Here is a 288,358-nt window from a genome sequence, read left to right as displayed (position 1 = left end):
AACCTTTTAGTAACACTTTCTCTACAAAATGGCAAAGAGAGAAGCTATTATAGGACAGAGAAACCAATGGCTCTGTATTTCAAGAGAAAATAGAAGAGCTTTAAGAAGTAGTAAGAAGCAGCTGAGGACAAGTGCTTGAATTTCTTGCCTAAAGAGGAAGAATGTTTGTGTCCACTTTGGAATGAATGAAAGTGTGTGATCTGTTGTGCTGCAGGAAGCTTTGACCCCATACATCCTAAGTACTTTACCTTCAATTTGTTGCTGGTCCAGAGAGCACTCAAAGGGTGAAAGGTGGTACTCACTTCTAAATATCTCCCTCACCAAAATCCAAAATGCCTGAAATGCCATCATTAGAGTTGCATTGCTTGTGGCTAAGTATTTCATCCAGGAATCTTTCTTAACAGATCTGGAGAAAATATGGCCTATTGACGTTAAAACTCCCATGTCAGATAAGACTCTGGGGAGCTGGGACATCTGGGGATAATGGAGAGGGAATTAGAAAGGGGAGAAATTATGCAGACAGGAAAAGAACAGCTTTCCTAAGGTTTACCTCATGAGAACCCATCACTCTCCCTCTCACTTTTTTAAGCCCCAGCTAACTAACCTAGAGTCAGCTTTACGAGTTGACAGCCCTACCTTTGTTGCATGCCACTGGCCAGGGAATCCTGAACAGAGAACACAAGTGGTCCCTTTGGCTTTAGTCTGTAACTGAAGAAAGGGTGATTTCTTTGACCAGTGGGGAGCATTGCTGTCAACTAGCTGTGGGCAGGCCTGGATCTTCCCCTCTCTTCCCTCCCCTGGTTATATGCAGCCAGGTCACATGCCAGACCCTGACACAGGCCTCCTTAGGTTTCTTGTCTCCTTTTCCAAATCTTGTCTCCACCACTGACCATTCCACAGCTAGAACTCATGTTCTACAGGTCTGCAAGACTTCAGCAACCCTTCTAAAATAAAATATCCCTGGGTGTGTGTATACTTTGTTTTATTCTCTATCTCTTTAGTTATCAATTAATAATAGTAAATTTTAGTTGATGGTCATTGAGAGCAAGAAGGAGATTATTTAGGGAGATTGTGATGTGATGGTGCCAAAATGTTTCACTCTTAAGAATGACGGCCATGAGCACTTTGTAGAGATATAGAGAATAAACAAAAGTGAAGAAAAAAATAGAACTTGCTGAGATAAATACTGAGGGCAGCTATGTAATACATTGTCTTACGTAAAACAGTAGTGTTTTAAGAGGCTCCAGAATTTGCAAGTGGGGAAATTTAGGGCTTCTTGTTTTTAAAAAATGGCTATTCAGTAAGATTCAAAATTTGGATGCATTTTCTACAGTTTCATTATACGTTATGCACATTATGTATAATAGTATATATAGAATACTATACAATATGTATATATATTTATTAAATGCATTTATTTATTTAGATGTAGCAGAGGATAAAATAAGGAGGAATTCCGGAAGGAACTAAATTTTAAGCAAACTTTTCAAAGAAACAGAAATTGAAAGGGCGGATTGGCATTTAGAGAGGATGGCATAAGCCCAGGGAAGGTGAAGTCACACACAGGCGGCTACAGGCTGCTTGACTAAGGCAGAGTGGCCAGTGAGGGGAGGCTGGGACAGTAAGTTCAAGCCAAGTGGAGGGACCAACTGATAAAGCAACCCAGAGCGGTAGCTGTGGGAGGTGGGTCTGGAGGGTTCCCAGTAAGCTCAAGCAGAAGGACGACTTAATATGAAGAGTGTGAGGGAAGGGCTGGAGAGGCAGCTAGGTCAGTGCTGGCGTGGGAGACAGAGGACTGGAGGGAAATAAAGTGTCTGATTGCTTTCAGATCACACATGGGTGAATCTGAGAAAATGAGCAGAAACAATGTCTCCACCTCGCTCTGGGGATGTGAGTGGGAGTCTGCTCTCAGTTCCCCCAATGCTCCTCTTATCAAGGCAACTTCTTGGACAGAATTGATGAGACTCAGAGGCATAGGTGCCTCTGGCTAAGGCTGCAACGTGGGTCAAGTGGCTCTTTCAGATGATTTTAGCCCCTCCCCTGAAAAGGGGTTCAGGCTCCCTCTGCGCATCTCTGTTGTGATGAACCATCAGCAAAGCCATCATGTCCAAGGAGCTGAAAATCTGTTTGTCTCATGGTAGAACAATGGCAAATGCATGCATTGGGCTGGTGGCAGGCTCCACTTTGGAGCCCATAACAATCATTTCTTTAAAATTCCAGATTGAAATAAAGAGCTGAAATCTCAAAGTGACTCTACAAATGAGTGGACAAAGAGTTTTGTATTCAGTTTCAAAAGACCCTTTCCCCCAAATTATTTTAGAGGCTGTCTTTCTTTAAGAATAGAGAAGCAAAGAGAGGAAACTCATTTTAATCTGACTTACTCTCAGTGAGTTTAGAGTGATAGGGCCGCAATTGGTGTTTAAGGGGGATAAAATAGAGACCCAGATGCTTCATGGAGCCAGGAAAGCTTCCATTTGCTTCTCAGCCTTAAAGAACATACCCTCAGGAAAATGATTGAAGCCTGGGAAATTATGAATATCGGATTAACTGAATAAGAAAACCAGTGAACAGCTGCAATTTTCTGCCATGAGGTGGCTTTTTTTTTTCTTTCTATTTAAGGGATAGGAAACCTTTTATGCATCGGAGGCTCCAAATTGATTCCAAGAGTATATTACCCTAGTAGATAGTAGCTTTACAAAATAAAAAGACAGTCTGAATTTCAGGCATGGGGGTGCATCAGCACTGTTATATCATACCTATTCACTCTGATGAAAGCAAAGAAGATTGAACATTAAAAGCTGAAGGTCATCCATACAGTTGTCCCAATAGCAATCTGTGTACCTTTAACCCTGCAGAGGAAAAGTAATTACCCTTTGGCTTCTCGTGACCTCAACTAACCTTTGTTGAAGGGCCAGAGAAAATAAAGGCTGACCAACAGCCTGCCCTGGCTGCCCTGGGCTTAACCTGCTGTGTGAATGAAGAACAACCCAACAATAGGATGAGAGGATGTTGCCATGGTAATAGCCTGGATGAAGGAGCTAAAATCAGAAATTTATCACAATTAATTGTTTTATTAAGAACCTCCCATCTTTTGGATTATTCCCTTGGGGTGGGGAGGAAGATGTGCTCTCATTTAGATTTTATGAGAGAAAAATTCTGCTCTAATAAATGAAGCAGCCCATACAGTAAAACCATCTAAGTTGTGGCTAGAACTAGACAGCTTTTTGAGAGATGAAAGGATCTATATCTTCTCATAATCTATAAAGATGCAAATATAAACAGCCTGGATGAGAGCCAAGGAACCTCATGCTAACAGGCGAATCTGTTGAGGTGTGGGTTTGGACATTCATTCACCTCTTAATATTTTCAGTAGACTGTTGCCTGTGCTTCTCTGCCTTGGCAAGATCTGGAAAGTATAGGTAATCATATTTAACAGTAGATCAGTGAACAGAAATGTATTTTCACATTTCGTTGTCCTTATTTAACTTTTCTGTTAAATAGAATCCAAGTTCTATGCATTTTTAAGGTGAGCTCGTTTAGAGTAGAAAATAGACACTTACCATCCAATTATGTTCAGATTAAACTAGACTAACCCAAGATGTTCCGCTGCTGTAGACTAATTGAAGGAAAAAGAAATAGAGTAAGCAAGAAATAATCTTTTATGGAGAGCCCACAAGTTCCCTCTTAGGTATAGGTAGACTTATTTAGAAGTAACAATATTTATTTTTAACCTTAGAATGTTTTCATTTGTATTCATTTTATTTTTCATTTTTGTTTTGTTTTAATGCAAGAATGAAATTAGACTTAAAAAATAAAAACTTGGATGTTTTTATTAGTTCTTTTACTTATTTTTATTAAGTGGGTTAATGAATTGTTAAGTAAATAAGAACTGGATATCAACCTATATTTATTTTTTCCTTTTTTTTTCTTTTGGTGGATGCTAGATTAGCAATGTGAAACGTTCATTTGTTGTATTTCCTAAGTAGTGAGTTATTTATATTAATCAGTTTTTAAAATAATTTGAGGTACTAAAACAAAGCAGGCGGTTAAGCTCAGATATTGACTTTCTCTTTAATGGGTATTTCATCAGTGAATTGTAACCACCGATGAAGGAGCATAAACCATAGCAGGTGTTCACTGAAGGCCCTGTTCACAATGAGAAGATTTGCTTTTTTGTCATAACATGAGACACCGACATGAGTTTCATTTACGCATTTTAACTCCAGATATTTATAGGAAATTAATCTCATATTGGGGAGAAGGATTATTCGGCTTTCTTTAGAACTTGTAAAGTTATGTTTAATAGACATAAACTTTTTAAATAAAAGGATGCTGTTGGCACTCTGTTAACTGACAATGAAATCCAGGTCCTGGGCTTCTTGTTTATCCATCTCCTGCCCACGGTTAGTTTATCACTCGTTTTGTGTGTATCTCCTATTGTTAGGGCCAGGATTCTCTGTTTGCTAACACTCCAGGTCCTGTGGTTGTAAGGCCCCGTCTCAAATCATATAATAGATATGGCTAGACTCATTAAACATTCTCTGTGGCCTTTGGCAGGCTTATAACCTTTTTCTCTGCTATAGATAACAGTTTTTCTTAAGTGGTAGCAACACATCTCTAAAAATAAACCTGCAACAAGGTTCTAGTTGTTCTTACCTTAGAGTGAGCAGCCCCTTGCTTGTGATCATGCTTCTTCATTTCCATGTGCTTTAGTTTTTTTTAATGAGCCCATACCTGCTTGTAGGGTGCTAAGAATGTTCCTTCTGGCTGAGGTACCTGCAGTGCTGAGCTTGGTCTTCACAGTCCTCACTATATTTGGATCATCTCCAGGTTTTCTGTGTTTATTAACCCTCAGCTGGACAGCGGAACCGAAAGTGAAGACGGTAAGGGGTTTCTCTTGTTTTACCTGTTTGGGCCAATAGAAGAGTGAGAGGGAGAATGATGATCAAGATCAAAATGTACAAAGCAATGCTCATCTATCTTTATGTGGAGGCAACCGATATCTGCTTGGTCTTCCCCATTCAAAACGATTATGCATAGTTTCTGCTGGTTTGAGTAATCAGTTCTGTATTATAATTACAAAAAAATATTGCACTACATGTAGTTTACCTGTGGAGTACATTTTTACTGTTCTAATTTTTAGAGGAAAGACATCATTTGTATTTATTTAGTTTCTATAGAAATCTTCCCAAAATAATTTTGCAAGGAGCAGGGTAGATCAAGTCTGTCAATAACTAGATATTTAAATGAAAACATGAGAGTATTTACTGATTTATAACTAATAGTACTTCAACCTAACTGCTTTTAGTAACATCCATAAAAAATGGTGTTAAAGTATTAAGAGTTATTGAAAAGATGAGGACTACTGAGAATAGTTCTTTACTAGCTATCTATACTTTACTTCTAATCCTTAATCCTGTGTATGCAAACTTAACTACTAAATAAATGCACAAACCATGAAATGTAAATGAGGAACTAAATACAATATGCCAGAAACAAAAAGATAATTTTTTAATAAATGAAAGAAAAAATTAGATAATAAATATATATGTGGAAAAAGGCTAAAAATTGCCATCCAATACACTTTGAATATACGTATTCAAAAAACAATATAGAATTTTGTTAAAACAGTTTAAGACAATTTTTATGGGGTTAGCACACATATTTTACAACATGGCATTTTGTCAACAGAGTTTAACATAATTTGTATAAAGTAAACATATATGTTTTAAAAATAACATAGCATTTTGTCAAGAGAGTTTACGATAACGTTGAGTTGAATGGATACTTTCAGCTGAAGGGGAAAAAAGCCATTTTAATAGCTTATGGGTGTTAATGCTACCAGCTCCAAATTAAGCAAACACTAACCATGTGGCATTATTCTGCCACACTCAGTATTTAAAATATCTTTTCAGGTATTATGTGCAGTGTAACGAGTCATATATAGAATACAGGATATTTTAGGGGAATACCTAACTGTGACGTCAACACTGTATCTGGGTTCAAAGATATAAAAACATTATAAAAATTTGTATAGCGTCAGTGTTCCTCATGAAAGGACATAATTCAGTCTTCTTCAACAGAATGATGGAAATTTAATGCTGTCAAGCTTCCTACAGTTTCAGGCACATGTAGAAAGAAGGTAACTTACAAAAATAAATTTAGATCTATTGAAATACATCTCAAAAAACAAAGATATTCCAAAGAAATGGTCCAATTTGCCTTTTACAAAGTCTTACACGGTTCATCCTGAGTTTGAAGCAGAGAGTAGGAATTTTACAAAACATGTCAAGTAAAGGTATATACTATGTCATTCTAAAGTAAATGATTAACCCAGTTTACAGTCACAACCACCAGAATTCAATATACAATAGTACCATGTATCCAGCCGTGAAGTAGCTGGGTTTGGTGCTATCTATTTGCATCTTCACATCACAAGCTCGTAACTACAGTTAATATCTAAGCTTTGCACAGGAGTATCAGCTACGCTGAAAGTTACCTTCAGGATTAAATACCTTTAATTGCGCAGCGCCCTGGATTTCCAGTTAACCAAACTATATTTCCAGCAGAAACTCCTGAGGTATAGAGTAGTTCTTGTCTGTAAGCCCTTCCCGCTGGTCTTCTCATGAAGCGGTGCTGGAACGTTTTATTTTTTTAATCCTGTTGATAATTTGACTCTGTCAACTAGTGCTTGTCGACCCATCACTAGCCTTTCTTAGGGTGGAGTTGACTGGGAGGTTGCAGGACTGCAGGCCATACATCATTCTGCCCTTCTCAGAGTACCTTAATATGAACATGGCATCATGACTCTGAGGAAAGGAGGGAGCTGAGCCATCACATATTCCACAAATTGCAGGCTTTCCCTGTGTCCTGCAGTGCTGGAGAAGGGGATGATTGCTGCAGAAAAAAAAATCTGGCCACACTGTAGAGATAATCACCGCAGTTCAGCTCACCCCCCACCCCCCTGTCCTCTCTCTCTCTCTCCTTCTCTGTCTCTTCCTCTCTCTCTTTCTCGCTCTCTGTGCGAGGCCCCAGCTGATTCAGGCTGCATCCATCCATACATAAATCATTCCCCTTATTCTATTGGTTACATGGTACATGGCAAGTATTGATTTTTTCCATTGCCTCATTGCTGGAGAACACTTGGTTTTTGTGAGACAGAAAAGAAAAATAAATCTAAACCAAACAAAAAAATCCTCACCAGAGTTTTGTCTAGATAAAAAATAATCAAGCAGATTTGTACTATGCTAACGATAGCATGTTCTAGAAAGAGTATACTTCTGGGAGGTCCTTTACTGTCTGTTTGCATATGCTTATAGACAACCCTGACTCAAAATAAAAAACAATTGTTCCCAGTTGCGAAGAGCTCTGGGTTCAGGAAGTAGGGAGGATTTACAGAGAGGGAGACACTCTCTAATTGTGCAAGGCAAGGAGACATCTAATTGATCGCTGCCAACTCCAGAAAAAAAAGAAAAGTTTAGTTAGAACACAACTCGGTCAAAAAACGAGGATAAGGAAGCAAAAATCATGCCTCACCACCAAAAGACACATACAGGACAGGAAGAAAGAGATGTTTATTTAGGTTTATTTTCTGTGGTGATAAAGTGTACAAGTGTGCCTTGTTTGTGTGAAGTATAAATATAGAATGTGCCTCAGCTGTCCAAATATTGTCTTTTAATACTCAGAGAGAGGACGTAGCAAAAAAAGTGAATATGTCTTGGTTTAAGATTCTGACGTTTGAGTATCAGAAATAAAGTGTTCTTCAGAACCAAAGTTAAAACACACAGGAGTCTTAATATATGACTTGTCACAAAGACCAATTTGTTTAAAGTGGTAGTGGCTCTTGGACTCTGTCCTAAGGGGTTTTATTTCTGAAATATCAAAATGACTTCTTTATCAGGTAATGCTATCCAAGGATAGTCCCAATATACAAGGAGATTGTGATAACGGGGAAATCGTCATAAAAAGGTTATAGTGCAAATATAAGGCATGAAAAGATGGTAAAAAGCCCATTTTTAATTTTGTAAACCTCTGTGACAATTGATTATCAGTCTAAAAAAGGGTGAAGTTTAGAGAAAAAAGCAATTGAGCATGTTATACAGGTGACAGGATATTTTCTTTTGGGTTCTGCTTAGAGCCATCAACTCGCAAATTTACTACGTACAAATTGCAGATGAGAAGTGTAACAGCTTCTTTAACCTACTTTATGGCTTAAAATAATTCCTTTTAACCCCAAACACTTACTCTGTACGTAAACAGACTCTATTAAGTTAAAATGTTACTGACCACAGAAGTCAGACTGGGATTTCTCCTCTTTTGCCTCACAGAAGCTGTGCTGGGGAATTTTTTTTGTCTTTTTCATCTGGTCTGTCAATTTGCCCTGTGGCCCTTGGTCTTTGCTCCCGGTTTGTGATAGGGTCTGCCTGACAGAAGATTCTGGAGCGGAGCTACAGGGGGCACGTATGCAGAGTTGTGGGCTACCCATCTGGGTGTTTGGCCCTTCCATGCACAGAGTAATACTTCTCTCTCTTCTTATTGTCTAGATCTTTTTATTGAAAGACTCTGAGCATCTCTTTTTTTTTTTTACTTTTTTTAACAAACTTTATTTTGAAATAATTTTGGATTTACTAAGATAGTACAGAGAGTTCCCATATACCTCCCCCTAGCTTCCCCTTATGTTAACATCTTACATAATTATGGTACATTTATCAAAACTAAGAAATTAACATTGGTGCAATGCTATTAACTAAACTACAGACTCTATTCAAATCTCACCAGTTTTTCCACTAATGACATAGGGTTTGAGCATCTCTTTTTGCGTAAAAGTACTGGTTTATCTAAATTGCCATTTCAAGGAAAACTCTGTGAAGACGTGGGAGAAGGCCCACTTGGAATTTTGACGAAATTAATGTTTCGTTGTTTTGTTTGTGTGTTTGTTATAGTTTTGGGCTCCAGCCCAGTTGCATGTTATCTGAATAATCTCATATCCATGTACTGGGGATAGTAAGATGCCTCTCGATCTAACCGCCTGGTGAAGGAGTCCATAAAGGACTTTGAGCATTTTAGATTTAAAAAGGAAACAGGTAAGAGAACAACAACAAAAGCTATAGGAAACCTTTGAACCTGACCTCTTCCTTTTCTTTGCCTCATCCTTTCCTGATTCAACAACTTGAGCAAATGTTTATTGACCACTTACTCTGGGCTGGTGATTGACTGGGCTGATGGGCAGTTGCACAGTTAAATGCCCGTGCCCTCTCCCAGCACAGGGAACTTGCTGAGCAGATATTAAGGCATCCAAGCCACTGCCCAAGCAGAGGAGTGACCCTCATGTGGCGGGCCTTCTGCTGTGTTGCTCCTTCCTGCTCTTTATAGGCCTGTTTCTCTAGAAAAATCATATAATTACATTGAGTAATGAATACCCAGAGAGGTCTTTGTTTTAATGTTTTATCTTCATTAACTCTGACAAGATTTTAAGTGACCAGCACAGAGCCTTGCCCACAGTGCACATTCAACTGGCGTTTGTTACTGTTGGTTTAGAATGATGTGGGCCCCAAAAGAGAGGTAATTATAATCAAAGCTAACAATTATAATGTGGTAAAGAGTTACATGCATTATTTCATGTAGTTCTCACAACAACCCTGTTTTTAAGTAGCCTTATTTTTATGCCCATTTTAAAGATGAGGAAATTGAGGTGGAGAGAGGTCAAGTAACTTGCCCAAGGCTGCCCAGATAATAAATGGGTGAATCGAATTTCAGACTCCTGGGGCTCTTAACCATCACCCAGTATGAAACAGCAGTGGCAGCTGTCAGAGGCCCTTTAGTTCCAGCTGGGAGTCTTGAGAAAGGGTGTCACTGAGGAAATGGCTTCTGTGCTGACCCTGATGTAGGTCGCATCCCATAATTTTTGCAACCTATGGGTCTACTTTCACTATGAAAGAGAAAGAAAGAAACATTTTAAATCTACTGGTGGAGACTGCTATTGGAAGGAATTTCTTGTGAACCCTTATTGACCATGAATATAACTTTTGGGAAGGAAAATGTTTACCTATTAAATTATCTGTTAGAACAAGTCTGGATATTTGTGAATGGGATTTACCTAAGGTTGGGCTCACTGTGGAAGTGACAGTGGCAGGCCTGACCAATGGGAATCCAAACACTGCCTCTGAGGACCAGTGACTTTCCATGGCAAGTGGCAAGTACGCTCAGTTGAATTCACAGGTTTTTAAGGGAACCAAAGTACCATCTTTTTTATTTCTCTTCTACTCAAACACTGCCAGGTGAGACAACAAAAATAGTGAGTGGAATTCACCTGAGATATTCACCTCTAACATTATTTCCTGACCTCCTCAAAGATTGTGAGGCAGGGAGAAGTGTAGTTGTGGGGCAGGTTGATTATCTCGTTTGCAATCAATCCCTTAGAGGAGGAAGCCCATTCAAACCTGTCCTGGAAGGACCGAAGTGACATTTTCCTGCCTGAGTCCCCTCCTTCTCAGTGCTCTTGGTCTCTGTAACATAGAGTGACTGACTTATAAAGCTTTTATGCAAGTATTGAAGGCAAGGAGATGTTTCAAAACATAAGAAATAATAATAATTATTATTATAGAGTTGCAAATAATGTAGAAAAAACATCATCAGGCATATATTTTCCTTCCTTTCCATTAAATGTCTGTCACTGTTTTTGGTCTTTTTTTGCCCATCTGACTGATACATTGGCCAATCCAAAAACTGGGTCTGGAAGGTACATTATGACAGTGGTAACCTGATAGCACACCCCGATAAACCCTGCTTTCCAGCCATTTGCTTGCTCCCTGGCCTGTATCAGCAGTAGACTAGTTCCAGTGAACAAGGGCTGTCCAAGTTACCAGCCCTCATTTCACGGCCTGGGTTGAAAAACAAAAGAGCTGTGGGCAGCCTGTGGGGGAGACAACCCAACCTATGCCCTGTGTTTTAAAACTGGACCGATAAGAACCAGGGAAAGGTTATTTTACCTGAATTTATTGCTTAGCAACAAAGACCCTATCTCCAGAGAATGCTTTTCTATGGGTTACCAAGTGACTGGCTGTGACAATTGCCAAACAGCTGGCCAACTAATCTACATACCCTTTAACCCCAGCCAGCTGAACACGGGGCCATGGACAGCTCGCAAACAATAGGCACACATCTAATATTTTATTTAAGAGCTGACAGAAGCCACAGCTGTATGGATCCTGCAGCCATGTGGTTTTAACTGTTTTAATTTGGACGTCCAGCTCTCCAGGATCTGCTGCACTCAAAGTGTTGTTGAGGCAGAGAAGACACCGAAAATAGTTTCTACCATAAGGCTATCCTGTGGAGATTTTCAGGAAAATATTTGTTGTAACTAGACACAAAATGCAAAGTTTTGTCGAGAACAAAGAACCTGATGCAGATAGTGATTTAGAGAAAGGCAAACAAAATCTGGTGCTTCACAATTTCTTATTGATAAATGCTGAGGTGGCCTGGCTTAGAATATAACACATACACAATACATTAGAACCTTCCAGCACTGTTAGATGTAGGCAAATATTTAGCACCATTTCGATACCAGGAGGATTGGATTTAGATATCCTTGTTCTAAGGGACCCTATTATAAGCCAGGATAACTTACCAAGTAATTTCTCTTCTGGATTCTGGGGGAAAAATAAAAAACAAAACAAGATATGTGTGTTTGCTTATATTATTTGCATGTATGTCTTTAGGACTTTTACTTACATCTGAAAATACTTTCTTCTGTATTTGTGAACACTCAAAATGTCTAAGCTTCAACTTGCAGGCTGGCACGTTTTCCACACACAAATAGCTGTGGAAGGTGAGTCTGTTGTACGCTGGAATGTCCAGAATAATGTAGAGGAGACCTCACTACAATGCCTCCCTGTCCTGCCTCCACAAGACTCACTGTGGGCACCGGAAAGAACCTATTTCTAGAAAATGGAAACATAAAAGGCTGAAACTCATCTTTTAAAAACAAACATACCAGAATCTCCACATTAAAGTCATGAGTGGTCATTTTTGAAAGCTTTGCCTCTATTTCAGTTGTGGTGCTATCGTGTGAAGTGTCTTTGGAATTCTTCAGAATCAGTTTACCATCACATAATAAAGCCCATCATCTTACTTTATAGTCACATTTCAGTTTGGACCAACTAGATAATCTAGCACCTAAAATGATGTCTGGTACACAGTCATCCTCAATACCTATTTGTTGAATGAATGAATGAATGAATCTAGCCTCATCCACCCATCTTATTAACCAGAAAGCTCTAAGTAAACTTGGCTGATTCCAAAATTCAAATTCACATCCCACAGATGAAGATTTTCCATTTTCGAGGATATTTGAAGGAATGTAATGTTCCTAAGAAAGCACTTCCTTCTTTTATTCATTGAACAAATGTTTATGAGTGACTTTTATGAGCAGGTAATATTCCAGGTCTTGGATTTCAGTGGTGAACTAGATAGAAGTGCTCTTGGCTTTCAGCAAAGGGAGACAGAAAATAAACAAACACTATATATAATAAAATATCAAGTAATAGTATATATCACAGGAAAAATAAACAAAGCAGAGAAGAGGAGAAAGAGAGACTGAAGAGATGGGAGAAAAAGTGTTTCTAAGGAGGTGGCATTTGAGCAGAGACCTGAATGGATGAGGGAGCACAACATGTGAAATCTGGAGGGAGATCTTTCAGGAGAAGGATTGGTAAGCACAAAGACCCCAAGAAGGGGAGTTATGTAACTATTGTAATAAAAAATCATTAACATAGACAACATCAAGTCTAGCACTTTTTGAGTAATTGCAGAGCCCCTAAATGCACCTACTTTGTAGAGGAAAATATTTACTGCATGCATAAGTTTTAGGAAGCATTTGCTATAAAAATCTTATTAATCCAATCCTAGGACTGCTGTGTTTGTTACTGAATAACTTTTCAGTAAGTGTTCTGAACTTTTTTCTTATACAATAATCTTTGAGACAACAAGAGTCCTTTGAAACCGTGTAATGTTTCCAGGGTACTTAAAATGTAAGTATTGTGACACATGTGCTGTACGATCTTATGTTGGAGCTGTTTGTGGGTTTGTCATGCTTCTTTAGTAGAGCGGAAACTCCCTAGTGACATGGACCCTATCTTTCCTTTTGTATCCTGCCCACTTCCCTTTGTGGGGTCTTCCACACAATAGGTGCTCAGTAAGTATATATTTAAAAAGAGCATAAATATAATAAAACACAAAGTATTTAGCACCCAACCAAATGGACTCCATCTCCACTCACAGGTTCCCACGAAAGTGCACCTACAGCAGGTGCTGTCCCCTCAGAACCATGCCTTTGGGAGAATTCCATTTGACCCAGAATCAGAATTTCTTATTGTGTCTCTCTCCTTGGCACATCATACACCAGGTCAGGAGATGAATTTCTCTGTCTTAGATGGCTTGGCCTGTTCCTTCTTCTTAGAGTGTTCTTATTGATAAGTAGTCCATTGTGCTTTGTATTGGTCACAGCTAAGAAAACAGGAAAAATCTGACCCCACTTACTAGAACCATGCAATAGCAGACTTTGACAACATGATGTTTGTTCTGAATAATATGCTTTAATGGATTAATGGCCTTTCAGCTGAAAAACATTGTCTGAAATGGTGGGTTGAGTGCTAAAATTTGATCAGATAGCCCCTGTGAATCCTAATGTCTTTAAGATTTCACATAATTTTTCTAGTCCTGTACATTCTAGATTTTCTATACATTTATAAATATGCTAGTTATTTTTGGTGATGAAATCCCTTTTAATATTTTGAGAAATAATTCAAATAGCATGTAGTTTCCATGAGTACACAACTCTCTGGGTATTTCTTACCTATTTCATCAATCAAGTTAATAATCCTAATATGAATAATAGCTGTCATTTATTAAATCCCTACTATGTGCCAGCCACTTTATATCTTTTACCTTTAATCCTTAAACCAACTCTGCATGAAAGATGTTGTCACCTCCATTTTAAAGATGAGGCAACTGAGGCTCAGAAAAGCTTAACAATTTGCCCAACTAGTAAGTAACAGAGCTAGGATTCAAAACTGGTCTGCTGGAAGGTTGTATGATTCTAGGAATTTATCCATTTCTTCTAGGTTATCCAGCTTGTTAGCATATAGCTTTTCATAGTATGCTCTCATAATCCTTTGTATTTCAGGGGTATCTCTTATAATTTCTCCTCTTTCATTTCTGATTTTATTTATTTGAGCCTTTTCTTTTTTTCTTAGTGAGTATAGCTAAAGGTTTGTCAATTTTGTTGATCTTTTCAAAGAACCAGCTCTTAGTTTCATTGATATTTTTAATTGTCCTTTTAGTCTCTTACTTATTTCCATTCTGATTTTTATTTCCTCCCTTCTACTGATGTAGGACTTTGTTTGATCTTTTTCTAGTTCCTTTAGGTTAAATATTAGATTGTTTGAGATTTTTCTGTTTCTTGTGGTAGGCCTATATTGTTATAAACTTTGCTCTTAGTATTGCTTTTCATGCATCCCATAGATTTTGGTGTGTTGTGTTTTCATTTTCATTTGTCTCCAGGTATTTTTGGACTTATCCTTTGACTTCTTAATTGATCCAATAGTTGTTCAGTAGTATGTTGTTTAGTCCCCACATATTTGTCACTTTCCTAACATTCTACTTGTAGTTTATTTCAAGTTTCATACCACTGTGTTTAGATAAGATGCTTGATATGATTTCAGTCTTCTTAAATTGATTGAGACTTGTTTTGTTTCCCACCATATGGTCTATCTTTGAGAATGTTTCATGTGCACTTGAGAAGAAAGTGTATTCTGTTGCTTTGGAATGGGATGTTCTACATATATCTATTAAGTTCATCTAGTCTAATGTTTTATTTAAGGCCAATGTTTCCCTGTTGACTTTCTGTCTGGATGATCTATCCATTGATGTAAGTGGGGTATTAAAGTCCTCTCCTATTATTGTGTTGCTGTCAATTTCTTCTTTAGGCCTGTTAATAATTGCTTTCTATATTTTGGTGTTGCTATGTTAGGTGCATATATGTTAATAAATGTTATGTATTCTTGATTAATTGTCCCTTTTATCATGATATAATGTCCATCTTTGTCTCTCCAAAACTGAATCAAGAAGAAATAGGGAATCTGAATAGACCAATCACTTGCAAGGAGATTGAAACAGTAATGAAAAACCTCCCGCCCAAAAAAAGTCCAGGACCAGACAGCTTCCCCAGTGACTTCTACCAAATACTCAAAGAATATTTAATATCTGTCCTCTCAAAACTTTCCAAAAAATGAAGAGGAGGGGATGTTTCCTAACTCATTATATGAGGCCAACATTACCCTGATACTGAAACTAGACAAGGATGACACACAAAAAATAAAATTACAGGCCAATATTGCTGACGAACTTAGATGGGAAAATCCTCAACAAAATATCAGCAAATGGAATAGAACAATAGATTAAAAGGATTACGCACCATGATCAAGTGGGATTTATTCCAGGGATGCAAGTATGTTCAACATCTGCAAATCAATCAATGTGATACACCCTATTAACAAATTGAAGAATAAAAATCACATGATCATTGCAAAGATGCAGAGAAAGCATTCAACAAGATTTAGCATCTATTTATTATAAAAACTCTCAATAAAATAGGTACAGAATGAAAACACCTCAACATAATAAAGGCCATATATGATGAAGCCATAGCTAACACTATACTCAATAGTGAAAAACTGAAGGCTGTCCCCCTAAGAACAAGAACAAGACAAGGGTACCCACTCCTGCCACTCTTATACAAAATAGTATTGGAAGTCCTAGCCAGAGCAATTAGGCAAGAAAAGGAAATAAAAGGTATCCAAATTAGAAAAGAAGTAAAAGTGCCACTATTTGTGGATGATATAATTTTATATATAGAAAACTTTAATGAATCCACCAAAAAACTATTAGAAATAATAAACGAATACAGTAAAGTTGCAGGATACAAAATCAGCATACAAAACTCAGTGGTATTTCTATACACTAACAATGAACTAGTAGAAAGAGAAATCAAGAATACAATCCAATTTATAACCTCAACAAAAAGAATAAAATACCTAGCAATAAACTCAACCAGGAAAGTGAAAGACCTGTACACTGAAAACTACAAGACATTGTTGAAATAACTTGAAGAAGCCACAAAGAAATGGAAAGATATTCTATGCTCGTAGATTGGAAGAATTAACATAGTTAAAATGTATATATTACCTAAAGCAATATACACATTCAATGCAATCCCTATCAAAATCTCTACCACATTTTTCACAGAAATAGAACAAAGAATCCTAAAATTTATATAGAACAACAAAAGACCCCAAATAGCCAAAGCAATCCTGACAAAAAATAACAAAGCTGAAGATATCACACTCCCTGATTTCAAAATATAACACAGAGCTATAGTAATCAAAACAACATAATACTGGCAGAAAACCTTACACAGAGATCAATGGAACAGAATTGAGAGCCCATAAATAAACCCTCACATTGATGGGCAGCTAATTTTTAACAAAGGAGCCAAGAAAATACAATAGAGAAAGAACACCATTCAACAAATGCTGTTGGGAAAACTGGACAGTCACAAGCAAAAGAATGAAAGGAGGCCACTATCTTATACTATACACAATAATTAACTCAAAATGGATAAAAGACTTGAATGGAAGACCTGAAACCATAAAACTTCTAGAAGAGAACATAAGCAGTACATTCTTTGACATCAGTCTTAGTGATATCTTTTTGAATATATCTCCTCAGGCAAGAGAAACAAAAGAAAAAATAAGCAAATAGAACCACATCAAACTAAAAATCTTCTGCATGGCGAAGGAAACCATCAACAAAACAAAAACACAACCTACAGAATGGGAGAAGATATTTGCAAATCATATATCCAATAATGGATTAATATCCAAAATATATAAAGAACTCATACAACGCAACAGCAAAAAAACAACCTGATTAAAAAATGAGTAGAGGATCTGAACAGATGTTTTTCCAAAAAAGATACACAGATGATCAGCAAGCACATGAAAAGATGTTCAACATCACTAATTATTAGGGAAATGCAAATCAAAACCACAATGAGATATCACCTCAAGTCTCTCAGAATGGCTATTGTTGAAAAGACAAGAAATAACAAAGTATTGGAAAGGATTTGAAGAAAAGGGAACCATCGTACACTGCTGGTGGGGATGTAAATAGGTGCAGCCACTATGGAAAACAGTATGGAGGTTCCTCAAAAAACTAATAATAGAACTACCATATGATCCAGCTATTCCACTTCGAGTATTTATTCAAAGAATGTGAAAACACTAATTTGAAAAGATCTCTGCACCCCTATGTTCTTTGCAGCATTATTCACAATAGTCAACACTTGGAAACAATCTAAGTGCCCACTGACAGATGAATGGATTAAAAGGATGTGGTATATATATATATATATATATATATCTCCAATGGAATACTAATCAGTCATAAAAAAAGACAAAATCATGCTATTTGTGACAACATGGATGAATCCTGAGGGTATTATGCTAAGCAAAATAAGTGAGATGGAGAAAAACAAACAACATATGATTTTACCCATGTGTGGAAGATAAACAAACGCATAGATACAGAGAACAGTTTGGTAGTTACCAGAGGGAAGGGCAGGTAGGGAGAGGGAAAAAGGGGTAAAGGGTCACATGTATGGTAATGGATGGTGACTAGACTTTTGATGAACATGATGTAGTCTATACAGAAAGTGAAATATAATGGTGTACACCTGAAATTTATACAACGTTATAAATCAATGTTACTTCAATACAAAAATAAATAAACTACGAGTGGAATGTGCTGAACTTCACCACTAGGCCACCTGAAGCATTTTTTAAAAATGCAAATAGCTAATCAGCTGTCCCAGATCATCCTCCTCTTTCCCACTGATTTGTGGTATCTCCTTGATTAAGTTTATATATATTTCACACGAGTCTGCTAGGCTATCTAGTCTATTTATTCAAAAGAAAATATTTCTAGTCTATGGACAGTGATGACCCCTAGAAAAATCAACTGGATTTGGGGTAGGATGATGTTAAGTTGGAGGTCCTAGGTCATCAAGTCATTCGATTTCTATGACCTTACCACCCAGGACTCTGAAGACAAGTTGATATTTATATTGGGATATTTCTATCTTCTCCTGGGGCAGCTTGGGTAACCTTGAGAATTTTGGTAATTTCTGAAGACTTGGTATAGTTTTATATTACAGAATTTCAACTTATGAAATTTTTATTTTACAAAACACAAAACCCTCCAGAGTTTTAAAATGTGCTAGATTTGAGCACCTGACAGAGAGAATCAGCACATACTGTGATTTTCTCTTTTTGCTTCCATAGTAAATATGTTAATTGATTAGTGTTTCCCTGACCACTGAACTTGGATACGACATCAGAATCCTTCTTAACACAGTGCTCCAAGCAACTATTAACAGTTGGTATTGCTTGGTAAAAGGTAATCTATTTTCGAGCAAGCCCTGATGGCCTAGTGGTTGACGTTCGGATCTCTCACTGCTTTGGCAGCCTGGGTTCATTTCCTGGTCATGGAAACACACCACCTGTCTGTCAGTTGCCATGCTGTGGTGGCAGCTCACATAGAACTAGAAGGACTTACAACTAGGATATATACAACCATGCACTGGGACTTTGGGGAGGGGGAAAAAAAAGAGAAGTTTGGCAACAGGTGTTAGCTCAGGGCAAATCTTTCCCTGCTCCAAAAAAGTAACCTATTTTCAGTTAATTCTAGCAAGCAATGTAAGTTCCTAGGTTAAAGGTAAAATGGAGGAGCTATGTTATGGAAGTGGCTGTGTAGATTAAGGGCAGTGTTCTTAGAAGTTTTTTGACTGCAGTCCATAATAATTAAAACATTTTACATTTCAATTTAGCCATATAAAGAGGAGAACAATTTGACAAAAAGGATGATACCAAAAGATACCTTATGCTAATTCTGCAGTATTGGAATGAAAATAGGTTAGTCTTTTAAAAATCTTTATTATTCAGAAATAAAACACTCTACTGCTTAATATTCTCAGAGATTGGTATAATCAGATGGAATGATTTTTGTCCAAAACTCCTTGTGATTTACCTGAAGGGACAAATCCAAATTTTGATTTCCCTGGACTTAAGTAGCCCCTCAAATCTTAGAATAAACCTCAGTAGAAATTTGCCAGTGCATAGAAAAATGTTTGTACCATCATCAGTTTTCAAGGCAGGCAATATTCATTAAGTTTTTGCTAGATTTACAGGTTTGGGGATTATCATCTCCCCTCATGTCTAATCATTATTTTGCTAAGAAAATAACAATTCTGGGCTGAACTCTAACATTTGCAAGCTGTATAACCTTACTCAACTTACGTAAATTTTTGATTTGAAACCCTACCATAGGTTTGTATTACTTAAACATCTACATGCTTTTTTTTTTCAACTGCGCCAAACTTGAATATCTTTTCTTTTAAGATGTTTTGAGGGGCCTGGGCCAGTGGTGTAGTGGTTAAATCTGCGTGCTCCACTTCAGTGGCCCAGGGTTTGCTGGTTCAGATCCTGGGTGTGGACCTAGCAGCATTTGTCAAGACGTGCTGAGGTGGCGTCCCACATAGAAGAACTAGAAGGACCTACAACTAGGATATACAAGTATGTACTGGGGCCTTGGGGAGAAAAAAAAAGGAAAAAAGAAGAAGATTGGCAACAGATGTTATCTCAGGGCTAATCTTCCTCACCAAAAAAAACAGGCATACCTTAAAGAAAACGTTTTGATCATTTTAGCTACAGTTTCCATTTTGTTCTTCTCTCAGTATTATATCCTGTGTTAAACCAAATAAGATGAAGTGATGCTAAGACATGTTAAACCAAGTAAGTTGTTGCTAGTTGTATGCTTAGAGGGTGGACGTAGATGAAGAGTAGAGGCAAAAATATGGTGGCCTTGTACCTCCCAAAGCAGATTGCACAGCGTTGTATTTTATCCTCTGGTTATTTAGCATTTGGCTTTGGAGTGTAATGTAGGCAGAGGGAATATTTCTAGGATTTAATAGCTGTGGTTTCCATTCTTGATATTAGGATCCAGAAGTTTCTAAGATTGCAAGTACTCCAGAAGTGTAATAGTATCCTCTGTTAGAGTTCAATGTGGGAACGTCTTTTTGTCAGGATTTCAGTTCTGGCAGCTTTTTCTTTTCTGGTAGTTCAAAAGTGAGAAAACCATGGACTTAACCAGTGCACCTTATTAAAAAGACCTACTGAGAGATTTGTGATGCTTGGTTGTAAGATAAGATGACATCCATAGAAAACTGGTGAATCTGGCCAGGAAAACAAGCAGACAGTTGGAGGTGGTTCAGAAGTATCTGCTTCTATAGTCCAGAAGGTAATATATGCAGACTTGGAGAGTTCCCATGAAATGGCTACTGACCTTAGAGTTGAAGACCATGAAAATTTAGCCGGCTGTCAAGTTTTGATCATTGTATGGAGTCATTGCTTCACTGGTTGAGGATTAGAAAATTGAAAAGGTAGAGAACTTGGGATGCTATAATTCAGCATACTAATGAGAATCTTAAAAGTACATGCTCATGGAAATAAAATTTCAGTCAAAGATACGATGCCAAATGAAAATTATGTCTCTTCCCATTATCCATAGCCCTATTCCCAAGAGGCTACCATCCATGTTATTTTTTGTTTTTAGTTCTTCCAATGGTTATCACTATAACTCTAAATATCTATTCTATAGAAATTTAAATATCTATTTCTTGGCTCATAAGTTCAAGCCTGTCTTTTAACTCCTTGCTGTAAAAAATGACTATTTCATCTCACATCTACCACACTTCTTCCTTTTTCTTTGTACTCCCAATTTTTTTGCTTTTGGCCCTTCTATTGGTTATACTTTTAACGATATGTTTAGCTTTTATTTCTGGTTCCATCAACTTCAGACAGATTAGGTGATTAACTACCCATGTTATAAGATGTGGTGAAGTTGATCACCCCTATACTTTCTCCCATCTCTCCTCCCCACCTCTAACACCTACTCTTGATCAGTTCTACCATTATTTTTACATTGCCAAGGTTTAAAGCATTTACATTCCAAATGGTAACTTTATTTAAGTCCTCCATGCTTTATCTATACATTGTTTCTGAAAACCAAAAAGAAATAAACATCACTGACAATATTGTAATATTGCTCAATATTATTCATTGCAGATCCAGAGTGTGACTGTAGAGGAGACGTAATTTTTGTTCTTAAATCATGTCTGCTTGAAGTAGAATATTTCAAGTTCCAAGTTCAAGATCATCTAGACTCTATAAATTACTATAATCATGCTTCATATTTTTGCCATGAATTTTTGTACAGCATTTTATTTTTCCTGGAATTTCTAGTTTCCTTTAATTTTTCTTGTTGACATCAGAAACATAAACCTCCTCTTTATGTACCATCCAAAAGTCAGCCCACAGATTCTTCAGTGAGCTGCATTAGTGTCTGCTTCCTTCCGGGTTCCCAGTTCCAGGGGTCGTTTTGTGGAGTAACAGCTCTTACTTTTCTTGTAGTTTCTCTTGTGCCTTCTCTTATATTCTGAGTAGTGCCTTTTTCTCTTTTCTGTTTTATCTATTAGTGTAATTTCATATGCCATTCATCTTCAGGATATTTCCCAAATCTTTGGCCTACTCATGTCCTATCCTTTCTTTCTCAAACCCATTTAAATGAGGAGTAAAGAAAAGGAAGTAAAAATATTTTCTGGGCAAAAATATTGAATTGGAGCCCCCCTGAAATTCTTGATTTATTGGTAGACATTGATAGCAAAAGAGAAAATATACATCTAAAATTTAAAGACATCCCCAGAACTTAATTAGAGAGGAAGCATTTACTCTAATGTACACGAGAGTTCTGCTTTGAATTTGGAATATTCTTTCTGCATATTTGATTTCATAACCTACTTGGAATTAAGCCACCACCTGAAATTAATGGAGCTGCAAAAATTGCTAGTATTGCATTGGCCCCATGCAGGTATCCTTATCCTAAGTACTGGGAATGGGTCCTTATTTCATCATCAAAAGAGATTCAGTAGCTACAATTCAAGAGTTGTCTGGGGACAGAGTACAATTCCTGATAGGGACTTTAATTGCAACATATGAATTTATTGGATTCTGGAAATCACCAGATGGGGCCAAGGAGTAGAGGGTCTTTACTGAAAAAGGAGCATGTGTTGCTGCTGGCAGTTTCTAGAAGGAGTTTCAAACTTATGGAAGATGTTTTTTCCTCCACCTTCAAGTATAAAAACTGTCTCCTAAAAGGAGAGGCAGTTGACTGAAATGATGCCTAGGGAGGTCTGGAGACAAAGTTTGTGTGTGGCAGCCAAGCCAGAAAATAGAAGTGATGGAAGGTGGCTCCAAGACCCACTGGATTAGGAATATTCTTTATGCGTTCTTGGAAGAGCTCTTTTATTTGCCCATTCTGAAAATGCATTGTGCTGCTGTGGAAAAGCCGAAAGAACTATTGATGACTCATGTTCCCTGGACAGTGATGGTTCTAGAGGATAATGATAGTAGAGGCTAAAGGAGATTTTGGAGTAAAAACCATCAATGATGTTGAAGTGCCTGCTCCTAAATATGCCTCTCTCTGGGCTGGCTAGGTACAGAGGACCAAGTCCCTGTACAGATAGAGATCCTTGTCACACCCTTGAAGATTTCTGAGGAGTATTTGGTGGCTGAGTGGGTGAGTGGGAGCAATGAGAGGCTGAATGTGGATAGTATCAAGAGACTCTGTAATAAGTAAAAGCCAGATGAATGTGAAGTGTGAATTTATAAAAATTCCAAATCAAGGTACCTGATTTCTGATTAGATGTGAAACATTGCTGTTAAAATCTTCCATTTGTGGAGAAATAACTCCCACCTCTAGCCAATTATAAGTTTATTTGAATCAGTGCACCACTAGTTAAATGGCGCCAGGAATCTCACTCTTTTTTTAAGTAAACATTTTATTTACATTTAACACAAATAGAAGAAAAGTGCTCAATAAATTTTCAAAGTAAGTACACCCTGTACCTAGTACTCAAATTGAGAAATAGATGCAATTGTAAATGAAATTGTTTTCTTAATATCTCTTTCTGATAATTCATTATTAATGTATAGAAACGCAACAGATTTTTGTATATTGATGTGTATCCTGCAACTTTACTGGATTTGTATTATTTCTAACAGTTTTTTGGCGGAATCTTTGGGATTTTGTATATATAATATCATGTCATCCAAAAATAGTGACAGTTTTACTTCTTCCTTTCTGATTTGGAAGTCTTTTATTTCTTTTTCTTGCCTAATTGCTCTGTCTAGGACTGTGAATACTATGTTGAATAAAAGTGGTGAGGGTCAAAAATAAACTCAAAATTTACTAAACACTTAAAGGTAAGACCTGAAACCATAAGCCTTCTAGAAGAAAATATAGGCATTACACTCTTTGACATCAGTCTTAAAAGGATCTTCTCAGACAAGGGAAACAATAGAAAGAACAAACAAATGGGACTTCATCAGACCAAAGAGCTTCTACAAGACATGGGAAAATGGGAATGAAACAAAACACAACCGACCAACTGGGAAAAAATATTTGCAAATCATATATCTGATAAAGGGTTAATCTCCATCATTTATAAAGAACTCACACAACTCAACAACAAAAAGTCAAACAACCAGATCAAAAAATGGGCAGGGGATATGAACAGACATTTCTCCAAAGAAGAAATACAGATGGCCAATAGGCACATGAAAAGATGCTCACCATCACTGATCATCCAGGAAATGCAAATCAAAAGTACATTAAGATATCACCTTACACCCATTAGAATGGCTAAAATAACCAAGACAAAACATAACAAATGTTGGAGAGATTGTGGAGAAAAAGGAACCCTTGTACAGTGCTGGTGGGAATGCAAACTGGTGCAGCCACTATGGAAAAGAGTATTGAGATTTCTCAAAAAATTGAAGATAGAAATACCATGTGACCCAGCCATCCCACTACTGGATATCTACCCAAAAAACTTGAAATCAGCAATTCAAAGAGACTCATGCACCTCTATGTTCATTGCAGCATTATTCACAATTGCCAAGACATGGAGGCAAATTAAGTGTCCATCACTTGATGACTGGATAAAGAAGATATGGTATATATATACACACACACAGTGGAATACTACTCAGTCATAAAAAAGGATAAAATCGTCCCATTCACAACAACATGGATGGACCTTGAGGGTACTATGTTAAGCAAAATAAGCCTGATAGAGAAATACAAACTCTGTATGACTTTATTCATATGTGGAAGATAAACAAACACGTGGACAAAAAGAACAGATTAGTGGTTACCAGGGGAAAGAGATGTGGGGGTGGGTACAAAGGGTGAAGTGGTGCACCTCTAATATGACTGACAAATGATAATGTACAACTGAAGTTTCACAAGGTTGTAAACTATCATAACCTCAATAAAAAAAAAGTAGTGAGGGTATTGTCATAAAAACAGGCACGTAGTCAATGGAACAGAATAGAGACCCCAGAAATAAACTCATGCATATATGGTCAATTGATCTTTGACAAAGAAGCCAAGAATATACAATGGAAAAGGATAGTCCTTTCAATAAATGGTGCTAGAAAAACTGGATATCCACATGCAAAAGAATGAAACTCTATCCTTATCTTACACCACACACAAAAATCAATTCAAAAGGGATTAAGGATTTGAGCATAAGACCTGAACCCATAACACTCCTAGAAGGAAAGATAGGGGGTAAGCTCTTTGACACTGGTCTTGGCAATGATTTTTTGGATTTGATACCAAAAGCAAAGTCAACAAAATAAACAAGTGGGACTACAGAAAACTAAAAAGCTTCTGCACAGCAAAGGAAACCATCAACAGAATGAAAAGGCGACCTCTGGAATTGGGGAAAATAATTTTCACACCACATATCTGATAGGAGTTTGTATCTAAAATATACAAATAACTCATACAATTCAATAGAAAAAAACCCCAAATAACCCAATTAAAAAATGGGCAAAGGATCTGACTAAACATTTTTCCAAAGAAGACATACAAATGGCCAACTGGCACATGAAAAGGTGCTCAACATCACTAATCATCAGGGAAATGCAAATCAAAACCACCATGAGATGTCACCTCCTGCCTATTAGAGTGCTTATTAGCAAAAAGACAAGAGATAGGGGCCGGCCCCATGGCCGAGTGGTTAAGTTCGCGAGCTCTGCTGTGGTGGCCCAGGGTTTCGCCAGTTAAAATCCTGGGCGCGGACATGGCACTGCTCATCAGGCCACGTTGAGGCGGCATCCCACGTGCCACAACTAGAAGGACCCACAACTAAAAAAACACAACTATGTACCAGGGGGCTTTAGGGAGAAAAAAGGAAAAATAAAATCTTTAAAAAAGAATGATTTCTAAAAGAGGCAAGAGATAACAAATGCTGGCAGGGATGTGGAGGAAAGGGAACACTTTTACGCTGTTGATGGGAACGTAAACTGGTACAGCCACTATGGAAAACAGTATGGAAGTTCCTCAAGAAGTTAAAAATAGAACTACCATATGATCCAGCAATCCCACCTCTCAGTATATATCCAAAGTAAATGGAATCACTCTCTCAAAGAGGTATCTGTGCTGACATATTCATTGCAGAATTAGTCACAATAGCCAAAGTACGGAAACAATCTAAGTGTCCATTGGTGCATGAATGGATAAAGAAAATGTGTTATATATATGTATATATAGGTCGATGTATATTATAATATAGAATATACATTATATATAAAATGAAATATTACTCAGCCTTAAACAGAGGAGGACATCTTGCCGTTTGCAAAACATAGATGAATGTAGAAAGCATTCTGCTAAGAGAAATAAGCCAGAAAAAGACAAATACTGCATGGTGTCACTTATATGTGGAATCTTAAAAAATAAAGAGTCAAATTCATAGAAAGAGTAGAACGGTGGTTGCCAGGGGCTGGGATCTGGGGGAAGTAGGAATAGATTGGTAAAAGGGTACAAACTTTCAGTTATAAGATGAATAAGGTCTGAGGATCTAATGAATAACACAGTGACTATAGTTGATAGTCTGTATAGCTGATAATACTGTACTGTATAATTGAAATTTGCTAAAAGAGTAGAACTTGTGTTTTCACCAAAAAAGAAAAAAAGGTACACATCTGAGGTGACGCGTTTGTTAAACGACTTGGTGTTGAGAATCCTTTCACAATGTACATGTGTATGAAATCATCATGTTGTTCACTTTAAATGTATTACAATTTTACTTGTCAATTATACCTCAATAAAACTGAAAAAAAAAGAAAGAAAGAACACTTTGGTCTGGAATTAAAATATTGATTTCTTAAACCTTCATTGACTCCTGGTGTATAATTCCCACTTTGGTTAAAATTTGGGCTGACAATAAGGTTAGTAATGGTGTTAGTTATACTGCCACTGTAAGAGGAAGACACAGGAAAGTTCTTAAAGAAAAGAGTGTGTTAGTTGGTGATTAGCAGGCTTATGTTTGCTTTCGGGTGGAAGGTTTCAACAATTTGAAAATTTAAACAGATCTTATTTTCATCTAATTGTCCGCGAAACATTTAATGACTGCCTACCATTTTTCAGAGCAAGGCATTGTGGGCAATATAAAGATGAATCACACACATACCACTCCTCTTTAAGTAGAATGGTAAGAGATCTCTAGCTCTGTCAATAATTTAAAAATATAAAGCAGAAAGCAACAAGTATCATAAGAGAGATGCATGCAGGTGAGATTCTTGCATATAATCTGAATCTTTTTCTTTTTTAGGGGAAGATAGTACTGATGAACTTGAATGGAGTGAAAAAAAAATTGGATTTGAATCAGAAGGCTTAGACTGTGTCCTGGTTCTTACACTTACTATATATGTGGCCTTGGACAGGCCACTTAACCTTTTCCACTTGGGTTTACCGTCTCCAAAGTGGGGACAATAGTACTTTTCCTGCTTATAGCACATAGTTATTGGGAGGCTCATAAGAGACAATAGCTACACTTTTTCATAAACAGCTTATGCAAAAAAGGCATTATTTCTTTCAGAGAATAAATATTTTGTTCTTTAAAACAAGAGATTAATTTCTCCTCTTCTAATTCCAATGAAGTGTTTCCATGGGCCGGTTCTAGGAATAGTGACTTGGATTCAATTTAATTATTAATAGGTAACACACATAAGGTAGCAAAGAGCCTCTTTATGGTGCCTCCATCAAATGTCACTCTCTTACTGGCTTGAGAGCCAGTGATTTTGACTGTGAGGCTGCTGCTTTTGAAAGCCATTCTGTGAGGCAGTTTGCCCAGAGCTTAGCTTTCCCACAGACCCTGGCATTTGTATGTTTTCCTTGATCCTATCTCATTTTTTCCACATGCCCACTGTTGGCTGAGTGTAGCTGATGCTGCAGATTGTAAGTGGGCTACCGTGGGAGAAAGAAACATCTGAAGCAGTGGGTCTCAGGCCTGATTGCACATTAGAATCACCAGAGGAGTTTTAGAGACATGCTGATGGCCAGGCCCATCCCAGAGATTGTGATTTATTAATCTGGGGGGGCAAGGCAGGTATTTTTAGTTAACAAAATCTCCCCAGGTGATTCTAATGCACAGACACTCTTGAGAACCTTTGGTCTCCTAATTTGGGAGTGCACCAGGAACACCTGGAGAGCATCAGGAACTGCAGGCTCTGGGACCTCACTCCCAGAGACGTTGAATCAAGAGACGTGGCTGGGCCCTTACGTTTACTTTTAAGTACATCAGACTAATTCTGAAGCAGGTGATCTGGACCACACTTTGAGAAACACTGTCTGTTTTTTTGTGTGAGAAAGACTGGCCCTGAGCTAACATCTCTTGCCAATCTTCCTCGTCACTGAGCTAATATCTATACCAATCTTCCTCCACTTTATGTGGGATGCTGCCACAGCGTGGTTTTTTTTTTTAAAAAACTCTATTTTTTTAAAAAAATATTTTATTTTTTCCTTTTTCTCCCCAAAGCCTCCCGGTACATAGTTGTATATTCTTCGTTGTGGGTCCTTCTAGTTGTGGTATGTGGGACGCTGCCTCAGCGTGGTTTGATGAGCAGTACCATGTCTGCACCCAGGATTCGAACCAACTAAACACTGGGCCACCTGCAGCGGAGCATGAGAACTTAACCACTCGGCCATGGGGCCAGCCCCCACAGCGTCGTTTGATGATCGATGCTAGATCCACGCCTGGGATCCAAACCCATGAACCCCAGGTGGCTGAAGCGGAGCACACGAACTTAACCACTACCACTGGGCCAGCCCCAAGAAACACTATTTTTAATAGTGTCTTAAAAACAGCTAGTATCAATATGGTAGTAGTCATTTGGTGACCACTTCATTACATGGATTAGAGGCCACCAGAGACACACTTTTCAATACTTGGAAATTTATTTTGTTATTTATTCATTCAAAAGAGTTTTCCTACCACCTCTCGGTTTAAGGCACTGTGTTGGGGCTGCAGGAGATACAAAGGATGAATCAAACATAGGTGCTATTCACTCAGAACCTACAGGCAGATATGGCTGAACATTAAACAATTCATAGCTTACACAAAGATTCACTTCTAAAACTGGTTTATAAGGTGCAAGTCATAACTAGTCGAATCACTAAGGAGGGCAACACTTTGGAGACCAACATGTCTTCAACACATCTAGCACCGTTTTTTTCCAACTTTGGGACAGAATGCTGCTTCTGCAGTGGAGTCTCACATGTGGCTGGCTTGCATTTAGGGATAATGCCTGAAAAAGCTATGTCTTTAAATACCGGAATTATATTCAGTGCACGGGACATGGCAGATTCAAAGCTCTCAACTCAGACTCACTCAGCATGCACTCTTTGGGTGGGATGGAGTAAGGGGTAGTGTGGGGGTTGCTTGCACTATTTAATAGGATTCCCTTCTTGCTCACACTGTCACTCTCTTCGTCTTTTGTTTATCTAAATTTTCTTAAGGTCGATGGGTGCTTGATAATATGGGACCCTATTATACAATGTGAAAGGTGGTTAAGGTGTAAAGACAGACACGGGCAGCCCTGGGTCAAATGAGAGACATTTTAGCCAACTTCAAAATAGCTGTGTAAAAATTGCCAAAGAGAGAAAATTTACCAGATGGTAATAATGTCTATTTATGAAAAAATTAGATAAAATCCAAGAATAAGGTTGATTTGGGAGATTAACTGGAGAAGTCAAAAAATGTTGAAAGATTCACCAAAGGTAAAGAAAGAGTAAGACAATAATGTATGAATGAAAGATTAATGTGTTTCTCTCCAAAAGCTCTGAAATGGAAACTAAAAATAGAATAATTGTGTTTCACCATAGCCTTACTTAGACCCTTGTGAGCGCACTGCAATGAATCAGACACACAGAGACTATTCAGTTATGGCCAAGCAGAGAATTCACAAGGATTATCACTTTCAAGTCCCAGCACAACTGGGACGTGGCAGCCACTGGCAGGGCCTCTAAACATGAAAAGTCCCTTTGTTATTTTTGCATCCTAGATACTTTATGGAGCCCTTCAACATAGACACAAACTACATCTATCCATACAGATCAGTCCTCCCAGGATCATTTGACAAAGCCAGATGGGTCTTTCTCTGATACTTGCTCCATGAACGGTAAAACTCAGTTTCCACAGCCGTTTGTCCCTGCGTGGTTCCACCTGAAGCTGAAACTGTTCAAGAAAAAAGAGTCCTGACTTCAAGAAAAGGGAAGAGGCTTATTTTCCTACTTACTTTGTTGGCTTACTTTGGGGCTTCAATCATTTTATGTTAACTTTTGGTGACTCATACACTGGCCGCCCCTACCATTTCAGCACCTGCTATGAGAGGACAAACGGAGGCCCACAAACCATATGTCTACACACATAAAGGTTCTAAAGCAAGCTAACAAACTGTGAAACAAAATATGATCTTTCTTTCTACTTTGACAGATATACTTTCATAATGACAAAACAAAAATAATGTGGGTAAAACCATGATTTTTATGTGATAGAAAGTTGGCAAATGTTAAAGATGACTAAATTTAATTATTATTGTGCATACTTTGTGTTCTGTTATGGGCTAGCGACATTTGCATGAGTAATAAAATACATGCATGTTTCATCAGTTATGTATTTATTCTGTAAGATATATTTTTCTCTTTATTTTAGCAAAATCACTACTTATATTGTTATACTTAATATTTTCTATAATTCAAGTGCTGTTTAGAGAAATGAGCTAAAGGATTAAAAACAAAATATATTTGTACTCAAAAGTATACAATTTGATTATATTTTGTCAAATACAAATTAGAGTAAATGTGAAAATAAAAAGATAAAATTATTTATGATATAGATTTTAAAAGTTACATTTATCTTAAAATATTCAAGACTTATTAAAAGTAAGAGGTAAAATATAAGTTGTAATTTATGAATATAACAATTTTTAAATAAAGCTGGTACTTAAAATTTACTTTAAATTTTGACTATTTTTATAAATATAAAATTATTCACAATTCCAATATTGAAAGTTCATCTGGTTGACAATATAAAGAATTTTTATTATTTTTCACATATATTATGTCTATATCTGCAGAGAGATAAATAAACTTAAGAGTAATATGAATTGCTTAATAATGTGAAATATTCTTCAATTTCTTTCTGCGACTATAGTGAATATAGTGCTAACTGTGAGTATCTCCCGAATCACAGATTGGTACCTGAAGAGAAGCAATAATTCTTGGTTATGTGAGAATCTATCAAATTCATTCTCTCTGAGAGGCGCGGTTTGATAAGGGAAGTAATTTGTCCTTTCTCTTGCCTAAGCCCCTTTTCTGCTCAAATTCTCCTCTGCTCTGAAGCAGCGTCCATTTTGACCTTTGCAGTGGTGGCACAATCCACAAAGCTTCCCAGCATTCAGACACAGCTGCCTTCTGTTTTGAGGACAAAGGACAAGAGGTAAGGAGAAGCCTAAATGGTGTTAGTCATGAGACAGAAAGTTTAGGGTTCTGGATGGTACTATGCCAGTACAGAGTGTCAAATCCTGAGGTGTGATAGATGCTCATGTGTCTCTAATACGTGTAGTGTGTGTGTGTGAGTGTTTGAGTGTGTGTGCATGTGTGTGTGTGGTATACTAGGCCCTCTAAGGTGCTCTTGGTGGGAGGTATCACAGACAGTGAGCACCTGAGAGCAGGGATTCTGTTCGTTCATCTCTGCAGCTGCAGTGCTCAGCTCCTTGCCCGGCATTTAGCACATGCTAAATTTGGTGAGTTAATGGATGAAGCACTGCCTGGTGAAAGCTTTTGTCTAAAGTCATGGGCTATTCACATTCTAGATCCATCTTAGGGACACAGATTGAGACAAGGGCAGGCCTGAAGGTTCTATTCTGGAGCTCAGTTACTGCAGAAAATCTGACCTGGGGGCAGCCCCTCTTGATACGAGGTCATAAATCTGAAACTGCCCTTCAGGGCCCTCTTATATCTCATTAGCTGCATATTATGTAGCTTTCCATCATTTCTTCTCTTTCTTATTCCTTGTACTAAGACAGCTTTTTGGCCCATGTTCATGCCTTGGACATGCCTCCTTGGAGAGGAAAAAGAAATAGAGTAGCTGGTGGCAGGTGTCTCTCTCTTTCTGAATCCAGCTCAACTGCCAGTGTCTTCCCCAAACCCCTTCATGAGCTTCTCAAGAAATGGAACCTCAACAAGCTGAATCTGGATTGTGGACTGGTAAACCAAGCCCTGGGCAGGGAGCAGGGACCCTTCAATTCCATCCTTTCTCTGCCATTCATTAGCTGTATCGTCTTGACTTAACTTCTTGGAGCTTCAGATTCCTCATCTGCGAAATTGAGAGACTTGTACTAGATCTCCAAGGTCATGCCCATTCAAAAATTATGTGGTTTTATTTTAATAGAATAATGGAGCAAAATATTTCCTAGGTTTTGCATATAATGATGAACTACGGCAAGGATCTTTCAGGACTGTTAGGCAGCAGACAGCAGGTTGAATAGACACTTCCAAAGTTTATGTGTCTTGTGGGCTCCAGCAAAATAATATTTGTTCCTTGACTCATTAAGAACAAAGAAAATCTACCTGAAAACCATTTATTCACCACCATCCGTGTGAAGTGCTGAGGCTTCAGAGATGAAGAGACCAGAGTGCCGTTCTCAAGAAGCATGCAAACAAGTAATTTTAGTAGAATGTGATAATTGGTATTACTGAGGGTTTTCAAAGTACAGGGGGAGGCACAAAGAACAGAGGGGTTCCTGCTGAAGAAAAGGGGGTAGGGTGTCAGGGAAGGCCCTGGTGTCAGGTGAGGAGATCCTTGAGGGGAGGACTAGGATTATTTTCATCTCTAAGGTCCCCAGTAGTGCAAGAGATATTTGGGCAGTAACTTTTGATGAGTCTACTCTTTTCAGCAAGCCGTCAAACCTCAGTGATTGGGGTTACTGTAGAGCATGAGCCAGTGATCATCAGACTTTGCTGTGGGCATTTGATTCATATGCTTTTCTATGGCAGCGGATGGTTCAGGTTTCAAATGGTGCATATTTTCCTGCAATGGACCCAGGGGAGGACATATTGTTGAGCAGAGCCTTAGAGATGGATTTACGGGCACATTGCTCAAGCTCTTAGATTACTTATCTCATTAGCAGTGGCGGGAATGGCTAGTGGTAGAGGAAGGAAGAGGCCAGAGATGCTTGGTATGCAAACGATTTCACAGTCATAGACTCAGGTCTCTGAGAGCAAAAAATTCCCATCTCTGCTTATGAATCACTTGAGTCATGGAACTTAGTACTGAATCTGCTTATAGTAAGTTCTCAAGAAATATTTTCTGCATCAATAGTTAACTAAATTCCTATTGTATAACAAGAATGGTTGTAGGCATTAATAAATATTTGTGGAATAAATTAATTTCATTTAACTAATAAAGTGCCAAAGAACAAGCAAATAACCTGTGTGAGCATTTGGTTGCTATGAGATAGAAATGAAATATTGATTAACCTCTTACCACACATTATATGAATGCATTTCTCCTTGAATATGTAGCTTGCCAATGCCATCCAAGGGAACAATAACTTTGCAAAACATTTGCTTGTTAAGTAAAAGAGGAAATGAAGAGATTTGTTTGACTTTGTATCTCTACTGCGTACTCTTCTAGTGGTCTTTCTCTGTGGTTTTTCTCTTATATCAGACACATATTTGGGGTCGTCTATGCAATACTGCAGCAGTGGAGACCAAAAGTTAACATTCTAAATGATTAAAGGTAACAGAACTTCCTCTCAATATTTATGCGGTGTGTGGGAGGGGGTATGAACTGGGTAGACATTAGAACCAAATCAGGACAATAAGGGGGCAAAAACAAAGGTGAAAGTCTTTTTTACACTTGAAGATTGGGAAAGAAATGATAAGAGAAGAAATAAAGAGCTCTGATGCATTGTTCATTTCTTACTCTTCAAGGATGAGATATTTCTAGTAAATGACATTTGTAAATTGCAGTTTTTGTTATCAATACTCTACTGTTTTGGTCACAGGAGAATAGAGTTCATCAGCCCCAATCTTTAGCCACCCTATGTACGACTGGCATTTGAAAATCACATCCAGTAAAGGTAGAAAAGCTCCATTTGTTGTGTCAGAGAAAATTGTTTCCTCAGACATCACACAGAGCAAAATGTCTCAAATGTGTGTCCAAGGTCTCCAGGTCAATCAAACTCTACCTTTTGGACCAGTCCTTCTTCTTTCAACGCACCTATAGAAAAGCTGGATAAGACTCAGTGGCACAACATTTCCTGGCTGAAAATGCCCAAAGCAGTCCTCAGAAAGATACTCAAAAAAGATGGGAGTTACCTAAAAAATGAGAAGTGGAGGCAAGGAAATCTGTTTAGCCCCTAGCAATCTCAACCAGCTCATGCTTATCTGGAGAAGGCAAAAAGTTGCGTTGGAAAAGACCTTTAAGCAGCTTGACTCATCTCCAGCTCAATTTACTGATGATGCTAATTCAGAACACGAAGGGCTACATCGAGACCCCAAATTCCTCGCTCAAGGCTCATGCCTGTCTTTGAACTTTGTCTTCCTCACCCTCCTGAGTTAGAATTTCACCCATCCTCTCTGAGTTCCATTTTCATCACCTTTTCCAGCTGGCCCTCCCTCACCCACTGTAAAAACTTTACAAAGTTTTTAAAGTACAAACTTTACAAAGTTTTACAAAGTGAAAACTCTCATTGTTTCCAGCTGTTTGAGGGCATAAGACAGTTTGCTGGCTGAGAGATGAGGCCACAAGTTAGAAACAAGGTAGACAAAGGTAGAGGGAAGGAAAGGACAAGTAAAACAGCCTTTACTGATCAGATTTTTAAATACTCAGGTAATGTTTGGAAGAATAAATGAGCTTCTAAAATTGTGCAATTTAAATTAGTTGTGTCATGGTGGTAGAGGGGCTAAAATCAAGGTCAAGTGTCATTTGTTCACCTGGGATCCAACCAGAAATTAAATAATGGATATTTAGTTCCTTAAAATAATTTATTTGTAATAAGTCTAACCTAATCTAAGCTGTATTTTTAATCTCCAAAAGCCACGGTGTGAGTGAGGCTTGGTATTGTAGTCTTAGGGCCTATTCTTTTGTATATAAAAACCCCAAGGGGAAGTAAAAACCCGTTCCCAGTCCCCTCTGCCCTGAATATAAACCTTTCTAGTATTTCTCACTTGTGGCTTCCAGGGTCCTCCAAAGAGAAGACAGTATCTGGTTTGGGATGGGGAAGAGGACTGTTGACTGGTGGTGTCAACCATAGCTTGAGGAGAAACTGGAGGATGCTTGGAAGATGCTCTTCAGCAGCGCTTCTCAAATTTTAGTGAGCATCGGAGCACCTGGAAGGCTCCTGAAAGCACACGTTGCTGGGCTCCATCCCCAGAGTTTCTGATTCAGTGGGTCTGAGATGAGACCCAGGACTTTGCATTTCTAGCAAGTTCCCAGCAGAGACTGATATTGCTGGTCTGGGAAACCACTGAGAACCACTGCTCTGAAGTCTAGGGGGATTTGAAAAGGAGAGAGAGAGGAGAAGCGGAGCTGTTTATAACAACAGAATGACTAAAGTTGATACATTTGTATGCCAGTACTTCAGTACCAATAAATTTTCCCCATTTTTCTATTTTTTAGTGCTTTGTCTTAAGATGCAGATGGTTCCCTTTGCGTATCAGACACGTCGTGCCTCCTTGATGTTCCTCTTCTAGAGGAGTAGAGTCTATTTGCTTTCAGGCTGCCTGTGCTCTTAGTCCACAAGATACCATCAAGAGGGTCACTAATAACTGGGACATTGCCCAACGAGGGGTCTGGAAGATGAACAGACCATCTTTTTGGTGTCCCCATGCCCTTAATAAAGCATGTGCTTTGTTTAAACAATTTTGTATAATTGTGTACCTCTCCTTTGGAGCTCAGAATGAGTTGGTGAGATCATTTGTAAAAGGTGCCTGGTAACATAGGAGGAAAAAAAGAGCGTTTAGTGTGAGAAAACTTAGGAGAGATGATGAATGTGTGCTCTGTTTGAGAGAGCATGTGGAAGTGTTGTGTCTAGAGGGGTTTGGTTTAGGGTGATAATGTCTGTAACATCAGAGAGATACTAGGTCTTTCTAGAAATAGAAAAAGGCTATTTGAAGAAAAAATTTCAAATCTGATACTGAATGTCTTCTGCTCTGTGTGTGTGTGTGTGTGTGTGAGTGTGTGTGTGTGAGTGTGTGGAGACTGAGCAATTCTTACTGTCATATCATAGCTGGAATGTCAGTACTAATGTTGAGCTCACCAACTCAGGGATGTGATCTTCTGTGACTTCTTTAGGATACCCAGAGATCCAAGCCAACTGGATAAAGGCCTCTTCCCAAGGGGTGTAATTTTTTGGCTACCCTCAGGCACCTGAAATGCTTGAATTTCTCAGGTTATATTTAGAGGCTTGAAACTCACTTGTACCAAACCATGAGAAATTTCCCATCCCCTCCCAGGTGGTTAGACCCCCTGGGCGTCAGGTTGCAGTTCCTGTGGCTGAAGTGGCACTATCATCTCTCTTCCTTAGTTGACCATGGCGCTGACCTGAGCAACTGGAACATTAAAAAGAAAGAGTTATCATTCCTGGAGGATTTGTGACTAGAAGCGTCACTGTGGCCTAGACTGGGAGGGAACTTTGCTGAGCAACCCGCGTTCCATCCATCAGTCACTTGAGTGAGTAAGTGCATCTTTGGAGTATAAATGCACATTGGGATATTTGGGGCTATTGGTCAGTCCATTTGATACTGTTAGCTTTAATCAGATCAACACTTAGCTTAGGTAATTAAGACATTGGAATTTTAAATTGTATCGGGAGAAGGAAGGAAAAAGAAGAGAGAAACAGATAGTCCTTTGAAACTAGTCACATTTTCAAGTCTTCCATTGCAAAACCTAAACAAAAATAAAACAATTGAAATGCTTGCTCCCTCTGATAGATTTCATTCCTTTAGTTCTTCGGAAGTGATACTGAATTTGGTTCAAGTTTAGACACTGGCCTTCAAATACTATCAGTATTCAAATATATCTTAATTTATTTTCCAGTGTCTCTTTATAAAATACAAAAATTATATTTTATCCCAAATTTCAATGTGTTCAAATCTGCAAAAACTAAGGCACAAAAAATGGCCCTTAAAATTCCAGTTACTTTGGTTTTCCCAGAAAGTGAAATCGTGTTGCTTATTCAAAACTGCAGAAATGGACGCAATGCCTTTAAAACAGAGAAGGGTATTTAAAAAAATACTAGATAACAGATAAAAATAAAATCTTAGTAATAAATTCCCAGGGAAAATACGGAAAGTGAAGTGTTTAGTTTTTATTTATTGCAATCTAAAACTTTTATATATGTATGTGTGCGTGTATTATATATATATATATATATATATATACATATTTAGAGAGAGAGAGAGACAGAGAGAGAAAGACTCATTTTTCTACCTCCTTGCATTTCTACCAGACTCATAAATACACTTTTCTCTCCCCAAGAGGGGCCAGTATTAGGAGAGAAATGTCTCTCCTCCTCTCCTCCTCGCTCTACATCTGACTGGTGGGTTTAGGAGGAGGATAAGAGCACCGAGACCATACTCTGTCTTATTTTCAGAACCATCTGCCCAAGGAGTGCATATGGTCTCCTTTTCTGCAATGTGCAGGGACCTGCCCTGGATTGGTACTGGGGGTAGACCTTGGGGGGAGGCTGTGGTTATACAATTTTGTCCCTAATTGGGCCAATAAATTAGTTACAAAATTGGACCAAGATCTGGGGTAGGCTGGCTGGAATAGTGGTTCACGCACTCCCCTTTGGAGACCTGGTGTTCGCGGGTTTGGATCCTGGGTGCAGACCTACATACCACTCCTCAAGCTATGCTGTGGAGGTGTCCCACATACAGAATATAGGAAGACTGCCACAGATGTTAGCTCAGCAACAATCTACCTCAAGCAAAAAGAGGATGATTCGCAATAGATGCTAGCTCAGGGCCAGTCTTCCTCACCCAAAAAAAAAAAAAAGTCCAAGACCTAACCCCATTTTTTACCAAGCTTTATCAGTTTATGAGATGATAATACTGTATTATGACTATTTGGCTTTTGTGTCTAATTTCTCCTAATGGGTTCCAAATTCAAAACAGATTTGGTTGGCAAGCAGTCATCACCTTAAAACTCCTCCAAGAGACAGTGCTGCTGTGATTCCCCAAAGAAAGTTATTTTTAGAAGTTCCCTTTATGATAGGGCTTTGATTTTTTTCCTGCTCTTTAGCTAGGTCTGTGAGTAAAGGGCAGAAGGGGTATGAGAACCTCATTATTTATTCTTATTCTGCCCCTTCCTCAGACATGCCCCATTACAGCTACTTATCTACAAACTGCCGGCCCACCTCTCTCCCCTTCCCTGACTGCACCACCAGGAACTATGTCTTCTTTTTCACTGTCTTTGCTCTTTTTAAAAATTCTCTTTCCCTCTTAACCTTAACAAATTTTCTGGCTCATAAGACCTTACTTTAAGCTAAGTGTGTCATTATTCTGACCCCTCAGGTAGGATTTATCAAATACTGCTTTGCAAGGTCACCTACGTTGGATTGTCTTTTGTGCTGTTGTTAATGTTGTTATCTAACATGCTATTGTTATATAACAAGGCCTGGAAACCTTGAGGGCAGGCTCTTAGATCTATACTCGCTTGTGTGTCTCAAAATGCTTTGCAAATATTAGGTGTTTCATAAATATTAGTTGGTTGATTTACCTACTGGACAGTCTTTGCATTGCCATTTTAGGGTAGATATTAAAATGTGTTACTAGAATGATACAATCTCTGATAGGTGATTAATTCATTTCAGCCAAAAGGTTTAAAACTTGCGAACTCATTAGTTTTATTCTCAATAAGTTGCTAATGGAGGTTGACAGAAAGGAGTATTTGCTTCTATTTTGACTTAATATGAATAATAGTAACATTCCTGAGACTCTGCAACATAACAGCCATCAAGCTAAATATGTTTTAGATGTTACTCCATTTAATCATTACAACGACCATGATGCTGCTGCTGTCATTATCTTTGTTTCACCGAGGAAGTTGAAGCTCCAATATATGGCAAGGTTGTAGGTGTCAGAGCCGGGATTCAAAATTGAGCCTTCTTGACTCCAAAGCCCAAACTTTTAGCCACAATGCCATGCTGCTATAAAGCTTTCCCATGCCTGTTCTCAGGGGTTATTCAGGCATTCAGCGGGCGTTGTGTGCTCTTCAGCTGTGGTGCCAACCAGAGGACATGTGTAGGATGCTGGTCTACTGGTTGAGAATATTGCTCTGGAATCAGCTGGACCAGGACTTGAATCTCATCCTCATTACATAAAAGCTGTGTGATCAGGAGTGAGTTCCTTAACTTTTCTGATCCTTAATTCTATCATCTAAAATATCAAGATAATAATTCCGTTAAATGTGATAATGCTAAGAAAACACTTAGCACAGTGCTTGTAAGTGCTCAAGAAATGTGAGCTATTATTATTACACTACAATCCTGCTTCAAACTACCAAAGATTACATTAATGAAGGTAAGTGAGGAAACCAGGCATTGGAGTCCTGTCTAAAAGGGATATTAGAAGGACTGACAGAACTGCAGTCTCTCAGGGACTTAGAAATACATAGCATGTCAATATTTTCTAAAAACTTTATTCTCTTCTTTAGATAAAAGAGAAATTGCTGGTACCTTCCAGTTAGTCCTGTGAGGCTGTAAGCAGATCAATAAAGTTGTATACATATGGACATGAAAGGATGTGGGGACTGGAGTATTCAGGAGAAGTTCATATGTGACGCGCAAATTCTGCCCGCACACGATTTCCCTCTCTCTCCATAGGGCTTTAGCTGAGCCAGTGCGCTGTGTGTGGAGAACTCTGAGCTATGTGGATGGAATGCTGTTCATGGAGAAGATACAGGGCAAGTCAGGAGAAAGAGGTTTCACGCCTTGAGATAGGGAAATTTGGAGGGTGGTTTTTTTGACGCTTTACTGCATTTCTTCAGGTTTTCTGCTTTGTTTGCTAAATGAATTGAAGACCGTGATGGCTTTATATTTGAAAGTGTGCAGTACTAGAAAGAGCATTGTCTTTGGGGGGAGCAGATCTGTCTTGGAACCCTTATTCTACCACTCACTGACCTGGTGACCTTGGGGAAAGCCCTGACTGGGCTGAGCCTCTCTTGAGTGCAAAGTGGGGACCGTGGTGCTGCCACTTCTCCTTAACTCTCAGGGTTGGGAGTGACAAGGAAGGGACAGGTGTGAAGCACCGAACTATGCAAACATTTTACTGCCAGAGCTGCCATACAGCTGCTTTGCATCTTTGTCTCTCCCAACCCTCTTTTCTTTGCATAATAACGAACTTATGGAATGTGCTTTCTTGCTCTCTGAACTATTTCCTCCCAACCTTCCCTCCTCTTGAATCTGTGAAAAAGAATAGGAAAGTTTAAGGATTGAGAAAACTAACCCATACGTTTGTGCTGTTGGCCTTTACCTTCCAAGGTTGAGCATCTTGGTGCAGCCACAAACCAGCTACCGCTCTCTAACCACAGTCCTCCTGGGGCCTCCCGCTGTGGCTGTTGGAAATATAGCCCAAATGGGACCACTCAGTCCTCTTCCATGCTCCCCAATTCCAGTCCAAGTGTCATCGCAGAGTAATTTACTAAAGTCCTATCATCAGGCAGGTGATAATGTCTTGTAGATGAAGCAGCAAGGCCTGGAAAGGAAGTTACTAACTTGAGGCTAAGCGACGAAGTAGGAACGATCTTTTCATTACAGCTGTGTTTGCCGTGTTTCCTCTAATCCACTGAACAGGAAGAACAGAAGAGAGCCAGGGCCTGAAGAGCGGGAGAGCTGGAAGAGTAAACACAGAATGAAAAAGGCAAGTGGCTACTTATTTCCTTTTCTCGCAGTAAAAACATTCATACACACACACATACATATTATAATATGTGCATGACTAGTCTACAAACAGCTACACAGGTCCTTGGATGCTCACGACAAAAATTCTTAAAGAACTACGTAGAATCTGGAAAGTCTGAGAAAAATTTCTTATCAGATTCTGCTGGTCCAGCCCTAACTTGTTATTTTAGTTTTTTGAAATTTAAACAATGCAGAAAAGAGCAAAGATGAAATTATAATAATCTATGTCCATTACTTAAAATGAACCATTGTTAATATCCTGGCATATATGCTTCGGTCTTTTTTAAAACAAGAGTTTATCATTATGTTTACAAAATTATAAATGCTATTTTGAAATAAAAAGTAATAAATGTAATGTTCCTTGAACTTATAGAAGTAAGACTAGAGGAGCTATTAAACTTCAAATACGTATTTCCTTATCTCAGGAAATATCATTTCATAAAAGGGCTTTCTAAATTTAAGAAAACGTGAAAAATACTGATGTTGGAATCAAATTTTTAAAGCTGTATATTTTAATTTTCAACATTTTACCATTGCTCCCTGCTGTGAAAGACCAGGCCCTAGTGCAGTCACTGCCTCCAAACATAGGTTCCCTACCTGCCACCCAAGGGGGCCAAATAAAAACTGGAACTCCACTCTTATGGCAAGGAAAGAGTTTTTATTTCAGGTGACATCAGCCAGGGGAGGGTTTTTAAAGGTTGGTGAGGAATGTGGCTGCTTATAGGAGTGGGGGAAGTCAATGGGCTTGCTGGTCGGAGCTTCCCACCAGCCTGCATTAAGCCTTGGGAAGCTTTTTACAGGGAGGAGGATGATAAGGGAATGTGCAGGTGGGTAACCTTGGCCATTTGTCTCCACGACACATAGTGGATTCTGGAGCCAGGGAGACAGGGAGTAAGCACGGAATGAGAGCTTTGGTTTTAACCCCACATATGCTGGGTTCAATGCAGGGGAACTGATATCAGGGCCGGCATCAGCACGGCCACACATCTTCATGTCTTCTCTCTCCCCTTCCAAGCCGATTTTTATATGTTTTATATTATTTTTACATTGTTTGGGTTTATAATATTGCATTTTATTCTTTAACTTCAATTTATATGTTTAATGGTCAATATTTAAGTGAATTGAATGCTCACTGTTAGTCTTCTTTTAAAATCATAACTTCACTGTTTCTAAGTTTTTTATTTTGATTAAAAATGGATCAGCAGGTTTTCATTGTCTAGTTTTTTTCAGACATGCTCATGGCTGTGATGTGCCCTTGGTCGCTTCACAGTTTATAATGCTTTTAGACTTGATTGCCATCTTGGGTATAACATTATTGGGTCATGCTGTTTTCACCTCAGAACAATCATTCTATTGTCTTACAGCTTTGACTGATCTGAGGTGGCCTGGTTTTAACTCCTTGTAGGTTATTTGCTTTTTCTGTCCAGATGCCTGAAATTGTTTCATCCCTGAAATTCAGGAGCTTAGCTAGAATGTGTCTCAGTGTAGAGAATCTTGTATTAAATTTTCTCAGAACACACATTCTTTCCAACTATAGATAACTTAAAAATTTTCCTTCAATTCAGATAACTTTTCCTGTATTATATTTTTGAATACATTATTCCATGCAGTAGGCTATTTCAGGAACTTTAGTTACTATGTCTTTTATATCAATTACCTTTTTTCTCAATACTTTATCCTTTTAAATATGCATGCACTCTAATTATCTCAAGCTTTTATTCCATGCCAATAATTTGATTGTCAGTGGTACTTATTCTGTTCCTTGCTGTTCTAACTTATTTGATATTTCTTTAGTGACGCTGCTTTGTTTTTTCAGTTTGTTTCCATAAGTTTTAGTTTCCCTTTTCATAAAACTCCTGTTTCATTATTTTATCTTTGGCCCAATACTGAATTCATATTCTTGTGAAGGTATTCTGTGTCAAGAAGCATTTGTGAGAAAAGTTTCTTGAGACATGTTTTATCAAGGTGATTTTTTTGTTTGTTTTGGATGTTTTGGACGGTATGCTTCCTTCTCTGATCATGAAAAAAGTCCTCCCCCAACTGAATTCAAACGAAAAGCCCAGAATTATGTTGAGATACCTGCTTGTTTTGATGATGATTTCTTAATCAAAATCTCAGATAGAAACCAGGAGAACAAAAGAGAGTTCTACAAGGTGAACACAAAGATCTGCACAGAAAGCTGACACATAAGCATCTCCCTATCATGACTTGTTAGTTTTTTATTCCCACTCTGTTCAATTCCTAGCCTCTCAGAGACTTTGTGTGCTTTTTTGTGGAGTGAGAGAACATTTCTAATTTTAGCTTGCTGGTTTGCTTAGGCACATGAACTCCCATGAAGAAAGATTAAGAAACCTTTCTTTAACCCACATCTTCTTTGTATATTAACTAGAAAATGAATACAGTAGAAACTTCTAAATTAAAATTTAAATTGTTACATGCTGGAGAATCTTCTCAATAGAGTAAGCAGCTTATCACATCCAACAATACTTCTTTTGGCATCAGAAGCTAAAAGAAATCTAATTGGCCGAGAAGAATAAGTACAAAGAAATAAATGTGGAGTTAAATCTTTCTAAGGGAAACAATAGCATATTCATAGGGAAGATGCAAAGACTTAAGACTTACATGGTATTTGAAGTGTATTCAAGTAATAGCAAGAGAAGTGGTAAGAAAAGTAACCGGTTTCATTTTAGAGAACTCAATTCATCATAATATCAGTGTTTTTATAGTTTCTCCTTAATGCTCTCACAGTTAGAAGAAGACAATCCATTTCGATTACATGTGCTAAATTTTGTGGTCTTGTGAAATGATGCACAGTAATGGGCTGTTTCAGCAACTATAATCAAATTCTTTCATTTATTTTAGCATGCAAATTCAAGCTCCCTAGTACAGTTTAAAACAGAAAAAAGTTGCTGGCGTGGCATATGCTGATGGCTGTGTTTGTCTCTCCTTAGGCTGAAAGCAAGCAGGTAAAGAGCACATAATTTTTGTAGTCTTATATGAAAAACATTACAACAGTATGCAAAATGTTTAATAGTATAATGATTTTTTTGCTCAAACTGCATGTTCACCAGAATCTCCTTTATAAATCCCAACCCTCTGGAAATATTTAAGAAAATATAAAATTTAAATTTTGTTAAACTTTGCCCAGGAGTCAATTCTATACACAAGGGAAAATAATCGCACTTTTTTTTAGTTGCTAAAATGAGAGAAATGTAAGAGCTAGAAAAAACTAGAAGTCATAAGTAATGTTTCTCTTCTCTGGCAGCTCATGATTCCTGGAGCCCCTCACTCAGAAGCATTGTGGCAGTCTGGGCCTCCAGAGATGCATCCTCAGAGTAAAAGATGCCCCAGTCTCTTTTCTTGCCCTTTCTTGTGTTTATCAAACTTTATATTTCCTTTCATTTGACGTCCTAGTCACGGGCCTATGTAATGCCTAAAATATGTTTGTCTCAACAAGCCGGGAGTAGTGGGAAATAAATTTATCCACCCAAAAGAGTGTGGTGCCAATTAGAGTATGAGGATTTCACACAAAGGAATGATCATTTACTTTCACTTTCAAAACCATAACACGTATTTTATGGACTACCTACTGAGATGGCCATTTTACCAAATAGTACATAAAATAACACCCGTAATGAACTTTGGGAGAAAAGCAACCTCTCCTAGAACAACACAGGGCAATGAGCAGAGTTCCCTGGAACTGAATGAGAGGATGTCGTTCCTCAGGAAAGAGCAATTGCTACTGCTTCTCTTAGTTTTTGTTTTCTGGGACTCCCTGGTCAGAACTGGAAATCTGTGGGCCCAGACTTTGTGGCTGCCCAACCAATACAACAGCACTAGATCGTGTCTCCAGGAGAGGAACTGGAACGTTTGGCAGGAGGGAGGTGAGTAGATCGACCACCATGGATTACAGGTCATCTTTGTGCTGTGACTTCCAAATTCATCTCTGGTCAGGATTATGAGCTCGGGGCTCACATATTCATCCACCTAGTTGACACATGACACCTCATAGGCATCACAAAATTAATGTATGTCCGAAACGGGACACTTGATTCTCTAGCCCCTGCTTTGTATTTTCCCTATCTCATTAGTGATATCTTCCTACGTGGATCCAATTACTCCCCAGAGAAACCTAGGAATCATCTTTGATAATTCTTTCTTTCCCTCCTCCTACTCTACACATTGAGCCATCAGCAAGTCCTGTCAATTCTCTCCTCTAATTCGTAAATGTGCTTGGAATCTATCTACTTCTTTCCACTGCTCCTGGCCACTATCGTCTCTCATTTAGATTAAGGCAACTGTCTCCAAATTAAAATCTGTTTTCTTCCCAAACCTAAGCCATGTTCCACTTGTTGGCAAAGCTAATCTTTCAAAACACACATCTGATTATGTTACTGCCATGATTAAAACCTTTCAACAACTTCTCAACAAGTTTAAAATAAAGTTCGATCTCCTTTTGATGAGCTACAAAGCTCTTTGGGACCTGATCCCAGCCTAGCCCTTCACTGCCTCTTTTTGTCCTTCTCTCCTGAGCTCACTAGGCTGTAGCCACCCTACTTATATACTTCAGTGTCTCATTCTGAGCTCTTTCCCACCTGAGGACCTCTTCCTTAAGGTAGACAACCTTCTCTCTAGTAGTCTTCATTTCAGCCTCTTGTTCGTTTTCTTCGTTACACTTATTTACACTTCATGACACTGGAATTATTTTATTCATTTGCTTGTTTACCTATTTCTTGTCTGTCTTTGCCTACTAGTATGTAATGACTGAGGAAAGGGGCCATCTTTGTGGTCCTGCCCTTAGCAGCAGCACTTAGAGGGAGCCCAATGAATGTTTATCAAATGAATGAATGAATAATGTGAAGCAGGCATGAATGTGGCATAAACATACACTGCAGGCTCTGCAGAGAGATAAGCCTGAACTAAGACACAGGCAGAATCTATAAACTACAAATCTATAAATCAAAAGGAAAATGCAGTTTGGTCACCAAATCCCAAAACACTGGGCTGGAGAGGCTGCCTTTGACATTTCAGGGAGGTGATTTTAGAAAAATAAACTTGCGAGATGTTAATTAAGAGGTAATCTAAGGAGGATATATAAATGACTGGGAATGAATGTCAAAAAGGTTTGGACAATTTTGCAAATGACAGCATTATAAAGGGCCACCAAATGAGGCCTGGATGAGGAATTGTCAGAGGCGGAGGCCAAGGAAGAGCCACCATCCATCCTCTTTTTTGAAAGTCATAGCTCTTGTCATTCTGGGTTTATTCAATATGAACAAAAGTATCCACCATGTTTTTTGTTTTGTTTTGTTTTGTTTTAAACTGAGAGCTGTGCTAAGTGTTTTATTCTCCCAACTCTATATGGTGGACACTCCTATTTTACTGGTGAGGGAGCAGAGGCTCAAGAGGCTAAGTGACCAGCTGTAGGTCACATTTGGTGAGAGGAAGAGCCGGGGAATGAAAGCAGGACTATCACCACAGCCCTGCTCCTATCTTCTATCTTGACCCTAATTAACGTTCAGCATCCCAAGCCCTAGGGAAAATGGCAAGATAGAGACATTTGCCTTTAGTATTATCTTCTCCATCTTTTATCCTTTTAGGTGGTCCCTACCCAGGCCCCCCATCCTGGCTGGAGTCCCTTTAGAAAGAATGAAAGCTGATAAGTCATTAACACCTTAGCGTAAATTAGCTAATGACCCTACAGGGAAACCACTGACCTTTGCAAGGTAAAAATATTTTGACCAAAGGCCTTCTTCTCTCCCCCTCAAATCCCAGACTCAGAGCTGCAACTCTTGGGGCCATGCTGACTAATGAGCATGTGCAGGCAGAGGAGCTCGATAAAGATTGACTGATTTATTGATCAATGCGAGCGAGGCTGAGCTTAATCTTCCCTTGCAGCTGCTCCTTTCCTTCCACATCTCTGGAGAAGTATGTTCGGCCCCGCCCAACGTCCCCATGCATTGTCCACCCCATTCTTTTGAACTGGGCCTTAATGGGAGTTTGGTGTGAAGTTAATCAGTGGCAGAGAAACATGTAGAGCTTCTAAAGAGGAGGGACCAAACCTGCAGCCCCAGTGCTGGGCTCCTGGCAGGGCAAGAATCTCCCTATCTCACAAGGGGAAAGCTGGCCAAAGGATTTCCCACTGCCAGAAAGGCACAAGGGGAGCCACCGGAATCCCCCCAAGAAAGGACAGGCCAAGGCAGCTCTGAGCCCGCTGCGTCCGTGTTTGAAGCTGCGAAGGGACTGGGAAGGGCTCGCAGACCCGGCCATGTAGCGGGAGAGGTGGCAGTGGCACTCCTGGCCCTCCTTGCATCTGGGCTGAAAGGGAGAGAAGCCAGCCTCAAGGTCACACTCCAGCTGGTAGGTGGGGAGAGCCTGGCATCCCACATGGAGCTGAGCATGCGGGTCCTCATCTGGGCCAACAGGCTGCCTGCCACCAGGCACTTAGGGTGCAGTGTGGCTGTGGCTAAGATGGCAGTCGTGGTGAGGTTGCCTGTAATCAGGAACATTTGTCTTCAAGGCCCACACTGCACATTTTATGTTTACTTCTGGGGGCTGCACTTTGCAAAGGACACATAACAACTGCTACAGACACATGGTACGGAGAGAGTGTTTCACACTGTCATATGAGCAACTGTGGAAATAACCGGGGCTGTTTATCCTCCACACAGAGAGACCTAGAGGGTACCTGAGAGCCAGCGTCAAAATAGGTAGAGCTGTAACAGAAAATGGGTTTGACTTGCTCTCTCCCCACAGGTTGGTACTAGGACCAATAAGTAGAAGGGGGAGAGAAGAAGGACAAGTTTCTAAAGGAGGAGTTTCCTTAGAACCAAAGCCTCCTGAAGGTGGAGTGGGCATTCCTGGAAGTATGTGAGCTGCTCATCGCTGGGGGCATTCAAGAAAAGGCTGAGGGATTAGCATGGGCGTTGTATAAGGTGCTCAAGCATCCGATAAGAGTTTAGGCTAGACCGCCAGAGGTGCCTGCAATTCTGAGGTGTAGGGTTCCAGGAAATCAATGTCTGCCTGTTGAGTGAAGAGCAGAATCATAGAGAACCCACAGAACTCTCTACCTGTGCTCAGGTGGCTGGACACAAAGTCCTTGCCTGTTCTCCTGCAGGAAAAGACTAGCACTGAACTCAGAAACGGCTTTCAGTACTGGGGCTAAAGGTGATTTCAGAGTTCATTTCCAAATATCTCTGAACTCAAGGCATGGAAAGACAGTCTTAGAGAGAGGAACTTGCCTTTACCTAATAATTACCATGTTTTAGACCTGTGCGGCCCCACATCGTAGCCACTATCCACAAACCCTTGGCAGATGGCTAGTCTGCATTGAGATGTATAAAATACCTAAGAGTTAGTGCAACAAAAAATATTTAAAGGCATCGCATTTATACATTTTGATGTTGTTTTGTAATGATAATATTTTGTAATATATAAGTAAAATCAAGTTCACCTGTTTCTTTTCTTTTTTAAAAAATGAAGCTACTAGAAAATTTAAAATTATATATGTGGCTCACATTATGTACCTGCTGGACGGTGCTGCTCCAGATCCAGGAAAAGTATTTCTGTTCATTATCTTATTTGAGCCTCACCACTAGTCCATGAGGTAGGTACTATTATCAACCCCAATTTATTCAGGAAGATGCTAGAATTCAGGGAGGTTGAATAACTTGCCCAAGGCCATGCAGCTAAGATGCTGACTTGGGATTTGAAGCCATGTGCCGCAGACTCTATGAGCACACTCCTCTTCTACTTGATGCTGCTCTATCGTCATCCTCTTTGAGGAATTGCTGCTACGTTGTAAAATGCAGAGGCAAGGAGCATGAGAAATGATTGTGGGAATGCTGACAACAGCTAGACTACATAATTAAAAATGCAACAAGGCCTCTTGAAGCACGTGCCACAGGGGCAGGAAGGGACAGTGAATCTAGCTCCAGGTTCCATTGCAAAATTCACGCTCTCAGAAAGGAAATCTGCAAGCCCGGGGCCACAGATATGCACGTCACTCGGGGAAGTTTAAAGTTTCCGAGATGGAGGGGCCTTCCAGGGACGGAGCTTCCCCAGCTCTGAGCTCTGTGGGCTGGATTCAGGCCAAGGGGGGAACCCCTTCTACCTCCTGAGACACCTTCACAGGAAGGCTTTCTGCACGGTTGTTTCATGGGATGGCTGATGGAGCAGCGAGGGGAAGGGCCACTGGAGAGTGTCCCAGGGAGAATTTAAACAGCCCCCTCAATTCTGGGTCAACAAAACCAACTCTCATAAATGACCGTCCTGTATTTGGAACTGCTTTACCTGACTCAAGAAGGCATTTCCTTCGCTTTTTTCTCGTTAGTGTAGTAAGGGAGATTTGGACCTCTTTGGAAGGGGTTCTTCACATTTCTCAATGCACAGAAAGCCTTGTCTCTCCCTGTCCTGCCCCAAGTGCCTCTCATGAGGAGAGAATGTTGCTTCCTCAGCCTTGTTATGCCCCGGGGGCATCTCCTGCCAGGCTGTGGTGGACTGAGGGCCCTTGGGGCTGTGCCTCAGGAAGGTTTCTTCCCCATCATCCTCCCTGCACTCACTTTGGAAAAGAGAAGGCAGCCAGAGGCTGTGGAGGGCAGGAAATCGATGACAGGCCTTCTGCTGTTCTGAGTTAAATAAATAAGTAACCCCTCCCCCCAAAACATTCAGTTGAGAAGATTCATGAGACGTGAGGTAAATGGCCTGTACACATGTCCGACTGAGAGAGAAAGGAGCCAGGGTAATGATTTTACCTGCCCAAAGGGAAGAGGAGCCAGAGTTGGAAGGGAAGTGATTGACTTATAATTACACTGACTGGGGACCCTGGGGTTGTGACCACAGAAAATTACTCGAGTTTTCCACAGCCCTGGAGCGGCAACAAAACCCCAAAGCCCAAGGCTCCAAAACAAGTTGTCTACAGTCACCCCTGGGTCTCTCAGGAGGAGGTGGGGCACGTGGAGGGAGCAGTGGGGTGCTGGCCAGCTGGAGAGGTTCGGGACAAAGCTGCAGCTGGGGCTGTTTCAGGGACATAACCACCAAGGACTGCGGAAGGAGTGTGGGGGACAGGAGGTGAGTCCGCAAGGGAAAATTTTTCATGCACAAGCCATAAAGAAAATCTGAGGGTCCTATCCTGACAGCTTTCAAAGACTTTGGACTGGTGCTGTAGGGCCCAGAGGACAGGACAGACAAATGAGTGACCCTCAGCTCAGATCCACGCTTCCTTCAGCTCTGCCTTCTAGGTCTGGGAGAGACATCCAGAATTAACTCGAGGGAATACATTTGTGCTCCTTGATGACTTCAGAAGGTTGTGACTGCACCTGCAGACAGACCCTAACAGACCAGCCTGCTGGGGATTTATCCAAACCTTTCGAAACCCACTTTTATTTCTAGTGAGTGTCCTCTGGTAGTATTGTTAGCAGTAAGGTCTGTGACCCATTAGGAATCAGAGCGGGGTGGGGTAGGTCAAGAAAGGCATCTTTAGGCCAAAGGTTGCTGCACTAGGTGTCTGCTATAATCTGTGACTCTGTTTCAGGGGACTGGGGAAAACAAGACTGGTGTAACTCTGAAGATAATCCCCAACTCCCATTAGCTCCAGCAATTCCATCAAAATCCGTACTCGAGTCCTAAACAAGAAGGTAAATTAATAAACTTGAGTTTTCTCCCTGTGTTTTTTCCCAGCCCACACAGTAAGTGGTTAATGCAAGTGAAATAAATATCTGAAAGCTATAAATGATGGCTTTGCAGTTATGTTTTTCCAAGGGCCATTCATTGTATTTCCTCTGCAGTAAGCAGGCAGTCGTCAGAGAGCCTCCTTGAACTAACTGCCTTACGGATGCTCCTGCTTCATTCAGATTCTTCCCTTCATGGCATCACCAGTGGAACATCTATTGAGTTATGTCAATTTAGCCGGCAAAATACACGTCTCCCTTTTCCAATAAAGGTGGCACATTATTTCAGGCTGCTTAGGTGGGTCTTCTAGAGCTCCAGACAGAGGCTGAGCAAAGCTTGTCATTTGACAACAGCTCCAGTAAAAGCTTTGAAACAATAGCAATGATTTCCAAGCCCAATGTGAGATACCCAAATAACATCTGGAATTAAAAAGGGCTTAAAAACTAAAACTAGCTCAGCACCTCCCTCTCATCTCACCTCTTCCTCAGAACTGCATGGCAAGTCAAAGCCCCACAGATCCAGCTCTGCCACACAGTGTTAGCAAGCAAAGTGCAAAGCGGGTCACAGTATTTCTAATTCAGATTAATGACCCCATTCAGCCCTGTCTCCTTAGCAGGAAATTAGAAAGTGTAGGAAGGAGCAAATAGTGATTCATAATGCATGACTCTGGGTATTGGCAGATGAGCTCGTTAAAAGCTAAGATATTGTTTTGATATAAAATAATTGAGTCTGATTTATTTATGGGATAAGGTGCTCTCCATAAGGGGAGATCCCTTTTACAAAGGCAGCTGGTTACGTACCCATAGGCTTGAAGGACGGGAGAACTGACCTTTGCCCATTTTGTGTTTGCTGCAGCTCTGTCAGAAACAGTAATTTGGGGTAGAGGCTGGTGGGGTGCTCTGCTTTTCTTATACTCTGCTGTTGGTTCCGTATCTCTTCTTGCTCCGCTAGTCATCTCTCCCCACCAGGGCCTAGTCCTGGCCTTCCATCTCCATCCTCCACACTGAATTCTTTAGAGAACTTATTTAATTTGGGGGCTTCATTTGTCACCTGTTTACATACAGCCATGACCTTTTTTCCAAATCTTATTATCTCCCCTACTCCCCAACACACACACACACACACACACACACACACACACACTTCCATTTGATTCACATAGACTGATGTATAAAACCAAACTCATTGTCATCCCCATGGAAATTCCATTCCTTCTCTAAATCTCCATTCGTAGTTATGCGTTTCCATTAATTCCCTCTTTTGCCCTCCATATCTTGTCTGTCACCCAGAGCCACCCCTTCCTTTTTGGATTCAGGCTTTTCCCTCCATTTCCACACTCGATATATAAATAAGCTTGGCTCAGACTATTGTTTAAGAGAGAGAAATGATTTTTTTTTAATAAAAATTATGCGAAGCTTAGTTCCTGGGCATGCCCAATAAACCTTACCCTATGAGGACACATTCTTTGTTTTGTGCTCCAGAGATGTGTCTACTCTCAGATCCCACACCAAAATAGTGTTCACGAGAGTTGAGAAAAGTTGGATGAGCTTCAGAAATAAGCACATCTGAGAAGTCATACCATCTCCTACCATTCTCCCTCTTGCACACTCCCCTCTGTCACTAGTCTCCTTGCTTTTCTTTGAACACACTGAGCACGTTTCTGCCTCAGGGCCTTTGCACTTCCTCTTTGGAACCCTCTTCACCTAGATAGCCACACTGCCTTGCTCCCTGACCTTTTAGGTATCTGTTCTGATGGATATTATCTCAGAGAGGAGAACACTACTGAAATAGCATCTCTCCACCAGCCCAATTTTATTCGTTTTTCTTTCTTTGCATCACTTGTTAACACTACGTATTTATTATTTCCAGTTGTTGTCCCTCCTAGATAGTGAGCTCTGGGAGGGGAGAGATTTTTCTCTTTGGGTTACAGTTTTATGCTCGGAACAAGAAGGAAGCTTCACACATAGTAGGCTCTCCAGCAATGTCTGCTGAATCAGTGAATGGAAAATGGAGTAGAGAGGCTGAGTTAATCCAGGAAGGCTTCTTCTAAAACAATGGCTCTTAAAGTGGGGCCCCTGCACCAGCAGCTTCAGTATTACTTGAGAAATTGTTAGAGATGCAAATTCTTGGGCTTCACACCAGTCCTGCTACATGAGAAACTGGGAGGCAGCCATGTCTGTTTCAAGAAGCCCTTCAGGTGACTCTGATGCTGGCTAATGCTTGAAAACCACTGCTCTAAGTCATTGTTTTGGTGCCATGTTATCTTTTGCACTTACTACTATTTGTCAAGGCAAAAAAACCCAAAAACTTGTGGCACTCATATTCAACATTTACACTAATCTTAGACTATTCCCTAAGTGTTTCAGGTGCACTGGGTTAGGACGCTGGCTTGTCCTGTGGTCCTAAAGCATCCAGGAAGAGCTCAGGATGTACACATTTGTTGACTGCTTGATTTTGCAACATTCCTTGGATATTCCCTTTTTGGTTCTAAGTCACGCAAGGAAAAATAAAGTTTATACTCTTCCACTTAGAGTTAGTACTAGTATAGATTTTATTAGAATATACAAAAGACTGATTAAAAATACTTGCAGGTTGGGGGGCAGCCTGGTGGCATAGTGGTTAAGTTCACATGTTCCGCTTCAGCAGCCGGGGTTTGCCGGTTCGAGTCCTGGATGTGGACATACACGCTGTCTGTCAAGCCATGCTGTGGCAGGTGTTCAACATATAAAGTAGAGGAAGATGGGCATGGATGTTAGCTCAGGGCCGGTCTTCCTCAGCAAAAAGAGGATTGGCAGTAGTTAGCTCAGGGCTAATCTTCCTCAAAAAGAAACTTGCAGGTTGGTTAATTTTGACTCATTGTTTTATTACTTTTTAAGAAAATATTAAAGTAGTTACAAGGATGGGCTTAAGAGTCAGATTTGGGCTGGATCAGGCCTTACTTGGTAAAATGGGCAATAATACCTGCCTTGGAGGATTAAGAGCACTGGCACACAGCGAGTACTCAAAGTAGCTATTAGTGATAATAATATTTGGCTTTTTTCTTCTTTTTGGTGAGGAAGATTGGCCCTAAGCTAACATCTGTTGCCAATCTTCCTTTTTTTTGCTTGAGGAAGATTGTCACTGAGCTAACATCTGCGGCAGTCTTCCTCTATTTTGTATGTGGGATGCTGCCGTGGCATGGCTTGATAAGTGGTGTGTAGGTCTGTGCCCAGAATCCAAACCCGGGAACCCTGGGCCGCTGAAGTGGAGCATGCGAACATAACCACTACACCACCCAGCTGGCTCCTATTGAGCATTTTTATAATGTATAATATGTAACATTTATTATGCTGGGGTGTGTGTGTGTGTGAGTGTAATTATTAAGGCAGAAAGAAGACAGTGGAAAGTATATCTTAGAACAGTGGTTCTCACACAGTTGTCCTAAGACCAGCAGCAGCAGCATCATGTAGGAATTGCTAGAAATGCATGTTTCTGGGCCCCACCCAGCTCTACAGAAACAACTCTAACAGTGGGCCCAGCCATCTGTTTTAATAAGCCCTGCAGGTGATTCTGATACAGTCTCCATTTTTGGAACCCGGCTTGAAAATCACACACAGGCACACCACGCCTACCCCTGCCCCCTTTATACTGTATGGTAGGTATATCTCTTCTGGGAAACAACCTATTAACAGATGAAAGGACCATCCTAGCCAACGACTAGAGAATTCCTGCTGAGGGACTAGTCAATAGGGTTCGAATTTGGTAAAGAGACCCAATTCCTGGTTTCTGTATCAAACCCATTCAGTGGACCAGCTTTCTGACAGGTCTTTGAAAAATGAGGTCCCCAATAACGGTCCTCTCTCCCTCAAATGTCTCCCTGGCCTGCAGCAATTAAACTGCTGAGCAGGAAACTGGACCTGAGGTTCTGTTAACCCTTTGTCAGCTAAAGCACAGAGGCAATTTGTCTTGCTGAAGAGATTTTCTTCTCAACTTCTTTCCCTCCCAGTGCACGACAAAGGAAAACCGTCTCCTAAAACATCTCCTTGTCAAGCTTCCGTGTCTGCGTGATTGAAACAGCCGGGTCAGAGATCAACAGAGGTGAAAGGTCACTACAAACTAAATGCAGCTGCTGAATCTCCTTGCGCTTCTCCTTGGTGTCATGAAGACAAATAGCATTAAAAAAAATTCTCCCAATGAAGCAGTTCTCATTTTCTCCTTTCTCATCACCCTCCAAGCATTTCTTAATGAACTACATCTCAATTATCTATGAGCCTGATGGTTTTAAGTCCAAGCGTAGCCTCACTAGAAATGATCAAAACTTAGTCGATTAAGCCAGGTGTCTGAGTGCTTTTGTCCGTGTTATTAAATTTGGGCTTTTATCACAATTCAAGTCCTCACTGTTACTATTTATGACAATATCAAACAAACATGTAGTCATGTGAAGCCCGTCTTTCAGAGCCAGGCAGGACGGAGATAGACGCGGGGCAAACACTTCCTGGTTATTGTTAATTGTGGTGCCTTTTCCTTTGTCTTTTACGTACATTCATCATTTGTGTTCTCTGTGAATTTTGAATTCTAGATCAGCATTTCCCACCACCTTCTCAGAAAACCCAAGAGGATTTGAATGTGAGTTCAACTAAAGGCAACTGGGGACATAATCTTATTTAAGTCACGTCTGCTGGAACCCGTAATTCTTTCCTAAGGAAGACAATCCTGCCTTCGTGTTTCTCAGTTTCTAAAGTTGAGAAGAGTTTTGAGTTTGGCAAACAGAATAGGGACCATCCAAAAATATCCAAATGCATACCTCTCTAGTGATGAGAATCCCCTGTATTCAACCCATGCGGAATTTTGATGAGGTCTTTATGTTTTTTGCTCATAGTAGATGCCCAACACCTTTTTTGGATTCGGTATTATTTACAAATGTGAATTTTAGCCACAAAAAGCATAAAAACTGGCATGGAGATATAAGAGGTAGGGTTATCTGATTTTACAGTAAAATGAGAATTTATTAATCAAATTTGGGTTTCTACTTGGTGTAGATGATGGAAGAAAGAAATGGACTCCTACTTTTAAATGAAAACAAAATCATACATACATATATATATATATGTAAAGCAACCAATATGGATCCACTCCTGTCACGTAAGTGCCCTAGGAATGTGACTTTTCTTCTCCTCTCCTTGGTTGAGTGATGGCTCATCCATATGCCAAGGGACAACCGTACTAAAGAATGAGCAGAAATCGAAGCTGCTCTCAGTGATTCCCCACCTTGGCCCGTGCACCTTTGCAGGCGGGGTGGGCAGGCAGGGCTAGGGGAGGGGTGGAGGCAAGGTTTGCAGAGTCATCTGCAAAAGATTTTAAATCTATATGCGAGCTGAGCATTGCATATAGACGGATTAAACTTTCACACTGAGTTCCTACTCTTTCTCAAATATCGATATACACACTATTTTGGTAAATAAAACACATATTTATTTATAATAATTACAAAATGGTTTGTAACTGCTAACAAGTGATGTCTGAGAAGTTTTTTGAGTAGGAAAGTTTTCCTTATATTGAAAAACGGGGAGCTGCTGTGCGATAGCATCGCTTAAGGCAAGACTCCCCAGGTGTGGTCCCAAGACCTTGTGGTACGTGTTGAAAGTGCAGTTTTCCCAGCTCCATCCCTAACTGTCCGGATTAGAATCTCCCAGGTAAGGAACTGGAAATCTGCTCTCATTTTTTCCTTTGGTGAGGAATATTGGCCCTGAGCTAACATCTGTGCCCATCTTCCTCTATTTTATATGTGAGACGTCCACCACAGCATGACTTGACAAGGGGTGCGTAGGTCTGTGCCTGGGATCTGAACCCACGAACCCCAGGGCAGTGAAGCAGAGTGTGCAAACTCAACCACTATGCCACCAGACTGGCCCCTAGAAATCTGATCTTTAAACAAACTTTCTAACGTCAGTTTTCCCATGCATTTAAATTTGAGAACCGTGGGCTTAAGGAAATTGGAAAAGACCTTCACACAATCAGGTATCAGCTACAGATGGTTAAAGCTTTATTTTTTTCAAGTCTTACGTGAAGATGGAATATATTTTTCCTCTTTAAATCCTTGCATACTGTCCAGAAACTTGCTAGAACACCTATCAATCACGTCAGATAGTCTACTGACAATTTTAAAACACTCTGCTGGAACTCTAAACCCTCTCCTTCAAAATGGTTTTGGATCATCTACAGATGTGGCTTAGTCACATAACTATTTGCCTTCATTGGTGTGCACTGAAATACCATGTGAATTAAATTACAGCGGGCAGGGGAGCTGACCTACAGATCTGAAATCATTAGCAACTCCTGGGAGCATTCACCTGATTTGTGTGTATTTAAATATAATCTTCAATAAAATTAGGAAACCTTTACCACCATCTGTGTTGCCATAGCAAAGTACAGGGGCAGCAAATATCTGGTCTATGTTTTGACACTGCCCTCTCTAGCTAGACATTTCTAATCAATTCCAGCAATCCTTCCTCTTGACCCAGGATATTTATGCCTCAGAGTCCTGTGCCCCGGGCAGCTGTTAGCAGATGGGACGACTGAACGATGAAACCTCTTTGCTGTCTCTGGGGTGGTGAAGGGCATAAGCTTTGCAGGCAAATGTGTTTAGGAGGTTCAAATCCCAGTTTTGCCACTTACAAGTTGTGGGATATAGAGCAAGATACTTACAATATTTAGGTAATGTTGCAGCCTCATTCTCCTTATCTGCAAAAGTGGGATAATAGTCCCATCTCGAAGGATTGTTGTGAAGGTGACGCAAAGAATGCATGTAAATTGCTTAGTATTCCTAGCACATAGTGGATACTCAATACATTTTAGATGTGTTATTTTTGATACAACTTGAAAGGATGTGATGATGAATACAAGGAGGGGAAAAGGATCCATTTTGAGGGAGCACTTGAGTTCTAGAAAGCAAGCGTGGAGGATTTCACAGCACAGTACGTCCTTATTGCACCCCCTTCTCTGGAATTATGGCTTATACGGCTCACGTTTATTGAGGGCTTAATTCCAGAAAGTGTCTTAAGCACTTTATGAGGAGTAACTAACTGAATCCTTGCAAAAACTCTACAGTGTAAAGGTTCTTATCCCCAGTTTATAGATGAGGCACCTGAGGCGTAGAGAGGTTCAGTAACTCATAAGGGATGGAGTCAGGCCAGTGCTATTCAAAATGAGGGCCCTGCCAGCAGCAGCATCACTGGGAACTTGTAAAACATGCAAATTCTCAGGCCCCACTCACAACACTCTGAATCAGAAACTCTGTGGGTGGGCCCAGAAATCTTCATTTTCTCAAGCCCTCCAGGTGATTCTGAGGTGCATTAAACTATCCGAACTACAAGCCAGAAGGCAAAGGAGAGCGGCTGGGCAAGGAGAAGTGCGGGAGTGAGATTGTGGCCAAGTGGGGGCAGACCTGATGAAATTAGAGAAGGCACCTCCCCGTCAAGGAAGCGTGAGTGCCTTTGCTGAAACTTTTTTTGATTTCTATTTCTTCCAGTATTCATCTTGGAATTCTGTGTATATTTTTTCCTGTTTAAGAGGAAAATTGGTTGATTTGTGCTATTGTTTTTTAGTTTGTGTTACAGGTTCCAATGGAATAAATAAGAAACCCCTTCTTGCTCTGAATTGCATATGAACTAGTATAAAAGGCACCCAAGTCTCTTTCAAATCCATGTTCTCCTTAATTTATACCACAAATGTCAGTTCCTGCTGGCCCCTCTGGCGGGTTGTCCTCTCGTAGTCATTCAATTCAGTTCAATAACTTCTGCATCTAGGATGGTTTTGAACTCTATCTGCAGGAATTTGAAAGGACCTTGTTGGAGGCCTGCAGCATATCATAAAAATTACGATAAAAGTCTCAATGTGTATGAAGCCCAGTGCCACGGGGCGCCCAGTCATTGCTTCATTGAATCTTCGTAATGGTCTTAGTGCGGCAGGCGGCACTCTCATTATTATCCCCAATGCAAATGAGGACACTTACCCACCCTTAGCTTTGAAAGTGACCTAACCTGCCAGTGTGTGAGCAGCAGGGCCAGGATTCAAGCCCACGTCTGTCTGATGCCAAAGCCCACTCTCTTAGCCACATGCTTTATGTGACAAAGGAGGAAGGAGTGAGGGAAATCTGAGGCCACCGACATCATTAAGGTAGAAAAGCCAGAACCGGCTGCTCAGGGATTCTAGAGAGAAACTGGATGCTGGGATTAGAGACTCTGCTTGGTGATTTCATCATGATCTGCCCTCAGCTCAGTCACGTGCTCATGAACCCGGGAAAGCTCTCTCTAACCATTGTGTGTGGACTGGGTCCGTCCGACTGCTGTTTAGCCTTCACAAAGACAGAGAAGCTCCACTTCACTAAGATAGGGGCTCTGCTGTTTCCATTGCTATAGGAGGAGACTTCCCAGCACCCACAGAGACAGCTACCATTTGCTGATTTAGAAAGCAGAATGCAAGTCCCACCGTCCTTGTGGGGTGTTCTGGGGGCTGTCCACCTCACGACCCCCTGTGCAGCTTGGAGATGAGGGAGGAACTATCCAAAAGACTGTTTGTATTTTCCCAGGAATCTATGGAGTAACTTGCACTTTAGAGGTGCAGGAAAAGAGGATAAAACAATTCTTTCTAATCCTATCTGTGTCTGCCACTTTCCTGACATCTTGCCAATAGATTTGTTCTGCTCCTGTAAACATAAGCTAGTAATACATAGATACCCAGTCGGAATAAGTTTAAAAGGACAAAACCAAACCCAGCCAGGCATTGACCTCTATCCCTGGAATTCAGCTAGACTTGCTCTCTAGTTTTGGCCACACAGACTTTCCATAGCTTGCTTTTTGCTTTTCCAGCTCCAATCCCCATTCCTACAGTGTTGTGGCTTCCTATGTGCATACCAGTTTTGGAGCTTCATCTCCAGGCCTCACTCTTGGTGTCTTCTGGGCATGTTTATGGGGTTTGCCCTGGGCCCATGCACCACATCTGTGGGAGGGGATGTCACCGAGTTCTAGCACCTCCCCAGAAGAACCAACAACACCGGAAGAGAGAGGGCATCAAATGCTTGGTGTGATGGGAATTTCCCAGCTCCTAAGATCTGGGCACTGGATCTAAAACTTCAGAGTACCTAAGAATCACCTGGGGGGGGGGGCGCGCGCGCGCTTTGTTAAAATGCAGATTCTCAGGTTCCACTCGCCTCCAATTCTGATTCAGTAGGTTTGAGGTGGAGCTCAGGGTAGTCCCGGGTAGTCCATATGCTTCCCTTGAGAAATAGAGGTTTGCTGGTGGTATTGCGGTGTTAGACCATTCACATCCAGCCTTTGGATGGCAGAGGAGCTGCATGGCAGTGCTAAACTGATGCCCAAACGGGGAGTCAGAGAGTAGCGCAGGAGTCAGGGAAAACAAGACAGCAATCTACATTCTCACACTCTTCCTTGCTTCTTCTATTCCTTTCCCACCACCTTCTCTTACAAAAGGAATTTCTTTAAAAGATCTCTTACAAGGAAACTTTACTTTACGTAAAACAGCTATCGGCAATTCTATGCCCGTCGGGGCTGAGGGGGTCTGGGGAGCTCCAAGCGGACTGCGCTTCTAGTTTATCCCTTGAGGAAGCTCCTAAGGTAGATCCATGGACACTTCAGGGTTCCTTCAGAATTCACTTGAAAACACTCTTAATCTCACTCTTCTTTTACAGATGAAGAAATTGAGACCCAGAGAGGTGAAGTGAATTGCCTGAGGCTGGCTAGAGACATAACTGGATGATCACTCTGCTCTACTGGTTCTCAGGCCACTGAGATTTTCCAAACTGCGTTCATTAGAACACCAGTGTCCAAAGCGAGGTCAATAGGTGTTCTGGGGGACAAAAGGGTGAGCTGTGGCCTCATAAATAAGTTTGGGAAACACTGGACGTAGCCAAGTTAAGCAGGTTTCTTTGCTGCAGGATTTCACAGATGCTTGGATATTCTAATACAAATTGTGACGCTCCAATAGAGGTTATGGAGGCAGAGTTTTCCAAACTCATTTAATAGCAGACACTTTCCCTCCTTTTGTAACATATTGGCATCTCAGTGGATACTATTCTAAGGAAAACTGTTAGGGGGATTGCTGTAAGACACTGTGTTGCCCTGAGATAAGCCAGAGAGAGTCCACAGTCACCAAAGACTAGAGTCCTCAGAAGGATATGAATTCACATATACTTGCTCTGGACCAGCCACCTCTGACACCTAAACTGCCACACTGGACTACAGGTGGACCAAGGTGACCAACTCCCATGAGAAGGAACCCACAGGCCAGGAATAGTTGTGAGCTGGCTGGCAGAGTGGCTGACAGGGTGGGTGTCAGCCCCACTCCTGTTGGACGCAGAAGTTCAGTTCTCAGAATTGCTAAGCCTAAAGTACAGTGTAGAGTGTGCCAGGGAGGGACAGTCAGCTCAACGTCCCACTGAAGACATGAGGACTGCTGTGGTTAAGGGTGGAGCCAGGGAAGAGCCATGAGGGAGGCAGGCATTGGGGAACACTCACCAGCCACCTGCTCTTGGAGTAGACATGTTACCAGGGAAATAGACAAGAGCGAAGAGGTGCCGGGGCCTGGGTTAGGGCGCAGTCCTGAGTTCAGGAGACAGGCAGGAGCTGACTAGTTGGTCAAGGGGAAATTATGCTGGCTGTTTAGCCTTCTTTTCTGCCAACTTTTGATCTATGTACCTTGGCAGCCCTTCCTTTGAAGGCTACCTACAAGTGAGCAATGTAGGTTCTGCCTGCAGGTGAACCAGAGACTTGGCAGCAAAAGGGAGATGGAGGTGAGGCAGGCAGGACATCAGAGTCAAGGAAAACAGGTCGGGTCAGACCAACAATGATTAGATCCCTGTCCTATAATGCGGGTTCTGAAGCAGATCCCCCAACAAGGGTTCCTAGGGAGGCCGTGAGCTGACCTACCATGAGCAAGGGTGCTTCTGCCAGCTGAAGAAGGTGACTGCAGGGTGGTGGGTCCTAGGGTAAGGCTAAAAGGCCCTGCAGCCTAGATTAATCTTTATATGGACAATGGGCCAAGCCCAGGAGGTTCCCATGTCCTGTTAGGTAACCATGCATTGAAGAAAACTTAATTCCAGGTCTGATTTCACTGTAACCTTTAATTTTTTGTCTAATTAAAAAATAAGTACACGTCTGTTATTAGTGAAAGGCACCAGAGTGTATTGTTATGAGCAAGGTCTTGGGAGGTGGAGTTTGAGCCCAGAACTCACAAGCTATGTGACTTTGGACCAGTCATTTTCCATTTTGTCTTCTATAAAATGAGAAGAATAATCATATCTGCCCCAAGTGGTTGTTATGAGGATTTAATGAGGCAAGTTATGTAATGTCCTTGTCAAAGTCCCTGACATGTAGTAAGCACTTAGATTTTAGCTATTATTATCATAATCATTATAATCTCACCAACCCAGATGATCTATTCATGCTTTAGTATATTCCCTTTCAATCTTTTAATCATGCATTTATATTTTTAAATAGGCAGGGTCACATTAGACATATGCAACTTTGGGCCCTGCTTTTTTCAATTAATATTCTACCCTATGTGCTGAGTTTCTAATGGGATAGAGGTGAGAGGATTGGTTTAGGAATAAGCAGGGCTGGGTTTGAATTTAGGTTTCCAACTTATATACACAACTGTGTGACGTTGGGAAGCCTACTTAACTCTTGTGAGACTCAGTTTCCCTGCTGAATTGGCGTGATCACTGAGCTCCTTTGCATTTGGTTGTGGTAAGGAAACTCAGGCAGGTAGGCTTTAGCTAACATTTGTAGCCAAGAGCCTGGTGCCCGGAGTAATCAGATCTATTGTTCTCAAACTGTTCTTTCAGGAACCCCAGGAGTTCCAAGGATGTACTCCAGGGACCACCAAGTGGGAGAGTTCTGGGCCCCCATATCTGTGTCTGCCCCTCTATTCTTCATCATCTCCAACTCTCAGCTGTAAACTGAGCAGCTCACTTTTATCTATTTTATCTATTGGAATTTTACATACAATTTTATTTGAAGAAAGTCATGGTGCTTAAAAACAGATTTGAATATTGTTGGTTGAGAGAATGATGCCCAAGCAAGGCCAATTACAGCATGAATACTGCACATATCGCACTTATAATTGTACTTTGAGAGAGTTATATATGGCTGCAATAAACAACCACATGCAGGAAATATGATTAGAATGGTTCTAAAAGGCCCTGATTCCTACTAGCCTGTTATTAATGAAGGAAATTTCTCCATTATAGACCTATTTATCTGGGCTGAAGCATTTTAATCAGTATACAGGAATGTTATCATAGCTATGGTTGTGTTTGCCCTTTGTGCCTCTTGACTGACCTCCTTGTGGTAACAAAACCCCTATTTCCAGTGGGGAGCCCATTCCCAGTGCTTTAGGGTGGGTATAGGACCCAAGGCTGACTAATGAGTATGCGTAATTCACCTGGCCGTAGTAAAGGATTCAGGGATGATATATGATTCAGCTGGGCCAATCAGAGCCCATCTTGAGATTTTTATTGGAATTATTGGGACCACTAGCTGTAAGGATGAGGTAAATCTAGAGCTGCTGGTGGTCCTCTTTGCCATCACATAAGAACACCATGCCTTAAAATGAAGCCAAGACCAAAAAGGCAGAACTGAGAAATGGCAATAGATTTCTGAGGACATTGTCTAAACCCTGGACTCAGCTCTTTCTGGAGTTAGTTTGCCCCTTGAACTTCCCATCTATGTAAATTTCCTTTGTGTTTAAGTGTGAGTTGAATTTCTCTCTGTTACGGCTGAGAGTCACAGCCCAATCACTGCATGATTTTTGCTGATGAAGTTTCTGAGCAGGGTTGTTGGGGAAAGAGAAAAGACTGGGCCCTCCCTAGGGAAGCAAACAAGATTGAGAGGGGCTGAAGAGCTGTGGAGGCAGCTTGAAGGTACTGGACACCTGATGGGGGACAAGGGGGCAGAAGGAACAAGAAGGGAGCTGAGATGAAAACAGTTTTCCTCTGATACCCTAAGATGTGAACACCTATCCTTTGAATTCCTCACTGTCCTCAGGGCCCCTCTGAGGAACTGGAGAGTGGACTGGCTGGAGAGTGCTCTGTCAGTGTTACCTGGGCCAGAACTGATGGCATAAGGGCAATGGACCTGGGAGCTGAGTGCAGATGGGAAAACCTTGATACCATTCCTGGATCCATGAGCACCAACTCCCAGGGGCAGCAGAAAATCCAATGAAGCAATGTCACAAAAAGTCAAAAGTCTCTTAGCATTGTGATCCATGCCAGTCTTTCTGATCTAGCTAGTCGATTAAATTATTCCTGTGATAAAACAGTCAGGCAAATATATAGTCACCAGAATTCAGCCTTTACATGTTATTGACATTTCTAAAGCTTACAGGTTGACGTGTTTCATTTATGACTTGTGCACTCTATGTTAAAAATCAGTTCTATCTCCCTTCTCCACCCTTCTTTTTTTCCAGGAGGGCAGTATTATAAACCCAGTTTACAGTCCCATGTGAGAACAATGGTAATCAGATTACGGGACAGAAATGGGTTTCCTCCGTGGTAACCAGAGTATTTCTGAGTTGCTGTTTCTGAGAGAAGGGCCAGGGTTGGGCAGGCATCATCTGAACGGCGGGCTGGGCTCCGCAGCTGGTTCTTTACTCAGGCTGCTGCTTATTTCCCTTGTTCCCGGGGCAGCTTCAATAAGATCTCGGGGAAGGATAACTGGGAATGGAATAAATGTTGCCACTGAAATAAATGCAAGTAAAAATCCACAGGATCACTTGTCCAGGAGCAGGGGTGAAAGCAAATACAGAAACTCAAAGCTTTCAGTTAATAGACTGGCCAGCTGTGGGAGGGCAAGTCCATTGTTGGAAACTGCCTATTGTCACAATCCTGATACAGTAATGACTTATTTTATTCCCTCTGAAGCTGGGTATATCAGAGACCAAAAGTATCCTCAGCATAAATCATTCCTTTTCTAGCATTTGACAGCCCCTGTCTCAAACTCAATTAGTCATCAGGCACAAGGAAAGCTAAGATCATCACAGATTCACACATGTTTAATGGATAAAGCATGACTGGGGAGAGATTTCCTCTGTTTAATCTCTGCTGTTCAGAGTTCATTAGTAGATCACGTGGCTATTAAAATAAATAGGGCAGTGGAAATTTATTTTGGGCAGCATTAAGCAGATGTGTTCTATTTGAAACAATTGAACGAAATTTATCCCACAGAGGTGTAAGGAAGGCAGAGCAAATGAAAAAAGCACCAGAGGATGCAAAGAGTGCTTAATCAGAAAGCTTGTACATTGCTGGGATGAGGACCCTCCCCACTAGGAATCTAATTTTTGAACCTGAAAGTCTGAGCACTAGTACAAAAGCAGACCTCCTGGACACCAAAGCGCTGACTCAGACGCTTCTGAAGAAAGTGCTGAGCAAGAGACATGGTTTCATTGAAGCTGGAAAACTGGAATTGCCCGGATCAGTTCTATTAACCCTGTTTAGCAATTTTCTAGGCAGGGATGTCTCCACTACCTGTGTCTTCTCTCTTGGAGTAATAATAATGGTCATCATTTTATTATGCCAAATGGGGTTTAGGATGGTTTCCTAATGCTATGCTACTGATTGGTTCTAGGCTGGAGACGTGAATACAAACCAAGCCTGGGAATCAATTTTAGACAGTGTCTTTCTTTTTAACAGTTCAAAGCATTTACCTAAATCTTTTTATTTACTTTGCTCGTCTGGGTCAGCATTATCTGTTTTTGTTTTATTTAAAGTTGGAAAACATGGGGCTTGTCTTAAATACAGTCAAGGGCAATGTTGTGTAGAAAGAGGTTCTTAGGACCATAATGGTCTTTCTCATGGGTTTATGAAGTTGTTCTTAGGAGTCCAAGTGTCCTAAGGAGAAGGGCAGGGAATTTTAATTTTAATCTGGAAATAGAGGCCCAGTGGGTAGAAGAGTTAGTACCACATTCTAGACCTCCTGAATCTCAGGCCTCACTCCCTATAGGAGTGGCCACTCTTACCCAGCTAAGTAACTGGGGAGTGGGTTAGGTTTTGTGGGGTTAAGGTTAAGCCTATGAATTCCTATCAGAGCCCATGGAAGACCCCAGGAAACTAAAGGACAAGCCAGACAAAGTCTGTGGCTAAAATCTTGACTGAAGATATTTAAACACCATGTCTACAGGGGCTAAAGGCAGGAATTAAATGCAGAGTTTAGAGCCAAAAGTAAGAGTTAGAAGAAGATGGATTTGAATACGGCAAGCTGGAAATGCTCAGTGTCCAGGACAATTGTCTGAAACTGCAACTGGGTGGGACTTGGGTGGTAGGGCTTACCAAAGGACCAGGGCTGGCTCTTTAGGAGAAAAGTCCTCAGTGGGTCCTTTCCCCTATAAGATTTTATGTGTCTACCCAAACTCAGGAAGGCTTGTCATTTGAAGTCTTACAAGTTAAGGAATAAGATGGAGATAAGAAAATCAGAGACTGGAGTTATTATCTTTCTTTTTGGTTTTTGTGAATATTTTAAGTTTGGCAAAATGGAAGAAAGGATAAATAAAATCACTTGACTATATCAAATTGTTTTTATTTTTCTGAATTCTTTCAGTCATGTGTTTATTTTCATAAAAGTTATTCATCCATTGTTTTTCCCCCAAAACACCCATAAGAATTGGTGTGTATAAGAATCTGCACTAATTCAGACCCATGGTCCACTTGGGCTACCATTTTAATGGCTAACAGAGGCCTGAGGGACATTCGTAGCATGACATCACTTCCTTTCTTTACACTCATCTTAATGTTCCCAATCTTTTAAAGATCTGAATTCCATTAGTTCACTTGTAGGGGAGGGAAAATATTCCTCCATCCTCCTAAGGTCTCCTACAGATTAACAGGAGAAAAGCAAAGAAATTTTATTCATATGTATGTGGGAGCTCTCACAAGAAAAATGAAGACCCAAAGAAGTGACTAGGCCTAAGTGCTTATATACTAGGTTGAACAAAGAGTGGCAATTGTGGAAAAGTAACTACAACATATGGGGAGACTAAAGAAAGATAGAAGTCATTTTGACAAGATCTGTTTTTACAAATTTCTCTTGTCCTCATCTCCCCATCTCCACTGATAAGAATGTTTCTTCCTTCTACTACAGGGAGGCACCCTTCATATGGGAATTTTATCTCCTGCTTTCAGAAAGAAAAAGGAAGCTCAGAGTGCCCTTGCTGAATCTACTGCTTTTAAAGTGCCTTTAGCTAAAAATAATCAATATGCCAAAGTGCCATATTTTTGGCCAGCATGTCCTAAACTTCTTCACATCAAACTTTTTTCATTTTTCTTTAATATTTCCTGCCAGTTCTATTTTTGGGGACAATAAGTTCCACAAATTTATTACTGTTTCCATGAAGCAGGGCTTTCCTCCTTTGTACTAAAACAGCTGGGAGAGCCCTCAGAAGGTGATGTAGAGCTTGATACTTAGACCCCATCACTGTTTGAATGTCAGAGGGAGATGGAAGCCAATGAAATCAGGAGTCTTGTGAACTTTGAGGTGAGAAAGGAGACACCTGGGGTCGCCAATAGTTCAAAGTAGAACTAAGTGTTTTGGAAGACAGAGAGACCAACTTGTCCCAGTTTTCCTGGAACCTTCCTGGTGTTTGCACTGAAAGTTCTGCATCCTGGGAAACCCTTCAGTCCCAGGCAAACTGGGACAGTTGATCACGCTATTGGAAGATTACAATTTTGGCCCGTCTCAGATGTCATATGTATCTCTAGATCCTTTCTCTTCTGTGTTCCTAAGTCTGTTTGGAAGCTGGCCCTTACCCATGTGTTACTGATTAGCCTCCTAAAAGTTCTGGTTTGAAATTTTTTTTTTTAGTTATATTTGGTGAGGATGATTGGCCCTGAGTTAACATCTGTTGCCAATCTTCCTCTTTTTGTTTTTTCCCTCCACAAAGCCCCAGTACATAGTTGTATATCCTAGTTGCAAGTCATTCTAGTTCCCCTATGTGGGATGCTGCCACAGCATGGCTTGATGAGTGCTGAATAGGTCCGTGCCCAGGATCCGAACCAGTGAACCCCTGGCCACCCAAGCAGAGCACATGAACTTAACCACTTGGCCATGGGACTAGACCCTGGTTTGAAATTTCTGAGTAGAGTTTGATGGTAGTGTTCCCCACAGGCCAAACATCTCCCCTTGGGCTCTTTAGCTCCTGCAAAAAGACCTGCCTGGGCCACTGCCCTAAGCCTGGTGCCCCCTTATGGACTCAACAGCTCCTTTGATTGATGCTGTGTGGATGAATCTGAAAGACTGATATTTGTTGTTCTCTCTGGCCTGTGGCATGTGAGACAATGTATAACAATCTTTTCTTCTAAAAAAGGGGGATAACAATCATACCAACCCCGGAGGGTTGTTTTGAGGATTAAGTAAGTTAATATAAGGAAAGTGCTTAGAACAGGAACTAGCATATAATAAATAATAAATACTAGGAAAAAGATAAACTTAAATAGCATTATAGACATATAGGCTGTTGACAGAATCGTCATTGCCATCCTAAGTTGCATGTTCCCATGGCAGAGGATTTTCAGACTGTGGAGAAAACATATTGAAGATTAAAAGGAAAGTCATTCAGAGTCGGTGAGGTTCGCCTAAGGAAACTTAACCTGATAATCAGATGGGATAGTTCCGGTACCACTTAACTAAAATATGTATCTTCATATCCTTAGGATGCCCCTAAACTGTGACCATAAACAAGCAGAGCTTCAAAGCTACTAATTTGTGTGGTCTCCTGTGGGTGCGGCTTCGACCACCAGAGGGAGCTGTGGGAGCAAGTCACAGAAATCCCAGACTGGACTAAGCAACCAGGAAACTTCGTTCTCAAGTAACTAGAAGTCTAGAAGATGTTGCAACTGATCTTCAGAGTTAAGTTGGCCCAGTTGTTTTAGAGTATAATTCAAATCTTAGGTCTTCCCTTTCAAGAGGGGAACAGGAATGCATTAAGTTAAGGATTGGGAATGTTTCTAGCCCCAGGGGTCTCAGGTAGCCAGGCCTGTGCCAGGGGACTCTGCATCTGGGCTGAGGGCAGCAAGACCACTCCTGGTAAGACCTATAAGGGTAGAACTGGGGTTCCTAATCCATGCCAGGCGTGAAGCTGGGGCTGGTTCTTCATGACCTGAGGCTGGTGAGATCTTTGCTTACCTTCTTACTTGTATTTTTAAGGCTCACATTTCCCAGTGCTGGAGTCCTTTCCCATCTCCTTTATTACTGGCTTCTTTGCTTGTCAGTATACCAGAATAAATCTTCCTACAATATGGGCCATGCTCCACCCACTATGGCAAAAGCAGCCAGCTGGAACACAGAACACATGGGCTGAAAATGTGGCAATGCTTTGCTGAGTTCTAGTCTTTCCAAAATTATTAAAAGTGGTTGGTCAAATTTCACTGAGTGTGCAATATTTGGAAATAGCTGTTCCCAGGGGGGAAAAAAGCAGCTCTTGAATGTGAGGATTATCAAGGAAGATGATGCTTTTGGAGAGGGAATGGCAAAAAGGAGGCATTGAGACTATTTTTCTCATGCGGGCTAGAAATTGATCCTGGGAGTATTTTCCAGAAAATGTTTTTTTCTAAATGTTTTTTAAATAGCAATGTGGCAGCATCATTTGGATCCGCTATAATCTCGAAGTTTTATCATTTTGAAGGGTAGCACTCATTTCTAATATATGACAGGTCTAATATATGACATGTCTGTACCAAAACATTATAATTACTTTATGACACCTTATATGTAGAACCTAATTGTTTAAATTTTGGAAAAGTCAATTAATATCAGATGTATGTTTAATATAAAGTTCCTCTTATTTATCTGTTTGCTAAACAAATGCTCCTCACATTCTCATCACTCCATTTATTTTCTGGAAGGTCTGCACTTTGTAGGCAGAAGGTAGCTGAAAGTTGTAACGTGGTGCCATCTACTGGGGAGATAGAACAATAGATCAAAATTGACGATGGGGTCTCATCGCAAAAGAGTAAATACTTAGAAAAAGAACTTGATGAATATGTAAAAAAGAAAACGTGGAGAGAGATGGGAAGTTTACATTTTGCTTAATATTGGAAAAGTTTAATTTGAACTCTAATATACTTCTTTGATATAATATTTTGTTTTAACATTAGGTCAAACATTAGATATCAGGAAAAATGTTCAGTCCATACTTAGAATCCCAAAACTTTCTTGTGGATGAGAGCTTTGAGATCACCCAGTTCAACCCCTTCATGTCACAGATGAGAAACAGGGGCTCAGAGGGGAGAAGGGATTAGTCCACGCTCTCCAGCTAGGTAACTGCAGAGGACTGGGTTCTCTCATCACCAATATGGTCCTCACTTAGATTTAGTGACTATTTGGATAAACATTATGATTTAAGAGATGCCAAGAAATTATCCAGAACCCAAACCATCACCTCTCTTGCTGGCTACACAGACTGTTAGAAAGTCTCATCATTAGAGTGTCTCCTTTGAGTGGAAATTGGTCCTTGCTTGTTTGCACTATAACGCCCAACGAACACCTTCATGTGAATAGGGTTTTTCTGATTAGCCTTATTTCCCTGTTTATGTAGAAAGTAACCAGCAGAATTGCTGCTTTAGATCTAACTCTAACCAAGAGAGGTTGATGAGGAGTGAGATGAACCTTGTGAGAAATGACCAGGCATCCCTGAGGCAGTGAGAGCCAGGGAGGAAAGCCGGGCCGGGGAGACAGATCCTGGGCTCTAGAGTTCAAGAGAAAAGCAGGTATTTGGAGGGAAGATCATGCACCAGGGATGGGGAGCTCTCAGAACCACTGGGCTCTGACTGCGCAACTGCAAATTCACCCAATGAGGGGTAATTAAATGGGTGTGTGCTTAGAGAAGCCAGGGTGGCTATGCAAGAGCTCTCTGATAAGTTCTGACTTCAACAGAACATTTAGAAAAGATAGAAATGGGTGCTTGGAGCCAGAGATGAGGCAAAACCTGTGGGAACAGTATTACACAGGCTTTAATTCCCATGAGCTTGTAAGAAATGCTCAGGGCAAGAAAACCCATAAAATTATGTTCAGAGTAAGTCCCACGAGGCGGGGGTGGGGGGGGTGGGGGGGGGGGGGGGGGGGGGGGGTGGATAGTGGTGGGAGTGGAGCAGTGGGCAATTCTTGTGTGCCAACCAATAATACAAAAAAATCAGAGCTCCTCCACCTCCATTCACCTCCAGTTTTTGCAACCAAGAATGATCTTTGGATTGAAAGGCACAGAACAAACACTGATGAAGGGGAAAGGGAAGTCCAGACTGGAGGAAACCCATGTCAGACAGTAACAGACATATTTGAATGCTTCCTGCATTCAATGTTTTACCTGCGTCACCTCATTTACCTGTATTACAATAACTCTGTGGTTTTAGGCACTATTTTATTTAGTTATTAGGAGGCTTAGACTTAGAGGGGTGAAGCTATTGGTTTAATTTTTATGTAATTAGGGGAAGGGAAGGGGCACAATTTATATCCTGCCGTCTGATCTGGAGCCTGAGAGCTGAGCTACTCAATTATCCGGCCTCCAGAGCTCGTGTGGGAGGTCAGGTCTGCTGGTGCAGACCCACCACTTCCCAGCTTCCGACAGAACTTGCAAATAGATGTTGTGGACCATGGTGAGCAGCTGGAGATATAAGGATGGGAAAGTAGGTTTCTGTTTGTAAACTTTTTTTTTTCCCTAAAAAAAGGAGACTGTAATAGATTCTGCAAACTGAAAAGTACTAGTGAGCTTGATGTAGATTCTGGGTAAAATCCTAAGATAGACTGAAAAAGGGTTATAATAAACACCCAGGAAAGGAAACAATGATCCAAGCACCCAGCAAGGGTTGGTAATACAGGCTATGCCGTTTAGAAAATACTGGGGGCCCACTCTGTGCCTGCTGCTGTGCCAGGCACCCTGATAAACAGCGCCCGCCCCCACCCCCAAGTAGTCATTACCCGTGTGGGGAAGACGGGGCCACAGATGACTGTAACGCTGCTCGGTACAAATACATCAGCACAGGTGCCGGGGGCCCTGGGGGGCATGCCAAGGGGACTAGGGAGAAAGGGGCAGAGAAGGCTCCTGGGAAATTGTGTTCTTTTCCTTTCATTAAAAAGGTTTTTTAAATTAAATTTCTGTTAAAATTTTAGGTTGAACTATATGAACATATGGAATTGCTGGGTTTTTGTAGGCCAGAAATGATCAAATTTGGCAATTTCATATCATCTAACTTAACCCAAAGTCTTGAAAGTCCAGGAGCAGGACAAACAAGTCTTAATGCGGAAAGGGCAGGAATTCTCTGCTCTGCATCTCCCCAGCCCTGACATTTCCCCCCAAAGCCGCCACATGCAACTCGTAGAGCATTTTTAGCTGTTTCTTTGGCTGCTTATTGCTTCATAATATGTTTTGTTGTCATTTCTTGGCTTTCCATTTTAAGACTATCTATTGGATTTCTGTTATGAGGATGGGGATTTAGCTCTCTTACTCCACTGCTGTCATAAATATCTGGAGTCCCTGACTCTTCTTACGTTGCTCTATGATAGTGTCTGGTGCATTCACTCCGTACGCTGGCGTTGTTAATGTCCAGAGGGAGGCACAACACTCCTGGCTCCTAATATTTTCTTCCATGAGGTGGTTTTTCCTCTTCACGTTTCTGTGTTTTCTCTACCCCTTTACTCACTTACTCATTCGCTTCTCCCTAGGGGAGGAGTGGCTTAACTTGGGTAGTAAATTTGGATCCGCCCTTTTTCCTTCTGCCTGCCTGGAAGCTCTTTGTCGTCAAGAAGCAAGCTTCCCGGGAACACTGCCCTGGCTGAGTGGGAAAAGCTGCCTAATTCTGGGTCTCAAAGCCCACGTGGCTCTCACAACTAAACTACATTAGCCAAATAAGCCTTTGTCATGAAGAAAAAAAACAGGTGACATTTTGTCCTTCATCTAAATTCCTTAGTTTTACTTATCAAATTGTTCAAAACTTGGCTGGGCAAGAGGAAAATGATTTACCAGGTCTCTTGGAAGGACCCAACAAGTATAATTTAGTACCTCTAAATGTACCCCTCTTTTCCTATAGAACTCTTATACCTCATCCCTAAACTCCTGAAGGCTGAAAACTCTCTATAAGGTCATCACTTCAAGTAATCTCTTGCACACCCCACTCCTCACCCCTCTCTGACCTTGGATCTTGGAGACGTACCTTTCATGACTTCCTGAATTCTCCTACCCCACATTCCCATCTGTCCGGCTGCTCTCCAGGCTGCAGCCCAGCTGTCACCCAGAGGCTCCCCTTCATCATCATCCTGGGAATTTTGCTTACTTCTCTCTGGTGTTTAATCCCAACTTTTTGGATTACATGACGTCTTCTTTCTTGGTCTACATTCTACCCTCATACTTAACTAATGATTTTGTTAAGTATAGAATTCTGTGGTGAACAGAATTTCTCTTAGAAGTTTGATAGAACTGTTCCACTGTCTTCCAGAATCCCCATGTTAGGAAATTTCACAATGATGGGCATTTTGCAGGACAACTGGTAGGTCCTTTCCATTTAGAAACGCATTCTTTTACTTTCTGGGAAATTTTCTTGCATTATTTCTTTTATAATATTCTTCCCTCCATTTTCTCTAATCTCATTTTTCACCCACCCACCCATGGAACTTCTGTTATTCTGATGTTTGACCATCTGGATTGATCCTCCAATGTTCTTCTCTTTTCTCTCTGATTTCTCATTTCTTTGCCATTTTGTTTTACTTTCTGTGAGATTTCCTATACTTTATCTTTCAATACATAGCATTTGATTCAATTCTGCTGGTTTTAGCTGACTATCTCCCTCCTCCTTCATCTGTGTCTTGGGTCTCTGGGTCCAGCGCCTAAGTCCTGAGCCCAGAGTCTGAGACCCACCACTTCTGCAGAAAGGAAACCACTTGTCTTTCTCCAGCTAAGGCAGTGGGGTGGGGGTGGGGTGTGTAGTCTAGCTCCATGGGTTTAGGAAGGAGATTTAACTCCTCCTTAAATAAACTTTCAACCAACACTGCTATTTTCAGCCTCATCCCATACCCCACTCTTCAGAAGTAACTGATGCCTTAATTTCTGAGCCTTTCTGGAGCTTTCCGGAGTGCAAATATTCCATTTTGTCTCCCCCTAAAAGCTTGGTTTTTAGCTTTCCTGAGTCTGCTAGGTCAGGGAGACACTCATGCATCTATTTTCCAGCATCCAAAATTGTGTTGACATCTCCCGTTTGCTGTAGTCTCTTCTCCCATATTATTTGTCCATGTGGGATTATGGCCTTTAAAAAAGTTCTTTTCTCATTATTTTATTGGGATTTTTTTTTTAAAGATTTTATTTTTCCTTTTTCTCCCAAAAGCCTCCTGGTACATAGTTATATATTTTTAGTTGTGAGTCCTTCTAGTTGTGGCATGTGGGACACCGCCTCAGCATCTTTTCATATGCCTGTTGCCCATTCATATGTCTTCTTTGGAGAAATGTCTATTCTTTTAAATTGGATTATTTGTCTTTTTATTATTGAGTTGCAAGGGATTTTATATACTATATATATATTAGCCCCTTATCAGTTATTTAATTTCCAAATATTCTGTATATCTTTTTACTTTCTCGATGGTGTCCTTTGCAACACAGAAGATGTCCAGTTTACTTTTTTCTGTGGTTGCTTATACTTTTTGTGTCACAGAATGAATTGGGAAATGTCCCCTCCTTCTCTACTCTTTGTAAGTTTGTGATGAGTTGGTATTAATTCTTTAAATGTTTTGCAGAATTTACCAGCGAAGACATCTGGGCTTAGAATTTTCTTGCGGCCAATTTTTAAATTACTGATTTGATCTCCTTACTTATTATAAGTCTATTCAGAGTTCCCATTTCTTTTTTGTTGGTTTCAGTATTTTGTGTCTTTCTAGGCATTGGGCCATTTCACCTACCTCCATCTGTGTGTTTATTTTCATCTTGGGCAGTAGAAAGTGACAGGTCAAGGAAATATGGTGGTGTGTCTAGGCTTCAGGCTGTTGTATGAGATTGTACGGGCTGTAGTCCATTTGAACGTGCTCCTCTGACTTGTGTGGTGTACAACCTACACGGCCAGACACCATGGCCTTAAATAGCAGAAGGGTTAAATGTGCTGTCTTTGGAGCCAGACCATTGGAGTTTGAAACCTGCCTCTGCCACTTTCTAGAGGTGTGCACTTGGGCAAATTACTCAATCTCCTTACATTTCAGTTTCCCTTGTCCTTCTATATAAATAATGGCACTTTCCTCAGGGTTTTGTTTTGTTTTTGTGAGGACTAAATGATACGATATTCCTAAAGTGCTTAAAATAGTGCCTGATCCACTAAATGTTACTTAATAGATATCCTTATAGCCTCGCTAGAAACTTCATGAGGTTAGAAATGATCTTTTTTCTTTTTATTTGCTGAAATCTCAGTACCTAGCAAGATGCCTTGTACATAGTAGGAGCTCAATATTGTTTGTCTAATGTTTTCATGTCAAAGAACTGGATACGATGGCCAACAGCTTGTTGAGGTATGATTAGGCAACTGACTGATAATGAATGTCAACTGGAAGAGACTAGAGGCGTGCTGAAGCTCTCTTGGCCCTTGTTTGGTTTAACAGTCATAAATGACTTGAATAAAGCCATGGAGCCTTACCTATAAAATTCACACCTGACATAAAGCAGCGGGAGAACAAAATTTGGGTATGTTTGTATTTGTGTGTATATATTCCTATACCTGGGTCCTAAAATAACCACTGCAGAAAGATGTGGGTGAGTAGCAACATAAAAAAAATTCTAGGGGTTCTTGTCAATAATAAACTCAGGAGTAAACAGTTCAGAAGCAATAGCAGTCTGAAGCTGTATTCATTACCTGTGAACCAAGGGAGGGGGGCAGGCACACACACAACAGAAATGTGTTGTGGCCTCCTCCTTTTTAACTTTTTTGGGGAATACTTTGCTGTTTCTTTTAATAAACTGGATGTAGACCCTGAAGCAACAGGCAGTAGACACTGAAGCATTCTCTTTTGTGCAAATGACGAGGTTTTATGATGATGAACTAAAAATGCTTTTAGTAGACAGATTGCTGTATCCTAGGTACAGCACCTCATCAAGACTGATAGAAGGAGGGGCTCTCTTATCACTGAATTATCACTGAATGGGAGTTGTCCTTCTATGTCCACAGTAGTCTTAGTCAGGCTCCTCAGATTTCATGCAAACTTATCAATACTATTCCCAGCTCAGTTTAACTGAAACATGGAATAAGGGTACCTGTCAGCACTCATTAGTATTCATTTACTTTTAAAAGTGGAGCTGAGAGAGAGAATATTAATGGAAAACAACCTGAAGCCTATGTAATTCATCCACCCACACTCTAAAATTTGTCCCTGATTTAGGCCTATCAGAGAATTAGACTAGGAATGCATCATAGCTTGGCCCACTTAGAATGGCCTTCATTGAACTGTACTTTGGCATGACGGTATCACACTATATTAGAGATCATTTTAGGAAGCATCGTTATGAATGGTGTCTTTAGCTTTACATTACAAATTATTTTCCTGATAACACAGTTTCCTAGAATGATTGTTTGAATTAAGTCTGGAAGAGAAAGATTTTCCTAAGCAAAAATGATAAAGAGGTGGTGTAGGGGAGACACAGGGAAGGTTCAGAGGTGAAAAAGTGCAGCGATTATGGGAAATGATGGTTATCAGTTTACCTGGTTCTGGGGTGCTCAGGCCTCCTCTTCTAGAGACAGCACCCCCAGGAGTTTCTCACAAGAGAAGTAGCATCTGCTACAACTGGAAAATCTAGGGCAAGGGCCATGTCTCTGGTAAGCTACCCCATTTCAACTTGGTTTGTCTGTTTAATAAAATACTGACCATCCGATGTACCAAGAACATCAAATAAAACTTTTGTGTCTTCTGAATAATAAAATTATTATTCAGAATAATGATAATTATTATTAAAATAAAATATTAAAAATTAAATTGAATAAAAATTAAAGTACACAATAAAATTTAAATTGAAGCACAACAAAAATTAAATTGAAACCACCTCCACAGATTCTAACTGTAGCACCAGCTTTTGTATAAAAGAAAGGGGTTTAGAATTTGAAGATATCTTAAAATTTCAGATTCTAAATGCACACATTTTCATAAACTCTTGCCTTCCCCAGTTTCAGTAGGAATGAACAGTATTTTGCTGGTAGAAGGTGAATAGGACATATGAGGTCCCAAAGGCACAAAGTGAAAAACAATTTTTGAAAGGTAAAAGAATTGAACAATGGAATCTGTTCTTAAATATAGCAAGGTGGAATTTAGTGATGTGGGAGCCACTCCAGAGGTGAACTCAATATTCCTTCATGGTAAAAGCATTTGGCTTGGTTTAAAAGGGATCATTTTAGAAATCTTGTTGGGGACAACATCGTCTCTCACTACTTCCCGAGGCCTGAAATATACGGATTTTTTGACTTTACATTTAATCGCAAACTTAATTTGGTCTATATGCAAAGATTTACAATCTCTCCAGATATGCAGGGTATCAATCATGGAGGAGCTACTAGGCAGTGTGCTGCTTCTCATTGAATATTCAGTGCGTGATGTGAAGATTTATCTTGTAAATATTACTGGTTATAGCCTTGTAAATTCATACATACAACATCTACAGTTCGGCTTTGAATATAGAGCAAGTAAAAGAAGAATGGATTTTTTAAATGAAAAGATCAAAAAGGATAATTAATATTTCATAATCTTAATTAACTTTTCCATTGCACATTGATTTTTAATGTTATTTGGGGTATAAGGTGTGATTATTGCTTTCATAGCCAAATTAGAGAATCTGATCACAAACTTGAATGTTAAAAGGTAATGTGAACATCTTGTTTGGCTTGAGAAATTAGTCATTAAGTTCTTCAATTAGCTCTGTGCTTATTCTGAGGAAATTGCATTACACAAGTGAGAATACTGTAAGCTTTTAGAATATGAAGCAAATTATTAAGCATGTTGGGTTGGAGCCCACTGGTGAGAGATGTAAGAATTGCTGGATTTTTGGGAAAAGAGGAACCCTGTACCAAGGAGCATGGAATAAACCAAGTTGCCCAGTGCATTAATGAGCATGACAGCATTTAACAGATCACCTAGCACAGTGGATTGGTCAGTTTCTGTGCTAGTAGATACCTGATCCTTGAAGTCAGCCAGCATTACCTCTGCAAACTTATCTCCTGACCCAGTAGGGGTGAGTCATCTATACCAACCAGGGCTAGAGAAAATTACTCAGGACCATCCAACCTTTGATCATGACTCACTTTCCCTTTGGCCTCATTTTTCCATCTTGAAGCACTTGGCTCTAAGACTCTGACTTTAATTCCTACTTCTGAATGACCTCTTCAGATTTAGTGCACTTACCCCTGCTCCCTGGGTCAGCTCTCTCTCTTCTTTCCCTTCCTTGCTCCTGTGACTCTCCCTGCTCCATTTTGTATTCTAGCGACTTAGCTAATCTCTAGCTGGGTCAGTGTTTCACCTCCTTGGGGTTGAGGTAAGATTTAGGGGAGAAAACGGAAGGGGAGATTCAGATAATTAACTCCGGGGAGATGTCTAGAACTTCAGGTTATACACTAGCTGTAAAGCACGCTAGGATCAAAAAGGCCAAATGAAAGCCAATATGGGTGTCTTGGAGAGGTGGCCAAGAGCAAGAGACCTCGTTCTAATTTACAGGCAGGGCTTAAATTTTATATAAATCAGGATATGCTAGATTGTGCTGTAATAACACAGATGCCCAAATCATTATTTTAACAAAATGAAACTTTACTTCTTATATAGAGTATCCAGCGTGGTGTGGTGTGATGATCCACTCCACACAGTCACTCAGGGATCCAAGCTAACCAAGGCTCTGCTGTTTTAGTACCTGTATCATCTGGGTCATGTAGACTTTATTCTCCACAGCAGGAGAAATGGGACTGAAGAATCTGGCATGAACTTTTCACTGCCTCAGTGCAAAGGTGATATATGTCATTTCTGGTCGCATTTTATTGGCTAGAACTAGTCAGATAGCCCTGTAACTTTAAGGGGGTCAGGAAATGCAGGAGAGTAAGTATATTTGGTGAGAATTCTACTTCTACCACAAGATCCATGGGTAAGAATCTCATCGGAAGTAGTGAGGCAGGGGTGCTACTGCTGAAGTGCAGGTCAGAAGTTGGGGAAGAAAGTGCAAGGGCACCCATCCAAAAGAGAGGTGGCGGAAGGCAAGAGGAGAGCCTGGTCTCGCGGGAAGGAGTTCCATGGAGCCCTCAGCAAGCTGAGTTCTCATTCTGACCACTAGATGGCCTGGGGCAAGGACTGACATGCAGGATCTGAAAGTCACTTTCAAAGATCATTGTTTCACACTATTACGAAAGGAGTTTAATAAGTGACTCCTGAATGTATAGAGAATGCATGTGCTTTTAAAAGCCATATGCATCTTATGTAACATTTTTAACTAGTCAAGCATCATCTCAGGAGGAAATGCGTCATCTTCTGGGTATTACTTTGTTGGGAGAATTACCTACCCTTCAGAGTGATATCCTTCATGTATAAAGTAGAGTTAATTTTTAATAAATTGTCGCTACCATTTATTTTATTAAGTACTTTACATGCATGACCTCACATAATCTTTTCTATAACACTGGAAGATTATTATTAGCAGCTCCATTTTACTGATGAGACTACTGACTTTCAGAGGGGTTAGAGTCTTATAGCTAGTAAGTGGCAGAGTTGGGATTCAAATGTAGGTCTTATCTGAATGTGAATCCAGTGTCTCATATCTGATTGCTAGAATTAAACAGTATATAACATGTCTGGCGTTGACTAGGAGCTTAATAATGTTGATTTTCTTCCTCTTCTTTTCTTTTCTCTTTTCCATCCTCCTTCTCACCCCTGGGACTACAGACAAATAACTGTTCATTTTTCGGGGATTCCTGTGGGGATTTCTCTTTTGTGAAGAGCCAGAAAACCACTTACACGATGATTTCTCCAGCCAAGCAGGTGATGGGAGGGAAAGCTGGTGGTGTGGAGGACACCTTCTCTTGCTAGCCCCACTTGTGCCCGTCTGCCACTGCAGGGCTGGGAGACGTGAGGGAGGGGACCAGAAAGAGTCCTGTGCCTATTTACCTACTCAAAAACAAGAGTGATAGCCCTCACCTTTTCCTTCTCCTCTTTTGCAATATTTCTGTCCTTAGTGCTGTTTAGCTGTTTGTTTACATCTGGAGAAAGTGATTAACTTGATAATATAAAATTTTCTCCTTTTAAAGCAGGGAAAGCCCTACCAATTCCCAGTTCTTATCAAGAATGAAGTCATTTTAACCTTCATTCTTAAAAATATGTGGCTCCACCAACCAAATTCTGAGTTCCTCCTATCCTAAGAGCCAGGGGTCCTAGGGCAGTGGGGTTAAAAGTAAAAGACTGAAGGTGGGAGGATGTGGTTCGATGTCTTGAAAACAAGATTCTGTTTTTTTAAATTTAGAGGAAAATAGGCAATGCCTCTTTATGACACCCAGCATAGAGCCTGGGGATATTTCTTTTCTTTTATCTCATTCTATAAATAAACTGGATGACTGCCAGGGGAAAAAAATCTGGGACACGATGATTCTTAATGCCTCCTATAGTGAAGTACTCAGAAAACTCTGGGCTGCCATGCAGTACGAGTTTCAGGGTCTTAAAGCGTATTGTGACTCTTCATGCATGGGAAGCTTAATACTTTGTCTTCTCCATCTAGTTTCCACTTAAAAAAAATTAACAGACTCACAGAATGATCTAGAATTTCTCTGTAATCAAATGCTAATAAATATCCGCATCAGTGAAATGTACTGGTGATTTGCTTATTGCTTACTGTGTGATGGGTGAAAGGCTACTTTCTTGGTAATTTTAAGGATAATGATGATTCACTACCACTGGTCCAGCAAGACCAAATTCTTTCCTAGTTAAAAGTTTAAATTCTGCTCTCCTGACTTAATAAGTTAGGTATTGCCCTAAGCCCCTGTCTGAGGGTGGAAACGAAACAACTTGCTGGTTTTTAAAATTTTGGCCTCACAGCTGTTTTGGGAGCCTCACAACTTTTCTGTTGTGAATTTGCTACTGAGGACGAGAACATCTTAAGTCAGGATGGCAAGACTTTGACCACAGGATACTGAGTCACCAAAGGGAGGACATGTGGCATCTCCCAGGCTGCTCAAGGATTTAGAAAATCATTCTCCTCTATCTGCTTTGCATATGATGGGGTGGGGCAGTGGAGAGAGTATGTACCTATTGGGGAATATGCAACTATTCTGAATAGCTAATCTGATAAATCAACAGAAGACCACAGGGGAGCATTGGTTTATCTATTGAATTTCCTTTTAGCTTTAAAGAAAAATCTTCCTCTCCTTCTCTGAACACTTATGCTCCTGTTGTCAAAACCATTCATTTAGCAGTGGCACTTGTCACATTCTCTTCATATTGCGAGTGAAATTTTCATGTGTAAGAGTCTGATATCTCAACTGGATGGGGAGTTCTTCAAGGCAAGGGGCTGGGCTTTCCATTCCTTTGTGTCCTTGTGTCTTCCAGCTTTGAACTTCATACCTAATGATGCATAATGTACCCTTCATTATTATGAATTATGCATTATTGTTATGAATTATTCTTATGATCCTTATTATGACTCGTTATTCATACTTGATGATGATTCTGTCAAAGTTATAAGTACACATGACGCTTTCTTTCTTATGCATTTGTGTAGAGTCAAGACAAGTTTATCTTGACTAAACACCCAAAGCTCTTGTGTAGGGAACTTTCTTTATAGAAGATTTATACTCAAAATACAGTTTATTTAATTCAGTGAATATTTACTGAGCTTCTATCATATGAAGGGTTATAGGCTATAAAAAATAAATAAGATAGTATCCAAGGACTCAATGAGCTTATAGTCTAAAACATGAATGATGAATAGATGTCAACTTAATGTCTACCTCTATCAATTGATGGTGGCTGCTTGGATTGCTGACAAGGGTTATGAATTCTGGTCTAGATTCAGCAGGAAAGAATGCTGTGATCAATTAGTTATGTCTACCATTTATTTAGAAATGGAGAATGGTAACATGGGTGCCACAATCCCCCATTTGTAGAATGAATTCAAAGTCTAGATAGTAGAAGAAGCTTATATTTAGTAGAATCCAATCAATCAATAACTTAATCAAATTTGTTTGATATAAAGTAAGTACCAAACAAATACATAAATTACATGAAATAATTATATATTAGTTGGCTTGGGTAGCCATAACAGGATACAGTAGACTGGGTGGCTTAAACAACAGAAATTAATTTTCTCACAATTGTGGAGGCTAGAAGTCCAAGATCAAGGTTCTGGCCAGTTCAGTTCCTGTGAGGGCTCTCTTTCTGGCTTATAGACAGCTGCCTTTTGTACCACATTGACCTCTTTTTTGTATTCTCTAGGAGAGAGAGTACTAAGGCCCATGGGATCAGGGCCCCAGCATTTTAACCTCCTTTAACCTTCCTTCCTTAGAGGCCCCATCTCCAAATATAGCCACATTTGGGGGTTAGGGCTTCAACATATAAATTTTGGGAGAACACATTCAGTCCATAGCAATATGTGCTACAAAGGATAGGTTTATGTCTCCTATTTGGAGAAGGGGATAGCATAGGAGTTACAGAACTAGGTAGGATTATAATTTTTAAAAAAGCAAGACATCAAAATCAATTTCTTAATTAATGTTTTTCCCATTTGCTGCCTTTTTGAGTTTTAAATACATCTGATCTTATAGGTTGTTCATAGTAACTCAAGTAACGTATATAATACAATTTAAAAAAATTATATCAACGAAGCCAATAGTTGAAAGTAACAGGTGGTAGATGGGTTTGCAAATGTACATTTAATAAAAAATCAGGTAATTATCTAAATCTTAGTGACACCTGAAAATAATAACTAACCATTAAAAATACACCCTCCAAATGATGTTAACTGCACACTATTTGCCTTGGAATATGCCACCCTTCCTCTAACTACCAACATGCCTCATTTTTGTATTGGTGTGTGCTTAACAGACAGAACATATTACATTTGTTTTTACGGCTATATACATTACAGTGGAATTAAAAAATGTGATTTCTTAAGGTAACATTTGCTCTCAGTGAATTTAAATCTAAATCTAGGCTAGTTTTTGTTTTGTGTGTGATGTTTTTTATCTTCCCCCAAGAAGATTCATTTATAAAAGTGATAAGATACTAGAAATAGCTCTTACCCATAGAAACATAGAAAATATGTCAGTGTTTGAATTTCAACACCATCCAGCTCTTGCTTATCTCTCCACCCCTCCAGGGTCTTATATTTCAGAGTTAAAAAAACAAGAAAATTAAATAACATTTGTTCTTTATTATTAAAGTAAAAGCCAACCTGGGTTTTAATATAACTCTTAGCTTCAAATGGGTCATAATGCCTTGTCATTTCTCTTTTGTCCTGACATGACTGAACTGTAGAACACCCACGTTGCTGATAACATGGATTCCCCTGGTTCTAATCACAAACAGAACCTTCATAAAATGTTTAATGAATTCTTGGTTAAGGTCTAGAAAATTACAGGGAATATTTTGTTTATCCTTATTCTTATCTCAAAATGACTTTCTCTTTAATTATTAACATGGGAATGATGCAGTGGCTCAAGGTGACACAGTCAAGTATGACTGAGTAATGACTGAAATGTACACGTGAAAAAGATCTGAGAATCCTGTAAATAGGCAAGGACATATTTTAAGAATTTAGCATGAAAATAATCTTTTCATGTCTTTGAGACATAATATAGTATACTGGGTGAAATTATAATCTGATATATTCACTGATGTTTGTTATTATAGTATTTTTCCATTAAAATACATATCCACTTTAGATCAGAACAAAGAATATAAAAACCATACAGAATTCAACGACTCAATAAGTATTCACAGATATGTACTATTAACATTTTAATGTACCTCCTTCCTGTTCTCGAAATTGGCATTACATGGCATATTTTAGAATGCTATATTTGCTTAATAATATATCATGAACATTTTTTTATATCATTACATATTAATTATATATAATTCTATCATATAGATATATCATAATTTATTTAACCAATCCCTGTTGCTGAACATTTACATCATTTGCAATTTTCTGTTATTTCAGTAATATTACCTCAAAAAATCATCTTATATCAATATGATTGAACCTAAATTATTTTTCTTATGATAAATTCCTAAAAGTGGAGTCTTGGCTTAAAGGCTATAAATATTTTTATGGGTTAGAATAAATATTGCTTTTCAGAAAAATGTACCATTTTATGTTCCCATTAATAATTTGAAAGTGCCCCTTTCTCCACATCTTTGCTAACACAGAGTGTTACAATTTTTTATGCTTGTCAATTTGATAGACAAAAAGTATATTTTAAGGCAAGGCAATTTATGCTTATTCTTCCAGCGTAAAAAATTGCATTTCCACATCAAAGTCATGTTTGGTTTCTAAATCTGTTACCATAGCAAGAACTATATTCCTCAGCTTTCCCTGGTTGCATTGTTTATATTTCTTAACCAACAACATCTAAACCTTTTATTTTACTCACTTGGAACTGCCATTTATTCCAACCGTTTTCTTCATGAAACATTTATGTATTGATTTTCCATGCCACCTCCTTTCTTTTTGGAGAAATGATTAAAGGTAGGTATTGTTTGTTTTCTGATGCCAGACCTACACCACTGCTCTCCAGGCACCACACATTCCACTCCTAATTGTTGCAGATGTGTTGAACTTGACAGCACCCTGTCCATGGCTGGTAAATAGTGATTCATTCCGTATGCTGTAGCTCTGCACAAGTGTCATTTCTGGGAGGCAGTACTCATTGAATGCTTTGTCAGTTGTTATTTCTGTTTATCTCCCTGTTCATTTACATAATTCCTTACTTTGTGGACTCATTTTGTTTTTTGTCCTCTTCCTGCTGTTCTCCCTTTTGATTTTCTCTGTTCTCTTATTCCTCACTGAAGAGAAACTGAATGTTTTGCACATACTTGCCATGCCAGTCCTGGGGAAAGCTGTGCTTCTCCCACTGAAAGGAAGGGTTCAGCATTGTACCCTTGACCTATGTAAGTCATGTAACTCAGATGCTTGTCTGTGTGGCCCCAAGTAAAAAATTAATAGGAGACTTCATTTGAAAAACTTGTAATGGGAAATACCCTTTGTTGGAGTATATGGAGCCCAAAGAAACTATAGTGGGATTGAGGGAGCCACAAAGGCAAGACTCCAAGGTCCCTGATTCTAGAGGAGAAGAGGCCATTTCTTAGAGGAGTTCTTAACCTGGTGGGCAGGGCCACTGTGTATGCTTGTGTAGATAGTGTTCTACACTACGGTGCTCAGCTGAGGGGCAGATGGGGCCTGGAATGCAGCTTGTGGTCCACCACGTACCCTACTTGTGATGGTTAATTTTATGTGTCAACGTGTCTGGGCCACTGGGTGCCCAGATATTTGGCTACACATTATTCCAGGTGTGTCTGCGAGGGTATTTCTGGATGAGATGAAATTTGAATCAGTAAACTGGGTCAAGCAGATTGCCCTCCCCGATGTGAGTGGGCTGCATCCAATCAACACTGAAGACCTGAATAGAATAAAGTGGCCAGTAAGTGAAAACGTATTCTCTGCCTGACCAGCTTCAAGTTTGGACATCCACATCTTCTCCTGCCTTTGGACTCTGACTGGAACTTATGCCATCACCTCTCCTGGTTCTCAGGCCTGGGACTCAGTCTGGAACTACAGCATTGACTGTCCTGGGTCTCCAGCTTGTGGATTGTAGATCTTAGGACTTCTCGGCCTCCATAACTGTATGAACTAATTCCTGATAAAGAGACACACTAATACACTACTTGAAGCACCACTCAAGGAAGAGATGGCTTTTGTTAATTCGCATAAAGTTTCCCTGTGGACTAACCAAGGCTCTGGCAGTGGGTGTGGAGTTGGGTGTGAAGAAGTAGGAAGGGGGCTGACATGTATAATTTGAAGAATTGTGTTCCCCTTCAGTCCCATGTAGCTTAGAGTTTGGCTGTGGTTCAAAGTTCCTGGTCTCAGCATGAGTCATAATATAGGTGATTCTTACAACTACAAGGGGATGGAAACAATTAAGAGCTTTGGTTCCTCTCTTAAATGGTGAACCCTGAGAATACGTTTGCTGGCTGGAGAGAGAGAGAGCAAAATAGGGATGAGTAATATCCATAAAAAATACTCAAACTTTGCATTTCGGTGGGGCAATGTGTACTTTTCAAAACATGTTCCCATCACTGTTTTAATACAAAGAGATATGACTGATGCTTGTTATCATTCTCATTGTAAAGTGCAGAAACAGCTGCAAAGGGGACATTTGGATGTCCCTGTGGCTAGACAGTAGCTAGAGGTCAGGTTTCTTCTCTAGTTGAGCTGCTGTCCAGGCTCCTGGGCTCTTTCCAGCCTTCTTCATAGGCCTGATGGAACACTCAGAACACTAGCACATTCTTCCTAAGCATTTTATTTCTCAGAAAAAATACAATAGTTTGATTAAGAACATACTTTCCTTAAAGAACAAACACCAGAGATCCTGGCTGGTGCAGATTTAATTTTTTTTTTCCTGAGAAAATGGTCATGTTTACTTGGACTGTAATTATATGTTTTAATCTAGTTTTCTATTTTCACTGTCCAAAGTCTCTTCTCTTTCAATTACTGTGAAGGCAAGTATCCACACATACACAAATGTGCGCACATGCATACACACACACACACATACACACACACATCTCAGGACTGTTTTGTTCAGCAATTTTCTAAAAGAGGACTCGAACTGCACATACTCAGGGCACTGTGGTAGCACCCAGAACACTGCAGTAGAGGCTAAATGTGAGGTCATGCTGGCAGTACCTGACATATTGCCTTCAGAATAAGAATTATTGTTGGTGCTCAGCCACAGGGGGTGTGAAAGAGTAGCAGTGATATCGCCACGCAGTTGAGAGTTCTTTGTGCCCTAGGGAGAAGATGAAAGTCAATGAACCAGAGAACCAGTGTTTTGTTTTTGTTTTGTTTTCAGCTGCTACCCAAATTGGTTTCATGATTTCTTGCACTGTTACGTAACCTGCCCTCTGGAGCATTTAATGCAGATTAAAGCAACACAGTCAGCCACACTTCCAACTTTGGAAAGAACACCTCTGAGGAATGGCACATTATGTTTCTGAGCATCATAACAAATACCTAAATCATCTTCTAAAGTTTTGTGATCTTCATATACACACATCATCCTAGGAGGGCTGGCTAAAGTTCTAGGCTGAGAATGTTTGAGAGAAAATGGTAAATGCAGATCTCAGTCAACCCTGAGAATTATCTTTACCTAATGTCACTGCTTACCAAAAATCTAATTCTAGTTCCCAAGGCTGCACCCTGTGAGGGACAGGAAGGAGTTTAGCGAACACTGTTTGGCCCCAGTTTACTTATACCCTCCAGGAAGAGACGAGACATCCAGGAATGGAAGAGCAGTAAGCCCTGTTTCCCTGTTTCTCCCGTCCTTAGATAGGACTGAAGCTTGAATAAATCCACAGTGGAATTTCCTCTAAGCCAGGGAATTCCTAAATTCTAGAGGAAATTAAGGAATTTCCTCTAGTTCCCCAACCCTCTATTTGCCATTGGTTTAGGGCAGCACTTCTCAAACTTTGATGTTCTTAGAAATAGCCTGGAGATCATCAAAAGGCAGATTCCCATTCAGTAGTTCTGGAGCGGGGACAGAGATTCTAAATTTCCAGCACGGTCTTTGGTGAAGCTGATGCTACTGGTCCATGGACCACACTATGAATAGTAAAGGCCCAGAGTGGAGTTAATTCCTCAGGTACTTGGTTCCTTTCTGCTCTTTCTTTTGATGCCACCACTGTGTAGCTGGGGCCTCTACTCCCTATTGCTGCCATTTCCAGCCTCATTCCCCATCTATTGCTAAGAGTGTTTAAGATTGGTCTCCCATCACTCAGGCCTGCTTAGAGTTAGTTCATTTGGCCAATGTTAAATGGTCTAGCTTCTAGTTCTTTTACAAGCCCCTAAAGGATATCAATTACTTTCAGGTTTGAAAGAACTTGGAGTGAGTTTCCCAGAAAGTGAAATTCCTCCACTGCCCTCAATATTCCCTCAAAGGCTGTGGTGGTCTTTGTCTCTTCTCCTTGCTGGGGAGTGTTAACTCACTGTATACAGGAGGTAACATTAGCCTAAAAATCTAATTCATGGCTTCTTGTGGGTAGACAAGTGGTACAAATGCAAATGGGATTCATAGGATACTCCCAGGCATCCCAAACCCCCAGAAATGAGTGTGTGAATTCGGTTGTTGCCATGACTCTCACTGCAAAGAGAACAAACACAAATTGTGTGAGGGAGGCAGGCACAGGGGTCTCACATGCTATTCTACTGCCTGATTACATCAGAGTCAGCCAAGAAGCAGCTTTCAAACACATTTCCACAGCCTCACCCCTGACCAACTGAATCGGTGTCCCTGTGGAAATTTCTATTGTTATAAAGCACACAGTGCCTAGGGGCTTGCTGTGCTGTTCAGCAAATATCCAACACCTGCAATTTATCCAGTCACTCAAACAGCCACTGAGAACCCACTGCGGGTCATGTATAACACAAACCCAGCTCCTCCCTTCGTGCCTTTCCAGCTGAAAGTGTAAAGTAAACAAACAAAATAAGAATAATTGCAAACGATAAGTGTTATGAAGGAAACAAACAAGGTGACAAACTTACAATGAAGGAGTAGGTCCTTTAGATGACCTGATTAGTGATGGTGTCTCTTGGGCAGTGACATTAGGCTGTGACTTGAAGGGGTAGGAATTATCCAGCGGCACAGGGCTGCTTAGGCAGAGAGCGTCATATGTGAACAACCCTGCGGGAAAGAGCAGCTTTAGGAACTTCTGTAGATGCCACCAAACCAAAGAAACAATTACAACTCCTTCCCTGCAAATTATTCTGTGATTAGGACTCCTTTCCTAGGTGCCAAAGGCATAAGGACTCCCTTTCTGTGAGCTTCAGAGCCTGTTTTCATCCTTTGCTTGCTATACTGCTAATGTCAAAAACTTGAGTCTCATCGAATACACCACTGAAGACCCCTATGCTACTCCTTGAAGGCGACGTGGAAGACTGTGGTCCTGAGAGCCACCTGGGGAGCCCTCAAACTCCTCCTTTCTCTTCTGGTGGAGGTGGTCGTCAGGATGATACACCATACTAACTGCGGGAGTCTGGCCTGAGCCTCAGATTCCTCATCTGTAAAATGGGATCAAAATGCCTGTCCCATATTGATTCAATAAGATCGTGTGCCTCATCCACGAGAGTTCTTGTCCAGCCACCATGTGACTATGGCACCTTGGAAGGTTCTATTCTGAAAGGCACTGAATGTACCTCAATTTTTGGTCTGTCATTTATCATTTTTGCTTAATGGGGGCATTATAAGCCAACATCCCAGGTGATATGGATGCTGCCAGGGTTGCGCTATTATACTGTCCGTCTGCCTGAGAGCAGGCTTCCTAATGAAACTCACACACCCTCATGGCAGCTGATTTCTGCGTTAGGAGAAAAGCAATCTTATAGAGCAAATGTGTGAAGAGGCATTTTCACTTGTGAGACTCTTAGCTACGTCTATTTCAGGCAGCTTAGCAGAGGGACTGAAAATTTCCAGATCCAGTCAGGTGGGTCTGCAATGGGACAGGCAGGGGTAGGCCAGCTCCACAGGAGTTTGCCTCGCGGATCAGACCTGTAGGCAGTCCCAGCTTTGCGCACTTTCTTCCTTTTCTCTACTCCTGGGGTTACCACTTCTCAAAGACACTTCAAGTGAGCAGGGCAGGCAGGCATTACAATGGAAGTCTGGGATGTTTGTGATCTGTCGCTTTCCCATACAGAGATCTCTTCAGGAGGCGGCCTTCCTTTCATTCTTTTCCTGAGTGCACACCAGAATCTGGGCACCTCGGAGACTGCACTTCTGATGCATGTGAACAACCTTTTTTGTGCTCCTACAACAAACAATTTACTTGCCAGGTGCGGTGGAGGGCTTGCTGATGAATAAGACAGGTCCCTGCGCTTGAAAAACTAAAAAATCAATAGTATCCAACTAGCTATAAAAGAAGAAAGACTGTCATAACTACAGCAATACAGATAAAAAGGAAGTGCTTTGCTACAAATGGGTTGTATTAGTTTCCTATTGTGGCCACAAATTTGGCACTTAAAACAACAGAAATTTATTCTCTCCCAGGAGGCCAGAAATCTGAAGTTTTTATGAGTCTTTATGGGGCAAAAATCAAGGTGTTGGGAGGGCTGTGTTTCCTCCCGAGGCTCCAGGGAGAATCCATTCCTTGACTATTCCAGTTTCTAGTGGCTGCCAGCATTCCTTTACTTGTGGCCTCATCACTCCAGTCCCTGTCTCTATGGGTACGTCGCCTTCTCCTCTTCCATTGGTGGCATCTCCCTCTGCCTCCCTCCTGCAAGGATACATGTGATTGATTTAGGGCCCACTAGGATAAGCTAGGATGATTGCCCTATCTCAAGATGCTTAACATAATCACATCTGCAAAGTCCTTTATTACCATATAAGGTAACATTCACAGGAATTAGCATGTGGCTATCTTTTGGGGGGGTCATTATTCAGCCCACTGTAGGTGCCACTCATTCTTCTACACCCTCCCCCAACCAAATGGTCTACCGCTGTGATGTCCAACACAGTAGCTACTTATTGGTAGTCACAATATTGGCAGTCACCTGTGGCTATTGAGCACTTGAAATATAGCTTGTCTGACTTGAGTTGTGCTGCAAGTGTAAAATACTAGATTTTGAAGACGTACCACAAAAAAATGCAAAATATCTCATTAATAATTTTTTATGTTGAGTACACACTGAAATAACATTTCAGATATATTAGGGTAAATGAAATATATTATTAAAATTAGTATCACCTCTTTTTTTTTACTTTTTAAATGCAACTACTAGAAAATTTAAAATTGTATCTGTGGCTTGCATTTGTGGTTTGTACTATATTTCTATTAGGCAGTGTTCTATGTCAACTACAACATTAATTCTCAAACTCTTGCACAGCAGCATCATGTGGGAAGTTTTAAAAACCCCAATATGCAGGCTGCACCCAGACTTATTAAATCAGAAATCTCTAGGGAGAGGCCCAGGCATGAGCATATTTTAAACTCCCCAGGTGATGCCAATATGCAGCCAGGGTTGAGAATCTGTGGAGCAGAGACCTGGAGGAGGGGTAATAGTGGAAATAGCATTAATGGTCCAGGGATGATCACAAACGCGTATGCCTGTTTCTTTACAAACAACAGAAAATGCGGGCTTCTGAAGTACTCTCTGCTTTCAGGCTTGCTTCACCCCACCCAGAGTGCAGCTTCCAGTTGGGGGGCGGGGGGGGGGGGGGGGGGGGGTGGGCCGGGGCAAAGCATCTGGTTCCATGAGTCAGAAGACACCTGGGATCTCAACACTTTGAGGGTTAGGCTGGCTGAACCTCTCTCCCTTGGGTGTTTCTGGCAGTAAGACCAATCCTTCCCTAGCAGTTTCTGCCATAGTATCTGGCAGAACAAAACACCACAAAGGCCAGCAAGCTCCTGAATGTTTGGTTTGTGGGGCTGAATCGAGGCAAAGCACTTCCGCCATGGTTCACAGTGCGAGCGTGTTTTGGAGGCATCCATCAGTAATACCCACCACCATCAGAGGTTCCTGTTACTACTGGGACTCCCAGCTACTTCCCAGCTCTGCACAAGGGCTGTGTTCCCTGGTTCCAGACTGAGAATTAGGTAACAAAGTTAAAATCCAGTGCCCTTCCATTGAGTTTTGAAGTATTGCCTGGGAAATTGGTTCGTGGTGGAGCAAGATAGGATGTTTCTGTAGCTGCTTGTATTACTTGACACAACACAGATACAATGAGATAAGCCTCAGCCTTGTTCATGCAGTACGATTACTTACATCTGGCATCATCAATGAATAATCCCATCACTTGAGTGTATTCTGCAGCGATTTGAGGCTAAATCATTAAAGCATCATATTATCCCACATTTAAACAACTTTGAAAAATTTTCTAAACTGCACAGCATTCCTCTGACTTCCAAAATAGCATATACTAAACAGTGATTAATATTTTCAAAAGGAAGAGGCCTTGTATATGTGTTGTGGGTGGTGAGGCATTCCAAACAAGTGGGATAAAAAAATTTGGACAAAGGTCTTTAGCAAGCTTGTTCCTCCCCTCTTTCCCTCCTTTCTGTATTGAGAGCTGACTCTAGGTTAGGAAGTGGTCCTTGTCTTCATGGACTTTAGGGGCTAACACAGGGAGAAGACATCAAAGTAAATGAGAGAGAGAGAAAACATTATAGCGTCTATGATTGGAGACCAGACCTCCCTTCCCTTTCTGTCCCTTCCTTCTTCTCTTTTCTGCCTTACATATACATACATACATTCATATATACATGTGTGTGAGAATATATATCAGGTAACTTACAAACATACATAAGGAACAAGGTAAAAAAGAAGAAATTAGGAGGGAGAAATTTGAAAGTCAGAAAATGATGGAATTCTCATCTAAATTGCTGAGGGGGCCCACAAGTTTAGACCTGACACCCCAGCAGCCAGTGCAAAGAGGAATACACACCAATTGCATAATCCACAATGTCTGTAAGATTAAAACTAATGAGTTGCCAAGAAACCATATAGAGTGCAGTGTCATAAGAAGGCATTATGGGATACACTCAGCAATATCCTCAATAGCATTTCTAATTGCATCAAGGAGTTCAGTAGGGCATGACAGAAATCCATAGGGTTTGGAGCAAGCAAAAAAGAGATAGTATTAAATTCTAGCTGGAGCTAAACTGTTCTGTTGGGATTGGGCTGGATTAGTCTGAACCTCCACCTATAATTTCCTATAGTTCTAGACTCTGGTTTAGGTGCTGGGCTAGAGGTATGCACTGGATGTTATGGGAGTGAAGAGGGACTCACCTCTGCCTCTGTTGGAGAAGTGTGGGCTGATGCCAGGGATCTGGAGGAGATGATGCCTGTGGAAGGATCCAGTGGGAGTTGTGCAGGGGAAAAAGATAGGGAAGGCATTCCATGCATGAGAGAATAGCATCAGTAGGGCACAGAGGTATGGTGAATGCCAATAGGGAGCTATAAGCAGCTTGGCACTGGTCAAGTATGAAATATGAGGCAAGGTATGGCGGAGGGTGGAGCTGGAGAAGTAGGCAAGGGCCAGACTGTGCCCATCTTATGTGCTCTGCAAAGGAATGTGGCTTTGCTCTGTGGAGCTGTACTGAGATGCCCCTGAAGGGATTTAGGCAGGGGAGTGCTATCTGCTAATGACTGCATTGATGCTACACAACATATCTCCCCAAAACTCAGTGGCATAAACAGAGATCACATATTCTTGCACAAAGATCTGTGAGTTTGCAACAGGAGGGCGGCTCCACTTCAGAGGTCCACTTCAGGTTGCCTGGGATGGCTGTGTGTGGGGCCAACCGAAGGAATATCAGCTACCCAAGGTTAGCTTTTCTCCCAGTGAAGGGTGGAAGTACAGGAAGGTGAGTGGACAAACAGATGTCTCTGGAGGCCTCATCAGAGGAGGTTTACACCCTTGCGAGCACCCACATCCCATTGGCACAGCAAGTCCCATGGCCAAGTACAATATCATTGGGGAGGGGAGGTAAACTCTGCCCCTGCAGTGGGAGCTACTGCAAAGTCACATGTCAGAGAGTGGGATGAATTACACAGGGAGGTTGTGAAGAATGATGAGCAATGATTCTGTCTGCCTTAGGAGTGAAGCAGCTGGACTTGACTTTTTAGATAGTTCATGTGGGCAGTTGTGTGGAAAGCAGATTCAAGAGAGGTGATACTGAAGTCAAGAGGACCAGTGAGGAGAGTCAGGTGAGACCTAGTGAGATCCTGGGCTGGGCAATGGTGAACTGCGATGGAACAGAGTTAGTTCAAAACAACACATGAGAGGGGCTGGCCCGGTGGTGGGGTGGTTAAGTTGGTACCTTCTGCTTCTTGGTGGCTCCAGGTTCAGATGCCGGGTGCAGACATGGCACCACTTGGCAAAAAGCCATGCTGTGGTAAGTGTCCCACATAGAAAGTAGAGGAAGATGGGCACGGATGTTAGCTCAGGGCCAGTCTTCCTCAGCAAAAAGAGGAGGATTGGCAGTAGTTAGCTCAGGGCTAATCTTCCTCAAAAACAAACAAAAAAACAGCATATGAGATAACACCATCAGGACTTAACGACTTAGAGTCATTTATGGCTGGCTTTTAGATACCTCCATTTACTTACTGTACATAGAGTCCACTGCTGAGGTTGCATACAAAACTGTTAGTTGGCCATCCAATAACTGTTTTCTCATTTCCTATTAAAACAACTCTGATTTTACTTAAAAAAAAAAATTTCCTAGCTTCCCCTGCAGCTGGTAGGTGGTCACATGGCAAGCCCTGGCTATTAGGATATAAATGACATTCACTCGGTTGAATTACCAAGAAAACTTTTTAAAGGGGTCTGTGCCCTCTTGCATTTGCTTCTTTCTATCTTCCTACTCTTTCCAATGTAGATGGATGGCTAACGTTCCAGCAGCCATCTTGTGGCCAGGAGGCAACCATGCTAACGATGGATGAGCAGAGAGAAGGTACCTGTCTTTGTCGTAAAGACACCGTACCAGCCCTCAACCACCTATCTTTAGAATATCAGTTATGTGAGAGAAAATAAATGCCTTCTTAGTGATTGTTTCTTGAGTTCATTTTTAGCAGCCAAGTGAAGCTCCCAACACCACACATAACCTTAGCAGCATGAAGCCACATAATTCATGAAATAATTATCCTGAATCAATGACCAAACACAGAAAAATTAAAACCTCATCTAGGTGACCTAGCCCAACAGCAAGCAGCTGCTAGTGTATATAAATTTGTGGAGAAAGTTTTCTTTGGTTTCCTTCTTCCTTGTCCTCCTAACAAAGTCCAATTCCTCCTTTCAGCCATCTATCTGTCTCCTAATATCTACTTAGATGTTACTGATCTGCGAGAGTTAGCCGTGAAGTGCACTCTTGAAGAACAAACCTGTGATGGAGAAAGAAAATAGATGTGGTGGTTCCATTCCCAGATAAGGGGTTGCCCAAATGTAATATCAGTAAGAAGAAAGTCGCATTTCTGCAGGTAACTTGATAAAGCACTTCATGTACATTATTATCTCACTGGCTGCCTGAGGGCCAGTAAGTTTAGAGGACTGAGTCAAGGAGAACTAACAAGTAACAGAGACAAGACTCATATTTTTCTCACTTATATTTTCCCTTCCTGTGCCAAAAGTGGTCTTAGGAATTGTGCTGAGGAGAGCCTCCCGTGTTCGTGAGAGAAGGGGAGGGTCAAAGAAAAGTGGCACTGGACATAGTTCAACAGGCAAGGAAGACTTCATTCAAGACGTTGCGATAGGAGAGGGGGAGAGAGAGAGAGAGAGACAGACAGACAGACAGACAGACAGAGACTGAACTCAAGTCCACTGATGTAAAAGGCAGGAGGCTTTTTAAGCCCTGGGGTGAGCTACTGGAAAAGTCCTGGATGATGATGGGAGTGGGAGGGGGCGTTGGTCAAGGTGACTAGGCCATCTGTTTGCTAATTGGTGCTTATTGTAGTTTGGCTTCTACCTTTGCAGAGAGAGAGAGAGGTGCTCTCTTCCTTGATGATTCCACTTCCAAGGGATGGCTCCCAGGTCCTTGAGAAAGACTTTCCTGGGCGGGAAAACTGGTGAGAAGCTGGGAGATGATTTACATCTCAAGGGAGTAGAGAAAGAATTTACAATGGAAAGTTTTCTAAAGTAAATGCTGTAAGAAGAGGACGCTCAGGGACTTATGTTAGGAAGAAATCTGTCTAAAGAGTAGTCCAGCTGAGGGGAACTCCAAGGCCATCTAGGTCAGATCACCCGGCCTTTCCTTGCTCTCCAGGAAGCCAGGTCTCAGAAGTCTCCAACTGATCTTCGCTTAACAGCGGGGGACCTCACGATCATCTGGCGAAGGGACTCTGACTTCCAGCCTCATCCAACCAGGTGGAAACGATTCCCTCTGCAGCCTGGTTTTCTGAAGCCCCGTGGGGGTAGATCCTTGCAGTTTTCTGGCCCCATCTCCATCCTGGAGAGGAGAACATTCACCTAAATGACATGCCCAGGACCAAATGCATCCACTTCTTCAGGCGAAAAACACGTTTTCAGCTCAGAGATGATTCCATGAGACAAGAGGGTAGTATGGGGAGGGGGCAAGAGAATCTTGTAGCCCAAAGACAGAAGCCAGGGACAGAGAGTACCACCTTCCAGAAATTACCATCATAAAGAGCCAAAGCAGTGAGTGCTTGGCCGCCTGCGGCACAGCGGAAAACGGAAATCTCCTTGGCTGGCGTTTTAGTTTGCCTAAGGGGCCGCGCTTTGCTCAGAGGGGAGGTGACTGTGCTGACCTTAAAATCCAGACCTCGGGAAGCAGGAGATGAAGGTATTTTATTTTCCCCTAAAGTCTTCGATATTTTTCAAATAAAAATTTAAAAGATCCAGTACCTTCCCCTGAAGCCTCTTCACAAAGTAGTGGATTTTTAGAAAAGACAAAGACCTAGGCGGGGGGTAGGGGGTCCCTAAAGAGCCGCGCCTCAAGCCTGTCTTCCCTCTTTTCGGAGCACTGGGATTTTCTTAAACGTTCCTTTCCCAACCCCTCCCCCCCTTTTCTTTTTCCCAACGACCTCTTCTTCCATTCTCTAAAGTACAAGCAGACGGTTGCCCAACAGGTCCTCCTACGCATCTTTCCTGAGCCCCAATACCTCTAGATACTCGTCTCTCTTTTGGGTGGGCAGCTGTTGCCCCTGCCTGGGAACGAGCCAGGCGTGCAGGGGGCGGAGGAGGGAGCTTCCTCCCCCACACGGTGGCGCGCGCGAGCCTCCCAGAGCCGGGCGGCCACAGCTTCCCGCCCTGCACCCGCTCCCGCCCCGCCCGCGCCCCGGCGCCGACGGAGCCGCGCCCCCGGCCTTCCCCGGCGGGACAGTGGGGAGCGCGCCGCGGAGCCCGGGAGGCGGTCGAGCGGCTGCGGTGTCCCCGGCTCCAGGCCCCTCCTCCTGCCGGTCCAGCCTTTACCCACCAGCCTCCACCCCTCCTCGGCTCGGCTCTGCAATGCAAGGCTTCCCTTAGCAGCATAGGAGCGGCGGCGGGCGCAGCGAACGTAGCAGGAGGAGCGCAGCCGACCGGCCGCGCCGAGCCCTCGGGCAGCAGCTGGAGCAGCCTCGGCAGCGCCGCGGGGCTGGGAGAGGAGAGGAGCCGGGGGCTGCAGCTGGGCCAGGGGGAGGAAAGTGCGCGCGTGTGAGTGCGTGTGTGCGGGAGTGGGGGGGGGGGCGACAGTCTCGAATTAGGGCGGAGGAGAGGGCAGGGGACCCGGGGTGCGGCCCCCTCGGGGCCCCCGCTGGTCCCCGAGGTTCTCCAGCCGCGGCGGCCGATCCCCAGCACCCCTCACCATGGACTTGCGCCGAGTTGGGACGCGCCTCGGTAGCAGCGCGCTGGGGGCGGCCCGGCCCTGGGGGTGCGCGGGCGCGCGCTCAGGGATGGCGAGGTAGGATGGCCGCCCAGCGCGACCCCTGCCGCCCCGACCCAGCGGCCCCCGGGCGGTGCAGCTGACTCGGCCGAGCGCACAGGGGTGTGGGCGGAGGCGGCCCCGCCGCGCCCGCGCCTTCGGGAGTCGCTTTGCCTCTTCCACCCACTCGCACCTGCCACCACGCGGATACCATGTCGAAGGCGGCTGGAAGCGCAGCAGCGGCGGCGGCGGAAAGTTGTCCTTCAGCCTCTGCCAGCCCGTCCGCGGCCGCGGCCGTGGAGGACCTGTCCAAAGTGTCGGACGAGGAGCTGCTGCAGTGGAGCAAGGAGGAGCTGATCCGCAGTCTGCGGCGCGCCGAGGCCGAGAAGGTGAGCGCGATGCTGGACCACAGCAACCTCATCCGCGAGGTGAACCGCCGCCTGCAGCTGCATCTCGGCGAGATCCGTGGGCTCAAGGTGAGCGCGGGGCCGGGCGGGGAGGCTCGGCCCGTCGGGACGGGGAGCGGGACACCCCGGGGAGGTGGGGCCAGGCAAACTTCCCTTCCCTCCATCAACAGGTGATCCTCCCCATTCTCCTGGTCAGCGTCTTCTGTTTTCCATCCTCAGACCTTTGGAAACTTTTCTAAACTTTGGAGGCCTTTGGTCCCTTCCTCTTCCCCATACGGGGCGCGCCAGCGTGGAGCTCTCACTCGAGGTCCTCTGGGCCTGAGGAGCGGGCGGTTAGGATGCTGAAAGACAGGGAGGGAGGTAATGGGCACGCGGAACATTTAATTTCCTAGGGAGCCTGGAAAATCAGTGCTTTGGGGAGCCGGGTTACAGCCAGTCCAGGGAAAAGATGAGCGAGGGAGCAAGTCCAAGGCATCTTTGCCCTAGGGCGTTGGGGATACGGCTGCTCTGGCGCCACGTCTTCACCGACGGGCAGAGAGTGAGGAAAGGGCGCCAATGCTAGGGAGACAGGTTGACGGGGCGCCACCCTGGAGCTGGCGTATGTTACCCGGTGCAGAGGAGCTTGAGGTCTGCCTTGGCGTTTTCTCCCTGCTCCTCTGCTTTCCTTCTCCCCAGGTTCGGATGGCGTCATCTGGGTTACCCGATCCTCCCATTCACCCCCAGTTTGATTTTAATTTCATCTAGCATGAGAGGGGGCAAAGGGACTCAGTATGGGAGAGGCAGGCTTTTTAAAGGGTACCCCAGGTGTCAGCCAGTGATGCTTTATTTCCAGCCCTCTTTGCTATCAGGAAAAAGAAAAGAAAAAAAGCAAAAAGAAAAACAACAAAAATCCCAAACGCCCACAACTTTCTTTTCTCCTTGGAGAGCTCTCAGTGTGCCTGACTGTAGCAGACCAGGGCCGGGAACCGCCCTGCCTGCGTGCACCACAAACTTCTCACCGCTTGCGCTGGTGCCTCTTGGTATTCCTTCCTCTCATTGTTCTTCTTTGTTTATAGGAAGCCAGACACGAACGAAATCATTGCAGGGATCTCAGGGGGCGAATTCCCGCAGGCACAGGCTGTTCTTGTCCCCTTTCCATTCCCACCCCACTTCTCTGGCAGTAGACACTTTCTTAATTGCCTCAGTGCTTCACCTTTGGGATTCTGGTGCAAAGAAGAGTGGGAGGGGCAGAACGCTAGATGCTCACCTGGGTGCTGGGTCCAATCCAGGTGGAGATGGCCCTCCCCCGAGGCCCCAACTGGCTGTCATGTATTCCCTAGCACGGGTGCAGTTAGGAAGATCCTGCAGTCAGAAAAATCCCAAGGCTTACTCTCTCTTTTGGCTTAATTCATTACTAACGGAGTCTTTATTAAGTACCAGACTCTTGGGGGATTAGAGGCAGGCTGGTGTAGTGGGAAGATCATCTCAGAGGTGGGTTTGCATCTAGAATCCTCATTTGCCAGGAGGGTGAGCTTGGATAATTAATTTCTCAGCCTCATTTTACTCATCGATAAAATGCAAATGATAATAAGCATCTCCTAGGGGGGTGTGGCAGTAAGTTATGATAATGTAGGGGGAGGTTAACCACTGGACTTGGCTGCAAAAATTGGTAGTTATTGTCGTCAGGAGAGGATGCGTAAACATATAGCTGTGCATCTCCTGGATGTGGGTTTCTTAGGCACAGCTGGACCAAAGTACCCTCCAATTTAATCTTCGATGGTTTGAACTATAATGTGTCTTGGACAAGTTTTTAATTAATCAGTTTCCTAGAGATGTTAATAGTATGGCGTATCGACATCATACTTCGGAAATACTTAAGTTCTTTCAGGTTTCATGGATTGCGTGTGTGTGTGGGGGGCCTGCTCTTCCTTCTAGTAGCTTCATTTAGAGAAATACCTGTTAGGCCAGTTAAGGGTGCTTACACTCCACCTAGGAGAGTCTCCTTGTGGTCTAGGTTCATGACCTGGCATTAAAAGACTTTCCAGTCCATCTCCTTATCAAGTTCAGAAATAGTGGGGGCTGGGTACTTTCTGAGGCAGCCTCTACTTCTCCTTCCCTTCATCTGGGGGCAGCTGCAGGGTGGCACCTCCAAGGCCCTTGGCCCACCCCTGAGGGGGCTGTGGTGAAGGCCTGCTAAGAGGCCAGCCTTCTCCCTTCTCTTCATTGTCTCAATTCAGCGCTTCCCTGGACACCGTAGTGATCCTTAGAAGTGGAAGACTGAATAAATGATAGCTACATTTATTTTGTTTTGGCTTAACTGGAAGGAAGGGATTTTTTTTTTTTTTTTTGCCTCTGATGGTTTGGGACTCTCAGTTGAGGACTGTAAATTAAGCCCATGACATTTTTCTTTTTTATTCCCCTTTCTGTGAACTGCCTTTGAAATTGAATCTAAATATTTTCAAAGCTACTAGATGGTACTGCAGCTGTAGACATGGGGAGATGGGAGTATCAGTTCTTTCTCTTTGGGGGGCCTGTGACTCCAAGCACTGGCTGCCTTGTTTGTGTGTAAACATTTAGGAGGTAGTGTGGTGTGGGGCAGTGGAAAGATAAAGGATTTGGAGTCTTACAGTTGGGTAGCTTGGGTAAGCTGTTAACCTCTTTGAGTCTCAGTTTTCTCATCTGCTAAATGGGGATATTAATTCCACATGAGATTTGATAAGAATTAAATGATACGTAGATCAAGAAGCCCCAGTGAGGTTAAATAGCTTTCTCAAGGTCACAGAGATATAAAATGTTCGAAATAGGCCGACTATCTTTTCTTTGGGCTACTTGACATTCTCTGGTCGGAATGTGTGGTCCTGAAGGGGGTGGAGAAAGGAGATTCAGGTTAGGGTTCTGATGGTGTAGGGAGTGGAGCCCAGAGAACCAGGGCTGTGCACTGCTGAGCGTGTGCCAACACTCAGGCTGCTCGGACCAGGAATTTCGGGAGGTGGGGGCTGGATTCCGGGGAACTGAGTCTCTGTAGATTTGTTATCTGCAGCATATTAATTTTCCTCCTGGCTCCCCAACACACCAATTCCCGGCCCTGCAATGATGAAAAAATAAAACAATTCTTCTCCGGCCAAAGGTACGGTGCTTGAGAGTCTCATGAATGACATTTTGGGGCGTATGCTGTGAGGTGGCTTTAATCTTTTACAAGTCCACTTTAGACAGATGGATTACATCAGGTGGCTGTGGTAGTGTTAAAAGGACACAGTGTTTTGAAAAAGAAAGCCCAAGTCTCAAGGCGGCAGATTTGAAGAAGCTGCCTCACAAGGTTATTGTCAAGCTGGTTGCTTAGCTATTCACCAGAAGGCAACGGAAATAGCTCAGAATTGGAGAGTAAATAATATTACCAAGAAAACTAATAATAGGAAGAAGGAGCTGTAATGAAGAAAACCGAATGGGCCGACACCTGCCCCTTCCCCCCCAACTGGAATCTGAGAAGTAACGTTTCACTCCGTGTAGAAAGCGCGTTAACTCCTTGAAGCCTTCGGTAGCACAAGTTCTGTTCACTTTCCAGTTCTGGAGAAATCAGGAGTAGTTGTAGTATAGTCACAGGTAAGTATTTTCAGATGGAAATTCAGTTAAATGAAGAAGAACATGACTTGGACTTTCTATGAAATGCCAGGATTAAACTAATTGTAGAATAATTTTTGAAGCTTAGAAAGATTAATTTTGATTAGTATTGTTTTCTCAGAATATCTAGTTTCCGATTTCCCCTAAAGCATCAGTGTCAAGGGGTAATTTAGTCCTTTATTACTGTAGACTCCAACATAATGGGGACTTGCTGAAAACATTAAGAAGTTCTTTCTCGGCAGCTAGAGTTGTATGCTGTTTTGGCCACAGGCCTAGGGCTTTGAAGGGTTGGTCAGTCCATAAACACATATTAAGTGCTTACTGTATGCAAGACACCGTGCTGGGTGTGTTGAGTATGCAAAGAAAGACATTAGAACGGACTCTGCCCCCCAGAAGCTAAGATATCTACAATAGAAAAGAAAAAAAAAGATGCCCAATGAGTGTTCCAGCTAATGTGTCTTATAGGCATTAGGCAGTGAGTGGGAGGTTTACCTCATTCATTCATTCATTCATCCATTCATGCATGGCACTGCTGCACGCCAGTGCTATCCTAGTGCTGGGAGAGGCTTCTGAGGAATCTCTCCTCTTAGGTAAGTTCATGTAGGGGAGAAGATAGTACTTTCTAGTTGGAAAGTTGGGCATAATCAGGGTTTGCAATTAGCTGATATAGAGGGAGCTAAAGGTGGGAAGGCAGGAGAAAGCCTTTCAGTTCTGGCCAAAGGCGTTACTCATTTTCCCTGGCAAAGCATAGGTGACAGGGGTTGATATGCAGGAGAGACATAACATGCAGGGAGTGTTCTGAAGATCAGTCTGGCCAAAGGGGGCTTGGATTGGAGTGGGCGAGGGAAGGTGAGGATGGGGCAGAGCAAGGCAGGGGGGCTGGGTGGGAAGCTTTTGGAAATGGCCAGGGCTGACATCAGAAAGTGGCAAAGAGAAGCAAAAGGAAGAGATGGCCTTACAGACAAGGAAACAGAGTTGTTGGTAATGCTGGGAGTTAGAATTGGAGTTGAAACCAAGCTGCACAGATCCTCCTCCTCAGGCCTTGAAAATCACTGCCATCTTAGGCCTCAGGACTTTTGGGAGGTGCAGGGTGTGGCTCGCAGATGTTTTATAGTTTATTTGCTAGTCTGTTTCAGGGGAAGAGTTGGAATCAATCTGAGTCTGAGAGAATTACATCCCCTCTCTAAGTACCTCAAGTTCTGGGTTGAATGACAGAGTCACAAGACCAGAGATTCTCAGGCTTTGTAGAGCAGGGGAAATCTTAGGTAGCTGCCCCTGTTTTACCCCCAACAAGCCACGGTCCTTCAAAAAACACTTGGCCCCTTTACTATATGTGCGAATGGAGAAAAAAAATGGGGATTTGACCATTGTTAAAATTCCTTGGTTTCAGGTCTTCATAGCGGGGGGTGCTGTGTTCTGGATACACAGAGGTGAACAGAGTAGATAGGGTCTCTGTTCTCATGCTCTAGTCTAGTAAGGATGGAGACATGACTAATAGCCACACAACCATATGTGATTACAAATTGTAATATGCGCCACTGAGGGGAAGTCTGAGGAAGAATGATAGAGCACAGAAGGTGACCTCCTTTAGATTGGGGGTAGTGGCCGGGGACAGCTTTTATGGGGAAGTGACATCAAGTGAGACCTGAAGGTTATGTGGAAGGCTGGTGAGAGCATGCCAAGTGAAAGGGGAAAGGCTTGTCCATTGGGCCCTGAAACAAGGCCAGCGTTGGTGGGGCTCAGTGTGTGTTGCGGAGGGGATATTGTCACCTTCTCCCCTGCCGTTATATGTCCAAGCCACCATCATCTCCCTCTGCCTGGACCAGCCTGGCAGCCTCCTAGCTGGTCTCCTGGCTTCCACTTTACCCTGTCTCCCTCTTCTGTCCACCCTCCCAACTCCCACAACCAGTCTATTTTCCATACAGAACTATGGTGATTCTTTACAAAATGAATAATATCATGTCACTCCTCTATCCTCAGCTCACCAGCAGTCCAAAGTCCTTCCCGTGGTTGACAAGGCCAGCATTCCCTAGCCCCTGACACCTCTCAGACCTCCTTTCCTGACTCTCACTCCTTGCTCATTGTGCTGCAGGCACGCTGGCCTCGCCACAGCTTGAGCCACGTTGGTCTCAGGCTTTTATGCTTCCCTTCTCTCTGCCTGGGGTCATTTTGCTCATTTGACTCAGGGAAATGCTTCTCCATTTCACTCAGGTCTTTGCTCAGATGTTTTCCTTCTCTGAAGAGGTGCCTTCTTTTAAAAAATAGTATTCTTTAACCTGCTTTAGTTAGCTTCCCACCACTTTTCACTACATGACATTGTTCTATGCTTTTTGCTAATCTTTCCCACCAGAATGAAAGCCATAGGATGTCAAGGTCTTTGCTGTGTCCACTGATACATCCGTGGACTGGTACCTGGCACATAATAGATGCTTACGAAATATTTGTGAATGGACAAATGAATCACCATTCATGTTGGAGAAGTACGCTGGGTCGGAGGATTGGGGGCCTTGTGAGACTTGAAGGACTTTGCACTTGATCCTAAGGGCAGCCGGACTCTATTAAGGGTTTTAAGCTTGGAAATGATGAGATAAATTTCAGAGGCAGAGCTCAGAAGACTTGTTTAGTTAGGAAGTGGAAGGTGAGGGAGAAGGAGATGCCAAGCATAGCTATAGGTTCTTATAAAGAGCAACAGGACGGGGGTGGGGGGGAGGTGGCATTTGCTGAGAGGTGCGTTTTGGGGAGGGGAGTTTGAACACAAGAGCTCAGCGTTGCTTGTGTTCCGAGTGAGATGCCTGGGAGACATGTAGGAGGTATGGGAGGTAGGGGTGGGATGTGCAGGACTGAAACACCACTAGAGAGCAACTGTGCTGTTCCCTGTGGGGGGACTGGGGCTGCTCATCCCGCACCATGGGCTGGAAAGCTAGGCAGTGCTGTTTGCGCTGATGAAAGGCCTGTAGCCTCAGAGCTCTCGAGCATTTCCCAGGCCTTAGCAGCCATCTTTCTTCCTTGAAGGTGGGGTAGGGGAGCCTTGTTTTTACTGATTTCCTGTTAATTAACAGGCTGTTCCCTAAGTATTGAGTGGATGACCTTGGACAAGTGCAGCTTTGACAGATCCAGTTTCCCCTTCTGTAAAAGAATGATAATAATCCTTATCTCCCTAAGTGTTTTGGTGAAAATTAGATAAGATAATACAGGTAAAGCATTGGGCAGGGAGCATAAGCAATACCTATTATTTTTATTTTTATGGACAGCTACAAACCTTCAGCTTCCTCTCGTCTCCTCCCCTAACATCACAGAGAATTCACCAGTTCCAGGCGCTTTCCCAGGAAGTCAGCCTGGTGACACCTCATATGTGTACCTCCCAGGAAGTCTGAGCCTGGTGACACCTCATATGTGGACCTTCCTTGAATGGTTGTGTCTCTATTTTTTCAGGATATCAACCAGAAACTCCAGGAGGACAACCAGGAACTGAGGGACCTCTGCTGTTTCCTGGATGATGACCGGCAGAAAGGCAAGAGGGTGTCCCGGGAGTGGCAGAGACTGGGCCGCTACACGGCTGGGGTGATGCACAAGGAAGTGGCCTTATACCTGCAGAAGCTGAAGGAGCTGGAGGTGAAGCAGGAGGAGGTGGTGAAGGAGAACATGGAGCTCAAGGAGCTCTGTGTGCTGCTGGATGAGGAGAAGGGCACCGGCTGTGCAGGCAGCCGCTGCTCCATCGACAGCCAGGCCAGCCTGTGCCAGCTCGCTGCCAGCACAGCACCCTATGTGCGGGATGTGGGTGACGGCAGCAGCACCTCCAGCACGGGCAGCACCGACAGCCCCGACCACCACAAGCACCACGCCAGCAGTGGCAGCCCCGAGCACCTGCAGAAGCCCCGGGGCGAGGGCAGCCCGGAGCACTCCAAGCACAGGAGCACCAGCCCTGAGCACCTACAGAAACCCAGGGCCTCTGGGACCCCAGATCACCCAAAAGCACTCAAAGGACCCAGCCCTGAGCACCACAAACCCTTGGGCAAAGGCAGCCCTGAACAGCAAAGGCACCCACACCCAGGGAGCAGCCCTGAAACGCTACCCAAGCACGTGCTGAGCGGGAGCCCTGAACACTTCCAGAAGCACAGGCCTGGGGGCAGCCCTGAACACACCCGGCACAGTGGAGGGAGCCCCGAGCATCTTCAGAAACATGCCCTGAGTGGGAGCCTGGAGCATCTACCCAGAGCCAGGGGCACCAGCCCTGAGCACCTCAAACAGCATTTTGGAGGGAGCCCTGATCACAAACACGGGGGCGGAGGAGGCGGAGGCAGCGGCGGAGGCAGCAGGGAGGGTACCCTGCGAAGGCAGGCGCAAGAGGACCTGTCACCCCATCACCGGAATGTCTACAGTGGCATGAATGGTGGGTCAGTATGTGCTGGGGAACTGCTTTGGCTGGGGCAGCTCAGATAGTTCTGAATGATGAAGGGCTTTCCAGCCGGATTAGAAAGTGCAGATGCTGGCTGGGGAGGTGAGGTGGGCAGGAGAAAACATTTGCCTCCAAATCGTGACGTGTTTCTTCCCCTCGGTTTGTTTAGTTTATACAGTTAATCAGTCAAGTAAGCCTGGAGAAGATTAGGAATGAGGGGTTAGGGGAGGGAAGGGAACAGTAATTCCCTGGAACCCTGAGGAATCAGGGTGAGATTTATGGGTATTGAAGATAAAAATGGAACCATTCTCAAATTCTTCCATCTTGAACTTGAGCGTTTTCCTAATTGTGTGCAGTTTCTACTGGGGTGCACTTGTGGAACCTGTTGACCAACAGGTTTTTGATTTCAGCTTACCATGTGCAGGAAGAAATGAATATTTATTGTGAAAAACAATAACATGAAAAAAAAATATGGTGTCCCTCAACAGGCTTGATGTTGGGTTTCCTGAATGCCTATAAATATGCCTTACTTTACCTTGAGGATTTTTTCCATTGTGTTGGGGGCTTTAGCACGAATCTGTGACTCTTCTTTGCATCTAAAATGCATCAAATGATTCCCTTCCCTACTCACTCAAAACCCACCCAACCCTCTCACCAAACTCCATCAACATTCTGAATAGCAAGCTCTTTTACGTCTCGAGACATCTTTCCTGGCCCTTTAAATGTTCCTCTGTAAAATGTGCAGATGTGTTTGGACGCTCCTTTGGTTTCCAGAGCGTAACATCCGCTGCATTTGCTGAGGCAGCTCTAAACCCCAGCTTTTAAACCTTTTGGAAGAGGTTTAATTTTCTGCATCTTGGTTCTGAAACCACTTTGAACTCAAGAGAGAAAAAAATCATTTCTTAAAAAAAACCCCAGAAAACTCTCACAATCCTTTTATGTTACCTATGCTTGAGTAGAACTAAAATGATTGGTTTTGTAAACTGTGGGGTTTTTAAAATTCAAAATATCTGAGTTTTTCGCTTTGTGTGAAAGCCACTCCGGAGTCTTCCTGCAGTCAGCTGTGAGCAGTGGTGGAGGCTGCCAATTTTAGCAGTGACACACAGGGGTAAATTTTCAATATTGTACGTAGGGATTTACCTGTTGGATTCCATTTCATCCTAATCCTTTTCTCATAGTGCCGAAAATTGACTCCTGAAGGTTGGCTTCCAATGCATCCAGTGTTCTTTTAAGCGCAAATGGCCCTAAGAAAAGGTGGGAAAGCTAGGATGCTGCTGTTTTCTTGGTTGTTTGTGTTGGAAGGTGCAAGCCAGGAGAAGCCAGTTCATCTGTTGTGTTGAGGCCTCCTGACTGACTGGGGCTTTTGCCACGTTTTTGAACCTTCCCTCACTCTTTCCAGGAAAGGCAGAGATGCTGCCCTGAATGCTGTAGGCAGCCTTGGCCGTGCAGTTTTCACGAGAGATGAAAGGGATTTAAAAAATATTTTGGTTGTGTTATTATGAGATGGGTTATTGGCCATGGAGCTTGTCTTCAGTGGGTAATGGGTTAATGGGAAGGTAAAGTTAATGACTTTTCCATTTCTTGATTACTTTTTAATGAGCATCAGAAGGGAATGTTTGCACTATTTTAAAGAAACTTGTATCTTGAACCAAAACAAATGATTTAGGGGCAGGTGCTTCGCTTACAAAGCAATTCTTCTCTTTCCAAAAGCCCTCTTTTAAATAAAGAACTTGTCTAGTTTAATCAACGTGTCATTTAACTTATAAGAAAAGATTTTAGGTGCAACTTTGAAGCAATACCTTGCATAAAGTAGGATATATCACTAGATAAGGATGATATTACATCGTTGCTTATTATTGCCTGGAGTCAGATAAACATAGTGGGTCAGGCAAAATATTTTTTAAAATCTAAAAATTTTGTTTAGTTAAAAATTTGATGTAACATAGATGCATGATTTAGAATGACACTGTAGTATAATTCTTTCTTGTGTTTACTTCAGGTTTTCTCATTCTTTTAAGTGACAAATCTTCTGACAGTTGATATCTCACCAAAGTATATCTGTAGTACATTTGCGTTGTGTTTTTATTTCAGTAATCAATTGGAAAATGAAATGGCACAATGAGATGTTTATGGATCAGCAGCTCGTAAACTTGGATATCGGTAGCTTGTATTTATCTTGCAGTTACAAATTAATTTTTGATATGGATGGTAAGACATGATTTTTCATATTTTTAAATCCCCACACACTTTGGTTGAATCATTGGCTTATAAACTGATAGGAACCAATAGGGAGGTAAATCCCAAATTATAGATTTGCTGAGTCATTTACACAGTCATTCTTTTTGGAGTTGGTGTGAGATTTGAGTGTTTTGGATGAGCACTTGTGTGTTTTTGTATGAACTAAAAGCAGGTGAAAGCAAGTGGGAAGTGTGTCTACATTATGGTAGAATGCAGTGGAGATGAAATCTATATTGGCGGGATATTGTCCTCCTTGCAAAGATATGCATTCCTTCCAAACACACACATACATACATGCTGAGGGAACATCAGTGAAAAGAATAACTGCTTTGGGCATATTTAAATCTTCTTGTGCTTTCAATTACAAAGTCAGTGAATGAAGTACTTGATGAACTTGATGTTCAAGAGTTTCTTTTGGTTAAAACAGTTGGCTTAATTTCCAACTGTAATGCAAAAATGAATTTTAGGTATTGGGCCTCTCTCAAAATATCTAAGCCTGTATAACATGTTTAAATTAGTAGCTGCTTAAAAAACAACAAAAGCAGAGACAAAACAGAAAAAAACCTTCTAAATTGAACAAAATGCTCATGAAGGGAACTTACTTCTTTAGGAGTTATTCAACTATTTCTTTTCAATTTGTAGAGAGTAACATTTGCAAAGAGGAAGTGGATTCAACACTTAATCACATCTAAACACGAAGATATTTGTCTGTTTATTCAATTACTAGCTATATTCTAGATTTGTAAGTTAACTAATTGAATAGCCACTTCTAGCTAGAAATATATGCAAACTGACAGCCTCAACTATTGAGAATGGAGGATTCACTTGCCTGATTTCATTGAAATCCAAGATTGGGGCGAACTTTCTTAGGTGAAAGTGTTCCCTTCCACGATGAAACCAAGGGGTTTTGCTTCCAGATACCAGCTAGCAGATCTTTGCTTTTTAACAGATAAGTTTTTAGGCCAGCTCATGGATGTGGTGGATGAGTCAGGTTCTTCTAACAATAGCTTTGTTTGCTGTTGACCTTCCAGACAAAGATGATTCTGATGATCAGAGGCCCTTACAAATAGTCTACCATTGGACATTATGAATCCACATGAAAAAGTAATGTTTTATTTTAATTCTAGAGCCACATATTGCTGGTTACCAGCAACTGAGAAAGAACAAATAGAAGAAACATTATTCTTTATTTTATCTTTCTTCTAAAAAATTCTTACTTATCTGGATGGGTCTAATTTTCTTTGCTTTAGAGTGTGTTCCAGTGAACAATAGCTTCATGCCCTCGTTCAGCATCACCCTAGCCAATGAGAGCATACATGAGGGAATTATTCACTTGTGTTAGACAAGATTCACTTTGAGCTACATTTGGTCTTTCTGGATGGAGTGTCAGGGTTATAAGTCTTCCTCCTGAAAGTTGCCTCTTGCTGCTTTTCTTATTTTGTCAGAGTATCTCTAGAGATAGGAAGAGCAGGCTGTTTCTCCCACCAGCTCTTTGTCTAGAGCAGGGTTTCTCAACAGTGGCGCTGTTCACATTTGGGACCAGATAATTCTTTGTTATGAGGGGTTGCCTTGTGTGTTTTAGGAGGGTTAGCAGCATCCTGGGCTCTACCCATGAGCAACCCCCAGCTGTAACAAAAATGTCTCCAGATCTTGCCAGATGTTCCCAGGGGGGTAGGGAGAGGGCAAAATTGCCCCTGATTCAAAACCACTGCTTTAGAGCAGTGCTTTTCAATCTGGCTTCAGATTAAAATCACTGTGGTAGCTTTGAAAAAATACCAGCGTAGCTTTGAAAAAATACCAGCGTCTGAGGCCCACACTAAGATGCAAATTGAATTGGTCTGGCACTGGGAATGTTGCAAAAAGAGTTTCTCAGGTGATTCTAATGAGCAGACCAGCGAAAACCATTGCTCTAGGTGAGGGAGTGGTGTATAAGATGGGTTGGTGTGAGTGAAGCTCTCAAGCGCCCAAGCTTCCTGGGAGGAAGAAAGTTAACTTCTTCCCTTCCTTTGCTGAGCTCCAGGACTAAGGTGGACTGACCCTGGCACATATTGTGAAACTTCACGCCTCTCAACCCCAGACCAAGCTCTCTGATAAAGTACTTCTTTGGGTATGGGTTGAAAATGTGAGTTTTTGGTGGATGGGATTGTTAGGTTAATCTGGGGAGACCCCGGCATATGAGCAATTTGAAAGTACTTTTGAAAGCTTCACATCCAGATGGAAAAAGAAGCACATGAGTGCCTAACCCATTTACGGTAGACGCCAATGGCGTATGTCGATCATGCGGTGCCTGCAGTGCTAATGAGTATTTCCCACGAGAGAATACTGCGTTTCAAATCTCCCAGCTTATAGATTTTACCCTGAGTTTTAAGATTGCTCCTATTCTCTGTTGAGGTTATTAATGAGTGAATGAAAAAAATGCTGATAACACAAAATGGCCTTGTCTCCGTGGGGTAAGATAAGCTGTGTGTGGAGGAGCCCAGCAGGGTTTCTCTGAAGCAAGGTTGTCTGTGAATTGAGTAGGGATGCACTATAGCCCGAATAATCGCTCTCACAAATCTTTTATTTTGCTTAGGAAGAATCAGAATATCGCTTATGAATGAATTTGGATAAAAGAAATTGAATGTCTCTTGGGAGAAAAATTTCAACAGTTACAGTTATAGATCAGAACTGATTTTCACTGAGGAACTCAGTATATTTTCTATCGTGTGAACTGACACATACATGGTTAAAGAACTAGATAATAGTTTTTGATCTTTAAGCTTCAATATGGTAATCTGATCGCCTTATATAGACTTTGGTAGGACACCAAATTGAGAAGTTTTGAAAAATAGAATTGATTATTGTACTGTACTTGTGTGTACAAATTGCATTTCTGATAATACATTTGTAAGAATACATTTTGATTTAATGACATAGAAAGCTTAATATTGGAAATACAGTTTAAGAAATTGCAAAGTAATCTGAGAGTTGAACTGTTACTGGTAAACCTAAATGGCTTAGAAAGGTATTTTCTAGGAGAATGTAAGGTTTCCAACTCCACTGGCAATAATAGCACAGAGCAATAAACATTCTTTAAATCTGGGGAACCATTTTCATCTTTTTCCAAAGGAGATTATCTATATCTATAATTTGTGTTATGAGTGTATATATATATTTTAGTAACTTTAATATTGTACCTATACCATGCCTAACATTCGGTTGATTGATTCTCTTTAGTCAAACAAATATTCAAATGTGTGACATAAGCCAGGTGCAGCTGTGAAGTCAACCAAGAATCCCTTTCAGCTGATTATGGTTGTGTCCTTTAGACCCAATTGAAATCAATTAAGTGTGTATGTTTTTTGATTCATTGCAACTTTTTGAAAGATATAATAGAAAAAATGATTCTTGAGTTAGCCATGCATTTATCTTTTTAACTGAAATAATTTAGAACAAAGCATGGGGAAGTGAAAAGTTATGGTGAGTATTCCGTTTCATCAGATAACTTTTCACAAGTGTCAAATGAGTACAAATACGGTGATTTGCTATAAGATATACATTTACTCATAGTGGGTTATTCTGGAGGCATTGGTGTAGGGATCTTAGTCAAGCTCCATTGGTCAGAAATAAGAGTGTGAAGTCAGATTTTGCCCAGGTTTTTAAAATAATGAGAAGGTTTTACTTGTGTAGCATCACTGGACCAGTGTATGTTAGATGGAATAAGTTTTCCAGACTGAAATTTGTGACCTTAGGCTCTAAAACTTCTCAAATTTTAGCACCTTCTGATGCTTGGAGGCCTCAGAGACTGTTATGCTACATCTGTGAGTGCCTATATTAAATGCTACCAGATGGCTATTTTTCTTTTCAATATCTACTTTTAAAATAAGAGATTTTCAGTCACTTCAGGTACCAGCATGCTGTCAGTATTAGTCCTTGCTGCCCTCAGCTGGCCTGACTTTAACTCATTTTCTCACTGTTGTTTCTAAGTTCTGCTGTTGCTAATGGCTGGTCATACTGTGGGAAAGTGCATAACCATGCTGATTAGTACTGTGTTTAGAGTCAGTAAATGGCCTTGAAGTGTCGTTCTGTGAGTAAAATGCATGAGCTTTAGTGCATGGTCCATGTGTCATGCATCTATAAGTATTTTGGCTTTTCGAGGTTCATGTTTCCTTATTTTCTGGGTCTTGACTATGCTTCAGAGAATTAAGGTATTTCTGTAATACTGTAAGAGTTCAGAAATATTGGTTTCTGGGTACTTTGGCTCAACCAAGTTGCCCTTCACAGTACTTTAATACATAATATTTAGTGCTAGCATTGTGCATCTTTGAGAGAAAATTACTTATTTTGAATTTGATTCTGGGAAATATTAAGAATAGTTTCCTATTCTGAAATGGGCTGGCTTTCAAGAGTTCTAGGAAATTTGAGATTCAATATCAAGCGTAGACTATGGGACACTTGAGAACACAGACATGAAATCTCAGCTCTAATTTATAAGTCTCTAATCTGCAAAAGATTGAGGAGGTTCAGATTACTGCTGCTCCTGACATAAATTGCCTCCTCGTTAGAGTGCCATTCAAGAGTTTCCAATATAGAAGTGGCTGCTCTTTCTGAGGTGGAGGATCCTTACTCGTTGGAGAGGCAGGAGAGGTGTTTAGAAAAGATAAAATGGCAGAGGAACAGCAGGTTGCATTATCATCCTTGTAAAAGCAATACTGGTTTGTCCTCCCCAAGATAAAAGGCAATTACTGGGTCATTCACACAGAGTTAAATCATTGACAGTTTTCACGTAACAAAGAGTTATGTATTCTAGAGCTTCTGTACTTCACTCATTACGGAAAGGTGTAAAGAGTCTTGGGACTTGGTCTTGGCCCTGGTTTGAAACTAGGCACACATCCAATTACCATGGAAATGAAATCTTCAGGAATCATAGTTATTAGTTTTTTCGTCTTCACATCCTTAGTTATGTAGGCCTACTGTAGGCTTGTCTACGACACAGGATATGTTAGGCACAAAGGTTGGGTTTGATGATTGCTCAAAGACTATTTTAATTATCTTCTCTGCACACACCCACACATACACTCCCATAGCATTTAGTGTTGTATGTATGTTTAATAGAACATACATGCATTGGATTTGAAGATATTTAATGTTTTAAATACCTTTTCCACTTTCATTTTCAACTACATAAAGGAATGTAAATCCTTACATTTTAAAATCCACAAAAAAAATATTTATAGCACCATCATGCCTGCTGCTGTGTGAGGGATAGAGTGTTTTGGTTAAGTTTTGATGAGCAGGAGTTTGGAGGTGTTCTCTGGTGCTTCTTGAGTAAGTTGGCTTTTCTAGTCAGGTATATTAACTGTTACATTAAACTCGGAATTCTGTCTTCTAGTCTTGATTCTAAAGGAAACTGAAAGGTCTTCTCATCTTTCTTCCAATCATTGAGAGGTCTTAGGCGTTGTGTGTGACTACAGCTTCTTGAGTGTCCATAATTGCTAGTTTGTTAAAAAGGAGAAGTATGAATTGCATTTGGGGACATGTGTTTTCTTACCAGTAGGAAAAAAAACCAATTAGTGGTGAGTATTTGTGTGTATATATGTACAAATGTGTGTATATATTTTGTTATTCAGTTAATTGATAATGGATTTTAATGCTAAAGAATAGAAAGAAATTAGGACACTGTATTTGTATTTGGTTCAGGAAGTCACTGAATAATAGAACATAGAGCTATAAGAAAGTACTCGACATTTTATCCAGTTCAACCTTCCCATTTTCTGAATGAGAAAACTGACTTTCAGAGAAGTTCAGTGAATTGCCCAAGGCTAGTTGCCAATTAGTAGAGGACTAGAATCAAAACTGACTCCCAGGGCACTGAATCAGTTTTATGAAGAAGATATTTAATCCTCCAGACTTGGAGGCCACTTGAAGTTAGGGGTAATGTTAATAATTAAGGCCCCAAATGGAATAGGAACCATTCTTCCACTATTCCTTTTGGAAATTCCAGAAAACCAGACACCTGCAATGATGAGAGTGAGACAAGGTGAACATTGATAGACTGGCTTAGAGAGGTACCAGAGAAGACCTGGTAATCTAGGATGTGAGCTTGGATCTATTGCCTGAGAACCTCTGATTCCGCCAGATGGGGTGCTGGATGGACAGCTGCTGAAATGCATTCTTAGTAGAAGGAGTCTTCCTGCTCCTAGCCTGAGAGGCCAACGACCTTACTACCCTTTTTCCTCCTACATGGACTGTCCTCACCCCAAGACCACATTACTTCTAGATGAATATTGTTGTGAAGATGGACTGACCTTAGTCCTGTCCTCAAGCGTCCACTTTTATTCACAGCCAAAATGCTGTGTGTGTCTGGAGAAGTGTCAGCTTCTGGATGGCAAGAAACAGCAGGGAAAGAGACCAGGAGCAAAGGGATGGGCCAGATGGCAACACCAACTGCTCTCAAGAAGTTGTGTTTTTTAATAACTCAGCTTACTGCGAACAAAACTAATTAAGCCAGTTATTCTGATTTATGCTACTATAAGCAGAAGTAAAGTACAGTTATGTTACACTTTTGGTGGCATTTAAAAGGTCAAAATATCTGAGTTGCAGATTTCTGTTCAAAGCAACCTGGTCTGTTGAACCACTCTTGAGAATTCAAATTAACCATGCTCATTAATTCAGCATCTCTTCTCTTTCCCTAGATAGTAAGTGCCAAATCACCCATTCACCCAAACAGAATAATAAGACCCTGAAAGACAAGTCATTAGTCACATCTGCAGATGATGGATTAGACGTGACTAACCGGAAAGTGGGGTAAGAGTCAACTTACAGTAAGGAAGAGAGAATGAAAATAGACAAAACCGGTGTCAGGGGGATGCCATGAAGAATCTCAAAGGATCTGTCTGTGGCGGTGCATGCTGTTAATGGGTGCCTGTCTTAGGCTGATTGGCAGGGCAGGTCTCTTGATTGTTGTAGGAACCAACCAGAGTTGTCCTGGTTATGGAGCCATGGGGGGAACTGGCTGAATTTAGCTGTTTATTTTACATATGAGGGTACTTTGGAAGAGAATACATTTACAATTATGATCAATTAGAGGTCTAGAAATAAACATTATCCAGGTGGTTTGTCATGAATAGCTCCCCCAGTATAGTGACTTTCATGTGAAATAGTTTAGAACCAAGCTTTTCAAAATCCATGGAAGAACAGGCCTGAAAATTGCTTTTTTAGTTTTATCTTTTTAGCACTTAAATGGAGACCAATACTTCAGGCCTTCTTACCCTAAAACTATATGCCACGTGGTTTTTGCCATTGATTTTCTTTGCTTTTTCCTGTTGCAATCTCAAAATTACCCACCTTGGGGTTTATTGGCTTCGCACATACACCTTTGATGGAAACATTTTTCTTGCCAGATTCTCTACAGCCATGTATATAATAGGCATTCATTTAAAAAAGAGAGCTAGGCTGGTACTGTTAGACCTATTCACAAAGCATATCTAGTTATTTTTCCATTTGTAGGTATCTGGAATTTCACCCGTATGTTAAAGTGATATGTAGATACCCATCCTTAAATTGGCATATGGCATCTAAGCTTTATTTATAGCTTTAAAACAATTTTATACATCTCCTCCAGCCAAATTCTTTTAATTGTGAATAAAAGTGTTTATTAAAATGTGTTTTAAAGCATTTAAAAGTGATTTAAATTTTTCATGGCGTTAAAAAACATAGCCTGATGCACTAACTTTGCAAAGGGCCTTGTGGCACGCTTGCCCGCCTGGAGAGTTGTATGTAGAATTGACTTTGCTGCTTTCTTGTTGTGTGACCTTTAGCACACCATCAACTTCTGTGGGCAAAATAACTTATCCCTTTGGTAAGAGGCTTGGAGTAGAGATTTTCTAAGTCGGTAGTCCCAGAATTTGGATTTCACAGATATTTAAAACCTGAGAATAAACCTGGGATTGCCAACTTTTTCCTTTTGTTAGATATGGACCATAAAATAATAACAGTCTTCATCTACTGATACTATCATTTCATGAAAGATCATTTGAACATTTAAAAACAAAAAATATATTTATTAATAGGCAGTCTTTCTCCTCAGTGAAACAGGTGGCAACATTGTACTGATACGTCTCTACATCTCTATTAAAAATTTTTGGAATAATAACAACACATAGCCCAGGGTTCAGATTCAACAATACTATACAGAGTACATTTCTAGTGTCCAACATATTATCCCACGCAGTGTAGAAAATCTGGTTTCACACAAGTTTGTATGCTGATAAACTTAGAATCCAGTGTTAAGTTAATTTCACTTAGGCAGCTTCTGGGCTGCTGACAAAAGCCAGGAATCACAACTCATGCACGGCTTCCAGCTCCTTCCCCTCCTCTCACCAGGACAGGAAGAAAGGAGATTCATAGCGTGGAGCGCTGACCAGCTTGGATGGGGGCTCCTCTCCCTGCTTTCCACCCCACTGGACTTCTCCAGAGGTTGTTCAGCTGGGCCTGGGCTCCTAGCAGGGAACAGTGAGGACGTTATCTGAGAGAGATTCTGTGGTTAGTTGGAAAGTTCACTGTTTGTGGCAGGACCTGAGAACCATTGAGCTAAGTCCCCTCTGCACCGCTGTGCCTTGTAGGGAACTTATCAGAGTTGCAGTAGTTCACCTAGCAATGTCAGAATAGACCCCGTCCCCTTTGAAGTGGTGAGTATGAACACCTTATGGGTGAACAGGGAGCTAAAGAGGCTATAGTGGAGCTAACTTGGAATTTGTCCAGTTGATGTCAGACTTCTGTTTGGGCAGGTCTCAGATGGCAGACTGCAAATGGGCTGCCCATGTGCATTCTGTGTCTAGACTCTTAACCTATTTTCCCACGGGGCTTGGTGGGATAGTGCTCTGGAAAATCAGAGTGAAGGATTCACTTTCTACTCCATGGTAGACTAGATTTTCTCAAGTCTCTCTGCCATCCCTGCACCAGATAGGAAAGTATGGCTTATCGACTAAAGTTTGGAAGCGAGTAAGCCAATGACATGGCAGTGGCACCAGACCTTCATGTGCTTTTATGTCCATTCTTACCACATTTTGGTCTCTTTTGCTGGAACTGTTGGGCAGAAGGTAAGACATTCACTTCTTCTTTGGCACTTTAATCCTATTACTTTACAGCTGGAGCTTGAATGAGTTTGGAGCGAGGCTCTGCAGTGAAATTGGGAGGGTAGCAACTGAAGCGAAGGACAAAATCTATAGCAATTTCATTGTAATCATTTGCCTTGACTCATCAGGCAGCCATGCGTTCTAAATAGTGTCAGGGATAATAGAGATTTATTACAACAAATTAAAGGCTAATCAGAGTGTGTCCTGAGACAAACAATATAGTAAAACAAACATAAATGACAGTAAGGGGAAGCATGAGCTGGTAAAAGACTCATGGGTATGGGTGGTAGTAGAAAACCAAACTACTTATTTCACTTTGTATAAATTTCTGCTCTGTTCCATGTGTGAATTGAGAGTATTGAGAATAATACATGTGTAAACACACATTTGTTCAACGAATATTTGTTGTATGTTCCATGTGGGTGCAGCCTAGTGATAGAAACCATATGAGGTAGAACAGAAAAGTGAGCCACAGGCCCTTCATACTAGGACTTCGTGGTCTGACATGGCCATGGGTGGAGGGAAGTAACAGTGAAGGTGTATGATTAAGAGCAGAATGAACTGTTGGTGCCCAGGAGATGGCTCACGGGCTGCACTGGCAGGGATGGCTGCTCAAAGGAGTATGTTTTGTGGTTGAGTCCTGGGGAGTGGTTGGATTTGGATAGGCTGGCAGGAGACGTGAGGATGCCTGGGAGAGATGGCGTCAAGGAGGAAAGGAGCAAATGGCATTACAGGAATGATAAGGATGTGAGTAGGTCTGTGCTGAGGACTTTGTTATGTTGTGGCAGATAATTTTGGAAAGTAGATAGAGGTTAGATTACATGGGGTGTTAAATGCTATCTGAGAGTGTTTCCTAATGGTGACATTCATTTCTCATATAGGGAAGAATGTAAAATGGTCTCCATTCTTCAGACCTTATGATTAAACTAAGTGGACCAGGAAAGCCAGCTCCTTAGCATTAAAAAAAAAAAAATCTCTTGGTAGGATTTTATAACGCAGTTTAATTCTAATAGTTTGTTTTCTTATTCCTTTTTTTAAGGGTTCCTGAAATAAAAGTTTTACAAGGATCAGTGCTTGAGGGCTTTATGTACGCAGATTTATGCCATCATTTAATCCTCTTCCATTATTTTGTTTTATTTTTCTAGCAAAGGTTATGCTGAATTACTGTTCTTCTTTAGTGGGGAAGTTTTACAATGGGGGTCATCAGTTAAGAAAATCCATCTTCTGACTAATATCTTCTGAGTCAGTAATGAAGATATTATAAGGTTTCGGGGAAAATATGGCTTGGTTGCCCGGAAGGCAGAAATATACTGCTGAGTGAAAATCAATAAACTAATTCTGTTAAAACAATAAAGGGAGAAAAATAATCCTGGAACCTGTTGACCCTTTGGTTGATCTAGTATAGTAAAATTAACCTAATTTAGCCTTTAAATTTCATTCATTTTGATGTTTTTCCACTTTAGTATTGGACCTCACTTTAGCCTGTGGTGTTGTATATTAAGTCTCGGGTGGTTTTTAAACTGCACTCCACTGAATCCTCAGGACTGTGGAGCCTCCTTGGGGCAGGGGGTGTGCGGGGAGGAGGGGAAGTATGCAGGCTCTGCCATTGCGGGTGCCTTTCAACTGGGGCAACTCTGTACTCAACTGGTTTCCCTGTTCACACTTTTGCTTAAGCTTTTACTTGAACAAAGGTGACTTTACAAAGTTTGAAAACCTTTGGTCTAACCCAGAAACACCAAAAGAAGCAAACATTTTGGAAACACCAGCCAGATTTCTGGAGCAGTGAATACGTGGTTCCAGATAGCACCATTTCTTGATTCTTCTTGTCACTGAGTGTGTGTGCTTGGTCTCAGCTGTGATGACAGACAAGTTATGAAACCAAACAATTGAGTTAATTTATAGGCGTGGGGATTTTGTTTTTCTGAGGTAGACGTTTAAATTGGAGCATTCTTGAAAACTTCCACCTTCAAGTTCTCCTTTAGTCTCCACCATCTGTTCTTCATTTTGTGATGCCTTCTGGGGCCGGAGAGGAAACAAAATATAAATTCTTTAATGGAAACCAAGCTTTTCAGGTGCTGCTGAGGTGCTGATAATTTTTAATGTTTTTATTAATAGGAAGTAACTTTTCTGGAGAAACGTAACTTAATGTTTATCCTCGAATCTGCCAGCACATGGCTTTTTCCTGTTGGAACCTCCCATTTATTTCCCTTTCTTTACTGTGGAACTATTTGGGCAGAATTTATATTTTAATGTTTTGATTAGATAAATGTGATCTTTATTGTGACGTCACTGGGTTGCCATTCGAAAAGGTTGAGTTTGAGTGTTAGGTTTCTTTAATTTTCTACCTCAATTCTGAGTTTTTATAGGAAGATTATTTATTTAAGAGCTAGCTTATAGTATTCAAGATATTAAATTTTATTAGCTCAGGAAAAATAAACAGAGTTGCTAATTTCATCTGTAAAATGCAGTTTTGTTGTAGGTCTCTTCTTTCTCTCTCTGTCTCACACACACACACACAAATATATGCCTGGTCTTTTAGCAACAGCAACTTTAACTCACTGATGATATAGCTTCACTGTAGCAGAGTATTTTGAAGCAGTGGTGTATGTTAGAGGAACACAGGATCCTTTCCTTCCGTGCCGTTGTGGCTCCTGGAATCCTGGGTTAATGTAAATCAAGAAGTCTGGTTTGGTGAGTGGAACCTTAGAATTTACTGGGCACATGGTGAATCACTTGCCATGGGGTCAAGCAATGTCTTGAGCCCAGCTTAACTCAGACAGAAACTTTCACAGTGATTTTATAGGCTTCAAGATGATAATATTTTCAAGCTTCCACCTCATTCTGCTCCTCCAGGCTCACCTAGTACATGTGATGTAAGGATGCAGGGGAGAAGGGAACATTATTAGGAGAGCTGGCAGCCTTGGCTCTTAGTCTCAGGTGTTTCCTCTCATCTGATTGTAAACTCTTGGCACTTCGTGGTCTTCAGCATCCACTCGTAAGTACAGAAACAGCCAGAATTTCCTTTCGTACCCCATATTGAATCTCAAAAATGCGCTGTTTATAACCCAGACAGGAGGCAGCAGGCTTTCTTTACCTGTCTCAGGGACTTTCTTGTGCACACAGGCCTGGGGTCTGTCTAACTCAGACAGGCAGAAAGGAAAGGAGGAAACTTTTTGGCCATGGTGTCAAAGTCGGATCATTCTGAGTCATCTTTCTCTGAAGGCCTCCTGACCAGATCGCAGAATGGGGGCAGATTGGAATTTGCTGTCTGAGTTCATATCCAAGTCTTCTTTAACATTCAGCCTTGATATGATAATTTATATCATGGCTCCCTTCTACAGATGGCTGCGGTACTGTGATTTCACAGAAAGTAAATAGAATGCTAATTTGTTGAATGCAACCTATTTGAAAGTAAACATTCTCGTTGAGTCTCATGTGACTTTTCTCTGCTCCTTAAAAAGAAAATTGAAACAAACAAAACTCTAGCCACTTACAAGAAGATTAATTCAGGCCTGAGTGATATTTGGTAAAAATTACAGAGATCCAAATAGGAATCTATTCTTTTTTTTTTTTTCCCTTTCAGAACTAAATGTTGACTTGTATATGAAACTCCCTATTTAATAGTTTAAGTGAGAATGGCCTTTTCTGGTTGGTTGGTTAATACTTTTATTTTGGGCAAAGAGTTTAAACTATAGTGGACTATAAAGAACTAGCTGTACTGGGGGTCTCCGTTAGATAGGGAAACTTGGGAGAATTTGTCATATCTGTTTTAGAGATTTAACAGTTGGCATCAGTTTAAGACCTAAGCACACCTAGATTAGATCTTGGTTTTGTTTTGGTGGAGATGCCAAAATACAGTGACATAAGGGAAGATCAGACAGGTCATCTGTTGAAATTGTTATTTATCCATCCATTCATTTATACATTTCTCTTACTGAGCTACTATTGCATACTAGGCTCTGTGCTTACCTTTTAGTCCACAACTGAGTTTCTGCTCTGCTTTATAGGTCATGGATTCCATGCTCCACTTGAGCTCATATTTGTGACTTGCAAACTTACTGGCTCTTGACATCTTTTCTCATCACCATGGCTTTGCAGTCTTAGAAATACAGTCTTTAAAATCCATTGGAGGTTTAAAACCAAAGCAAATCCTGGAGTGTTTTTAGGAATCTTTTTTGTGGAATTTCTCAGCCTTAACTAGAGCTGACTCTTGTCTAATGTCTAAGGAAAAGCACAAACAAAAGCTGGTGTGGTGCTGAGTGGTGATGGCAAGGTGGTCTGAGCTACTGACAGTGTGCTCTTTGAAAGTGGCTGTCATCAGGGTCACATCTGTTTGCATGCGGAGAATCTATATACTACATGAGGAGTTGCAAACTGGTGATCTAAGGGCCAAATCCAGTCACAAGCATGTTTTATTTAGCTCACTTAGTGTTTTAACAATTGGAAAAGTCACATACAAATCTAAGTTTCTGACTTCTCTTAATGAATGGGAGGGTCTTCTGACACTGGCCCTGCACCCCCACATAGCAGCAGTCAGTAGGAACAGAGCAGTGGCTGGTTCTTTAGTGGAGGTGTTCTAGTTTTCTATCGCTGTGTAAGAAACCATCTCAGCACTTAGTATTGTAAAACAGCAACCCTTTCATTATGCTCATGGATTCTGAGGGTCAGGAATTTGGACAACGCATAGTGGGGGTGGTTTGTTTCTACTTCAGTGTCTGGAGCCTCAGCTGAGGAGACTTAAATTTTGGGGGCTGGAATCATCTGGAGGAGTCATTATTTACATATCATGTGCCTGGGCTGGGATGGCTTGAAGCTCCTTGGGCATCCCCCCAAATCTCTGTACAGCTTTCAGGTTTTTCATGAGGTCTTTCTGTGTGCCTTCTACAACATGGCGGCCTCAGGATAATCAGTCTTCCTACATAGTGGTGATTCAGTGATCCGAAGTCCAGTGTTCCCACTGAACAAGGCAAAAGCCACCTGGCCTTTTAGGACCTGCACTCAGAAGTCATACAATGTCAATTTTCTTGTACTCTATTGGTTGAAGCAGTATCGAGCCCACCAAGAGGTAAGGAGAAGGGTTGTAGACCCCACCTCTCAACAAGCTAAGTGTCAAGGAATTTGCAATATGTTTTAAAACCACCAAAGGGGGCAAACGTGTTTCCATTTGCTGTAGTCTTCACCACTCCCTATTACATTACATCCAGGCTGCTTTACTGGTTTCTATTATCTGACTGCCCCGAGGGCATTTGAGTTAGGGATTACTGTTCTTCCTTGGTACTTCCAAGTTTTGATAAACACTCAGTGGAATTTAGAGTTCATCTTTTGCCAACATTCATAATGATAAATCTAAGTGTTCCCTTGGAGGAAAAGAGAGGAAGGCAACATGGACTCACACTACACACTCCTTTTGGGAAGCTGTATGATTTTTGGCTGGGGGAGACAATACACTGAGGTATGATTCGTGCTGCTCTTGGTCGTGTCCTGTATCTGCACTTGCAGAGATGTGTTATCTTATTCATGTATTCATTTTCTTATTCTTGGGTATGTGCATATCCTCCTTCATTTCTTTTTTCTGGGGAATATGGGCCAAGCCATTTGTTGTATTATTTTTAAAATATCCTGTAAATATGAAATATCTTTGTAAATAACGAAATCTTATTTAGTGGTGCTACCCTACTAGGAATGTTAGAATTAAAGCAACCACAGTTTAAAAAAACAACTGAGAAAAAGTCTCGTGCTAGTATTATCATCTTCCTTTTCATTTTCACCAAATTTTCTTCTTCCAGTGAAGGTATCATGGTTGTCCTGGTTGGAATACTGGTGTTATCCCAGTCTCTTCCTTGTCCATCATCCTAGACTGTCAATAAATTTGGCAGTTTATTCTCCTAAATATTCCTTCACTCTGTCTCCTGTTCCCACTGTCACCTCCTTAGCTCAGACCCACATAGTTAAGACTTCTAGCAGTAGGCTGCCTACACAGGTGTTCCCCTTATCTCTGATATCTTCCATTCTGAACTGACCTCTTTTAGACTGATCTTCCTAAAATCTCCATCAGATCATGTTAATTCTCTGCTAACAACCTGACAGTTGCTTCTCTATGCCTCTGGTTAAAACTTATTCTCCTTTTGTAAATGGCATGGGAGGTCCTACAGGATCTGCACCCAGCTTAGCTCTTAGACCTCGTATCCAAGTGCTTCTGTCCCCTCCGATACATTCACACCCTAAGATGCTCTGGTTATAACTGGCCACTTGTTTTCAAGTACTTTCCAGGTACTCCTGGCCAAAATCCTACACTGGAAGCCTTTGCTGGTGGTTTTTTCCCATTCTGTGTCAAATGCTTCATCTCTGGGTTTCTTGAGCATCCCAGAGTATTTATTCAGTATAATAACTATTTATTACCTGTCTTTCCTATTCTCATTAGATTTCTTGAGGGCAGGAACCATCCTTTGTCTCTATATATCAATGCCTGGCCTAAGTAGGGCTTTTGGTAAATGTTAATGGAATGGCTAGCTGACAGAAGCCCACCAATCATTTCATTCCAATATTACTCTTGCTGAACAGCAGTATTGAGAGTATGTTTAATGGGCTAGAGGATCCTACTGGTGTTTGATGAGGGTGTGTGAGGGGAAGGAATCATTTTATGTGCTCTTCACACTGGAAGGGAACATAGAAATAAAAGTTTGGGAGGGGAATGGTGAAAGATGTTTTTCTAAAATCTGTGTATCCTGATGATAGATTTGTGTATATTATTAAAGTAGAAAGTATTAAATCTAGTTCTCCCTGGTAAATGTCAAGAAAAACTTTCCTTTGTGTGTACCTGCGTATTTCTTGGTTCCCTCAGTGAGCAGCCTGAATTTTCACACACATTCTGTCAGAAGCATCCCTGTATAGTAGGTGGGACATGAGCTTGGAGCCAGATACGCTGCAGATTCTGGTTCTGGTTTCTTCCTAAGCTGCATGTCCTGGAGGACAGCTTACTCCACTTCTCAGAGCCTCACTTTGCTTAGAAAATGTAGGTAGCAAATACTAGTGGCAGTTGATAAACGTTGGGTCCCTCTCTTCCCCAGGAGAAGAAGTAGTAGAGCATCTGATTTTATGTTTGTTTGACAGTTAGATAAAGCCGTCTCCTTCGCCTCTTAGCTCCTTATTTTGTCATTTTAATCTCAGCAGTTTAGAAGCTGGTAAACCTCAGATTGCAAGCTAATCGTCACTAACTGTGTAAAGAGAATATAACATCACAGAATCAAGGGATGAGAGGTGGAGAGCTCTCCATGGCTATACGGCCTTGGTTAGGGTGCCACACTTATCAGCTGACAGCTTGCAAATGATGCTGCTTGCTCACTATTGTTTGCATAAGGAGGAATAAGCACTTCAGTGTGCTTTGAGTGTGTTCAGAATTTCAGTTTCAAGCTCACTGCTTAGCCCTGGGCCCCTGTTGCCTGCTGTTAGGGTATTAGGTCAATATTTCACACTTACCTGTATTTCATTCCCGCCTTGTAGGTACAAGCTCAGGATGGCTGGGTGGCAAGGCGATACGGCAGCAGTTGGGATCCACAGTCTTGTTAATGGAAAGTTTAGATTTGGCTGTTACTGGCAGCAGGTTCTTTGTGTTGCCAAGACCTGAAGCTAAAATTACCCATGTTTCAAACAAAAGGACTTTTTCTGGGAACTGCCTTTTTCTAGGAGGTTGGAAGAAGAGGGGAGATAGATGACTTTTGTCTGAATACCCAGACTCTAGGATGTAGGCCAAACAGGGATTGAGCTGCCTCTTAAAATTTTTTATTAATATGCACTCTAGGAACCCCTTGAAAGGAGACTAATGCACTTTTAATGACTGGATATTAAGGAGTATTTATTTCAAGTATAAAAAGTTGCTGTTGAAGTGATTTTCTTTTCTCCCTTGCCTCAACTCAGGCATAGAAGCGAAGTCTAATAACTGAAAATAGAACAACTAAAACCAGTCTGTTCTCATTAACGTGACCTGATGATGGATGGCCTGGTTTGGGTAGGGCAACCCTTAGCAGTGAGTTGCAGTTTTGGTGGGAAGGGAACACAGTCAGATGCAGGATGTGGCAGATGGGTGGAGGACCAAGATGTCACACTAGATGTGTCCAATAAGGCTGAATAGACACTGGCGATTGGGCATGCACGATAGTAGGTGGTGGTCTTGATTACTCTCCTGAGACAACACTACACAGTTAAGCACAGTCTCCTAGGGAAAAAGTTGACATTAGTAGATAAAACTTGTTAGGGGTATCAGCTCTGGGGCCAGACATGATTTTGAGTGTTGGCCTCTCCACTCGCTACTTCTGTGGCCTTTGACACATTATGTTAGCCTCTTTGGGCCACAATTTCCTCACTTATAAGAAGAGGATAGTAAAAATTTCTCTTTTGGGATGTTTAGTGTTAAGAGAGTCAATATATATAAAGCATTTAGATTGATACTTGCCCATAGTAAGTGTTGCATAAATGTCTAAGATGAATTAGGATCTTCCATTGATTGACACACTACTTGGAAACCGTAGGTGAGGATCAGTGGTAACAGGTGAAAGCCTCTACCTGGAGGCAGATTACCTAGTGGGTGAATTTTCCTTCACCTTGCTGGACAAATTCCTGTATTTATTTCCTAGATAAATGCTGGTATTGAAGATGGTACAATTAAAGAAAAAAAATGGGAAAGGAAGAACATATGTAAATCCTGGTTAACAGGTGAATTTATTTACTGGTCAAAGGCAGACCTGAATTCAAACTCGGGCAGTTTGAGTCTAGAGTCTGGACTGTGAACCTCCTCAAAGTGGAAAGTGATATGCCTCCCCAAGCTCCAAGAGTAATGACTTTGTTTTTGTAAAAATGGCACAAGATCATAATAAAAAACTTAAGCAACCCAGAAAATTAGAAAGAAAAAGCAAGAAAAAGCCAACATTGTATCACTCAGAAATAAACATCATTCCATTGTGAGCCTTCTTCACATCTTCCCATGCATAGCGTGCAAGAAAGGTCGATGGATAGAAATCGGTTTACGAACTGAGAGAAATCTGTCCTCCCTCCCTTTTTTTTTGAGGGTTACTGTGGAGAAATAGCCAATCTGGCTTTTTCCTCCCCATGAATGTGACCTGTAAACTTACTCCATGTATGTCTTGTTGTTGATAGTTCAGAATTCCTTTTCCTGGGATGGCGTGGGCCCTATGGATGTGGTTACTTTTTAATTTTAGGATCTTATCTTCTATTATATCTTTAAAATATTTAACATTCTTATTGTAACATAACATAGAGAAAATGAAATTAAATTGTACAGTTCCAAGAATTGTTTATAAAGCAAATCTCCAAGTAACTGTGACCTGAATGAAGACACACATCATAACGGCCCCCCCCCCAAAACCCCCCGCCCCCCCCCCCCCCCCGTCACAACCCCTTCCTTCCCTGGTGACATCCCTCTCCTGACTTTGACAGTTACCGTTTTCTTTATAGTCTCAGCACCAGCGTTCACTTCCTGAAATGGCATAGTTTAGTTTTCTTGAACTCGTACTGTAGGTATTTCATTACAAATGATGGTGAACATCTTTTATGTGTTTATTTGCCACTTGTGTATCTTCTTCGGTGAGATGTCCTTTCAGATCTTGTACCCATTTTAAAATGAGTTGTTTTTCTTAATGTCGAATTTTTAAGAGTTCTTTGTATATTTTGGATACAAGTCCTTTAATCACATAGGTGTTTTGCAAATATTTTCTCCCAGTCTGTGGCTTGTCTTTTCATTCTCTTAACAGTATCTTTTGCAGAGCAGAATGTTTTAGTTTTAGTGAAGTCTAACTTACCAATTTTCTTTTTTCATGGATCATGCTTTTGGTGGTGTATCTAAAAATTCATGGTTAAATCCAAAGTCACCTGGATTCTCTCCAATGTTATCTTCTAGGAGTTTTTTACTTTTACGTTTTGCAGTTAGGTCTATGATCGATTTTGAGTTAATTTTTGTGTAAGGTCAGTGTCAATCTTTTTTTTTTTTTGCATATGGACAGCATCATTTCTTGAAAGCACTATTTCTCTATTACCTTTGCTTCTTTGTCAAAGATCAATTTACTGTATTTATGTGGGTCTATTTCTGAGCTCTCTATTCTGTCCCATTGATGTGTCTTCTTTTGCTAATTCTGTACTGTCTTGATTACTGCACATTTGTAATTATAGAAATTTAGTTGTGTGAGTCCTCAAAATTTGTTCAGTACTGTGCTGGCTATTCCGGATCTTTGTCTTTTCACATAACCTTTAGAATCAGTTTGTTGATATCCACAAATAATTGCTGGGATTTCAGTTGGGATTCCATTGAATCTATAGATCAGGTGAGGAAGAATTGATGTCTTAACAATGTTAAGTCTTCCAATTCATGAACACAGACTCTCTCTCCATTTATTGTAAATGCTGTTGTCTTTGAAATTGCAAATTCCAGTTATTCATTTCTGGTATAGAGGAAAGCAATAGACTTTTATGTATTAACCTTGTATCCTACAACCTTGCTATACTGGCCTGTTAGTTCCAGGAGGGATTTTTTTTCTCTTTTGTATTTTCTACATAGAGAATCATTTCATCTGTGAGCAAAGATAGTCTTATTTCTTCCTTTCCAAATTGTATGCTTTTTCTTATTGTACTAGCTAGGACTTCCATATGATGATGAATGGGATTGATGAGAGAGGACATTCTTGCCTTATTCTAGATCTTAGGGGCAAAGGAGCCAGTATGATGTTAGCTGTAGGCTTTTTGAAGATGTTCTTCATGAAGTTGAGGAAGTTCCTCTCCATTCCTAGTTTGCTAAGCGTTCTTATCAAGAATGGGTGTTGGATTTTGTTAAATGCTTTTTCTATATTCATATGGACATATAATTTTTTTTAGTGCACTTTTTGAACTTGCTCCCTTTTTTTTTTTAAACTCAGTCTTATGTTTGAAGATTCATCACTCTGGTGCAGGTGGTTGTGCTTTGTACATTTTTATTGCTGTACAGCAGGGGTTGGTAAACTCTGGCCTCAGGCCATGTCTAGCCTGCTGCCTGTTTTTATATGACTTGCAAGCTGAGAATGGTTTTTTACACTTTTAAATGATTGAAAACGTTCTAATAATTTTGTTGTGAAAATTATGAAATTCAGATTTCACTGTCCAGAAATAAAGTTTGATTGGAATACAGCCGCACTTATTCATTTACATAGTGTCTATGGCTTTTGTGTTTCCATGGCAGAGTTGACTAATTGCAACAGACATCATAGCTCTTAAAGTGAGAAAATATTTACTTTCTGGCACTTTATAGAAGAAGTTTGCTGACTTCTGCTGACTGGTAGTCCACTGCATGAGTATTCCACAAAATATGCACCTGTTCTATTGCTGATGGGCTTAAAGGTGTTACTGGTTTTTGGCAATTATGAAGAAAACTATCATGAACATCTGTATGTGTATACTGGTGCATGTGAGTGTGCGTACCATTGCTGGGTGTGTACTTGGGCGTGGCCATTGGTGAGTCATGGAGTGTGTCTGTCTGCAGCTTTACTAGATAATGTCACATGTTCCAGAGTGGATATTTTAGTTACATTGTCACCAGCAGTGGGTGAAACTCCTCATTGCTCCATATGCCCACCGATAATCGCTATTTTTATGACAAAATTTTTGTCACTCAGTCTGATAATTGTAACCTAGTATTTCGTTTGGGTGTTAATTTATTCCTTCCTGACCACCAATGAGGCCTATTACAGTTCTGAGTATTTTTCTGCATTAATTCTGTCAGCTTAAAAAGCCAATTCGCCTGTTGTTTTACCCTCAAAATGGATTTGTTCAGTAGTAACCAAAAGAATTGCAATTCGGGATGTGCATGCTATGGTCAACCATAGGCAAATCCAAAAACAAAGGAGGGGAACTGTTTTTATAGAGAAAAAGGGAGAATAGGGAGGAGCTGCTCTAAATGAAAGCCCATTAAGGGAGAGGAACAGTTCAAGGCAGCAACACCTTCTAATTGGGTGAGTCATGGCGTTTCTCATTGGCTGGGCTACTGCCGGCTGGGGAGAGAAATCTTCCTTCAGTAGTAAAGTAGTTTAACTTCCTGTCAAAGAATCAAGCATACTGTTCTTCCTGTTTGGTGTAATTGATGATGTATGATAGGGTGTGAGAGATCCCTCTATAGGCCTCTTGATTCCAATTTAGTTGATGTTTCTCTTATTTCACAATTCCTTTTCTCTTCTTCCAAAATATCAATTGTATGTGTTGTGTTTTTTTACCCCCCTCATGCTACTTTTCTGGTGAATTACTCAATCATGTCCACCTTGGTTTTTGGTGAAATACTCAATCATGTCCACCTTGTTTTTTTTGTGTGATTTTAATTGTATTCATTACAGCTATTTTTCTTCCTAATGTTTTTTGTCTCAGTAATATTTTTGTTTTACTTTTTCATTTTTTTATCTGGACTCTGCCATCTTATTTTTTTGAAACTTCTTTCTCCTTGTATGAGCTCTTTTATGTAAAATTTCTCTGTAGATATGGGGAACTGTTTGCCTGGAAATTTCCTCTGATTCATGGCGTTTTTCTTTTTATATTCTTCATCTTTTGCTCTCGGGGCGAGGGGAGTGTGAACTGGGACAATCTGAAGTTTGAGTTTTGGTTTTGTTTCACAACTCCTCTCGCCAAGGAGGTTATTTTCTTTGCCCTATGAGTTTGTCTTCCCTTAGATTTTAGCCTTTAACGGATGATGGACTCACAGCAAAGCCACTGAAGTCTGGATTCTCCTGGGTCCTTTTCCTCTGGCAGTCACCCTCCTCTAAACTTAGGTCAGAGGTAATAGAAACACGGATGTGAAAAAGGGTTTCTGTTTGTTGTATCTCCCATGATGTTTTGTGGCTCCTTCTGTATTTTATTGCCTCCAGATATATTCCCTATAACCATTTTCACAGACATGCACCTCTCTATCTGGTTGCCCTTGTCACTGTATAGGCCTCCGCCTTGGAGGCCTAGTCTGACCTGAGCTTTTAGGGTAACCTGTTTCCACTAACATGGGAGAAGGTATGGGTAGTGACATCCCTTCTATTGTTTAGATTGCTTCATAGTTTGCATTTTAGAGTTGTTACTGTGTCCTTGTTCCAAAGAAGTTTCTTCTATATTTGTTCGGTTGTCTTTGAAGGAGAGGAATTCCTTTGCATAGCCATTTTTAACTGAAAGTCGTGACATATCTTTTTGGTGCTGTAAAATATGTGAATGTTTGATGGTAGACAAAAATAAGTGGATAATTAGTTCACTTTTTTATCCACATGTGTTGTTTCCATGTAAAGAAAGCCAGCATTTGTAAGGTGTTTTCTTCCCAAAGGCATAAACATCTAGAATGGAAGAAGCCGTTTTTCTGTACGGAAGAAAAGCAAAATGCTCAAAATAATGATGTTCTTTCTAAAAGCTTAATGTAGTATATCTTAATTATCCAAGGATTAAAGCATACGATGTACAGTTATTATATTAATTGTACATGAAAATCATGGCAAACATCCGAATATACATCCCTGAATGTGATTTGCCAACTTTTTTTGTTAGTCATAATTATCTCTTCCTTAATTAGGTTTGGCTGATTATTGGTTTCTTAAAATATGTGCATATTTTAAGGATCATAGGGAAGTCAATTTATGGAAAAGCATCATTAAATTTGTTTCACAGACTGAGTTGTTCCTGCTGAGGTTGAGGACATATGGCATCTTGTCTGATACAACATCTTGTGTGAAAAATCTTGCTTAGAAACCAAAACAAAAGCAACAAAAAATAAGAAACTTCAGCAACGTAAAATTTTCCGTAGTCAAAATGCTTTTAAGTAATTTCAGCAAATATGTCGTACATTGTGACTGTGGATAACGGTACTAAATATCTGCTATTTGTGAGAAAGAAGAGTTTAAAAACAAACTTGAAAATAGGAACTATGGTCTTAATATAGTAATCTAAAATAATTTAAATCAAAACTAGACATGTTAAAGAAGCAGAAAAGTAGTTCACTGCTATTTTTAAAATTAAAAATAAGTTTTCATTAGAATAGCAATAAGTATATATTGTTGAAAATTAGGAAATATAAGAATGAAAACACCGTCTTCATACCACCATTACTGTTAACACTGTATGTGTTTTTATTTTCATTTCTGTGTACATGTATATCTATGTAACCAAAAAAGATCATACTTTACATGCTATTTTGTAATCTGCTTTTTTACCAGTTAGTAATCACCAGCTTTTCATGTCAGTAAATTTACATCTTAGATATTACCTGATCCACATTTGACATTTACGAGTTGTCTCCAAAATATCCTTTAGAGCTTGTCTGTGCAGTCAGGATTCTATTCTAGTCCACTCTTTGTATCTAGTTATTATTTCCTTTAAGTTTCTTTCATCTAGCACAGTCCCCACCTTTCCTGTAACACACTGACTTGCTGAAGAGGCTAGACAGGAAGAAACTGGGCAAGTTGTCTTGTGCTCATAGATTTTTAATGTTAAATGTTTTGGAGGTAGTATTTAACTTCTTGGATCATTAAAAATTCACTACTTGTAAGGTTTAAGGAGGACCAGAAGCAAGAGTAAAGGGAAGGTAAACCTAAGTATAGTACTTAACTGAGAAAATCCTTTTATCTGCAAGGGTATGCTAATTATTTATTTACATGTTTAGTCTATGAGATGCTGTCTCCCAAATTGGGAAGCTCTGAATTCACCAAGCCCATCCTCTTTTTCTTACTATATTAAGCAGGCCGATCGTTTACCATCAATATGCTAAAGAAGTTGATGGTAATGCAGGAGTGCCTTTGTTGGATTTTGTTTAGACTGTTTGCCTTCACACTGACTTTATGTGTACGTGCATGTGTGCACACACACAGATGTATATTTTTTTCTGGGCTCTGAGGCCCTCTTCTAAAAGCAATCGTATAGAGTACCTACAGTGAACCATGCCTTGTTAGCTGTTATGGGAGGTAACGGTGAATCACGCAAAGATGAGGAACACAGTCTCTTCTCTCCGGGATCTCTAGAATAATTGTGGAGAAAAGATCTATCAGAAACATGAAGAAATAAATAAACGCAATGTTAGAGGACACCCATGAGGCATTAAACAAGATGGCATTAAAAATACTCCATGACCTTGCATTTTAAAATCCTCTCTATTGAGGTATCATTGACATGCAGTAAAATGCACCCATTTTAAGTGTCCTGCCTCCTTTTTTGACCACCCCCTGCTTCATCCAGCTGCAATAACAAACTGCCGGTAAAGTCTTTCACAGATCCCACCTTCTCCTTGCCCTTCCAACTAGTGAGTATTTTTTGTGCCTTTTCTGCTTTCCTCTGGAATGCTGTCCACCCCACTTGCTTGACAAGATTCACTCCTGCACCTTTAGCCTCACACCTGGCTCTTCACCCCTCCTCTGTGCTCTCAGAGATCCTTGTGTGTAACACCATTTAATGAAAGTGTCTGCATAATGTTCCTCCACTCAAATGGTATCTTTACTTTTGCCTCCTGTTAACAATGATTTTTCTTTTCCTTTTTCTATCTCATCCATTCTCTGAGTATTTTTCCAGTTTCCATTGTATAGCAGGCTTAATGCTAGATGCTGGGGTAGGTGAAAGAGTAAGGCTTTGTCCCTTTCTTCCTGGGACTGCAGTACAGTAGGGGTGACAGAGTCAATCAATCATAATACAGTATGATGAATGTAAAAGAGAAGTGCTGTGATCTACAGGAGCAAGAAGTAGCCAGTGATCGACCATGTTGGGGAGGAGAGCCTCACTGAGGATAATGCTAAAGATTTAAAGATTCTGGGATTTGCTAGCTAAAGAAGAGGAGGGCCACGAGAGTATAGGGAACAGTGTGGAGAGAAGCATGGTGTTCTGAAGTCAGGACGTACTCTGGGAAATCTGAAATGTTAGTGTACTCGGAAGATCCTTTTTTGCATTTGAGTGTATTTGTCGGCACAGACACAAATATTACCTTCTGTAAAACCTTTTGATTCCATTTTTATTTAATCTTAAACTCCATTGCTCACCTTTGTATTCCCTTAAAAGGCTGGTAAGTCAGGTACCCATCATGTGCTGAATAAATATGTTAGGGATTTTTAAAAAATGAAGCCAAGCTTGTATAACATAAAGACAAAACACGATTGACATATCAGAGAATAAGATGTGATTATATAACAAGTCAGTAAAGTATCACCAACCATTTGAAAACAGCTTAGCTTTATAATAATTCTGAAGAAAGACAAATGTAATTTCAAAGAATAAACTAGGACAAAACAGAAAACATAGAGGGAGTGGTACTTTGTTTTCCAGAAACTCTATCGCTTAATATTCCTTTCACTGCAGACAGTTTAGCAGGTCAGACATTTCTGAGAAGGCAGCTTGTACTTCATCATTTCTTCTCAGTAGCTAAGTGGCATTCTGGAAGATTGCTCTTCAGAAATGTCAGTGTGCTTAATGATAGGACAAACCACAAATGGATTGTCTAAAAGCTCAGTAAGACTGGCTTTACCTAACCAAACAGCAATAAAAGTTGATCTCCATTGATAACCTCTTCCCTTTTGTCTCCTGGATACCAAAAATAGCATGTAATAAATTTTTCCATGAATCTAGAAGGAAAGAAATATGCAGGTGGCCAGGGACATAGGGTTTCTTGATTGACTTGAATATGGCTTCTTCATTCCCACCAAAGCCTTCGCCGCCTCCTTCCTCCCCCACTCCCGACATTTGGCCCATTGGATTGGACTGCATCTCCCTCTTTTCAAGAGAAATTCCTATTTTGTGAAAACATCCGCATTTAAGGTCCTAATTCTCTTGGTGTTTTCTGTGGTTCTTTGCTTTTCTTACTTCATTTCCTGATACACAAATAACAAGCAGTAGCTTATGAATAAGAGATGAGCCACAGATCATTTCACAGAAATGTTTAAGATAGTTTGGGCTTGTAGATGGCTACTCAGGAATAGAATCAGCCTGTGTGCAAGGTTTCTCTTGGCATTTTAAACCGTCAGCGGCCAAGTCATTTATGTCCCTTCATGAAGCTGTGCCACATACACACTTACTGTGTAGTGGATGTGCACTTAACTTTCTTCCACTTACTCTACTTAAGAGACTGAGGCTTTTCATTTTTGCCGTAAAACATTGATGCCTACAGAATTTGCAGCTAGAAGGAAACTCATTTGTCCCACTAGTTGAGTTGTTTACCAGGAGTTATCTGTGTGTATTCCCAAACCTGTTTATATCAGTTGTACTTGTTATTGTAATCTTGAAATTTAAAGAACTGTTGTGTAGATTGATCTGTAACTGTAAAACTATACAGATTTACAGATTGAACTATAACAGTAAAATCAGAGTTATTTTTCTTTGAAAAGTAAATCACATGCTATGGAAAGATTCTGTAAATGTAAGTTGTTTAATGAAAACTGCTGTCAGGGGCCGGCCCTGTGGCCAAGTGGTTAAGTTCCTGTGCTCTGCTTTGGTGGCCCAGGGTTTTGCCGGTGCAGATCCTGGGCGTGGACATGGCATCGCTCATTAGGCCATGCTGAGGCAGCGTCCCACATACCACGGCTAGAAGGACCCACAACTAAAATACAGAACTATGTACTGGGGAGATTTGGGGAGAAAAAGCAGGAAAAAAAAAAAAAAAGGAAGATTGACAACAGTCGTTAGCTCAGGTGCCAATCTTTAAAAAAAAAAACAAAACTGCTGTCAAATTAGAGATGGGCAAGAAGATGGTAAAATATTTCGAAACAGAATCATAAAAATTTAGAAAAATTTGCGAGGTTATAGACTTCTCACTCCTCTTCTAAATGTATGTGTGTTAATATCACTATAAAGAAGAAAGCAGAACTAGAAAATCTAGGTGATGAATTTTGCATTGGCTTTTGTGAGGATTACAGAATAGGCCGAGAAAAGGTCTTTGCCTATATCATTTAAAAAATAATTCCCAACTTTTGAAATTAATGGGATAATCCCTGTTGTATCTTAGGCAAAAGACTTGGGAAGTGTTTGAAATATAGGAGACCCCCTTTTTATGTGCAGTCATGCAAAGAGGAGTATTCCCTGTTAGAACCATTAGGCTGGAACGCTTCTCTTTTATAGAAGAATAAATTGCTGGACCTAGTCAGGGAAGGAGATGTGCAGGCCCTCCAGCTATTAGGGAGCCCATCAAGGATAATTGAACCACGGAGAGTTCATGTCTTTGTAAATCTGTTTTTCTGGCGCATAATATTCAGGGGCATATCAGACACGTTTTCCCACCCATTGATTATAAATGTATCCTGAGTCCCCAATATGGGATGTGACTGGGAAGTAAAGAGACAGATTTAACTAATATACCATAATTTATACACCCAATTGAGCTTTCTTTTTCAGAATAATGACAGTAGGTGGTTCAATAATTATTCCAAAGATGCTGTCTCGACTGAAAAATCATTTTTGGAACTCATTTAAAATTGCTTTTGAAGACAATTTGCATGTTTCCTGGGAGTACCAGCTGAATTGTTTGAGTCGTACCTGATTTTAAGCCAACTGTAATTTTACCTACCTTGATTTGCCATATTGATTCCAAATAGCTACTTGTCTACCTATAAGTGCCGAGGTTTTCCATTGATAGGATATTAAAAAGCATGCATTTCAGGTCTTAAAGACGATCCCAAAGGCGAGTTTCAAAAAAGCTTTGAGCACTGGTGGCACTACTGAAGTAAAAACCATCTAACAAGGTGAGTGCTTTGAAGAGGAGACTATTAATTTGGATGTATAAATTATTTGCCAAAAAGTCAAATTAGTTATATTGCTCCAAAGCAGAAACAGTAAACTTTTCCCTTAAAGGGCCAGGTAATAAATAGTTTAGACTTTGTGGGCCTTAGGTCTCTGTCCCAACTATTCAACTTTGCACAAAAGCAGTCATAAACAATATGTAAATGAATAGGCATGGCTCTGTTTCATGACAACTTTATTTACAAACACAGGCAGGAGGTTGGATTTGGTGCTTGGGCCATAGTTTGTCAACCATTGCTCTCTACAGAGTCCTGAAAAATGAATGACCCTCCATAGTTCTATCTCAATCTCATCCACTGAAAATACAGAATAGAATCATCTCTTCCATCTTTGATACAATAATTACCATTTTAAAGGACAACTGCTTACATCAAAGGTGGGAAGAAAGTTTCTGACCATGCTACATGTAATTACAATCTGATAGTCTTAGCCAGTAGCTTTAGTAGAAGTCTAAAGGGGAATTTACTTCTGTATCTAATCTGCTAAAAGTGCTCATTACCACTGTATTATTTGGACCATCACTGTTGCTGCCTCAAAACTGGCTGTACAGATATCTGGAATGGCTACATCAGGGATTTAAGATGTAATGAGATTGGTCTTTCCATTTCCTTAAATAATCCTCTAGAATCCACTTTAGCTGCCTCCTGGTGTTTTTTGTCTCCTTCCTTCCTTCCTCCCTGCCTCCTCCTCTCCTTTCCCCTGTATCCATTCTCCGTCCGTTTTATATCTTTAAGATATAATTCACATATCATAAAATCTACCCATTTAAAGTGTACAGTTCAATGGTTTTTAGTATATTCAGTCATACAGCCATTACTGCTAACAACTTTGCAACATTTTCATCACCCCCAAACGAGTTTGTATTTAACCCCATACCCATTAATAGTCAATCCCCATCCTTCCCTGCAACCCCCCAAAAACCATTAATCTACTTTCTGTCTTAGATTTGCCTATTATAGATTTCATATAAATGGAATTAGATCTTTTTTGTTTTTGGGTAACTGGCTTCTTTCATTTAACATAATGTTTTCAAGGTTCATCCATCTTGTAGCATGTATCAGTACATCGTTTCTTTTTATTGCTGAATAATATATCATTGTATCCATATACCACATTTTTATCTATTCATCAGTTGATGGACATTTGGATTTCCATATCTTGGCTATTAGAAATAATGCTGCTGTGAACGTTCATGTAAAAGTTTTTGTGTGGACATATGTTTTCATATTTCTTGGAGCAATACCTGGGAGTGGAATTTCTTGGTCATATGACACCCATGTGATATATGTTTAACATTTTGAGGAACTGCTATCCATTTTCAAAAGGAGTTGCACCATTTTACATTTTCACCAGCAATGCATGAGGGTTCCAGTTCTCTATATCCTTGTCAACACTTGTTATTTTCTGCCTTTTTTGTTATAACCATCCTAGTGGGTATAAAGTATAGTATCTCATTGTAGTTTTGTTTTTTATTTCCTTGATGACTAATGATGTTGAGCATCTTTTCAGGTATTTATTGACCATTTGTATGTTGTCTTTGGAGAAATGTCTATTCAAGTCTTTTGCCCCTTTTTAATTGGTTTGTCTTTTTATTGAGTGGTAAATATTCTTTTTTAGATACAAGTCCTTTATCAGATAGACAGATATTTATCAGATTTACTAATATTTTTCTCCATTCTGTAGGTTTTCTTCTCACTTCTTGATAGTGTCATTTGAAACACAAAAGTTGTTAATTTTGATGAAGTCCAGTTTACCTATTTTCTTTTGTTGCTTGTGCTTTTTTAGTATCATAGCTAAGAAACCGCTGCTTAACCCAACCTCATCAAGATTTATAACTGTTTGTTTTCTAAGAGTTTTATAGTTTTAGATCTTATATTTAGGTCTATGATCCATTTTGTGTTTATCTTTGGGTGTGGTGTGAGGTACAGGGTCTGCATTCATTGCTTTGCATCGGCATATCCAGTTGTCCCAGCACCATTTGTTGAAAAGACTCTTCCATGTTGAATAGGTTTGGGAACTGTGTCAGAAATCATTGATCATAAATCCAAGAGTTTACTTCTGACTCTCAGTTCTCTTCCATTGATGTATATGCCTGTGCTTATGCCAGTGCCACATTGTCTTGATGACTGTAGCTATTTAGTAAATTTTGAAATTGGGAAATGTGAATCCTCCAACTTTGTTTTTCTTCCCCAGGATTATTTTGGCTATTCTGGGTCTCTTGAATTTCTACATGCATTTTAGTACCAGTTTAATTTCATCAAAAAAGGCAGCTGAGATTATGATAGGATTTCCATTGACTCTCCCATCAATTTGGGGAATATTGCCAGGCTTAACAATATCAGGTCTTCTGATTCATTAACGTGGGATGTCTTTCCATTTATTTAGGTCTTCTTTAATTTACTTCAATAATATTTTGGAGTTTTTGGTGTATAAGTCTTATACCTCTCTTGTTAAATTTATTCATATGTGCTTTATTCTTTTTGATGCCCTTGTAAATGGAATTGTTTCCTTAATTTCATTTTTGGATTGTTCATGTCTAGTGTATAGAAATAGAAATGATTTCTGTTTATTGTATCCTGCAGTCTTGCTGAATTCCTTTATTAGTCCTGAGAGTTGGATTCCTTAGAATTTTCTTTATTTGAGATCTTATCTGCAAATTAGGCATTTTAAGAATCTATTTTGTTAGAATCAGTTAACACCCTTCATTCCCCTCTGTAACTATTTCAAACCTTATTCACCATAGTAAAGACTCCTTCCCAGCAGCTGTACCCTCTGCTGTTAGCAGATCTCCTAGGATGACAAAAAGTCAGAGGGATAAATAATATTGTAGGTGTGGGGAAACCTCAAGCAATTTTGCATTACCAGAACCTTAACTGAAAGTCAAGGAGAGGTTGAAAAGTAAACATTCTATCTTTTGTAGCTGGTTTGTAAAAGTTTCCAAGGTCAGAATAGTAGTGAGAGCATTTAAAAAGAAAGTGTTCTTATTAATGGTGAGCTTTTTTGTTTTTTGATTTTTTTGTGTGTGTGAGGTTTTTTTTTTTTCTCGGTCATAACCAGACAAAGGTGCTTTCTTATGTTATTTACTTGGAGCACTGGGCCAGTGAGATCAGGATCATTAACTCGATCACTGTGGTAGCCAGTCTTGTAAATATGTACCATCATGTGTCATGAGGTGCTGGTGAAAAGGTAAATTGAGCTTACAAGGCCATGGGCACCAGTAGAAATGAAACTCAGCATGTCTGCTCTAACTGGGAGAGGGCCATTCATGTTCTCTTGGTTTATGAAGGACAGGCAGGGTCGGGGCAGATGGCCTGGCAAATTGTGCACTGAACAACTCTAGGGGGTGCAATTCACATAGACTCCAAAACGCACGATTACGCTCAGTGGTCCTGTGATAGGATTACAAATATAGGGTCAGAATTGGAAGCCTTTTAGATTTTCTGGTAGAGAATTCAGTTTGAATATTCGTGTGTATTCATCAACTCGTCTTACATTTCTAGTGCTTGCGTTGTTGGCTTCAGCCCACTCTTGCCATTTCTTGGCTATTGTTGTTTTTGCAGCAAGTGTTAAAGAGAGTTGTTAAAAATAGATTGGCACCTAATTGAGCTCTTTTCCTTGATAAAATCAACATAAGTTTAAAAAATAATTAAAAATAAGTTTTCTCTTTTATGTGTAGAAATATGTCCAGCTACCTGAATTTCGTGTGTATGTGTCAGAAAATAAAATATATGAATTTCTTCTAGAATGATAGGATGTTAAAGTTGGGTGCATTTTTAGAAACTGATCCAACCTCCAGATCACACATATCCATATCACCATAAATGGTTTATTGACTACTCTCCACTTGAGGAATTTTAGTTCTTCAATGAATTTTGGGCAGATTTTGTGTCAAAAAGCTCTTTTTGTTGAACTAAAGTCAGCCCCTTGCTATCCTCCTCCCATTATTTCCTCTCTTTGGTTCTACTCTTGTCTCAAGGCTTTATAGAGTAAATCACATACTTTTTTCTATGTAAAAATCTTTCTGTTACGTAAAGGTGCTTACCACATCTCCACCTAAATCTTCTCCCCTGGTTAAACGACCTGGAGAATATTCCTGATTTTTCAATCCGGAGAATTTTCCAGATATTCAATTAACCTGATTAACAAACTGGAATGTGTCTAGAGGAACTCAGTGCTCCTCTTAAAATGAGTCACATAGAACCAAATACAGTTTTCCAGGTGTGATTATCATTTCAAGGTACAATGGAATTACCACCTCTTAAGCCAGGGCACATATAATGAACTGTGGTTACGGCTCTAGGCTCTGGAGACAAACAGATTTGAGTTAAAATTCCAGGTCTGTCACTTACTAGCTCTGGGGGGAAGTTACTTGAATGTGCCTTGCTTTCCTCATCTGTAAAATAAGGATGATAAGCATGGGAGCTCCTCTAGACTGGATTTCATGAGGGCAGGAACTGTATCTGTTTTGCTTTGCTTACCATCAGTTACTCAGTTCTTAGTACAGTCTCCAGAGACCATAGTAGATGTTCAGTAAATATCTATTGAATGGATGAGAGAATGGATGCTTGTCACCTAGAACTCTTACTATAATTGAAAACATTTAGCACAGTGCCCAGAACTTAGTAAGCATTCAGTCATTTTTTAAATGCTTTTGCTTTTTTTTGGTGAGGAAGATTGGCTCTGAGCTAACATCTGTTGCTAATCTCCTTCTTTTTGCTTGAGGAAGATTGTTGCTGAGCTAACTTCTGTGCCAGACTTCCCTCCACTTTATATGTGTGACTCAGCCACAGCATGGCTTGATGAGTGGTGTGTAGGTCCACGCCTGGGATCCAAACCTGCATACCATGGGCTGCTGAAGCAAAATGTGCAAACTTAGCCACTGTACCACCAGGCAGGCCCCTAAAATGCTTTTTAAGCAACAGTTGACACTTTATCTCATATTAAACCTCCATTGTGGACTAAAAGTCCATGATCTTTCACTCATGAACTCTTTTAAATCATGTTTTTCCAATTTGAGGGCTTTTGTGGGGTTTTTTTGTGAGGAAGGTTCACTCTGAGCCAACATCTGTTGCCAATCCTCTTTTTTTTGCTTGAGGGAGATTAGCCTTCAGCTAACATCTGTGCTGGTTGTCTTCTACTTTGTATGTGGGATGCCTCCACAGCAGGGCTGATGAGTGGAGTAGGTCCGTGCCCGGGATGCAAACCTGCTAACCTGGGTCACGGAAGTGGAGCACATGGAACTTTAACCACTCAGCCATGGGGCCAGCCCTCCTGGTTCGAGCTTTTTAACCTCAGTGCACATCATTACATTTGGTGGTGTTAACTTTAATATTTTGAGTTTCATCTCTTCCTTGTGTTTTGTTGGACTCTTGCATCTTCATTATATCTCCCGAATGTGTTAGTGGCAACCATTCCCCAGTCCTCCCACTCTCCCTGTCAGCTTTATAGGATGAATGAATTCAATGACCATGGTAGTCACACCTGCAGAATCTCTATCTGAAATTTCTGCCCACAGTTTTGATATCTGACTTCCTACCTCAAGTGGAAGGCTGTTAGGATGGACTGGGTCTGCAACTTCAGAGTTTTGTAATTGAGTATTTGTAACTTTTTCTTTGTTAGCTGAATTCTTAATTCATGGGGATGCATCCTGATTAATTTCAGCAGGCAAATTCTAGCACTAAAAGGTGCAAAAGCTAATGACAGCCATCGAGTAACTGAAAATGCATAATTATAGCTAATGTGGTAAGAGTGACATTGCTATGTTTTTACGTGGCTTCAGCAATTTGAGGAGCTGCATAGAATCCCCCTTTATTATTAGCTCTACATACTGAGTTTTATGAAATTGAAGAATCCATGGCTTTCTGTTTCCAGTGTGAAGATCAAGTGATTTGATGTGAGTGCTATTTTTCTTACTTTTCTTTCATTTATTTATTTTTAAAAACTTCATTCTGTAATGAAGATATCCTGTTTCTGTATTCTTTCTATACAACTGAGAATGTTAATCAAGGTCTCAGATTGTATCATAGCAAAAGTGTGTTGCTTGGCAACAGAAGGAAAGGTATAATGTTTTCAGATTTTAAAAATAATTCAGGGTTTTATTAATTTTTTTTATTAAAATGATTTCATTATTCATGGAAAAATAGCCTGGAGGGAGAAGAAAACAGACCATGGCAGTAATGTCTTTCTTATCTGTCATCTTATTTGTCTTCTAAGAAATGTTTTTAGCAGGAATTGATTTTTATCCATTTGAGCTGTATAGATAACCTGGTGGGAACTCAGGCTCATACTCTGAAGATTTGCCCAGTCCACCCCGTTATGCGCAGAGGAATATATTTATTTTTTCTTTTCATTGTTCCCTTCCAAAAAATTACAGCCCACAGGCCCTCTTTCTCCAGGAAACCTTCCTGGACCTAACCATACCCCTTGTCTGACACATCAGGACCTGCCTTATCTTCTTGGTGTATTTTAATAGTTGTGTATTTATGGTGACTACCTACTGGTCAACCTTTCTCCACTGTCAGAGTTCAAGGTACTTAATGGCCTTTCTCAGAACCCCCCCCGCCCCCCCGCCCCGCTCACCCCCTGGGTTTCTTATGAGGTTTGTTGATGATCTGATTGCCTTTTCGAAGTATGCTCACTTAGATTTCAAGACTTGTGAAAGACTCAGTACTGTGGTTGCCAGTGCTCTCCACATGGTACCTATCACTCTGTTGTGAGCCTTCATTGTGACTTATAAGGTAGATGTGACATATTTTGGAATCACAGAAAATAACTGAGTTGCTGAGAGTCTGAGATACTTTTCTTAAGGACACGACAGGCAGCAGAGCTGAGGACTGAAGGTCTCCCATTGAGCATCAAGGAGTAACTGTATCTAAGAACTTCGCTTGCAAAGCCAGCTAGTCCACTCTTGCTTTCTGCCTCTGCTACTGACAAGCTCTGAGATAGAAGCAAAATGCCTGACTTCCTGTGCCCCGATTTCTTTATCCGCAAACTGAGGGTAATAATAGTACCCACCTTTGTAAGGCTGTTCTCAGAATTAAATGAAATGACATGCTACCTGGCGCAAGGCAAGTGTACAATAAATGTTTGCTTTTATTATTGATATTACCGTTTAAAAGCAATGAAAGCCTAGATATTATCTTCTCGGTCCTCCTCCTATTTCTCTAATTCCACTCTTTGACCATTTTAAGATTCAAAATCAAGATGAGAGAAGATAAGGTTTTATCTACCTTCTAAACTTTATGTTCATTGGACAGTATATGTTTAAATAATGGGCTTTCACAGCAAGTCTTTCCCATTGCACAACTGAAATAGAACTGGATACCTGTGATGATTCTGAAGACCCTAAACTTCTTCCTGCTTAGGAGTCTCTTTTTTATGCAAATGAAGCCAATGACAGGATTTTCCTACCATAGTCCAGGGTTGCTGGGACATGGGTACTTTTTTTTTTTTAAAATTAAGATTGTGATAGTTTACAACCTTGTGAAATTTCAGTTGTACATTATTGTTAGTCATGTTGTGGGTACACCACTTCACCCTTTGTGCCCTCCCCCCATCCCATGGGTACTTTTGATAGCAGAATTAAGACCTGTCCCCTCTGTTTGTAGAGATAGATGTATCTAAAGCATCGTTTGTCATTTCATACGCAGTTTTTTTTTCCCTCCCAGTATTAGCTTATAAGATGCTTAATCCTACATGATCAAGACACAGGCTTATGTCTGTGAATATCTGTAGTATTTCTTATGCATTTTATTTCCTCCTTTTGATTGACTGAGTTTTTTGGACATGTGTCATAGTTTCTCTGGTTTTTAATAGGGGACCTCAAGGAAGCATTTTTTAGGTAAGATTACTGACATTGTAGCTAGTAATTATGGCAAAAGCTATGGGTCAGTGATTTCCAGTCATTTTAGACCTTAGTTCTTCAAAGTTTTGTAAAACTTGAGTATTGAGGGAAAGCCTGGAATATAGGGAAGAGGAGAGGGAAAGAGAAGAAAAGGAGAGGAGAGCAGAAGGAAGAAGACAAGGAGCTGCGCATTTGCTGGGATCATAGACCTTTTGCTCTAGGTGCATACACTTTTTTTTTTTTTTAAGGTAGAACCGTATTGAAGCACAGTTACAAACAGCCAAATCTACAAGTCTAGATTTTTTTTCTAAATGAAACATGAAAAGAGATCAATTTTTTCCAAACAATATATGATACAAATTAGGCATAAAGAGCTTACACTGTCTTTGTGTTTTATCTTAGGCAAAGGTGACTCAGCCCCAATAAACGCGTTTTCGCCAGGGAATCAACATGACGCCCCCTCGAGCTCACTTTGCTTTAGCAGCAACAGTGTGTCTGCATTTTGACTCTGATGTTACACTAGGAAAATTTGTTTATTTTCAGATTTGATGAGGTTCATACGGGTATTAATGTTGTCAGTAAAATTATGCTCAAGTGAGTAATGCTGGGCCAACATTTAAAAAGTTCTGAGCAGTCTCGTTAGAAGAACGAACCAGTGAAATTTAGCAGGTATTTGGCAACATCCAGCCCAGCATATTCAATATTCCACATTCTATATCTCATATTTAGTTTCATTTTTTGTGTCTCAAACATTTTCTTGAGGCTGGGTGAAGTCTGCATAATTACTTAGACTAATGGAGCCAAACCCTTCTCTGCTTACTGTATTAGGAACTCGTGACTGATAATTTAGGAACATAGGCTTTCTCTAGGGAAAGATACCTAGGACAGATAATAAAATTCCTGGACACAGGCAGTAAAAGTCCAAGCAGTTATTTTTTTGTGTTTCCGAACTCTGTTAATTAGTCATTGAAAACATCATAAAAGTAGTAATGACTCATTCCTTTTTATAGGCGAGCCCAGGAGCTCATATTTATTTTCTGTTATTAGAAATACTGCTAAACTGCAAAGCTTAGATTATTTTTTAGTGGTTTTAAGTTCGATGTTGGAAATGAGATTTTAAAAGCATAAATGGAACCCTCTTCTCTAGCTCTTCCCGAAGCCGGCACCTCATCATTCAGGTCTCAGCTCCTGCGTTACCTCCTCTGAGAGAGGCCTCCACTCACCACCCAACTTAGAGCAGACTCTCTGCTTCGGACTCTTGTTTATTTTTTTCAAAGCAATAATTGGCATTCGAAAATTTGTTTATTTTCACTTGTTGGTTGTCTTCCATCTGCTAAAATGTGAGCTCCATGAGTGCAGGGACCGTGGCTATTACTCAGGGCTTGGTTCTTGGCCCTCGCCCTGTACTGGCCTTTGGTAAAAGGGCACAGTAAGTGCTAGGTAAAGGTATGGTGGAGGAAATGAGAACAAGAATGAACTGCTTCCAGTTCAGATAACTGCTTTTGTCTTTTGCTACTGAAAGTCTGCTTAGGGACGTTTAAGTGAGTTGCAGAAGCACGATGCAGACAAGCCCTTCTTACCTGTTTTGTACATCTCGGGGCTGCTGCAAGAGATTCAGTAAACCCGTCATCAGGCTGGTATCTTTCCCTTATACTAAAGGGCAGCATGCCAACCACAGTGTAGATTTAGGAGCAAATGAAAGGTATAAAACTTAGTTCCTCGAATACTACTGTATCTCTTTCAGATTAAGACTCTGTGCCGTCTGATGTTCTGATATCCTAACTGCTCATTCAATCAGCATGACGCTAGTCTCTTCTGGCGGAATTTGGAAAAATAAGAACATCTCAACTGCCTTCTTGGTAAAACACCTTGTGCTCATCATCGTCTCCCCAGCCTGCAATGGGAGGAAAAGAAAGTTCGGTAATAGGATAATGTGTTCGAGCCCTGAAATAGTCTCTCAGGGACCTAGGCTTCTGCATGGCCCCTCATTCTAACAGTGTCTCTTAGAGATGTCAGTGAAACAGCTGGAGTAAATCTGACTAGACTCTCCATAAGTAAGCCTATGGCTTCTTTCTGAATTTAGGTGACTCCATTTTATGAAGAAGAGACACTTTATAAAGGAAAAGAACTTCATGGGAAAGACAGGAGACCCCACGAAAAATCAGAATTGTGTCTGGACTCATGAATCTTGGTTTCAGTTGAGTGAAGTAAGTTAGCCTTGGCAGTATGTTTTCACTATAGACCAAGGATTTTTAATGGGAGTGCCTGGAACCTCAGAGAGCTCATGGCTTTAGAGAGGTCTGGCTGTCATGTAGTCCTTCCTATATTTGATGCTTCATGTGTCAGTATGCTTTTTTTTTTTTCTCCTAGGAAAAATGTTGTTAGCTTCATTGGTGATGTTTGTAGTCACTTTACTTCCCCACTTCACATTCTTTTCTTATCCCACTCCAGTAGTTCTTCAGTTCCCCCCGCTTCAGTGAGACAGCTCCGTTAGGGTCACCAAACATCTCCATGTTGGTGATCCCAAAAGGCACTGTTCTCCTACTGGCCACTCAGCAGCATTGGACAGGGATGGCCATGCTCTCCTCATAATACTTTTTCTCTTGGCTTTTGTGGCATCACGTTCCCCCTGCCTACTTCTCTGGCTCTTCTTTCGTGTAGACAGGATCTCAGTCTTCTTCTTGACTGTCAGTGTTGGAGAGTCCCAGGGCTTTCTCTTGTGCACCTCCATTTTCTACCTGCATATTTAGGTAATTCCATCTGGTCCCATGGCTTTAAATGCCATCTTAAGGGGCTGGCCCCGTGGCCGAGTGGTTAAGTTTGCGTGCTCCGCTGCAGGCGGCCCAGTGTTTCGTTGGTTCGAATCCTGGGCGTGGACATGGCACTGCTCATCAGACCACGCTGAGGCAGCGTCCCACATACCACAACTAGAAGGACCCACAACGAAGAATATACAACTATGTACCGGGGGCTTTGGGGAGAAAAAGGAGAAAAATAAAATCTTAAAAAAAAAAAAAAAATGCCATCTTAATACAGATGACTGCCAAATCTATGTATATAGCAGTCACTTTTCTGCAGGACTTCAGACTCTTATATCTAAATACTTATTCAGCATCACCACTAGATGTCTAATTGGTGTCTGAAACTTGCCCAAAGCCAGACTCTAGAATTTCTTCCCCATAGCTGCTTCCCCCATGGAATTCTCCCATGGAATTGGTGATCTTAGAAAATGGTAGCGGTTTCTCAAGCCGAAAATCGACTAGTTGCATTTGATTTCTTGCGTTCCCTCCCCTAACACTTCCAGTCCATTGGCAAATCCATTTTCTTAACTTTGCCTCTAAAATGTTCCCATATTTCTCCTTTTCTACTACAATCCTAGTCCAAGCCACCACTATTGTTCCTGCCTGAACAGTTTTTAGTTCCTAGTTTCCTAACTGCCACTTTTTCATCACTATATAACAAATGTCAGTGGATCACTCCCTTGATTAAAACTTAATGGTGGCTTATAATAGTAGCAAAATTTCCTTACCTTCTCCTACAGGATTCTACCTTGACTGCAATGCCCCAGCCCACACTGTCCTCATTTTTTCTTCCTGAACTCACTGATCCCATTGCCCCTGGAGGGCCCTGCATTAGATAGTGCCTCTGCCTGGGAAGCTCTTCCTCTGGCAGGCCCTTGCATGACTATTGCTTCTTGTCATTCAGATCTCAGCTTAACTGTCGTCTCTTCAGAGAGCACTTTCTGTTCTCTGGGATTTTGTGTTTATTTTTTTATTATCAATTTATTACATATAGTAAATTTATATATATATGAATGTGAATTAGGGTTCACATTTGTGTTTGTTATCTGTTTCTCCCACAGACTGTCAGTTGCGTGGTGCTCTGTCCTCACTGTCTGCAGTGTGCCTGGCACATCATGAGAGCTCAGTTATTTGTTGAATGAATGAACGCATGATTATGGTCAAAGGGATCTGTGATTTTAAAAGGCATTGAGAACGACTGATAGCAGCAAAACAGTTGACTTGTGGTTTGGGATTTAGTTCTTTTATGCCATTGTATGACCAATGCCTTTTGTGTTGTGCAAATATAAACATCTCAGAAACGTGCACATGAAAGAAGAAAGGTTTGCTTGTGAGCTAAGAAGACAAGGCCAAGAACTCACCAGGCTATCCAGCTCCTGGTAGACCTAGGCTGCTGATTGGCTGGTGTGGATTGATCGTACTGTCCTGGACAGGCGAGGAAACTGAGGCTCTGGCAGGTTACATCACTTGGTGGATTACATAGCTGGTGGCTGAGGTGCCGCTTTCTGACTGCAGAGGCTGTTCTGTAAGGACGAGACTGCACCACTTCCTTGTCTCATCCCCTGAAAAAGAGCAAAGGGAACTCATCTAACCGTTTGTGTTGAGGAATCCTGGCATGCTCTAAAGCGGGAGTCAGCTAGCTTTTTCTGTAAAAAACTAGATAGTAAATATTTAGGCTTGCTTTCTGGACCAAAAGGTCTCTGTCATAACTACTTAACTCTGCTATTATAGTGCCAAAGAAACCACAGACAACAGTAAACAAATGGATGTGGCTGTCTTCCAATAAAACTTTATTTATGGACGCTGAAATTTGAATTTTATATAATTTTCATATGTCAAAATATTTTTAAAACTTTCTTTTCAACCATTTAAAAATGTAAAACTCATTCTTAGCTTATGGGCTCTACAACAGCAGGCAGTGGGCTGCATTTAGCCCCGGGGCCATACTTTGCTGACCCTGCTCTAGGGGATATCATCAGAGTTCTCATGCTCTATTTGTGAATCTAAGAATGGCCTTCATGGCTAACCCCCACGTTGCAGCTGCTGTAAGCTCTCTGAGGGCAGGCCCTTATGTTGCGTTTCTCCCCACATTCTTTTACTGATGCTTGTTTGAGTTGATTCCATTTTCTTGTGTACTGTTTTGCAGTCTGTGGAAAAAAGGTGCTCCTTACATTTTAGGTCAAAAAAAGGAAAAAAATCAGCTGATGCATAATCAAATTGTACCAAGGGCTGAGTTGTTTTCAAGTATTATTTTTAAACTTCTGAGCTAAGATCTTGACTGATAAAATTTACTCTAAAGGTTCAGTGGTATAGCACCTGAAAAATACTCTGTCCACTAAGGCTAGCTGGAACATTCTTTGTCTGCTGATACTGTTCATCAGCATTTAAAAGAGAGGCTATCTGTCCGTATAGTTAACACTCAGTGATCCTAGAGCTTGTTCTGGTCTTTTATTTCCAAATTCTTGCTTCTAAGCCTAACCTCATTAAAATGAGAAAGTCTACTACTCATTTATTAATAGAAGACTTTTTTTGCATGTGTAGTGAGCTCTTTTTTCTCCATGAATGAGAATAGCACCCATGCTCAAGCATGCTTATGAGTCACTCCTTTGACTAGGGAGCTTTCTCCTTTTCTCATTGTCTCTGGGTGCTTCTGTCCTGGCCGTCGTCTCAATCTGCCATACATCATTGTTTTGAGGTGTAGTGCTAGCTTTGTTGTCATTTCGCTGGGCTTCTGGAGGGCAGGATCTTTCTGGGTTGTTAGCTCACCAGCTCTTAGCATGGCCTCTTGCCCTTAGTTGGACCTCAGTAAATAAAATTTGAATTGAACCAGCCCCCACCCGAGCTTGCTTAGCCTTTCATTTCTATCTGCTGGTCTTATCACTTCAAAATGTCTTGGCTATAATTTTTCTGATTTTTTTTAAAAAAATAAACTTCCTTGGATTTTCATTTTCTGTCATACTGCATGCTTATTCCCATCTTGGTTCATCTTTAACTCCTCAGTCTTTTTTCAGATTTGCCTGTTTCATTCAGTCACTCATATATTTATCATTTACCTTTTTCTCCTCTCTGGGTTTCATTCCTCTTTCAAATATGCATGTCCTCCAGAGCCAGCTTAGACCCTTCTTAAAGATATTCAGAATTGATCTAATCTTTATAACTCCTTGATTCTGTATTCATCTTCCTTCACCTGGGTGTTTACACATTCTTTTCTTGTCCTGCCTGTTTGCTGACTTAGGGAAGACACTATGTTTTAATTATTTGCTGGATAATAATTACCACATTATGAAAGGCTGAACAGTTTTTATCTCTGCTGATAGAGATAGCTTAGGAGATGTGCTCATATACCTATAAGCCTGGGCATAATGAGTTCATCTTAGGTTGTGAAAAACAGTTTACTAAAGTCAAAGAAATCAAAACAGGTGTAAGGTTTTGGGGTCATTAATTTCTGTTAAACATCCGTGGAGACCTATGAACAAGGTAAAATACGTTCAGTGAATTATGTGAAGTGCCATCTTCAAAGGTGTGCGATGTGATAGGGGAAAAGAATGAAACTAAATACTAACTTAAAACTCCTAATCTGAAGCTTGTCTGAATGAAAATGTGGATGATCTCATTACTTGCAATAGTTAATAGAGTAGGCACAGAAAGTTTTCTGCATAGATTCTTCCCTTAATTTCTCGTTAAGGTCCACTTACTGTAGAACCAACCAGAGCCTTGATTAAATAACCATCATTAAACGTACTTTGAAAAAATAATACTGTAGGAGGCTTATTTTGATATTGGTTTTTACACATGAATGAAAAAGGTAAATTAGAGAAAGACAAAACTAATCAATGAGAGAAGCAGAATGTATAAGACACTAAAAATAGAGATTAGGTTTTCTTCTCGAAGTTTGTGTTTATCCATAAGAGATTCCTTGAGCAAGTGTGTGTTGTATACCAAATTCCATCCACAGGCATTGATATCATGATATTCTGTCTCTTAAAAAAAAAAATGGACAGTCTAGCATAAAATTGTATGGAAGTCCCATGATGGTGGCACAAAAAAATCTGTAATAATTAAAATATTTTTGTCTAAGAATTATGAAAAGTACTTGTGGAAGAGGTGTGTTTGCGATCAGCTTTAAAAAGGGGGTGCATGGTAAATAGAGGATTTTCCTGTTGGCTGGAAAGCCATGAACAAGAACCAAAAGGGAAGAACCACAAGGCTTAGTTAGGAACAGTGAGAAGTTCAGTTTGGTTGGGATTCAAGGAGCAATGCTGGAAGTATAGGTGTCACCAAACATGGAGTTCGAATAATACTGAAGATAACAATAACAGTAATAACTTCCTTCCAGGGTCATTGTGAGCATTGAGAATAATGAAGCAAAAGTCCTTGTGCAGTACCTGGTACCGAGTATGCACTCCATGAGTTGCTGTGACTGGTATTGGGGCAAGGGGAACGGTAGGAAACTGATCCCAGTGTTTGTGCAGAGAAGTGACGTTATCCTGTGCCTGATGGAATGGAGTGGGGAGAGACTTGAGGCAGCTGGGAGACCAGGGGAGATAACAAGGTATGACCTGCACCTGATTTCTAGCCTCCATTTCTGGACTTGGCCTCTCTCTGGCGGTGGAAGTCAGGGCAGATGATAATGAGAGGAGGTGAGAGGAAGATTTGCTGTAGAGAGAAGGGGAAGAGCAGCTAATGAAGGACAGAGGCGGCGTGACACCTCACACTTCTTGACCTTTTATGAGAAATTCATTTTTTTTCCTTAACTCTCCACCCTCATTTTACACATTCCATTTTAGAATCTAAAAATGTCCTACAGTGTCAGGACAAGGGTGATGACTCGGCAGATGAGATAAAATAAGCATCTGATTTACCTAGTGGAGGAATGAAGAGACCTCAGATCGCTTTTTTTTTAAAGATTGGCACCTGAGCTAACAACTGTTGCGAATCTTCTTTTTATTTTTTCTTTCTGCTTTTTCTACCCAAATCCACCCAGTACATAGTTGTATATTTTAGTTGTGGGTCCTTCTAGTTGTGGCACGTGGGACACCGCCTCAGCATGGCCTGACGAGTGGTGCCATGTCTGCGCCGATGATCCCAACCAGTGAAACCCTGGGCCACTGCAGTGGAGCGCGCAAACTTAACCACTCGGCCACGGGGCCGGCCCCTCAGATCTTCTAAATGAGTCCCTTTCTCCCTGTAAATGGCTGCTTCAGCATTTTGGCCTCACATTTTTGCAAATTTATTAGGTTCCTTGTGTTGCCATCATTCTCGTTCCCATTCTCATGCCCAAGTGTATGAGTAATGTGGAGTTACCCAGAAGGTGCTAGATTATCTTTCGCGGAAGTAACAAAATAGGGCCCCTTACCCGCAAGAATATTGATTCTATCACATTCTGTCTGGTCCAGCTTTCCTATGAACTTATTTACATGGCTCGTCAAAATGGGGTTTAGTTGGTTGCTAATCCATGAGAAATGCTGCTTTGATGCAGAGGGGCGTTTCTAAATGGTGCTTGTTTTAGCAGTTGGTTATATTGGGATTCTCAGTGGGGTTAACCGCAGACCTTGCCTGGGGTGAAGAGCCTCCTGCTCAGGTATGGCTTGTGCACTTCACCAAAGCCAGATGTCCTCTTTAGATCGCTGGCGTGACTTAGCACATGTAAGCTACAATTAGTTCTTCAAGCTTATTCTTGCTACAGTTATCCTTAAAACTCAGTTAACAGGCAGGCCTAGTTCATTTGGCCAGAAGGCTGGGTGCAGGAGGCAGAAAGCAGGTGTCTGCAGGTGTTTCTGTCATGATGTTGCTTTTGTGTAATATGATGGAGATTCAGCAAATTTATGTCTAAAGGGATTCAGTAGGAAAAAAATTTATATAAGAATCTTGATAAGTAATAACAACAATCCCTAACATGTATCAAGCACTATGTTAAGCAATTCACACGAATGTCTCATCCCTAATTTAAAGACAAGGAGATTGAGTTTGGGAGGTTAAGAAATTAGTCCAGATCTACTCACTGATAGGCAGTGGAGCTAAGATACAAACTCAAGTCTCCTCGTTGGTTTGCTGGAACTCTTAACTGTGACGCTATACTACCTCTAACTGTTGAATTATAGTAATAAAAAGAACAGAGTTTGTTGTGGTAGAATGCTTAATAAAGTGTTATTTCTTTTGTAAATGAAGAAAAAATTGGTTAGGTTCCTACTGTGAGTGCCCTAATACGGATTGGTGGCTCAAGTGTCACATGCTGTGTTATGCATGAGATACTTATTTTCTTGGTGTGTTCTCATGGCAACTTTAAAAGGTAGATATGAGGCTGGCCCAGTGACCGAGTGGTTGGGTTTCTGTGCTCTGCTTCAGAGGCCCAGGGTGCGCTGGTTTGGATCCTGGGCACAGACCTATGCAGTGCTCGTTAGGCCATGCTGTGGCAGCATCCCAGATAGAAGAACTAGAATGATTTGCAACTAGGATATACAACTATATACTGGGGCTTTGGGGAGAAAGATAAGGGGGAAGATTGGCAATAGATGTTAGCTCAGGGCCAGTCTCCCTCACCAAAAAAAACCAAAAAGGGGGTAGATGTTACCTCCATTTTACAGAATTGAAGGCTGAGGTTTGAAGAGGGAAAGCAGCTTCCTCAAGATCACCCACAGCCAGTTAGTGACAGAGCTGGGCTTTGAACCCAGGTCTGCCTCACTGTCCTGTTTATCTCTGCTCTTCTGTGTCATGCTGCCAGGAGGCAGCAGGTTGACATAAAAACAGCACTCAGCTTTCAATTTTTTCATTAAAAAAATACAAAGATGATATATAATACATCCTGTTCTTAAAAATAGGGCTCATTATTTGACTCATTCCTGGCACAATCTATGTAGTCCATATTTTCATTTGTTGAATGTAGTACAAAAAAATAGAATATGAAAAAAAATCTTTGAAAATTATTTGGAGGCTTTGTTTTATTGGGGCTGCTAGTTAATTGGAGTGGCCAAAGCGTGCAGTTTGTTCACATAATCAGAGATTTGTTTTCTCTACAAAGAATTGATCATTTTCTTAATATAAGACCTCCTATTTAGATACTATGCAAGAGTGAAAAACTCATACTATTTTTGAATCATGGGCTCAGTCTACAGAAAACCAGTCCTTTGCACGGAGGATTGACTCATTTGATAGGCATCGTGCACACATGTAATCTTAGTTGTATGGCTCTGAAATGGGTGTTTGCTAAAGATTATTTAACTACTTTATATCTTACTTTTTATTGTATGATTTCCCCATGGGATGGAGCACCATTCTCGTATGACTGGTACTTATCCAAGAGCAAAATGGATCCTTATATTTAAAAATTTCCTTGGCAGCTGAAAATAAGTGCAAAGATGCTTGGAAAGAGAGACAGGTTTCGTTTTCAAAGTGTCCTAAAATTCAAATGTCGAAGAGAGAAGAGTGTGCCTTTTGAGGTTCCCTGAGTAGACATTGACTGTCTTTTTATTGAGCCAGATGTCAAGGTCACTATATGACTGCAGAGTCTGCACAGACAGCATGTTTGGGTCAGAAAAAGAGGTAATTAAATGTCCTCACACTCAAGGTACATGTCATACTATTCTCTTTGTTTAAAAGTGGGCAGGAGAGAGAAAATTCTGGATGATGAAGCCCAAAAAAGAAATGGCTTAAAATGATATACTTATGAAGCCAGGCTGACTGATGCCTTGTGTTGGCTGGCAAATTACCCTCTGTAGGTTTTAGCTGACGTGTTCCTATTTCCTCTTCAGAATAACTTTGTAGGGAACTACTCATTGCTGAGAGGTAGCCAAGTGCATTTCAGTTTGAATCACATAATAGGTTAGGGTCTGGAGTCTTGTAAAACAGCTCTGAAATACACTTGGGGAGTAAGTTGGAGGTATTCATTTTTATGATGAAGATTCATTAAACAGTATTTTTGGAGTGAGTTTTGCTTTACTAAGGACATTCATCAACAGTTAGTGAACTTGGTTCTTCAGACCAGGCTGAAGATTCCCGGGTTTTGGGTTTTGGAAAGGGCATGGTGTGGCCTCATTCAGAAAGCACATTGTCCTGACCCTTCAGTGACAACTTCTGGCAGTGTGAGGTGATGATTTATTGGAGAATTCCCTTGGAAGGCTTCTGGAATCACAGTTTTAAGGACCATCATAACTTGAGATCTTTTTATCAATTTGTCATTTTATATATTTATGTCTGTTCTGTGGTAAGATTTTAATAGAATTTCTTGATTTTTATCAAGATTTGCAGACTCTTAAAATCTACATACCACGTTGAATTTTTAAAAATTGTGATAAAATTCACATATATAAAACTCACCATTCTTAAATGTGCAATTCAATGATTTTAAGTAAGTTCACAGAAGTGCTGGGGGTTGCACAGTATCTAGTCCCAGATGTAATCCTGTTTATCGCTCCAAAAAGAAACATCATATCCATTAGCAGTTGCTCTCCATCTCTCCCTTCCTTCAATCTCTAGCAACCACTTACATACTTTCTGCCTCTATGTATTTGCCTGTTCTGGACATTCCATACAAATGGAATCATACAATACGTGGTCTTTTGTGTCTGCATCTTTTACTTCCTTAATGTTTTCAAGGTTCATTCATGTTTTAGCATGTACCAATACTTCACTCATTTTTAAGGCCAAGTAATAGTCCCTTGTGTGGATATTTTATTTATCCATTCATCACTTGATGGACATTTGAGTTTCCATCTTTTGTCTATTATGAATAATGCCACTATGAGTATTTGTGTATAAGTGTTCATGTGGACATATGTTTTGAATTCTCTTGGGAGTGGAATTGCTGCACCATATGGTGACTCTTATGTTTAAGTTTTTGAAGAACTGCCAACTGTTCTTCAAAGTGGCTGCACCATTTTACAGTCCCATTGGCAATATGCAAGGGTTCCAATTTCTCCACATTCTTGCCAACACTTGTTATTGTCTGTCCTTTGGATCATTTCTGTTCTAGTAAGTAAATGGTATCTCTTGTAGTTTTGATTTCCATTTCCCTAATAACTAATAAACATTTTTTCAAGTTTTAATGTCTATTTGCATATATTCTTTGAATAAATGTCTATTTAAATTCTTTGCCCATTTTTATTGGGTTATTTTTATTGAGTTATAAGAGTTACATAATCTGGATACAAGGTGCTTAGCAGATGATTTGGCTATACTTGTTTTCATTCTATGGGCTGTCTTTTCACTTTCTTGATAGTGTCTTTTGAAGCTCAATAGAAATGATTTTGATGAAGTTAAGATTACCTTTTCTTTGATTACTTGTGCTTTTGGTGTTATAGCTCAGAAACTACTGTCTAATCCATAGTCATGAGATTTACAACTAAGTTTTCTTCTAAGACATTTGTAGTTTTGCCTCTTACTACAAATTTTTGCCTTTTACTACAAGTCTTTGATCCATTTTGAGTTAATTTTTATATATAGTATGAGATAGAGTTCCAACTGCATTCTTTTGCATGTGGATATGCAGTTGTCCCAGCACCATTTGTTGCAAAGACTGTTCTTCCTCCACTAATTGTCTTGGCACCCGTACTGAAAATCAGTTGACGATAAATGTGAGAATTTATTTCTGGACCATTTTGTTCCATTGATCTATATGTTCTTATGCCACTACCACACTGTTTTGATTATTGTAGCTTTGCAGTAAGTCTTGAAGTTTGGAAGTGTGAGTTTTCCAGCTTTTTCAAGATTATTTGGTTGTCCTGGGTCCCTTGAATTTCTATATGTATTTTCATATCTACTTGTTGATTTCTGCAAAGAAGCCAGGTGGGATTTTGATAGGGATTGTGTTGAATCTGGAGATTAGTTTGGGGAATGTTGCCATCTTAACAATGTTAAGTCTTCTGATCGATGAACATGGGATATATCTTCATTTGTTTAGAATGTCTTTAATTTCTTTCAGCAATGTTTTGTAGTTTTCAGTGTACATATTTTGCACTTCTTCCATTAAATTTATTCCCCAGCATTGTGTTCTTTTTGATGCCTTTGTAAATGGAATTGTTTTCTTAATTTCATTTTTGGATTGTCAGTTGCTAGTGTATAGAAATACAACTGATTTTTGTATCTTGCAAACTTGCTGAACTCACTAATTAGCTCTAATAGTTTATTTGTAGATTCTTTAGGATCTTCTATATACAAGATTATGTCATCTTCAAAGGGAGAGTTTTACTCCTTCTTTTCCAATCTGGATGCTTTTTACTTCGGTTTCTTGCACAGTTTTCCTAGCTAAAACCTCCAGTACAATGTTGAATGGAAGTAGTGAGGGGGCATCCTTCTTTTTTCATGATTTTAGAGGGAAAATTTTAGCTTTTAACTATTAAGTGTGATGATACTTGTAGGTTTTTCCATAGATGTCCTCTATCAGGTTGAAGGAATGTCCTTTTATTCCTAGTGAGTGTTTTTATTATGAGACATTATTGGATTTTATCAGATGCATTTTTTGTCTTTTATTCTATTGATATGGTGTATTACATTGGTTATCATATGTTGAACCAACCTTGCATTCCTGGGGTGAATCTCACTTGCTCATGGTGTATGATCCTTTTTATATTTAAATTCAACTTGGTGTTTAGGTTACTGTCTTGAGAAGAAAAGGTTTTATGTTGGAATGCCTTCTGTAATTTTTAACATAATTTGGTGAAATTTGGGCTATGATCAGAGAGGATGGAGGTGTGTGATCTGAATTGGCATTGGAAGGCAAATCATAGCATCCACATTGGGTAGCCATTAGAAGATCCTTGCTTCATCTGGTTTTAGAGAAGTTGAGTCACTGGAAAGCCAGACTGTGCTGAAGGTGGAGAGAAGCTGTGTTGTTGCCAGGAAACTTTTCCCTTGTATGTGTGTGTGTGTGTGTGCGTGTGTTTGTGTGTATGTATGTGTTCCTCTTCTAATCTGTATGCACCTTTGAAATTTTAAGTGGTGACATTTGGAGAAAGAAGGACAGAGGTTTGTTTGAAGGTTGACAGTTTCAGGACTTTTCACTTCTGACTTCATGGTTTGAAAATATATTTATTTTGAGAAAGAATAATTCATTCCAGTCAGCCTTACAACCCAAGTATGTGTGAAGGACTTGAAGAAGTTGCAGTTATTCTAATTTTCAACAATATTTTCCTATGAAATTCAGTGAAGCTCTACTCGATAATATTTTTATTATTACAGGGATTCGGATATACTACATGCTAAATGATATCCTCTCAAAACATGATTGTGCCATAGTATGGGTTCTGCCCGGGGACCAAGACTGGCCTGGGTGTGTGAAGAGAATGACTGCCTATTCTGGGGTAATTTGAAGATAACCAGAACACAGTGGGTTTGTAGATCTTTTCTTATCTGTGTCATGATCCCTTACTTGGGTTGACACTGGGGCTTGCTGACATTGGGTTGCAATGAAAATACGTTGCTTGAGAGAATAACGGCAACCCACTGGTATCCAGTGATAGTGAAGACTGAGAAATTTAAAATTTATTTTAATACTTATCTGGGGATTACAGACATGGAACATTACAGGTATATTTTTTGTTCCTGGAAGAAGAAAGAAACTTGGAAGATACATTTTCTTTCTGTAATTTTTCCTTGCATAGATCATGCACCTGGTACTAGGAAAAGGTGTTTGTATACAATATTAAAGTAGTTAGAGTGTTGTCTTACTTTTCCTCACAAGCGTATTTAGGCTTTTAATGCAGTAGGAGCCCACAAAGAGTAATGGGGTTCTTGAAGCCACCTTTTTACATTTGGAGTCTTTTGTTTGGGTATCTCCAAACGGTGCCTTGTTTTGATGGCGACTAATAGGTGTCACCTTTTGTGCTTTGATAAAAATATGAAATGGAAAAGACTAGATCATTAAAAAATACAAAACAAATGAAAAGACGTCATGGAGGATATGAAGGACACTGAAGATAAAAGATATGTTTTCCCTCCTAAGACAGCCCTGTGAAATACAGCCCTGTTGAATTCTCACCTTTGGATCACAGGAAAAAGGGAGGGATGCACTGATTCAATGAACAAGTGGAAAATCTGGGGACGTTGGAATTGGGACCACTGTTTTGCTGGCACCAGAAGCTATTTAGAGACAAGCCATTCAGAGAGGAAAGAGAATGCTTCCAAAATATTCACTCACTCGCTGGGGAGTAGGGAGACATGTCAGGTGTACTCATGCTTTACCTCCTTGGCAGAAAGTTACAGCAACTTTATCTTTCTCTCTCGCTGGATCATTTCAGAAGGTGATGGGGGTTATAAGTGATATTACTCAGATGGCTGTTTTTAGATGTCTCAATTTCTAGAAGTCAGGATATATCACTGTGATAAATGCTTCTGCTCTCTAAATATTCCACAGAATCATCAGCTCTGGAGGGAGGATGTCTTGCCAGCTGGCGGGAAGAATGATGAATTTAGGGTGAAGGGCGTATTCTAGGCATGGCTCTTCCTGGAAGGGGCTCCCTTGCTTAGGTCTCTGACCTTGGTGACTTCTGTTTTGGGGGCAGCCCTGGCCTCCTGATCTGCTGCTAAGATGTGGCGGCATATCAAGGAGACTCACATGCTCATTGGACCGGTATGGCTTGCCCTTGGGAAAAGGAGGAAGCAGATGACACTGGCCCTTGGTCCCCACCTACCTCCTGTCTTGTTTGCCTTGTGGCCAGTCTGTCTCTCAAGTCCTCAGGTTTTACTCAGAGGCATCCAGGGCTCCCATTATGACAATCCACTCAGTCCCTGCCTGCCTAGGCCCACGTGCTGATCGCTTCTGGGTGGACTCCTGCTTAGAGTGATAAATGGTCATAGCTGCTGAATGTGTCATGTCTACCTAAGGTGTGTTTTTGTTGTTAATAGACTATTTTTTAGAGCACTTTTAGGTTGACAACAACGTTGAGCAGAAGTTAGAGATTTCCCATATACTCCCAAGGTGTTTCTGTTTTAACAGGTATCTTATAGCAGTGAAGCCACTCATCACAAAAGTGGGGATTTCGGGCAATAGTAGCAGTCAGTGAGGGGGGAGCTAGGGAGTGATCATCGTAAATAATAGCGGTGATAATAATGACGACTAACATTTATCGAGCACCTTTACATGGCTAGGGCTAAGCTAAATGCCACGTACATGATTTAATTGTTATGGCAACACTCTGAGCTGGATTCCGTAGGATCCCCATGGTGAGGAAGCTTGAAGAGGGCAGATCAGTGGTCACGGTCACGTAGATAATGACTGGCAAAATCAAGATTCAGATCAGGGAGTCGGATGCTAAAACCCATACTCTTAGCTATTGTAGTTCTCCTGAAGATCACACCGAGTGGGTATCTGTATCAGTCGGGGCCCGGTGAGAACAGGTAGGGCTCTTGGCAAAGCTAAGGACAGGGGCTGTAACCCTCGGTCAAGAAATAAATTCACCAGCCCAAGGTGCCACTGGAGGGAGGAGTCGGGAATAAATACCAGGACCTCACTCTCTTCCTTCTGTCCAGTGTCCTGCAGTTGCTGCTTGGTGACTGAGACCAGGGGGAATCCAGATGCCAGGAGAACCCACTGCTGCAATCAGTATAGATCAGACCTGCAGGGACGGGGGAGGAGGTGGCAGTTGCCATGGGAGAGGGGTCCGCTGACACAAGCTCTGCCTTAGGTAGAGGGAGGTACCCACTGCCAAATCACAGCGTGCTGGGGAGAGAACCCCTGTTTTTCTCTTTCTTTATTCCCGTCTCTTACCGGGCCTCTTATTGGCTGAACCCAGTGAGAAGCTCTAGAAGGCAGGGGAAGCTGAGGTGATGCAGTCTTCTGGTGCACAGAGCAGGGTGGAGGAGGGTAGAGTGAATCCAGAGGGGCACATGGAAAAAATCTTGCTCAGAGCCCATCTGTGAATCCGTCCCTGAAGAGCAACCTCAGAAGACGCACTGTGGCAGCTTCCAGGCCACTGGGTCGTTGGTCAGCAGCTGTATTTTTAGATCAGCTTTTGTGTATCCAGCATCTTTCACTTGACCTTGTTACATATCAGTTTTCTCTGAGCCTTCTGGAGGAAACCTGCGTCAGTTTGCTTTGCCTTCTGAGTAAAAGCCAGCATGTTTGCAGAGGGTTGTTCTCCATGCATCTAGATGTCTGTGTAGCTTGCAAATTCTTGACCTTGAGTGGCCCTGGCATGTAGTTATCGTTCTGTGTCTACACCTGGGCCCTGGGGCATTTCTGTCCTTCAGATGCCCCTTCCTCTGATAAACTTCCCGAAGGTTCAGCATTTTCAGTTTCTCATTAAAATTTAATTTGCTGTAACATTGCCAGGCCCAGCCATAGCTCTGTTGAAGTGGCTTCATTGCCTCCTTGTTTGCATTGCCTCTGCTTTTGAGGATCTTGAGGCGGTAAATGCCTTCAGCGTGTGGGCAGCTGTGAAGGGCAGGTGGGGCTCGCAGATGAGGTCTGTGTTCACAGGTTTCCTCTGTGATATGCAAGCAAGGACTGTGGGGTTATTGTGAGAGTGAGGTGGATGGGAAGAGCCCTGTGGGATGGCAGGAAGCATCTGGAAGCAAGTGTTAATTCATTTAAGGGCTTGGTATTTGTTTGATTTTTGGGAAGCCACTGAAAATATAGTAAGATTTTAAGTTAGAATACTTTTCTAAGCATCAGCAATTGAAACGTCCCCTGGATCCTATTCTGTAATTGGCATAAGAGACTACAGGGAATTGTTACAATTATTTCCATGCACCCAGGCCTGTGTATATGCAAACTTTGAAAAACAAAGTAATTGTTCTGTTGGGAACATTGTTGAGAAAAATATTGCACTGTCTATGAGGAATAAGGTGATACAGACTTGGCCAGAAAAAAAGTAAGGAAAAGCACTCCTTAAGTGTTTGATGTGGCTGTTGACCTGGCAGTCAGCCTAACCAGGGAAGAAACCGGGAGGGAGAGAAGGAAGGAGGGAGGTAGTCAGGGGAAGGTAGGAGCAGCCAGGCCAGAACATTCAACCTGAGGACTAAGAATTCCAGGTTTCCTGAGAAACAGCGAATAGGGGTTTCTTCTCAGGGTTTTGAGAAGTGAATGTATTAGGGGAAGGATTGTAATGTGATTCAAGTTTCTAATGTATGCTGTTTTAAAAAAAAATCAAAGCATCCAGAAAAATTGAGTTATTTGGTTAATTAAAAAAAATCAGGTCTCTGTTCATTGAGCAACCATTTGTCAATGCCAGAGAGTCTGTTGAACCAGAGCGGATGGAGGAATATTAGAAGTGCATTTGAAGGATTTTAGATGCAGAGGTCTCTTACTGTAAATGTCATCTTTTTTTCTTTCTGCCAGATTCCCAATACGCCTGCCTGACCTCCCTTCTCTCTTGTTCTGTTTTTCACTCTAATCTCTCTTTTTATTTGTTCTCTTTCCACTTCAGTTTAATTCTATCCCCTCCCCCCCCCCCCCCCCCCCCCCCCTCCCTTCTTTCTTTTTCTTTTTTTTTTTCTTTTTTCTTTTTTTATTTTTCCTCTTTCCTCTTCGTTTTATTCCCCCCCCCCCCCCCCCCCCCCGGCCTTTTATTTTCCTTTTTGGATGTTTTTGGTCAAGAACTCTTGCGCATCTGATATTATATGTGCCGTGTGCCTCCTCCGCGCATCCCCTGGAGCCTGTAAGTAATGCTGCAATATGTTAGTCGACTTGGGAAACGAAGGGCAGGATGTGGGTGCATTAGGCCTTCCCTCGGGGAGTTCCGCCTTGAGATGGCTCTGCTTCCTCCTCGTAGGTAGCAAATGCTTTGTGTGCTTAAGTCTGTCATTGCCTGGCATGTATTAGGTGCTTAATGTGACTATTTATTAAATGGGTAGCTGTGTTCTCTGAAAAAGTGGGGCCATTGGGAGTGGAAAATAAGAATTGCTCTTGGGGAGCGTGTTGGCAGGTTTCATTTGCATTTGCCTCTGGGTATGGGGGTTTTCCCCTTTTGGTTGCTGTTTAGTCTTGGCACTCTGTTTCTTTCATAATTGTTTACTTTCAGTGGATTCTGCTGTTTCTTTTCCCTTCTCTGTTCTTAATGTCCTTTATATCAAGTTGCATGTTCCTCTTGGCTTAACCTCACTTGGGCTGTGTACACGCCTACCTTCATGGCTATCTCAGTGCCAGCTCCTTTTTCCCTCTTTGCCAGTGCTGCCTCGTTGTGCTATTCCTGCCCTTATTATTGAGATCTCTCTACTTCCTTCTCTTTTTGGTGCCTTTATAGACTCTTTCATTCTGTCTTCCTGAACGACATGGGTCCTGGCCTGTCTATAAGAAGGAGCTTGTACTTCATCACACCAGATGAACGCTGGGGTGGGAGGGATTGTGAGAGGGTAGAAGGCCCACAGCGGGAGAGAAAGTGACCATTATTTCTTATGGCAGGTAGTCGGTGCCATTCAATTTGACCTATTCTTTTATTTCTATAAGATTTCATTCCATCAGATGACCGAATCATCTGATGTTTCTTGAGTACTTACCTAGGCCAGGCATTGCAGGGTTAATAGTGAGCAAACCCAGCCTGCTTCCATGGAGCTATCTAATGGGAGAGTGTTAGACACTAATCTAATGATGTAAAATTGCAGCTGTGCAAAGACTTAATACATAAAAGGAGAAATACGTTATGATCAGAGTGCTCTGGGTATTTTTAAAAGCTTTTCATTGAAGTATAATATACGTTTAGGAGAGTGCACATATTATAAGCACACAGCTTGATGAATTTTCACACACAACATTCCTGTGCAGCTAGCATCAGATAAGAAACAGAACATTACCAGCACCTAGAAACCCCCCGGTGTACCCTTCAAGTTCCTATTCCCTGTTGAAGGATACAACTACCATCGGAGCTTCTAACACTGCAGGTTGGTTCGGAGAATGGATCAAACAAGCCAGGGAAGGCTTTCTTGAGGAAGTGTTGCTTTGAGCTGAGAGCTGAAGGATGAGGAGGATAAGAATTAAGGCAAAGATTGAGGGAAATTTCCAGGCAAGGGGTCCTGTGACAGGAGAGAACAGAAAGCATTTGAAGAACTAAAAGAAGACAAGCAAGGTATGGAAAGAGAGGGTTCCTGGTACAGGGTGAGGCTGGAGAGGAAGATAAGGCTGGACCATAGTGGGTCTCATGGGCAATTAAACTGGGTTTTTGACTCATCCTAAGAGCAGTGGAGTTGGCGTAAGGGAGTATCAGATATGTTTTACAAAGAGATCACTCTTGATGCAGGTTGGAGAATGGATTGAAGAGAAATCAGAGTGAATCAGGGGAGACCAGCTAGGAGGTTATTACAATATTCTAAGCTGGGGAGAAAGTGGCTTGGTCAAGGGTGGTGATAGCAATGCAGAGAAATGGGTGGATCTGAGAGATGCTTAAGAGCAAAGATTGATAGGACTTGTTGATGGATCTATGGAGACCAGAAGAGGAAGGTGTCAAGGATGACTTCTGTGTTTCTAGCTTGGAAACATAAAAGAATAATGATGCCAGCTGCTAAGATTGGCTGCCAGCTCAACTAAAAAAGCTCCACAGAATTTAGATTGAGACAGAGTTGGCAGAACAAAAGACACGGCGTAAAGACTAGTTTTGTGCCTATCAAAGCAAGTCAGTTTGGTACATCACATATTAAAAGAATGTGCCACATTTACTCATGTATCTGCTAACTTACTCCTCTCAACTCTACTCTTGAGGAAGAGAGACACGCACATGTGCATGCACACACATGTATACATACACATGTGTATGTACGTATTTCAGTGTGTGGTTTATGTGTATTTTCCGTTTTAGCAGGTAGGAGTTCATTGGAGTAGTTGTGATGGTATTTGAAGGAGTGATAAGGGCTGTTGAATTTGAATGTGAAAGGATTAATACCTACCTCCTGTTCGCAGCTCAGAAAGCACTCTTAGCAAGCTCTCAGATGGGCTCCAGCAGTCCCTTTGGTAATGCTGTGCAAAGTTTATTGATGCTATCTCCCTGTACTTAGGTAGTGATGGCAGCAGTGGTGTCAAGGATAGAAATGTGGATCCTGCCCTGTAAACAGTTGAATAGAGATAAGACATTTATGGCAATGTCTATTGTGTATGATAGTGCTATATTGATTATTTCATATTAAAAACCAAGTATTGTACCGAGTACTGTCTTAGCCGCTATAGATACAAAGATACATTAGCTCAATTAGCAAGTGCTTCTTTATTTCTTTATGCTGTGCTGGACATCGGGTTTCAATGGTGAACTAAAACAAGCATGATGTCCCTGCTCTCATGGAGCTTGTAGGTTAGTAGTGGAGGTGTACATTAATTAAAGAAACAACAAATGAATAACAGTGATATGTACCAAAAGGGAGAAATATATGATGTTATGAGAACATATAAATAGGGATTGGATCTAGCACATGAGCAAAGGCTTCCCTGGGGAAGTGATGATAAAGTTGCAAGAAGAACAGTCTCATTTGGACAAGAGAGGGTGGTGAGAAAAGCATTTTGTCTGAATAGGGCAGTTTGAAAAGATGAGAGAAAAAGCAGACTGGGTTATGTGTGAGGAACAGATTAACCCCCAGATTCCAGGGGCTTGCATCACAGAGGTTTGTTTCTTCCTCTCCTTACATGAATGATGTAGCTTAGTGGGGAGGTTCTAATCTTCATGGGTCATGAGGAACCCTAGCTGATGGAGGCTTCCCCTTCTAGAGTATTTCAGGTCACTGTGGCATGAGAGGAGAACACATGGAGTTCTCACACCTTGCTCTTCTCTCTTCCCATCCAGAAGTATCATACATCACTTCTACTCATTGCCCATTGGCCAGACTGATCACCTGACCCCACCTAACTGCAAGGGACTGGAAGGTATAGTTTCTATATGAGGTGATAATAACATTCACTGAAGTGATGATTATGGCTGTGTCGAAGGAGTAAAGCCTCTCAATGACCATGCAAATGATGCCTCAGAACGATTGCATGGCTGATGATGTGTGGGTGGAGGAGAGGGAGGAGTCAAGGAGAAGGAGGTGGCCTTTAGTACCTGGGTGAATGTAGAAGTAAAGTACTAAAGCACAGTTCATAAAGTTAAGGAAATGATAGAGGCTTTTAGGGAGAGGGGAGATAAGTCTGGTTGAGGTCATGTTTAGTCTGGGAGTATTAGGAGATGATGTCCAACTGGCAGTTGGAAACACAGGACTAGAGCTTGTCGGAGAAGTGAGAGTTGGAGATGGCATTTTGAGAGAAGTACAAAAAGGAGTGATAGGTTAAACTAAAGTAGAGAGAAGATGGTAAGAACTATACCTTGGGGAACACTTTTATGCAGATGGCACCAGGAGAAAAGTGTCATCCAAAGAGACAGAAGAGGAGGAATCAAAGGATAGCTCATGGAGTTACAGTAGCCTGGGTGAGGGACATTTCGTAAGGAAGTAGTGGCCAGCACTGTCAAACGCTGTAGACTTTACGGAACATGGAGAGTGGGACCAGGTCATTAGGTTGGAGAATTGAGGATATCATTGATGATATGCCAGGAAGGAGAAAGAAATGATGGAATCATGGAAGATCATTAAAGTCATGGGTCAGGGTTTCTTTGGGAGGAGGGAGTGAATCCTAGACATGATGATAGGCAGAGAATATGAATTATGTGGAGAAAGAGAAAATGAAAACACAGGAAGAATAGGATTTAGAGAAGACAGGAGCAGACAGAATACAGAGCTAGCCTTGGTAACAAGCAGAGGCATTTCTTTCTTAGAGATAAGAGCAATAGATGGAAGGAGACCTTGAAAATAGAGAAATATTTGAGGAGATCAAAAGACGTGCATAGCTATATAGAATTCAAGATCCTTCAGGTTGCCTGTTCCTAATCCTGAAATGTACAGTAAGTTGCACGTCAGGACTAAATATTCAGGTTAGCTCACAAAAATCAGAATTCAAGTATATCTCAATTTCAGGCCAAAATACTGATGACCCTATGAAAGGGCTATTATTGGGAAAGTTAAAAACAATAGTAAATTTCGTATTTTGAATAATGTATATTTATCATTGTGCTGTTTTTATGGGACTATAGAGCCAAATTTCTGGGTGGAATTGACTACAGATCTTTTTAAGAGGAGTCAGGATACCTTGTAGGACTGGGTATAAGAATTAATTAATGAGAATATCTTTCAGATGTCAGGCACCTGTTTATTATTACTATTTATTAAGTGGGTACAACGTGTCCTTGGTGGCCTATTGATCAGTGTTATCACTTTAAAACGTGTCAGTCAACCTAGCTGAGAATTGCCTAAAGAAAATTCAATTATAAATTGGTTGACTAAAATAACTCATGCATAAGGAGGGAATGAATTACACCCATCAGAATTCATTTGCAGTATTAAGTCAGATATTTTTTAGAGGATTAGGTCTTCACTGTTCACTAAAGTAGGGCAGGCCATTTTTATCCTAATTGGAGAGCCTTGCAGCTGACTCAGGTATTGTTTAGCTGGATTTGACTCTCTTGCCCAGCCAGATAAATATAGACCTTCTAGCCCAGTGACTGAGCTGGGTAAATGACTGCCATGTACATTTGGTAAACTCCCTGTGACTTCAGAGGTTGTGAAAAGAGTGAACAGCTTTGCAGACTCATCTGAAAAGATTAAAAAAAACTCAGACACCAGTTGTAAAGTGTTGCTGGATGAATGCCGTTTATTTTTTATCTTGTGCTTGGGAGTTTTAAAAATAACTGGTAGTAGTCTCAAACAGATTCAGCTTGTCAAAAGGGAAAGGAGAGCTCATTTGTAGCGAGAATGTGTACCTGAAGTCTACATAATGCCACCTTTCCAATACCTTGAATGTAGAATAACTCAAGTGACCCATGACCTTACCAGTAACCATAGATAGATCTCAGTTTGCTTTTATTCAGTTTTCAAAGCATTTAATGAGTACCTTATGTGTGCAAGGTGTTGTGGTATGTACAGAGTAGAAGCACAAATTTAAGACTCAATCCTTGACTTAAGAGAGCTCATGGATCATGTTACCATCTGTGTGTATGTATCAGGGAGATGACAGCAAGGCATAAATAATTATAACGCAAACCAGGATGTAAAGGATGGCATAAATGAGACCCAGAGTACTATAAGAGTTCAAAAAAAGGAAGGTAATGGTTTTAATTAGGGGACCAGACAAGTTTTTATAAAGAAGGAAGAATTTAAAGTGAGCCCTAAATTATAAGATGAACCTAAATTATGGTTGGATGGTGAAAGGAGAATGTGGGGAGAGGGGGTGAGGGTACAAGGAAGGGCAGACAGCAGTGGGAGGACAACATGAGTAGTGAAAAGGTGAGGGGTATGTAGTCATGCCGTCTTGCAGAAGTGAGAGCTAGAGAAGCCATGTGAAAAACACTCGGGAGGAAGGTAGGTTTGGGCATAATTTGGAGACTCTTAGATCTCTGAGTGAGGAATTGGAACATTTTTGAGTGGAAGAGTGAGGCGATAAAACGTATTTAAGAAATTTAATCAGGTGTGTATTCAAGTATTTTTAGATGGATTAGAGAAAGAGATACTGGAGACAGGGAAATGAGTTAGGAAGCTATTGTGATGATCTAAATGAGAAATGGTAAAGATCTAAACAAGGAGAATTCCATTCTGAATCTGATATGAAGGAGATACAAAAGATGCTATAGATGCCAAATTTTTGTATATTAGCTGCTGATGGAGGGGAAGAAAAAGAGATTGAAGATGATAAGATGTTGATATCCTTTCCATCCACAGAATTAGGTAAATCAAGAGGAAGGGTTGTTTTTTATTTGGGCTCAACTGAAGTGACAAGTTTGGATTTCTCCATCTTAAATCATAGACATGTTAGAATTTACCAGATGTTCTTCCTTGAAATGTTGACTTGGGAGCCATGGATAAGACATTGAAGGAGTGAATCAGTTTCTGAGGATGGAGTATGAGGATGTAGAAGAAAGTGGACAGCAGGGTCCAGCAGCACACCTGCATTTAAGAGGTGAGGGAGGAAGCATAGCTGTGGGAAGAGAGAGAGGAGGAGTGGCCAGGGAGGGAGAAGAAGAATGGAGCCAATGGAATGATGCAGGACCAATGGAAGAAGGAGTTTGCAGGAGGAGGACACCAAGGAAAATGAAGAATGAGAAAATGTGGATTTACCCATTAGGATCTTATGGAAAGTCAGGATGTAAGAAATTCAAGAGTGAGTGGGTAGTGGGAAGATAAAGGCAGTGTGTTTAGCACTCTCGATGCTGCTCCCCTTCCATCTATTCAACCATCGGCCATGGCCTGGCCTTGGGATGAGTCCTTCTAAGTAGAGAATTATGAACAGCCTCTACTAGTGGTGGCTGAGGGATGAGATTGTTTGACATCCCGGTATAGACTCTTCCATCTAGAATTTTGGTAGAATAAAGTGGTAGTTTAAAAGGGAAAATAGAATCTAGGCCAAGAGAGGGTTGAATATGAGTTTGAGAGGGATAAAGTCAGTAGAAAAAATGATATTGAATTACAAGAGAAAAGAACTAACTGATCAAGTTGTCTTTGCAAAGTCCAGAGGGGAAGAGATCAGGTCTGGATTTGGCTTGGCAAGGAGATGGGATATTTCTTCCTGAGATGTGAAAGGGAAGGTAAATATACAGAGACATTTTGAAGCAGAATGGAAGGAAATTAGCATTTTAAGTTGGATTTATTAAACTTTTTCAGTAACATGTCAAAGTCCTCTGCGAGAGTGAATGGTGGGTAAGATGTGGTGCTAAGGCCTTTGCGAAAGTTTAGAGTAATAGCTGTAGGTTGAGTGATTCAGGGTCAATGTGAGGTGAATAAGGACTGGGCAACCTTGAGGGCCAGGCAAGGATGCACATCATGTATTTTTAGTTACCTAGGTTATGGCTTTTTCCTGCAATGTTTGGCAACTGGGGGACAATGCTGGGCCTACCTGTTAAGGTTATCTAGTACTGAGGAGGAACAGAGCAGGAAAGTTGAGGAATAGGGACTGGGGAGCCTGGGGTGGTAGGGGTATATTATTAATTTTAGATGTGGCTCATTTTTTGTGGACAAAATCACGTGCACTGATTGCTTCATTCTTCCGTACTCCTAGAGGCTGACATCTTGGAATTAATATATTAAGATGGTAGAGAACAGAGGAGATATGAGAGAAAGCTGTGCCACAGAGCCAGTGGCCCTGGTGTCCCCAGCATCTTTTCCCCAGCCTTGCCTCCTAGGCCTCCCTCTCTCTGCTCAGGCCCATCCAACCCCTGACTGTCCTGAGCACAGCAGGGAATGTGCACACTGGGAGCTTCCAGTCCACTGGTGGGTGGAGGTGGAGTTCTGCTTCTGTATTCCCGTGGCTAATAGGCTGATATAGATGTGGTGAATCCTGGCCCTTTGATGTCCATGGAGTTGGAGCCTTCACTGGATCCTCTCAGCATTTAAAGACTCTGTCTGGGCCTCTGCTTCAATTTCTGCTTAGTGCTCCTCCCTGAGGTTGCGATCATCTGAAACTCTGCCTGCGTGGCTAACTTTCTGTCACCTTCCTAGGTCTTCCTAGAGCCTATTCTCCAGGGACTAGAAACCTAGCCATTGGCTGAAGTCCTGCCCTTAATGGACTAAAAACTGCAGAGCTCTTGTATCCTTGTTGCCTAATTGGGCCTCTTCAGATACTGATGATGGCACAGGTCAGATCTGACTTCTTGTCTCTTTGGACACTGAATGCTGAACTTCCCCTTCCTCATCTTGGGGTCCAGTCTGATAGTTGGATCATCTGCATCAAACCCAACTTGGCCTGCTTTCTTAGAAGTCTATGTTGCTGTAAGACATCAATACAAACCTGCTCAAATGTTTATGTTGACTAGGGGAATTTAAGTTAGTGGGTTAGCAACCAAACTACTGTTTAAAACAAGAGAAGAGAAGTAGGATGTGAAGGGAACCAGAGTGTTGAGAGAACAGAAGGCAGAGAAATACAAATGTGAAAATCAGCATGCATCTTGAAGTCTGGGAAGATAGTATGGAACCAAAAAAATAGTGAAAAATGGACAGGGCAATAGATAAAAGAAGATGACCAGTAACTCATGCTCTCCCCAAAACACCGTTTAGCCTCCTGCTGGAGAAGACATTTTTCTCTAGCTTTCCTAGGAATTTCAGCTAGAATCAGGGTGGGGGGGCAGTGGTAAAAATAAATAAGCAAATAAATAAAGGTAGATTCTGACAAAGAATCACAAGAATCTTTCCTTTGATCATTTCTCTCTTTGAGAAGCTGTTTGCCACTGCCCATAATGTGAGAAGTCATCCTTAAAATAAACTTTAGTGGAACTAATTTATTCAAACCTGGGCTTACATGAACATGATAAATTTGTCCAATTTTTCTTGAGCTGCTCTAAAGTCATGGTGGCTTATCTGCCAGCAGGAGTAGCAGTGTGCTGTGGCTCTGTAGTTTAGCCCAATGAGCAGGACAGGGCTGCGTTAGTAATCATGTTGCATTCATGACCCGAGTAATCTCTTCTCTAGGTGCTGCTGCCAGGAAGCATCTTTTGGGGGTGAGGTTGCCTGGAGTTGGCATTAACTCCACTAAGCTCTGGAAGTATATATACGATACCTGCCCAGGTTATTACTTTAGTGTAAGGGACAAGTCATTTGGACATATAAAAGAGTGTCATTTTTAGAACATTTCTAGTGATTCAATTTGTTGGTTGAATATTTTGTTTAGCCTGAATTGTCTCTATTGTTCCAGTGCATTTAACTTTTGATTATTAGATCTGTTTCTCATAGATCTTGCTTTCACAAGAACTAACAGGATTTAAAAAATGCACCTTGGTGTTACAAAACCATCTTGTCCAAATTTATTCTGTTTTCATCTCTTAAAAAAAGAATCTGATTTAGTGATGAAGTTGACACAGCCCTGAATGGGCATCAGGACTCTGGATATGCACCCTAGATCAGTCTTGTCCTGGTTGATGCTGGGAAATTTGCAAAGCCTATTGGAAATGCGGTGTTCTCATCTCTTAAATGAGGATAATGAAATGAGTCAGGGAGATTGTGAAGAAACCTGTCGTAGCACACTGAAAACTGTGGGGCTATATAAACACACAGTGCTATTCTTGGGCTAGAACTAAAACCCTAAGCCTTGCAGAGAAAAAAATAGGGCAGCAAGATAGGTAGTTTACAAACTCAGGTGTTCCCATCCTCTTTCCTTCCTTTATGGATGTTGTGTGCACATCCTGCTGCATCCAAAGTGATTCTGGCACAGCTCTGCTGCCATTTTGAACATTCATACATCAGTTAACCAAATTCATATGCTAAGATTTTCCTCATTTGAGCCAATCTGAAATTCTGCATACATTGCACCCCAGTAGGATTGTTCTGGTTGTATTCACAAAAATCTATGCCTCATTTTACTTAGTTCTATTTACCCAGTGTTTAATGAGTGAGCATCAAATATATGCAAGGTATGGTGTATGGCATATGCATGACATGGCCCCTGTTCTCAAGGACTTACCATCTGGTGAAATGAGAATAAGCTAACTACATATTTGCTATTTGAAAAGTAGAAGCACTGCTAGTGATTTGAGGCAAATTGTGTTGTAGATGAAACGAATTTTTGGAGCCTCTTTACATGCCCTTTTACTCATGTACTATAGCTCTCAATTGCCCAGAGGCCCAGTCCAAGCCATGTGCTAGCCCTTCACCCTTAACCCCTTTTTAGCATCCACTATCCTAGCTCCTCTGGCAACTGAGAAAGAGCTAATGAAATCAACTAACCATACATTCATTCAGTGTGTATTTGGTGAACATCTGCCACATGTTGTATTGCAGGCTTTGGAGTATTTTGAATCTAAGAGGAGACAACTGTGCATGAGCCCAGTTTCATTCAAATGTTGAAATTTCACATGCTAGGAATAGAATTGTAGAGGAAATTTGAGAGGGTATTAGAGGTGTGGGCTAATTTCCTGTAGCTGTGCAATTACCTCTCCTATATTTTAAACTGATTGTTTTACTTAAGTCTTGACTGAGGTTCGGATAACTGAAGGGTAGGTTATTCAGAACTGACTTATTACTGGTTTTGGATTTTTTTAAAGAAATTGATAATAATAAGAATGCCTCAGATATTCTGGGGATTTATTTCAAACAGAATAAGATTTGCTCATAAAGAGTTGTTTCACTCTTTCTGCAACTAATTCCTGGAAATGTAAGTCTCTTTTAGTCTAGTATAAAATTGGCTTTCACCCAGCTTTCCTTGGTTTCTAAGGGGTTTTCTGCATGAGGCAGCCGGAATTGGGTCATTAAGTACTGCTGGATAAACTCGTGTAACCCAAGTGCCCCCAGGTAATCAAGAATTGTCTTTCCCTCACTGGGAAATGCTCATCCCCAGTGGTGGCCATCAATAAACAATCCACACATTGCTAAGGGTTCCTTAGATTCTCTGTGGTATCTGGTAACTAGTAGTAGTTGTGTTTGTGAGAGACAGCAGCAGGGTCAGACCTCACGTTCAAAGCAAGGATTCGGCGGAGCCTCGCTGCGTCTTGCTTCTCAGTAGAGTCACCACAGGCAAGCTGCACAGCAAAGAGAACGTCCATATGACGCCAGCACAACAGCTCACAAGTAGAAAATTTAAGTAGTCAGCCATGAGTCTCGAAACAGGGCATTTGGTGTGCCTGCTTTTTCCCCCACTGGATCATTCCATTACTTTGGCAAATTATAACTACAGCTTCAATTACGTTGCTTGGAAAATAAGAGGCGCCTCAGAGCACATTTTTTTTCAGGACCACTTAAAGTGTTGATTAACAAAGACACCAGCAGGGACCAAATGAATACTTCATTCACAATAGCACTGGAAATACTGCAAGCAGCACAAAGCAAGTGAAAGTACTTAATTAGAGTGTGTAAAACTTGACCTTTCTCTGCCACTATGACATCATGTGGAAATGCAGTATAATCCAGAGGTGCAAAGTTTATCTAGAGAGCCCAGCACCCCTAGGATTGCTGTGGTCCTGATGCACAAGGGGAGCTGATATCTTGGGCTCTTGGTCATGCACTGCCCGTACACACTTAAAGAGAGCTTCCATAGTGTGAGTGTCTGTAAGTACTAAAACTTGATTAAGAAATAAATTCTTCTTTAAAACTCGAATGCATGCTTGGAGACAAGTAGAATAAATTACTTTGTGGATTTTGTTCCCTTTGGGAGCAGATTCTGTGTAATTGAATCAGCACAGGACCTTGAAGTCCACAGTGAGTCCTCCATTCCCCTCCCCCGACCCAGCCTGCCTTCTCAGGTGAGTGGAGTGATGCCCTGAGGTAGTCTGTGGCTCCATGGAGCCCTGGCTGGGATTGTCCCAAGTAGGTTCTCCTAAGTTTGCACTCTAGTTGTGTATTGGGCTGCTCATGTGGATGTGCAACCTGGATGTGAGGGTGTGTGTGAATGTGTGTTCTTGAGAGTATGAGAGTGTGTTTGTGTGTATAGGAAGAATGTGTGTTGAAAAGAGATAAGTGGGGTGGTGTGGACACTTGAGCAGCCTTCTTTAGCAGCATGGCTCTTGGGAACTGTGAACGGATTCCTTCTCCTTTTACAATGGGGCAAATAGGATAATTTATGAGGGACTCCTCCTCAGTCTCTTTTCCTGATTTCTTTTCATCTCCCCCAACTTAGAAACTAAAACACTGGACTGCCCAGGGTTTCAATCCTTGACCCTCTTCTCTTTTCTGTTTCCACTCATTCCCTAGGGGAGTTCATCCAGTCTCATGGTGTTTATACAGCCTTCATATCATCTCTATGCTCTCGACTTTGAAATTTTATCTACACTGTGAACCTCTCTCCATAAGTCCAGATTCTTATATCTATCTGCCTGTGTGATATTTCTTCTTGAATATCTAGTAGGTTTTCAAACTTAACGTGTCCAAAACCAAGCTTCTAATATCCCCATCCCCCCAAAACCTGCTCCTCTGACTGCCTGGCCAGTCTTCATAGACAGGAATGCCATCTTTCCTGTTTCCCAGACCAAGAATCTACGAGTCACCCTTGACCCTCTCGTATCTTAGCAATCTCTGAAATTTCATATCCAAACTACCAGCAAATTCTATTGCCTCTGCTTTCAAAACACATCCAGAATCCATCCACTTTCCCCTCCTACCTACTAGCGCTCTGATTTGAGCGCCCATCATTTCTCTCCTGGATTATTGCAGTCGCTCCCTCACTGGTTTCCCTGCACACACCCTTGCTCCATACTATCTGTTCTTCACATAGCAGCCAGAGTGATCTGTCGTCATACCACCCTTCTCTTCACAACCCTCCTAATTGCTTCCCTTCTTAGAGTCTGAAAGCATCTAGATGTTCTTAGGACCGAAAAGGGAAAAGGCAGACCCTCTCTGATCTGGCCCCTGCTTTCGCTGATCCTTCCCTCCCAACAGCTTCACCTCGTTTACTGCCCTCCAGGCCATCCTTGCCTTCCTGCTCTTCAGTCACACCACTATGCTTTTGCCTTGGGGCCTTTGCTCTCCTGTTCCCTCTGTCTTTCATCTTCAGGTATTTTGCCTGGTTTAGGCCCTTATATCATTCAGATCTCTGGTGAAATGTCACCTCTTTGAGGAGGCCTTCCTGGACCTGCCTATAGTGAAAAACACACTAATAACCTCCTCATCCTAGCGTTACCTCTGCCCCTTCCCTGCCTTTATTTTTCTCCATACCACAAACGACTGTATGACATAATCACCCAGAGCGCCTGAGAGTGGGGTTGGGGAGAGTAGGCATTGCTTGTAGATGCTACTGGCACTCCCAAGTCTGACTCAAGGAGTAGGAAGAGGAAAGGGAGAAAGGAAGAGGCATTGAAAGGAGAAAGACAAGCTGTAGAAAGAAAAGATGTCCTTCTGATGCCACTTTGCCACCAGTGTCCAAGTTGGCAGTTCTTGAACCAACTTACCATAGTAATCTCTTCTGTGGAGAGCAGCTCTAGTGACACAGCTACCGGTAAAGATTAATGGTGATTTGTATGAAATGAATTGATGAAGGCCTTGAAATTTAGAATTTAGGGTTCACGGCTTTGAATTTTCACTGAGTCTTGCATGGGTTAACAGCTTCTTGATTCCTGTTGTTACTCAAGCTTCTCTGTCCCTTGGCATCTCTGTGGCTGATATTGTCAACTAATTATAGCCCCCTGACCCTGAGTTATGTCCTCTTCATTAAGAAGGACTATTAGCAAGTTGTACAAATAAGGATGCTTCAAATATGTTACCAGTTAATTAAGGCTTCTCTACTGTTGTTAATGTGAAGAATAGGATGAAAGACAATTAACATTAAGGTTGAGGGCAGTGGAGTATGGTTGGCTTTGAAGAAAGTGTAGCTATAAGACCCACTCCCTACTGAGAACAAGATCTTTGAAGATTTTTCTATTTGTGAATCTACATGTGCTTGCACACATGAAGGCAGCCTTATCTTTTTTAAAAATATGCAATGTGGAGATAGTGTAATATGTAATTATGGACAATGAAATATGTTCATGGGCTTGGTTTGTGGTATTTCCAACTGAGAAGTAGAAGCTGTTCTAAAATGGAACAATTTTCACTGCCCCTAAAAATAGAGATGAACTCCTCCTCCTCCAGCCTCCAGACCCGGCTTTCCTGCCAGTTCTCCACTCACCATTCCCAGCCAAGGCTACCGAACAGAATTCAAGCCAGCTCCCCGGGCAGATCTCTTTAACAACCAGTATTGCTATTTTTGATTTTTTTTTTTTTTTTTAAGCGAAAACTCAGATCTGTGAAAAGATTGATTAAACCACCTGTTGGGAATGATAGAGTTTCAAGTGCTCATTGCCTTTTTACATATGGTGCATACCTGAATCATTTTAACTATGTTTTTATCCATGCAGTTTTGTGATGCTTCTTCAAAAAGGTAATTGCTGTATCCATCATAGTGTACAGACCTTCACATTCTTTCTGACTGGGACCAGATGGGGTAAATGTGAGATGCCAACGTGGCTCGGGCATGTTGGCACCCAGGGTGAGCCCAGGGGGCTTTTGAGCAGGTTTATTGAGTGCTCACAGCCCTCATGGAGCATAAAACTGGCTATGTTTTATACAGTTAACCTCAGAAGACAACTAAATAGACCCATATTTCACTAGGAACACTAGTAAGTGGGATTCAGTGTAATTCAGGACTATTTTGAACTCCCCCCAGAAACTTACATTACAAACTGAATTAGTCAAAATCTAACTACCAGGATTCAGAAATATCTGGAATTTTTCTTAAACATAATTTAAAGAAACAGGCTAAATTGGTCATGATGGTAGAGCTAGTGATGTTTGGTAGGCTCAGAAAGCCTATATCAACAATTTTTCCTAAAAATCAATTGTAAGGATAAATCTCTATGTTGACTGCTCTGTATGATGCCTAAATGATGCCTTGAAGCTTTACGTACGTATTAAAGAATCTTAGACCAAATTATGCTTTTAATACATTTCAGATTAATGTATTCAATATTTTTGGAAGATTTACATGAACTATTCAGGTTAACACTAAGTCAAGTTTCTAAGTTTCTGGGGCTTTTATATATACATCAGGAATGATATTCAATTATCCTATGGAATGTTGAAGACAAAGATCTAATATGCAAAGACAGATTCAGGTTTTATGGGGCCTGAAACATAAAATTTTGGAGGGTCTCTTAAAGGAAAACAAGATTAGGAACAAATGGAATATTTAGAATGAGAAAAGAAATCATAACAAATTACAGACTTTTAAAAAGCAAATACCATTATTATCATTATGTCTAGAAAAATTATGTAACGTATTACCTAATTGCCTCCATTGTCCAGTTTTTTGAAAAAATTTTTGGCTGCATAGTCTTTGATCATTTCATACAATGATGATTTTTGTAATATTTCCTACAGAGAGCTTAGAAACATAATTGTCTTCTTTCAAGGTTGATTGGACTTTGTTTTTTTATTACTAGTTTAGAAAAATTTTAGATTTTATTAGTAATGTCATATACATTTTTAGCATTGCTGTCAAATTTGGGAAACTCAGTTTCTTTCAGTGTAAATATCTTTCTATAAGATTTAGAAGACTTTTTCGTAGACAGATTTCTGGCTCTGAATGTTTATTTAAAGCCTTGTTTTCTCCTTCACCCCATTCCTTTTTGACGCTGGGCAATGTAGGCTACATTTATTTTGCAATCTCTGGCCCATATCTTTGGGTCATGATGCAGGGGGATTAGGACAGTGTATGGCAGGAGTGTTCCTGGGAATCATTTTTACGCCAGGACCCCAGGTAATAACTTACCTTACACAGAAGCACGTAAAAGTCTCCTACTAAATCCCAAGTATTTAAATGTATTCCCAACTCAACTGTTCCTTAGCTGAGCCCCAAAATGCCCATAGATGTTACCACACCATGTGGCAGGATGTAAGTGTTTGACAGAGTGTATGAAGGAGGAAAACTTGGAGTAGCAGGAAGCAATTTTAATGGTAGTGAAAAATCTCACTTTCGCAGAATTCACAAAAACGTAAGTCTGTATGAACACATTGATAGGGCTTCTCCCAAGTCCTTGGAAGAGGCCCATGCAAGTGAGAGTCCTAAAGCTTAAGCTTCATTATTGTCACAGTAAATCTGCCTTTGCTAATATGTATTGATGATTCATCAAATCCATCACCAAGAGTGCTCTCCAGAGAAAGACTATGGCACTTTCCCTCACCAGAAACTCTAAACCCCAGGGTCACATTGAGTTCTTATAATTTAAGCACGTGGTTTAAAATCTCCTTGTATTTAAGTGCTGCTGTCTCACTCCTCCCATTAGCACCACCCTCCCCCTCACTAAAAAATACTTGGAAAGAAAGCCCTTATTTTATTTAAGTAAGGGTCTGCAAATGTTAGGCTGTCTCTGGATATAAGGTGGAGTTAACCCAAGGGAATGAATGTTTGTTATGTCAGATGATCCCTTACCATAAATAGCTCTATTATATTTTCCTTCCACATTAGCTTTGCTGCTGATTTTTATACTCAACATGGGGTATGCATATCTGTCAGTTGGACTGCTGTTAGGAGTCTTGTCTGCTAAATGCTTTCTCACAGTAATGGCATCGTCAGGCTAAATGAGTGTCAGATTCATTTTGTGCAGAAATAGCCTGTCAAGTATGCCCCACCTGTTTTCATTCCACTGCAGGAATTATTAAGGTCTTGGTGGGTAAATGTATACATGTGTTTATGTCGATGTAGACTGGCTGATTTGTACCTTTCCATTACATTAATTAGTGGTAGGATCCAGAAAGCTTTGATGAGTTATCTTAGTGATGAGAAACTGACAAAATTTCAGGACTTGTGCAAGAATTAGCATCATTTTCTTAAGTATTATTCATTTAATTTCATAATTTTGATAGCGAAGAACAATACCTAAAAAAAAAAATTAGTTTGCTCTCCTATTATTTCACTAGATACTTTTGAAGGCTGATTTTTAATAGTCCTTGGATTGAATTATTAAATAGATGAATAGAGTAGAATGGAATAGTATCCTACCATTTCCATTTAAACACCTGGGATGAAAAGTAATACTTTGTGGATAACTGCAATACTACATCAATTACTGGGTACCCATGAGCAGTTTGTTTTCCATTTAAATAACTGTTAAACCTAAAGGAGTTATTTTTATAAGTTTAAATTAATTTTAATCTTCCATTTTAGTTTTTTGTTATTTTAATGTCTATTGGATTGTAATGAATCTGAAATACTGACTTTGCTTGTGTATTTGAAGGTCGAGAGATTTAGAAGCATCCGGAAATCAACACCAAAGATAAAGGTGATTAATTTAGGAACTCAAGACAGACAGGGTCCATGGGATGCTTCCTAATCAGTTGATGCAGCCCTCCATGGGGAAACTATTGAATTTATTGCTGATTCAAGCCAGCTTTGATAGGACAGGTTGATACTTATCAAGTGCTTGTTCTGTTCCAGGTACTCTGCTAATTGATAGTTGCTGTATTATTTCTTTGAATCCTCATAACTCTTTATATTAGGATTTATTATTATCTCCATTTTCCAGATGAGGGAACAGGCTCAAGGAGATGCAGTAACTTGTCCAAGATCCCACAGCTAGTCAGTGTCAGAGCTGGAATTGAACCAAGGTCTGTCTGGCTCCAGTGTGTAATCTGTTACTAGTATACTACATCATCTCTCCTGAAGGATTTACTAAACTGGAGTGATGAGGCTAGAGTCAGATTGGGGTCAGTTCTGAGGAGCTGTAGATTTTGGTCAGGAACTGGTCTTCAGTAGAGAGATAAGAGCAAGTTGAGTAATGAATTACCATTGGACCGAGCACAGTGGGAGGGTTGTGTGTGCTTAGACAAGCACAGGATTGGATCCAGACAGCTAAGCTCCGTAGGAAAGGAACAGGCAAGTGTCATTGGCTAGGCTGGCAGGGCTCAGACTCTGGAAAGGCAAGAATTCTAACTGGTGGAGGGAGGCATTGTATATGAGCTAGAGCTGCTCCCTGCCCTGTTTTGTACAGCCTGTTTGTTTTGGGTCCACAGACGCTACACAACAGGTGTCAGAGGTATGCAGGTGAGTTTCAGGGCAGAGATGCTGGGGGTTGCCTTATAAAGACACAGGCTAGTGGTACTAAATCCTTGAGTTTTTTTTCCCCTTCTTGTCAGGTTCCTCCTGATCCGTCATTCTATCTGAAAAGTTTGGACAAATTAAGAGGTTTCTGTTGCTGAACAATTCTCTCTTCCTGATGGAAGCTGAGGCACGGAGACAAGGGCAGGCATTTCCTCTGTGTCTGGGGAGTAGAGAAGGCTCAGATCAGGAAGCTAGGTTAAGGGCTGGCCTGCTTCAGATATAGCGTAAAGACAGTAAACTAAGGGGCAGAAATACATCAGATCTTGGCTATTCCTGTGAGTGGCTGGCCATACCTCGACAGGTCTCTGCTGTCTTTGGCAAATGATGGCATTGATGAGATGGAGGGAAAAGGCTCAAGTTCTGCACCATTTGGATTTGTGAGCTTTCCTCCAGTCTTCTTCCAATTTCTGCCTAGAGCAAGAACCCTGGTTGGAAGCTAAGAGGAGTGGGGGTGGATAGGGGTTGGTGGTGGTTATCTCCAAATGTGTTAGCCCAGCTGTGTGTGTGTGAGACTAAGAAGACAGTCCTGGGCTTTGGACATAATTTAATTTGACAAATTGACCACTTGCTTTTTTCTCCTCTCCCTCTCCACCCCAAATACTACCAAATAATGAAGTTATTAAATGATATTAATCCCTAAGGCTAAAAAAATGGTTTAGGGGGCATCAGTGGGTAATAGACTTTAATAAAGTTAGCAAGATAAAAAAGAATGAGGAGTGGTAACCAACTTAACAAAACAGAGGAAGCTACCACCTGTCATCTTGCAGAGGGGTATACTGACCAGAAGAAGCAAGTAGACTGATCTTATAGAAACTCTGATGGTCTTAGAAGTAGCACATACCACAGAAGGTGGCCATGACATGGTCTGAAAACCACCAAAATACATTTATTCAGAAGTTCATAAGGAACAGGGAGTTTTTGGATCCTTGGCCCCCTTTCTACCTGACATGTCATATGATACTCGCCTCACCAGCCTCCCATTCCTTTCTCATAGAACTGAGGTTGGTTTCTTTGAAGAAATTAACTTGGAAGCTCCACACTCATGTATCATGTATATAGCAGAGGGCAAAGATAAATCAAAGGGCTAAAAAGAAGGAGATTCAATAAATCTACACAGTAAGTGCTCCTGAGGCAGGACAGCAGAAAATTAGCGTCTTGAGAAACAGAATAACTCCTGGATGAAAAGATTTCCAGATCCTTACAGTTGATAGTCTCTCTTTCTCTCTCTCTCAAAAAAAAAGCCCTTCTCTCTGGCTGATTGCTCTTCAGTGAATCCTACAAAGCAACATGCCCAGCCCGTACATTCCAACCTTCCATGGAGATTTTTAGTGCCTTAACTTGTAAATGTGAATATGCAGGTAAATGTCACAAAGCATTAGGGGAAGGCTTTCAAAATAGAAGAAACGCTGATATGAACAAATTGAGAAATGGAGATAAGAAAATGTCAAAATAACCATATTTAATATTCTTAAGGAGATTTGGGATGGTATTGCATGTATGAATTAAGAACAGGATGCTATGATAAAGGAACAATTAAGAAATAGACAAGAGGTCTTGTAAATGAAAACATGCTTAGCCAAAATAAGTTCAAAGGAAGATTTGGAAGATAATTTTCCTAGAAAGTAAATAAAAAGCAAATGAGGAAAACAGGAGATGAAAGATAAGAAAACTAGCAGATCAATCTGTGAGGTTCAAATCCAATGTGAATTATAGAGATACCACAAAAAAAGGAGGACAGGAAGTTCATGTAGAAGTAATTAAAAAAAAAATCCAGATGTGTTTTGGAATACATCAAAATTCATAAAGCCATGTGTTTCTGAAGGGTACGCTGATTGCCTTTGTATTCGAGGGTAAAACCTAGACAAAAGAAAACCATTGTAGAATTTCACAACATGGGGGAAAAGAAAGAAACAGAAAAGAACTGAGTCAGACTTTACGATAACACTGGATTCTAGAAAACAAAGAAATAATGTCTTTAAAATTGAGGGGGGGTTATCTTCAACTTACTATTTCATACCCAAGCAAATAATCAAGTGTGAAGTAAAATAATATTTCCAGAAATAAAAGTATTTAAAAATGTACCTTCCATCTGATGTTTCCTGGAAAGTTACCAGAGGGTGTGCTGCAACAAAATGAGTGAGTAAACCAAGAAAGATGATGATCTGCGTTCCAGAAAAAAAAAAAAAAAAAAGACAATGCAGCACTAGAGAGAGGAAAAGGGAAGTCTCAGGACGACAGCTGTGTAGCAGAGCTGTGTCTAGGAGTAGGATGACTTGGAAGTAACTGAGGGAAGTTTCCAGAAAAAAAGGAGTTGATAGAATATCTATTCATTGTGGGGAAAAATTTTTTTTGTCAGGCATATGGCATATCTGATGGCAAACATTAAAGATGAATGGATTGAAAACTATGCAAGTGAGAGCACTGGGCCATTATTATCACTAAGTAAAATACATAGTTAGTTAAAGTAAACATGAGCATAGTAGACAATACTAAAAGTTTTAATTTAACTATATTTGCTTAGACTTAACTGATTTAATGATAAATCTAAAATAGCAATAATCTCTGTAAATTACCCCAACCTTTGTAGATAACTTGGGAAAGATCTGTGTGGTATTTTCTTTTTTTTTTTTTTAAAGATTTTATTTTTTCCTTTTTCTCCCCAAAACCCCCGGTACATAGTTGTACATTCTTAGTTGTGAGTCCTACTAGTTGTGGCATGTGGGATGCTGCCTCAGCATGGCTTGATGAGCGGTGCCATGTCTGTGCCCAGGATTCGAACCGGCGAAACAGTAGGCCGCCGCAACAGAGCACACGAACTTAACTAGTCGGCCACGGGGCCAGCCCCCTGTGTGATGTTTTCTTTCCCATTGTTCCCTCCTTCCCCACTGTGGTCACTGATTATTTGATGTATTATTTGATATATTCCATTTTTGTGTTATACCATTTTGCTTAACTTGTGTATTAGACAAGGTTCTACAGAGAAACAGAACCAAATAGCATATATATGCTACACACACACACACACACACACACACACACAGAAATAGAGATATTTATTTTAAGGAACAATTGAGGAAGGGTGGGAAGTCTAAAGTCTGCAGGGCTGGCCGGCAGGCCAGAAATTAGGTGAGAGTTGATGTTGCCATTTTTAGTCACACTGTAGGGCAGGCTGGCAGCCTGGAAACTTGGGCAGAGTTACTGTTTTGTAGTCTTGAGGCAGAATTGCTGGTTTTTTGGGAAACCACAGCCTTTGTTCTTAGGGCCTTCAGCTGACTGGATACACATTGTGGAGGGTAACCTGCTTTACTGAAAGTCTGACTGTAAATATTAATCACATTCACAAATACCTTCACAGAAACATCTAGACTAGTGTTTGACCAAACATCTGGGTGCCATAGCCCAACCAAGTTGACACGTGGACTTAACCATCGCAATTTGTTGAGCATAACCTGTATCTTAGCTTGGCTGATGTAAAATACTATAGACTGGATGGCTTAAACAGGATTTCTCTCTCATGTTTCTGGAGAGTGGAAGTCCAAGATCAAGATGCTAGCAGAGTTGAGTGTCTGGTGAGAGCGCTCTCCTTGGGTTGCAGACAGCTACCTTCTCACTGTGTCCTCATGTGGCCTTTCCTCGGGGGGTGTGTGCAGGTGAGGGGAGAGAGATGAATCAAGCTCTCTGGAGTCTTTCCTGTAAGGGCACTAATCCCATCATGAGGGCCCAACCCTCGTGACCTTATCTAGACCTTATTACCTCCCAAAGCCCTCATCCAGATACCATCACAGTAGGGGTTAGGGCTTCAACTAGGAATTTGGTGGGGCATAATTGAGTTTGCAGCAAACAAAATGTAAGTTGGCTCTCATTTCTGGAAAACAGGAGGCAAAAGTCCATTACAAGCTGTCTGAGTAAATTTGTCCTTTTGGTACCTTTTGTAGGTCTAGTTTTGCTATTTAGAATAAAAGACTGAGACAATGAGTTGGAAAAATTAATATCTTGTGGGCTAGCCTCGTGTTTCCTCATCCTCTATAAGAAAGAAAGATTTCACACTTAATCAGTTTAGTCAGATTGATAGCTTGGAGAGAATTTCACACTATATGAAATAGATATAGGGCATCTCCCCTCCTTATATTCCTATTAGGTAAATTTAGAAACTCATTAATTTTTTTGACCTACTGGAACTATTGGGTGTAAATGTAGAATTATTCCCAGGAATATGTCTGGATTGGGTAGCAAGGTTATTGACCTAGGGATTTTTTTTTTTCTTTAGTGGTTCTTATTTTGCTTACTGGCTCTTGATACACTGCTTTCTGAGGACGACTAGTTAGAGTGGCCTGGGGCAGTTTTTAAGTCTTGGTGAGTGTATTTTAACTTGAAGGTTGATGTCCATCTGGATTGAAAATGCAAGCCAGTGATCACTTAGGCAAACATCATCTGCTTTGGCAGCTGACTTTGTTTTCAGCTTCTAGTCCGTGCAGAGGACCCTAATAGGTCTCAGAATTATTACATGACCTGAGGAGCGGAGAACATAGTCTCCAGACCCTCCAAGAGCAGGCAAGTTTTCAGATGCTCTGAGTTGCTAGATCTCTGTGAGGCCGCAGAGTCCTCTCATTTTGACCTTTCTGCCTTCAGTGACTATTTTGATTGTTTCCCTACAGCTCAGCAGCTTAAATGAGAAAGGTGGATCTTGCGCCCAAGTTGGCAGTTCTTTGATAAAATTTTCCCCTTTGATTAAAAAAAGTCCACTAATGGGGAGCTTATACCTGTGCCTTTGATTTGTATTCTAAAAATTAAGAAGTGAGAAAGGAGGTAAAACTTAAAAATCATCTTGCATGGCCCCTCCTTTGGGGAGCATGATTGAACCTTTTAGAGCAGATGGTTGGTTGTTTTTCTCCTGGAAACTCTGGGAAACAGAAAACCGTCTTTCTCTGCCTTGTTAAGAGGTTCTCTCTTATGGCCAACTAAAATCTCACCTGCTTTCAATTAAGCCCCGTTCCTTATTGATTCTACATTAACACAGAAGAATCATACCACCATAGAATTTGAGAGCTGAAAAGAATTTTTTAGACATTATTTTGCCAAACTCTGCATTTGACAATGGAGACATGGGAGCATAAAAAATTCACATGACTTGTTTAAAGTCTTAAGGCGGTACTCAAAGTTTGATTTGCAATATGATGATAGCTTTATACATTACATTTTAGAATTTTCTGGAAGAAATCCTTGACAGAATCCATATCTTCATTGGTTCATTCATTTAATTATTCTTTCAGCTAACATTTATTAAGCACCATTTATGTACAAGGCACTCTGCTCAGCATAGGGTGTGTTAACATGAGTCTCTAGATTGTCAGCTCAGAGTCTCCTAAGGAGCTGCCCTTTAATATTTCCTTCTTAGGAAACACCATAATGTAGTGAGAGTAGCATTTATCTCACATAGGTTTCTGAGAAGTGGTGACTCTTGCTCTGAGTTTAGGAAGATGAGTTGGAGTAACTCAGACAAGATATTAGGCAGGGACATACCTGACAGAATAGCATGCAGGAGAAGTAACTCAGGAGAGGTCATGGGGTTCCAAACTGCTTGGCATGGTTGGGACTAGTTTAGCAGGTGAGGACATGTCGGGGATGCAACTGAGGAGGTAGGCAGGACCCATATCTTCCAGGACCTTGAATGCCCAAGAAGGCACCAGGAAGCTTTTGAAGGATTGGTGGGAAATATGATGTAATCATATTTGCTTTTTGGAAAGATCAGCGTGACAGTAGCATGGAGAATGACTTAGAGAGGAGCAACTGGGAGGAGGTGTGCAAGGAAAGCAGCAGTCCAGGTGAGAGAGCTGATGCAGGTGAGCAAGGGCGCCAGAACTGCATGGTTGAGTCACCTCAGAATATAGGAGGTGAATGTGGGGTAAGCGTAGATGATTCCGATCTCAATCTTGAGCTTGCTGAGTGTGGGGAGCTTACAAAACACCTGAGTGAAATGTCTAGTGGGCACTTGGGATGCTGGTCAGGAGCTCAGGACATCAGTCCTGGCTAGAGGCACAGGTAGGTGATTGTCAGTGTAGAAGCGTCATTAGAACCTGTGTGTCTTTCTACTGTGCTGGAGTTTCTACATCCTCTGTATTGGCTTGAGTATTTACTCTGTTCTCCCTTTTTTTGAGGAAAAAAATCAAGAAAATGATTTCTTCATAATAGAGCTACAGATGCAGACTGGAAGAGAGGAAGCCTTAGACTGCAGAGCTTCCAAAGGCCCTCTGAGAGACCACCTCTGGGCTCCTGACACCCTGCAGGCGTTACTCTCATGGGCAAGTCACCAGTTATGCTAGTGCTTGGTTTGAGGGGCTTGGCTTGGGAGTGACATGGTCTAATGTTTTATTCTTCTCACCTACTTTGTGGAGAGTTTTTATCATGAAAGCCTGTTGAATTTTGTCAAATGCTTTTTCTGCGTCTATTGAGATGATCATATGATTTTTATCTTTCCTTCTGTTGATGTAGTATATCACGTTTCTTGATTTGCATATATTGAACCATCCTTGCTTCCCAGGGATAAATCTCACTTGATCATGGCGTATGATTCTTTAATGGGTTGAATTTGCTTTGCTAGTATTTTGAGAATTTTTACATCTATATTCATCAGGGATATTGGCCTGTAGTTTTCTTATAGTGGCCTTTTCTGGGTTTGGTGTCAGGGTAATGCTGGCCAAGTAAAATAAGTTTGAGTGTGTTCCCTCTATACGTTTTTGGAAGAATTTGAGAGGGATTGACATTAATTCTCTTTAAATCTTTAGTAGAATTCACCAGTGAAGCTATCTGGTCCTGGGCTTTTCTTTGTTAGGAGGTTTTTGATAATTATTTCAAGCTCCTTATTCACTATTAGTCTATTAATTCAAACTTTCTGTTTCTTCATGATTCAGTCCTTGTAGTTTTCATGTTCTAGAAATTTATCTGTTTTTTCTAGGTTATCCAATTTTTGGTGTACAGTTGTTTATAGTAGTCTCTTATGAACATTTGTATTTCTGTGGTGCCATTGGAATGTCTCCTCTTTCATTTCTAATTTTATTCATCTTCTCTTTTTTCTTAGTCTAGTTAAAAGGTTTTCAATTTTGTTTATCTTTTCCAAAAACTGGCTCTGTTTCATTGATTCAGGCAATGGAATATTATTCAGCATTAAAAAGTTATTTAGCCTTGAAAAGATGGAGGAAACTTAAGTGCTTATTACTAAATGAACGAGCCAATCTGAAAAGGCTACACCAAAATTAACGTTTCCCTTCCTTAAAAATCCTTTGTGCTCTGCCTATTATCCCTCTCCCTCAATCCCAACCCATGGCAATCACTGATCTTTTTACTGTCTCTATAATTTTGCCTTTTCCTTAATATTAAATAGTTGGAATCACACAGTATGAGGCCTCTTATCTGCATCTCATACGTTTTGATATTGTTTTTGTTAATTTATTTCAGTTTCCCTTGTGATTTTTTTCTTTGATAAATAGATTTGCAAGTGTTTAATTTTTTTTTTTTCTTTTGAGGAAGATTGGCCCTGAGCTAACATCTGTGCCCATCTTCCTCTACTTTATATGTGGGACGCCTGCCACAGCATGGCTTGATAGGTGGTATGTAGGTCTGTGCCCGGGATCCAAGCTGGTGAAGCCCAGGCCCCCGAAGTGGAGCACACAAACTTAACCACTACGCCACCAGGCCAGCCCCTACAATTGTTTGATTTCTAGATATTCTTATTGTCTTCTGATTTACTTCCATTGTTTTTATATATACTTTACTATTTCAACACTTTAAAATTTATTATGACTTTTATTGCTCTTTCTTGAATAATCCATTTGCACTTAAAGAAGGTGAGTTTTGACATTTCTGGATGTAGTGGTTTCTTAATGTCCATTAGATGATATTGTTGTTCAAATCTCCTAATTTACTAATTTTTGATTTACTGTTTGGTCTGTTACTAAGAGAGATGTATTAGAATATTCAGCTATGATTCTGGGTTTGTTTTGTTCCTCCTTTAATTCTAGCAGCTTTTTTTATTTTGCAGTGCTGTTATTATGCACGTAAATATTTATAACTCTTACATCTTCCTGAAAAATAAACTTTTTATCATTATGAATTATCCTTTATCTATAATAAGACTCCTTGTCTTGAAGTCTATTTTTTTGTTAACACCAACTTTCCTATGCATGTTATTCACATGGTATACATTTTTCTGCCCTTTTGCCTTGATATTAGTCTGTGTCTTTATATTAGTCTGTTTTAGGCAGTATATAGTTGAATTTTGCTTTTTTATCTAGTTGGCAGTCTGCTTTTCAGTTGGCGTATTAGGTCCATTTGCATTTAATGTAATTGTCAATGTGATTGAGTTGAGGTCTGACTTTTTACAATTTGTTTTCTATTTGCCTCATCTTATTTTTCTTTTTTTCTCCTTTACTTCATATTTATTTAATCTAACATTTAGATTATTTTACTGTTAGATTAATCAAATATATTTATAATGCTTTATATTTTTAAATCATTGCTCTGAGAATTACACGCTGACTATTGTTTATCACTGATATCCTCAGAACGTATACTGTACACTTGACTATATAATTATTCCCCTTGTCCTTGTGTGTTGTGTCATATATTTTACCTCTGTATGCATTATATACCATACACTGTAATGTTGTTTTTTTTTCCTTTAAATAGTAACTCTTCTGTTAACAAAAATGAGGAAAACTTATCTTTTACATTAACCCACATATTTATCCTTGGCAGTGCTCTTCCCTTCCTGTGCTGTGTGTGTTGAGCTGGCATGGTTTTCCTTTAGCCTGCAGAAATATCTATTTGTAGTGCAGATCTGCTAGAGGTGAATCTTAGGTTTTGTCTCTCTGCAGATGTTGTTTTGCCTCAACTGTGAAGGATGTATTAACTAGGTATAGAATTAGGGGTTGACAGGGTCCTCTGCCCCCCCACCCCACAGCAGTATGAAGATGCTATTTTATTATTGTTTTGTCTTTGTTGTTTCTGATGACAAATCAACTGTAATTTTAATCATTGTTCCTCTGTAGGGTTTTTTTTTTTTCCTCTTACTGCGTTTCACTTTTCTCTGTCTCTAGTTTTGAGCAGTGTGACATCACATGGCTATGGGTGATCTTCTTTGTATTTATCTGTTTATGGTTCAGTGAGCTTCTTGGATCTGTACGTAGATGTTTTTCATCAAACTGGGAAATATTAAGTCATTATTTCTTTAAATATATTTCTGCCTCATTTTCTCTTTTCTCTTCTACTCTTCCAATAATTGCACATGTTAGGCCATTGGTATTATTGAGATTCTCTTCACTGTGGCTGTTTTTTAGCTTTTAAAATTTTCTGTGTTCTTCAAATTGGATAATTTCTATTGATCTATCTTCAAGTTCACTGGTCCCCTATTCTTGAGTCTCCAATCTGCTATTAAGCCTGCTTGGTGAATTTTTAATTTTTAATTTGTTACTTTGCAGTACTAGAATTGGTTCTCTTTATACTTTTCATATCTCTGCTGAGGTTTTTCCATCTGTTCACTCATATGTCCATATTTTCCTCTAAACCTTTGAACATATTTAAAATAACTATTCCAAAATCCTGTCTACTCATTTCTACATCTGGGTCATCTCTTGGTGTCTTTATGTGTTAGATGTTTATTTTTCTTTATTATGAGTCACATTTTCCTACTTCTTTGTATAACTTGTTATTTTTCATTGTGGGTTGGATATCTAGGTTAATCCTTGTAGGGGATCTGAATTATATTGTCTTCTTTGAAGGAGACTGGATTTTCTTCTGGCTGGTGGTTAAATTACTGGTAGAGCCTCTTGATACTGTCAGACTTGGTTTTATTCTTTGTTAGGACTGCTCTATTTTAGGTTTTGTTCTTAGTCCTAGGGGATGACCCTTACTTAGGGAGTGATGTTTTATCAAAATGTGGCCCTTCTGTGGTCTTAACTGAATGCTGAGGGATTTGGTAAGGTCTCTCCACTCTGGCTACAGCAGAGCTCCAGTGTCTCTCAGCATAGGGCAACTTCTGGGATCTTTGCTCATCTTTCAACCTTGCAACAGCTGCTCTCTGCTGGGCCTGACAGAGTCTCAGTCTAGCTTTGTATAACCCAATCCTTACTCAGGACCTGCGGTAGACCTCCAAACTTCTGGGTAATACCCTAGGGAGCTCTCTCCTTCCCAATTCCCAGCCCCACAAAGTCCACTTGCTTCAGTGGCTGCAAGCTCCAATCTTCATCTCCTCAGCTCAAGAACACAGTGCTCTGGTTGGGCTCCACCTCCCTGTGGCAATTCTGAAAGTGCTCCTAGGCAGAAAGCCATTGTGCAAACATGGGCTGTTGTGGGCTTCCCTGCTCTCAAAAATTACTGTTTTTCATTGCCTATTGTCTAATGTCTGAAAACAGTTGTCAACATTTCATCCAACTTTTTAGTTTATGCCAGGAGGGCAAGTCCAGTTCCAATGATTCTGTCACAACTAAAAGGAGAAGTAACATTCGCTGTTGAATGTTTAATTCTGTCATCCTACATTCTTTTTCTGCCATGCCAGGCTCAGCCTTTCAGATCCATTATTTATGTGGCTCTTCTTTCTTGGGTCCAAAGCTATTATTTATCCTTTATTTTCTCACCTTTACCCTGTTTGAATTCTTTCCCATTTCACTGTTTGCCTGATTTTAAGAAATGGGACATTGTAACATCTAGCACACAACATTCTGTGCATATAAATGTGAACTACTTTTGGGAGTGTGACCTTTTTTTTCCCAATTTGGAGCAGGACCTCTGAAGTTCCTTCCCTGTTATCCTCAGGTTTTCCCTTTTCCCCAGAGGTTGCCATGAATCGTGGCAGAGGTTGTCTGGGGAAGCTTGGGGCCTATCTCCTTCCAAACCTTCTGGGAGGCTCCTTTACAGAGCCTGGTGTCAGCCTCACCTCTGGACACAATGCTTTTGGGTCTGATTGACAATTCACTCCCCACTGCTGGGACAGAGCCCTAATGCCATGGTAATTATTCATTGCAGAGGAACAGAGTGGACTGAGAGGTCTTCAGTGTGATGAATAGTTTTACATCTGGTCACAATCCCAGCATTTTTATTTGCATGGAGCTCATCATAACTTCTCAGGCTTTATCTTCTCTTGCCACCTCTCCATACTTAAAATTTCCTTTGTTCTTTTGTTTCCCTTTGAGCATCAAAATAATCAGATGCTTACATATTTCCCAAAGCAGAAAACCAGGAATGAATTACAATGAAAATCACTGCCAGTTTTTAAGCTCTTCTTCTAAGCACAAACTAGTTTAATGTTTTTGACTGACACTTTTCAATAAATAAATAATGATATTATTATGAGATAAGTCAGAATTAGTTATGTCTGTCTGCATATTTTAGCCTCAGAGTGTTTTTAATTAGGTACTTTTGATGTATTACACATAATTATGTTTACCTTTAATTTGGCATGAAAATGACATTTCCAGAACCAAGTTAGGGGTATATTTTCTAACACACCAGTAGAGAAATAACTTTCATCTCCTAGGGCCCTGTTTCTGCTTCGCCCTACCATCATTAAAGTCAAGTCAGTATTTTTTTTTAAAACAAATCTGGTTGTGCCTAAATTGTAGATCCCAAGACCAGAGCACCACAATTAACACCATTTTCCTAATCAATGAACCTTGCAAATTTGTACTCCGGTGTCTGCACTAATAGTTCAAATGACTTGTGAGGGGCAATCACATCTGTTCTCTGCAATGGAAAAGTGATAATTATTTCTAAAGGTCTGTGGGCAGAGAGCCTTGTGCCAGTATATGGTGACCATTTAGTTGCTGTGAGTGTCACTAAGATGGCAATAAGTGTCTCATAGTGTAAGCAGGGATGGTGTAAGAGTAGCACTGGGAGGGGCCTGGGATGCAGACCAGCATTCCTGGGTGTAGGGAGAACTGCCCAAGCTGGAATTAGCATATCAAATGAAAGTATAGAGATTCGTAAGTCATTGATCCAGTGATCCATGGATCCAGTCAACACCAGGATCCATAATATCTGATTATTTCTGAATTCAGTTTCAGATTATCACTCTTTAGTCTCTTTTTGCGTGTGGATTTTTGCCTTGTATTTATTCATTCTACCTATATTTACCAATCACTGCTTACTGTTCACTGTAGCACTCACTGGGGACATAAGCCTGACAAATAAATTGTCAAGTAAATAGACCATACAACCCAGTATAAAGATTGTGTCATAGTTGTGTGAGCACTGGGAGATGCAGTTAACCCAGACTGAAAAGGAGGGGAGCTCGTGGAAAGCATCTGAGACAAGTCTTGAAAGATAAGTAGGATTTATGTGGGCAAAGAGGGGGTGATATGTGTGGTAGAAAGGCATTCTAAGCAGAGGGAGCAGCATTAGAAAACATGGCATCCTTGGGAAACTACATAGTTTAGTGTGCCTGGGATAGAGAGTCCAAAACAGTTAGGGTAGAGGTGAGAGGGCTGGCAGTGAGAGTTGGGGCTGGAGAGGTAGGCACACACCTGATCTTGAAGAGCCCTCTCATTTGTTACCTCTGCCGTCTTCTTTCTCCTGTTCTTTTGTTTACTGCATACTCTTTACACAGTATGTAAACTTCAGCTCTGTTGTCTGAATTGGCGTGAATTCTCAATTGGTGAAGCTTAGTTTAATGTTATTATTTTTGAGGGATTCAGTTAAAGCGCACCGGGACATTCTAGTCATATAAGAACATGCTAGTAGGAAGATATAATCACTTTTTCAGGTGCTTTCTGTTTTCATATTTTATATTTCAACTGCAGATCAAGTTGAAGAGTTTATTCTGGTACTAGACTTTCAGGCAGACCTTATGCGAGAGAGGCTGGGGTGGTGAATGTCCTTGTTCTGACCTTCTTTCCCTGCCATGATCTAGTTCTGAGTTACTCTCCCTACTGCGTCTCTGCTAAGCACTTCTGTGGGCCACATGCTTCCACAATTGTGTTCTCTAATTCTTGCATCAGTGCTGACATTTCAGCTGTAGTGAATTCTCAGTCTCTCTGTCTATAATCACTCAAAGATCAGTCTTAGATTTAATGCATTAACTATATAATCCATGTAAATGCTGGAGGTATAACTTTTTGCCAATGCTAACATGATCGACCCATCTCTCTTTTTTTTCTTTCCCAGTCTGCTTTTTTTCATGATTTTAGTGGGTGGGGCCCTATGAAGGTTCCTCATTTGTGGTGGGGGAAAGAACAGCTTTTTGTCAGTTCCTGTGTTTATGATTAAATATTCTTGATTGTTTGCTTCTCAGCTGTGGCAAATGAAGTCAAATGAATTATATTTGCCTCTGTGGTGAAATTCGCTATTTAATTCTTCCAGATTTACTCAGCTTTGGGTTGAACTCATAGTAACATCACTGATGGTGATCAGGTAACTATCCATAAAACAAACAGAAGGAGGAAATGGTGCAGATAATTATAAAATCATATAATTAACCTCTGGTCTATAGATCATTAACTTTTACTACCATTGTTAGGGTTTCAAATTTGTATCACCAGCATCTTTACCTTGAACCCAGTGAATTTCTCTTAAGAACTACATTTGGCATTTTCTTCTACACATTTATTTAGAAAATTGTTTCCAAAGTGTAGTCTGTGAAATACTGGTTCTTACGGATGTTAATTAGCATTGGTAGAAAAATTGGTTCTGTTTATCAAATAAGTATGAAAAATCTTGGGTTAAAGTTAATCAGGCTTCTTTACTATAATTCTTCTAGAGCTTTTAATATGCTAATTTGCATTGTGAATATCCAAGGCAGGAAAAGAATGTGGAGTGTTTCCCAGATTCTTTTGACCATGTAACTCTCTTTGGGTGATAATTTCAGAACTAATATGGGTTGTATGGGAAATCACCATTAGCACAACTGATGGTGTTTTGGGAAACTCTAATCTTGGAGAATTTAAATGTATTGCTTTCTCATTTAGAGATAAATATTGAAGAGTACAACTAGTATAGTGAAAGAATTAAGAAAATCTTGATGTATTAATCTTTGAGTAGAGGCTCAACAACAACTAAATATGCATAGATGGATCCAGCCATATTGTGAATTCTCATTGATTCATTTATTAGTCACTCAGCAAGTACTGATGGAGTCCTTCACTATGAGACAGGCACTGTGCTGGGCACTAGAGACACAGTAGTGGACAAGACAGTACTAATGAGTGAGATAAAGTCATAAAGGGCTGAACACTTTGATAGACAATGAAAACAGCTGGTGGTAAGTGCTATCAAGTAAGTGACAATGGCTGTGAGAGAGAATAACAGTGGGACCTACTCTGGCTAGGGGAGGTCAGAGTAGGCCTCTCTGACTAGATAATGTTTAAGCTGAGACTTAAAAGATTAAAAGATGCTGTTCCCTTGAAAATTTGGGAGAAGATCAGAGGACCAGTAAATACAAAGGCCTTGAAGTGGGAAAGAATGTTTGAGAGGCTGTCAGAGCCCAGTGTGGTTAGAGCTTTGCGGACTACTGGGTGCATAGCATGAAATGAGGTCGGAAATGTAGACTATATATAAGGCCGTGCAGACTGAGTTACATGTTTAGCTTTTATTCAAAGAAAGACGGGAGGCCTTTGCAGAATTTTAAGGAGGAGATGACGTAACCTGATTTACATGTTGAGAGCTCATGCTGACTCCTGAGTAGAGAGAATTGCAGGGCAAAGAGTGGAAGTATAGAGGCCTCTTGAAGGCTGGTGCAGGCCTGAGTGAGAGATGGTGAAGGCTAGATTGGACTAGGCTGATATTTATGGAGATGGAGAGGGTTAGGCAAATTTGAGACATACGCTTCAGTAAAACCAATGGTTCAATAAAAACATTTATTGTTGCAGGAAAGTCACAATTTGAGTTGCAGTGTAATCCTAAACTTGAGAAAGGATATACATTTTCTCTTAGTTTTCTCTGGTCCAAACCATCTCATTTTGGCCTTCAGAGGGGGCTACAGACCTCTCTATCTTCCACAACCCTCTCTCAGTCCCCTGGGAAGACAGGGTGATATGAGTAATCTGTTGGATTTAAGGTAGGAAAGGGATAACAGATTAGTGTGACCTGCTTTTAGTGTTGTAGGCCACTTTACCTGCCTCAGACCTAGGTGGGAAAATGAAAAAATACTCCATGTGATCCATTCTGGGTTACCAGGGGTCTACCTTAGTGCACAATTCCCTTGGATAATGCCATTTATAAATATCTTCCAAAGAGGCCATGAAGGCGTTGTGACTGTTACAGGACAGGATTTCAGCATTGTGCGTTTTGGTTCCTGGCTAAGTATCATCCTATCCCATTATGGCTAACGTTGATGAGATTGTCTATAAAAGGAAGCTGAAAATAAGGTAGTATGCAAACCTCTATAGGTGTAATTTTTCCCAGATATTCTAGAGTGGATAATCCTATGAACCCAGTGAATAGCCAAGTTGGAGGAGAAGAGGGCAGAGTAGAACAGCACTCCAGCCTCTTCATGTCATGAAACACAAAAAAAGATGCTAGCGTTTGTGTAGCACAGTGGAGTGAGTGCACCAGACCATTCCCAGCTGGAGAAGACCAGAGTGAGGGCTCGGCCCTCTTGGGCCCTGGATGGTTGCTCCAGTCAAGGAAGGGAGCAGTATCTGTGGCATATTAGTGACCCATTTGCTGCCCACCAGATGTACCAGTTGGAACGTTCTAGTCTGGAGGATTCTGTGAAGAGAAAAGCCAAAGATATACCAGAGATGGGACTTTTAAAGTTGATTTTCTAGGTCATGGTGTTTGTTTTTTATTCTGTAGGAATAGTTACAGCCAGCATTATGCAATCACTGACACTCTTAGTCTGGGAGTTTCCTCTTGGAATTAGTTTCTTTTTTTTCCTTCTTCCCAAAGCCCACCAGTACATAGTTGTATGTTCCAGCTGTAGGTTCTTCTAGCTCTGCTATGTGGTACGCCACCTGAGCATGGCCTGATGCGCGGTGCCGTGCCCGCGCCCAGGATCCGAACCAGCGAAACCCTGGGCTGCCGAAGTGGGACGTGTGAACTTAACCACTCAGACACGAGGCCGGTCTCTCTTGGAATTAGTTTATTTTCTTGACCACGTCAACTGGATAACTCTGTTCAGAATTGAGGAGTCACCTTTTTTTTCAGTCACTTGCTCTATGATGGTGTAGAGACTGACTGATGGTGACGGATAAAACACTTAAGCAGCCTCAGAATTTGTGTATGAAAAGGAAATAATGTTTCCACATTGTTGGGCTGTAGGGAAGAACTTGTGGAAACACAAGTTCACATTTTCCCTGAGTCCAATGTAAGACTTGCTTTTTTGAAGAGAGCTTTAGCTGTGAGGAAGTACATGGCGTTTCATAAGGCCAGGACCTCCATTTGCTGGGTACCTGAAATACCCAAGATGGGTTGGTGTTGTTAATAGTAGTAATTACAGCTGTGATTTTTGGAAGTCACAAGCACTAGACACATGATGGCAGAAGCTTGAGTCGTTGAATTGTATGAATTACCTGATGTGAGTGTAGGATTCAAAGCATTGTATTTCCCGTATCTGAAGAAGGAATGTGCTAGATTGCTGAAGGCATGTGCCAGATATTAGTGGCTATCTTTTTTCTGCTCAGATTCTTTTGAATTGACTGGCTTTTTTTTTTTTTTTGAATGAATCAGTCACCTCCCTAAATGCCTCCCACTCAAAAAAACAAAAAGTTGACTCATAGCTTTGAAGAAAGAAGTCCTTTTGACGAGTATATTTATTGAGTTATTATTTATTTTTTCCTCACACTTGTTTTTAAGATCATTAGATCATTGTTTCTGAAGTTTATCCTAAGATTTTTTTTTTTTTCTTTTGAGTAGTGAGACCTAAATCAAGGTTTCCTTTTTTAAACTGTGATCTTCCAAGATAGATTGGTTTCTTTACAAAGGGCCGCATTTTACATATGGGCCATGACATAAGCATAGCTCTGGCTAACAGCCTGCTGATAGCTTTTTCACTCTGTGATGCAGAAACATGGTTAATGGAAAGGAGGTTGACTTTCTGAAAGGATACCGCAGCAGTCCACCCTAAGGGCCCTTGGAGGACTGACAAGAGGTGTGGGTGGCAATGCCTGGCTCCAATAAAGAGAAATGACCCCTCTCTCTGGAAGTGTGGGATTCTGCTGCCACTCACTCTTGTTCCAGGTTATTTCTGTCCAAATTAAGAAGGTGGTGTCTGTGTAGTCACTTGTTCCCATGAGCTTTAGCATCATTATCTAATGTCAGGATACTCGGGGGGGTAGAATGAGAAGGACATGCCTGGAGGAGTCCCTCTTCCTCCCACACTGTGCTAGCTCTTGGCTTCAGGCAAAGGCCTGGTGAGAGGACGAGGTGCAGAGGCACCAGTGTCACTGCCCAGGTGCTATGTGCCTGAGGATTTCTGTGTTAGGATTCTGCAAATCTAGCTGACAGGGATTTCTACTACTTTCCAATTAAGTCTGTAAAGTGTTGACATCTTTCTTACATATACAATAAGGAGAGGGGAGGCAGGCAGCCCTGAAAATGAAAAAGAAGTCAGTTTTTTAAATGTGAAATCTACAGGCAGCAATTTTCCTTTCCTCTATGTGAAAATAACATCAGGAACTTGAGCACATTAGCAAGATCGCATGGGTATAGCTTTCATTACCTCTTTTTATTCTCCTCCTCAATATTTCCCACTTAATAGAAGCTTCTAAATGTGTGTCTAACGGCCATGTGTGCCTCTCTGGCTACCATAACAGCACCTGCATAAAAGATTTATCCCAAAGAATCATTAATAATCTAGAAAAGGATTTCTTTTTGCTGAATTGTGCCAGGATGCTGTGAAATAAATTAAAAAACTGTTTATAACATACCTACTGAGAAGTCTCTGGAATATGGCAGTTTTCTTCTTTTCCTTTTCAATAAACAGCAAATGAAAACAAGAAAAGGAGACTATTGAAGCATACCTAAGCCTGTCAAAGGAGAAGGCAGCCTCACTGTCACCAGGCAGCCTGTTATTACTATATGGGGTCATTCAAGTGGTCCCCAACCAGTGTGTTTTTTCCTAAAGCAAGGTGGTAGCTTCTAGAGTAGGGAAGGGAATTTTGGTGGATTTTGACATTGAATGAGTAGTAAGCAGGCATTATACTGAACACTTTTCATCGAGGTTATAGCTTGTTTTGTAAAAGAATCATAAGACAGAGCACCTGGATTGTGTATCTTGGGCATGAGGGAGGAAACAGTTTGCTTTGGAAGAGAATTTTCTATTTTCATTGGGAAGGAACAAACTGTCTCTAATAATGGAAAGAGGAAAGAGTTAGCAATTTAAACAACTTATGTAGCAAATTAATAGCACAATAATTATCCATTTGCTTATTTAAACTGGACCAGAAACTGCCTATTTTTTTCTGTGGAAGATTATTTCATTGCATGTACTAAAATAGAATAATGCCATACAGAAAAGCAGTAAAAATGAACTAAGACTTTTGAAAATATATTAATATGTAAAATATTATAGAGGCTCAGAGTTTGCATTTAATCATTTTTATTGTATATCAGGGGTTAGTCACTTCATTCTGAATTATGAAAAATGAACACAAGATGTTTTGCTAGCACTGCTCTTTCTGGAGTACACTCTCAATGGGGTTTACTGAGGAAATACTTATTTGTTGAGAAGTAGGGGCGTGTGTCTGTAAGCACATTACAAATGCTTCCCACAGTAGCACTAAAATGGTCGGGGGAAGTGAGAAGCGAACTGGGTAAGGTTACTTCCCTGAAATGGGCTCTTACCGGTATGGTATGTTAAGTGGAATATGGATGAGCTGGGGAGACTTATTTGGGACAGTGGAGAGGCAATGACTCTCTTCTAGCTCGGTGTTTAGAAAACCACATCCTTCTCTTAGATTTTTTGGGCACCAGTCCTCATATTAGCCTGTGTTTCCCATTATGTGACATTTGCATATTTTTCTGTTCCCACAGCATGTTTATATGATCAGGTTTTAGGGCCAAGAGTTGGGGCATTTATGATGTGGCTACTTAATAAGCAAGAGTTAGTTGACTCTTGATAGATTTCAAGTGGAATCACAGTGCAGGGTCATGGAAAGTTGCTCCTCGTTGGTAGGTTTTTCTGTGTTAAACTGCGAGGTCTCAAGGACCAGAGTGTGCCCTGTTCTCGGTCAATTCCAGTAGCACGGGGCAGTGGGAAAAATATTTGCTTGCTAAATTCAGGTAAGTGTCAGAGTTTGCTGCTCGAGGTGATTTGGGGGACTTGGATGTTAGTGCATGGAACTGGGTCCAGAGCTTCATTCTCCTTCAGCCATTTGGCCAGACTGGGTGGCACTTCGCAGATGGTTAACAAGAGCTTGGCACCAACCACTGGTAGTGTTTAGGGCTGTTGGAAAAAAAAAAGGCTGTGAAATGGTAGTACCTTCTAACCTGTTCTATGTTTGAGACACTATGATCTGCTATTAACCACATATTCATCTCTGGGAAAGGTTTTAGGTGTTATTCCCTGGCTCTGTCATCCCACACTGACTGCAGAAGAGATTTACAAGCTTCTGCCCCAGGCACCAGAGCCATCTTGCATTGCCATAGAACTTTCCTGGGGTTGATGTTATATTGAGAAACGATGATTCCTTGTTTGTGGATGCACTAGCTAAATGGCAATTTGTGCCAAGGAGGTATCTTTGGGTAATTTGAAGCTGACAGAGTAATACTGGTTGAGAAATGGCAGCAAGAGAGAGAATACACCAAGACTGAAATAATACTCAGTGCTCAGAGTTTGATACTGAAGTAATTGCAGAAATGAGAGTTCTTGTGTGTGAATAAGTTATAGTCAGACGCCTGTATTGCCTGAGAAGCATCATGGAATTTCAGATCTGACATGAACCTAAATGCAGGAGAGCCCTCATTTCAACATGTTAGGCTGCATTATGGAGAAAAAGTGATCTTGTTCCACAGTTGGTTAGGCACATATTAACACTTCAACTAAGTTTTTATTTATTTATTATTTATTTTGAGGAATATTAGCCCTGAGCGAACTACTGCCAATCCTCCTCTTTTTGCTGAGGAAGACTGGCCCTGAGCTAACATCTGTGCCCATCTTCCTCTACTTTATATGTGGGACACCTACCACAGCATGGCTTGCCAAGTGGTGCCATGTCTGCACCCAGGATCTGAACTGGCGAACCCTGGGCTGCCAAAGCGGAACGTGTGCACTTAACCGCTGCACCACTGGGCCGGCCCCTCCACTAAGTTTTTAGATCCTGAATTCTGTTTCCGGGTTTGGCTGGACTTTTCTTAATTTAGAAATTCTTAAGGAAAATCTTTCAATATATATGGTATCATGCATTCCCGGAGGACTTGATGACTTTAGGGAATCTTTTTGTGTGTGTGTGTGAGGAAGATTGGTCCTGAGCTAGCATCTGTTGCCACTCTTCCTCTTTTTGCTTGAGGAAGATTGTCACTGAGCTAATATCTGTGCCCATCGTCCTCTACTTTATATGTGGGACGCCTGCCACAGCATGGCTTGATGAGTGGTGCTAGGTCCATGCGTGTGATCCAAACCTGCAAACACCGGGCTGCCAAAGCAGAACTTAACCACTATGCCACTGGGTCGGCCCAAGTTTAGGGATTATTTTAAGCCTACTATCCTTTTTCCAGTTACACGTTTTCTCCAACTCTTTCTAGGACAACTGGAGTCCAAGAGATGACTTGAATAACCTTGTGGTGACATCACTAATCCAAAGAGTAGGGATCAGTTGGAAATGAGCAGAGGCAGCTAATTTAATTGCAGACACAGCTTTGCAAGTTTAGAAATTTAGGGTCTGACTAATAGAGTATTTACCATGCTCACCAGTTCTGTGTACTTTTGTGGGCTTTGAAATGCTGTGATTTTATTAGCTAGCCAAATTTCAAACATCTGCGAGGAGAGACCTGGGAGAGGGTTGCAATGCAAAGTGGACAGAACAGCTGCAGAGAGGCTAAAGGCCTGATCAAAGGTTCAGATTCTTCCTCAATTCTGCCATTCTCATTACCATTTCGGACACAGAGAGGAGCAAATCCAGTCACATTGTGGCAAATGCCAGACTTAGGCATGCATTAGCGTGGCAGGTCTGAATAAAGCTTTCCGCACCTGTAGTTCTCATGCATTATTTATCACTTGTACCTCCGCTCTTGCTTCTCATAACTGCACTCAGTCGGAAAGAGTAAAGGGTGCACAGGAAATCCTCAGCTCTTGGCCTAGTGCACTTAGAGAATATTGCCTGCCAATTCGGTAACTGTGATAACTGCAGCAATATTCTTGGGTAGCTTGTTTTCAGGGCATCCTTAATGGGACGAGAGGATATAAGGAGGCTATTAGCCTTGACTGTGCTAAGTTTAGAGTGCTGTCAGTGATCTGCTGCATGGATGCCCCCTGCTGATTTCTTCCTTGATTAGTCTTTTCTAATGTTCTTGCCTGGGCGCATCTGTACTGTAATAGAGAATTAAAATTCATCATCTCTGCTTGGGATCCCGAGGCTGTACTCTATTCTGGAGCCCAGATGTCTTTTGTTTCCTAGCTTTGCCACTGGAAGCAAATTTCCTGACAAGTTGGCTGGTGGTTGGATGAGCAGCATGAGAAAGAAAATACTAGGAATGGAAGATGATCAATTACAGTCTGACTCAGGAGATTCCAGTGGCTGTGTAGGTTAGAAAGGACAAGGGCCGGGGAACACTTGTGCTGAATCAAGAAACTGGGGTAGGGTGAGGAACAGGTCATTATAAGCAAGCAGACAGACTACATTAGATCCCTGAAGTAATGTTGGCTGTGATTCCCTGCCATTGTCCTCATGATATGAGCTGATGCTTCCCTGCCCCATCCCCACTGCATTTTACAGCTGTATTTACACGTTTCACTTGGGGCTAGAGAGTGGGTTTTTACTAACTAAAGACCTGCAGTGATTTATTTCAAGTAAGAGTACAAAGAGGACATGTTTCTTAGAGGGCCCAGGTGTGGTGACTCAAACGACATAATAAGGACGAGAAGAGTTAACCTGACCAGGCTGGGAAGAACTGGAAGAGGTGAGCAGCTGGACAAGAGACTTGACCTTTGATGTGTTCAGTAGACTCCTGTTCTAGGGAAGAAAGGAGTATAGTGTCTGGAGAGAATGGTGGCAGATAAGAGAGGCACCCAAGTGATGTAAATGTGTATCCTAGTGGTGGCCTGAGGAAAGCCAGCATTCAGAAACAGATAGGACATAGATCCAGGCAGACCAGGCCCCTTCAAGGTGACTGGGATTCACAGAAAGGGCTCCGTGGCTCCCAGACCTAGAGGAACTGGCTTGTAGGACAAGTTATCAAGACACAGTATCAGATATTAGGGGAATGAGATGGGACACAGTTCTCCAGTGGGAAGAGATAGGTAGATTTTGGCTTTAGTATCAAGATCCTAAGACCCTTCAGAGTAAATACCATGTATTATACAAAGTAGGTTCTAAATAAATGCTTGTTGAATAGGCAAATGAACATGGAGAAAACTGTTTCTTGTTGCTGAAAATAGACTCAGGTGTAGTCCAGGGGTAAGTGTAATTTAATGCTGATTTGTTAGTCAGCTGACTTAGACATTCCCAGCAGTCCCCTCACCCATCTCTCCCTCCCATAAGGGCAGCTTTAGTCACCTGGCAGCAAGGCTGAGCCTGCTTGAGGGGAAGGGAGCTTACTAGAGTCTGATCAAGTGATCCTAGTTGGGTGGAAGAGAAATACAGAGGAGGAAAACATGGGTTACTCTAGCACACCGCTGCCTGATTTCTAAGGATGAACTCCTTTCAGTTTATAAACTCAATGAACTTAATACTCTTCCTTTTTTGCAGAGAATTTAAGGAACCTCTCTAAAGTACAACATAACCTGGTGTGATAAAAACAGATGACAGTATTAGGCCTACCAGTAAGTGTGGATGTGCTGGCCCACTCTTGTCATCTCCCATCTGGGGATGGTGTTTTTTCTGAGTATGATTGCATTTGTGATGTTTGCCCTGGAAGGTCAGTGAATCTCGCTTTACAAGTCTATTTTGAGACACATTTAATCGCATTAATTTTTCTTACAAACACACACTGCAAAGTTTAGTCTAAAGTACCATCTGAGTAATCTGGATTTTGAAACCTTGGTTTTATTTTATTAGAAGCAATGAATGGAAAGAGTGATATTCAGCCGCCTCTTTTTTTAAATCTGTCCAAACTGCAAATAAAATTTTTACACCAGAAATTTTGTAAAAGAAATCAGCCTCTAGACTTTGGATGCTGCTTTTACTGAACTAATTACAAGGTCTACCCTAAAATGTTTTCCCCCTCAATATAGTATTTGTGTCATACAAAGTATTTGAGGCAAACCAAATTACTCAGTGGTTACTAAATGTGGCCTCTGTGTGTGTGCTTGTGTGTTGGATGTGGGTGTGTGTGTGGGGGCATGGACGGGGTGTGTGCATGGGGATGGGGGTGGTGTGTGCACACGTGTGTGTGCAGCATTCCGTCATAGGATGGCTTTGTGGCAGGCCTCTTTCTCTGAGTATCACCTTTCTACCACCTGAGACAGAATCACCCTGGGTGCTGGTTAAAATATAGTTTCTTCGGCCACACCTTTCCCATCAGAATTTCTTGGGGAATCTGGGACCCTCGATTTTAAAGAAGCACACCCCCGCTACCCATGATTCTGATACATGGGGGATATCAGGCAGAATAATGATTTTGGGGCAATATGTGATTACCACCAAATGAAGAGGAAGTAAGAAAGGGAAAGGTCATTGGACCTGATGTTCGGGTGTTGAGAAAAACTTTGTAGATGATGTGGAATCTGAATTTTTCTAGGTGCTAAGGCAGGCGATAGGCATTTTATGCATAAAGAATGGCTTAAACAAAAAGTGGAGTTTAAAAGAAAGTAAATATATCTGCTTCAACAGATGAAAGGCTTTGTTTCACCTGGGGCAGTGGAAGAAGACATTTGGATGGATGAGATGAGGCAAGATATAATGAGGGGCTTCTGAGAGAAACTGACTGATGTCGAGCTTGGGGGGCAGGAGCAAGACTGGGTTGTAAAACCACTGAGAGAACCATGGCATACTTTGGCCCACATAAGTTTCCTTCCTGTAGCTCACCTGTCAGAAAATGAAATAGGCATGGCCTCCAGAATTTTGAACCAGAAAAACTATGTGATTACGGGAGGAAAACTATGGGGGAGAAATATATTTGGTTTTGTACTATTTTCTTATTACAAAGAGATCCCGACAGAGATTAGTGTGCCCAGATACTGTTTTTCCAATACAAAGACATCTTTGTTTCCACTGTTCCTGAGGTGAACCTAATCTTAGACTAATATTGTAATTTCAACATAAAGCTCATTTTTACAGCTATCAAGTCAGATTCACTGTGTGCATGTGCATTGTGTTTATCAGTGTGTGTTAGGTTAGCTCTTCTAACAAGCCTTCCTTTCATCCTCTTCTCTACAGCCAGCCTAGTGTAAGAATTGAGAACAGGGTCTTAGGAAATTGCAGTTCCTTCTTTTTTCCTCTAGTTTGTTGCTCATAATAACCCTGTGAGACAGATGAAATAGACAAACTGTGTTAGGGGATTTAAGCTGAGAACCTGAGTGAGGGAGAAGTTAGGCCCTGTGTGCAGTGTCAGGCAGAGCTGAGTGAGGGAGTTCGAGAAAGGCCAGGCCTCCATGGAATGGACCTGCCAATTTCTTTTCTGGAACTCCCGGGAAATTCTGACTTTGGCACAAGTGTAATGGCAATAATGGTGGTTGGCTTTCTAGTTAGAGATTTCTCACAAAATTCGGAAACTTAGAACATTCTTTAGAATTCAGAAACTTAGAACATTCTTTTGATTTTTGTCATAGACTTAGATCCATCCTTAATAATAAGAAAAAAATATTGAACAGTTACACTGTTTTTCTATACACTTTATATTTATTGATTTATTTAATCCTTATATTAACCCTATGAAGTAAGAACTATTTCTATCCTAATTTTGGAGATAAAGAAACAGATGCACGGAATTGATAAGTAACTTGCTTAAGATTGCTCAGGGGGCAAAGAAGGCCAAGAAAAAGTTTGTTTGGGGGATATCTAGGCTGGAATAAAATGTTGCTAAAGTGAGCGTTTAATGGGCCTTCGTTCCTCGCTGTGACTCTGAAGTGTGCTGTCTTTTGAGACGCTGATTATAGTATCTAATTCATGGGATATGCTGATGATTGCAAAGTGGATGATATTTAGTAGGTTTAGAGATTTCTGATTAACTTCTGTTAATTGCAGTGTCACAGAAATATTTCATTTTTTATTTACTAACTTCCACGTACAAGGCAATTGGGGCATATATAGGATTGTAAATCATGGGTCCCAAAAAACTTACCATAACATCTTAATGTGTATGTTGTGGGGCTGAAAATAAAGAGTGAGGTTTAAACTCTCCAGCGGATAATTTCTTTCCCATTTAAAGTAAAATTGCAAACATTTGGAAGTGATATTACTACTCAGTATTTTATTAGTAGACTTGACTTTCTTCATTTTTATTTTGACATGTCTTAGTTCTTCTTTTGTTTTCCTCTGGACTTAGCTCAAACCAGTTAAAATAAATATTTTGTTGATTTGTTTTCTCAAAGGATCAATGGGCTAAATTTTATTGATGCCTTCTCCTGTGTGCTCTATAGTGCAGTAGAAAAGTATTGTGATACAAAAGAAGTTTGAAGTGTAGCACCAACTGTCAAGGAATGTAAAGTATAGATGGGAATACAGGTGTCTTGTATCCATCATCTTCCTTCTTCGCTCCTCATGTGGACTCTGTCTTCATTTCCATCAGTTCTCTGAATATTTTTTAAATTTACTCTTTCTCTCCAGCAGGTACTTATAGAGCTATACTGTCCTCTTAACTACTTACTAGTTTTGTAACTTGTTACATCCCTGTCCTCCTATAATACAAATCTGACCTGGTCTTCTGTTTCTTTTCAGTGACTTTGCGTTGCCCTGGCCAGAGGACATGTAAAGGTGGGCAGAGGTTCTTCATCGCCTGGCCTGTGCCCAACTTCCTGGCATTGCTTTTGCTCCTTTGTGTGTGAAGGTCAGCAAAGACTGTCACAAAGTAGGAAAGAACTTTATTTGAACCCTGAACCTGGCAGAATAAGTAGGCTTGCTTGAAGGACGCCAAGCAGGAAAGGCATTCTAAGGCTGGTAATTGCTGTGAGCAACAGACTTAGAGAATGAGGAGTCTGTCTTTATGAGAGCTGAATCACTATTTTGCCTCTCTGAGTGGTTGCTGTTTTTATAGTGCAGATGAGAAACTACCAACCACTTTTTTTTTTTAAGGGAAGAAAATTATGATACCCATAAACGTTTTGAATTGTCTTTGGTGAATGCAAGGAGTAATTCTTTGATAAGTATAAAGTATGGTTTAGACTCTTAGTTTCTGGCATCTTAATAGACAAGCAATATGTTGATGGATGTGGGCATCTCCTAATGAAGGTTGCTTAGGAGCTAACAGTCAGCAAGGGCATCTTTGGAAACTGACACTAAGAGTTGAGGAAGTTTATCATATCAAGTAAAGCCAGGAGGAGCTGTGAAAGAGATAAAGACTGGAACAAAAAGAGGAAAGAGTGGATGTTGGATCCCTGTCTTAGTGATTTTCATCAAATGAGAGCAGTCACATAAGTTATTTCAATTAGGTAGCAATTGTGATTGTGCCTTACGTTGCTATGAGCTGAGCTGTTCTAAGTGCATTCTAATTAGGAAATATGTGTTATCTGAAATCCCATCCCATTTCATCACCAGTGCCACTGACAATAGGGTTCACCTTTGATTCTGTAGTTTTAATTGAATATAGCACTTATTATTTGAGCTTTCTGGACTTAAGGAGAATTCACAGACCTGACATTTCAAACACAATGTTTTTGAAACACTCATGCTAACACTGAACAGTGGCACTGAAGATGGGTCCTGAGCAGAATTTTAAATCTTAGAAATATGATATGCATGCAGATTTGACTTTTGTGCAGTGGCATCGATAATTTCCTCTAGGACTGGTGCATTTATACGAGAGTTCACCAGGCCAAGTAGACTTAATTAGGAGGTGAAATAACACTCGGTGATTTTTATTTGCATCTGTGCTAGTGGCAGAATAGGAAATTCAAATTATGGGAAGAACTGTTGGGCCACCCACATTAATATTGTGATAAGTGAAACTCAGAAATCTTGAAATAGCAAATGTACCAAAAAAAAAAAACTTAATCACCTGATGCTCACTCTAAATTTTATCCATGGGGGAATCTGGGAGGTAAACATTTCCCAAATGTTTTAAAGAGAATATCTGACTTCAGTAAACTTCTTTTCAAAATATTTATTTTTAGAGGCCTGTCCAGTGGCATAGTTGTTAAGTTCACACACTCAGGTGGCCCAGGGTTCTCAGGTTGGGGTCCTGGGTGTGGACCTAGCATTGCTCTGTCAAGCCAAGCTGTGCTGGCATCCCACATTAAAAAAAAAAAAAAAAAAAAAAGAGGAAGATTGGCACAGATGTTAGCTCAGGGCCAATCTTCCTCACACACACACACACACACAAATTATTTTTAAATGTTTAAGAAATTTTTTAAAATATTTAATAATCCACAGATTATCTTTAGGATTATTAGTAAAATAATAAAGACTAATAATGGTTGTCATAAATATATTTAAGACAATGCTATTGACACATTGCCACTTTAAGGAAGGGAGGTGAATGCATATGTTTATCATGACTAACATTTAATGAACATTTACAATTTAGCAGATACTATTTTAAGTGTTTCACAGGTATTAACTTATTTGATCTTCTAACAAGCCTATGAAGTAGGTACTATTATCATCTCTTTTACTGAGGCACAGAGAGGTCAAGTAACCTGCCCTTGGTTACACAGCTGGTAAGGAACAGAGTTGAGATTTGAACTTGGGCAGTCTCTAGTTCTTGTGCTATTAAACATTATACTTCTCTGTGTTTGCAGTTGGGAGAGCAGTCTTTATAGTATACAACCTCTGCTACCAGGTTTATTCAAAAGACAAGGGCACAGCTAGTAGGTAACAACTTCAAAAGATTCTGTAATTTGTGCATCTGCCTCAAAGACGGCAAAAGTAGGCTTGTTAAAGTGTTTAAACAAGGAGACCATTAACTGAGGTGGCTCTAATGCTTGGCAGCCTGCTAAGCAAACCAAAACCTAAGCCAGAGTCAATACACTTGAATCCAAGAAAGTGAAACTTAGGAACAACCAATCACAAACAGCCAGCTAGGCTTTCCCAAATAAGGCAGAGGCTTAGGTATAACCAATCAAATGATTGCTTTGCCTTGTTTCGCTTTGCTTCCAGTCTTCTCTATAAAAACCATTCCCCTGGCTCCTGTCGGGGGAGCACTCCTAACCACTTCTAGCTTGGCGCTGCCAGTTGAATCAATGTTTGCTCAAACTCTTAAATTTTAATGTGCCTCAGTTTACCTTTTAACAGACTTCAACAATGATTTAAGTTTGATTACCTGCAGAAGTGATCAAAGTGTATCTCAACATTCACTGATTAAAGTCATGGTCTTGATTTTAATTGATTGTCTGGCTTATATGCTTAAAATTCAATATTGATATTTACAAGTAAGCACATTGGCTTTGATTAATTGCTGAATTTAATTCAGCGTGGAGTACTTCTGATCCTGTAATCAGCATTGCTGATTTAATAATCAAGTACTCTTGTTTCCCAGATAATGACATTAGATACTAAAAATGACAATTTGAAGATTGACACATTTCGTTTTAATTGAACGACAAACTTGTTCCAAGAAGAGTTTCCCTCTTGTCTCATGCTCTTTTCCTTCTTTCAGTTCCTTCACAAAAATTTTATCAAATGCTTGCCAGGTGCCAGAGCTGTGCTAGAGGATACGGCTACAAGGATGAACAGGAACAGGAAGGTCGTGTCCTCTCCCCCTGTGCTGTAAGCTCTGTGAGACTTACAGAGCAAGAGGAGCTTACGGCTTCCTAAACAAAACATTTTAGAGAAATACTCCAATTTTAATTAATTATGTAACCACTTACACAATCACACATCCAGTTTAATTAAGTCAGAGAAATTGTGGGTGTGTAAGTTTAAGCCACTGAAAAGTATAAATTAGAAATGCTTTCTTTACTGTGTTTATTGCATGTAGTAACCCCACGTCATGGCCTGTCTTGGACAGCTAGGGCCGTTCTAACTGAAATATAAAAGACTGGGTGGCCTAACAACAGAACTTTATTTCTCACATTTCTGGAGACTGGACGTCTAAGATCAGAGCACCAGCATGATTGAGTTCTGATGAAGGCCCACTGCCAAGTTGCTGTATCTTTACATGGGAGAGAGAAAGAGAGGGAGAGAGAAAGAGAGAGAGAGAGCATCTCTCTTGTGTTTTTTCTTTAAGGGCACTAATCCCATTTATGAGGGTTCCACCCTCATGACCTCTCAAAGGCCCCACCTCCACGTACCATCACACTGAGGATTAGGGCTTTACCGTAGGGTCTGCGGGAACACAGACGTTCAGTCCATAGCATGGCCCACCTGTTTCTAGCTGGACATCTGCCAGGTATACTGAAATTTCAAGTAGGCATGTTTGCCACTGGTGAGGCCATAATATTTACTGAACACCACTGTGTGCCAGGCCCAGGCTGAGTGCTGAGTTACAGCAGTGAGCAAGGTGCAGCACCTGTCCTTCTGGACAGGACGATCTAGTAGGATATTGCTAGACTCACTAAGATTATTGTCCAGAGTGGTTACATTTTTCCTTTCCCAGCTGTTCTTACGTTAGGAAGGCATTATACCTAGTTCAGGTTGATTGAAAATTCAGAATGAGTGGTTTTGCATGTGGCGATTCAAAGTTTATGACTCTTAATAATTTAGATCTTTAAACTGGTGATAAGATTAAACACTTAAAAATTTCTAGAATTGCAGCTTAAACCAAAGAAATCTAGGGGGTTATCTTTATAAATTCATGTGCTTTGAATAGATGAAATTGGAGTCTTTGTAAATAAACAGTTTATTATAAATATTTTTGAACTCTTTCTTCATTAAGTATGCAAAACATACTTAAGTATGCAAAGCAAGAAAAATGGTAGATAATGAAGTTTACCATGATGAAATGTATTTATTCCATAATGCAGAAATTATCATCTATATTTAAAAAAACCAAACTGGGTTCAAGTCCAACATAGTCAGATCATCTTTTCACTGGAGCCAAGCTCCATGCAGGCCTCTCTCATTCATAGGAGTGAACCCTAGTACCTAACCCAATGATAAGAAGTAGCATAGAAATTTAATGAACTAATATTTGTTGAATAAGTGGCCCCTTTTTAAAAGAGACTGAGTTTGCTCTTCTTTATTGATATATGCATGTAAAAGTAATAATAGCATATCACTGATTGAATGGTTATTTTGTTCCAGTTATTTATTTCTTATCCTTCTAGCAATTCTACAAAATATTGTTATCCTCATTTTACAGGTAAGAAAACTGAGGCTCAGGGAGCTGAAAGACTGCCCAAACTAGTGTCCCCAGTGATTGGCAGCATCAGGATTAGAATGAATGTCTCTATGGCTTTACAGCCCACACCTTGTCCAGTGATGGCTTAGGTTGAAAGAGCAGAATGCACACACAGCCAAAGGGCATTGCATCATTGGCCTGCAATGAAGCAAAGCTGACAGAATAGCCTGTGATGGTTGTTACTTAATTCTACTCCTTCCAGTGACAGGATCTTCCTGCCTGCTTCCGGCATTGCTGCAGAAGATGTAATACCCATGACTAAAGCAAACCTGATAGAAAATGATTTGACATATAGAAATGTTGATTTACACAGACAAAAAGTCTTGTCCGAACGCATCTATTATATATAGGCAGGTGGATATGATTCATGTATAGGACTGACTTTTCGAGTGCTTTGAGCAGTGGCTATTGACTGTTAGGGTAAGCTTGGCTGTGAGTAACAATGCAGGAAAGAAAGTTGGTTCTTAACAGCCATGATGACATAATTGTCAATAGCAAACACTTAAGTGTCTTTACGAAGTACATTTTACATGAGTCACTCCCATTCTGAAGTTCGTTCAATCCAAGATCATCCTGTTTGTACTCTCATTGAATAGACATTTGAGGAGGATCTCTGGTGACCTGGTGGTTTGACAGCAGCCCAGAGTATCTTGGGCAAATCTTGACATTTCATTGAACTAGTCATGGGAAGCCAGTGTAGTTCACCATTTTCAGACATTGTTTCAAGTAAGACATTTTTTTTTCTTTTTAAAGACTTTAGTTTTTGGAGAAGTTTTAGATTTACAACAAAATTGAGTGGAAGGTACAGAGTTTTCCAAATATCCCCAGCCCCCACCTATGCATAGCCTCCCCCATTATCAACATCCCTCACCAGAGTGGCACATTGGTTACAACTGATGAACCTACATTGACACATCGTAATCACCCAAAGTCCATAGTTTACTTAGGGTTCATTCTTGGTGTTGTACAATCTCTTGGTTTGGAGAAAAGTATAATGATAGATATCCATCATTAACATATCATAGAGGTTATTTTCACTGCCCTAAAAATCCTCTGTGCTCTGCCTATTCGTTTCCCACTCCACCCCTGGCAACCACTGATCTTTTTACTGTCTCCATCATTTTGCCTTTTCTGGAATGTCATATAGTTGGAGTTGTATAATATGTAGCCTTTTCAGATTGGCTTCTTTCGCTTAGTAGTATGCATTTAAGATTCCTCCATGTCTTTTTATGGCTTAATAGCTCATTTCTTTTTAGCACTGAGTAATATTTTATTGTCTGGATGTGCCACAGTTTATCCATTCAACTACTGAGGGACATCTCGGCTGCTTCCACAAGAGAGGTGTTTAATTGATGTTCATCCTAATGTTGCTGTTCTGAAGCCCACTCTTTGAGCTGTCTATACCTCTGTAGAAAGAACTACCCACTGTGTCCCCTGCCCAAATTATTTTGGACAAAATGGAGGACAGTCGGAGGAACTGTCATCAGTAGATTTATCCAAGGGTTCTGGATTCAGCCAGTGTTGTTTGAGGGAGTGGGTTTTATTTCGGGCACTATGGAACTGTGAGATCTACTTGAGATGAGAGTTAGAAAGATTGAGCTTTCTTTTTGACTTAGAAAGACCTAGATTAAAATCCTGGCTGTGCTTCCTTCTAGTTGTGTGAACGTTGGTGGGGAGTGAAAGGAGACTTAATTTCTCTGAGCTTCAGTTTCCCTCAACTGGAAAATTGAACCTAATAATACCTACCATAGATGTTTTCTTTAAGGTTCTATCTCTACTGATGCTACCCTTCACTGAAAGTAAAAAGGGGGCTTCAACCTGAATGGCATTTATTTATGAACAGGAAGAAAGAGAACTCGTATTCATTGGATGTCTGCTGAGCCCCGCCCTTTGGCAGGTCTATGGCACGTACTGTCTCATTTAATCTGTTACACCATGCTCTCTACACTCCAGCTTCTTTGGCTTTGGGGTCACACAGACTTAAGGTGGAATCCTAGCCTTGCAGCTTACAGTCTACTGCAGGGAGAGAGAGAGAAGGATGTACCTTTGGGAAGAGTGAAGGAAGTCTTCTTTAGAAACCAGAACTCCCTTTTGGTGGTAGAAAGGAAAGATGGGTTCCCAGCTTCTAAAGTTCTAAACTCTCAACTGGACCTTGAGATGGTTTCCTATAGAAATAATGAAAATATTAATATGATAATTCTGTTTTGAGAATTAATAATTTATTTTGGTCAGATGGGAATTTAGGCATCCCTCTGGAAAAAAAGATAATATATGAACTTATGTAATGAAACTTTTTCATAAGAACATAACTAAAGAGTAAAATTCTAAATTTTATTTCTTGTTCAAAGACTGTTCAGAAGAAAGAAAAGTGGTTTATGACATGAGTCCTTGTAATGGTTAAAATTAATTTTTTTCTTGACGTCAGACCCAGCTCTTAAACCTGATAGGCAGCTAAGCGGATCATAGCAGTTTTGTAAACATGTTTTATGAGCTTCAGCTTGCGACACATTAAGTGACACTGCCAGCTTAATTATCATAAAAGCTTCATAGACCCTAGTTGGCATTACAGGCTTGATTTCTAAAATGTTTTATGGTATAGTGATAGCTTAGGTAATGCCACAATGTAAAATATTGCTTAGAAAGTAATGGCGATGCTGATATGAGAGGTAACAAGATTGTGTGTGTAACATTTGGTTAACGATAAAAGGGATTTTTAAAATAAACTTTGGGGCAGTTTGGTGGTCTGAGTCTACTTGTTAATGGTTCGTCTTTTGACCACCACATTTAGAAAACAGATTTAGCAAGGATTTGAACAAATACAGAAGCTATCCTTTATTCCATTGTGAAAGGTTGTCGTTGACTTTGACTCTCCTGCCAGCAGAGGGCCCGAAAGGTTGTTAGCTGAACAACTGAATGCTCCCGAGAAGGCGCTGGGGTGTTGGCAGTGGGATTTCTGTCTGGCTTCATGACTGCGTGGTTGGCAGAATGTCATCTCCATGCCTAGAATTTATGGTTGCTTCTTAAGTTGTTATAATGTGCACTTTGCCTAATAGAGAAAAAGATTATTTTTCTTTCTCCTTCAGTTCTTGGCCCTTTATCCATTAGCATAAGGCCCTGGAGAAGTCACACTACTCAGACCCAGCAACTTTTTGCTCAGTTTGTCCTATACGACCTAAGAAAACCCAGAGGCCTAAAGAAACTACATGCTCCAGGTCCCATCTGATTTGGACAGGATTGGAGTCATTTGCTGTCTCTGTTTGCAGCCACTGCTTAACCTGCCCTTAAAATCTTGGGGGAGACAGGGACATGCCCTGGGTGAAATGTCATAAGCATGTTCACTGATGGAAGTGATTGTTGAGTATATGTTTGCTTGTTTTGATGAAAGGGAGAAGTCCAAATATAGGAAGCAGCTTCTGACTGACTGAAGACTAGTTTAGGATGCTGAGTTGGTTGGCACCTATTCTTGCTGAAATTGAGCTTTCTGTTACTCAGTCCTGTCAACTGCAGTTACCAAAAGCGACAAGAAATCCCAGTGTTCACCTAGGATGCAACAGGAATCTCAGAATAATTCTTTTTAGACCATATAGATTTCCCCTATTTAAACTTATAACAAGCCTCTTGCAAAGTTGGGCCACCATGATGATTATATGTTAAGAACCAAATCCATCCAACCAGACCGATCAAGCAAACAACAAAAAAAATTGGTCTATTTCAGCTTTATTGGAGTATCTGAATACAGTTTTATTTGGTTTTATGTTCTCTGGACTTAGTATTACTCTGATTATTAGCAAAAAATTTTGTTTTAAAAATAAGAATGCCCATTTAAGAATGTGCCCCAAAGATGGGAAAAGAAAAATGGGATTCCTGTTGTTAGAACTGTTTTCTTCACTTCTGTGTAAGGTCTACAACACTCTGTACCATTGAGAAAAAGAAGTAGCCAGGAATTCTTCCAGGAAGCAAAATGCAAGCAAGGTTGTATGGACAACCGCACGTGCTTTTCAGGAAGAGAGGGTTATTTCCACCTGATTTCCCACTTCAGGTTTACAGGTCTGAATAGACAGGAAACATGAAGATTGCGGAATCCCTATTCCTCCCACAGCTCGAGTCATTTGTCTCTCTTGAATTCAGACACTCAAGGAACTCTTGATCCTTGCAATACTGGTGACTTTTAATTTAGGTAGAAAATGTAAAATATGACCTTTTCCACCCAAATTTCCCATAACATCTGTGACAGTGTTCTTAGACATTCCCACGGATGTATTCTCCTTACAAGCTGGTGTTTTGACTTATGACATAGGAGGAGAAGAATAAATTAGATTTATATTTTGTTCCAGTTTTAATTCTTAGGAATTCTTGATTCTCTCTGGTGATGAGGCGGAAGGAGGGGGAGAGAGAGAGAATACAAACTTTTATGTTTGGAAATCTGTAGTCAATCATTCCATTTGGGGCAGCCTTCCTCTTCGGTTGCTTCCTATTTCCCTCCTCCCCTCATTCACAGTGCATAATTCACACCATTTCTTAGGTCTCAGTGTCTTACTCCATTTGATGGTTTCCATCAATGCTTAAACAGGATTTTGGCTTTTGCTGGCCTTTAACAGTTCTGGTGAGAGTTTTTTTGAGACTCCTCTGATGGCTCAAGCTAATGATCTCTTAATCATTGTTGTGGTCGTTGTGGATGTTCTTAATGACTTTGCAATAAAGTGAAGGTAACTAAAATTTAATGAGAATCTAGCTGTTAGGAACCTTACTAAGAGCTTTTATGTGAGTTTCAATTTCCCTTTACAATAATTCCAAAAGTGTAGCAATAGAATTTCCCTTTGCAGATGTAAAATGAGCTCTGAAGGCTGTGTAACTTGCTCAAGGTTTCACAGCTGATGCACGGTGGAGCAGGGGTTCAAGCATCCATAGTGCTCTGAGACCTCGCCTCTCAGGGGGTCGTCCACGGCCTAGGACAAGAGTGCCAGCCCAGCCCAGACCCACTGAACCAAAAGCTAAGGTTTAACCAACTCCATAGGTGATTTGAATGCCCGTTAATGTTTGAGAAGCACTGAGAAGTTGAGATAAACTTGAGACTGCATAGATCAAGAAGGTGAGAGACGCTTGCTTCTTGGTGGCACTGTTTGAATGTGATGTTGGACATCTACTTTTCTGCTTTAACTGAAGCAGGAGATCATAGAAAATGACAAGAAGTGTTGCATTAATAGTGACGTACAGACTAATTTTTGAGGTGTAGAAATGCTATTATCACTATCATTATCAATATTAAACATCTACCAAGCACCTTTTTTTTAAGGGTAACTCTTAAAAAATAATGAAATGATTTAGAATGTCTCGTTTGTTACAAGAGACATTTATCAGGAGAATATGGGAGCCTAAATCAGAATTTCTTAGACTGTGGGTGAACACTGGGAGATAGTGCTAAAAGGCAAGAAAATCATTGTTAATTAAATGTTTAATGTTTATTATAGTTACCACAGTAGTTTGGGTTTGAATTTATAATATTTTGTGATGTAGGTATAATTTATGATGCTTTAGGGCCCTTTGTGTAATCAATGAGTACCATGCATGATGACCGTATTATAGGGTTTGAAGAATATCTTTAGTACTTACATGATTATAAAGATTTATGATTATTTTGTCCTTGCTTTTATGACGTTGTAGATCATATTTGTGACAGCTGTAATGCCAAATCCTTGGTTAGAAACAAACACCCAATTACAGTATAGTCTCAATGGGAAAACATGAGTTGCTTTCTGAACATCCACTTTATAAAGTGATTTTTAAGGATTTTAACTTGGCGAAAAAGGAAATATCTGTACAGCACTTTTAGCGTTCATTTATTTGATATTTATTGAGCTCCTACTGTGTGCTAGTTACGTCTCTAATTTTGAAAATCTGACAAAATTCACAAATTTTGAAACTGATTTTATATAATATTTATGGAGTTTTATATAAAAAGGATAGACTTGTTAGTCTAGGTTCTGACCCTGAAATACAGAAGCATAATAACTAAATTTGTAGAGCTCTTTATGATTCCAAAATGAGGCATATACCCCATCCTATTGAATCCTCACGTGGGTTAGGTCTTACCATGCCCATTTTATGGAAGGATGGATGAGTCAGATGATCTTATCACCCTTTGCACACTGAACACCTTTTATTATGTCCCCAAATGAGGAATTGTCATATTATTGTTCTGAAACTTCATGGCTATTATTGTTTGTACAATCCAGTTGGCAACTAATCATAATCCTTTTTGTGATAACTCTTCTATTTTTATCTTAACAGTCACTTAAATCATATTTATCTTTTTATACATTTCAGTTTTATTTTCCCAACTAGCCTGTGCAAGTCTCATGTGTGCTATATTTCTTGTATTCCTTAGATTCCCTGGCACATCATAAGCCCTCCATAAATTTAGCTGAATCTGAAGCGGGAGTAAGGAGGACTGACATCCTGATTTGCATCCTGCACTCATTTGTTTCATTTCCTAGGCAGTGTTTCTTCTCGAGGCCAGTCATGGCTGGGACTGCTGCCTCTCCTTTCCAGGCTCCCGCTTTAAGCCATGTGGTTGCCCAGCAGACCATGGTGCAACAAAGAGGGTTTGGAGCCTAATATACTCAGTTTTGCTAAATGTTCACTGCTCTGATAAATCATCTATTGGCTAAACTAACTTTGGGGAATTATCTCTGGACTTTAATTCTATTTGTTGGCCCCATCTGGTTGCCATGGATACTTCCTGTGACAGAAGGTTGTCCTACAGGCACTGGTACACGATGTTGCCTGTGGCAACAAATAGCTCAGTGGGCGGCACAGGAATAGGGATGGGATGTGAGAACCAGGTATTCACAGGGAGGGCAGGGACTTTGTTTGGACCTAGCAGAGACTATGGATGGTATTCTAGTCGGGTAGTCAGGGCTGGGCCTGTGGAGGGAGTGTGTGATGTCAGGAGATGGTGTTGCTGCAGGCAGTAATTAGCACTGGAAGAGGTCTATTAAGGGGAGCAGGTGTGTTTTCGCTGGTGATCAGCCGTGTTGTGATGGGGATTCAAGGGGCAGGTAATCTACAGGGATCTAGTTGAGATTGGCAGTTGAGATTGGATCTGGTATTAAGTAGACTAGATTAGGGACGGGAGTCAAGGCCAGTCTTAAATAAGCTTAGGCGCTTAGCCTAAGGGTGGGAAAAGGCAGAACTTCAGGATCATGACGAAAGAAGGTGGGACTAAGGCAGAGCTGCCTAACAGAATGACACCTGTGTTCAGAGCTGGAGTTAGAAGCTGTGTGGTGCTATAGTAGAAAGAGTACTGACCTGGAGTAGAAAAATTCTGAGTTCTAGTCCCTGCTCTTCCACATGGTAACCCAGCTATCTCAAGGAATTATTTTGCTTCTCTAGGCCTCAGTTTCCTCATCTGTAAAATGTAGAGGATGGGTTGATGTGCATTTTCCAACTAGTGCTGTCCTTTGCAAAAACCATTCTGTGTTAAAATAGTTTTGGACATGTTGCATACCATATCTTCCCCCAACATCGCCAAGATTTACAACGTTCATTATTTTCTTAAAGTAGCCAGTGATGACCTGTGATTGATTTTATTTAGCCTAGTGGTTCTCAAACTGATGGACCATGGAAGGTCTTTTCCATAGAGCAGCTGTTGACTTGGTGTGGCAATCTAAAGTTTGGAAGCACACAATTTAAGAAAGACTGGGCTCAGTGATTTCTCAGATGTCTGCCATTTGAGCCTACCCTCAAGTACGCTCCTATTCATTTATGAGGCTGTTAAATGGCCTGTCCAGTTGAGTAGCAACATGTGGTCTCTTCCCTTCAACTTTCACCTGGTATTTTCTTCTCTTTTTCCTCTTGAAGGTTATAGAGGAGACCCAGCTGCTACTTGGGATTTCCTGTCCCCCAGCACTGGAGCACTGGTCCCTGATTCCCAGATCACATCATAGAGGAAGGGGTGTGGAGAGTGCCTGTAATTGTTCCTCCTTCCCCTCCCAGAACCTTGATGTTGGGTGTGAAGTCAGTCTCCCCAGATCTGCTTCTCTTCCTCCCAGCCCCTTTTACTTCATGTGGTGCAGACTTCTGGAAAACTAACCCTCACATGGGGTATTACTTCTGGGAATAATATCACTGGGAAAGTGTTTTCCTCTTTCCAAACAACCGATTTACAAGTAAACTTTTGGAATTCTGCCCATCTACCCCACCTCCCATGGGGTTGACTGAGGTAATTCCTTAAATGCAATCTGTTTAAATGTTTTGTAATCAAGAGTAGGAAAAAATACTAATTGTTTTGTCAGGCTGCGTTTTGCATAAATAACTTAAGAACAGCTTGACTTTTTTCCCCCAGTAGTGTTTTGGCAAGGGGGAAATTTCATAAAATAAACTTGGTGAAAGTAAATGTGACTATTTTTTGGTGATTTAATTTAGTTATGGTAATGACTTTAAGATTGAAAATATCTGCTCAAATAGCAAGTATTTATGCAGTTTATACCACATGTCTAACATTGTGCCAGACACTGTAGGGTATCAACCAAGCTCCTGCCCTCAGGGAATGTATGCAACTAGGGAGGTAAAACCACCATATGGATACATTGGAATGGAATCCGGTGTTAAACTACATAGTATTTCATTGAGTTAAGAGAAAGTGTGGTATGAATTCAGAGATGAGAGTGACCATTATGGGCTAACTTACTCAACAGGCTCTGCTGAGATGGAAGGGCGTGAAGACCAGCTATTGAAGGATAGGTGGGATTTGTGGATTTTGCAAAGAAAAAGAACAATGTTTAGATGGGCAAAAGCATAAGCAAATCAAATCTCCTCAAATAAAATACTTTAGAAACCCTGCCGTGTGGTAGGCAGCACACTTTGTATCCCGGCATGATAACTAGAACTCCCTCTTTGAGGTGGCCAGTGGTTGTGTAGGACCTGCGAGAATTTCAGTACAGACACATGGTTGACTGCTCATGAATGTTTGTTGAATAATCTACTTCTGTTTCAGACAGTTATTCACAAAATGGCAAAATGTCACTTTTCTATGTAAACAGACGTCATTGATGTTCAGTAAATTGGAACTATTAATGATAGTTGTCAAAGGATTTTAAAATGTCTTTTTTGTGTCTTATCCATGGCTAGAAAAACATTCCTAAACCAGAGTTATGATTTTTCTTCTATTTTGTGTTCAAGTGGGCTTTCTATTTATAGGGCACATTTTAGCTTCGTATATTGGAGAATTAACTCAGGTATCTCGTGTTATAAAAGATGCACATAGTGAATGGAGGATGGTAAAGTGGAAGATTTTTCTTTTCCTATTATTAAAAGCCTCTATTTCCCATAGCTAAGCCAATTCAGCAAAGACTTGGAGGTACCAATTATTTAAGATTTTCCTTTCAAGCAGAAAACTTTAATTAAAATATATAGTTGCTATGGTTTCCAAGTCATCCATTTGAGCAATTTATCTATAAAGATATTTTCACAAAATAAATTGCACGTTAATTGGAGGTTTACCTTCTCCATGAAGGAACACACCTACACCAGTATGTAGCAGTCAGAAAAGTCTAAACTGGCATCGCTGGATGCACTGTTTTCCCTAAATGAAACATTATGCCATTTTTCATAAATATTAATGTTTGAACTAAGGTTGTCTATCTTGACTTGCAAAACTAAGTGGGAAATTAAATACTTAGCTGGGCAACCCAGTTCATCTGTCCCTAGACTCTTGTCTTTCCTCATTAACAGGAAATTTTACCTGAAATACTGGAGTTATGTTCATAATTGGAAATGAGTTTTTCAGAAGGGACTTGAAAAGGGTGTTTGTTTCAAAGCCCCCTGCAGTGTAGTTTGATGCTCTTGAAACAGTCTTTGGAGTTTAAACTTCTTAAAATCTCCGTCTCAATTTAGAAAAAGGAATTAAAATAATTTTTTAAATTCCAAGCTTTTCGTAGATCTGCTTGCCTATTTCTGTGTAATCTCCAGTTCCCATTTTATCCACACCATCTCCATCCTTAAGTCCTGCAGTCCTTTTGATGTGAAGTTGAGGGATTATCCATGACTACTTTTACTCTTTCTTTGACTAACCAGGTCACCATGAAGTTTCTAAAATTGCATCCATCATCTTTACTCTTGTAATGAAGGCTGATGACTGCTATGCATGTCATCTAGTGAAATGCCTTCCTCTGGCAGTTTTGATAGTCAGTCCAAAGTGCTAGAGCCAATATAACCTGCCTTATCTTTGCCTATCGACACATCACTTTCTGCAGAGATTTATGTAATTTTAGAGCTGGAAGGGATCACATGACCTTAATCACCAGCCTGGTTTGAGGCAGATAGAGACTTGATGCTTAACACTCTTCCACTCTTCTTTCTGTTTGGACTCTGTATTTAAAAAAATATTTTGCTCATCTCTATAATAGGGCCTTTGCTTGTGCTGCCTTTTCTGTCCAGAATGTTCAACCTCTAATCATGGCTAGCCCTCATTCCTTCAGCATTTATCAGTTTAAATGCCCATTCCTCAAAGAGGCCTTCCATGACCATCCAATTGTTCCTTCATCCCCTTTCACAAATTTGAGAAGATTTTGTTTTCTTGTTTCTTACCTTTATCTAATTTTTGGTCTCCCAATATCTAGAATCCTAATATCTGCAACATTCACATATTTGTTGAATAAATAAATATACTGTTTATACGTGACCTTTGTTTTGGCTTAAACTCAGTGTTTATTAACGGCCAGAATGTGACTAATCAGTTTACTAAGACTAGTCAAACAAATTTTGGTCACATTTAGTCATTTAGTCAATGCTGCTCCAGAACAAGGTATTTACTTTCCTTTGAGTCTTCTTATCCATTTGTATTCATCTGGTTTTCACTCCCATTTCACAGATTCCTTCTGCTGATATTCAGTGCTCGATGCGGTAGTCAGGGTACATTCACGAAGGCTGGTGTTACTTGACAAATATGTATGGATGCCTGAGCCAGAGCAGCCCATGAAGGTCTAGGACAGGAAGCTAGACCGAAGACCATGTGGATTGCAGTGGGGAGAAGATTACACAAATGTTGAGCATAGTCCTCTCTGCCGTCATAGCCCTGGAGGAGGAGGGCAGAGCAAAGCAAGCAATCTGCTCCACTAGAGAGAGCCAAAGATGTGGTGGTGGTAGTGGTGATGGTGGTGGTGGTATCAAAACCATATTTAGCATTAGAAGGGAGGCAGGTAATAATAAAAGCTAGGGCTAGTGCCTGGCACTCTCCTAGGTACCTTACCCGTAATAACTCACTTCTCCATTTATGAGATAGGTACTGTTATTAATCCATTTTACAGATGGGGAAACTGAGACACAGGAGTTTAATAACTTGCTCAAGGCCACAGAGTAGAGAGCAGAGCCAGGATACAAACCCAGGCAATCTGACTCCAGCATCTATGCTCTTAACCACTAGTCTATACCAGGTCCCAGATGAATGTCTTCAGGGGGTTGATTCTTACAGTAGCAAAAAGAGAAACATTGCACAGACAGAGCAGTGTCAGATAAAAGTCTGGAAGATTTCTAGTTAAAGTTAGTAGAAGCAAATAAAGAGGAAGATGCCTAGTCCTGGAAGTCAGGCACAGGGAGTCTCAGTAATCTCCAAGCCTGAGCTTTGTTCCTAAGGTGCCTCCTTTGAAGATTTAGCGCCTGCCTTCCTACCTGGCCTTTGGTTTCCTTAAAGGTAGAGTTCTCCGTTCCCCAACCTGACTGGATTTGTGGTTTGAGTCTGGGTCCAGATCCTCAGCTAGAATCTAGACTCTCAGAGCAGATTAAAAGCATCCACAGTGTGTAGCTTCTCAAGAGTACAGTAGGTTGGGATGAGTCAGGCCGAGTCTTCTGGCCCTAGACCATAATCCTTTGTCCAAGAAAGAACATCCTGAGTTTGGATCCTGACATGCTCCATTTTACTATAAAAGCAATGTATGAAACTATATAATGCAGTAGCATAAATTAAGAGATTTTTTAGAGGGTACAAACCTTTTATTAAGAGTAACTTTCAAGAGGCCAAACAGATTTTTAAAAGAATACATTAACTCTTGGTAAGCGTTGTTTTGAAATAAATATTGCATGCATTTTCTGGGTGCTGATGAAAGTGGAATAAAATATATGTAAAAGAGCGTGGAATAAATTAAGAAACAATGGGGACAGCTGATACTATTATGATGCTGAAATCATGCAGAAGACCCAAGCACCAGAGACTAGGACCCTGTGAAATGTCCTGGAAATTGGCTACGGAATTCATTGGACCTCACACACAAAGTGGGCAGTGAGCATAGACCCCAGGTGCTGAGAGACTGAAAAGCAAGACAGAACTTAGCTTCTGAAAGTGTAAAAATGGAGGCTGAACCCAACTACTGTGAAGGAGACTGAGAGCTCTGGGGAGATTCTGTGTTGAAGTTAACTTTGGAGCTACTGTACCATCTGCTCGCTTTTTAGATCAGAGTGAGCAGAAGATAGTAACAGGCAGTTCCTGACTCTGTGGTTTTGAGAAAGTTCCATTTGATACTCCCTTCCTGGAGTAGAACCTCTGTGCTGATATGGAGGACTTGGCTAAGCTTCTAAACATTTTTTCCCTGTCTACATATGTATCAAATATGCAGTGATGGTGGTGATCACAAAGCAAGTATTTTTCTAGGCATCTATTAAAAAATATGTTGATTTAATCTTATTTACACAGAACTGAGTACTATCTTCAGAATTATTATGCACAGTCCTTCTAAGTAATTCATTTTTCCCCATATATATTAGGAGCTAAATTCTTAGCTTGATAGCAGTCATAGGATAGTCTGTGTCTCTTGATGAGAGATTGACTTCTCAGTCACCCCTGCATAGATGGCAGTAGGAAAATAAATTTCAAGTGAGCTACTATTTAGACTGAGAAGATTAATCTATCTATAGATCAGTTTGTTAAAATGGTCATTATGAAGAGATATATACATTTGTAAGTGTAAGAGGTGTCCATCATTTTCCGCGGATTTGAATTTATGTGGGCCGTGGGCCTGTGGTTTTATCCTACCTTAATGTTCCTGGGTACTTCTTAAGGACAGATGGCAAATTAAAAACAATTGATCTTGTCCCGTTCCTGGGTCTAATGTGCTGATTTAAGAAGCCTTTTCTCAGTAAATCTACTAAGCCAGTAGCTCTAGACAGAAGCTCTGGTTGGATTGTTGGTGCTAACGGCAGACAGCTGAGCTGTCCACAGAGGGCAGAAGGATGTGTTTATAAGCAATTCTCTTGGCAGGTGCTCCTCTTTCCTGCATTGTTTTAAATTCTTGTGCAAATTTGTTTATTCTCAGGAAGAGAATAGACTTGTAATTCCCTTTACACAATGATGGTGCCCGCATAGCTGTGTACTCCCAGAGGAGCTGGGATAGAATGACGTTAATTATTAATTGAAGAAACACACAGGCAGGAGATACGCTTTGACCAGCATCCTTCCACCCAGCAGGCCCTGAGGTATCTTGTTAGAATGGAATTTTCCCAAGTGTGTAAAAACATTATTTAATTATTAGTATTATTTTTTAATTAGAATGCCTCACTCAAGCCATTTGGGAGCAGGTATACAGTATTTTTTTTTGTCTTAATGTGCTCTAAAGGGGAATGTTTTTATTGTGACCTTATTTGCACTTCTACTTTATTCACAACTATGTTTCTTCCTTAAAGTCAACTGCTTGCATTTTCTTTCAGCTCTCATAGACTTGAACTTCGTAGAGACATTTTTAACTCTTAAAATACTCAAAGGTCATTATTTTCATGTTGAAGAGGTATCCATCTTAGTTAAAGAGCTATTTGGGATTTGGTATTGGTGCCAGACTTTGGGTTATAAAGATGAATAAAATACAGTCTTTTCCCTAAGGATCATGGAGTTCAGAGTCTATTTCAGGATTTCACAGTCTATTTTATTCCTTCTTTTACTTGTTGATTTATAAATTTCTTTATTTGTAATTTAAAGTTTTCCCTAAACAATTATAATGACTATGCACTGACAAGAGGGAACTCAAGTGAAAACTTAAAGATTCTCAGTTCCATCTGCTTTGAAAGTTAAGCACTCTTAGATTTGAGGAGGGTGAATAAAAATCATTGCTTTAAGAATGCCATTTTATTATATAGCACATAACATTTCTAGGGTAATATTTATCAATCTCAAACTTATGTAAGCAGAACAGAATTTAATAGATTCATTGTATGGCCAAAATGAATTTAAAACATTCTTTCAATTGTGTGTGTAATTTCAGGCTGTATGGAGCTTGGGAAACCGTTATTTGAAGATTACATTTATTTTAGATATAGAAGTTTATTGTACCTACCCTACTTTCTCATGTGTCATAAGTATTGATGCATATTTTTGGAGTCTATAGGATTTTGTGGATGAAAATGATTACTTTAAAAATAGAGTATTGAGATATTTGATTTGGAGGAATACCAACTTCTGTCCAAATGCATGTGATTATTTCTGTTAGGTGATATACATCAAATTCTGTTTCGTTATCACCAGGAAGAATGTTAACAGCAGTGATAGCAGAGTGAACATTTTATTGGGTTCCCCAGCTGTCCAGAGGAGAATCCAGGAGAGGTTCAGGAAAGCAGCTTCTTTGAAAACTAAAATTAGACGTTTAAAAGCCAGAAGAAACTGTCTTTGTCCATCATTTTCTTCTAAGCCTATAGATTGCTGATACTTGGGTTGTAAGAAGTTTGTGAAACTTTCCAAAGATTGCATTGTGAATGGCATCTGTGTTTATTAAGCCCACTAATGAATTAGCAGATCCAGGCACTTAGCTTTGGAGGTTTGGTTGTTGACTGAAATAAAGTCTTCACTTTGGCTGACTTTTCTTTACCTGGAGGCACCAATAAATGAACTGAAGAGATGATGCACTTATTTGCATCTTAGTAAAAATACAGTTATCACTCTTTCAACAAATGCATCAGTTGACTGGTGTGGTACTTCAAGTATAATGATAAGGAAGAGAATTTAAATCAGACTCTTGCTGCTGATCAAATTCTTTGATAATTGCTTAATCTCGTCTTCACTCTGTGTCTCCACAGGGTCTGTGTTCTCCAGCAGTGAGGAGTGTTCTTAATGTTGCCGATGATGGGCTTTGCTGGGGCAGGCCTCAGGTTGAGTTCCAGAATTGCACTCTACTAATCCTGTGCCTTTGAGGAGTTACTCAACATCTCTAAGCCTTCGGTCTTTCATCTCTAAGATGGGAACAATAATACCTGCTTCTTAGTTTTGCAGTGAAGATTAAATGTATTAATGCATGTGAAAAATGCCCATGCCTTTTAAGCGAAGTGCTTGATAGATGATAAATCATGTTAAAGTTATTAGCTGTTATTTGTATCATCTGATGTATTTGATTGACCAAATTGATTAGTCTATTGTTGCCTAGTAACTGATCAGTGAAGACCAAATGGTCAAATCCTTGTGAATCTAGACGAGCCCAAATGAATTTCAAGGTCAGCAGGAATTTTCCTGGGCAGAACTCACTCTCCCTACTGTACTGTTGTAAAGTGTCTCTAAAACCAAAGGGCATGAAAAATAGGGTGAACACGTTCAGGTTGCCATCTGTTGGCTTTATTTAAGAGGACTTTTGAGATTTATTTCCTATTATAATTTTATTAATGGCAGAAAACAAACCCTAATATCTTAAGTTTAGTTAGGATACCACTGTCAAATAAAATGCTTAGATTAATTTATAGTTTTTTCAGTCTCTGGTTTTGCAATCATTCAGTATTTCATTCTCAACAATGATAAACTAATATTCCTTTATACTGAGATTAAGGTTTTTTTTTTTCTTATTGTGATAACTTTCTTTAGTGAAAGGAGTTTTTAAGTATACAGAATTTAAGAGAAAAATCTGTAAGAAGATATTCGTAAAGAATAGTATTTTTAACTGTAAACAAGCCTCAGAGAAATGTATTTAACTGCCGTAATCAGAACTGGTGTGCAGCTGTCACATGGGTGTGCCTGATTCCCTTTCTCAGAACATTACAACACTGTCCTAAGTTCTCTGCTTCCTCAAGGCCTTGTGCATGATAGATATTCTGTAAATGTTTGTTTAATGAATGATTGAAAGAATAACAACATAAAATACGTACACTGTTAGAAATTCTGTCTTAGCCGCTTGTAGCGGTTAAACCACTAATAAGGATTACTGTAAAATTCATGATAATTGTAACCCAGGAACTGTGGGTCTTAAAGAGTCTTAAAGATCCTCTACTTCAATATTCTTGTTTGACAAGAGAAAACTAAAACCCATAGAGCCAGCACTCTGAGTCATGTGCTCTACTTCACTCCTTCCAGAATGACTGTAGGAGAGCAAGAGGTCCCAAATGAAGAAGAATGAGAGTGGCATGCTAAAAGGAAGCAGCAGGAGAGAAACCAGAAAATAGGAGGATTGAATTTAGGAATGAAACAGAGGTGAGAGTGAGGAAGGATAGAGAAATCGCATCAAAATTTCCCCAAGTGGAAGAAACGCAAGACCTGTGCCAGGTCTACCAGGGAGGCTGGGTGCTGGGGAGGAGGGTGTTGTGTGGGTGTCTGTCATGTGGTGCTTCCTCCTCCACCAGGCTGCTGTGTTCAGACCCTATTCCAACCCCCATGCCTCCTTTCAACAACAGCTCTCTTCTATTGACTTTCATGTTTAAACCGAAACCCCTGATTTTTTTCTGAGCTCCAGACTCATATTTGTAACTGCCTGCTCTATATCTCACCCTAGATGTCCAGTCTAAAATGAACAAAACAGAATTCTCGATTTCAAACCCCAGTCTTGCTGCTTCTCCAAGCCATCTCACAATTACCACCACCATCCTCTAGTTGCTCGTGCCAAAAATGTGGCTGTTATCTTTGATTCCTGTTTTGTAATACCTCACATCTACTCCATACATGTGTTTTGTTGGCTCTTCCTCCAGGAGGCATATTGAATGTGGCCACTTCTCTCTGCAGCACTGCAGTGGCTCATTTACAAGCCACAGCCATCTGTCAGCCCACCTCCTGCAGAGGCTCCCTCAATGATCACCTGACCTTCACTCTTGGTCCATTTTTCTCTGCCTTCTACAGAGCAGCTAGGATGATTATTTTAAAGTGTAAGTCAGATGGTGTCGCTATAATGTACCAGTCCTCCCTTCCCCAATGGCTCCCCACTCCAAACAGTACAAAAGTCCAAGCTCCTTACACTGGTTCACTGATACCGTGGGTCTCACCCCCTGCGTATGCTCCAACTTGATAGTCTCCCGTCTCTCCTCACTTTCTTCACCTCCCTTTGGCCGCTGCAGCCTTCTTTCCATTCTTTGAGTGCCACAGGCTCATTCCCACCTTGGGGACTTTGCAAATTCTATTCTTGCTATTTCAAAAGCTCATTCCCAGATCTTTACATTCAAGTTTCAACTTAGATGCTCCAGATCTTCTCTGATCATCTAGGTCTAAGCTGAAGTGATGGAGGGCATATAGGGGAGCAGTGCACTTATTTGTGTGTCTGTGTGTGTGTCTGTCTGTATGTCTTCCCTACTAGAATGTCCCTTGAGCAGAGGAGCCCTTTTTGTTTGTTTTCAGTGAAATGTTTGTAGCACATGAAAGAATGTCTAATACATAGTAAATGCTCAATAAGTGTATGTTAACTGACTATGATTACAAAGTGTTTGATAAATATACCAAAATAGCCAACATACCAAAAAAGTTCCAAAGTCTGTGGTCTTTCCAATTTCATTTATCTACACTAACTAAATTCATTCATTATCTAACTAGATTCATCCATTATCTATCTGTATCACTTTGTGTGTGGATAAATAATGCTAAAACATCGTGAAAACTTTGCTTTTCTTATTTAAGGGAACTATTTTTTAGTTGTTACATTGAGTTGGTTTTGCCCAATATTGTTTCATCGCCAGTGCAGCTAATGTATATTGGCTAAATTGAACAAAATTTTTGTGAATTCCCAATTGAGAAAAGCCAAATTAATGAGGCTTTGCTATATAATTTGACAAAATTATTTTTATTTTGCTGAAAAATATGACAGTAAAAAAGCAACTATATGTAGGCTTTTGAAAACATCTAAATAGACATAAAAAGTCAAAATAATTATCCTAAGAGGAAATAACATTTTTATAGATTTACTGTCTTTTGAAAACTTGTTTTTACAGATTTACCTCCTTGTGCATTTGTTGGCAATACCGACAAGGTGTACTTTCAAGGGGGCCACATACATTGAAGAAAATTGTTATGTTTATTAAAATGACTTCAATTTTTATCCTCTGGCATTGGGAAAAGGCAGTTATTTTCTCTGGGAAATGACAACAAAACAGCAGCAACATAACGGTGGAAAGTAAGACACATTTCCACCCTGAATAGCTGTAAAGATGGCACTAGTGCTAAACAGCTCCTTAGAGTTTGAAATATTTTCCATATAGTCCCCTGTCCTTTAGCCCAATTTGTGGCTACTTACCTAGTACCTTCTATGCAAAGCTGTTGCTTTCAAAGGGAATAGTAGAAGTGAAGGCAATTTTGGGACACAAAAAGTTCCACTGAGCCAGACTTCAGTTTAGATTGCTTGCTAGTGTGTTTTCTAGGTGGAAATCTGAGTGCCTTTTGAGTTAACTGCTTCAGGCTGTCCTGGGAGCACAAAACTTTGAGTAACAGCCAGCACAGTTGGGAACAGAACAACGGGGACATTCGTTCGTTCATTCCTTCAACAATAAGCTGTTGAACACCTTCTAGCGTGTAGCACTGTGCTAGTGTCGGGCAGCTCAGAAAAGAGCTGTCAGGCAAGGGCTTGCCCATGGAGCCTCCAGGTTAGAGAGAAAGAAATGGAAGCTGAAACAACGAGGTGCAAATTCCCAAGGAATAGGTACAGTGGATGCTAGCAAAAATGCAACAACGTGCCATTTTCTCCCGTTTTAATAACACTTTCATTTGGAAAGTGGAGAGACTTTAACAATGTATGGTAATTATTTTCTGGGTCAAAAGCTAGCACATAGACCCTGATAGGTTTTTTAATTTCTTAATTTATATACAAATCATTGGATTTCAATATTCATTTGACTATTTACTCTTATAGAAAGTGATACAAGAAACAAAGTCTGGACTGTTTCAGAAAAATAGAGCACTTGCACAGCACTAGGAGAATAGCACTCATGACTTTTTCTTGTCAAAGCGTTCTTAGAAATGATGTAGTATTTCCAGGCTTCCTTCTAATTAAGATAACCAGGACAGCGCATTGCTCTGTTTTCTTTTCCTTCAAAATGACAGATTTTTCTCTTCACAAAGAAACATAGCCTGTTTTGATATGGACCACTGCCCACTGCCTTCCACAGGCTGCTCTCTGACGGCTCAGAACTGGACCCAACTGACACCTGCCGGGTGCCCCCACAAACGTGCTTGCTCCAGTGCCTTCTGTACACCCCTTGCAGGGAGGGGCTGGGAGGAGAATGTCCAGGTGAAGTTTAAATTCCTACCAGTGACTATTTCTAACCAAAAGGGAAGCTTATTAACTTAAGCAGATTTGCAGCTGAAGCGCACTTACATTATATTCTAAGATACTAGTGGTAGACATGGTCCATATTTTGCACATTCCCCACAACTGTTTTTCTGTCTCTTTCTCTTTTCTTTCTCTCTTCCCTGACTTCTACTCTCTCCCTTTCCTTTCCGCTTTCCCTCTCCCTCCAACACACACGCTCGTTTTTTTGAGCCTGGTGAAAGTACATTTCAAATTTTCTTATTGGTTAGATCTGACCTAATTTGCAAACCTCAAAGTTTCCATCCAAAGTTTGTTTCATGGAATGTTTTTCAAATGGCACAACAGAATTGCTATTAGGCTCCATTTAAATACAAATCCTGTCTTGCCTGGAGTGACTGAAAAGTGTAGACCTATACTGTGAAATAATTTCCTTTCAGGGCTCAATCTACATAACTGGTTGGTTGACTCATTGAGTTTTTGTTGTGTCAAACACAACTCTAGGCACTTGGAGTGCGTCATTCAACACAACAGACAAAGATCCTGCCTTGTGGAGTTGACACTCTGATGGGAAGAGACAGATCTCATACAATAAACATAACATATGGACAAGCAAATTTATACGGTAGAAGGTGGTAAGGTATTTTGAAGAAGTACAACAGGCTAAAGGAGATCAGGGGTACGGGTTGGAGGTCGGGGTAGGTTGTAGGATTAAATGAGGTGCACTCAGTGAGACTCATTGAAAAGCTGAGATTTGAGCCAAGACTTGTAGGAGGTGAGGAAGTTAGCCAGGCAACTGTCTAGGGGAAGAGCATTCCAGAAAGCAGGGACAACTAAAGCAAGAGCAGGGCTGGGGTGTTCAGGAACAGAAAGGAAGCTGCATGGCTGGAGCAGAAAGTGGGACAACATGAAGTTGGAGAGGTGCCAGGTGGCCAGATCATGTGGGACCCTGCTGGACTTTTTAAGGACTTTGGCTCTTCTGTGGCACAAAATGGTGAGCTACTACAGGGCTTTGAATAGAGAATGACGTGATTGGACTTAGCATTATGGAAAGAACACCCTGGCTGCTGTGGGTTTGAAATAGACTCTAAATGAAAATAGACCTGAGAGAGGAGGCAAGAAGAGAAGTAGGGACACATGTTAGAAGACAATTGTGAGGTTGGATTTTCAGGATATTTTGGTGGAAGAGTCAACAGAATTTCCCAATGGATGGGACGTGGGGTGTGTGAGAGAGTAGAGCCAAACATAATGCTAATAAGGCTTTTGTCACAAGGAAAGCCTCATAATCAAAGCCTAAAGTCTAGGTCTAAGTGTAAAGAGCTAAAAAGAGCACAAGGTTTTAAAAATTTAAGCAGTGGAGGAAGGTGACAAGACAGGCAGATCCCCGTCTCAAGCTGCTGTCACTTCTCCCTTCCTGACTAGATTCCAGAATCCAGTCTTCCCAGCCAGGTCACCTTTCCTTGTGCCTAGAATTCTATTCTCCAAGCTCTCTGCATAGTTGGCTTATTTGCGGGTCATAGTCCTCAGAGAGCTCTTTCCAGGTCTGCTCCCTAATAAAGCTATACTTCCCCACTCTCTCTATGCTGTACTCCGTTTTGTCTGTATCACACTTGTCGCCTTCGCAAAAGATTGTATTTGCTTTTCGTTGTCTGTCTTCCCCCTTGGAATGTGAGCTCCACGAACACATAGACCTTATTGCTCTTGCTTGCTGCTGTGTCCTCAGTATCTAGATCAGTGTCTGGCACACAGCAAATAATCATTATTGGGTGAAGAAGTCTTGAAATTGAAGTAAATTACAAGTACGTATTAAACCCTGCAAGGAACGCCAACAGTCCCTGTGTAGGGTTTAGGGGGAATATTTGCATGTAGCATATTTGGGCATGAAAAATAACGTAAGAAAGTAGGTGAAGGGAAATCACAAGACACTCAATGAGTTGAGAAGGAAAACTTGAAAGAGATTCATGGAGTGGGAAGAATTTTAAATTGTAGAATTATTGAACTTCAGAGTTAAAGGGATCAACCCAGTAGCACTTACAGATAGAAATCTTTGCAGCATCTCCTTGAGCTTTCTCCAAACACCTCTAATAAGCATGAAGCACATTATCATACAAAGCAGCATATTCCAAGTTTTGGATATTCTAATTATTGGAAAGCTATTTCACATACCATGCATAGAAGAATGAGGAGTATTGGACTAGGCAGAGTGGAATGAGTATTTGACCAGGGGAAGGTGTGGGCAGGGACCCAGAGCTAAGAGAACTTGGGGCTGGTGACTAACAGTGAACAGGTTTCCATGGGAGAAATAGGATAGAAAATAGCTTTCATATTTCTTTCAGGTTGGCACAGAGAGAAGGGTCTGAGAAGACTGGAATTAGCTTTATAGGTAATGGACTCAAGCAAGACCTGACATCATTTTTTACTTAGCACAGTTAAAGCTCCCATTAAAAAAGAATTCTCTCTCTGCCAATAAAGCATTCTGAGTTAAATATCCAGGCTGATCTGAAAATGCAGATTCTAACAAGATTCTTTTTTAATAAAAAAAACATCAAATTATAGTGAGAAATGTAATCACTTATATTTCTGGAGCTAATATGAATTCTAAGTAGGAGGATGGCCTTTGCTTGCCTGAGGAAGAAAGAGAAACACTTTTAGTCAGAACAGCAAAAATCTTTTAAATATATAGTTCTGAAGTAATTTCCTTAGGAATATGTAAAAGCCTGTGGATGGTGGGATTAATTTGGAACTAATCCAAGCAGTGTCTTTAGAGCTTGGGATTTATTGAAGAGATTGCCTCCAGGTTATTCAACTTTTTCTGGCCGAGGGAGACTAACTCTTAGCCACAGGAAAGCTAACCCATAAAACCATCGCCATAATAGTCTTTTAAAAAGTTTTCCTCCTGTACACTCTTCCAAATGCTGTAATTTGTTTCAAAATGGACCAGATTTTATTTTCTGCCCTGAAATTTTGGAGACCAGACGACACTACGTCCGATCAAAACCTCTTAGAAGTTTGACAAACCTTAGACAGTTGCAACTACCAATGATAATCCTTTTATGTACAATAATCAGAGTAATTCATGAGTGATTTCAGGGATGAGTATTTCCCTGGGAGAAAAACATTGCTTTAGAGACTAAAGGGAGATAAGAGGGCTTAATATTTTGATCAGAGTATTTTCAAACTAGCAGAGGAAAAAGTTGAGCTACTTTATATGATTTAATGCATTTCAGGTAAATTGAAGTGAAATCAAGTGCAGGATATTGTCCAAGGAAAATATCGACTTATCGTAAAGGTAAAAACCCATCCAGAATATCTAAAATCAAAAAGAAAAAAGAACTCAGAAGCTTGACATCGCTCAATGGTTAGAGATCCAAGATAGGAGTCACTGTGATGCCCAGCAATGACACAAAATCTTTTGAATATATTTGATTAGTCCCTAGTGTTAGAAGTCAAGCTCACTTCTTTCTGGGCTTTATTTATTTTCTCATCTGCCAAATGAGTCAGGAGATCTGGGGCAGGTTGGATTGGGAAGTCTCTAAGGTACATTCCAGTTCTAAAATTGGAGCTACTTAGAAGATGTGAAGTGAGTGGAGTTCTCATGACTATTTCTTACACTTATTTTATTGTGAGAGGTGCGGTGAACTTTTACATGTAGGTTCAAAGATAAGTGAGCTACGTGGAAAGAAATAGTTTCTGCTTCGAAAATATGCCAATGACTTACCCACAGAACATGTTGAAAATGTTGTTGGATTTTCACGTTGGTAGTGTTTGCTTAACCTTGCTTTTTTAATGTGAAGATGTCTGTAGAGTTTCCCAGTCTGGAAAGAGAAGTAAAATACCTTTTGGGGAGGGTAAGAGCAAATCACCATCAGTGCAGCTGTGATTTGATGTTGGCTTCTCAGATCTGTGACTGTGGGATGCAGCTTGACTTTTCCTCCTTCTGCTCCCTTGCTCTTCCTTCATGTGATTGCTTTCCCTCTTCCCTGCTTACAACAGGATGATTCTTGACTGCTGGTCCTTGTCCATCCTGTAGCTCCACTCGCATCTCTCCGGCCTATCAAACCTGTGTTGATCCATTAAGCTCAAATTTCTCCTTCAGAAGAACTACAGCCAATATTGACCTTTCTGTACTCCTGTTTCATGTGCTTTAGCACTGAATTTCATATTACCTTATTGTTATCTTTACTTTTTCCCTCTCATCTCCCCCCAACTGGTTATACACCTCTTGCAGATAGGATCCTTCTTTAATATGTTGTATATCTGTGTAGAGTAGAGCAGAGTATTTGGCTCCATTTCAAGGGGCACCTTGATGCTGCTCTTTTGGTGCCTCATTCTCGGAGGTCTGAAAGCCAAAATGACATTCTGAAATCTCAGTTTTAACAGCTGTCAGTCACTAGTATAAAATGTAATGATCAGTTCAAATTATAGTACATTCCAATGCAGTTGTGTGTGTGTGCATGTGTCACCTTATAATAAAATAAAAAGAATGCCAGTTTTTGTGAGACATTCCTCTTAGGTCAATGCACAACCATACTCCACATTCCCTGGGTGTAATGGAAGCCCAGCTTATTTTATAGTTGGCACCACTCTGGAAGTCCCTTGAGTAAGGAAGAAAAAGGAAGAAGCAATGTGGTGAAGGGGTTGCAGACATGGCCAAATAGGCTCCAGCATACCAGGGCTTCTTTTACTTTCTTACAAGAAAATTTCATCAGCTTTTTTCTAATAATCAACTAGGACTGGGACGTGGATTGTGATGTGAATATTTTAAAAGTATGGAGTTTCTTATGCTTTATCCTTTTATGTTTTATTTTAAAATGTTTACGTATTTTCCTCTTCCGTTATCGATTATGTACTAGTAGTCAGGCTTGGCTAGCCTATGGTGCAATGACAAGCCTTAGTATTTCAAGGTTTAACAAATCAAATATTTATTTTCCTCTCATGTCACAGTTGAAGGATTGAGTGGTTTCTTCAATGGCTTTTCATATAGGAACTTGGGGACCCAGTGATGATCTTACCGTACATTCCAGAAAAATGTTTACCTACTCACTCCCGTTAAAGGATTATGCAGTCAGTTTCTTGATGAATAAAACAACCAACAGCATGGCTTCTCTTACTTATGCCTGCAGATGGGCTCTTCCTCCTGTCTCCCTCCCCTGCAGCCCCCCACCAGAGGGAGTTTTCTCATTTGTTGTATCCGTTCATTGTTAAGTAATAATTACAATAGAGACTGAGCCTGGAACAACAGGACCTTCTGGAACACAGCACATGGGCATGTAATCCTAAAACAATTTGTATTATGAGAAACATAAGACTTGCAATAACTGGTCTTCTCTTCATCCCAACCCTGGAACACTGGCTGATCCAAATCAGTGACACAATAAATATTTGTTGAATGGATAAACTCAAAACTCTCCTTAACTTTGCCTTCACTATAAAGCTTATTTTTTCATTATTTTATCCATCTAAAAATATTCCCTACCTTTTCCTGTCCTAGCCCATATTTACAGTGAATGCTTGGAAACAAAGATTTGGTCTTCATGTAATGTAACTTGACATTAAAAATTGGAGTTGAGGAATGTTTTCCAAATTCAAGAATTTACACCCTTTTCTTTATACCGACATGACATAACTTTCGTAATATAAGTAGAAACTTAGTGAAACCATCAAATATGTAAGCTGCAAAGATCTAAAAGAGAAATTGATTAAAGTGACTGAAGATAGTTAATTAAAATCCATTCAGTGGCATTTTTCAAATGTCTCCTGAATCACTCTGTATAGAGTCATCTCAGCCACTTTAAGTATCACAGTCTTAGGGATGGTACAATATAGGGATGATAAAGATATAAATTGTGACCAAAAAAGAAAAAGAATTGTATTTACCAATGGTTTAAACAGAATATTTCTGAGCAGCTTTTCACTTAGATAGCCCTTATCAAGTGGTTGTTTTTCTAGAGTGGAGAGTGGGGCTTGCAAAACTGTGTAAATCAGGCAATCTACATTCACATCTTGATGATCTGCAAATCACTTATTCATTTGCTAGAGTAAAGCAGATTCATGAAATCAATATGTTTGTTATTCATTTATGCTGTGTACTTTTTTTCCCCATTTCGAAGAGTCCATAAAGCAAGTGCTTAACATTTCATTGAGCTAAAAAATGAGACTATATTTCTGGCAAATGTCTTCAGTTTCCTTTACCTTCTAGTTCTCGCTTGTGAGGAATGCTCAAGGCTAAGTCTTCTTCACTGATGTGAGGTCAGTGGATGGTTATATTAATGGCAGTGATGGGGACTTTCTGCAAACATTTGTGAAAACAAGCATGCTGTAAACTGGTCCGGGATGAGCTTTATTGTTACATTTGTGAATTAAGAACTGAGGCTGTTTATGTATTTTAAGAAAATGTTATTTTGTTGCTTTGGAGGTCATAAAAGTGAAATTGTTCATATAACCAATTTCCCTGCAGAAAGTGTAGAGTTTCCATGATGAATTTCAGATCAAGGTATTACTTTGCATCAATAGCCATCCTAACTTCAGATTGTTAAGGGCTCCAAATACTTACCTCTTAAATGCACTACTGTCTTGGTCTTGCCTCTTGCTCTTTTGCCTTTCTGAGGCTGAAGAACATGCACTGAGGAGGACCTGCTGCTTTAATATTAACTGTGGAAATATGCTCTGGAGCGATTCTACTGTCATGTACATTTCACTATATCTGAAATATATTTGTCTTTGGTTAATGAATGATTTACAACTATGTTGCTATATGATGTGCTTGAATATTTTTACTTTAATGAAGAAGAGTTACCATCAGATTGTTCCTCAGAATGAAACTCTACTTTCCCCTATGTGTGACCCCTTTCCTGACATAAAGTTATACGCTTCAGAGTTTCACTATGGAACAGACGCTAAGCATGATGCTGATTCTGAGCTTTCAGCATACACCTACCTGAGCTTGTGAAGATATGAAAACAAGAAGGAATTTCAAGTCTGCCCCTGGTTTACATGAAGATTTGGGGAAAACTTGGGTGTCTGTCACACTCAGCCAAAATCAAAGTCAAAATTCAGCCTAACTCTATTTATTTAGCCCTTTCATAGCAGTTCTCTGAATTATGGGCTTGATATCTGTAGATTTGAAGGCATGAAATATATATTGGGAAAATGAAGGGAGCTGGATATTTGAAGTATTTTTTGTTTTTAATATGACCTTGTAATTTATTTTGGTTATAATTTTACCAAAAAAGTCTTTTGTGTGGAGCAAATCATTGAAAGCTCAAAATGCACAAAATAAGTAGAAAAAAGAGAATAACTCTCTTCAAGTTCAATATGTCTGATGTTCTGAGGGCTGCATGGTAAGCAAAAGCCTGCAACAGCTCACCACCTGTACATGTCTCTGATTCTCCTTAACATTGTACAATTGTTCAAACTGCTTATAGTTTCAATGGCTTCTGTTACAGATTTTCTAGGAAGAAATCTTTTTTTTTCTTAAATAAAAAAGTAGTCACTACCTGATTTGAATGAAAAGAGCCAGAAATATCCTGACAGTGCAGCAAACAAGACCTGTGTGTATAATGTGAGTTCTTTCTTTTTAATTTTAGAATCAACCTTGTCCTATGTTAGGCAGCTGGAGGCAAGAGTAAGACAGCTGGAGGAAGAAAATCGCATGCTGCCCCAGGTGGGTGACTTCCAGAAGCTCATAGCTAGTCAGTGTCATTTGAGTTGTAGCATTTTATTTGGAATTTAAAGTCTTGATTACATTTTCTCCTTTAAATGATAGAAATCATTTTGTAAATAGCCATTCATCAATGCGGAGTATGATTACTTTCCGTAATGACCATCATATCCAGATTCTTAAGTATGATACTAAAGGATGCAGATTCTTAAGTGTAGTACTAAAGGATGCAGATGTCTGAAATAAGAATGTAAAATAATGTTGAAAGGAAGAAGGGAAGAGAAAGAAAATGAAAAGAAGCAGGAAGAACTTTGATGGTACTACTCATATACATCCTGCATGTAGTTGGTGAATATAGAGAAGGGACTCCTATTTAAATGGAAAATTTGCTAATTTATGAGCTGGGGAAAGCTGTAGGTAGTTTGAAGATTTCATATTTTAATTAAATTAGTACTTTCTAAAATTCTTTGTGATATAATTGAACTCTTTCAGTGCAACAAAGCGATGACAGTATTTGACAGTTTTTACTTTGGGGCTTAATTTCTTTTCCCTGGTGAATGTAAAGTGGAACTTTTTCTGAGATTTAATGCTTTGCTGTATGTTTTACTTATAAAATGAGTTCCAAGGGCTGATATCTTGGTAAGAATGATGTTGGTTGAGGTGGTGATTCTTGGAAATGTTTTATTGAGGAGTTGAACAAATCTACTGATTCTAGGTTGGTTTTCTTTACAGACATGTAGACAGTAATATGTTTTAATATTTTATAAAAAGGAGTTTTCTAAGCATTTAGTCACTAGTGTTCTTTTCACATTCTAGTGATATTTCTAGTTCATAAGTGACTAAGGAAAAATTAAACCTCAAACAGCTAGTAAACAGTAGTTTAAATGAAAAGACAAAAACTGGCTGTAAGTCAGGAGAAGATATGTAAACATTAGTGCAAAGATGCTTTGGGAAGACGTTTTAGGTCTTTTTAATCTTGTTTTGTTTTTAAACTACTTTTGCTTGTTAACGATGATTTGGTCTGTCAGGTACTGCATGTAAGAATGCCTTTCTCTTCTACTGGCCAACCATCTGGCTAGAAATCATGAGATTAAGTGAAATGAATCTATTTCTCTCCCTCTCATACTATACATATGTCAATACTCATGGTGGCAGAAGGGCTTGTTTGCATCATGAAATAAAATACCGCTGGTAGAGTTTTTGTTTGCTCTTCTATACTTTTCATTTTTAAAATTTTCTTTGCCATTTTTCCTTTTATGTTGGATTCACTGTATGATTGTGCTCGGACCCTTGACTGAAAACATCTAACGTCTTTGTTCCAAGAAACCTAAAAAATATAATTAGTTTATTGTGAATGTTATGTATGGTTATATCATCTCTGAGGCAACTGGGAATGCAAATGAAGAAAAAGAGGAAAAGAGAGAGATTTCTTAGTTTCCCTGAGTGGGAATTGAATCCACCATTGAATCCACCACTGAAACGCTAGCCTGTATGCTACCATTGGAAAAGTCACAACAAATGTGAAAATGATTACAAGATAGGTTTTTAAAAATCTGTAAAATTGAGTGTTAGACGTCTTGAAGGGAAATCAGAAGAGTCCTCAACTATACTTGATGTGCCTGCAATATTTAAGTACATAGTAGTTGGGTAGTTAAGAGTGGAGAAGATTAAACAACTTTTCAAGTTAGTGTTCAATCATATGTTTTTAAATACATTGTTATTTTCTATCAAGAAGATTGTTTTTCTTCTCCACGAGAAAGGGCTAGGAAAGATCATGTTTTATTGAATCTAAGACGTTATTGATGTGGGATGTATATTATCATATGTACCGTTAAGAAAGAACAAAATGTCAATCTTACCATGTCAGATTCTTGCTGATTTCAGAGATGTTAAAATGGAAAAACAATGTTTTAGAATTAAACAACTTTTTATGTGTCCAGAGTACTTTAATCCAAAGAAAAGCCATTGTTTGAAATATGCTATTGGACATATGCAAAGAATACAATAGATCTGTCTCAGTTTAAAAGCAATATTTCTGTTAAATTTCTGTATTTGAGGGTGTTGGCTTCATATACAGCTAAGATAGATGTGATAGAACCACCAGTTGCAACTGCTTGTATAAACACAACTGAAATGAACATAGACAGTAGATGAGATCTAAGGATGGAAGACAATAGATGGATTTCAGAGCAGTGAGAATCATTTAAAGGGAGACCTTGTGGAAGACTGAGGCTTGGGCTGGATAACAAAGGCATTGCAACTTATTCTTAGACGTTATGCATGCTATAAGAAACAGTTATGAGATTTCCCTGCAGAGGCTATTTTTGACTGCATGATGTTAGCTGATTTGCAAGGTCAATTCAATGCAACAAGCTGACATCCCTGCATAACGTAGTCTCAGTATCTGAACACTTGATTTTCAGTTGTTAGAGCTTGTTCATTGTGCCTTAATTAGAAGATAGTCTTTTTTACTTTAAAGTTTATAATTCCAAATATATCAGATATCTTTCATTGCTGTAGCTAAGTCTTTTACTGATAGTTTAGTGTTTAGACTAGTATATAAAGCATTTTCCTGGAAGGAGAAATCTCCTTAATGCTTATTTTTATTCTTTATATAACGTCGTGTATAATGAACAGAAAGTCACAACTTCACCCTAACAATACATGTTTAAAAATAAACCGATGAGTGTAATAAATGCTTGTGGATTTCTCTCTGGTTAGTTGCAAAGGCTTCCACTTCTTAGTAAATAAGAAGGTTCTCAGCTCTGACATTCTGTAGACCTAAGTGTAAATAAAGCTTGGGTCCAGACTTATACCCATGCGAAGTCACCGAGTCCTAGAATGAAGAGTTTTTTATTTGAGAAAAGATAGAAAAATACAGTGAAGATTGAGTTAGTTCCATCCAGTGGTGAAGAGGAACCCACAAGAAGCGTGGTTGAAATATCAGTGCAGACACCGTGGCATGTCATCACCCAGTAAGGCCAGAGCTCTTTGCTCTGCTGTGATCTCTACCATATCCTATAAAGATCACTGAGCTGTACTTTAAATCCAGTTTGTGAACACAATATTTCAAAGGCATCTTAAAGTAAGAACAGTCTCATTATTTTCAGAAAATGCAGTATTATTTTCTAGGTATTATTTGAAAAAAAAAGTGCCTTTTTATTTTGGTAGGAAGACAACATGAGATCAACCCTCTTAACAGATTTTTAAGTGTACAGTACAGTACTGTTATCTATAGGTATAATGTTCTACATTAGATCTCTAGAATGTATTGATCCTGCATAACTGAAATTTTATACTGTTGATTAGTAACTGCCCATCTTCCCCTTCCACCAGCCCCTGGAAACCACCATTCTATTCTTTGCTTTTATGAGTTTGACATTTTAGATATCTCATGTAAGTGGAATCATGTGGTATTTGTCCTGTTGTGACTGGCTCATTTCACTTGGCATAATGTTACTATGTGATCCAGCAAGCCCACTTTTGGATATTTACAAAAGAATGGAAATCAGGATCTCAAAGAAATATTAGCACTCCTATGTTCATTGCAGCATTATTCACAGTAGCGAAGATGTGGAAGCAGCCTAAGTGCCCGTCAACAGATGAATGGATAAAGAAAATGTGGTACATACATACAATGGAATATTATTCAGCCTTAAAAAAAAAAAGCAATCCTGCAATATGTGACAACATGGATGAAACTTGAAAATGCTTTTATGAAAGTTGGCGCAAATGATCACTAAAGATCACCTGAATTTAGGATATACTTCCTTGAAAACAAACTAATGTGAACATTTTTTACAGATTACATTTAAAAATATTTCAAAGGATTGCATCTAAACTCTCATAATACACATGACACTAAAACTGCACAGACTGATTTTTCAGCTTCACTATGTGCATGTTTAATGTGATATGAACCCTAAATGAAGATTGTTACTTAAGTAAATGTAGCTGCTATCTATGAAATGTTTGTTACCTTTTAAATCCAATGAGATAGCGTCACCCACAATGACATAAGTAGGCATTTATAAATAAAAGACTCAATAGGGTGTAAAGTTGTGGTTGTAAGGAATGTTATATCGAATTTAAAAGGAGCATACCTATTTCATATACACATTTACACATAGACAAACTTTCTCTGGATAGAGTCATAGATTTTCAAAGCTGGACAGAACCTTACGTATCACATTGAGGACAACCTCTTTTAGTAAAGGCATATAAATGTTCACAGATTAGGGGTATAGTTCTGGTCGGGCAGCTAATTAAGGACACTCAGGCCAAGATGTAAGCCTGTTGAGTGTTCTTTCTAGCATATGCACAGTGCTTCCTTTAATCATTTCATACTATTAATGCAATTCAAGGTAATAAACTGCTAAATATGTTTTTCTTATTGTCAAATTCTTCTTTAAACTTAAAAATTAACATTGGATCTGTATAGCCATCTAAGATTTGTTAGATGTTTATTCTATTCCTGCTTTAAGGGAAATATTCAATTTTTCTTAAAGCCATAGTATCCATCATAAAAAAAAAAATGTGTTTTACAGAATCTTCTTCCCCTGGACACATTTCCAAAATAATTCAGAATGGTGAAGTTTTATTGTACAAGCACATATACCAATATCTGCATGAAAAATTGATACTTCACAGAATGTAGTCAGAGAGGGCCTTTGTCTTCAGAGTGAGTTAGAAGTAGGCGGGTAGGGGAACAGTTACAGTAGTGGTTTTCAAAGTATGTACCCATAGAATTTGATATTTTAGCCCAAATTCAAAACACCTTGCTTAGATCTCCCTACTCATTCCTTGTCCTTTTCTTTATGGTCACAGGGATTTTCAGTCCAGACCTAACCCATATGTTTGTATGGTATGACTACAATGAAGTCTAACTATATACCTTAAAGTAGATGATATAGAATACCTATCTGATGATTTTATTATAAATAAGACTGCCTTTTGAAGATATCAGTCCCTAGTCAGACATAACCATGAGGTAAAAGCTATTACTTTTTAAAACTATCCTCACCTATTCTGTGTTGGGTTTGGATTTTGTGTCATGAAGAGAGCTAGAGACAAGAAACAAGCAGTTTGCTGCGATTCCAAAGTCATTTGTTAAAAGTCCTACCGGGGAATCTGTTCCCTTTCATCAATGCTCTGGCACAAACATCTGCTTGGAAAGCGCTATACACCTTTGTGCCCCGGAGATCCTCTCCAATACAAACTGCCCACCTCCCGAGACCAACGTTTTAGAGCAATTTCCAGAATCAGTAAAGGTGCCGTGAACTGCCTAGTGTCATATGCCTGCCAGTGTGCTGTGGGTTCAGCGACTGTGTTTGAAAGGCATGGCAACTCGGATCACCGCTGAGTTGGGCCCCTTTCAGCAAGTGTTTCTATTTCTGTTGTGCTAGCACACACATCAGAGTCTAATTTTAGGAAAAGAAATGAAAAATCTCCCTCTCATATAATTTGGTTACAGTGTGGCCTCACAATGCAGCCTTTCAGTGCATTGGGAAAGAGGCAGGGCTAATTCCAGAGCATTTTCTGAACAAAGGAAAGGAACCTGTCACCATTGCCAGAAGTGCTGAGGGGAGTACACAGGAGCTAAAGAAATCAAGCTTCTCACTTCCATGGCAACACACCCCAGGTCCAGCATCACATCTCTGCAAAGCTCCCTCACCTGTGTGTGTATGCAGATTACCAGCATGCTGGGCAGAGATGGGAGGAGTCGCTCTGACATGGCCTGACACACACATTTCCCTCATGTGCTTTTCCTTTTTTGCTATGGAGATATTTACTGTTGTTGCTTTTTGCCTTTTCTCATTTTCTGATTTTATGTTTTACAAGTCATTTTTGTCTTATAGGGCCATAAATATATGGCTCTTCTAGGGTTGGAATTTCTCTGAAAAAAAATATATCAATAGCTATTGCACAAAAAAACAGGTACAGAGTAATGCTTTCCAGGATGTTTAAAGCAAGTGCAGGTATTCTTCAGTTGTTATTTGCATAGAAATTGCTATTCTGGCACTCCTGGGGAGTAAGTTGTGCAAAAAAAATTTTTTTCATGGATAGCGACTCTAATGTTGCCCAACCTGAGTAGAATCTGGATGCAACTGATAGGAGAAACTAGTTAAATCCATTAAGGGTTGGTTGCTGCTGGAGTCGTATTTGAGAAAAAAAATGGACTCCGCCAGAAGAGTAGTACATGTGCATTACCATTTTCTCTAAATCACCATGATTTATATAATTGAAGAAAACAAAAAAGCTTTTATGTATAGTTCAATAGAGTTTTCAGAGGACAGATGGGAGCTACACAAGTGGTGTGGGTGTATTGGAATAAAAGAGGCAAATAGATATGGAAATAAATTTATGGGGAAAAAGTTGTGTTGGAGAACCTAAGTAAATGGAGACTAGATTAAGGGAAAAGCTAAAGTCGGTCAGAGAAAATGTTGAAGAGAGTGAAATTCATAGGAAAAATGTCTAAGACAACTCGGAGGCTCAAAGTAGGGGATTTATGACATTCTTCTGTGACCCATTCATGCTTGAGAGTTCTTGTTTGAGAATCTCTGTCTGATATGTAAGAAATCTTCATTCTAATGAGAGAAAATAGGTGAAATAAAAATGCAACAGAAAATATAGCTATGCTACTTATTAAACTTATTAATAGAATTATTGCATTTAAAAAGTTATTAGGAACTATGGTAACAATGATTCATATTTAACAGTGTTATCTTTTTGTATCTATACTTTCATATTAATAATTCTATCACTAGGGCATATTAAAAATTTTTTTATTTATAATTAGCCATAAAAATAGTAGCATTTTTGTTACCTATCCTTGGCAGAATTTGCCACAAAAAATTATAGGACTCTCTCAGTAAAAAGTGTTGCTGTGTAGTAACATCAATTAGAAGCATAGATATTTTAATGAGAAGCAATATAGAGGAATATTTGGCAAAAATCTGAGATGGAACTGTAAGAGAAATTAATGTTGCCTTGCAGAAATGGCTTTCTACTCTTTTCCCCTTTTTAATCCAAAATAAAGTCAAAAATCTTTAAAAAGTTAAAGATGAAACAGTCTTCCCTTTTCTTTTTCTTTTCTTTTCTTTTTTGTTGAGGAAGATTAGCCCTGAGCTAACTGCTGCCAATCCTCCTCTTTTTGCTGAGGAAGACTGGCCCTGAGCTAACATCCCTGCCCATCGTCCTCTACTTTATATGTGGGATGCCAACCACAGCATGGTTTTTGCCAAGCGGTAGCCATGTCTGCACCCAGGATCCGAACCGGCGAGCCCCAGGCTGCCGAGAAGCAGAACGTGCGAACTTAACTGCTGTGCCACCAGGCTGGCCCTCCCTTTTCTAATAGGGTAAGGAAACAGGCTCATGGAAAGTGATGGAAAATACTGTGTGGTGTTTGATTTGGAAATTAAATTAATTAAATGTAAATACTATTGGAATATGGATAGCAAAAAAATTCCCCAGTAAATTAAAGGGCTGGCCCCATGGTGCAGCGGTTAAGTTTATGCTCTCCACTTCGGCAGCCGTGGTTAGCCAGTTCAGATCCTGGGTGCAGACCTATGCACCACTTATCAAGTCATGCTGTGGCAAGCATCCCACATATAAAATAGAGGAAGATGGGCATGGATGTTAGCTCAGGGCTAATCTTTCTTAGCAAAAAGGGGAAGATAGGCAGTGGATGTTAGCTCGGGGCTAATCTTACTCGAAAAAAAACCACAATAGTAAATTATGAAAACTTGGCTTAATTCAAGCTTGTAAAGATGTGACACGATTCCTGGGGTCGGCCTGGTGGTGCAGCGGTTAAGTTCACACGTTCCGCTTCTCTGCTGCCCGGGGTTCGCTGGTTCAGATCCCAGGCGTGGACATGGCACCACTTGGCACACCATGCTGTGGTAGGCATCCCACATATAAAGTAGAGCAAGATGAGCACGGATGTTAGCTCAGTGCCAGGCTTCCTCAGCAAAAAGAGGAGGACTGGCAGTAGTTAACTCAGGGCTAATCTTCCTCAAAAAAAAAAAAAAAAAAGATGTGACGACTCCTGTTTGAGCACAGTCTCAGGTTGATCTCCCTCTCCTGCTGGAGGTCACTCCCTCTCTGACTGATGTCAAAGACTCTAAACCACGCTGTCCTCCCCTCTCTGGTTCACACCTTTCCTACAGTGGGGTTTAGGGTTGTTTTTTTTTTTTTTCATTTAAAAGTCTCGTACTCAGTTTCTTTCTTTACTGTAGCCTAAGCAAAGTGATCATGCTTATAACACATTAAAAATTAAAGTTGGTGCCTCTTAATAGTTGGTAGTTACCTGTATCCTGTAAATGTAAAGTAGGCAACTATAAATGTAATAGAGGCAATGTCTATATTGTCTAAATATAAGTGTAATATAGGCAAATAATTGTATTCTCTGACAAGACAGTTTAGGTAAATAAACTTTTGATTTGAGACTTTCCTAAATTATATTTAAAAAGCTATCATTGTGTGAAAAATAAGCAGAACATAACTGCATCATTTTTAGAAAACTGAGACATAGTCAGCAGTGACTTTGGACTCTGTTAGTAATCAAATAATTAAAGAAGTCACTGTGAATATACTAGAACAAACAGAATAGGAATTACAGGAACTAGGAGTTGCCCTAATTAGCTTTCAAACCAGGATGATCCTCTAACCTCTGTGAGCCTTATATGCCTTGACTGAAAAAGAGGGTTGTCCTGGGTGGTATGGAAGGTTCTACACAGTTCTGCAAATCCAGACTCTCTAGCCTGAGAAAGTTTGTATTTATGTGTGATGTATACACAAAATAGGTGTGCCCCTTATTATTTTGATATAAAATTCCCTCAAAATACAACTTTACACCATACTGGGTCTTTTATTTACAGGTGCATATTTATGTCGTTGTGGATGATTCTACCTCATTGGGTCTACAGTTAGTAAAATTTCATCTGATAGCTGTTAAATTTAAGTAACATACAGTCAAGGGTTTATGTCTTTGAGGCTCATATTACATCAAATATGTGTATAGTGGGGCTTACATCCTAGTCTGAGCAGAGTTAGCTTATGAGTATTTTAAGAGACAATGTGAAATTCCCTTAATGGTTATTTTTGTTGAGATAAAATCATTTGTAATGAACATAAAGACACTAGTTTTTCCTAACAATATACATATTTAAAAATAAACAAGATGAGGGTAATAAATGCTTATGGATTTCTCTCTGGTCAGGTGCAAAGGTCTCTGTTTCTTCTTTGGTAAGTGTCGTTTCTTCTGGCCCTGAGCATTCTGAGCCCAAGGGTAAATAAAAGCTGTGTCCATGTCTTATACCCATGCAAAGTTACCATACCCTGGAATGAATGGGTCTTTATTCAAGAACAGGTAGAGAAATGCGGTGAAGAGTGAGCTGGTTCTCTCCAGTGGTAAAGAGGAGCACCTAGGAAGTATGGATGGAGGATCACTCATCGCCCAGTGAGCTCAGCACTCTGCTCTGCCATGGTCTCTCTGGTATCCTACAGACATCATTGACCTGTACTTTACATCCAGTTTGTGAACACAGCATTTCAAAGAGAGCCCAAAACTATGAACAGTCTTAATCCTTTTAGGAAATGCAGTGTTATTTATTAGGTAATATTATTTGAGAAGAAACTATATTTTAAAAGTTGGTACAAATGGTAAAGATCACCTGAACTTAGGATAGTCTCTCCCAAGCACATAAACTCATGTAAACATTTTTTAAAAGATCATATTCAAAAATATTTCAAAGGATTTCATATAATGGACATATAACATTTCACAGGGAGAATTTAAATTAGGATGAAAGAGAATACCAATATAGGAAATATTAGAAAATTAACTTTTACTTACCTCTAATTCATACCTAAACAATGTATGGTCCTTATTTTAAAAAGTAGCATACTCTTCAGGAATTCAATTCTGAGATAAGCCGAAATTAATTACTGTGAAAAGGAGACGACAGAAACATGAGCTATCATACGTTAGTTTTTTGCAGTGTAACTAGACAGAGTCGAGACTAGAAAGAGGATCTGCATATAAATCGAAGTCCCCTGCACTTGTGATACACAGAAGGAACAATGTCTAGAGGAAGACAATATTTTTTCAAAGGATATCTGATTTATTGGATTCATTCTGTAGACTAAAGCATCTGAAATAACAGCCAGGAGGAAGTGGACTGGGCCTTTCTTTAGATTTTGTTGTCAACGTAGAGAATGAAGGAGGAATTGTAGGAGGTATGTTGCAAGACTATGATCAGTGTCACTTTTATAGTTTACAAAGAGCTTTTACATAGTATCTTTCAAATTGCGTACCAGTGACCCTGGTAGCATGTTAACATATGCAGCTAATTCAAGCAGGTGTAGAGGAAGAGTATGAAGAAAGCATATGAAATAAATTCTAGGCTTTGCCTTAATTATTTTATGATGTAAGGGCCTTTAGTGGCTAGGTAAGTAATTCTTAGTGGGAGAAGATTTAGGGTTTATTTTAGAGTTTATTCTAGAAATTCTACAAAGTAGTTTCTACATAATCAGCAGTGGAGTATTTTGAAAAACAGCCCACCCACATTTGTAAATGTGGCGTTATTGAAAATAATAGTGGATTGTTGCCTCAGGCCACACCAGCCCAGATTGGAGTTATAGAGATGGAATCACTTTTCTCTTAGGCCTTTTGAGCCTACCTTTGGGAGCTGCTCCCTCCTCAAGTATACAGGTTTTCACTTATTCTTCCAAGTCTGGTCCTGACTTTGGCTGTTGACTGGCTGCTACCGTGATGTCCTGGCCATTCCCCGTGACTCCTGGGATCAGGGTTCTCAACATTCTCTGGGCTGAGAAAATCCCTCACTCCTACTTGGGTTCTGCCTTGTTCCAGGCCCAAAACTCACAGAAAAGTAGCTCCTCACCGCAGAGTTCTAGTTTAAGCCCAGAAATGGAAGTAGGAAGGAACAGTTAGTAAAGGGACAATCTATTCAAAGAATGTTCCTCCCTTTTGAAAGTGCTCCATTATTCTTGATGCAAGTGTGCCTACCTGGTCTAATTCTTTCCTCTGAGAGAACTAGTTGTCATCATTCTCAGTACTTCACAAAAATCGACTTACCTCAGAAATTTGTGCTTTCAGGAGTGCTTAGTCAAGGCTCACGAACAATCAAGCCCTCTTTCAGAATTTTTATACTCTGAGATTTTTGTCTCTTCTATAATATAGGTCAGTGGTGTAGAAGCAACTTCTGAATTATTTTTTAAACATGAGAAAAATATAACAACAGAGATAACAAATCTCCTCACTTAACCCTTTGGACTAATTCTTTCAGTAGTTCTATTCATGTAGCTACTGCTCTTAGCAGCTTTATTAGGAGGAAGATTGGATACTGAAAGGTAAGAATCACAAAAGAAATGCATATCTGACTCAAATGTAGTATAGCAAATAAAGGAATTTGGTAACTGTCTTTTCTTGGCCTAAAATACCTCTCATTTGCAACCGAACAACATGCAAGGCAGAATTTCTAATGTTTGACAGATAACAAATAACTAATAAACCCAGGACCAGATGGGAGCCATCCTGAACTCACATAAAAGCTGGCTCTAAGAAGGGAGGCTTTTTAATAGCCAAGATATATCAGCTGTTCTTGACACCCAAGGCAGATGTATCTTCATGTCAAAAACAGAAAATTTTAAAAAAAAATATTTTCGTAGGCTAGGAGGTTTAGTATTCATAACTACAGAAATATTATAAAAGAAAAACAAAATGCACACTCAGAAACAAATCATAACTTTAATAAATTTGATCACAAATAAGCTGTGTGGGAATTATGGGTCTTTATCCTTTTGAGTGCCAAGCATATAACGAGTACCAAAAGTTAACAGAAGCTACAGTTAGAATTTGGATGACAAAGAGTTTTAGACAAAGGGGGCTTTATCAATTTTGCATTTTGAAATTTGTTTGGGAGCAGTGCCAGCAAAACTCACATGCTTTTGTCAGTAAGTTCCGCAAATGGTAAGATAGTGGGTGATGGCAGCTCAGGTTCTTTGCCAATTGAAAAGGACTCTGGAGAGGTCGATTTAACACTGGTCTCTCTAAATAGTCACTTGTGAAGAAAGTGGCTCCTGTGGCCGCATGGACATTCGTTCTATTGAAGAGGATTCTCTTGGTTAGGGAAACCGGTTATATGAGGCTTTGACAACGAGATTAAGATGGGCGTGAGAGAGCAGGTAAGGGCAGCCGCCCCTCCAGCATTTCTTCACTTAAAATAAGTACCTTGCTCAGGATCTTGATATTGGCAAAGTTCTTCAGCATCAATCATAAGAATGTGATAAGACATATTTGTGTTCTAGGTGGTTTCTCAGGGTTATAAATGATGCCATGGTGATTTGTGAATCAATAGGACTTTAATTGGTCTTTAAACCAGTAGAAAGTGTTCAATGTTGTTATCACATTGATTTTTAATCTTTTGTTGCCATATTAGATTATGCTTTTTATTTTAGATGTATCTTTTACGTTAATTCTTTCTGAAGGCATCCAATCCTACTGTTCTTAAGTGTTCAGAATATTAAGTCTTTAGGGCCCAAGGAGAGACATTTTAGATCATGCAAAGGATAGTGTGCAATTGTTGTAAATGATGGATTGCAGTCTGAATGGACCTTTTTCTCTCTGAGAAGCACAGCTTGGGCCACAGCAGGATGGACGACCTAAAGAATCTGTAAGCCTTGCAGCTGGGTCTCCCTCAGGCTGCAGATAGCGTACAGCATGGGGTGGCTGACTCACCCATTCCACCCTGGAGGTTTGTTTTTGTCACAAGTGCTAGTCGCAAGCTGGCATCACCTGAGGTCCTGGATATGGACCAACATTGAGTCCACCTTGATACTGATTTCCATTCAGACCCTGGTCCCTAAGATTATCTCTGTTTTGCAGGTGAGAGAATGTCCATTAATGGGCAGAAGCAAGGTTTGTACCCAGATTTTCTGTTACCACTAGGGTAGTGTTTTTCCCATTTTACTGAAACCTGTCATGGGGCAAGTGTGTTTCTCTTGAAGCAAGATCGTTATGAAAAAAACACCACTGCCACCATCATCCAAAACAAACCTCTGGTGTGGTATCATCAGGGTCTGAATTGGGAATTAGCCAAGAAAACCAGTTTAGTTTCTAGTCCATCTGTTTTGCTATTCACTGAGAGATTTCATCACTGTAATAATGATTTTCTCAGCATGGAAAGATCTCATCCGTTTATCAGTCTTAAGGACATTTCTAGCGCCTAGATAAATAATTACTCAGGAAAGAGTATTTGTCTACTTATCACTAATCTTCTGGTTCAATTATGGTTTCTCTTTATGCTGTTTGCCTCCTTCTCCAGACACTTCACAGACTATTCCCATCTGTAAGTACCTTTTCACCCTCTATGCCAGAGGTTGGCACTTTTTTAGTACAGGGATAGATAGTGAACATTTTCAAATTTGTGAGCCAAATGGTGTGTTGCAACTACTCATGTCTGCCATTGTAGCACCAGAACAGCTGAAAACAGCCACAGAGAATATCTAAATGAATAGGTGTGGCTGTGTTCTAGAAACTTTACTGATAAAACAGATGAAAGGGGCTGGATTTAACTCTGGCAGTAGTTTGCTGACCTCTGCTCTACACCAAAATCATTTGTTTGTCAATTACTTGGGTTATCACTTAATATTGTTTTTTTTAAAAAAATTGGTCTCATATTGTTACTTAAATTTTCATTTGTACATAAAGAATTTAATCATACACAAATACTTCTCTCAATTTTTCTTTTTCGGGGAGGGGTAAGATTAGCCCTGAGCTAACTGCTGCCAATCCTCCTCTTTTTGCTGAGGAAAACTGGCCCTGAGCTAACATCCATGCCCATCCTCCTCTACTTTATATGTGGTACGCCTACCACAGCATGGCTTACCAAGCGGTGCCATGTCCGCACCCAGGATCTGAACCAGCGAACCCCAGGCCACATAAGCAGAATGTGCGCACTTTGCTGCTCCCCCAGGCTGGCCCCTATTTATTTTTTTATTGGTTTAAGTTCCTTTGTCTTTTCATCCCCAAACCTGCCCTAAGTATCAGTATCTGGGATTTGAAATGTTCTGTGATTGAACCAGAGGAGTAGTTGAGCAAGAGGCAAAGCTATTTTTATCTAACAAACCACTTAGCTTTACGATGAAAATTTTTTGGAGATCAGGATGCTTCCATTTGACTTGAAAAGTCAAGACCCGCCCCTCTTGGAGGGATAATTGTTGTGGTACTAGCAGGGAGGAAATTTGTACTTTTCTGAAACACATGTGTATGGTGACTGAAGCTGTCCTTTAGTGATTGATTGATTATATTACTTTTGCGTCCTGGCTATTCTTGCATGTCTTAGAGAGATTGCTGGAAAGATAAGATGGGGCAGGCTTGTCTTTAAGGTAGATACCACATGGCTGGCGGCTTGGAAAGAACATGAATTGCTATATAGTCCTTCACAGATAAGTGAAATTCTAAATCCTAAATTTAGTTTTAAATTTAATTCTAAAGTTGAAAATCTAAATGTTTATCAGTGAATGAGGAAAACTATTTCTAGTTTAGGAGGTCAGAAGCCAGTTAATCTCCCTTTTCCCGTAAGTGAGGGCATTTCATGAAAGAATGAAAAACCAGAAGATCATTGATAAGAATTAAGTGAATTCTGTATTTTTCAGGTTCTTCATATTAATATTTTTCTCTCCTATGATCTTTGTCAAATATGTGGGTTTAAATTACTATGTATATGTGCTTGGAAAAGGGAGGAAAGAAAGGAAAAGCCTTCAGTTGGCTGTGCATGCAGTGTCTCTTCTTTAGGGATCTGGAAGGTGCTCTGGAAAGAACAGAGAAGAGCAAGGCTAGTTCTGGTCTGTAGCATGTTTCCTGTAGAGCAGGATGAGACCCGTAGGAAAGTGAGAAGAATCTTCACTTACTTGTCTTTTTGTCTTTGTTGCTAGGAATTGACATCAGAAGAGCCAAGGAGTGGCAGAGAGCTTAAACAGAGCCAAATGTGTTTGCATGCTTAGATGGTGCCTGATGGCAACCTGGCATTTATCAAGCCTCTCTACAGCACTTAATGTTCTCAGGGTGCCTCACTATCAGATTTGTTAGTCACCCTTCACAACCACCACATGAAGCTAATTGATGGGCCTCTTCATTTTAGCATCGAGGACATGTGGCTTGCTGAGGGTCAGGTCGTGAATAGCTTATGGAGCTCATTTGTTACTTCGTCATTTCTCTCTTAAGGAGGCAAAATCTTTACATTTTTACTTTTTTCTTTCTTTCTTTTTTTTAAAGATAGCTCTAACCAGCCATGGAAAACTTATTATTACTGGTTAACCTGATTGTTATCCAAGATCATATTATTGCAAGAATTCCAATTTTTAAGCAGTTCATTTTTAAAATTTGCTTTTCCTAAAGCTTTACAGTGTCACTTTTTCATAATTTTTCAGTCAACTTTTTGGAAAATTTTAGCTGTGCATGTTAAGATTTAGCCAGGTCCTTTATTTGGGTAATGCTTTCAGAATTTTTGCTCTTTTTTTCTTCTTAAGTTCTTCACCTAGAGACTTCAGGGAAAAGAAAAATTTATAACTAGACAGACTTGGTTTGTGTCATTAGGAGGGATGAGGTGGAACTACTTTGTACATCGGTTATTTATGCTTTTATCCTCAGAATCTCATATAGGGTAGACAAAAGCAGTGACCTTGCCATTTGGAAGGAGAAATGTTGACATTTATCATTAGATTGGTACAGGGAGATTGGTTTAATGGCAAGTAATTAGTGGGCTTCCACTGCTTTTCTTAGTGTAACGGAAATAACCCTTAACAATTATGGAATGGGATTTCTGTAGGCCATGGAAGGATGATGTCTTGTGTTGGCCATTCATTCAATATTTTACCTCTCAAATATTTTTTGGGTTTCTCTTGTGTACAGATACTGTTTTAAACAATGGGAATACAGCCTTGAATAAGCAATTCATGCAACTTAGATTTAATAGATTATTATTTAAAGAAATAAATATGTAATATCTGGAAGTGATAATCACTGTGAAGAAAACAAGAGCAAGGTATAGAATTGGAGAGTGACTGGAATGAGAGGCATTTTACATGGGGTTAGAAAAGGTATCTCTGAAGAAGTGACATCTGAAGGGACCTGAAGGAAGGAACGGAATATGGCTGGAAAAGAGCATTGTGGGAAGCAAGAACAACAAGGACAGAAGCCTTAGATAGGAATGAGCTAGGCATGTTTGAGGAAACAGAAGCAAGAAGGTTAGTGTGGCTGGAACAGAGTGAGTGAGATGGAGAGTAACAGGAGATGAAGTCAGAGACAGAGAGGGAGCAGACCCAGAGGACTTTGTTGACTAAGGTCGTGCTTGATTTGGGTCTGAGTTGATGAAAAGCCATTGGAGGAATTGGCCAAAGGTGCCATATCATCAATTTGCATTTTCAAAAGATCACTGTCAATGTTGGGTAGAGACCCAATTAAAGAAGGTAGAGGCAGGGATAGGGGACATAGGGACACTCATTAGGGAGCTAGTTGGTAGTCTAAGAGGGATGATAGTAGCTTGAACTAAGTGGTAGGGTGGAGATGGTGGGGAGGATTTGGATTCACAATATATTTTGAAGTAGAGCTGAGACTATGACAGATTGGATGGTGGAGTATAAGGGAAAGAGACCTCGTGGCTTCATGGATTGGGCACTGACAACCCCAGAAGGAACTGTTCTCATAGACTGTGCAGTGAGTGGCAGCCCAGGGTGGTTAAGTGTGGCAGCCCTGGAGCGAATGAAGGGACTCCATGGATTTTGACCTAAGCAGCTGTATGATTGGTGGTGCCGTTTACTAAGAAGAGAGAGAGTGGGAGGAACAGGTTAGGAGGTGCGGAGGAATCAAGTTCTATTAGGGACATGGTGAATTTGAGATGTTGGACATCTATGAGGAGATGTCACAGACAGAGTTAGATATATACATCTGGACCTCAGGGGAGAGATCGGGGCTGGAGATAAAAATTTGGAAGCTTACATGACAATGGGACTGAATTAGAACTTCTTGTGAATGAGTGTTAAGAGAGCAAGAGACGAGGTTTGTGGACTGTGCCCTGGGACCCTGAGATTTAAAGATAGGGAAGAGAAAGGAATGCAGTGCAGACTGTAAGGAGAGGCCCATTTAGCTTTTTTAATCTCCCCAAATTATGGATGATTTTTTAACTTACTTCGTGTACTAAGTTTGCAAAGTTGTTTTATACTTTATTTCCTTTTAACTCTGATGGGTCCTGGACTTACTTTTTTGAACATTATTTACTTAAATGAGCATAAACAGTTTGAATCAAAAAATCTTGTTTTCCATCATAAATTATTTATGTTAACAGGTAGAGCACAAATAGTCGTATTTTTAAATCACTTATTTTCCTCCTTCCTAGTAAGAGTCGTTTGTGAAAATAGAGCTCACGCTTTCATGATGCTTGCTTTTGTGCTCAGATGGTCTTGTCACTAATGGGAGATTTTATTTCTCCCTGCAGGTGATTTTATTCCTAGCACGCGTGCAGCGGCTACACTGCCTAGATTCATTTTGGCCTCTCTTGTTTTTGTGAACCTTTAAGCATAAGATCATTGTGAATGCTCCAAGGTAGGGCTTCCAACAATGGCATGGGTGGATCTGCAGTCTAACAAGCAGCTGCACTTATTTGTATTATTAATATGTAGCCTAGAGTGGTAGCTGCCCTTGTGGTGAAGCTGACTCTCTCTGCCTCCCTGTCAGCCTCTCTTATCTTGACCTTCCCATTTCGTGTGGGAGCTTTGTGTACTGGAAGACTCCTTGAGGAAACTGAAGACCGTTCCTTTTGCTAAAGCTATGGCAGCAAACCCCACCTCACGGTGTAATATTTCTTAGTCAACTCAACAGTGTTTATCTTAAATAGCTGTTTAGTCCTTGGGGCTCTAGCTCTGTGCTCATCTTCCCTTGGGCTCGAATGGAGTGCTGAGGTATTTAACACAGTCATTAATGGGCTCTGCTCTGCAAGCCAAATGCAATGTGATTAGCATGACTTTTTGCTTTTCCATGTATACTGGCAGGTCAGTTCCATGCCCTGACTGTGTCCTACTCTCGTCCCCCTCCGAGCCCCCTTTGATATAAGCCCAAGACCTAAAAGTATTCAAATACGCTTCGCTCAGCCATGAACTTTTGCTATTTAATGTCAACTTTGATTGGAAAGCCGTTTAGATGTATCATTCTCCTTTTTTCCTAGAAATTTCAGTGTTTCTGACTGGGAATTGTATGGTTAATAAAGGATAAGAATCAAGTACATAAACTCATCACCTAGAAGTAGAATGTACGTAAACTAATTGTCCCCATTTCCTACCTATTGTTTAACAGCTGTTTTTTACCAGGCCTTCATTGTTCTTTGTCTGCTGTCACTCTGGCTACAGAGATACGGGTGTTTTCTGTCTTAGCTCTTTCAAGATATTAATTCTTATCTTCCTGGGGTTTGCCCTCCCTAATTCTTGTAAAAAGGCATCCTGCTAACCTCTGTAATTACTTTCACTTATTTTTTTCTAGGAACTATATTTAGGTATCTGCAGGTTTCACCTGGAGTTGCAGATATTTCAAAATTATTTTATTTTCCTTCCAAGAACATTATACTGTTTGATCAGATATTTTCATCTTGGCATGAAGTTAAAATCATTTACAATTTAAATATTTTGCAAACTCTTTCCTTTTACATGTCAGAAGAAAACCTTTTGTTGGGGCGCCTGTAAGAAAGATGCTTTTGGGCTTTATATTGCTAATTACCTCTTTGATCTTGGTTATAAAAACCTGATGAAGGAGTGAGATATATTACTTTCCCTGGTATTTCCTATCCTGGGTAATGGCATGCCCATTTAGCTGGTACCCAGCCAAAAAGCTGGGAGCCATCCTGGATTCCTCTTTCAACCTCACTGCCTCATTCAAATAAACATTAAGCCTCACAGGGTCCTGCCCTTTTATCCATTAATATCATCCTTTTCATTGCTTCTGCTTTTGTCCAGTGTAGGCAATGAGTAATCATTTTTCACTTGAATGTCTTTGTTAATCTCCTAATTGGACTTCATCCCAGCTAGCCTGGTCCCACCCAAATCATTCTCCACATTATTATTACAGTGATCTGTAAAACACAAATGAGGTCTCGTCACAGCTCATGCCTCAGCTTAGAATAAATTTCAAATTCTTCATATGGTATAGAATGTTCTCGATCTGACTCCTGCCTTTCATGTCAACCTCAGCTCTTGCTACACTGTGCCTTGCATCCTAGGCTCACATTCTTCTGGACTCCTTCTGTTTCCCTGAACATGACAATTGTCTACAACTTCAGGTTCTCTGAGTTGAAACTTGTTACCACCTCTGCTGTGACCCCACAGACCTTAGTCTTAGCCATTATGTGGCACAATAATAAATGAGTGAGTGCATAAATATTACCTTCTAGTTTCCTTAGCTGTAAACACTTTGATACTTATAGATTGGCCTTAATGAAATTGGGAAATCCCTTTTGATAATTTTTTTTTTTCACCACTTAATGTTTGCTATTACATAATGATTTTGATGGGAATCAGCATATACTTTAGATGTCCCAATAATAAGGTCTATTTCTACTTTTGATCTGCTAACCATCCCTAGACTCTTTTTCATTGCTGTTTTAATATACTTGAGCTTCACTGTAGCCCTAGAAATAGATAGAAGTGATTCGAAACTTTCAGCATAAATTTGTTTTGCTCAAGTAATAGTAACTGGCTAATGAGAGAAAAAATGGAGGGAATTTAGTCTGTGTTTAAATTGTGTGGTTTTGCCAAATATGGACCATTGCAGAAAAATGTCAGCTTTGCTTATTTTGATCCACTTTAGCATTAAAGTGTGCTTTAGTTACTTGACAAATAATTGAATATCTACTAATTACAAAGTACATAGCCACACAAAGAAAGCATTTACACAATCATTTTTGAGACACAGGGAAAACCACAGTCTCACAAAGATTTTGATAATCCATTAATATAGTAAGTCAGTATTTATTGAGCAACTACTATGTGCAGATAGAGTGCCAGTCATCGTGATTACAGAGATAATAAAAGTCAAGTGCAGAGACATCAGTGAACTCCAGGATATACGAAATATTAACTGTAAAATGTTATAGAGCTTAAAATTGAGCTATGAAAGAGTCTAGTCAACTCACCTTAAGGTGGATAGTCAGGGTAGTAATTACCTCCATCCGTCAATGAAAGTAAAGTTCGCATGATCATGACTAGTTCATCAGGAGAGCCAGGATTGAAAGAACTTTTTTAGATATCTATTCCAGGACTTGAGAGAGAATGTGAATATGAATAAGGGACCAGAATCAAGAGAGTGACATCCTGGATCACACTGGTGTGGGACAAAAAAAGCATGGGATCCAGAAAAGTATCACTGGAACCCAAACCCAAAAAGAAGAAAGTTAAATCAAACAGGAGATAGCCTATTCTCTTGATCAGATAACTGTCTTTAGCTGGAACTCTATTACAATACAGTTAATTTATAGCATGACTCATATAATCTTCCAAAGTGAGTCATCAACAATTCCTACAAACCTTTCAGGCTACTTTGTAAAATCCCAAGTTTCTGAATCCTTGGGTTATTATTATAGATGCAGACTTTAGGTAACTGTCATGGTCACAGTTGTGCCTGAAGTGGAGAAAGTCAAATGAGCACAGAGCTGATGTTCAGCTTGTGTGCACCAGTTCTTCTGTATCAGTTATTAATATTAACACACTTGTGCTCTGATCCCCCCAAGACCCCTGGGTCATCCCAACCATCTTGATCCTCCCCAGGATCTCTTTGCAGCCCAGGGAGCTAAATGATGAGTACATGGAATAGAAGGAGACTTCTAGGACCGCAAACCAAAAAAATCGTTATGGAGTATAAATTATTGAGAATAGCACCAGGCCAACAGTTAGTGCCTTAATAGGTGTTAACATATAGTAGGAAAACTGTTATGACTAAGATAATGTCCTCAAGAAGTCCCCTACCTTCTGAGGAGACCCACGTCTAAATGGACTACAGCCCTTAGCCACATGTGAAGGAGAGGATGGTCGCTGTTCTGGTCCAGATTTCTGTCTGATTTCCCTCTGTGTGTCAAAAGATGGTCTCATCTTCGCTGGGATGTTTCGTACGTCAGGGCCCTCGTTTCTATTTGCTGGCAATTTTATTCTTTCCTAGTGTGACTGCTTGAAGTTAAGTGCAGACTCTTTACCTGTTGTATTGCCAAAGGAGCTTTATTTTCTTTCGTCACGTCCACAAAACATCTTCTGCCAGTTTTATCCTCTGTGGAAGTGGTGTCTGGATTTTCAGGGTGCTGCAACTTGCTGTCTGTCCCCGCTCATAGGGCTCTTTGTTCTTTGGACCACTGCACTGGGCCTGCCCATTTTGTATTCTGTTTCTGCTTGAGTTGTTCTTACAGTAGGATGTTTTGGGTATTTTTAATTCTATTCCTTTTGTTAGAGTAATTTCCTTTGTGAAGGTGGAGATATGGATAGCTTTACACTCAGACCACTTGAGGGCTGAAGCTTAGAGAGTTTCCTTGAAAATCATCACAGGCTCCAAATCATGTGGGCAACTTGTCCTCATATGAAAAATCTGCTACGGAGTTGTCACCAGAAATTTTGCTTTTCAGTTTTCCAGCATAGATCTCTTTCTTTAAATCAGAGTTTCTCACCTTGAGCACTGTTGATGTTTTGGGCAGAATCATTCGTCATTGTGGGGGCTGTCCTGTGCAGTGTCAGCAGCCTTGGCCTCCACCTGCTAAATGCCAATGGAAACCGGATAGTTTTGACAGCTAAAAATGTCTGCAGACATTTTTGACAAGTGTTCCCCCTGGAGGGCCAACTCACCCCGGGTTGAGAAGTATTGCTTTAAATAATAAACATGTGAAAGTAGATTGACAAACAAGTTATAAAATAGGTTGACAAGCAAAGCAAAAACATTCATGATAATGACAGCCAATACTTATAGATAGAGCATGTAATGTGAGCCTGGCACTGTTTTAAGAGCTCTTTTCATATAAGTACCCAAACCCAAAGAGTAAAGTCCCATTGGACATTATTACCCACGTTTTATAGGTGAGGAAACTGAGGCACAGAGAGGTCATATGGCTGCTAAGCATCAGATCAAGAATCTGAACGTAGATGAGGTGACCCTAGAGTTAATGATTTGGCCTTACTCTGCTTCTCTTTCAAAAACTTTGTTGGAATAGATACCTACCTGGCATAGCATGGGATATTACCTCAGGTGGGTGCTTAGTAAATATTTGTTAAATAAATAAATGAATGAATATCTATAAATAAAAGAAATTATTTGATATTTTAAATCAGTATTGAATAGATTCTTAATTTAAATTTAAAACTGCCCTTTTCTTTGAATGTAATCAACTCACTATTATCTATTAGAGCAAAGCTGAGGGTCTCTTGGCATTTCTAAGCCCATTCACAGGCATCTTCTGGAAAACGTCTGTCAAAGTTAACTTTAAAATCTCTTCTAATCTGAGCTTCTGTTTGTATACTAGTTTACCTTTGCAGTATGTCAGAATGAAGACTGGTCAAACTGAACAAAATATTATTATCTTGATGAGATTAAGCAAAGGATCTGCTCTTGCCCTGTAATAAGGGAAGAGAGAATTCATCCTCCCTTCTAAACTAGGTATGTGTTCTAATAAGGTATCATGCACCGTATGATGGTTTGACCTAGCCTGAGGACTTAGAAAAAATTAAACATCTTTAACTAACAGGAAACCACTTTAGCCGATCAATCTTCAGACTTCCATATTTGGCTTCCTATAATAGGTAAGAGGGCTGGGCTCTAAAGTTTGTGACAAATGCCTTACATCTGACTAATATCTAAATGGGAAGCTATATTTTGCATGACAAAATATAGCAACATGATATTCTATTATTCTTTTAGAAGATTTTTTTTTTAAATGTATACTTCTGTAAGGCAAAAGAATGGAAACTTCCAGAGTGTTAATTAAAATAATTGTACTAAAATAGCAATAAAGAAAATATAACCACAAAATAGCAGGAAGACAACTTAATCACAATAGTTTCATCTTGCCAGTTCTCTTAAAACTCATATTATGAATTATAATAATTTTACTCAGTGAGACCATGAGTAGTATATTTTCTTTTTGTTTAGATGATCTTTTAAAAATTTGAATGGCTTCATTTTTTCCCCTTAATTTTGAAGGAGAAGTCAATTATTTTAAGGACAACACTAGAAAATGTCCCAAAGCTCAATTTTTATGGAAGAAGGTCTTCCAGATGTCATATGAGGTGGCACAGAAATACCACTGTATTTTTATCTTCTTTGATATGAAGGCATGCTTTTGTTTCCTGATCTAGGGCATTTGCTTACAGCATTAGGATTCATGATTTCTATAATGAGTACTTACCACATAGTCACATAGTAAGTAATCTGTAATTTATCTCCTACACAGTCTTGATGCAGAACATTACTATTAACATTGAGGGTGGACCATCCTGATATCTAAAATAATTTGCAAATTACTCTCTGTACCATTATATAAAATGGCCGACGAGTACAGATTTCTATTGGAATGGTAGGGTCATTCAGGCATTCTTTTTTTATAAATTTGGAATTTTGAAAAACTGCAGAAAACAAAACTAAGCAAAACAGAATTCCTCAGAAAATAGAAGCTGACTTTCTTAAGGTTATTTGGAATTATTCTCCCAGTTGACAGCCAGAATCTGGGTTCCCCCATTTTGAGTTCCGAAGTTGCCAGAAACAACTCCAACCACTGAGTTACTGAAGGCTTGTTATATTTTATGAAGCTCTCTTTATCAAGTAGCATGATTGACAGTTGTAGAGCTAGCCAAGAGCTAAGCTTTCATTAGTGTATAAATACCATTCATATATAGTTTACTTGAAGGTCAAAAATGATAGCTGATCCAGAACACATTTTTCCATGACTTGAATTAAAAAAAGAAGTTGCTGGCATGAGTAGAAAGTCAATAATCTTGATTCTAGAAGATCACCTTTTCTTTTAAAATGGTTATATTATCAAGTAGTTTATTCTTCCTCAAAAATCTGGCTCACGTTTATTGTCCCCTCTAATGAGATTTTACGCTATACAATCTATATTTAATATGTTTAAAAAGAACCTTTTACAAGATGCTTAAAGGCATAGCTATTATTTTGTGTCCTATCTACTTCCTGAAAATGGGAAAATATTGTGCATTCTTTACATTCTAGCTAAATGATTTAGCTACTGTTTCCAGCAGGCTTCTAAATGGTTATGGATTTGATCTTAGATTTCATGGGTATGATAATGATAAACTTTGTTAAAGTGGAGAGGCATTGGGATCGAACCTCACTACACATTAAGGAAGAATGAAAGTAGGAATTCCTGTATGGTTTACTCACTTGTTGAATCCAAAAAACGTAAGATCTGAAAGATATGTAAATCATGGAGAGAACCAAATCTGGAAGATAGAACTCATTTGTAAAAAATTTGCATTACTTGTCAATGATCATCTCAGAAATGGAGCTATCCAGATTGAGGTGAGAGGTGAATTTTAAGCCATCAGTCGTTTTACCAATTATTGGACATACTTTTTTTGATTATAAAAATAAATTAGACACTGACTTATGAAATGATTATTAAAGTCAAATCAGGGTTGCTATGATGAAATGATCATTATGGACCAAGTGGAAATACGTAATTTTCTCTGTTATGTGTGAGGAATATGTGTGACTTATTTATTTGATAGGTGACTGGTACTGAGTTCATAGATTCAGAAGAGAGTTTTGTGGGTACCAACTGCTAGTCATCATTGCTCTTCTTTTTTACTTCACTTAAGACCATGGTACATTTTCTTTATTGTTCAGCCTCCCAAAGTCAGAGAATAGTGACAATAAGACTGTGCTATTCACAATAGAGCACATACTTCTAGGAAAACAGATCAATGAGAACTAGAAAATTTTCTCATTTTTTAATCTCCTAAAATTTACATAAACATTTACACACTGGAATTTTTGGGCTATTTTGTGAACTTTCTATATTTACAATCTTCTTTTTATTCCTTAGGACATAGCGTTGTTAGATAAAGGTCTTAGTGAAAGTTGGCAGGGAGAAGAAATTATGTTCAAATAAGTTTATTTTGCTTCCAATCATTTTAATATAATTACACAGTTTGGTCATGGAAAAAACAAATTTAGGGAAAAAATTTTTTTGTATTTTCTTTTTATTCCTGTTATGTGATATCTCTAGTTCCAAACAATACAGAAATTTGAGAATTAACCTATTAATAGAAATTTTGATAATTATGTCTATGTCTCATGTAAAATAGTTATTTTAATGCAATAGTGACCTCTTAGTTCATTATATACTCTTTAATGTGCAGACATTTTGCTGAGAATTTGATGCAGTGTAAGTTTTTCTGAGTATTATTGAATATAATCTACCCAACCTGTGTTTCCTAACAAAAGGGCATAGTGCTTCCAGTTGCATTTCAAATAATTTTGTTAAGTTCTGAAGGTACAGTTTTAAATACTTCGAAGACTTCTGATAATTCTCACAAATAAAACCAACAAAATAAAGTTGTTTTAATAGCTTCTGTTTTTTCTGGAATTTTGGCAGTACCGTCTACCCCTTTTAGATAGCTTGAGAATTAGTTACATCTTTGTCAAAAACTCTAAAAAATCGATCTTAGCTCTAATATACAGAACTTCAGTTTGTTTTTATTTTAATTTTTTCCCTAGTTAGAGGTGCATGTTATAGCTTGCCATTGTGGTCATTGTGGTTCATTTCACTAAGCTTCTTGTTCTATCTGCTTTCTTGAGACTTGGGAAACAGTATTTTTCTGAGTGATTGTACTATATTGTTCCAAATATAAGGCCACCCAGAATAGAAGGCAACCTCCAACTAGAAACAGCTCAAATATGGAGAAAGGCTGGGGGCCCAGAGCCCGACGGGTCTTGCAGTGGTGGCAAGGGTGCCGAGGAATAGGACGATGCCTGCCCACTCTCCCGGTGAGTGAAGATGAGTCAGCTGCTGCATTTGTCTTGTGCATAACCAGATGACTTCTGTTGCTAGAGGAAAAGTTATACTTGGGGGGTAGAGAGCAAGTCTGTACACATGAAAGAAATTTGCTCTGTATCTAAATCTGGGGAGGGAAGATGGGAGTAGAATCTCTCATCTCCTTAACAGTCATCTTCGGTGTTTCTTTCCTGAACCTGAGGGGTGAAAATTGAGTAACCCCAAACATTGGAGAAGCACAAAGGTACCCTGCACCTTTCATAGAAAGGAGTTTAAAAAGAATAGAAGCCTTGAAAATGGATTGTTAGACACCATCAAATGTCTCTAGACCAGCCCAGAAATATTTCTTGCCCTTTCAAATTGCCTGCTGCCCCAAGAGGTGGTACGTGCACCATGTGACCATGTGGAGCTTGAAAACAAGCCACCCTGAAGCTGGGAATCACATTTCCACTTTTATTAAGATTTCCCTTTTTTTAAAATTCCCTGTCTCCTGAGCCAGCCAAGTTACAGTTTAAATAAATGGGCTTAATCTTATTCAAATAAACTCCAAGGGACTGTTTAAAATCATTGTTGTACTGCTATTTCACTCAGTAGCATATTTTAAAAAAATACTTTAGTGAAAATGTATTAGTCAACTGAGAGTATATATTGATTGAACATAGATAATTCTCTAAATATTCTGACTCGACTAAGCACATAGAAATCTAACCTTTTATTTTATAGTAACTATAAATTAGATGTGATAGAATGTGGTGCTTGATTTTGTTCTAATGTAGAAAACTGTTTAGCACCTGTTGGTGTAAAACTTTACCAGGCATTTGGTTACCTTTGTGACTTCACAAAAACCACATGAAAAGGAAACTTGGTCTTTCTGGTGATTACTAGTCCATGGCTTGCAAAATAAATTTGTAGTAGAATTTTAATCCCTGAATGATGTTTTTCCCCTCTGTGTAGTTCCTATTGTAGCCTTTTATTATTATTATTATTGTTGTTGTTATTATTATTATTATTATTATTATTTTAAGGAAACTTCTTTAATAAGAGTGTTTTTTTTCTGAATAGATAAGAGTAGAATAGGACTCTCCTCAAGTTTAAACAGTGCTCAGTTTCCCAGAGGACTTGGTTTAGGAAAGCAACTTATCATTGATTTTAGAAATTCTTTTAAACCAAAATGCCCTGAAAGCTGGAGACCCCATGTCCAAGCAAAAGCAGGCTGGCAGTGATATGCCTACCATTTTGCTGGGTCTGGGAAAGGAACATTTGAAACAGAGGGGCTGGGCAGAAAAGGGTTTGAAAGGAAGCACCGGAAGGAGGGTAGTGCAGAGGGAAGGAGGATTGCCTGCCAAGTTAGATTGCTGGTCAGAGGGAAAACGGCCGTGCGATGGTGGGTCCCAAGAAGTGACGTGAATTCTGTGTAACCTCAGAAGCCTTTTCAAGAGAGTTCAAATGGGTGGTGCCAGTAGGGAAAGAGAACAGTAGAGGAGCAGAGCTATTCAGGGAAGAAGAGCTTCCTTTATAACTCCTTCGTTTTGGAAACACTTGCTCTCCACAGAGGAAGAGGAGTCCAAAATTTGGTGCTTGGGTTGGGGGAATGGGTGTTAACCATCTTTAAACTTCAAATAGTTTCCCTTCTATTATTTGTGTCGGGTATTATTATGTCTGATTTGATCTGAATTACAAGTACAGGAGGACAAATCTTATAAATATTTTTTCCCAGAGAGGGTTGGGGCTAATATAGTTGGCTGTCCTGTGTTATCATCAGCTATTAATGTAATCATTAGTAGCAATGGAGGACAGAAGCTGGAGAGGTCACCTAAATGTCATAATCCACGGCTTCCTCTGCCTGATGGCTAGTGAAGGTAGAGGCAGGACCTGATTTGATTGCATAACTCTTTGAGTATGGACGATAACATGACCTCAGTTGGCTTGTGAGGTGACAAGGATAGCCTTCCAGGACCTAGGAAGAAATGGCAGTAACAAGGGAAGAGAGAAGATATTCCAAGTTGCATAAATAATAATATCTGTAAAAACCAATGGGAATTGTCAATTTCTGTACAAATAGTATGGTTTGCATAAAACCCATACCTATAACAGTTGCTGTGCTCAGCTCCTCCCGCCTATCCCTAAAATGCACACCCTAGAAACTCTCCTGTAGATGCTGGATAATAAATGTCCCAGACTGCAGTTTTTTCTTCTTTTTGTGAATCCACACATGATGCACCTTCAGTGGCTCCTTATCGGGATTAGATTCATAGGATCAAGTGAAATAGAGCAGTTATTAATCTATTAGGCCTGAAAAAAATTAGATTTGTTGATGAACAGAAATTAAAATCTCTCAGGCTCTCTGTAATGATCTCCATAAAAACAGGTTTGGAAAATTCCTGTTAGACTGTTTTCTCTAGGAGGGTGGATAACTACTGCTCTTCTTCTTTCCTGATCCATTAGTCTTTCCCCAAGCAACCCCTAGAAAAAGTGCAGTTTTTGCTTTTTCCCCCAGTTCCTGTATGAGTGACTATGACTCACTCATAGTCAAATTAATCATGCCCAGGTTCTGATTTCTCAGCAATTAATTTGAAGAGTCATTAAGCTACAAATACGTAATTTGTGTTCTATTTTGTTTTTCATATTTAAAAAGACCAGAAAATAAGAGAATTCTTTCTTAAAGAAAGTGTTGAATTTAGTTAAATCTCTTTGGAAAATGCTCCGCTATAGGGCTTTCCCTCAAAGAAGGGTTTTATAAGAGACACAGTTTCTCCAGTGCAAGAATGTGATGTATCTGCATTTTCTGAGACATATGGAATATGGCATTTGTCTTGCTGAGTGAGCATGTTTAACTCCACTGTGGAGTAACTCACAAATTCCCTACTCTTGAGTATCTTTAAGTTTCAAAAGTCATTCTTGAAATGCTCTTAATGGGCATTCCTTAGGGGGCATTGCTCTCTGTGGTAAATCAGAAATGACATCTGGACATGTGTAGGGATGGCTCTTGGTTAAGTTTTCTTGCTGGTCAAGCAGCAAGTGTATTTCAATTAACAGGTGGACAGCATCTTAGGACAGGCTAGAAAAAAATTAACACAGTGGCTAATTCTTATTTGGCAGTGAAATTGAATATTGAATGACATCTATGCAGTTATAAACGACTTTTGTTTTAATAACAAAGTTGTTGATTTTCTACTAAGGGTTCTTTTAGGTTGTCATCAGGGGCTGATGGGAGTAACAGTTCACCCAACTCTCCAGATAGCTTCAGTGGACATGCCACACCTTCTCAGCAGCCTGAACCTGTGGTACATTCTCTTAAGGTAACCAACTGTGTACAACCGTTTATCCAGAACTTCAGTTGTGTTGTGGCTTGTTCGCTGTAGTCTGGTAGTCCTCACAGTCTTGTTTTAACCACAGATACTTTATTTTTTGACCCCTTTTGCTATAACTTTTTTATCTTAATTTTTGAAGTATGATTTTAATTTTTTTTAAACTAACAGTGGGTTTGAGTACTTATGGTTGAATCTCTAGTTTTACCATTTTGTTTTGAGTAATGTGATTCATATCTATCTGCATCAAAGTTCAAGTCTGATGTGCATGTATATACATGTGTGTAAAATATTGTTATAGGTATTTTATGTGCACTGTTTGTAGCAGGGATGTCTTCAAATATAGGGAATTAATAGTTGGCCAAAATAAGGAAGGATACCATGTTTTTTTTATGCAATTGAAGGTACATTGTGCAACTTACTAAAAGAAAGTATTGAAATAAACAAAAACCTACTCTATCCTCCACTAAATAGAAATTCAAACTCTAGTTAATGCTCCTTTCTCTAAAGTATTAGAAAATAGATATATGGTCTTATTCATAAGGCTATTTTATTTTTGGCTTTTACTTCAGATTGTGCAAAGACTTCAAAAAAGATTTGGCTGAAATTTATCATTTATTTTTCTTTACCAATAATGAGCTTTCCAATAAGTAAAATTAATAAATAAGCACCATAGGTAAAATTAATAATAAATAAGCAATATAAATGTTTACCCATCTAAGAGAAGAAACTGATGTAGGCAATAAAAATCATCTTAAAAATTAAGACAGTTCCTTAAAGTTTCATCAATTCCAAAGTATGAAACACTGTCCTTTAAATTATGTGTAATTCCTAACACATAGCCGTGATCAAACCTTGCTGAGCCAAAGAGTAGGTCAAGCGCTTCAGTCTTGTACTTGCCACGTGAGTTTCACAACTTTTCTAAAATTGTTTTGGTTTCAGAATGATTTATCAACAGCCTGAAGATTCACTCTTGTGGAGTGGGCCCCACTTTCCTTGGCATGCATAAAGCAATGAAGTAGATGGGAACTTCAAAATATTTATTTGATTTGGGATGATTAGATTTTAGCAGAAGATTTAGCTCCCTCATTATGTTTTGCTGTAATTTAGACGAAATGAGTTTGCTTCTCCCAAGCATATACTGATTTTAGAGAGAAGGTAGCAGAACCATGCTGATGGCTGATGGCAACGCACTTGGCATTTCCTGTGTTGGCTGAGATAACGCACAAAATGAGCAACCTAGATGAATTTGTGAGAAGGCACACCAGAATGAGGGGTGCTGCCCTGCGTCTGGTAGTTGCTGATTTATCGAATGACAACCATCTTGCTCTCTCTAACAGCATTTGGGATGTGGTTTAGCATGAACAGCCTGTTAAACATGCTGTTACTTTAGCATAAACCAGGCGCTAGCTATCTGAAAAATGTTTTAGCAATGAAAAATGGACCAGAGAGTGACTTCACTCCTGTAGTATTAGTGTCTGCACATACTCCAAAAGCCACACGTTACCCTACTTTTCAAATTGAAGGTTGTTACGTCCTGTTGCTTATTAAATGGGAAGTGCAGTTTGAATCAGATCAGCATAGTGGGTCACGTTGCAGTCTTTCCCAAATTTCTCAGTGTAGCTGTGTTAGTATGGCCTAAGAGGAAAGGGAGGGCAGGGAAGAGCTCTTCAATTTTCTCTGGATTCATTTTCTAATTTTCATATAAAATTTTATCTCGAGAGAGGAAGATATTATGTTATAATCAGAGCATGTAAGTGTCCTTGCTTGGCAGAATGGATAATACTGAGCAACTGAAGTGTCTTTATTGGATAACTGGAGGCTCTTGAATATAGGATGTCTTTGCTTCCATTAGTTAACTGTGTCGTGAAACAGAAATATGTGCAAACATAGCCTATGGGAAATGCATCTTAAGAATGTGACAACGTAAAAGAGAGATGTAGCCGCTCAACATATTTTGTTTTTGAAAGTCACCAATCTAGAGCTGATTTGTATCCTAAGATTTTTCTGCTCTGAAAGGAATAATTAGAACAATGGCTCAGTTTCTCATCTATGGATTTCACAAAAAAAATCTCTATGCTTTCATAAACTCTATGGTCATGGTTGGGGGAAGTGTTGTAAATCAGTGTCAGAAATTAGCCCACTTGCAATAATGCCACATTTTTCTTGCTTTAAAATTCCTAACTATTAATTGGAGCACCACTTCATTTAGTAGAAATTAACTGATTTGAAGTACCCTTTTCTAAGGTGCATTATGAGTTGAACTTGTAGGCAATGAGCTTGTTCCAGGAGTTCTTTAAGTTTTCTGTGAATATTCACGGAGCGTAGTCAATGCTGTCGTCTAAGTGTATAAAGATTGTAAACTACTCTAACTGAATTGAGTGCCAGGTGAGCCTTTCATTTACTACTGTCGTATTCTACTTTAAAGAAGTGGTATCTATATAATAATAATGGCTAGAAGTTTTGAGTTAACAAGAGAGTAGTTTGTGAATTAGATTATTACAGGATTGATCTCTAGTAAATATCAACGTAGTCTCAGAATCTGTGAACTTGACATGAAGGTCCCACTGCATGCTTAAGTAATTTATTTTGGTTCAACTACTTCTTGGTACAAATTCTCAGGTGACAGCTTTAGGCATGGCCATCAACATTGACCATGATGACAACAGAACCAAGGAGTTGAGTAGGGTCACAGTTCAGTGTGAACTCTGCAGGAGCTTTTAGGAAAAGCATCAGTTATTTTGTGCTAATTAATGTTGGTTTATAAACTGATAGAAAAATAACAAACAGCACTCAAAGCCAAAATTTTGTCCCTCTTTTACCATAGAAAGTATTGACATGTAAACTCTACAGACAGTTTTAAAGAAATATTGTTTTCAATCCATTTAGGGATAATGTAGAGAAGTGCAATCATAAGCCTCTAAAATTGTTTAAAAGCATCTCATCCCCAGACACTTTGCTGTAATGAAAAATATTCAAAGTGTTGCTCAAATATTTTCTCTATAAGGAACCAGTGTTTCTCTTTGCTACTATCAAAAAGCTGTCTCTCTAGTCTTTTCCTAGGCACCGGGAACATGTCCAGGCAAGAGCTGTGACATCACTAGTGTTAATGTTAACAAGAGTTCTTTTGTACATATTCCTGGGTTCTGACCAGTTTTACCTATCACTATCATCTTTTTTAGTTATCTTTTCTCTAGGCCATGTCTACATATCATTTGGACTGTTTGGCATATAATTAATTATATTGCCCATCTTTACAATGGAGCAAGAATTATTGACTGTCTCCAAATGGTTGACACAGGTTATCTTAATCACCAAATTAAATGTAGCTAATTATTTTAGACTTTAATGGATACAATTGACTATTAACAATGCAATAGATTGCTTTATAATGGCCATTTGAAAATCAAGCAGAATTGATTCCAGATAGGTTTCAGAACAATCAACTATTTTAAAAGATTTTGCCTTATACTAATCCACTCTGATATGCAGACATGGAGAAAACTAAAGGTTTTACAAAGTGGAGCTCCTTGATGGTTTTATTCATAACTAACAAGTTTTTTTCCATGTGAAATTTGCTTTTCTTTTTCAACAAATCCAGGTCTTGGATGTTCAGGAAACTATAGATCGTCAACAGGGTAAAGAGTATGAACATGACCTTAGTGAGACAGAAAAAGCTATAGTCAGAGAAATGTGCAATGTAAGTTTAACGTGCTTTATTGTGTATTCTGTGTTAAAGCCTCATCGTAGCTTAGTTACTGCTTTGTGAATACCTACTTTTAAAATGCTGGCCAAATGCCTTCATATTTTTGTATAAAAATAAAACCAACTCCCTTTGTTTTTATCTTGAGTATATTTTATTGCAGTTTTATTAACACAATAATCATGTTATAAAATATTCAGGTAAGCGATAATCAGACAATTCTGTATTTCACAATGAATGATGAAAGTTCTAAATAATCACTTTATTGTCTAAAATGTTACTAGTTTTGATAAAAATAAATAGGTCTTTGCCTCAAACTTTTAAGATCAGTGTTTAAAAACCTGTGATAAACAAAGAAAACAAAGCCTTCTTCGGATTTCTTTCTAACTGTACTTGGCAAAAAAGTCACCATCTTAATAGGTAATATTTGCTTAGTTCTTCATGCATATTGTATGTGTGCCTCATGCCATGCAAAGTAGTTACCTTTCAGTGTTTGACACAAACTCAGATAATACTAACAGGAGATAGATATAAACTTAAGAGATAGATACATAGAAATCTGTCTATGAAGTCAGAGAAGGAACACAGGAAACAATTCACATGCCATTTTCATGGTACATGTTCTATGTAATCATTAATGTGCTTTGGATTTTATTATTAATCTCTGACTAAATTTTAATTTTTTGAGTAATATGCATGGATGTATCATTTAATCAAGAATATAGTTAGTGAAGCTTAATAGCTAAATAGAACATTGTAAAGGAAGGCATTTGTTAAAAGCAAAAATTCATGGTAGATTATATTAAGCACTGATTTTAATTTGCTTTATATTTGTACTTTTATCCTCATATTCTTTGTCCATTAGGATATGAGAACTGTAGAAATACCTTTAAGCTTTAGGTTATTAGGTTTTGCTCACTTATTTACCTTTAAGTTTCTTGGAATCCAGTAAATGTTACATAATAGATCCCATGGGCATTTTCTATGTGCCGGGGCAAGGGTTTTAGTCTCCCACTTGCTTATGTTGTGGCTGTTTTTCTTTTGCAACCCCTTCCCAGTTATTTTTCTTTCCTGCATATCTGTTTTTGTCTGTTTTCAAAAGGTCGTTATTTCTAGATGTCATAATTTCCTAATGCATCACTGTTCACCTTCTGTAGCTTTTCAGCCTGTCCTTAAGGTTTGCAATTTGAATATTTCCCTCAGATAAATTTAAAAGTTGAGCCACACACCTAGGAATGCCTGTTGCTTCTCTTCTGTTGGCAATAGAATGAGAAATAAAGTTCAGACATTAGGAAGTATCAAACTAGAAGGGATCATAGTGGTCATCCCCTAGTGGCTCTCCGAAGAGTAGTATGTGGAGCTCCTTCATAATTCAGGTGTATGGGTTTCCCCCTAGACCCTGGGTGATTTGGATAGGAACCCCTGGCTAAGAACCCCATACTCACATGGTGTGTTTGAGGAAACTAGGATCCCAAAGTTGTTGCTTGCTCAGATTATTCTCTAATGAACAGTGAAGTCAGGAGTATGCCCAGATCTCCTCTGGGGATCGGCTCTTTCCACTTTCCTAAGTGTGGTGAATCTGGGGACTTCCCAATGCATCTTACAGAGGTGACCATCTCCATGGCGTACAAAATGCCAGATTATTTCTTTTCTTTATTTTTTTTTTAGATGAAAGATTTCTGGACATTAGAAAATTTATTTCAAAGTCACAATAGGGGCCCACTAATGGATTAGATCTTGATTCATTTTGCGTTGATCTTTTTGTTTGCCTGTATTTCCAAAAATGCCTTAAAAGGCCACATGCAGTGGTATTGTTGTTTTTCTCTATATGTTCAGAAAGAGAAAAGCTTGCCTTCTTTGTTTACCTTTAAAAGTTCTCTAGGGCTTTTCTAACTGTCCACTCTTGTCTTTAATCCGCCAAATTTGAGAAAAATGCATGACAGCCTAGATCTGATTATTTGTACTCATATTTGAGAACTATTTGAAAGCCAGGAAAAAAATGTGTTGATTTAAAATATTTGTGTCACAGTTATAAATTATACGAACATTAAAAACACATAGTAAATACTGGAGAATAAAGAAAACCACAGATTGTGAGACAGTTTCATAGATAAGTAATTTCTTAGAAACTAAGATTATGAAACCTATTGGAGGAACTATGTGCCTTTATAAAAATGTCACAGAAGTATAAAGCTTTCTCATAATGTGAGATCAATATGAAGACTCGGGTAGAGCTTAAGACAATAGTTTTGCCTCAGTTTCTAATATTCCTCTTGGAGAGGAGTTGTTGATATCTGTAGAAGGAAGACTGTTATTCACAGCACCATCGTGGTGATTAGTAAGCACACAGTCCTTTTATTCTCTTCCTAAACTGCCACAGAAATCAATAAACTGCCCTCTAAGAAACAATAAATTTATCTTTTTGTAGTAATGGTTTTATCTTAGGTGTGTCTCTTTGGCTCTTGTAAATTTCCTGAGCACCGTTGAAGCACTTGACTGGTCATTTTAGCCACAATCGCAGACACCCATCTGTTCTGTCTTTTAGTTATTAACAAGTCACTACTCTGTGTCCACCTTAGTATCATCAGCTTATTTCAGAGTTCTGCCTGCTTTGAGCTGTGGTTTCAGGGTTAAGTGATTTCAGGGTTAAGGCCCATTGCATCCTATATTTGAATACTTGATGAGTTGCACTTTTGAGTTGTAACCATCTAATGCTTTGTGTCTATCATCCTTTGAGGTCTTTGAGTCATTCTCTGCTTCTAAACCAGGCATTCACAGCATTCTGGGTAGAAGTAATTGTATATGCCATTTAAGGACTAGAAAAGGGAAGTCCATAGCATCCCTTGGCTTCCTGATTAAGTGTTTGTACCTCTTCACAGTCAATTATTAAGAAATGAGACTTTCCTAACTCCCTTGTGTACAGCTTGAGCCATCTATCGCTATTTCATTACTTTCCAAATATTTCAGGACCACAACTATAACTCCCTTCAAATGTGACGGGACATTTCTACCACATAATAGTGTCTGCTAAAACAGAGACTAATAGTTCCATTGGCTTAGAAATGAAGGTAGACAGAACCCTATATTCTTGTGTATTGCTATGAATAGTATTGGGTTTCCCTGGAGTTCATGCTCTATTTAAAAGAAAAATAAAACACAAAGAAAGAAACGCAATCTATGAATAATTAAAGAACCAACTGGTTTTGTGTTCATATTAAAGCAATGTAAATTTTTGTGGAATTTATCAATCTGAACATAATCCTTATAGTGAAACACTCTAGAAGGGTTATGACTATTATTCTGTGTATGTGTTGTGTTTTCCAGTTAATGTTAGTATATTGGCATATCGTTGGTGAATTCAGTGGTTTTATTTTACACTTATATTAGTCTTAGTCTCACCTTTTGCTATTGTTCCTCTAAAATGGCCCAATTTTTAACATATTGTAATTGTATCTATCTCAGTGTTGCTTGAATTTATTCTTATATTTTCCCCACATTTGGATGCTTTCTGTTTTGGTAATCTTAGAGATCATACTGTTTGGTAGCTAAGACTTAAGACAATTGAGGCCCCCTCAATTGTGCCTGCGAAAACCAGGGAAATTTACTAATGGCCCTAATCTGCCAGCTTGGGTTTAAATGGCTCAAGAACAAAAGCTCCTTCTTGGTTCTTAGTGGATTAAACATTTTGGTATCCCTTGTTATGGAGGTATAATATAGGAACCGGGATGATTTTGCTCATGGCCTCTTAATTCTGGCTACATGTTAGAATCACATTGGGAGCTGTAAAAAAAATACAGATGAGCACGCCTCACCTCCACCAATGCAGTTAATCTCTGAGGGTGGGAGTTACTGTTTAAGATTAGTTCTCCAAGTGCATGCATAGTGTGCAGCCAGAGTTAAGGACCACTCATGTAACTAGATTAAGTTGGCATATGGTTCTTTAATTTTGACGCTGGTTGCTAACAAGGGGTAGTAGTCCCATCTGCTGACCAATTCTTGTGATTTAGAAGCTTGCATCACATTTCATTTTGTTTGTGTTTGAGCTTATTCATGTGGATATTTTGTCTGTTGTCTTTGCATTCCTCTTTGCACCTCTCATACATCCCCCATAAGAAAACCACAGATCTCTTTGTGGAAGAGGACAATAAAGGTACTTATTCTTTTTTCCTTTTATCTTTTTTAAGGTTGTATGGAGGAAACTTGGAGATGCTGCAGGTTCCTGTCCTGGAATTAGGCAACATTTGTCTGGAAACCAGTACAAAGGACCAATGTGAGAAGCACTCTCTTTCAAACATGAGATCACCACTGCCAGAGAGAGATAAAAGAAAAGAGTGGATTTCCACAAACCTGGACTCATGGAATAACATGGAGTGATTGTACATTGCACATATTTTCCCTTTAAAACCTTTAGTATAACTAAAGCTGTATTTAATGTCTCTCACTTCAATGTCTAGGACAGTCAATCTCAAGGTAGCTTTGAAGATCACCATTTTGGTACTAATATTTTCATTAGAACTAAAACGTTTTTGACTCCTCAGATCTAAGGTTGTTATTGGGAAACCTGCATGATTGGGAGAGTCTAGTGGAGCCTCAGTGGTTTTGATAGAGTTGACTCATTGCATATAACGGTGGGAGTTTTCTACCATGTTGTGTTGAAGATAAGAAGAGGTGTCTTCCAGCTTCCCAAGTTTGAGAGTTGGGCACCTATTTCTTATATTTTAGTCAATAAAATACTAGTTCCTGTTACATAATTAATTTGGATGCAAGATAAGATTAGGTTTCTGGGATTTTGTTTTGTTTTGACTTTTGAGGTGCTAAAAATACCACATAAATTCTCCTTACCAGCTAGAAGGGTAGGTAGCAAGACTTTATAGAGTGCTTATCAGAGAGTACCATTTATTTCAGCTGATCAAAATAAATATATCTTTTCTTTTAATCTTGATGTATTGTTCATGAAGACACATCCTGGGGACATATCAACCTCCATATTCATTCAGCGTATCCATTGATGTTAATATTAACAATTTCAATTAAAGAAGAAGCAAACATAATTTTTCTAAGTGTTTCCAGCTGTGAGATGTCAATTTCTACACTTTAGTTTCTAGACATGCTGTTATATTTAATAAACTTTATGTAAACTTTAAAATATTGCACTGCATTTATGAAAAAAGCTTTCTTTGCCTACAGCAGCTATCTAACGTTTTATGAAACTGACGCATGTCCATTATTGAGGCTAAAAGCTCTTGTTCAGATTGCTTGAGGTTTGAAAAAGAGGTGTGCTAGCTTTGCTTAGTTTCTTTCTTATTTTTGGTATATATATATATATATAAAATATTAGACTGTGTGTATTGGAAATGCTATGATAGGTATTTTATGTTTATCCAAATGCAATGATAGTTTCCTGTATGAATGTGCAAGAGGCCTGTGACAGAATGCTAAGTTTTTACTGTAGTTTAAGATTATAAAAGTAGGAATGCAACAATTCCCAGTTTTCAGATTTCTTCTAAATTACTAAGATTTTATTCATAGCAGATATTCTCTGTTGCTGTTATTGTCGTTTTTAAACAGGCTCATTATACAGTGTATTAATTGTCATTTAGAAGGAATGTGAAGAAATTTCATTATACTTTTTTTAAATGTTACTGTGATGAAAAGCCAGCCCTCTGTTTTCAGAAAATATTTATGAATTAATTTAGTATAGAATTATCTCTCTAATTATCGTAATTGGGTTACCATTTAAGTCTATCTTTCTTTTAAAATGTTATATATTTTTAAAATATTATTACTCTGTAAAAGAAAATTGCTTGCTCTATTTACACCTTCCCTCATAGAAAAGCTTTTATCCTTAAATTGTTGTATTCCTACACCAGAAAGACGTTGAAAACAAGTTTTTGTGCCTGCATAGAGCCTGCAGAAGCTAATACAAGGAACACTGGTCTTTTGACAAAAATACTTGTGTAAATTTTGATACTGTATTAAAACTATTTTTTTAAAGTTCTGCATAAAATTGAGTATCAAGTATATGTGTTCATCTTAGCAATGGTAATAAATTATTTAATCTCATAGTGTTTTTTCTTTTTCAAAATATTTTTCCTAAATTGAGTAGATTTCTAATGTTCACTAAATATCCTAGTGCTCCTGTATGATGATGGTAATGATACTAATACAGATGATTCATTATCTCAAATATAACACAAAGCCATGTTTTTAAATATGCTCATAATGAGGGATTTAATATTCAGAGATGCCTCAATTCACACCATTCTCTATTACAGTGTAGTTAAAAATTTAGAATGAGGGTGCCTGCCCAGTGGCATAGTGGTTAAGTTTGCATGCTTTTGTGGCCCAGGTTGAGATTCTGGGCTCAGACCTAGCACTGCTCCTCAAGCCATGCTGTGGCAGAATCCCACATAAAATAGAGGAAGATTGGCACAGATGTTGACTCAGCAACGATCTTCCTCAAGCAAAAAAGAGGAGGACTGGCAACAGATGTTAGCTCAGGGCTAGTCTTTGTCACATACACAAAAAATTTAGAATGATATTTAAGAATATTTTAAAATTAGTTTGTGTTATAAAATCTTTCACTTGTTCTTTTAATTCATATAGATTAAAATTAAACTTAATTTGATTATTATTAAAACATGAGTCATCAGAAGGAAATATACTGGAAGGGAAATACTGAAGGAATGGAAAACTTGGCCTCATACACACATGCTCAGAGAGTACACATATTTCTTGGAAATCACTAATAAGACTGTGGAATAAGGCTTCCTATACTTAGCATTATTCTCAACTTTAAATGACATAGTAGATGGACAGCCCAGAGCCTAAATATTGATATTGTCCAATATCTTGATCAATAAAAGTGAGTGGCACCGTTCTCTTATGTGACCAATTTATTAGTTTATGGCCTCATTTTCCCTGGAACAAAGGTTAATTTACATATCTTGGAACATTTTTACCCAGCATTTGAAGCTTATAGATTAACAATCAGAATCTAAGCTTTTTAATTGAATGCCTTTTAAGCTCCTAGCACATGCTCAAGGCATCATAGAAAACTCAGATCATCTTCTGTGACATATAGTAAAATGTTGACAGTCTAATGGGATGATTGTTCTTTAGTTCAATGCACTGTTAATGTCTACCACTACCATGTGAGTAAACACAGCTTTGGTTCCTGACTAATGGTGCTGACTGCTTTCAAGAAATACCTGGAATAGTATTTTCTTAGATGCCCCAGGGGCTTCCTTTATCCTTGAGACCTAGATAAGTTTGCCTCAAACATCATGTTCACGATCTGAGGAGATGGTGAGTCTAATTACTCTGCTAATTTCCAGAGTTTTCACTCTGTGGTAAGCTTCGTGTTGTCTCATCCCTCCTCCACCTTAAGGGCAAACTGATTCTCCATTAAAAATCTTCTTAGCCATTCTTGGAAAGAATCTGCCTACTTCGAGCTGGCTTATCAAGGTAAATTCCCAACAAGTTCATGGCACCTCTGTGAGGAATTCATATATTAACTTCTAAAAGATAAAAATTTCTCATCTCTTTATGCAATTAAAGGAGAATATTAGGTTGGAACCATATGGAAATGTAAAGTATGCTGTACTAAGTGCAGCACTGAATAAAGGCTGTTTGACTTAGACTTTGCGCTAGCAAGTTTAGCGTTTGACTCTAATTAGCTCTGTGAGTTTGAACAACTTAACCTCGCTCAGCCTGTTTCCTCACATCAAACGGAGATAACATCTATCTCACTAGTTGTTGTAAGGTTCTTCATTGCCACCCTAGTTCCAAAGTTCAATGGTTTCAACAGTCCACAAGAAATATGGCAAGTCCTCCAAGACATAGGAGCCTAGGCCCATTGGCTGTGGCAATTTATACTATTAAGCTGTGGAGGGGAACCGCATCAACACTGAAGAGTCGGTCTACTACTACCTAAAGAGAGTCTAGCTGCACAGTTACTTTCAAGCTCTGTTCTTTGTACATCATCCAGCTACCACAGTCCTTGTCATGGCCAATCACAAGGTGATTGTGGGAATGCAGAAAAAAAGGGACACTGGTCTGATTCTCACATAGGAGCTATATGTTTTAAAAACGAAATTTCTACAACTATTCTGGTTTTTTGTGTCACTGTGAAACATTTGATAATAAAGACTTTCACTTCAAAATGGCCGAATGGGTACCTGCTGCAGCTTCCTCCTCTTGCCTCAAACTTTAAAAATGATTGAAAAGATGTTTTAATTCATAATCCTACCTGAACAATAGTGTACTCTATGGACAAGCAATTATGGTGAACTCTTAAAAGAAGGGAGACAGACAGTACCTGGTTGAAGAATGGGTCCGTAATTCAGTGTACATGATGGAGGGTATTGTTGAAAAAGAAGGACTGGCTGCAAGGGTGCTCCAAACAAGGCAGAGTTTGATACACACATTGTGTGGGATTCTGAGGTAACTGACAATAGCCAGGCATTTTGATTAATGCATGTAACCTCTCCCTCCTTGGGTCAAGCAGAGAAAAAGATCATTCTTCTAGGCTAGAGCAAAAAGTAAGGGTATTTGAATTGGAGACACATGGCAAAGTCTTCAAGTTTCTAACACCCACAGGAAAAGGGACCCTCTATGCCACGATCATTAGCTACGGACACAGTCTGCCTAAATTTGTCCTACCATCTCGTTTCCACTTAATTTGGAGAGACTGAAGTGTCTCCAAAACCCAGCATCCTGTCTTCTCCTTACAAGCAAGTTGTAGAATAAACACAGCAGGCTAATAAGGAAATTTCAATATTGAGATAAATATACAACCGAATATCACCCAACATTGGAGGGAAGCCACAGCTGTGTATCAGAAGCACAAAACAAAAGATACACCAAGGAAAAGAATTAAGAGGAATTCACAAGAATAGCCAGTATTCTCAGAAACATGGTAAATATGGCATTTATTAAAAAGAATTAATTTTACATCTTGGGCATAAAATGTTAGTGTAAAAAAAACTCAATACATTGGCTATGTGGCAGAAAGGACACTGCTGAGAGCAATGTGGTGAGCTTGAGGCCAAGAAACTGCCAGAATTTAGCAGAAGATTTTTTAAAATCAGAAAGTTAGGAGAAATGGAGGCTCCTCCCAAAGTCCCCACAGTGCTCTCTCTTATTCCCATCTTCCTTCATGCTTCCCTCCTTCCCTTTCCTAGTTGTTCTTTAATTGCTGTATTTTATATGAGTGTTAATGTCAAAGGCTACCTCAAAATCCTTTGGAAGTAAGGATAAATCATAAGTGAATATAGTTTCATTTCCTTGAGATTTAATGATGTCCATTTAAAAACACAATACCCTCTCATTTTGCAATGATGTTTCTCGTAGTTTTGATGCTCAAGTTAGAATTCTATTTGGTCTTATTACCAAGAAGCCTTTCACTTCTTGTCCCAAGACCTTTAGTTTTCTAGATCCTGTTCTGAGGTGATAGCATACAATATACAACATCATAATTGCCATGGGAACATTCACATGCTAATCAGGAATGCAGTTTTATAGAAGCACAAAAGGTCTGAATTTGACCTTTGATTCTAAGGACCATTGCTGGGTAGGGGCCAAGCTGCATGACCTTAATATAGCATTTGAGAAAAGCGTTAGAAAAATCTGTTTTCCCTCTGCAAGAATCTGGGTTAGGTAGGAATGGGTTTCTGACAGGCCAGATAACAGTCTCTAGGGTATTCATTTTTTTACCATCACTATTTTCTAGGCTCAGTCTAGCCCTGCCATTCAATAGTGAACACATTGTTTGGCTACTCAGGATTCATTTTCCTCTTCCTCCTTCCTAACAGAGACCTCCTTTGCTTTAGACAGACATCCCTCTTCACTCTCAGGAGAAGGTGTTTCCAATTACAGAGCTGAATGTTGATTAGTCTAAAGTCTAGACTCAAAGCCTGCCTTGATAATCTCATCCTACTTGCTAATAATTGGTCAGGAAGCCAATTTTAAGCCAATGAGCACATGACATTCCTATGATTCAATGGTGGCAACATCACCAACAAGACTCATTTAAGGTCTTGGGAAAGAAATTTTATTTCATGGTAGGGGAGAGGTTTCTTTCTCTCTCTTGTCAGATGTGCTAAGGAAGAGTTGACTGCTGCCTGCAGTCAAATTGGCTGTTATTAGAGAAGTCATCCTGAGGAGAAAGCATATACACAGGAAAGGGTAGAGCCAAGAGAATGGTGCAGAAAGAGGGCTGAAACATTGAATATACCTTGTCTGGAGTCCACTTTACTTCCGGAATCTCAAATAGGGAGATTAAATTTTTACTTATTGTTTCAGCTTAATTTGATTTGCGATTCTGTTACTGACTGCCCCAAATCCTATTCAATAAAATGGTACACTTTAAATGTTATGAATTAGGTGTATGGTCTCCTAATATAGCAAATTAGAGGATAAATATTCTATCTGATGATGGCTTAGTTTTATTGTGAAGAACAAGGAATGTATTTAAACTGATTCCTTTAACTACCATCACAAAAGAGGGGTTCTATTTATGTAATAGAATAAAAAGAAATTAGCAAGTGGGTATTCACGGCCTTCCTCTTTCCTTTTGCTTATTTTCCATTTTGCCACTCCTCTCCTGACTCCTCCATCCTCCAATCCATCCGGGGAAAGGTAAGAAACAGTGCTGAGGCAGAGTCTCAGCAGTGAAGGAAGACTGCTTGTGGCAGTGTGGTGAGCGAGGAGCAAATTTCTCAGACCCAGTCATACTGGAGGCTGAGGAAAAGAAGAGGAGGAGATGGAGGGTCCAGGATGGAGGGTCAAGAATTTGACTAATGTGCTTACTGAACAATGGTGCAGTAAAGATGAATAATTATTTCTGAAAAATTGCCTTGCACACAGAGGGATGTCAGAAGATTGGGAAAAGACCAACAACATCTGATAGTGATGGAGAAAAAAGGCAGATAGAAAGGGTAGTGAAAAATTAGTGTATGATGTATGCAGTTGCTGGCGGGCCCAGGATGATGTGGGTGACAGCGCCACTGGGAAGACAGTGAAGGAATCCTAGGAGTTTTAGAGTTTCCAGGAATAAAAGTGGACCAGAGATATTAACAGGACTCTGGATTTGGAGTTTCCCAATTTTTCCAAATCATAAATGTGTCAACAATGTAGTGAAAATAGAGAATATTTGAACAGTTGCTGACATTTTGCTATATTTGATTCACTTTTAACAGAAAACATTTTTTAAAGTCCCTTTTAAATCTCATCCCTTTCTCATCTCCTTCTTCCCATCCTAGAGGCAAAATCTATTCCAAAGTTGGTATGTATCCTTTCCATTCACAGTTTTCTAGTTTTATAACATAAATATGGGCATACATACATACATACAGAAAATTGCTCATGTGTTTTATACATTTACATAAATGTCGTCCTTCTGCAACCTTTTCATTCAACATTATTTTTGAGATAGGCACATGTTAATTCATGTGGATCTAATTCATAAATTTTAATTGCATAATTTTTCATTGTAGAATTTACTGCTAATTTTTATTACTCAAATTAATGGACAGATTATTGTAGATTATTTTGCTATTACCAACAATGCTCAGTGACAACCCGTGTGCAACTCTCTTTGTGCACCAGTGCCAGAGTTTCTAGAGTATACACTTAGAAATGGAATGTTTGTTTGCATGGTGTGAATGTCTTCAAGTGTAAGATGTCGCCACATTGTCCTTCAGAGTGGTTTTGCCAGTAGAACATCAAAGAGATCTATTTCCCCATGTACTTAACATTTGGTACATCTAATCTTTTACAATTTTTGCTGATCTGATAGGTACAAAATAGTATCTCGTTGTGGTTTTGGTTTGCTTTATCCCTGTTGTTAATGAGATTAACCATCCTAATGTTTATTGGCCTGTAGGTTTTCCCCTTGAAGTCCATGTACTTTAACCATTTGTGTACTAGGTTGTTTTTATTATTTTTTTAGAGCTTTATGTATTCTATTTATTATGTCTTTGTGAGTTATATGCATTGCACATATCTTCTTCAATGTTTTTCATGGTATTATTCCTTGTACAGAAGCGTTTAGTATTTATGTAGTAAAATTTTGTCTTCCCTTATGACTTTTCTTTCTTGTATTTAAGAAAAGTCATCTTACCCTGAAATTATAAACATAATCTTCTATTTATTCTAAATGTTTTAAAATTGTGCCATTCATATGTATATCTTTATCCAGCTGTAGTTTATTTTTGTGTGTTTTGTGAGATAGAGAACCAATTTTATGCTTTTTTCGCATTATTTCAGAACCATTTATTGAATAGCCCATCCTTCTGTAACTAATTTGTAATTCCACGTCTGTCATCTGTCAAGTTTGTGTGTGTGTGTGTGTGTGTGCATGTGCACACTTCTGGTTTTTAGATCTCTATTCTGGTTCATTGATTTGTCCATTTTCATGTCAAAATCTCCCTGTTGGTTCCCAAACTGGCCCCTATATATGGAGGGCAAGAAGAGACCAAAAAAAGAGGCAAAACCACTCCAGAAGGGTAGGCGGCAGGTTTAATAAGCAGGGAACTTACATAGGAGGCTTGTCTTGGGCAGCCGTAAGACAAGTGGATCTCTGCACCCGCCCATCAGGATCTTAAAAGTTTATATAGAGGCCTCAACTAGGTTCTATCATGTATGCTGTCCAGATGGTCTCAACAGCACATTGTTCTCTCAAGGCAGAGTCCTTGAAAATAGCTCCCAGTGTGGGAACAGTGGGCAGAACATACATTCCAAGGACAGGGGAAGGGGTGAAGAGCCTCTGACGGCCTGGGTCCAGCTTACAGGCCAACCAGTAGTCATGTCCTTAAATGACCTCCTCTCACAGTGCACCCATCGTGACCGGATCTTACAACCTTACATGCCCCCCTCATCCACAATGTGCCCTGAGCCGTGCCCTAGCAGGGAGGTGGCTCGATCCGGCAGCTATCTGGGTGCACTGGAGGCAGATCCCACAGCAGCAATAGAGGCACATGCAAGAGAAAACACAGATCGTGGTAATGATTCCCGAAGTAACAGTTTTTTCCGCCAAAAACCCCATGACCTGAATCCCTGGTTTATTAAGTCCTCTAGGCTGGAGATCGGATCACTTAGGGCATTCACTTGTGTCCTCATGTGATTTAATAAAGATGACACAGACTCATGAGGTAGGAACACACAACACTGTTTGGATAATGGCACAGGTGCCTCCTTGTGAGGCAGTAATAATGTCCAAGGTCATTCTATTTTGGAGGGCTACTTTTCTCATTAGAGACATTTCAGTGTTCAGTAGGGACAGGCTTTGTTGGCTATTGTTTAAGGTTTGGCTATTATTTAAGGCTTGTGGAGTGAATTTAGTAAGAGTTTCTATATGTGCTATAATGTCCTCCAGGCCAATGGAGGAATAAAAGACAGTGGCCAAATGATCCTACCAGTGGAAAATAGCACATGCCCACCTGGCCTTGGGGAGGAGGAGGTGGCAGCTTTAGGAACTTGACCTGGTCATGCATACCATACATGTTGGCCAGGGGAGACAGCACTGCAGGCGTGAGGAGATGGACTAGGGGAGCGATATGCCAGACCAGGACCCCCACCTTCTCCCCTCTTTCAGTGGTGCATGTTTCATCCCAAGTATAGTGCTTTCAACAGGTCTGGCTTGCAGCAGGACAACAGGATCCCAGCGGAGATTAAGGAGTCCTCCCTCACCCAGGAGTGAAAAGTAACTTACCTATCTCCGTTAGGTGTCCTATCGCAAATTCCAGTAGATAACACTTCTCCCAGGGTGATGGGGCTTGGTGTTCTCAGCAGCATAGTGCACTGATACACAGTGAGAGTCAGGGCAATGGCTGTTTCCTATGACTTCCATCCCTTTACGGTATTGGGCATCTCAGCAGGGTTTACCAGTCTGGCATGTGTGGCAACAGGCCCTATTGGTTGATCACTCAAATGTATTAAAGCCTGTGGTAGTACTTTAGTCCACCTGGACAAGGTGATTTAACCTGATAGTAATTGAATCTGCTGCTTTAATAGTCCATTATTCCTTTCTACCGACCCTGCTGCTTGCAGGTTACAGGGGAGATGGAACCTCCATTCAATGTCATATTCTTTTGCCCAGTCTTGCACATCATGACCTTTAAAATATGACCCCCAATCACTGATTATATTGGCCCCCTCCCTCTGGGTGAGGGTTCTAAATAAGCCTTTGTTTGTGTGGACACTGCTTCTGACCTAACCCAAGCTTTCCACTATTGCCACGCAGACCAGGCTGCCACCAGTAGGGCATCTGAGATGCTGAGTACAATACATGTACAAATACCCTGGTCAAATAGACAATCTGTCAATCCATCACTAGTTGGAAATTCCAATGGATGGCCCCAGACTCCTTTGGTAGTTGCCTTGGGCATTACTTAGAGCACACAGGACGTGCTGCTACTACACTAACCGAGTCACTGTATTTCAAGAGCAATCTAGCATCCTTGGCAATATGCCATCCCACTTGGGCACTATTTTGGCCACCCTTTCTATGTACCCGATCTGCTGTATGTACTGAAGGGTCAGTTGTCAGGGCTTGTACCCAGGCTAGGGCATCATCTTCCAGACTGCCAGGATGTGTCAGCGCCTTATGAGCCAGGACATGGAAGACAATGAGGACTGCCTCAGGCTCTTGCAGGTGAACCCAAATGTTTTTCCATCTATCCTGACCCCACAAGGGCTTTTTCATGATCATCCACCCCTCAGTTTCCTATTATCCAAGCCATAGGGTTAATCCCTTTAGAACAACCCAACTGTCAGTGCAAAGGGTGAATGGCCGGGGCTCATGTCTGATCATCAGCCAAAATGCTCTGAGTTCAGCCCATTGGCTGCTGTGGTTCCTGCCTCTTTCCATCCAGATGGTGTCAGTGTTGGACAGAATAGCAACTCCAGTCCATGTGGGCAGGTTGCCCCAACTAGACCCATCTGTATAGCAGACATCAGCAGGAATTTCCTCCACTCCCTGTCTACAGGCCCCAGGGGCTGTCACAGGAATAGGGGTGGGGCATCTGAAGGAGCTACATATTCTATAGGGCCTAACAGCACCCCCATTTCTAGAGACATGGGCTGGTGGACAGGGTATTCCTCTGCTGTATATATGCATGCCACTTAGATGAAGTGGGAGTTTGAGCCATGGCAGAGACGGGTCGATGAGACATATTCTCAAGTCACCGCTTGATAGGAAGGGAAGTTCTTACATGATATGCTGTTCCTTCATGAGAAGCTCTACCTGGAGGAGCGCTGTGCACACTCCCAGGAGCTGTTGGTCTGTGGGGTATATCGGGCTTCTGCCCCTCTCCAGAGCTCGAACCTGCGTCCTGGTAGTACTCTGTTCTTCTGTTGTCTCTGCCACAGTGCCCAACTCATACTTTCCTGAGTCACAGCTACATCTAACTCAAAGGGTAATTCTGCTTGGGAGATGTCCAGAGCTTTAATCTGCTTCTCTAGTATTTTTGCCTTTTCAAAGGCAGCTTGGATGCCCAGGCCCACATGTACACTTTCTTTAGCAGGTCATATAAGGGACAAAGGCACTGTGCTGGGTGAGGAATAAAAGTCCTCCAAAACCCCAAAATCCCTACAAGGCTTAGGGTTTGGAAAGGTTTGCACCTTATCAATCACAGTTTCTAGGACAACATGCATCTTACCGGAACAAACATCTCCCAAAAACTTTATGGCCCTGCCTGGGCCTTGAATTTTCTGTGGGTTCGCTAGCTGTCCTCTCCCTCACAGATGTCCCAGCAAAGTCTGCAAAGTCTTCTGCAGCAGAGGTGAATCTTCACATGTTGGTATTATATCATCAACGTAATGGACCCATTTTACTGACGTGGGGAAGGAGACCAGGGACAGATACCCCTGTGCGGGGGAAGCACTCAAAAGGTGCATTGTTGCCTCTCCCACCTGAAGGCAAATTGATCTTGTGACTCAGCAGCCAGGAGTATTTTGAAAAAAGCATTTTCTAAGTCTAGTACAGCATGATACACTCCTAGGACCATGGGTCAAGGCATCTAAGATGGTGGCAATATTGGGCACAGCCGCATGGATGGAGGGCACTACATTGTTCAATCCTTGGTAGTCCGTGGTCATCTGCCATGAGCCACCTGGCATTTTTACTAGCCATACAGGGCTGTTGAAAGTACTATGGGCAGGGCATACAATACCTACTCAGTGCAGTTCAATTTGCATGATCAAAGGGACCTTCCTAATTACAACCATTCACCCTCCGTAACCATCAATGGCACTGAGGGGCCAGAAAACTTCTGAGGGTTACTATTACTAGAGTACATTCAGCTCCAGGATCAACCAGACCCATCACCTTTTGTTTCTGGGGGACCAGTGAATAGTGAGCTCAACATGAGGCCTCTGATCACCTTCAAGGGGACTTACATAGAGGTGATCTTGGCCTGCAACCTGAACCCATGGTGTGGGAAGCACCCTCAGCAACTAGGACTGTATCCATGAGGGCCCTGCTGGAGCAGGTGGGGCATCAGGTATGGTAGGAGCAGGTGGGGCAGGTCTGAACTGTTGTCAGGTTCTAAGGCTTTCCACAGGCCAACCAACACAGTGTTGGATTGCTGGTCTGTCTGTTCAGGTGCGGTCCCAGCAGCAATGAGGTCAAACCACATTTACCTCCAGGTTACTTAGAGCAGATTTGGGGATAGCCTTTGGCTTTTTGAGCTCACTCTCTGTCTCAGGTCTTTTCTACAGGCTGTACCAGCTCCTGGGATCTGTCAGTTTCCACCAGCTCAGCAATAGATTGCCTGACTTCATGAGGATCTTGTCCCACACCTGGGCTCAGCATGGATATCAATTTCCCATACCAGGTGCTGGGGGCGGACTGGGGCATCTTGGCTTTCATTCCTGCAGTGAATGTAGCCTGATCACAGCCTTCAAAGACAGGGGCAGCGATGGCCTGTCTCATTCCCAACTCCCTAATAATTTGTTGTACCTTCTCTGTAGATTTCCAGAGTTCCACAAGCCCAGGGAGATCCCCCTCTGATTTGCTGGGTCTCTTGATGACCTCCTCTAACTCACTGTCTTCGTTACTTAATTACTATATCTTCTTTATATCTTGACATCTTGTTCTTCTTTAATCTTAACTCCCTCTTTCATATGAATCTTAGAGACTGACTTATCCATTTTCATAAAAAGTCCTGCTTGGGAGTTTGATTAGAATTGACTTCTATCAATCTATCTAGAATAGAGTATTGAGATTTCCCACCCATTAATGTTTAAATTTATTCACATTTGTTTATATCCTTTCATAGTGCTTTGTAGTTTTATTCTTGAAGGTCTTGCACATATCTTGTTAAATTTCTTCCTAGATACTCTATCGTTTTTGCTGATTTTATGGATGGGACTTTTGTTTCTATTAATTTTTTTCTAGTTGGTTATTACAGAGATATAAGAATCTTGCTTATTTTCCTTTGTTGATCTTTTATCAAGTAACCTTGGAGAATGGTTAATTTATGTATCCTGTGGAATTTCCAATGTAGACAATCACGTGATTATCTAGCTACAAGTTTTTTTCTCCCATTCTAATTTTTATCATTCTTTTTTAGCATAGTGGTTAAGAACACAGTCTTTGAAATTACGCTGCCTGTGCTCCAATGCTTACTAGCTGTTTGACCTTAAGCTTCATACTCCAGTATTCTCATCTGTATAATGGGAATAATAATATCTAAATCACATATTTTTTTTGAAGATTATATGGGTTATTATGTATAAACCACTGGAAACAGTGCTGCACGCATAAATAAGCTTGCAATAAGTGGTGTTATTATCATTACTGTTATTGTTATGGCTAAAGCATTCAGTGTCATGTCGAAATGGAAGCTGTGATCACTGGCATCATTGTATTTTCTCAAAAAGAAAAAGTGCTGTTAAGCCCAAACCATTTTTTGCCATGCGAGGGTGTCAAACTCTATGGCTTCTTTCAGTGTTGGATCAGATCTAAACTCTTTTCCTAACAAAATTTATTGACTTTCTAACAAATGCTCACCTGTGGGCATAGGTGAATCATCAGTTAATCCAAAGGAGAAAGGTAGATTGTTCATCCATCGTAATAAGAAAATATCAGTTTATCCACCTGCTCATTCAATTTCCAAAGGATGTGGAGCTTTCTTCAACACAGTCAGTAGAGAAATTTTCTTTTCAGTCACTACTTGGAGAGTATAATCTAACTTTTCTACCATCTAGCTGTTAACAAAAGCCTGCCTGAGAGAGATTCCATTTAGGAAAAATAAAGTACTCACTACTTTTGGTAATTTAAAACTGTCAT

At 40.1% G+C, this 288,358-nt stretch overlaps 1 protein-coding gene across 4 annotated transcripts; it reads left to right on the top strand.

Annotated features, from left to right (window-relative positions):
* The first annotated feature begins 96,942 nt into the window (after positions 1-96,942).
* Positions 96,943-276,259, top strand: CCDC85A (coiled-coil domain containing 85A). Of its 4 annotated transcripts, XM_046660297.1 has the most exons (6): positions 96,943-97,215; positions 104,176-105,133; positions 236,931-237,007; positions 266,232-266,351; positions 269,962-270,060; positions 274,248-276,259. In XM_046660297.1, the coding sequence occupies exons 1-6, from the start codon at positions 96,952-96,954 to the stop codon at positions 274,335-274,337; spliced, it is 1,608 nt and encodes a 535-aa protein (XP_046516253.1). In that variant the 5' UTR covers positions 96,943-96,951; the 3' UTR covers positions 274,338-276,259. The 4 variants fall into 4 exon arrangements, with proteins under 4 accessions (XP_046516253.1, XP_046516254.1, XP_046516255.1 ...); XM_046660298.1 differs by lacking the exons at positions 266,232-266,351; positions 269,962-270,060; XM_046660299.1 differs by lacking the exons at positions 236,931-237,007; positions 266,232-266,351; positions 269,962-270,060.
* The last annotated feature ends 12,099 nt before the right edge of the window (positions 276,260-288,358 follow it).

The sequence above is a fragment of the Equus quagga genome, chromosome 5 (assembly GCF_021613505.1).
Source record: "Equus quagga isolate Etosha38 chromosome 5, UCLA_HA_Equagga_1.0, whole genome shotgun sequence".
Classification (NCBI taxonomy): Eukaryota; Metazoa; Chordata; class Mammalia; order Perissodactyla; family Equidae; genus Equus; species Equus quagga.
Note: the sequence above shows the minus strand (reverse complement) of the source record. Positions and strands in the feature narration are given on the sequence as shown.

Bases quoted from the DNA above. Each gene is read 5' to 3' on its own strand.
- CCDC85A (XM_046660297.1), top strand. From the start codon at position 96,952: ATGTCGAAGGCGGCTGGAAGCGCAGCAGCGGCGGCGGCGGAAAGTTGT. The intron at 97,216-104,175 runs GTGAGCGCGGGG...CTATTTTTTCAG, and splicing joins GCGAGATCCGTGGGCTCAAG to GATATCAACCAGAAACTCCA. The intron at 270,061-274,247 runs GTAAGTTTAACG...ATCTTTTTTAAG, and splicing joins TAGTCAGAGAAATGTGCAAT to GTTGTATGGAGGAAACTTGG.